The sequence below is a fragment of the Atheta coriaria genome, unplaced genomic scaffold (genome assembly GCF_025399875.1).
Source record: "Atheta coriaria isolate IRGN ID8LTWV9N9 unplaced genomic scaffold, Caltech_Dcor_3.1 hic_scaffold_6_pilon, whole genome shotgun sequence".
In the NCBI taxonomy this organism is placed as follows: Eukaryota; Metazoa; Arthropoda; class Insecta; order Coleoptera; family Staphylinidae; genus Dalotia; species Dalotia coriaria.
Genome location: NW_027045448.1, coordinates 5,582,758 through 5,832,957, shown reverse-complemented (window position 1 = coordinate 5,832,957; position 250,200 = coordinate 5,582,758). Strand labels below are relative to the sequence as shown.

General features: G+C 38.4%; 11 protein-coding genes and 4 long non-coding RNA genes across 16 annotated transcripts; 7 read left to right on the top strand and 8 right to left on the bottom strand.

The window, feature by feature from the left end:
• Positions 1–23,683: 23,683 nt before the first annotated feature.
• LOC135794497 (uncharacterized) lies at positions 23,684–24,175 on the top strand. The gene is made up of 2 exons (XR_010548905.1): positions 23,684–23,805; positions 23,959–24,175. It is a non-coding gene; the product is annotated as an uncharacterized lncRNA (long non-coding RNA).
• An 8,072-nt stretch (positions 24,176–32,247) lies between these two features.
• On the top strand, positions 32,248–48,648 carry LOC135794412 (early growth response protein 1-like). Its single transcript, XM_065305691.1, is given in 4 exon segments — positions 32,248–32,678; positions 36,033–36,066; positions 45,382–45,684; positions 45,687–48,648. Coding segments are annotated over 2 exon segments (1,419 nt in total). The 5' UTR covers positions 32,248–32,678; positions 36,033–36,066; positions 45,382–45,582; the 3' UTR covers positions 47,004–48,648.
• An 8,657-nt stretch (positions 48,649–57,305) lies between these two features.
• Positions 57,306–116,642, bottom strand: LOC135794416 (uncharacterized). 2 transcript variants are annotated; one of them, XR_010548889.1, is made up of 6 exons: positions 116,563–116,642; positions 113,882–114,145; positions 87,104–87,148; positions 77,759–77,834; positions 57,518–57,839; positions 57,306–57,440 (listed from the first exon to the last, which is right to left on the bottom strand). It is a non-coding gene; the product is annotated as an uncharacterized lncRNA (long non-coding RNA). The 2 variants fall into 2 exon arrangements; XR_010548888.1 differs by having other exon boundaries at positions 57,306–57,839.
• Positions 112,880–114,176, top strand: LOC135794413 (uncharacterized). The gene is made up of 4 exons (XM_065305692.1): positions 112,880–113,194; positions 113,257–113,423; positions 113,482–113,818; positions 113,895–114,176. Exons 1-4 carry the CDS (start codon positions 113,078–113,080, stop codon positions 114,054–114,056), a joined length of 783 nt encoding a protein of 260 aa, XP_065161764.1. The 5' UTR covers positions 112,880–113,077; the 3' UTR covers positions 114,057–114,176.
• LOC135794414 (GTP-binding protein Rheb homolog) lies at positions 114,251–115,403 on the top strand. Its single transcript, XM_065305693.1, has one exon. It carries the CDS (start codon positions 114,491–114,493, stop codon positions 115,037–115,039), a length of 549 nt encoding a protein of 182 aa, XP_065161765.1. The 5' UTR covers positions 114,251–114,490; the 3' UTR covers positions 115,040–115,403.
• On the top strand, positions 115,869–117,274 carry LOC135794415 (magnesium-dependent phosphatase 1-like). Its single transcript, XM_065305696.1, has 4 exons — positions 115,869–116,078; positions 116,142–116,199; positions 116,780–116,998; positions 117,050–117,274. Exons 1-4 carry the CDS (start codon positions 116,009–116,011, stop codon positions 117,216–117,218), a joined length of 516 nt encoding a protein of 171 aa, XP_065161768.1. The 5' UTR covers positions 115,869–116,008; the 3' UTR covers positions 117,219–117,274.
• On the bottom strand, positions 117,270–146,406 carry LOC135794410 (F-actin-monooxygenase Mical-like). Its single transcript, XM_065305690.1, is given in 25 exon segments — positions 117,270–117,920; positions 118,052–118,166; positions 118,229–118,509; positions 118,648–118,798; positions 118,867–118,993; positions 119,351–119,380; positions 119,531–119,634; positions 119,637–120,056; positions 120,118–120,672; positions 120,675–121,002; positions 121,004–122,908; positions 125,987–126,105; positions 126,169–126,519; positions 126,600–126,905; positions 126,908–126,941; positions 127,005–127,466; positions 127,647–127,889; positions 128,446–128,700; positions 129,981–130,339; positions 130,405–130,753; positions 130,818–131,434; positions 131,493–131,736; positions 131,811–132,195; positions 145,040–145,179; positions 145,976–146,406. Coding segments are annotated over 23 exon segments (7,833 nt in total). The 5' UTR covers positions 132,189–132,195; positions 145,040–145,179; positions 145,976–146,406; the 3' UTR covers positions 117,270–117,820.
• Positions 146,407–146,723: 317 nt separating this feature from the next.
• On the bottom strand, positions 146,724–149,828 carry LOC135793774 (ER membrane protein complex subunit 1-like). Its single transcript, XM_065304858.1, has one exon. The coding sequence runs from the start codon at positions 149,719–149,721 to the stop codon at positions 147,052–147,054; it is 2,670 nt and encodes an 889-aa protein (XP_065160930.1). The 5' UTR covers positions 149,722–149,828; the 3' UTR covers positions 146,724–147,051.
• A 621-nt stretch (positions 149,829–150,449) lies between these two features.
• LOC135794601 (tyrosine-protein kinase-like otk) lies at positions 150,450–177,165 on the bottom strand. The gene is given in 13 exon segments (XM_065305934.1): positions 150,450–152,715; positions 152,775–152,939; positions 153,006–153,133; positions 153,189–153,336; positions 153,403–153,474; positions 153,477–153,665; positions 153,778–154,386; positions 154,461–154,597; positions 154,658–154,963; positions 155,105–155,228; positions 172,957–173,115; positions 173,186–173,335; positions 176,785–177,165. Coding segments are annotated over 13 exon segments (3,309 nt in total). The 5' UTR covers positions 176,837–177,165; the 3' UTR covers positions 150,450–151,645.
• Positions 177,166–177,402: 237 nt separating this feature from the next.
• Positions 177,403–180,854, bottom strand: LOC135794603 (uncharacterized). Its single transcript, XM_065305937.1, has 5 exons — positions 180,478–180,854; positions 180,210–180,418; positions 179,973–180,147; positions 179,796–179,879; positions 177,403–179,601 (listed from the first exon to the last, which is right to left on the bottom strand). The coding sequence occupies exons 1-5, from the start codon at positions 180,496–180,498 to the stop codon at positions 178,225–178,227; spliced, it is 1,866 nt and encodes a 621-aa protein (XP_065162009.1). The 5' UTR covers positions 180,499–180,854; the 3' UTR covers positions 177,403–178,224.
• A 325-nt stretch (positions 180,855–181,179) lies between these two features.
• LOC135794620 (E3 SUMO-protein ligase NSE2-like) lies at positions 181,180–181,815 on the bottom strand. The gene has a single exon (XM_065305955.1). The coding sequence runs from the start codon at positions 181,813–181,815 to the stop codon at positions 181,180–181,182; it is 636 nt and encodes a 211-aa protein (XP_065162027.1).
• Positions 181,816–183,098: 1,283 nt separating this feature from the next.
• LOC135794602 (sphingomyelin phosphodiesterase-like) lies at positions 183,099–194,527 on the top strand. Its single transcript, XM_065305936.1, is given in 13 exon segments — positions 183,099–183,452; positions 190,616–190,685; positions 190,754–190,902; positions 191,084–191,234; positions 191,297–191,467; positions 191,531–191,807; positions 191,862–191,940; positions 191,999–192,366; positions 192,490–192,719; positions 192,722–192,852; positions 192,909–193,068; positions 193,071–193,278; positions 193,870–194,527. Coding segments are annotated over 12 exon segments (2,061 nt in total). The 5' UTR covers positions 183,099–183,452; positions 190,616–190,618; the 3' UTR covers positions 193,940–194,527.
• A 1,780-nt stretch (positions 194,528–196,307) lies between these two features.
• LOC135794600 (rap guanine nucleotide exchange factor 6-like) lies at positions 196,308–246,306 on the top strand. The gene is given in 17 exon segments (XM_065305933.1): positions 196,308–196,344; positions 205,078–205,118; positions 214,033–214,409; positions 215,086–215,169; positions 237,334–237,409; positions 240,146–240,307; positions 240,310–240,480; positions 240,545–241,923; positions 242,006–242,443; positions 242,445–242,704; positions 242,763–242,974; positions 243,030–243,708; positions 243,778–243,939; positions 244,047–244,148; positions 244,292–244,381; positions 244,604–244,741; positions 245,265–246,306. Coding segments are annotated over 15 exon segments (4,233 nt in total). The 5' UTR covers positions 196,308–196,344; positions 205,078–205,118; positions 214,033–214,161; the 3' UTR covers positions 245,297–246,306.
• LOC135793825 (uncharacterized) lies at positions 199,527–200,738 on the bottom strand. Its single transcript, XR_010548725.1, has 2 exons — positions 200,669–200,738; positions 199,527–200,601 (listed from the first exon to the last, which is right to left on the bottom strand). It is a non-coding gene; the product is annotated as an uncharacterized lncRNA (long non-coding RNA).
• LOC135794604 (uncharacterized) lies at positions 212,895–214,037 on the bottom strand. The gene is made up of 2 exons (XR_010548921.1): positions 213,896–214,037; positions 212,895–213,828 (listed from the first exon to the last, which is right to left on the bottom strand). It is a non-coding gene; the product is annotated as an uncharacterized lncRNA (long non-coding RNA).
• Positions 246,307–250,200: the final 3,894 nt, after the last annotated feature.

Genomic DNA, 250,200 nt, shown 5'->3' with positions numbered 1-250,200 from the left:
CTATTCAATTATTAAAAAGTAACGGTTGGACGTTTCTCGATCAGCCGGCGATAAACGTTGACGTTGGCAATAATGCCGTATCAAATTCAAATATTCATCATAGTCCGTCCGTGTCCACTCTTTATTGTTAAACATATTAATTTTATTTTTTTGATGCGTCCGAAAAAGATTCAAATAACTTAACTGCGTTTTAATATTCTTATACGATTAGTGAGCTTCAAGGCGCATTAGTTGCTTTTATGTTGATGCAATTTGATATGCTTAGTTGATAGATATAAATTGCCAGTTAAACTCAAACCGATTGACGTGCAGCTCATCAATCCGACAATCTGCACATCGCAGAAACGTGTTTTTATTGGTTATGTCATAATAACGATTTAATTATGCTAATTTGCGAATTGATTGAAACGCATTTGACTGATCGTTTATAATTGAGTAGTAAAAACTTATCCATGACTAATTGATGCTTATGCAATGTCTTTTACTTATTTGTGCATTTTTGGTTGCCTAATAAAGTTACATCTTTACTCGTTGGATTAAAAAAGCGATAAACGTTTGAACCTGCTGCGCGAGTTGAAGACTTGTCGAGTCTTCCTTGAAATCGAACAATGAACATCGATTTTCTTAGTAAATCATTCCGCAAGCGCGACGTCGTCGATCAAAGCGCGCAGAAAAACTGATCGGATGTCGTCTGCGCGTCCGCAGGTATGAAATAAAATTGTCGCCATATTATCTGCGACTGTATGATGAGGCCGAGGGCGTGCGGAAAAAACCGGGCGTTATTTTAATTGCTCTCTTTGCTCGTACTACTTCACAGTCTGCAGCCGTTTATGGTCTTCGTCGTTGCGAAAAAATATCATTCAATAATAATACATAAAACATATTTGTGCGCCGTTAATAAATGCCTCATTGTAAATACTATTTCTACACTTGTATCAGTTACATGACCAGTGGCGCAAAGGATATTTATTATGGAATCATTTGATAAATATCATAAATACTAAAGCGGGGCCTAGTTCTTTATATACGGTGACATCTTTCCGCTCACCTGATTGGCTACAATTTTGTCGACTGCAACCGACAATGCCCGATATGGGAAGTAACGTAATTGTTGAGTTATTTGCCTAGATTAGTGAGTGTTTGATTTTTCCGATGTTTTGATAGTTTTCCTGCAATTTGGGCGGAGATAAATCATAAAAACTTGATCAAAAAATCGTTTGGATATTAAGTAATAAATAAATATAAAAATTCGCCAGATGGCGACACTTGTCGAAGTATGGCAATATGTTTTGCTTTTATTAATGTTTGACTTCATTACAATATAATATTTATTAGATATTGATATAAATTATTATGGTTTGGACGATGTCAAGGCTTCGTACACCCACATCGATACAGAATCGAAATGCATTAATATTTAATTTATTAATTTTTATTATTGCCTCGAACGACATTTTAATATCCTCTTATCCGCGCAAGCCGCCCAAGTATAGGTACACACCGCGTTGGTGTTTTTAATTAACAGAAAAAAGTCCACATGCAAAAGTAAAAATAAAAAAATCTGACATGCGCCACACGTATGGGCACGTCACGTCCATCGCCATCATAATAAAAGATGAAAAATACAAGATAGCTCGAAATGTGAGCGACGAAATTCTGCTGACACACCGCTACAATCTAAAATAGTTCACTTTACTTTTTATTTCATTTTTATAGCCACACAATACAACAATAACAATAACTAATACTTTTCGTAGTAAAAGAAAACTTATACACTCTGTTTGGTTATTCATATAACATTCTAGTCTATATGTATGATTATTATGATTAATATTAATCTATGATGACTGTAAAAATTTTCACTGGACGTCTTTTGAAGCGGTCGGTGCACTTGTTGATGTTGGTACTCACGAGTATTTGTTGTGGATGATTAATGGCTGGCTGTCTGTTAAGTAACGAATTAATTAAAAAGTCAATCAATATTTTGTTTGTTGTAATTAGTATATGAACGTGTACGTGTACATTCTGCACTTTTGTTCGAGTAATTGTACGCCGGGCAACTATTGTGATGTATAACAACGCGAGCAACATTAATGCAAATTCTTTTTTTAGAAACTAATTAATGTTTTTAGTAATTATTAGTGGAGTAATTATAAATACACTAATATTTATTACTTTTGATTTTGATATAATCCAGAGAGATTGCAAAATTAAGCTTTCATAAACTATTATGTTAGTTTATGACAAAGTATAATATGATTTAAGCTACTTTTTTGCTACAATTACAGTTGTGCGTTTTAGTGTATAAAAAGTTGCATAAGTAGTTTATTTCCTTGGTGCAGTTTTTGTGTAGATGTAGTTGCATACGCGCAATATTGCGTGAGTTTTGTGGTTAGTTAAATATCACTCTTACGAAGTAAGTTTTCTGAAAATTCCAGAAAATATAAAAATAATTTACTAGATGCTTACAATACGATAAATCAGTTTTGTAAAAAACTTCAAAAACTTAAAAAAACTTTTGAATTTAGCTAAGATTGCAGGAATTACCTACCTTAATTTTAATATTGTATTGCATCAAGAAACTTACCTGAATTTTTAAAATGAAATTCGTATTATTATCGTGGTTAATTCTGAACGAAAATATTTCACATATTGTGTGTTATTCTTCGAACCGTGTTATCTCTATCCGAGTGTGTGAGTGTTTGGTATTGCATTTAGTTGCACCGTCTAGTGCTGCCCCCACTCGTTGCTATTTCAAACTAACCCCAATCTTGTTTATCAACAGTTTTACACGCTGTTTGCGTTCAGTGCAGTCCGAAATGTTCACCGCGTGGCCGCGATAATATACATTCAATTTCTTAAATTGTTAAAATTAAAGTGAATTTAGTGCCCAATAAAATACAATCATGTCGATATCACCATCCCGTGAGTAATTTTTATTAATTAATACTGTTATTGATACAAATTGACATAATATTAGTCATTACTAAAGATAAATAAATAAAATTATTAAACACAGCGAGTTAAAAGCATGAATACACTTGATTATGTTAATTAAATATGTATTTTTATGGCGGTGACAGAAACGAGAAACCACCAGAGATAAAATACTAGAATATCTTCTAACATTAACGAAATCCACCATCCACACGCGCATGTACACACACTCATACATACACTGAGCAAATAGTTGTATCCGAAGCGAAGTCAACAGGTGTAAATAAAACACAGAGACGCGCTCGCGGCGCGGCGGCAGATCTCGGCGCGCCGCAGGGTCAAAGACTTCCTTCTTCTTCACCTACGGCTCAAATATTCGCGGTTTTGTTCTCACGGCCCGCCCGCACGGTCAAGGACATTAAAGAGACACCGATTTTCGAAACCGATGGATGGAACTGTTTTCTTGTCTTTTATAGCCGATTATATCTGCTGGCGCGCGGGATGGAAATATATATATTTTTTCATTTCGACAGACTCAAAAATTTCATGTGAAATTGATAATTGGAAACATTTAGTTTTCATATACCCATTTATCTACAATTTTTAGATTTTGCTGGTTGAAATTACCAGCATGGTTATTTTTATTTTGGTGTTATTATTTCCACTGACCGCAAACTTTTTGAGAACAATTCGAAATCACTGAATGCGTGTGCGATTATTTTTCGCACAAGTTGCAATTCAACCGGAGGCGGTTTCATCGATCGCATGAACCGCAAAAGCATGAAAACCTAATTTTTAGCCCTAGGGAGATGTTGTAAAATCCCTTTTCTCGTGCCATATGGAATAACCTTCATTAAAATTGCGTTTTTGCTAAAATATTGAAAGCTCATGCTTAAAATTGGGCATATGCTACGTTTCACTTTTTTTGACTTACAATCAGACCTTCCGGGCAAATCGTGTGTACAACATTATAAATTATATTCTATAATTATATTAATATTATCAAAATTAATTGAGCAAATATTTAGAAAATGTTGAAAAATTAGATTTATTAAAATCGGCTTTTTTCGACCTGATTCTAAATGCCTTGATTTATGTGTGAATAATAACTCGTAAAATTTTTATAAATACGATGTCATAACATTAATTAAATATAAAGTCAGCGCGCATATGTAGGTACAAGAGATACAGATCAAAATGAAACTTAAGCTTAATACTTAAAAATGCGGCCGATTTATAGATTTTTTTCTCCGTTTCAAAGCTAAGCACATCGTTTGCGTTATTCGCTTGTTTATTATTAACATCGTTTTAGTACCGACGAGCTTGTTAGTCCGCCAAATGCCATATTGGCTAGTTAGCCTCCTACATAAATACATCTTAATATTTGCCTTTTGAAGCGACGCGCACCAACTGTGTGTATCTGCAATAATTTTTTTCTTCTTCGCGCGACTCGCCGAACTAAGCCCAACTCTAATTCCACGCCAAAGGAAAAGGAGTTCATGTTGTGCAGTTGCAATGTTGCGAAGCATTGATCTACAGTCATGCGTTTTAAATGGTGCATACTGCGTGCATCATGCGCATGAGTCCATTAAATATCGCTAAAGTGTCGGCCGATTTCGTGCCATCTCCGCGCGCGATTTTTTTCTCAGCGCAGTTGTGTGTCGCTGTCGAAGCGAAATCGCCATCTACGGTAACGCACACACAATATAACGATCATTATCGTCCGTGCGTCCGGAGCCTGGCCATTGGCCGTTAATAAGACAACTCGGAAACGCCATGTCGGGGCTCGTTTTGTTTAATTAAAATTGCGGCTTGCCGGTCTTAATGATCCATCTACTTTACACCACGATCGCGCACTAATTCGGTAACGTGGTTAACTTGGTAACTCGTTTGTACCTCGGCTGACCAGCGTATAAATTAATTCGACTTATAGTTGAGGCTTAAATGTTATTGCCTGTAATTAGGATAAACGCCACTACAGGACAGCTTTTATTTCGCTGTTTTTTTTTCGTTGCGCGGTGCAAAAATTAACTTGCAATTTAATTTATGATTATTTACTGGGTCAAAAGTCCATTCTATGTACCGAAATTTTGTCCACTCCAAGATTTTATGTCGTTAAACTTTTAATACTCGCAGCGTACCGATTGTCGTTATGGGAAATTTACAAAATTTCGTTTGTGTCACGTTTCTCAGCTGACACACTCAACCTCTGTACTTTAATTTGATCTTCGCTTATTAAATCTGTTCTACATGTAGGTATATTAAATGCATCTCGGACTTTTAAACAAATGTTTATACAGGACATCAAAAAACTTTTCAACTTAAATTACGTATTTACCTGCGTTGCTTAAAACATTTAACACCTTGTTTTTTTGACTTTGCACGGATTTATATAAAAGCACATTACTGTTGTCTGTAAAAAAACGTACCATGACTTTTCTTAAAGCGTCCACGTCATGGGAATATTTTAGTTGAGTGAGTATTAAATTAATTAAAATATTGCGGATAATTTCCACGAGACAAAACGTTCTATGCCTGTGTAAATTCTTTCATAGATGAAATGAAAAGAGAATAGTTTTGCATTTTTTTTTAATTTTCTGACGTGCTTCACGCTTGATTTAAATCGCTTCGTGTGTATGTCGCTAATTAAGGCGTTAATCTTTATTTAAGGGTTTTATAACGTCGGCACTGCCAAAGAGTTAAGACTCTAAACGACGTTATTTATTGTTTTATCATCGTGTGCGCAATGTGTGCAATGTGTGCATTATTGCAGTGAATATTATCCAAGATGTCGGATGTCGGCTTGAGCTTACGGTGCAGGACAGGATTATTATATTAACAATGTGAGCTGAGTTTGCGCAGGACGCAGAATAAGCCGGCGAATGCACACGACGATAAATCTTGCTGCTTTGGTCGTGTTTTTTGTGCGCATAGCTTAATTAACTTGAACAAGTTAATATTTGTGTACGCATGCGGAAAGAAAAACGAAAAGCTTTAAACTGCAATAGGAATTAATCTGCTTATTATCTGAGAAATTTGATTTTCTTTTTAATTTATTGATGTAGTTGTTAATAGATGGCACATTTTTTAGATGAGATGTTTGTCTGACGTTGCTAAAAGCCACGCATGCGCGTGAAAACTGAACACTTTGTTACTCTTGATAGCTTAGAATGACGAAAACAATATCGTAAATCGTGCATTACAAGAAAGCGCACCAAACGCGATAAATTAACGCAGTAGAAAAAAGAAATCACCGCGCGCCGGCGCAGCGACCACGGAATGCTGTTAATGCGTTTCCACGGTGCGTACCTTTCGGTATGTCAATTTACTATAACAAGCGACCGTCAATGCTCAACCTACCAAACCGAATCGCAACAAATTCGTGCCCAGAGCGAACGCGCTAATAAAACGAGATCACTTTACCATCGTCTAATTCTCCGGTTTCTTCCTTCTTCGCAATGCCACATTCAACATTTACGTTTTAGCGAAAACACTCAGGTAATTCCATCTGCAGTTGCGTATTTCTCACTCAGTCGCCGAATGGGCAAATAATCAAACCCGAATGCATAAGATTATTTCGCAATTCTTGATTACGCGCTCATTTCCGTCTGCTGAGAGATCTTATTTATGGCCGTCGCGTTTTCTCGCGTACAGCGTCGAGTTGTCGATTTTTGCGAGACAATTCACAACATCGCGCTTGGTCGCGTCGAAAAAGCGCATTTTTTGCATGCTTCGGAAAAGCACACCGATAAGGAAGCGTTTAGCGCACCCATGACGATCGTGATGTTATTTTTCTAGAAAACTCAATGAAATAACTCACGTCACCGACGCGCTATCATGGGATTTTCATAAAATACGTCGACGGACTGAGTTTGCACAAAGGAACACAACTCGCACTAAGCGAGCGCTTAGCGACCAAAGTCGAGAAGAACTAGAAAGAAAGAAAAAAACATACGGGCCAATTAAACCGCGCGAACAAGGTTTCACTTTACGCTGATGCGAATGATTTAAGTGTAACATTTAGAGGCGCTCTAATCGAATGAAATCCGAGCTCATTATCGATTATAAAACTACACCTACATTGGGCAATAAATTATGAAAGAAACGCGTAGTGAAATCAACGGACCTGCCACTGCCACTGATGCTTATTTATGCGTTTTGCATGTTAAAATACTTAAAAATGTTTGCTGGTATTGATTTCTTCGCGATTAAAAACATACGAGACGACATATGGTCTGCTCTAAATTTCGATCTAAATACCATTTAGATAACGATGGACGAAAAACTAAACATAATGGGACAACCATACCGTTAATGTAAGAGTAATTTGCAGTTTGTCGCGGTTGAAATTATACAAATTACACAAAATGTTTTTTTTTATTGAAAGCATCGTTTAGATTAGATGATAGTAATTAAATAAATAAAATTAGCCTTCATTATAATAATTAATTGAAGAGTATTAGAGGTATTAATAAATTATTAAAAGTTCCGTTAATTAATTCAAATTTTTATAAATTCATAAAAAAATTAAAAACTAAAATATTTAGTTTTACGTAGTTTTGAAGTTACTTAATAATTTGTTGTAAAATGACCTATCATCAAGAGTTTTAGTGCTCAATTTCGTCTCGCTTCAATTTCAGACGTTTTTCAGCCCATCATACGCGTCCCACATAATTCGTGCGGGTAGGAGGCTAAAAAAAAGGCCCAAACATCGAACATAATCTGTTTTTAAACATTTCCGCCGAGAGTGCGCTGTGATTTTCCTAAGTAATAGAGGCTACACTTACGCACATTTAGGAGTTGGTAGCATGCATCGTCTTCATTCGGGTCTGTGTGTCGGGGTTCATTGCGATAAACGTTCGTCTCTTATTATACGCATTACTTAAAAAGCCATCGCATGATCTTCGACTATTAAAACTCTACCAAATCACTGGTACGAGCTGCACGAAAAAAAAAAAAGAAACGAGCTTTTTGGTTAAATAAGTACCTAAGATATATATTTCTATTTGTTCTTAGTAAAATATTACAGAAGATAAATTATGTTTTAACTATGTTATACAGAGTGTTTTAAGTTTACATTAATTTTATTATCATTTAAAATTAAAAGAAAATAATCGTTATTTTCACGTTTGTCGAAATAAATCAAAGTGAAGAAATTTTCTTGACATTGGAATGAATGTACTTTAACTGTTTCCAACACATGCTGGATTAATAACAATTTGAGAGCGTTTTTTAATGAAAATCACGTAGGATGACGTGCTGCGCTCACGTGAACCTTAAAGCGCTTAAAGTGAAACAAATGCCAGCTTCCGCATCTATATATTTCGCCTCTTGCATGCGAGGAAGGCAACTTCCCTACTGCGGGCGGCCATCGTGCCATAGATCAGGTTTATGGAGGTTGCGCCGCGACGACCAATTCGTAAATATCTGACAGATCTATCCACGGTCGATCGGCGGCGCGGTGCGTCTGCCATTACGAAATTCCGTTCCGTTTATTGCTCACCAAGTCACCGCACTTACCATCTTGCTGCTTGCGCCCATCGTCGTCGCACAACTGCTGTGCATTCGCGCGCTTGTTAGAATAAAAAAAAGCCTCGCGCCGCTGTGTGTGATTAATTAATGTTGCTCCTTATAGCGATTGACTAAATTATTCGAGCACGCAATGGAGCGCAATAAAAGTTGGCGAGCTTAGAAAATTACCGTGATTATTCACGGCGACGTAAATAGTATATTTTTTCAGGTCGGCTAAGCTGAAAATCAACAAATTTTCAAGACATAGAGCTCGAATACTGTGATGAAATATTTTTTGAAACTGATATGTTGTTTACTAATTAACAATTTCGTGTTTTCTGATGCCGAAAACCTCATTGAACTGATTTATTACTCGCTTTTTTGCGCCTCATCGTTTCGGTTGTAATCAATCAGATTTACACGCAATTCATAAATCAACAGTTAGTATCATCGTTTTTATTAGGTACACACCATCGTTGATGTGAAAATTAACCTAAAAAAAACTCTCTAGCCGCAATCAAAACGAAGCGCAAATTGATGTTCTCACTGAATGAAGAAACAAAAAAAAACTTATTTACAGAACAGCAGATAATGACAATTAGCAGCCCGACCAAAATCTACTCGAAGATTATTAAAAGCGTAACAAATTTCATTGCGCGTATTAAAGATATTAATGTGGAATTAAATGCACGAAAAAATTAATGTGCGTCAGTGCCTCTTTAAATTGCTTTTTAAATATAATAACCGAGTGTAATATGAAATTATCCAACAATATTATTAACTTTACTTTTGATGTTTGATTTTTTTGTTGGTATTTTGGTATTTTACATTAACTTTGATTGAGATTTGATTGTTCGGATGTTGTTTATTTGATTCACGCAATCGATTTAATTAATTTTCTAGATTGTCTCGCGGAAATTGAAATTTATAGCGCGAACTCGACCATTAAGATTTCTTAATTGGTTCATTTGTCAGTCTATTGCCTGTTGAGTTTCTTCGCCAACCAGCCTCTCGTGGCTTGCGTTTGCTTCATCCTCTTATCGCCTCGCGAAGTGTAAATAAAGTGTATGCGCAACCTGGAGTGGTCGATGCATGTCGCCGGAGCTTTTGCATATCGAAGGGATTGCATTTTCACCCACGACATCACCGCCCGACTGAAACCGGCAAAAGAAGATGTGTTTGAGTAGGATGTATTTTTGTTTCGGTTGTTTTCTGTTTGCATTCGTGCTGAAAGCGGAAAACTTTCATATCGCTCGAGTGTGATTGATCAATGCGCGTGTGATTTTGTGGAGAGTGTGTGAAAATCGTGGCGGATTTATGGGCAAGTTCTGGTGGACATGCATTCTTGGGATAAGGATAAAAGCACCAGCGGTAATTGCGTGTTTGTTGGGTGTTTTAATATACGTTTCAATCACGAGCGCAATCAATTGTCGTAAATGGTTATTGGACGCAGTTGGAAAACACGTTTGGGAAAATTTATTGAATTGTTTCGATTTATCATAGATTTTAATACATTTTATTTTTGAATTTTGAATTTATTCTGATTTTGAACATTACGATTAAAATCCTTATGGTTTCTTAATAAATCCAACTTAAAGTTATTTCTTTTTAAATGTTTTCAAGGATTAAAACTCTAAAAGAGGAAATACAGTGTGCCCACATGATTAATTGCGCTAATTTTTATGAGTGTCGTAAATGTCACAATCATTAAACTTTTTTGCGCAAGCTTAAGCGCCAAACAATAATTTTTGTCAAAGGTGGACAAAGAGTAATGAACCAATTAACAAATTAATATTTCACTCCAATTAGCATAAAAATATAGTCCGTATTCATCAGTTTTTTTGTCGTCAACAGTTTAACACTTTTAAAAACACTTTACATCAAAACATCAAAACATAAACTGCACCAATTTGTACATTTATTAACTTGTTTACTATAAGACGCAATTTAACGTCGACACAATCGATAAAATTCCAGTTTTATTTACTTACTTAACTTTTACTTCCTTCCACGCGCGAGTAGTGGGTACCTACCTATGTAGGTATATTATTTTATAATTGAAACATTTGCGCCTTTCCAGACAATCGCTTTGCATCGTTTTATTCTCATTTTTTTTACATTATCACAATGTATTGCATTACGCTACACGCCTATTTGATTATTCAATTATACGACGACGGTAATTGAATTAGTCTATTATAGTCGTTCCTGCGTTTTTATTTTGTTTAATAATTGTTAAACAATGTACCCACTAACAATGAGTACACTATTTTATTTTAATACAGTATGTTTTGAAAAAATCACTAAAATTTGTTTAAAAATTTTGCATAAATGACTAATTTTAAAATTTTTTTGTTTCAGATTCCCTGTTGAACCCCACGATGGATAACTGTAAGTAATAATATTTTAAATACATTAAATGGGTATCTAGTAATTGCGTATTGAGCAGTTCAACATTCGCTCGTTTGCCACGCGTCGCATCACAACTCGTTTGCGATTCAATGCAAATTAAACGAAGGCTGAAATTGCGATAGATATGCGGCCATTATTTCGATGTACGCTCTCGTAATTAGTTGTTTTATATTAAATCGATTGCTACAACTTCAAATTGCCTTTCGGCAGGAATTTAAAATTTCAAACGTTAAAAATGAAATTTTGTTAAAAAATGATTCGTGACGAACCCAAGTATTGAGGAGGAAGTTAATTTACGAGTATGTTCGAATCGGATTTGACTCGATAAAAAATCAAAAAAGTGAAATCAATTTGTATTGTCTATAAATCCGCGCTGCGCTACCAGAATGTGACAAATACGTATCGAGACAATTTGCTTTTCCGATTGTCTTGTTGCCTACGTCTCTTCGTCGGCGGCTTTCCTTCGAGTGCGCGCGCGCCCGTAATGCCGGCTAAATAAGTAAGTAGGTATTGTATTTCCATTATCAATTCAATACAATAATTCAACAATACAAGCTGGGTGTGTTTCGTGGCGTGCTCGCAGCGCTTGTGTAAATTATGCATTAGCGACTGTTGTTTATGCCCTTCTGCGCGCGCCTTAAAACATAATTCTACACAGATAACACCAATCTGTATTGGAAGACAAATTGTTTAATTTCCACAACTCAATGATGAAATAATTAAAGATTTATCAAACAGAAAAAAACAAACATTTTGTTATGTTTAATGTCTAGCCTGTAATTCTTATAGTTTTTAATTAGTACGTTCATAAAATGAGTTTTTGAATATGGTTCGCGTGAATTTCCATCCCAACGGTCGTAATTCTCGCCCGTCTACTGTTTAATAGTCATGGATATTAGCATAACGCAGTAGGTGTTACAATTTCTTTAACTGCGGGCGCGAACTCGCCTTCGGGGGCCCAACTCGCGCCCGCAAACAATAGAAAATGAAAGCCGCGCGCCTTGTTAAAACGGGGCATACAGATTGGCTCTGACTACTCGGGTGTACATCTAGTTGCGCGCCGAAATCGCCCACTTCCTGTTTGCTCGAGTGTCGAGTGTGTAACGCGCGTACAGCCAGAAATTCACATTTCGAGAGACACCAATCGCAGCCGCCGCGCGTACGCTCACAAATCATACAACCCGATTTGAATGCAATTAAAGTGCTGCCTACAACTCGACAACTCCGTGTATCTCTAGATATATCGTGGAATCGCTTTCGAAACAACGCACATACATATATTCCGAATAAAACATAACTACAACGAGAATAACTTATCAATATTGCGTATAAACTAGAACATTGCTGCGAGTTATTGCTGAATTGACCAAGTAAATATAATATTTTATTTTATTTTATATTCGATAAAATATTGAAATGTATAACAAAAAATCGATCATTGTGGAAAACATTAAAGTTTACGATACGTTCACTCTTATCGCAAACAAGTGTTTCAGTCAATGCAAGTAACGAGCTGCACAGAGACAATAAATCCGTTTGAAATTTTAATTAGCGCTCGATTCGCATGCAGCGAATGTTTTTTATTGTTGTTTAACTCCAGTTTAGCCAACGCGTTTGACCAAGATTGCGTTTGTCATGTGTGGCACATTGTTGTGATATGGCGTTAAGCCTTTTCCCAGCACCGAGCGTAATAAACTATTTTGCAATCAATATCAATCGTGGCCTCTATTATCCGTTGATTAATTATCCTCCCATTGGAACACGAGCTTTTTTGTTGTTTGTGCATATTAAACCTTTGAAATTCAACTCACAGGGCTGAATTTATATCTGTAAATCAATAAGTATGAAAGTAGTGATTTGTTATATCGGACAAATTTTAGTAATTAACACAATACCGCATGTCATGTGTGACATGTTTTATGTTTATGTCGACATAGATATTCCAGAGTTGTTAATTCTTGGCGGAAAGGATAAAAATTGAGTAGAGGTAGACCGCAAGCTTCAGTGCTTTGGTCCCTTGCGTGGTGGCCTGGTGCATTAGCATTTACATAATAAACAATGCAAAGGAATGCGTGTTAATATTTGTCGTATCGAGTGCTTAATAGACATTGCGTTATTGCAATAAAAGCCCAATGCCGTTGCGAACGTACTTGTGCGGCATGCGGACTCGCGTCGCTCACTTGTCCGAACAAAACCTAAAGACGGATTTATAGGTTGAGGCAGTTGCAAGGCAAGTAAAATAACTGCTATTGCGACTGCGTATACTACTACTGCATAATTATAAATTCCTCTTAACGCGCACAATGCAAATGCAAGCGGTCGGCTGCCGTTGAAAAAGAACTAGGACTTGGACGTGTAAATAATACGCAGGTGCGGTATCGGTTCGAATCGCGCGGCCGCGCACACGTACGTCCTTGCGCGGTCGTTCCGACTCCAAGAAAGAGTTGGGATATTAACATAAAACAATTACAACATATTGTTGCGCCGGCGGCAAGCCCAGCAAGCAAACAGCCGCTGTTTTGGTCCAGATTAAAATATTATATTCTATGCGTATTCGGAGGGTAGGGCGCATTGTTTTAACCAGCTTGTTTCAATTAAAGCGGCCCACTTACGCACTTTTGTTATTCGATCTATACGAATATTTTCGCCAACTCATTAAGGCCTCTCTAGCGCGGCTGCCCGCTGGGTCCTGCGGCCTACCTCGCACCGCGGAATTATGCAGTAAGCCGCTTTCGCCGCGGCTACCATAAGTCAACAAGTTATACATTAAAATATTAATCGAAGCCACAGTGGGCCGATCTGATCCGTGGTGTGTATTTTATGTGCCATACCGACTACTGAGATATGAACGGAACGCAAATTGGTGTAAATCTGTAAATTGTCGCACGCAACCGTTCGCTATTCATTCGAGAACAAAGCGATAATCGCACGGCAAGGTGAACGGGTGCGAAATATTGTCGACGGCGATAAATTCGCAATTCGCTCCGCTGCCCGCAGGTCGCAATATTGAATATGCGAACGTTTATGATTCGCGAAAAACTCGACGAGCCAAAGCGCGCGCGCGCGCGCTCTTTGTATCGCTAAATCAATAAATAAGTTTAATTAATTGCGAGTTACGTTTGAGCCGCGCCAGCCGCGCTGATTTAATGCGGGCAATCGCTATAAACAAGTGTGTTCTCCTGCTGATTCTTTCAAAGCGTCGCTTTGCATTCCGTATATTATTTATTACGTTGGCTACAACTTGCAAATGTATGGATTTAATGATGTTGAATTAAAAATTAACAAATGCAGCCGGTAATGTAATTTCTCTTTATTCCAATTGCACTGCACCACTTACAGCGTTCGTATTCCTGTATGGATAATCATGAAAAGCTTTCAATGTTTTCATGAGCAAGTGTTTGATCAAAAATTTAAATATGAATGGTCAATAGAGTTATTCATGTAATGGTCATCTCAGAGGTCAAACTTACCGCCCTGCAGGCATCCCTACATCCTGGTCACAATGAAAATCGATTCGACACGGTAGAGATACATTATGGAAATGCGCATGCTATTTGTGAAGGAACCAGGTGTCCTAATTGTGATCGGAACCTGTTTGTTGGTCAGTCGCCGCCGCGTTTCACTTTCAATCTCAAATAAAACATAATAACATGTGGAGACAAATAAAATTATAAGGACATGTTTTACTTGTGGATGCTTTGATGAAATTTCGAGTTTTGTTAGTGCTGTAAGAAATTAGTAGGTGTAGTTGGAGTGAACATTAAAGGTTTCATAATGCAGGCAATCTCCGAAAGGCGTGTTCCTCATTTGGTTCACGAAACCCTTGAGGTGTACATTAATAAAGCTTTGACACCTCGGACTGCTACTAGCCACTGAATATAAATTAATAAATTAATACCATTGCCGCTCGCATTATTTCCAGCATTTCTTTTTGACTTCTTCGCCTTTGTGTGATGCCCACTGCGCATTGCATTCGTTTGTGTGTTAGCGATGACAAATGAACCATTGCATTTGTCTTCATCTACAGAGTGTTACAATGGTTTAAATTTACTTAACTATATTAGTATATAAATATAAAACACTGTTAATACTCTGTATTTAATTTAGCTGCAGGGAAAGAGTAGGTGGAAGGTGGAATCTGGCGTGCTCGTTTTTTGTTTCGGTTCATTTATTCTATTTTAGTTGATTGCTTACTTACTGGTTGCGGTGCTTGCATTCCGAGGAAGAAACTGCCCCCGAGCGGTCGTCCGAGTATAGAAACTATAGATATACTCAAATTTATTGCTTAACCTCAAAGTTAGTGCATTAAAATGTTTAGGAGTTTATCGCGGTGTGCAAAAACGAATTGAATATTCAATTTTAAACGGCGTATGCTATCAATCTACGTGCATTTATGCAAAAGTGAGCGCACACGCACTTGGAGTAATCTATAATAATGGAACTCGTCCATCAAACAAGTGGGTGTAGAGGATGCTAGTTAACCGAGTGGAAAATAATCGATCAAATGACATGTAACATGAAAGAAATACGCACCAAGGCATACAAAACAACACAAATTATTTTAATATACCATCTGGTTAGGCCATTTTCAATTTAAATACGCCAAAAATTATTTTTGTTATTTTTGATTCGAAAATAAATTATATTTGACTTAAATATCTTCGGACTAAACTTAGATTAACGAAGAAAATTAAGAAAAAATTATAATATTTGCATCAAGCGTAATGAATATTATGTTTTGTGTCAAAACCATATCTCATTTGATAGAGAATTGTCCGTAGATTAAGACTCTGCGATTCGTTCCTTTCTATCTCTTTTAGTTTACGAGATATTTGCCATTGAAAAAATGGCCAAAAATTGAAAAATGTCACTTTTCAGCTCTTTTAGTCACGTTTTTACCTTTTACTATTGGAAATATTATTATTTTATATTTTTATCCGATAGAGAATTTTTCAATCTTTCATAATCAGAATTCGTTGGTGGCTATTCCTTTTAGTTTCAATGATATTAATTATTGAAAATCCTCGAAAAAATTATCAAGCACCCCTTGGCAATTTTTCTTAAAATTAAAATTTCATCTCTTAGATTTCCGTTTTAACTATCCTATCTTATAGAGAATTGTCCGTAGATTAAGACGCTGCGATGAGATCTAATTTATCTCTTTTAGTTAACGAGATATTCGCAATTGAAAAAATGGGCAAAATTGAAAAATGTCACTTTTGGGCATTTTTAGTGACGTTTTTGACCTTTTACAATTGGAAATATTATTATTTTATATTTTTATCTAATAGAGAATTTATCTCTTTTAGTTTACGAAATATTCGCGATGGCAAACTTTCAGTGAAAATACATTTAGTTATAACACATTGTATATTAAAGTAAATTTATGTAAATATTAGCATCGCAATATACCATTACGAAAGCTGAAATAAAAACACGCTTTTAGTGAGACAGCATTCTGATGTATATTGATTGAAATAATTACGATTTTAACGACATTCCACCTATGTTTCCTTCCAGACACAAGTGTAGGAGTTAATAACACGTCGTGCACATTATAATTACCACGGGCCCGGTGCGCGTCCCCGCGAATGGCAAACGCACTACCATCCTGGGTATATCCGAGGGTTCCAGTTCGTAATAACTTCCATTCGAATCTCGCAAACTCGCATGCGTTGCATAGTAATGGCGCGTTCACGCAAAATACCCACATCTTCAATGCGAACAAAAAAGAAAATGCGCGCTGACGCCACAGCAGAGCCTGGTTACATAAAAGGACAATAGTGAAATTAATTACAAGACCTTTATCTGCTCGTTATAAAAGTACACGATCGAGGTAATTAGATAAGCAGATATGCATTGCGGGAATCGTTCAGTGCAAGATAGAAAAAGAAATGGACGCGAATGGCGAAACACATATTGCACGTTTTGCTCTACGTGAGTGCAGCGTCTAAGTGCGCACGCTGCCAGCATCCGAAAGTGTCTTACGTGTGTGCGCAGCTCATTTTTCCATCGCCGATTTTGGCGTGCGCAAATCGCATCATCCGGGAATTCAGTCCGCCATTACGAGTGTCGCCTTTTGGTTAGAACGAATAATCTTAACATTCCACCTGCGACTTTAACCTTCGTTTGTGATTTAATAATATTGACTTGTACTCGTATGCTGATTTACCGTTATCGGCTTGTCATAATGAAGCGTAACGAGGGAATATTTGACGCCTGATATAGATCACTATCATGATCATAATAATCCGTTTATGGACAATGTGTTATTATTCCTACATAGTAATATTTTTAATTAGGTATGTGCTTACTTTAGCAAAGTGTGAAACATTTTTGTTTCCATAAATACATTTAATGAGCTATTTGTAATTTTGTTTAATGGGTTGCATACTTTACACGAATGTTTTCAAATCAGCAAACACATTTTTATATTTGACTCCATGGGTGTTCTTTGTTTGTAAAAATATTTATCGGAAATTTATGAATCTCTAAAATATTATAGCTAAATAAACACCTCAAACTTTTTCGTTTCTTGTTTTAAGACAATCATTTGCATACGCTGGGAAACATGCGCGTCTTTTGAGCGATTGGATGGCGCACAATGCCAATCTGTTGTCGCATAAAGATTTAAGTAAGCTTTGTGAGTTGCGCGCCGCCAAAAGTGACATAACGGCTGTGCTATCCGCCAATTCATTTAGTTTTAATCTTTACGTCTGCACAAATGTTTTCTGTCTTTGCTAATAAATAATTATCTGAAAATAAATTGATTCCTAACTAGTAATGCGCAAATCCTCGGTGAGGTATTAAGCCTTTGTGGGTTACTAAAGGTTTTAAAGCTAATTGAAATTTTAGAATGCGATGCTAGCTGTAATTGCAAGATCATATAAGTGAAAAACGAGTTAAATTTACAATCAAATTGTTCATTCGAAAGGCACGTTTGCAAAATATTGTCCTAAGCACGTTCGCCAAGCGTACTCGAGGATTAAACAAACTAGCACTCGATCTGGTATTCTAATTCAATTGAACCAACTTGTTTCACTTTATAAATTATTTTGAACTCTTGAAAAATTTACACGTGACCTGATATGAGACGAATGAATGTGATAATTAAAATAATTGCAAACCGATGTCTTCATTAAACATTAAAATGATGTTATCCGCACTACACCTGAATATGCGCAATCAATTTTACGACTAAATGAGATGAAAATCATCGCAGTTTTGTGTGAGCACCGTTAATGCGCATCCTCGACAACTGCAATGTGCAGTTCACGTTTGAATTAACATAATAGGTAATTATCTGCGCGGGCATCGGCTTCGGGTGTTATTGCTGTGGATGCATTAAAAATACATTAGCCTTCCACCTTCGCCAACGTAATAATTTATTTCACACAATTTTCAGAAAAATTTTACAAAAAAATCCTTTCGCTATCAACTTTACAGCGTACATAGGTATGATATTAGTGGTAAGCTAGCGTATAACACACCTGAATAAAGTGTCCATCGACGTGTCGTAATCTCCCGAGTTTGTTCAGTTCCCGCACGTCTAATCCCATTTGCGCCTAGCACAATGCATGACGTATGACGTAATATTGCCAAAACGCGTAATGAAACCCAAGGGGAGCTGAATTCCACGGACCTCACCTTGCTTGCTTGATGAATGCCAACGCAAGGAGCAGGAGGGTCCCTGGTTATAATTGAAAGAAAAACCTCGACGCCCGGGCTTCCCCCTTTCTATTTTCGCCGCCTGCCTCCTGCTCCTTGTTGCTATCTGCATAATTCTCGCAAGTGGGTAACCCCTCGGTGTGTGTGTGTGTGTACCTACTTACCTACGCGCCGCATTGCGATAGCGCCTTGTTTTCGGGTATCGCAAATCGACATTCCCATGCGTACAATGCCTGCCCGCGTGCAATGGACGATAAGTACGCGCGCGGTGTTTGTGCTTCTAGACGTCGGCGTGCATGTGCAGGCGAGAGAGTATGGAATCTCAGCGTGGGACCGTCGCGCAACGGCGTCAAGGTGTACTTTTAATGGCCACCCTCTTTTTTATCAAGTGCGTGTGTACCCGCTTTGATTATTGTTATTCAACTCGTGACTCATGACGTTTCAAGACGCATTCATACGATTAATTATAGTTTTTACGCGTAGAGCCATTAAATAATTTCATGGTACCGTTTTTAACTCCCGGATCTCTTTGTGGATCAAATTCGAAACAAAATCAAAGCAAATTTATTTGTTTTTGATTTGATATTTTAGAGTTACTCAAATTTAAGTTGTGCTTGGCTTTAGTGTTTATGAATTTGAATATGTTTGCTTGGCATACGCGTGTCCTTAGAAAATTTTCTTTTTAATTTTTATTCTCGAAAGAATTGCGCTCCCCAAGCGCGGCATTCATTTCATCCCTTGTGCGGGACGTGTACGTACCCCAGCATCACCTGTTTGCAATCAAGGCTGAACAGCTGAACATTCAAGCCAAGAACGCAAGCAAGACTGACTCCTCAGGGCGCGCGACAAAGGGCAATTCCACGACGATTCGATTCTATAGCGTGAATGCGAAATAAATGCTCGAAAGCTCGTGCGAGGTCAAGCGTATGTGCATACATCTCACGTGCGCGCCCGAGATATCAATGCTATCAAAGAATCCTAATCATAATCGTCCACTTAACACATGATGTAAATGTGTAAAGTGGATGTATTAATCATTGATATAGGAAAATGAATGTTTTCGGATTACTTTCGTTATAAATACGTAGGAATTGGTATCTAAGCAGATTAAATCAATAAATCGACTAATCTGCAATGGAGACTTAGTCGCAAACGCAATAATTTTATTATTCGCCGATTTGCATTTCCGTTTTAAGCGGCGCAAAGATGTGGCGATAAATCGCGCACGCAATCACCACCACGCCGATGATTGGTATTGGTATCTTTATTTCGAATTCCGATAAATATTATGCAAATATCTAGATATGCACTTGATTAACTTGATATCTCGAAAGTGGGTATTGATTTAAATCCGTCGAACAGATTTGCAGAATGTTCGTTATAGTATTTATAAAAAAAAAATTGGTGACATCTTGTGGAAATGTGAGTTTTCGTGTCAGGCGATTAGAATAAATTAGAATAAAGTTGAATTTGATTGCGGAATAAATCGACGCGAAAGCAGGCGAGTGGCGAGAGCGCGCGGACGCTCGAAGGAGTCCCAATCTGCAAGAAGATGACAAATAGCCGCGCCGGTTTCTTTACAAGCCGAGCGGCTCGTAAATCGCAGATTTACTACCAATCATTAATTCCTCGGCGATAAATTAAAGCGCGCCGGCCGAAACCTCTCGCGAGCGCATGGAAAGCGGCACCGGGGATCGCTTAGGCTTCGGCTTTTGTGCCGTCGTGTAAGTAATTTGCAGCCCGAGCAAGCAAAACGCACACACTGCACAAACACGACGGCCGTGTATTGATTCTTCCAAAGCGAACAAGAAACACAAAATAAAAATCACGAAGGTGGTTACCCATTGTGCGTTGGCAACTACTTAACCTAACATAACCTCACATAATACTGTAGCTTTTTTACTTTCTATCCTTGTATTACTCTATTTTGTTTCGGACTTCCATTCTAACGATGCCAATTGCCATTGGAATCGAACGCACGGGAAGTGATAACTTTGATGCAGAACTAGGTAGTGAGGATAGCGAGGAGGTTGTGTAGCGTGGAGCGTTTTATATCTGATCGGGCGATTAGAGAACGCGAACTACACATGTTTGGAGCGACGTGAGATATTACATGCTGCGTACACCAACGGAACGAACTGGAGTACCATGAAGGCTTCAAGCGCTTAAAGTGTCGTCGGGTACCACGCGACGTTGGTACATCGCGTCACATCCGAGACGAAGCTTGTCGGACATTGTATACGATCGACTCGCACGACTAAAGTGCGCCTGCGATGCCTGCGAAGCAGGATCAGGACGTGTTAATTAAGACCCACACCATATTGATTGTTTATGATGGTCATAGATTAGGCATCTAGGTGTTTGTTGTAGTGTGATAGACACATAGCCAACATACGATCTTATTACGCTAAAGAAAAAAAAGTTAAATCAAGAGAAGAGAAAGAAAAAAAAAAACAACAAAACTCTTGACACTGAAAAGAATGCACTCTCGGCGGGAGAGATTCTTCTTCGGGGTGATCATTGCACACATGCTCTCCCTCATGAACGCAATTACGTCATCACAATGACATCACATTCATTGTGCGCTCGCGTGAGCTAACATTTAGCCAGGTATACCAAGAGATGTTGTTTTCCTCAGTCGATCAGTCAGCTGATCTTGGGTGGTTGTTAGGGCGCCAAAGACACCTGGATGCTTCCGGGTGTAGGAAGCTAACTTCTCGGGGCATCTCCCGCCAAAATTTACGTTGCGTAACAATGCGGAATGACGTGTGGGAAGTTATCTAACTTCCGTAAAATGAAAATGTATTTGTTGATTTATTTTCCAAGCGTGGGAATGTTGAAAAATTGAACTTTGGTTTGAGGTATATCAATGAATATTGTTCTAATTGTTTGTGGAATGATTTACTTCTTTTGGCGCAATTGGGGTAAAATTTATCAATTGCTTCGCAGTTTTGTGTATAGCGAGTGTGTATTGCGAGTTTATAAATAATTATGTTTTGATTTTACAAATATAAATTCACTAAATTTTACGTGATTAGATGTAAAACTTAATGTTATACAAATTTTGAAAACGCAACTTTCGTAACTTAGTGGTTTTTGTTAATAATTAATGAGTATTACTTCTTTGATATCTGCAGGCAAGAATTCAGTGAGTATAATACTGTTTATTCGAATTTAGTTTGGTAAACAAATGTGTTTGAGGTTTTTATTATTGTTGATTACGTGATGTTCAAATTGGATAGTGGATATTGGCGAAAACCGTAATGGTTGTAAATCATCAACGGGTATTTAAAAATTTAACGTTTAACGTATAACGTTTCACCACGCGGGCAATTGGCGATCGGTTATAATTAAGTTAGCAACGAGCGGAGCTGACCGTTAAAGACACAACGCTGAAAACAATCAAATTTCGATTCTATTCCTAACGAATTGCCAATTAACCTACTTTTCATAATTATACATAAATTTAAACACAAAAAGAAAATTCAAAAACACTTTTTCTGTTTAAAAAAAAAAATCAGCATTTCTTTTCTTTTCACAAAATAAAAATAAAAATTGATTAATTATAGGTACGATATTTAATTATTTGAAGGCCTAAAGCCTGTAACGAATTAAGATTCTTTCGAAATTTTACATCACAAACCAATTATTATTAAATTCCAACACATTCAACACAAATCAAAGAAATAAAAACCGTGTGTTTGTGTGGAAATGTTTTCAAGCACTAATTATCTCACAATTTTATTCACAGAAATAATTAAATATTTTACAATATGCGTGTGTTTATTAATTGGCAATGTTTATTTACAAGAGCATGTCAATGTTGAATAAATTTTCTTGTTGATTGATTGGATTAAAATCAAATTCATTCGCTTGTCTGCTCAATCAAAAGCGAATTGAATTTTAATGATAATTATCATATTTTCAAGATATACGCATTGACAAAAACAAATTGCAGTTAATTAGTCAATACGAAATTATATTTTTGTGCATAACATGCACACACACTTTTATTTCTTACTACTTGCCTGAGGAGTTTTTTGAAATTCCTTAATTTTTAACTCTCATCGCATTCCAGCGGCATTGGATGATGATAATTAATCCAGAAAGGCATTTATAATTGAAAAGCGGGTGGTGGTTAGAGTATTTTAATTGCCGACGTTCATGTGTCAATCAAGCATTCGTGATTACTGGAATTATCCGTTCGTCTCGTTTCGATTCCACCTTCATCTATCTCAGCGCATGTGTGTGTAATCATAGAAAATTTTACGTAGCGTGCGAGCGTTATTTACCGCGAGTATTTAGTTTAGCATTAGAAGAGAGTTGTTGGAGGTGAGGCGGCGGTTATTAAAAGGCACTGTGCGGCGACCCGCTGCGCGCTTTTTCGCTCCTTTTGTGATCCGCGCGCGCGTATTAAGAGCGCCGAGATTTTCCATCGCAATTAACTGCACCTAATTTGATGTTATGTAATTTATTAGAGAAAGATTCGGATGCGCTGCGGCGGGTTCAACGTTCATCAAGCAGTAGTAGGGCAGCTATGCTATTATGCAGTCGGTGGAATAAGAATAAGGGCCGCTGATTATTGTACTTTTGGTTTTAACCCTTTCTGAACTGTGTTTTTGCCTTTTCAACATGCCAATTATCCATGAAAACTGAAACAATCATTTCGAATGTTTACTGCTCTAGAAAAATACATAAAATGTCAGACCCACGCAAAGCAGACTCTAATTTATTTATTCTACGGTGTGTATCGGGTAATTAATCAATGATTTTTCACTGTTGGTGCTATCGAATATTAAAATCTTCTGGTGTCGCAGCCGCTCAAATAGCAATTGACCTCGCTTCTATTCGTAAACGATTTCTTAATGTGTCAATTTCACCAGTCGATATCTGGAGGCAATTGATCAATTTACTACCAAACCACCCACTTAATTGAGAGCGCATACAGACGGTTTAAATTTTAACATGTCATTACACATGAAGCCTGTGTAGTAAGAAATGCGTCAATACGTGTGTTGTGAATCCAACACAAACGACAACATGTCACCGGAGGTCAAGGCTCGGAAGTGGGTGACGTCCGAGAGTTGACGTTATTTATAACTTTCAGGCTGGTCGCGCGTTTTCTACACAATCGACATTGGCTTACAAACGTCTCGTCGTCATTTCTGGTGTGATAACATGCAAATACAAATAAATCACATCAACTGCAATCAAAATCAAGTTTATCTCAATTTTATCACCGAGTGCATTGAATAATGTAACAATTTTATCAGTTGTGTGAGTGTTTATTTATTTTCTTCTCATAATAATCTACCCACATTTAATTAACCAAACGTGTGGTTGGTATTGAATCGATCTGCATTCGATAAAATTACCATAAATAATGGCGCGCATTATGGCCGCACTAATCGCTTGTTATTAATTAATTAGTTGTTCAAGCGCCACCATTTACGACAACTGCTCACCGGCGATTTTCTAACGGTTTCCGAACGGTAGTCGCTCTGTATCCATCGGTGGAAATAAATGAATATTCATTTTCACTTGCATCATAATCATAATTGTTAATTGTAAACGCAAAAATATTAAAAAACCCTAAGTGTATAGTGTAATTATGAAAATAAGACATAAAACTTTACTTAAACACTAATGCATACATAATTCTCATAATGTTTAATTAAAAATATTAAAAAAGCAAGTAATATCAGATTAGCACCTAATTTAAAACATTTGTAAGTTATAGAATGTACATGGTAGAGTTATAAAGTTCGATATGTTGGATGGTTGGGTTAGTAGTCGAGCGCGGCTGCAATAATTCAACAGTTCTTTATTAAAAGCAGCCGGTTGGTCAATGTTGGCACAATCTTAACGAAGAATAGCTACTTATTATACGCTTCTCTTATTTAGACATTAGTGTACGCTTGCCGCTTCTGAGTGCATGTTAGTGTGGAGTACTCGTGTGGTTATATAAAAGCGTAGCATTCGAGCGCTCGTTTTGTAATTAGCGATCTTGCTTTGCGTTTTGTATATGCACACACGTGAATACGTCGCTTGCATGCATATGTTGATGTAGTGTTGTTCCACGTATCTATGACAGTTCGTGTTTTCGTTTTTTCGAAATGAGTTTATTATATTTGATGGTAATTATTCCCTGGTTATAATTTATTGTTTTGTACGCAGGCGTAGTTATGCCGTGTTTTGATTAGTTAACACCGGTTGTTGTTAATAACTGGTTGTTTATTAAGTTTTACATGCATTGATGATCACATATATTCCTATTTTGTATGATAAGTGTGTAAAATTATAGTTTTAGCCACGATAACTTACATAAACTCACAAAAATGCTAAAATTTCATTTTTTATTTTTACGCACCAGTGCTAAAAGATTCAACTTTATACACTTTAAATTACAGTAAAATTTTTAATTTTTCAATTTTTGTTTGGGGTTTTAATTTTGGGGTGGGTGAAACTGGTACTTTGTGTTACCATCTCACCCTAGTGGGGGTTGTCCAATCCAGAAGTTCATAAACCACCCCTCGTTCAACCAAACTTGTGCAACTTGATGGTAGGTTATTATCATTCGCCTCGCGGTGTTGAACGTATCAGACGATTTTAGTGCGTTGAAATGTGGTGTTCAATTTTGAGTGAAGATTGTGCAGAACTTTCTTGAAAGCGATTTAATCAATACTTCCACAATCTGCAAAAGGTGAGTGCATTATCATCGATAAAATTCACGTGCGCAATGTGCACGGCCCAATTTAATTATAAAGAACGCGCGATTGAATGCGATTCCGACGCGATTAATTACATTTATTGAAGAAGCACCAGCCGAAAAAGACGATTGCGCATTGAGCGTGCAGAGATAAAGAGCGCGTAATGAATACTTTACGCGGACTCGCGCCACGATCAATTTGGTCATACAATGGCACAAGTTGAAGTGAATCGATACCGGAAATTGGCAAAATTACCGAAAAGCTGAGTGCATAGTGCATAATTCAGAGTAATAACAATTTCGCAATTATTCGTAATTTAATTTTTTGATATCATCGGCGTATAAAAAGTTTGAGTTAATGTTTATGATAAAGAATATAAAGAATATGTTCTTTAGGGGAAGTGGCTTTCCCACGAAGCAGTACTGTGACCCTTCGTAATATGAAATAAGAATAAGAATAAAGCAAACATGAGTCGTAAAAGTAAAAGTCGCTCTTCCCAGTTCCGATGTTGAGTTCCCCTTTGATAAATATTGCATTGTATTATTGTTGGAATGTCGGAAATATGTCGAGGGTACCAATACCCTCTCACTTATATAAATTGTGAATATTTGCAATGCTGTAAGCGCGAAAACAAACGAATGCAACTCACGACGCTAACAAATTGCAGGCGAATAAAGCTATATAAGCCGTGCATCCCGCCGTCCAATTAGTGTAAATGAGTGAATAAGTGTAAATATCCAAGGGATCGTGTCCGGCGCGGCTTCTCAAGAAGCCCACTCGTGATTCTATTGACCCGCGAGCGCAGGCGGCGAGATGCGCGCGGAAAACCGGTCCGGGCCGCGGTCAAATAGACTGGCGCGCGCGCGAGTGCGAGCGGCGCATGGAAGCAACAGGTGGAGGATCAGCGCGCTTGCCGGATGATGATCGCTATGGGCAAACGGGGGAAGCGCACCGCGTCGCACACCTTTCGCGCGCGGCGCGCTTCGCGAGCTGGTAGCGTGGTAGCGCGCCTGATCACGGCCGACGGTGAAGAGCGATCGCGGTGTTTGCGCGCGGCGTGTTCGCTCCTTCGCGGTCGTGTCGCCGCCGGCGCGGTCCTCCCACCGACGCGCGTTTATGCCGCCCTGCTAACGCTAGACTGTGTTTCGGCGCTCCGCGCTCGCAGGAATCCTGCGGAACGTTCCCGCAACTATTTTACAGCTTCAATAGAGAGCGTACGTAGGTACATCATACAAACATCATCACGTATTTTCTTAAAAATTAATTTTATTTTACCTTGTCGCGAATCATGCTGCGTTTAAGCCTAAAATAGTTTGTTTTATAGCCAGTAGATGTCGCACCCTACTTCCCTTTGTGTGAATTTTTGTTATCCTAGGTCCGCAAAAATGATTTCCTAACGTTTTGTGAACAAGAATTTATTTTCCGTGGGCTTAAATATTTATATTGATAGTTAATTAGAACCTCAATAAATAAAGCAGCGGCTGGAATTAGGAATGTGTACCGTTTGTAACAACACCCACTGTTTTACAACGCTCGTTACGACTTATGCTACTTAACCAACGAATCGATTTGCATTCGAAATCGAATCTAGTCCAACCAACGCGTGCTTTGGAAATTAATTTTCTGAATTAAACTTTAAAAAATCATAAATCATAAATTTTTACAACTACAAAGATTATCAGTTAAAAAAAAACTGTAAAAATTCTGTAGATTTTTAATTATACGGTTAAAACGAAAGTGAAACTTAAATTTATGTCCGTGAAAGGGTTGTAAATACAGCGGTCATAAATCCTCCACCCGATATCTCTCATTAGGCGCAGACAGTAGTACACACACCTATAGGGGTACGCGTTGTGCGCAACAAGAAGTCAAGTGTGCGGCTCAAAGGGGATGATGAATGTTGCGGGTGTGTTGACGTGCCGGCGTCACGCTGTGCGCGAGTCGCCGTGCTGGTCGATGCACCCGCTGCGCCAACACGGGGGTGTTGCGCGCTAACTGCCATTATTTACTACCCTCCGACGCGCTTAAACAACCCTATGTTATGTTATAGACTCTGCACGATGTGTGTGAATTTAAGCGCCGGTGATCAACAGGTTAACGCAAGCGAATCGTGTGTTGGTTGCATTTCGATTTTGATTTTCTTGCAGTGGAAGCGAAAAAATCTAAATATGCAAATGACCGAACGCAGATTAAATCTTCGACCGCTGTGAACATTAAACGTCTTCTTTATGAACTGGATAACGATCAAAGATTGAACATCTCTCTGTGTCGCGACTTCTTACAGTTTCTTACAGTTTCGTACAGTTGTTAGAGAGGCTTTATTGCCTTCCTGCATGTGACCCGATCGGATGCGCTTCGAACTGTCGCCAATTAAATTCCGAAACGTACTCGCATCGGAAGTTAATCGATTTTAATTAACGACGTTTGACTTGCAGATCAAACCATTCAACTGGAACCAAACAGACTTAATATTCCAGTTGAAAAATAAAATAAAACAATATTTTTGTTTAATATTTTTCACAAATACCAGACGTCAATACGAATGTTGCGTTATAGCATTCCATTGCATTCGATTTCTTTTTCTTTCTTATACACGTGTCCCGAGTGTACGTGTTGGCGTCGCGACTTGATTAATCTATTAACACCCCCCGCGGTTTTAACAACACGCCATATTACAAGTCGTAAATTGAATTGAAAAATTTCTTGTCGGCATATATTACGCCATTACATATTCGTTTGCGTTGTGGAAAGCTTCTGTATCGGACATTGCGCAGACAGAACAAAAAAAAAACTTACAAATACAAACAGTTTGTAGGAATGACTTGGGCGCGTATAATTATAATGGTTATCGTTGACCATAAGTGATGAAAAATTTATTGGACAGCCAAGTCTACAGAAATACGAGTAAACGGACAATAGAATGAAAAGAAAATTTATTTAGGCGTAAAACAGTGGAAATACCTAATAACAGGGTTAGTTTGATTAATAAAATATCACTTAGGTGGTCATGTTTGTATTGTGTGTGGGTCACACTTAAATTTCTTAATTATTTACGTATTTTGTGTTGTTTATGCAACTTTTATGCACGTCAGCATGTAAAAATGCCTGCATTCCGTATTTTCTATCCTGGCTTCTATTTTCTATCAATTTGGCATTTAATGTTTCACCTGCTGTATAGAAGCAATGTTTGCGCGCGTGTGTCTCGTGTAAAAACCGTCTCGGGCTTTATGCGGCGCGCGTGCCACACATCGTACGATTTCAAAAGAAGCCAACAATGCGCACGAGACAGCCGCAGCGCTCGGCGTCTCGCAATGCGCCATTGAAGACGTCGATGGCACATCGCATTCAGCCCGCAGCTAACACAACACAACACGCATGATATCATATGTGCGCGCCTCTTTGGCGATGATAAAAGCGCAAGCGGTGCTCGCCCGCAAGACGGTTTGCGATGCTTCGGCGAGTTTCTTTGCGCAACTAACTCTCCATCTCCACCCTGTGGAGACGTATACAAGACGCACACATACGTGCACACACAGGCACGCATAATCTTTTAACTTGGTGCATTATGTGTGCTCTATTCATCGCACGTTCGAGCCCCATCTGTGTGTTTGCAACGCGCTGCTGGGCGTCCTTCAGTTGCATGTATATTCCTACCGATTGTCAATGATATATATCCGATCGGTATTGACCGCTGGTCAATGCGCCGTTTAGCACCCTTGTTTGTTGATTCTTGCCTTCAAATTGCAGCGAATGTTTAACAAATGTTTACGCGTTTCGCCCACGTTTTGTGGCGTTTGTTGACAAAGGGCACACGCATCGTTAGAAAAGGCGCCAAACTGCGATGAAATTGCCAGCACAATGCTACACGTGCCGGTGGTGGTCTGTTGTAACAACTGTAGATGTCCAGATTAATGCTTCAGATTCAGAAGGAAGACAATGTTTGATTAACATTCATTCACATTGTAACATCCAATTAAATGATGGTTTATCTGTATTGTTAGATTCGGATTTGTTTTGATTGCTATTTGAAATTAACAAAAATCAACAACACAATTAAAATGTATTTGCATATTAATTAAGGTAGCATTGGTTTGGAAATAGAACCGCGTAATAAATAATATACTTGTGGCTAGGTTGATAATGCGATTATGCATACTAAAAAAGTTTGTTAAACTTAAAGTATGCACGACGCGGCGCGTTTTTTTTCATTTTCGACTTCATTAAAACGACGACTCGCTGTGAAGTTACGATCATAATCGTAAATATCGGTTTGGATATGCTCGGCATTAGGCAAGAGTGGGGTTGGACGTTTTGCTTTGAATTAAATGCTCGATACGAATGTGGAACGTGAAAGATGCGATCGAATTATTCGAGTTATAATCGAATGCAAAGCGTGGAAATCTTCGTTGTTTGTTGTGCAATGAACAATGGCAATGACAATACGTACCGTTATTAATTTTATGTTCTGTGTTAATTACGTACATTGTTTTGAAATTCAATCTTTTGGATTGAGATGTCTGCCGACATGAAAAAGTTTTAATTATGTTTTGCCACTTGATTAATTACTAATCGATTAATTATTAATTAATTATTTATCGATGAGCTACTTTCAAAACATATTTCAATATGTAATTAATTATGACTTGTTTTATATAAAGTGTTTGATAAAAATTAGTTAATTGTAGTTTAAAGTTGAGGTGAAATACCTACTAAATATTATCAATTTGCGCCATCTAGCGTAGTAAAGATACGATTTATAAGAAATAATTAATTTTGTTTTGTTTTTGAGGTTAGGTAGTAGATATTCAGTTGCACCCAGTATGAGATTACGAAGAACGAAGTAAATTTTAAATCGAGTGCCGAGTACGAGTTATAAGTCAATAAAATAAATCGTTATTGCGCGTAAAACGTTGCGAAGAAGCACTTAGATTGGAAACGTCGTGGCGCATTGCAAGTTACGTGTGCGCACATACCCGTCCGAATGCGCAGGCATTCAGAAGTTGGAAGCACAGCGTTCGATTGATGATGATTGCTTACGTTTATAACGCTCCCGTGAATACGAACGATGATAAAATAAAACCAGAAGACTTTATGACGACATGCCAGCCGCGCACGCAACGCTCAATCGTCGTCGGACAGCCGCGGATCGCATGCCGAATGATAAGAATATTTATTAATCTGGATCTTTAAATATTATCCTCGGCGGCCAGCGGCGTGAATTCCATGTTGTGTGTACGCGCGAGTGTTAATTTATTGCACGGATTGCACATTAAGGTTAAGTGAATGACAAAATCAATCTTTCTAACATGCAAGCAAACGTTAAAAATTAATTTCCAAACAAACGATCAATCAGTCAATATAAATTCGCACAATGGCCCGAAGAGGATTAGGTTTAAACGTCTAGACGCATTACGATTGAATGGAATCAGTCGAAAATCCGTCGTTGGCGTGCATTATGAGGGTGGATGAAGAAGTTCCGCACGAGCCGTGAGGGAGCCGGGCGCTTTGTGTGTATGTCACGCTAGACTTTCTCAAAAATTCGGTTTGTAACGTTTTTCGCTATCTGCCGAGGGAGAGAGGTCTCGGCAAAGGTGCACACATGAGAGTCGCGCACAATAACATTACGCGATTGCCTTGGAGAGGGGCCATCCGTATATCCACGTGCCCTATTCTTGAACGGGCCGGTACACACAAATATCTTATAGCCGGGAGTGTAAGACGAGCGCATAAAAGGCAAAAAACAAGCGCACCCCACATCCACGTGCGCGCAGCCCAGATGAAAATGCGTTTTTTAACGGCCGTCGAGAGTAAAAGTTCGCGCCACTATTTTTCAACTTTCTAGCTCTAAGTGATTCCGGGAAATCGTATAATTATGTTAATATTTATCAGATATTTGATTATAATTTGGAACAACTTAATTTAGATACTTACCTTTACCCTGACAAATCCACAACAATTAAATTTCTCTTTTGCTTATAGGTAATCAAAATCAGTTAAATGTGTCCTCGAGCTGTTTTCGAACAGCTGCATACAATCGCAGCGCTAATCGATTAACTTCATAAATAAAGCGCAGAATGTAGAAAAATAAAATCATCTGATAACCAAACGTGAACAGTCAAAGAGAGTCGTTTGGAATACTTATGTGAACCGCGCAATATCTGAATATGTCGCATTATAGTAGTCAATAGACTTTTAATGAATGCCAAGCCAACGCTCGGTTTCTATCAATATAGAGGTCAAATTGATATCGGCATTGAATTCATAACATCCATTATTTTAATTTCACAATACCCGACTTATAAACGCGTTCACATGCGTTCTAATGGCCGAAAACTTCGAATAAATTGCTACCTACTACTCGTAGAGTAACGATGTTAACGCAGCAAGTGGGAGTCGGTTGTTTGGACGCTGATCAAATTGCTATTATGAGGTATTTTCGTTACTAATCTGCAATTACGTAAATGTTTGGCGTGAGTTTTGAGCGAATCGTAAGCAAGTAGGCGCATCTATTTTGGCGAATGAAAAAAATACATACACTAGAGATGCTGTCCGCGATGACCAGCGAAGTAGGAGTTTTGGCACTGGTTGCGCATTGAGGAAAATCATGAGAAAATTCCACGCAAGCCCCGGCTGCCCCTTCTAGAGCGTGATAAATACTCTCGCACACTCGCCGCGTGATTTCTATGGCATAAAAATAACTTTTCACAACCGGTAGCGTTGTTCTTCGTATCGCGAAAGCATTCGAAGGAATGTCCCCCTCGTAAAGCTCAACACGTGTGATTAAAATCAGGTTATCGTCAATACGGGGTACGCAATTTGACGCGCAAAGGGTAACCCTCGTGTGTGCACCCTCACGTGGAGTAGTACATTGTAAAAGGTAGCGTAGTGTGTTCACAGTAAGCGCCGGTGTGTGTGCAAGGAAAAAAATCGTCGGTGGTGGGGCGTATGGAGGTGATGGACGTAGGCAGGCAGAGGGACTCTCTTGAGAACGAATCAACGCGGCGGCCAACCTCCGCGATACGGCCAGCTATCGGCCGCGACACGACGTGGTTTAGTAGCAAGCGTGCGCTCGCCGGCTCGACACACGCGCTCGCACGCTGCGTGCGATTCACGATTTGATATTATCCGCGTGCAGAACGCTAACATTTTATTATTTTTTATTTTATACGACGGAAGTTTCCGAAATCAAAAAACTAGCGATTTGTGTTTGTGTCCTGCCTGCCACTCCAAGGAAATCGTCATCTCAACATCGTCTCCGCTTCTTTTTCTAAGACATGTGACTGGTACAAATCAGCTGGGAAAACTATTTATTAATTTCACCACCCACATTTGTTACAACTGCTACAACTGTTTTAATTTGCGACATATGTTCACCGCGTGTGTAACCGAAGACGCAAGTTGTGTGTGTGCGCTGGAAACCGCGTTGTGATCACTATCGAGGTGAGTACGATTGCAAGTCACAATAAATTCAGCTAGTTAAGTCCGAAAACCGCACACGCTTCCTTCGCGCGCGCGGCACATTGTTTTGTTTGCATCGCGCGCGCGCGCGCGAGAGCCGGAATCAAAACAATGTGGGAATGTCGCCCCGAATGGCGATTGCTTATCATCGCACGCTAGTGGTTCGATTAGACGCTTGGATCAACACACATATACACACATTTAGTGGTGAAGTGAAAATCGCGCCCAAATCGCAGCCGAAATTTTTCTGAACACGACACAAGTTTGCTTTCATGTTCCGAACTTCTGTATTTGCAAATAATAATGATCGATTGTCCCCCTTGTTGGTTGGTAATCTTATCTCGTAAAAGTTAGTAAAATAAGACGACGCATCAAAATGGTGGTTAGTACAGCTTGCCTAACTTTGTGGAAAATATTTTGTTGGTACGCAGTGAGAATGTGAGAAAAGTGAGAAAGTGTCAATAAATGTGTGTGGTAATTACGACGACCCTGGCCCGATAGATTTCTTAATTGTCGGTTTGTCTAAATAGTGGCAATTATGTCGTTTTGCCAATGTCACGATTTGAATATGCGCCGCAATAGCTGTATTTCTGAGTAAAATTTATTCTTTCTGATTACGTTCACAACTAATATGTTATTTTAGTCATTTTGGCGTTTATTATGTACTCACAGTTTTACAACACACCATCCAAAGTGGATAGATTGTAGATTTGTGTATAGTACTTACTCATAATTAGTAAGTGCGTTTCCTACGCACCCGGCCTAACTGTAAATCCAACTAATGCAGAAAAATCTGTTGATGCGCCGAGTTTATACAGATAAATACATTTCGCAGCTATGTGTGAGTGTGTGTGCACGAATAAAGTGTGAAAGCACTTCTTTTCACTTGATGCTCGTCGCACGTCGCCTTCGTCTACAAAACGCGCGCGCATGTAACTCGCTCGTTGATTCTATGAACGAGGCACTTAGTTTAATTGCCTACAAGTCATCGTTGTCGTTGTTGATAGATGATATTTGATATTAAACATCGCCGGCCTATGATGGCGCAGGAGAGATGAAGGTAGAAGGTGAGATGCGTTCCGGAGAACATCTTGATTTTTGTTATTAATCGTGCGCGATTATAATTGTATAACGTTGTTCCAAGGTTTATCAATGGTAATGCTAAATATACAGCGTGTAACAACCAAATAACCCTTTTTGAAATTATCACTTAAAACCAAAAGAAAAACAAAAGTTTTTTTTACATCTAGTTAGATCTAAATAAATTGAAAAAAGAAGATAAAGATTTGTTTATTTTATATTTCCACATCAACAAGACGCTAATAATATACAATTATCGTAAATTTATAGTGCAACAAATCCATTTCTGAACTCTTGGTGTGGAATCGTGAGTCGGTCGTATAATGTTGATGTTCAAAATGAAGACGAAATAAAGAAGTGAAATATCAAGTGGTTTCGGTGTATTATTGTGAATGATAGGTAGTGACTACGATTTAATTTCAAGCTCCGTCGTTCTGATGAGATGGTGTCGGACTTTCTTTGATTGCGGCTGAGTGGTGCGCACGAGAAGACTTTTGGATGTGCTGCACGATTTGCTAATTTGCTGAACAAGCTCAACAAGTTCGAAAAATTCATCTGATTGAATTTACCCGAAATAGATTCAATTATAATTCAATTTGAGACTTTTTTTCGAATGTAAATATGATGTTAAATTATGTTCAGTGTTTACGATCATTTATGTTCGCTTGTTGGTAAAATGCTAACTTATCGCTGTGAACATTTAATTTATCGCCGAACCGACATTGCAAACAAGAAATGAATTTTTGTTTCGTTATTGTTTTTAACTCGAAAATTTGCAAAAAATTTTAATTTTAATCAAATCTTTAGTTGCTTGGATTTAGATTTTTTCATTCGTGGGAATTTAATTTTGATTTGTTTGACAGTAAAATCGTGATTCATACGCACACGCACTCATAACTCAGATTTAATAATTTTTACGCTGAGCGTAATTACGGTTGACGATAAACTTTCGAAATTATAATAAAACACTACCTGTTTTGCGCTCCTGCCACTCGTATTCACTGCCGTTGTGTGTTTATCTAGCCGCGTTCTTAATTAACGACTCACGAAATATATTAAATTATTAATGCGACACATAAACGTCCAGTGCGCTAATCATTCTTCGATATATTATACCAAAACAAATTACACCCAAGCGATCAGAACTAGATCATTCATTTTGCTAGCTACTTTTTAACCATTACGTTGTTAATAATAAATCTCGTTAAAAAATCGTATCGAGAGGCGGCATCATAGTCGAATCAATGCGAAACGAAATGAAAAGAAACAAGGAAGCAGTCGCGATAGAAAAAAAAAACAGCAGCCGAAATTTAATGTTAATAAGCGTGTGTGAAAACTATTAGCAGCGTAATTATTTTTTATTGATCTCTATATTATCATTCGCTTGCGATCTAGCATCTAGCCGGCGATAAATTTCGTCTAGCGATGCACAGCAGCAGCGTTTGTTGTGGAGTCGGTGAAGAATGCACAGCATGCGCGAAGTCGCGCACGCTGAAATAGGCGGCCGATATGTAATTACATTGCGACACACACTCGGTCATTATAAAATTGTTTCGCTAGCCACTCGGAGCGGGCGCGAGTCGGCGACGTTTTACCTCCTCGGCGCTATCTCGTAACCGCGCATTACGGACCATTAATAACCGACACGTATTTCGGAAGCCGAGATATATTCATCTATGCGTTCGCGTTACAGCAACACAGGCAAACGCAACGAACGCAACGCACAATGTACCCAAGTATGACTATTGATGGATTACACTGGTGAGATCTAGGATTTCGAGACTGGCAAGACGATTATTATATACGAACGTGTTTGCGCCGCGCGAGATAATGTTGATACAGTTTTAATCATTACAAATTACTGTTTTCTATTGTAATCAAATCGGGCGGGCGCTGATGTTACGCGCATAGAAAACGTTGTAGTGAAACGAATGCGATAATTACATTTTTGGTCGGATGGTGGTCATTGGTCAGAGAATACGCAGTTAGAATTCTCACTCGGGCTGTGAAACTCACAACTCCCACATGTTTGGCCGCGTTGGTGTTGAGGAGCTGTTGAGGTTTGAAGTTTTCGTTCATTAGCATGCCTCTAAGCGGGCATTAATGGACTTGTATTTACCAAAGAGGCGCGGACATGCGTACATTCCACTTAGTGATCGAACTTTTAGATTTAGAAAGACTTAGCACCTTCGAAATGTGCTAAAACTATCTTTTCTGTAACTGATTTTAATTTTTCTCTTTCTTATTTGATTGCAGATACAACCCACGAAGCGGATATCAAGATATCAAGGTGTGTGGATAATTTGTTTTCGTTTTGTGCATGTTGTTGTTTACAATTTGTGTGTTGCTGGGGCAGCGACCTAAGAGCGCGCGGCAGTTGTTGGGGTAGTCGGTCGCCCTTCGCAGGAAACTGCGTATTAGCATGAAAATCGATCGATGAGGTTCGTGCCGGGAGTAACACGACGGCGGGGTCAAGGTCGGATGATACTAGGCCTGGCAGGCACGAGCCTCCAACGCCACCACTGCCGCCGCCGGGGGTGCACAACCCCGGAATTGCACGTGCCGACCTTGACACAGGATGATGATCCTTGAGGCGGCAACTGCCATCACCATCGTACACTAGCGCTCGTAACCCGCAAAATCGATACAGCGCACTTTTGCTGTTTTGCGAATAAATCTGGAGTGGCATATCGCGAGAGCAACAGTCGCGCACCTACTACGCCGGTAGACGCGCGCGTGTTTCGGGCGGTTTTAAAAATACGAAAATGATTAATGATTATCAAGTCTATCGTTAATTTGGCGGCGGAAATTGGTGTTCACTGGTGCTCTTTATTTATAAAACGGTGGCATCGTCGGTAAGTTCCACCGTTGCCGCCGTTAGAAGTGTGTAAGTGTGTGTTGTGTTTTGTTTTGGATTATTTTTTTCATCTTCTCGCGGTGCTTCTTTCCACGCACCGAAAGTGTTGAGTAAAACATACACACACCGCTGACTTCTCGCACGCAAACAAATATTTTTCTATTAGGACCGCCGACAGTTCGCCGGCGCAGGAGTTTCCGAGATATGATGTGGGTGTTTACGTTTTTTGACAGAAATATCTTTATTTTCATAACAAATTTATAATCGACTATAAACGAGTCGTCCACTAACGAAGCGCACACAGAGATACATATTTATCGTTCGATAATGATGCGTTAATTTTTTTATGAGTGAGGACACACATTTTGAAATTTTGAATTGATATAAATAATAATATGCGTGATGTAAAACAGCTGACAATATTTTTCACTGGTTGCCCACAAGCGCACAGCCACGTGTAGGAGCAATAGCAACTTTCCTTTCGGCTGGTCGATTTCAGCTAGCGCGCCGTGCGTGAAAATGCATCTCGCGTTCCGTTGAGGAATGAGTCGTGCACGGCCGGTCGTTATTTTTCTCTCCTTTTACCGAAAAACTATTTACGTCTGTCTGTACTAAATTTAAGCGTGCGTCTACTGACTGACTATGCACCACTCTACGAATATCCTTTACGCGCGCGTGCATCCCGCCGGCGTCCCACGACTCTCGGTATAAACGAAAATTCTGTCACTGCCCGTCTGGTGTAGCGAGTTGTTTTCCGCGGCGGCCGTGTTCGCGAATCCCTCGCGCGGCCAGGTGTTGTGACACGTTATGTAAAGTGGCCACTTGCGTCATCGGCCCGTCGACCAGCGTCTACGCATTTACTACTGCCACTCTGAATTTAACTGCACGCGCTCGGCCGGTTCGATTGCGCGCTATTGAGAATTTGTTGTGAACATTACTAATTGATATGTCTCGCCGACTCTCGCGCGCACCAGAACCGAATTTTATACGCCGACGACAAACGGTTTACAATCCATTTAGTATACTACCATTATTGTTGATGTCAGTGTTGTTGTTGATCTGGTTCCAGTTTTATAATCAGAATATCGCCGGTAATTATTACATAATTCGTGCGCTGCACTTGTAAAAAGATTTAACGTCGAAAGACCAGCTCTGAACGTTCGAACGTCGAACGCCGAGCTCGCAGTGTGACCATGTTGTCTTGTCACATTTATCAAAAACTGTAGCAGTGTGTTTCTATCTGTATATAATTACAAACGAGCTGGGAATGAGACGCGCGCGCGCGCTCTCGCGCAAACACAAAAACACAATACGTTTATTAGTTATTGCGTTAGCGTGGACGTAACGGCGACCACAAATCAATCAAACAAATCATAAACGCCATCGGGAGGCTTACAACGCGCCGGAATTTATTGCTTCTGTTTTCTGCGCTGGGCACAATCATTACGCTCACCTTATCAATCAAATCGTAACGTAACCTGCGCGATGTGTCATGGTATTAGTTACGTTTTGCTTTTCTCGAATTAATTATATTTATTGGCTATTAGTTAAACGTTTTTTCTCTTTTTGTATGTTTCGTATTTCTTGGGTTAGCTAAAAATATTCAACCGTAATGTGCGGATACAAGCATCGAGAAGCAACAGGTGAACAGACGGTTTCAAGTTGCATCCTAGGATTTTATCTGTCACCGAACATAACGAAGATAGTGATGCTTTTTCCGCTATCCACTTGACTTTGTATGTTGAAGAGGAGTAGAAAAAAGCGGGTGGATAATTATTACGGGCCGCTGTGGGTATAACGGTAGGAATTTGTCAAGGGAGCACCTTCATAAATTAGCCACGTCGACAACTCCCGGGTGCACCACGCACCTCCCCGACCTTAATTCCCACACGCTGTCGGCGTAATTTTCGGCGTGTTGAAGATTTCTAAATTCAATCGCGATTCAATCGCTGATCACCGCCGCCCCGGCTTCTCCACTTTGACGAGCGCTCGTCTCTTGCTGGCGCGCGCGCGCGCTCTTGCCTCTTTAGGCGTCTTCTCGCATCTTCAAGTCAACAACTCGCGCGATGCATTCTACCTGTTTTTTTTCGTCTCCTCTTATTCCATCAACTATGCGCTCGCTACTCGCGTGCGTTCCGTTCTTTTCTCCTTTCTACAGCCAACCGTCCGAGTGCCGAGAGGCTCCTCTGTGGCGAATGCTCCGCGCCGGTTGCGCATCGCATTGCATCGTTGCGTTTCTTTTTCATAATGCGTTCGCTCGGATCTCCATCGTGCCAGCGAGCTTCGTTTGAAATGCAGCAGGTCGTTTTTGTAGGCGTCCGCTGGCTGTCTCTTAACTCTTCGATCTTCTGAAGTTGAGCGTTCGATTTCGATTTCGGAAGAAACGAAACTCAAAAACGCCAATAAAAAAGACCCACGCAGTATTGAATTTACAAACATAATTAATTGCAGAGGAAATACTCGATTTTCACAAGTTAATAACTCACTTTATAATGTGTAGCTGTTTTGAGTTGAACGTTTTTGTATGTGATTTTGTTAAATACGAGCCTGGAAAAGGTCAAGATGACCTGTTCGCATAGCTCTCTAGCTACCAGATCCGAAATTTGTGTATCGGCGAGCTTAAAGGACAAATTTATCGTCCTGTCAATAGGAATACGAGCCGCCGGAGCTTAAAGTTATGCGCCGACGATAGTGGTTTTCAGCCACTCTCCCACACAATACAAATTTATATCGCGTCGCTGTTTTGTTTGTTTGTTTTTTATACGCATCGCTTTAAGGCATGCGACGTATTTTTGAGGGGAAAGCGACGCAATAAATAAAAAGCGCATCAAAAAGCTCGTCAAAGGTATCGTAAATAAGCGAGCGTGTTTAAATTGCGCGCAAAAACTAGGCTCGTCGGCGCGCGCAAATGAAAATAATAAGCGCAGCGGATGAAGCAAAGACGACGAGATTGCGAATATGAATAACGATCGGCGCGAGGTGGGCATTAATTGGTAGAAATCGAAACCCGACTGTAATTCGAATTAATGGCTGGTTTCAATTATGCGCCAGCGCCCTTTTTGCGGTTCTTTATCATCTGTAATTATATTAATTTTTTTGTTGCCGCATTTCTTTTTAATATTACTCCCAATCGTCAGCTGTCTGCGCCACTGGGCGTTATGTGAACTGTCGCAATATGGGGCCAGGATTAAAATATAATTATGATTCGCCGAGTCGTGGTGTGTGCGTTTTTATCGTTAAACGGCTCACGAGCATCTTGCGAACGCACGGCGGTGTAATTGATTGAAGGAGTAAAGCTTGACTCTGCGCGTCATTAGGGCGGCTCGTTAACCGATCGCAGCATCGACGACACACCGCTAAATAGAAAAATTAATCATCGATCGATGGTAATTGCGAAAGTGAACTTACAATCTGCGCGAGCGCGCTTTCAGTAAATATGCAAGAATGCGTCCGACCATCAAAAGCTCGTGCGCGCGTCTTATTTACGGCTTTTAAAACGACTGCTCTCCGCTGCCCGTAATCGTAACACACGGCGCGCATCCTCCTTCTTAATCCTTTTTGACAAATGTTATTAAATTATTAGCCTCGTATTATTATCGTCGTTATCCTGATTATTAATGACGGCGCAGGAGATCAAAGTCAACCGCACGCATATAAAATTTGCCATTAAACCAAAAATATTTTGCTGTAATTTTTTACATAAATTAATGATCTATCGTTAAACAATTAAAATATAAACAAATAAATAATAATAATAAAAATAATTCTAGTTAATTACCCACGCAGCGTAAAACTGATAGACACAAGATTATTAATCGGTCAAGGATGTTAAGTGCTATTATAACCATTATAAAATTTATAATTTCACAAACCATTGCGCGACTTATTAAGGTGGCACGTACCTACTGGCGCACCGGTAAACTGGAAACTTGTCAAAGACAAAAGCAATCAATCAACTTTAACGTGGCGTTGAAAAGGAATCACGCGGTCGATTAACTTTGCAATTTTTCAAAAAAAACCTTTATTTCGACAACGAAATTTTTTTATTGTAAAATTGGGAGCGGGAGATAAGAAAAGAATTCTTGAAGAAATTCATCTCATTAGAAATGTATTTATAACAATAAAAATTGTAGCAACATTTATTTGTATAGTTTTGGATTTACAAGCAGAAATTGCGCGATAATAAATCGACGGCGTATTTATATTAATGCCGTTATTTATTTGTTATTTCGCTTTACGCAAAATAATGTAACGTCCGCCTGGCATACGCGCGCGCGAGATAAACGCGTTACGTTTATTTATACGCGTTCGGATTTATGGAATGCCGACGTATTACCAGTGGAAACATCATTCGGCAATTTAATTTTTTCGAGGCTCGCGTTTGCTCGCGGTTCGCATATTTTGACGTAGACTCGCACACACAACATTCGTGTGCGTCGAACACGCCGCGCTAACAACGTGTTACACTTGCGGTTTTCGATTTCCTTCCTATTAAACCACCTTCGACCACTTGAGCTATTTATCTCCACAAAACACACTCACGCACCTACACACACACCATACACAGGCTGTTGTCAACAGTTAAAAATTATTATCGACATTAAAGTGGGTATTAAAATGTTATTGATATTGTTGTGTTCTTTGTGTTATGATGCGGGGTGCACGCACGTGTGATGCTACATGCTACGACCCCCTGAGGGGGCGATTACTGAATTATAGCGAAAGTTGGCTGTTTCACCTGTTGCACAAATTGCGCGAGCGTCGTCCGACGGGCGTGTTCGCTGATTGACAAAGCACACATCATTTTTTTTTTCAACCTTTGCAAGAAAACCAATTCGTGCGTAATACGAACTCAACGATTTAGCAAATTTTCGGATGAATTATGTTTTTATCTGGTGGGTTGTAAGCGAACGGACGAGTAATGACGGCAGGTGTGTGTGGGTACTCGGGATAATTTCGGTTCTAAATTGTGCAATCGCTATTTTCGAGCCGGAAAACGTATTGTTTTCCACCGCAACAATATATTTCATCGTTGGCAAGACACGACACGCGCACGCCTCCACAACCGCGAAATGCGCGGATTTCACGTATTTGACTTGCGACAAGACAACACACAATTAATTTGCGCCATAAATCCGAACTAAAAATATTTGGACATGCTCGACTTCTATGGGACGCTAATTTATTTACGTGGATGTGAAAACGAGGAAAATGTTGGTGAAAAAAAGAAACAAACAGATTTTTACGTCGGTAGAAGTAGTTTTTCATGTGATATTTATGCGCACCGCAAGCGCTAGGTGCTAGACACACCTTGCTGCATGTGTTTTCAATAAATATTATCCGCATCTTATCTGCATGTGGAGCGTATGCACTCATTACTTTGCCCGGTACGCCTACATGAAGCTTTTGACGCTCGGGCATATCGGCCAAGTAGCTGGAAACTACTTCATGCATTCAGCTGATTGCAGAGACACCCGAGCCGAAGAACAGTGTTATTAATTAAAGTATTTATCGATTTGTTGCTACTCTACGTAATAAATTTTATTGACTTCGACGCTTCTTTTTTTTTTTCTTAATAAAGTTTCATTCAAAATTTATTTCGTGGCCACCCAGGCTGTAGGTATCTTGTGAAAACCGAAAGCGTAAATTGCGCATTTGTATACAATTTGGTATGATATTCATTTAGTCGCAATTCAATTCGATGGGAATCAATTAATAAGAATGAATTGAAGATAATTGTGTATCGTTGGCATCGTCAATGGTGGCTTTCGCCGTTGGCTCACCATTGTGGTTAACTGGTTGTCGACGTTGTCGATGTCGATGGATCGCGTTTTTTTTTAATTCTGCGTGTGCAATAACGAAAAATTGAAGCGCGCACAATGCGGGCACCTGTTTTAATAGCGCGCACACGCGTACGCGGTTAATTTCGATGAAATTAAAGTTAAAAGTGTGCTTTTAAAAAGGCATTAAATTGTGGGCACGAGCTTTAATGCGCCGGGGCGATCCTCATTTGCTCGACGCATTCCTGCGTCAAGACATGAAATGTACTCCTTGTGTGCGTATGTGTTGATCCAGTTGAGAAGTCTGAAAGTGTTATGAGACGGACGATAACAATGAAACTAAATGGTCGCGCGCGCATCAGCAGATGAGGCATGTCTTGGTAATTGGTCAAATTTGTAGCGCTACTAGCGCAAAAATGCTTCCACATCTTGATGCTTTCGCGTCCAATTAATCCGGGGAATTTGTTTTGTTCACGGCTTGGCAATGCGCACTCGAACGCGTAAATTCTTATTATTCTAATTCTTGGTATCTTGGACAACTAGGAGGTCTGCATTTTTTTGATTTGCGAAATACTTGGAATTCGTGATCTTGATCTTTTATCAAATTATCAATGCTTCGATGTGATTTTGTAGGTTCGATAATTAGACGAGTTTAAAGGCAATAAATCGATTTTCGCAGCTGGGCCGTTTCGCCAAGTGAGCTTTGTGGGTGTCTCTTTGTGGAGCGTGGCGTGGCGTGGACAAAGGAAGATATGCAGTGCATTTTTCATTATAAAGCATTATCGAGCGCTTTATAGAATTCACTGCACGAACCCATTTGTTCAAATGAAGCGCGTATATTTATAGCGCCTTTGTGGCGAGTGGCAACGCGCGCGGTTTTTATCCGAATGCAAGAAATACTCCTCATATGTGCCATATTCTTCTTCTAACCGTTTTCGCATTAATCGCTTTTGCCATGCGACCATCGGCATGGCATCACTCACCATATCGAGCCGGCGAAGACGCGCGACGACGACGACGGCGCGCACCATCCGCGGCGATTCGCCGAAGAGCTCGCTAGTTTTGCACCTTGCCAGCCAAGCTCGGCAGCCGCGCGAGCATTCGCATTATGCACGTTTACGTATAAATTTTAATGCCGCTTCTTAGATGGGACAGATACACGCTCCTCTTGCGGTGCGTATCCAAGTCGTCAGCTTCGATTTGTGTTTATTATAAAACGCCTGTAATTCCTCTATAATTATCGCCTCGATAACAGCCGCGAATGTTTGATCTCGGACTGTACGAATGGCTTTCGAAGAGTTTATCTACCCAGAAGATCCGAATCCAAATATGTAGACTTTCGGAATGCCAACTCGCAGGTATTGACCGTCGATAATTTCATCTATTGATATCGGGTTGTGTTCGCAAATTCATGCGGAACAATCAACTTCGACGGGTTCGGTCATCGCCGATGGGTTTTAATGATGATTGAACTGGTATTTTTATCGTCAAACAAAATCTGATTTATAATCATACGCACAAATATGTCACTTTTTTTTATTTGTGCGCGCGCTGTCCGAATAGAAATGTAACCAAGCCATTATGCGTAAAAAGAAGTGTATAATTCGGTTCGGAGGCGCGCGCCGCCGCAATTTCGTAACGCGAGCGCGCCGTCCAAAAAAGGAGCTGGCGTGCTCCGAGAAAAACGTAAATTTTATGTGCGCCACATAATCCTTAAGCACATCGCTGTAATAAACGTCGAACGCACATGAAAAGACGCGAGCCGGGGCACTCGCGCCGCCGAAGAGTAGTTGTTAAAGCCAGACGCTGATGGCTACGATTGCCGCTATGCTACTCCTTTATGAATATACGCGGCACATTGTTACACAAAACGTATAATAGACCACATTTCGTTGGTTTTTTATCGCCTTTATGTAGGTTGGCTGCCTGCTTCGATTCGCTCCTCTGCGAGAATATCTAATCATCATCACGCGTAATTTAGAATTAACACGCGCTCGGCGCGAATAAATCAACGCGCATTTTGCTGCAAGTGCATTCCAAAGCGTGCTTTCATTATGACTGAAGTTTTAATTTCTTGAAAATAATAATAAAAAAAAAACACAATTGGTAATATGCGGGTTATTATTTGTGTTGGTATTGAATGGTTTTCCGTTGAATGTGGATTTCTTCACCACCCCCGTAGGTGCAATGCGGTTAAAGATGCAGCTTTGTGTCGGCGATGGACGAGGCTTTGTTGGTGTCGAACCGGTGATGATTGCGAAGCTCTGCGGTTGGCAGCCAAGACCGCATGCAAGAACAACCAACACTCATCTTGATGCGCACAGAAGACACACACACACAGACACATTTCTACACTTACAACGTACTCGCGCCAGTCGTCGTCTCTGCGTCCATTCATATTTCATAACGAGGTCAGGTGTATCAGGTGTATGACGAACACGGCACGCACGTTCGCGTGGAGAGTGGAATCGTCGGCGACCGATGCCTATTTTTTTTTTGCTTCTTTCCTGTGTTGAATGTTGTTGTTGGCTCTCGCTGGTGTTTTCTTTCGAGCGTATGAAAACGCTGTAGTTATAGCTCTCGCGGTTGCCGCCGTTTGTGAGGAGTACACTTCGTGTCGGTGCGGACGTATTTGCGTTTTGCGGGCCTGCGGGTCATAGGGTGGCTGGTCATTCGTTCGTTCGTGCGTGGATATCAGACACACGCTCAGGCGGCAGTGCTTTCTGCTTGTGTTGGTGTGCGTGCGTATGAAGAAGGTAGCGAGTTAATGATCGCCCACTGAATCCTCATTACCGAGCGTATCCCACTGACTGGTATTCCATCGGGTTGCACTTGACCAACGCGCCGCCGCACTCATCAGCAAACGCACGTAGAGCTACTAATAGACGCGGATTAGTCTGTCTGCGCGCAAATGCCGGCCCGTGCTTAATGCTCGATTCTAATGTGCGCTTTTCGTTTGTTGTTGCAGTCTTGGGTCGTTGATTGAGTTTTGCTTCACCTCTACGTCGTCGCCGCACCGCCAGCCTGCAAGGAAGGAAGTGCACAGCGAGAGTATTAAGCCGTCAAACTGCTTTCCCTAGTGTATCCATCGCAGCATGCTCATAGCGGCACGGGCCGCAAGCAGGAAGAAATTTCACAAGGGTCCGCGGCCCTCAGCCGCCACGCGCTAATGACTATGGCCGAGACTGCTCTGGAACCCTCGCATGATAAAACGCATAACAACAATCATGTCTTCGCGGCGAATCACAATCGACCCGTGGGCAAGGAGAAGCGAAAAGGAAGCGGCTCAGTCAGGTGCTGGATAAGCTCACGGGCGGCGCCGGCGTTGGAAACTGCAATGCGGCGCCGACACTCAACAACAATGTCCAGCACATTAACAACAACATCAAGCAAGAAGACGAGCGCGCAATGCTGAATCACAAACCGCACATGACGGACGTGTTCCGATACGACACTGCGATGGATAAAGATCGTTTTCCACAAGCGGGTAGTGAGGATGAGGATGTCTTCAGTCCAGCGAGCAGCAGCAACAAATCTCCGCACAGTTCCACAGAATCTCCTAAGATCAGCCTGAGTATCAGCCCGCTGAGGCTCAAAGAAGAAGAGTCCAGCATAAGTCCGCCATTACACAAAGCGCCGTGCTCATGTTATAATTGCATGATCGGCGTGGGTCACCATCACCCACCGTCAGTGCATCCTTGCGATCGTTTCTTCCCTGCCAGCCCCATTTCACCCTTGACTGCCTCTTCGCCCGCGCCTCCGCCGTACAACTTCGAACGTTACTTTCACACCAAGTACCTGCCAGACATTTTCCGCCGACGGAGCCATTCTGACTCGGACCTGCCGCTCTGGTTCACCGCTAAAGCGGAACGAGCAAGCGCGCCAATGGGCTGGCCCCATCCACTCACGATATCCACCGGCAAGTTGGAACCCGAAGCACCTAGTCCACAAGAATTTCCATTAGACTTATCATTGAAGACGCGTCTGCGCGGTCTGATGCAGACGCCCATGCAGACTATGACACCGTCCGGCTTTCTGCCGCCGCGCTCCACTGCCGGAGCTGTCCAAGTACCTGTAGTCAAGGGCGATGTGGCGTCGCCTACCACCAAGGAATCAGTCGCTTCTAGATATAACCTGGAGGTACATCCCGTGGTTGAGGAGATGCCGCCCGGTTCTGACGTCGCGTTTGTTTGTCCCATTTGTGGCCAAATGTTCAGCTTACATGATCGACTTGCAAAGCACATGGCGTCACGACATAAGAGCCGCCAGAATTCAGGCGATAGCACCGCAAAGGCGTACCTTTGCGAGGTATGTCAGCGGTCCTTTGCGCGCAGCGACATGCTCACCCGCCACATGCGACTGCACACGGGCGTCAAACCGTACACGTGCCGCGTGTGCGGGCAGGTCTTCTCGCGCTCCGATCACCTCTCCACTCATCAACGCACCCACACCGGCGAGAAGCCCTACAAGTGTCCACAATGCCCCTACGCCGCCTGCCGCCGCGACATGATCACGCGGCACATGCGAACGCATGCGAGATACGAGCCGGATAACGTGCTCGTCAAAGCCGAACCGATTAAGACCGAATGAGGCGGCGATGATGACGATGTACTCTTTGCTCGTGATACGCGCGCATCGCAACTGCTTTGCCCAAGAAGAGACACGCGAAATTTCAATACGAAACAAAAATGAAAGAAAGAATTGGTTGTGAATTAAAAGTTAAATCAGCTCCGCGAAGTGGAGTGCGTTGTATTATCTCGTTAAAATGTTGATAACATGGAATTATTAATAATCGCATTGCGGAAAGTGTCAGGTTACAGTTGCATGTGGCTTTATCATGTCCTTTTAGGATCTCATATCATTCCATCTCACGAACATATAATATCACTCGAGAACCCCATGGTGAAGCAGAACGATTAAAGTAAAGAAAAAGTATTTATATATCTGTGTATCTTACTGTGCCAAAAATTCGTTAAAATTAGGGCAGGACAAAAAGGGGGTTTGATGAAAAACTTGAATTTCTGAACTCTAGACATTAATTAAATTTAAAATGAAACACAAATTTTAAAAATGACACGTGATGCTGTGATATTTGTAAATGTAAAGGGAAAACGTTGGTGTTTATTTCGTACAATTTATAAGAAGTCGACTACTACTTAACGGCGAGAGGAATCGCGCTATGTATAACACTAGAAGTATAAAACGATAAGCATGAAGAGGGATATTTTACTACTGCAGAAACACGAGGTCTGAGTAAGCTCTATTGCTATTTTTGATACGAAAAGACTCTTTACGGGAACCATGACAACATGGCAAGATAGTTTTAAACTAGCCGATTCAATTTATGTTTGATCGTTAAATTTGTTAGTCGGGCATTAGATCAACATAATTCAACTCATTCAAAATGTGCCACTAAAATTGGTTAGATCATGCAACAGAACAAGCACGAACGAAGCTCACTGAATTCGGTGGTAGGACGTACGTCTTTTCACAACTACAATGCAACAAAGACAAGACAAATAAGTATATTGTATGTTAAGTTCGTAATTACTCAGCAGTAATGTTTAGTTTTCTTTGATCTACACTTACTGATTTACAGTCTGTTATACTCTGAATCTCAGTTACACATCTGTCTCAAACGCAAATCGAGGAACGTGTTCAAAACATGCTAGTTTTTAATAATTTATTACTTAAAATTAAATGCATGCGCATTGTTATAAACTAATTCAGTTTCAATTAACTTATTTATAATTAATTTAACTATCATTATTACTTATTTGTATGTATTCAGTTTTATTTTTTATATTTTGAATGTATAAATATTTATTTCGTTGGTTTTTTTTATTTTGTATTTAATAGTTTCATAATGAAAGAGATGTTTTCCTTTTCTAAAAAGTGATTTAGATTTAATCAATTTAGTATTGATGTAACTTGTACATAATCGATCCGAACGCGATCATTATTAGCTACTTAATTTTTTAGTATTCTTTGTTTATTACTATTAATATTATTCATTATTCATTTTCATGTTTATTTAACTTAACTCATAATATTATTAAATTAATATTTTGTAAGCAAATGATCGAAACGGAGGAAAAATTATCGAAATTTTGTTAAACGACACGCTGGAGGTTCCAATGTTTTATTTTTATTATTATTTTTGCTCAGTGTTTTGTTATTTAAATGTCTTTTGACGAAAGATGAACGATGAACGAATAAAAAACTTTTGTTTTAACTTTTTATTTTTATTATTTTATTACTTTATTATTCTTTACAGATGAAATTTATTTATAGAAAGTGTGAATAACCACAAACGCTACAACGATTTGTTGCTGCTCAATATCCGGTTGGTGTGCGTGCGTAAATTCGTAATATCTTGCTCAAGAAATGGCCAAGAATTTCATAAAGCTTCTAAAACTGCTTGTAAGAATACGTACCAAATGACCTACATAATGTGTGCTTTATGTAAGGATGTCAAAATATGAAAACTACTTGTGATAATGATACTTGGATGTATTTACAACTGAATTGTTATATGCATACGACAACCAAAAACGAGGATGAAATATTTGTACCTTTACTAAACTATATCTTTCAACAATCATTACTTCACACCGTAGTGTAATTCGAATCAGAAAGCATCAAACGTAACTGTTACTTATTAAGCTCGCACTCGTGCAACATACTGAATGTAAATGTTTCCATCCACTTTGATAATGTATATGACCAGTCCCTAATCATTGCCTTGTGATGTAAATTATAAACATTTATACATGACTATCGTACATTTTTTACTCTTGAAGCAATTGTTAACGGCCATCATTGTTGTTGGTGAAGTTGTGTTGAAGAATATAAAACCAAGAAAAATAATAAACAAAAAAAGGAAAGCAAAAGATATTGTATAATCCCTTGTATGATCCCTTGGCGCTGCGCGCTATTGTGGTGTATTTTTTTGTAATAAAAGTATCATTAAAAGAAGGAGTTTTTGTGATTTACTCATCGAATCATATTGCATCCAAACTTAATGATACGAGATAACCGCACTGACGATGGAACATAATTTAAACCTAGGTTAATTAAATTAATGATCATAACCTATAAATTAGATGGCTCAGAATTCCGGGAAGACCTGGAGCGGACACATCCGCATCTTCCCACGTAACCATCAAGAGAATTCGACGCATTTCACAGTCGCTCGGATGCCTACTCCTTTGCTGGCGTTTGGATAGCTCTATTACTGCCATTGCCACGATGGTGACTACTCCAAAATACACATCTACAAGAGCGACAACGACTTTCTACGTCTGTTTCTCCCGATGCCGTAGAGATGAAGATCTCGGTGTGTATATCACGCTTATAGGTCTTTAAGTGCACACGCACGACCTGCCGAAGAGGCATCCGTGAGGAGTCCGGCGAAACAACGGCGAACTCTCGTCGTTGTAATAAACGTCACAAAGTTCCTCCAACTCTTCCAAGTCTCCGAACTCTGCGTTGTTATCAAACGCTCTCACAGGATGATCCACGAAATGCCAGCGTGCGTTGTGTCCTGCGTCGGGTTCGGTGTTTGCGTGTGTTTGTTTCGTGCACATACTACGCGTACCGGCAAAATTACGACCAACGTAAATCTTCATTAACGAGATGAGGAATTTGATCGTAAATTACAGGTGATTGTGTGTCATTGTATCAGGTGAGTCGTATATTGGATAGCGTTGTGATCGCGCAATGATGTCGTACAGAATCTTGGAATATTTTTGGGAATATGAGAAATCTACGTGCTGTGCGTAATTAATTCATTAGAAAAATGTTTGCGCCCGTAGTTTATGAATGAAATACGATTTCCTCGTTGCGTGAAACGTGCTTCTTCTGCTTTTTTCTCACTCAGTGCGAGGATACATATTATATTTAAGTTTAATGATAGAATCTTAAAATATCTGAAAAGTAAATATTTACGTTTAAATTACTAGCAGTTTACAGCTATTTAAGTGCCCATGTCACTACATTAGTGCAGTGGTCGGTTTTAAGGTAGTTCGGTTGTTCGGAGCGTCTTCTCTCTGGCGCATTAAGCGCATATGAATAATAAATGCGTGTAGGAAAAAATCGGAAATCATGCTGCGTGTCGTGGTGATTTATTTTTTCGCTGCTAGATAGCATTTAAAAACGGAATTTCAATAAAACTTTGTGCATAAATTAATGACACAGGCCGCGAGAATAACAGGAAATGACTTTTAAACTCGAAGCGTACCTCTGAGTGCATTTTACGTGTCATTTTTTAATAGGAGCAGATTTGAAAGTGTTTATTTATTGTATTTTGGCTTGATTCCAATATGCCCGCCTTAGATTTAATTTTTACTTGTGTTACAGGTGCTCAAGTTGTTTACGAGATGACACGGTAAGATTTTGATTGAAGCCCGTCCGTATGCTAGTAACTAAGTTGATCAGAGTCGTTTGCGTAAAGTTGACTGGGCGTCGATTTTTCACAACGATATGAAATCTTTGCGATCTCCCAGCTCGAGGCGTAGGCAAGCGTGCAACATGCCCGGGATGAAAAACTGCGGACAGCCGCTGCTTCGGCGAGTACATAGTTCGACAAATATAAAATCCGCGGGACGTCGTTCGCTGCGTTTCGCGATTTCTTGTAAACATGGAAGTGGCAACCTGCGGGGACGCTCGACCGGGATGGCGCGCATTGATTTCACCTCGTCGGATTCCAACTCATTCATAAACAATTCGCATTTCGCACATAAACGACCAGCGCCGGCCCGCCGCCGCCTAGAAAACAAATCGTTATTACTTTTAGATATAAGAAATGGAAGTTGGCGAACGTCAATTATCGCCTCGAATGGTGCACTTTAAAACGACTTTAGCTGCGATTAGACCATTAGCAAGCTCTGGGCAAACTGCTACTACCTCAACTGTTTCAATCGCAATATGTGTTTGTGATTTGGAATGCGCGATGCATGCTTATTTGGTACTGTCGTCTTTTGAATCTATCATATTTTAAGACAACTGCAGGTTTTCATTGGCGGTGTATGAAACTCAAGCGACAATTCCAAAGGATATTCTTGGTGTGACGCTGTTGCGCTGCAAATCGCCAGGAGAAAACCAGTTTAATTAATTCGAAAATGCGATTTTCTCGGATGTGTCGTACACGCGTTATTCCCGTATTTATAATAATGGCGAGCACCGTACATTCGAAAAGAGCGTGCCATTACGTGTTAGCATTTACGAATACGAGTGTTATTTGATATTTATATGCATTGTATGAGGCAGGTAATTGTAACTCGAGGCATACCTAATTCTAATCTAATCACCAACATGCAGATGACTATTTCGCGTTTTTCACTGCTAAAGCGAGAAAATAAACCTTCTCAAAGACTAAAAGTCCTCATTTTACGAGGTGATATAAAACTCTAAAATACTAAAACTTATATTATGATAGAGTTTGACATTATAAGGTCTATGAATACCCACATGGTTGGCAAATAAAATTAGGGCAAATATAGCGAGCGGAGCTGCATTAATGAATGCACATGCACTCGGAAGTTCGAGGTGCAAGTTTTTTTTATCGGCGGCCACGAGGCAATTAAAAATAATACGGCGCTACTAAATTATAAAGCGCATTAACAGCATCAGGACTAAAATAAAATTGAACGCGCTAAATAATGCGCTGAAGGGATGCACTTAAAAATGTTATATTGTTAGTTGCACCTGGATTATCATAAACAAACATAACTCTGGCAAGTAAGCTCAAACATTTCAGTATATTGAAAACCCATCAAAGGAATAAATTAAATTAATAACATAAATTTTATGGCTAGCATTGAGCGTATGATAGAAGCTTGGTAGAACAATCGACCGAAATTAGGAATTTTGATTAAAATCGAGGACGCACGCATATGCAGCGCCGAGATCTTTCGTAAAGAGTTGAGCTCTTTTGCCACCTTTAAATATGGCCAATAAAACTGAATTTATTAGTGCTGTTAAAATCTCTACAAACTTTTTAAAAGCTTTATACCTTGCAATTAAGTTACGCAACGTGCGCGCCTATGAGTGGAAAAAAATGAACACAATGCCGATAAATACGAAACGTAAATTTAATTAAAATTAATTAAAATTCGACGCGGTGAATGTTTAAACAAATATTCGCCCGCACTCGTAAAAAAAGCTAATTAATGAATTTGTCTGCCAACGTCTTGTCCCCGCGAGTGCGTAAAACCTGCGGACGCGTTAATAATGAAATCCGACGGGAGAATACATTTCTTTATTTGACGATTAAGCTGAAACTCGTCCGCGTCATATCCGTCTTCTATCCGTCTTTGTTTGTTCTCTGGCGAACCGTAAGAAACCCACTACGTCAAATCGCTGGAGTTAATGCAAGTCCCCCACAAACTTGCACATCGTTTTATAAGGGAATGTGCTAGATGAAGACCGACCCTGCCGTTTTACTAGTTTGACATTCGTTCGCAATTAAATTTCAAATATGAAGAAAGATATAATTCGTCAGTGTGGGACAGCCTGGCGGCACTATTCTTTAACGTTCGCGAATTTCTCTCCGACTTAGCTTTATGTCACCGCCATGCAGCGCTAATGAATTGTCGTTAAAGCATCCAGATTCGACACGGGCTAACGTAGTCTAACAATGACGATAAATTACGACCTGATAAAAATACGAATTTAGAAACTTGCGATAAGAAGTCTCGCTTAGTATGGATATTTTACTGTACGCTGTTTGCATGTTATTGAATTTAACTTCTTCGTTATATTCGTTTAAGTGTTCTTAGCAACAACGGCATTCCGCGACGTCTTTTTTTTATATAAAATAATTGTAATAAAACGAGCGTATAATATCCGCGTGGTGCATTTATTTGCATATTTTAGGAAACCTTTTTTGTTGCAACAAAAAAAATCAAGTAAACAACGGGATTGCTTTACGACTTAATGCCGATTTTGTCGTAATTGAATGCATTCATCATTCCACTATTCGAATTGTATACGAGGAACATGTTGAGGTTTTATACCACATTCACATTTTCGTATATACACAAATACCTCACGCATGCTCGCGCGATCCGCCCGTAAAGTTATAGGTTGATGTTTAATTAATGTTTGCCGTGTTGCACTGTGAATTTTCAATGTGGTAGCATGCTTATATGGACGTGACGACAATTAGGCGCGTCTGTAAACAATTAATTCGCATGTAAAATTTAATCGGTGATTTCTCGAATTAACTAAAATTCTTGAAGTCCTATAGATATGATATGTCTTTCCTAACTAGGTATATAATGTTTAATTATTTCTGACGCTTCTAACCAATTTGGTAAGTTTCATATATAGGTACATATATGTACCTATTGGTAAATTCGTTAATATATTGCTCTTTTTATTACTTGTGTACATTTGTGCTGCGAAAACTGAGTACAAAGTATGTCTGCATTATAATGTCAAAACAATAACTTTCCTTCCGGTAAAATTTTATTTTTTGTGTAAACATGCATTTCCATTGCCCTTCCAACAAGAAAAAGTTTAACTTGTACATACTTATACATATTAAAGTAGGTTTTTTGCACAAAATATATTCTAGCATTTGTTTGTTTATAAACAGTTTTTTCTTATCGCGTTCAACGAACGATAGCATCGCGCTGCGCGGTGTTGTGCCGCTAGCGCTGCAGGCCGCATGCTGTTCAGTCTGTTCTTATCGCCGGTTGGTTCGGCCACGTTTCTCGCTGTTCGGCTTGTCTCCTGAAATTTTTATTCGGCAAATCGATTAATCGGCAGCATTTACTGTTAACGGGCTCGTATTTTGCTAATGAAGTACCGCGACTGACTTAAATGTGCATAAATCGTAAAATATTGTCGTCTGTTTATCTGTGCGCGAGTGAGGTTCCGCAGGCGGTCGCTTATCATTCGGTTCAGTCACAGTTGGAATTATATTGCTGTTTTCCATTTTGGACTAATAAAAGTACGTCAGGGCAGCCTAGTAAGTAACCTAAACAGAGAAATTGTCGGAGACCACACAAATTGAATCCTACAGCCTGGTTCGTCGGGTGCTTGTATTTATGTTTCTTTGAATAGCATGTAATTCGTATGATTTTATCGCTGGCTTCGACGATTGTCGAATTTGTGACGGTTAGGTTTCTATTAACAAATTGTAGAGAACAAACGCGGTTCTAATAAACTCAGGTTTTTACATACAATTAAATTATCCTTCGGACGTATTCTGGCCGTAAAAGTCGCCACGATATTCTGTCCTATTGGTTAATTCACACCTGTTTCATGCGACTAGGTAGCACATTCCCCTACGGAAATCGATTTAGGTATATTCAATGTATCGTAGCTGATAGCACTGCCAGAGGTTGGTTCCCCTTATCTCCAACTTAAACTTTAGATTATCCTTTAGAATCTTGTTATTTTCTTGTATCTCTCTGTATATTAGATTTTTTCATCTTTAGTAAAACGTAGAATTAATGACAGCAACGAGCTATTTTATTTAGAACTCTTCCCTACCACCCTGTAACCGAGTAATCCTGGATATCCAGCAAAACATTTCTTTTAGAGGGTAGTTATTTAAGTCTTGTGCCTTTCTTCGTTGATCCCCATTGATAAAACCTATAGTTTTTCAGTGTTTAATTCACAAAAATTTTCAGCATCCTGTGTATTTATTTTCCTTTGTGTTCGGGAGAAAATGATCAAAAATCATGATTTTCGGGTGTCTGTTTATAGCATTTTATTTTCAGTTTGTAACACCCTGTAGGTTAGGTTTTCTTAATCACTAGTAGAAAATGTAAAATTGGGTTTTCGAGTGTTTCATATCATTCTTAATTTTTTTGTAACACCCTGTATACCTGATTTCTCTGGCCCTAGCAAAAATAGACAACTGGGATACCTCTCCTCCAACTTTCAATTTTCTTTCGATAACACCCTGTATATAAATTTTCCTTAATGCCGGTCAAAATGACAATTTTATTATTTTGTGGGTGATTTTCTTTTGAAAACACCCTGTATATAATTTTCTATAGATTAACCGCGAAAAAGGGCGCAATTAGCTATTTTCTAGTGCTATGTTTTGTAATTTCAGAGCCGTTAGCATAGCGCAGCTGTGCAGGTCATAAACATGTTTTAAAATGACGTCATGTGTTCTGTAGGTATTGAAATTGCAAATTCTAAAGTTATATTGTATTTAGTTTGTTAATAAAGAAATGTTAAAGGCAATGGCTGTGTCTGATGACTTGTGCACCTCTTACTTCCATCATTTCAGGTACAGGTCACCAATTTGTAAAGTATTTCTCAGTGTTTGTGGTCGGTCCTGAGAGCGTCGACACTTAGAAATATCTCTACAAGTCCTTATAAGGAGTTCTCCCACTCGGGGGATGATCCCCACTATAAAAGTTGTTAAGGTATCCTGTATGATTTGTGTACTCCATCTTTCATTTCAGCTACAGGTCAGAACCTGTTAGAATATTTTTAAGTGTCGCCTCGAGAGAGGCGACTTAAAACTTAGAAATATTTGAACAAGACCTTATAAGGATTGTCCTTATAAGGAGTTCCCTCTCTCTGGGGGTGATCCCCCACCATAAAAATTGTTGATATGCCTGATAATTCCGGGGATGAAGCGTAGAGACATCGTAGCTGTAGGATGGGCCGGGAGCAATGGACGCATCCAAGCAGTGTCCTTAGACTGTCTAACGACACGGGCCAAAAAATTTAAAAATCTGATCCTCTCCTGTTCTCCTTCTTTTATCTTCTCCTCTTCTCTACTACTCTCACCTCCCCCCGTTCTCTTCTTTCTATCTTCTCTACTACTCCTTCTTCTTCTATTTCTCTGTTCTTCGTTTCTCCACGTGTTTTCTGATTTTTCATATTGCCTTCACTTGTATTACAATTTCTCTCATATTTCGTTGCAATTCATATATGCAACCCAAATTTCACCTGATATTTTTATATTTGAGAAAAATGCCTTCTACACCTGAGATTCGACCCGTGTCTACTAGCATGCTAGCAGGTGCACGTATCCACTCGACCACCGAGTGTTCTTATCATTGTTATTTGATCCTTCTATTTATGTTTCTACCTTATTCAACTTTTTAACACCAACAACACCATACGAACAAGAGCTATATATTGTAGGTACACGTTTGGCGCACTTCAGATTTATATGGAATATGATTTAAGGCATCAATCCTGCAAACGACAAAGTGGATGCCAAAACGAAATTTGAAAAAAGTTTATAATAATACATTACGTTATATTAACAACAATGAAAATTACATACATTTGTTTTAAATATTACACTATTTATTTATTACTATTACACTATTCATGTACTCACTTTATTGCTCCCGTGCTCACAAACCTGGTTGATTTGTACAAATTCATAATCGACTCAACGCATAATAAATTCAATGATGTTTCTTCGGTTCCAGAAAGTAGCCGACGGCACACACGAGGCTTACGGATCCTTCTCGGTCTCTCCTATACAAAACACGCAATTTCCGATTTCACGCGCGACAAATCTTTAGCAGTACGCCACATTTCTAATAACTAGTAAATACCGTCGATTGCTAACAGATCATAACACGATCTACACAATTATAATTTATAGAAACGTGGGCTGTCTAGAGATACACGTCCGAACAAGTTGGGGATAATAACACTGATTTTGTCAACAGCGTTTGTTGGTATCAAATCTAGAATGGACGATAACATAGTTCCACACTTCGCCTAAAGATAGTACCATACACATCAGTTGTCAATAAAAGCAGTCAATTGTTGATTGAATATTTACAGAATAACGGTGTATTAAAGTCTGCAATCATATGTTGATGTCAATCTTAAAATTTTTTTGAGAGCCTGTAGAAACATAATTGTGGCTTCAATAAACCTATTTTACAATCATTACACATAATACAAAACAAATATATTTCTTGAGATTTGGTGCCAATTCTACAATTATATAAATATGATGACAAAGAGATAAATTGTAGGTACTTTTCACCACAATTCCGGAACTTAAGAAGCAATTTGTTTTAACTGCAGAATTTAAAAAAATGCTACGAGTAGTATACGTGCTTGTTTTACTATTTTTGTGACGTAAACACAATACTTACACGTAAAGTTTGCTGTTTAGTGCAGTAATACATAAAACACAGCATGTCAGAATACACAAGCATAACATTTTGCTCTCATCGCCCCGCGTTCTACCATTGCCGGTTTCCAATTGCTGATGATTTCGCTAATTTATTGCAGTAGTTATGTTTTTCGCGACCCTGACATATTTACCTCAAAGTTGATAGACTATAAACCTATTTGTTCTGCCGATGTGTGTAGATACGTGTCGGACTTTTGCAAATCGCGCTGGTCCAGTTTCATCTAAGGTGGTGTTGTAAGTATTCACTTGCATACGTCCGAAACGATATCAAGTTTCAACCGCTGCAAACAAAAGAATACAAAGTTTAGATATTCGATTAAAGAAAGCACATTTGGAGTATTTAATGTTTTATAGGAGTATTGAATTTCATAGTTCAAATAGAAATCAACTAAAGACAAGTATTAAATAATTTTGTGGGTGTAATGAAACAGCTTAGTCGATGACGCGACCAGCGAAATTAAACAGAAAAAGGGAGGTTCCCGGGCTCGCCTACATGCACGTACAAGTCGTTCACACTTACGTTACAATATTGCAAAATAAATTTAAGACAATTGTTTATATAATGTGTTGAATATTATTCTCTCACTATAACCCAATGAGTTTAAACTGACAGTTGCAATAACTTCCAAATGTGTACACATATTATTTAAATCAAGATGTGACCACAACCCACATTTATACCCAAATTTGAAGCGTGATATTTTCATATTCTATTGCAGATTGATATTTGAGACGGCGTCTCAATATTTTCTTCGAGAATACGTCTAATAACCGGATACCCTCGAGATCATATCGTACGAGTATATCAAGACCAAAATGATGAAGTAATTGCAATAAACATTGTGATTTATCCGATTCCGATAAAAAGGAAACCTACCGGAAACTGTAAATTCGTTATCAAAAGACCAGATAAACTGGTAAAATTGCTTACCTGTGTGCAAAACAATTAATATTCGGGGTATCAAATTAAATCGGCTAAGGCAACTTAATTTTATGCGCGCTTCATTGTTGTCATAATTAAGTGCTAAAGCAGAAGATAATACCGATACACTTTTGCGTCTGCGTAATAAAGTAAAAGTAAATTAACGGAAATAATTAAATCGCTTGCGTCAGAAATGCTTAATGCTGCTTCTTGTTAAATCCTCAACAACTCACAAAGTTGTATGAATTATTTCGTGGCGTTCATGGCTGTGGGCCGGTAATGAGCCATTTTGCATTTTCGAATGTCTCATTTGGTCATCCCATCCAACGTTAATCGTTAGACAGGCTGCGTTTTTCGGTCCGATGTTTGGTGATGAGTCCCGATGACGAACGTCGATAGCGCGTGAATGTGCGCATGCACGTGTAATTAAGCTTTTTTTTAACGTACAACCGTTTGTGTTTGACAGACGAGTAATCAACCTACACGACATCCATTTAATTTCACAAACAGATAGCTACGCTTGACGTAATGGATGCTTCTGTTCATCGAGTGTAAAAGTGATTGTGAAAGACCACCGGAAAGTTATATTGAGTTTAGATGCTAATTACCACATCGACGAAAAATGTTTGATCTCGGAGATTACGCGTTTTTCGTTGTTGATCGTCCATCTGCGTATCCAATAATGAGAATAATTTTTCAAATTTACGTAAGATGTGATTGATGCACACTTAAATGGTTAGTATAATTATAAACATTTACAAATTGCACTCATAATTATGACACGCTATTTTTGTCTTATCTGATCGCAAAAAGATTTGGCACAGAAATACTTTCTGTTCAAAATCTAGCAATAATAATCATAAATTTGTCATAAATTTATGGCACATGCAAGTTCTTTATCTACAGTTTGAAGAACCACGCTTTGTACGGTTATTGAGTTAACGCGTTTTATTACTCATTAATTTTGTAATAAAAATGAAAATTATATGGCTATAATCCGAATTGTCAGAAATTAAAATTCTCTGTAACGCATCTGCATACCTACATGGATGTGCGTACCTACCGAATTTATCAACGGTACCTACTTGCTCCTTGAATTATAGCTGCATTTAATACCAACTCATCAAATTAAAATTGTATGTTAAACGATTAGCATTAATTTAATTTAAAATAAGTTTATTCAATCGATTTGAACATACCTAATTCTTTCTCGAATTTTTTTTTGAATAAAATGCAACTAAGCGTCGCAACTGCCGATCTCACTTTCGAAGGGGAACATGTAAGTTTTTGATTGATTTGACTGATTTTACGTGTACGCAACGTACAGGTATGCGCGTCCGGGTACAATTTCGTATCATATTTAAGCTGAACGGAAAATCGTCCGATATATCGGTTACATTACATCAGCGTCAATCTGACCAAACTCTCCAGCCCATGTGGCCTGGCCAACTTAACGACAGGATTTTATCTGAATGAACGATCGCAATGTTTCTCCTTATAGTTCTGTGTTTTGTGTCGGAACCTGAGACGCATGGACGTGTACTCGCTCTAGGCATGCTCTATGCGCTAAGTACGATTGCTGTGAAGCTTTTGCTTTCGAGAATGCACCGTTGCTTTTCGAATGTACGAGGAAATGCTTAAATGGATACAAAATCACTGAAATAAAATCGATAAATGCCTGCCATTACAAATCGCCTGATAACATGTTATTAAATATCTCATCCATTGACAAAACTTAGGATTGGAAACACTTTAGTTTTGAAGATACTTGTGTCGGATCGGTGTACAATGTCAATAAACTATTTGAAACAATGTTAAAGTTGAACACTTGTAGAGGTTAATCCCTCACGCATTACAATCACCGTAATCATACGATGAACGATCGTAAAATAAACGACTCGTAGAAGGCAGTACATTTTTAACGCTTTAATGTGTGTTTTATTAGCAATGCGCGAATTTAGTATAGGATACTAACACAAATAAATAATTACGACAAGAGTACACAATTTGTAATTTATTGCTCACTAATAACGGGCTTAAAATTAACTCGATGAGTTTTTCATTCAAAGTTTACAAACAATTTGCGCGGATTCTTTTGTCATTTTATTGCATGCAAGAGTAGAGCGCTAAACTAATAACAATGCCGCTGCTAATAATAGTGTTTATAATATACACTTAAAAATAATACGAAACACGGTAATTAAAATTACGGACTTGTGGAATGATGGAAATTTAAATAAAAATATGCGCACATGCATATGCTTTGTTTAAATATATCCGAATGCTCGCATTGTGGTTGGAAAATGATCAAACCCAGTTGAGCAATTTGCGTGTGGGTATGTAAAATCGTAGTTCGCACAGCGCTAAAAGGTATACGAAGGTATGAAAGCGCAGCAAATGATCGAGTTAATAATAACTCACCCTGTCATCGTATTAGTGAGCGTGAATGCACAACTCTTTAGTCGCTCGTGTGTGCGACGCTTAGAGCTCTTGTGTCGCTAATTTATTAGCTATCAAGTGACGACTGAGTGGGTGTTCCACTGTATTCAGTGTTTCTTCCACGCGGAGCCGAGTACTACTTTCGATTTCTTTTATCTCATTACTGCACATTACCAACGACCAGCGAGTATAATAAGATACCAAGAGAGGTCTCATATTAAGCCATGATAGGGTACTTATATATTAGTATAAAGTGCAATTAGCGAAGAGTTCTTTAACAATACACAAAGAAATAAATAATTTTATCCATCATTAAATGTTTTACACAACTCAAAACTTATTGCTTAATTTTATTTATATGCGCATAATTGTTTTCATATGTTTTGTGTATAATTAAAATTTTAGATCCAATCCTGAAAACTTTATGGTCTTCGGCGGAGGACACACATTCATTGTATGAAAATTATTTGTCTATAAACGCATGTGGTAAATTGGCCGCACTTACAGAAAAATCTGACAAGGCATAAAGTTTGTCCTGAACGTAGGTACCTACGTTTTTTATTCATTCCCCGGCCGAGATTAACCTGTGTAAATTCCTAGATTACCGCCCGCACCGTCTGATGATACTCCACGCACACAAGACTAAACCCGTCGTGTATCGTATTCTTCTTGAGCTGCGAGTAAAATTTGTTAGCATTGTATTTGTTCTGTTCGAGAATTGTAAGTATTGTAAGTACATAATCTGCATTTGTATAAATATGCTTCAGATGTTACTGGATGTTACAGAAGTTGTGATGAAACATTTTTTTCGGCCATCGAAATGGACACAACAGTCAATGACTTTGAACATTGTACGAAATGTACTCGGATGACTTGTGACACTCCCTGCTGTAATAAAATGTGCAAAAGAAGCAAAATTTAAATCTGACACAAAGCGGGCGACGTGACTGCTACATTGTTTCAACTCGTTTGAACTCTTTGATGTTATCAGTACGTGGCGCGCACATTTGGCGACATTCGGTATACGTGCTGATGGTGTGACGATGCAACAAGCAAGCGTACACCTACAAGCTTTAAGATAATAAGTCCTCACCTTAAATTACTCTTGTTTCGTTTTTGTTGGCCGCCTTATCCGCTTCCCTCGCGCAGGAGACAAATGCACCAAATCGCTGCGCGCCACACGTAGCGGCTCCGCTCTCTCGAATCGTGGTGGATTATGTTCGGAATAGTTTATGCCCGTGTGTGCGGGTTTAATGCACATTGTTCGGGTCGCCGTAATTGTGCGAGTCGCGTTCGCGGACGATTAAAAGCAACAAGTTGTTGCACAACGCGCACTCCGAAGCCGGCGGGAAGAAGAAAGCGCGCTGAGTTATTTCTTCTTTATCGCGGATATATGCGAATTGTAAGCGTGCGCGCGCGCTCGTGTTGGCGTTAAAATTGTTCGACTCCATTTGACCATCTCGGTCGATTTAGATTATCGATGTTTATTCAACGATTTCGTTTTACAACCGAAATTACTCATTGTAATCTAATTTGGCAACATTTATTTTCTTTTAAAGTCAATTGTTGACTTACGCTCCGCCTATTTTTAGCTTGCACTTAAATACACGCATGCGCAGCTCAGTATTACATGATACTTCTATATCATCTACTTTTTAACTTAGATACGTTTCCTTTTCTCAATATTTTAAGCAATAAACAACAGTAATCAATAAATTACATGTACTATAGACTAGAGAATGCGTCGCAAAGCACATTCCCATCAAACAGCATGTTCAAACTGGAAGAAAAATATCCATCCATACCCATCGAAGTGCTCGTAAGCGAATTGTGCGCAATTGTGAGTTATAAATGTTATTTTCAATAGTTTACAAACGAACCAAGGGTAATATACATATCAACGTGCGGCATTACTGCACGATGCACATACACATCGCGATGATCCGCACAATGCGAAATTTATTTCGTTTTATCAATGTATGAATTATAAACTAATGCGAGACATGCATGGCATTCGCAAGCGTTCGACGTGCAAGGAAATTTATGGAAACGTTTAGCATAAAAATGCAATGCTAATAAGCGGACAACGGCAGACAACACGTTAATTTATAATTGCGTATGATTTCTGCGAGTGGTTTATCGGATGATTGTTGAAATGAAAATATTGTGTAAAAATTCGAGCATGTGAATCATAATTTCGTTCGGTACGATGAGCTCGCGAGCCGCCTGAAACGAGTTCTGATATCTTACCGCGTTTCGGAGAGCACTGTGGTCATTTTTCAAACCTGCGATAAAGTTTATAGTTACTCAGAATAAGAGATACTGCGTCATGTTAATTAGTAGCCGGTAACCATATCGCGGACACTTGAACGTGTGAGTTAAGGTGAGTGTGTGGTGTGTGTGATGGAGGACGAAATTCAAAACTCGGGCGAAGGCGCGAATATTGCGCTGTTACGTACCCACTGTTCACCCAGGCGACATCTTGATGAAGACAACATTCGATTAATGTGCTCATCAACAGTACCGGACTCAGCAAAATATACAAGCTGAAAATATTATCGTGTGATAAAATTTTCAGCCGGTGCTGGTCGTCAGCAGGTTCCAATTGCATAGTACAGCGAGTTGTGGAATAATTGTGTCGAATTTCGTTCCTGTAAATCATAAACCAGTTGACAGTTAGGTGTCGTTACAGTCCCGGCCGTCGTAAATTTCCGGCGCGTTGTCGTGCAATTCGGCGTCGCGTTTGTCGTAGCGTCCGCCATCATCATCGTCGGCATGAATAATGTCGTGGACGAGGTGACAGGCGACAATGGCTCACAATGCGGCGGGTAAGTAAGTAGGCAGCTCGTGCGTGCACTTTACTTACAGCAACGAGTGTTACGATTAAACCACAGGAGAAGTCTTTCGAGTCAAAGGGCAGCGCGCCGTGAGAATGTCTGCGACACTTTTTAAACTTTTATTCCGAGTACTCGCGTATAATAATTTCATTAAATGCGTCCAGTTATTAAACGTTTCGTTCCCACGCCCGGGACACATTTCATGCATATTTTACACATTCCAACAATTTATATCCACATTAAAATACTTACAAATGTACGTATTCTCTTGGAAAACAAAGAATGACGAAATTAATTGCGAGATGCAGATTTGCAAATGTGCGTTCTTTTTATCATTTGTAGGTTGAGTTGGAAAGCTTTCAAATGAATGTTTATTTCGACGAATGTAAACTCGCAATGAATCTTGTCAAGCGAAACCAAAATATTTAAGATCAAACGTGGTGTTAATCAACGCACGCACTAATTTTCATTAATTACAGCCTGTTTAGCAACTTTTTTGTTGTGCGAAAACGAGCGGATGCAAGAAGCTCGTTTAAATAAATATAATTAAGATAAGGAAGGTTTTTGGTAATTAATTAGATGTTTTCCACTCTTTCGAAATTAACATAAACAAGTTTCTACTGCAAATTACATAAGTACTTTTTATTTCTGTAATTTTTTTACGCTTTTTAAGAAAAGTAGATATTTATTCAGTGAACGTTTACAGCACGTGCCTTTATTAAACGTACCCGCCGACGTTTTTCGCATACAGATTGAGCATCACACATCATTTCCATAATCAGATATCAAACATCTTAGTTTATCTTCATCTTGAACATGCAGCTCGTGCCTCGCAAGCATTTCAACAATTCCGTAGGTCAAAGTGCACTCGCAATTCGTCATACCTTCTTTTCGCCGCAATCTTGTTTCGTTGTTTCACATATTTTAACAATTCTACAATGAACAGGTACAATGCTCTAACTAACACATGTTTGCGCGTTTAAATTCGTTTCATTTAATACGAGTTATAAGCAGGTTGTATAAATTGCATGTTGGGGGTTAGTTGCACACACCGCACGTGACAAACGGCAATTCATCATTTCCATAAAACATAATTAACACTTTGGCGATCGCGATGCGGTGGCTGCGACGGCCGAAAAAGCGTCCGCCGCGATTTGTAAATCATTCGCCTCTTTGATCCGGATATAAAGTAGAAAAACGCGACGCAAAGCAAAAGTGTCAGGCGTCCGCAGATGTGTGCCATAATTCTTTATTAACCTTTCGGGAATTCTAGACGCAATAATTCACTCGCCGCGAATTGTGGCCGCGTGCAGTTCGCGTCTTTTTTTTGTTGTTCGTATTTTGTCCAACGCGACATCAAATTTCTACCAGCCGCTCAAATCCTATAAACAACACACCGAAGAAAACACCGGTAATCTTAAACATTTATATATTCGACAATAAATTTCGTTCGAGTCTATAATCTTATCTTTAGCTATTATTGTGTTTTGTTTTAGTGGGATATATTCTGAGAGAAATGTGGGTGTACAAAGCAAACACATTTAAATGTCTTTTGGACTTTTCAACGATTGAATTGTGATAAAGACGTAAAAATACGTCAATTAAAAAATAAAATAAACACACCACACAATTCAATATCCGTTTTTAGATTCGTATGCATAATAAAAATATGAATATAATTTTCTAATCGCGCAGTTTGTGCATGTCGACCAATTATGTATAAAAGGTGCGGAACGTTTCGGTCCGCAAGAGTTAATAGTTGTTAGGTGACAATGAAATGAAATAATAATAAAATCGACTATTATAATAGCAGGAGCGGTGTCTGCACTCACACCTTGATGCTGGTCGACGTGAATGACAACGACGCGACCATCGTTTAATAGACGCGAGGCCCACGCCGCCTCCGCGACCGTTCAAATAACTTTTAAAAACTTTCGCGACGCTCTATTATCAAAGGCAGCACGAAACCCATACGAAATACCTCAATCGGACAGCGTTTTTATTCGAGTATAAGTACCAATGTGTTTATTACGACGTGCCGCAGCCAAGCGTGTGGAAAAAGATGAATCACCTCATCGACATTTATTACTCATACTAATAACGATGGCGGTCCTTTTTTATTTCGTTATATGGATGTGATTTATTTCATGCTTGATAAATTTTCGAAAAAATATCTAAAGGTTAGGTTATGTTAGGTCAGTGCTGACGTCTAGATTTGAGGAAAAAAATTCCTAAGATATGAAAATATTTTTATGTTAAAATGTTATGATTTTGCAGAATTGGGCCAATTAAAAATGCGCGCTTTGCATCTAAATGTGTCGAGATTTTTTCCACTTTGCGGTAGATTAAATTCCCGACATTCTTGAGGAACGATGCGCGCTGAGAGTTTCGGACTAGACGAAAATGAAATTGCGCCGAAACGGCGCGTCGATTAAACACGCTGCCCCGCAGCTCGCCCGGCATACATCATCGAGATGAGCTTCCGAGATAGACGAGAAGAGTTACGAGCGATCTCGGGGTGCGATAGACAAAAGTATGAAACATAACGCCGCTGCGTTTTCATCGCCGTCGACTTGTTATTGCGAACGCGGCGCGTATCGAGAATAGTACCCGCAGCTGTTTTTCAGACACGTTCTCATTATAATCGATTAATTAACGCGCATGCATGTTACTCGTCCATCGCGAGCGTATACAAGTACAAGTGTATATACGTGCGCTGGCAATTAGGAGTGCGGTTTTCATTAAGAAATCGCGCTGCGGGCTGCGCGGATCGTGTAATATCGTGAAAATCTCTATTTTCCCGTCGCTTCTTCACTCGACCGATGCGAGCGAGCGTAGCGCGCGGCTGCGGGTATTTCCGCGTGGTGCTGAATTTACTACGCCACGAAAAACTGCGGTTTGAGCCTTCAGCTGACTCGAGCGCGACTTGTGCGAATCGTTCAATGACAACATCATCTTAAGCCCATCTGTCGCTGCATTTAACGCGCGCGCCGCTGATGCTTAGTTATAAAAATAAACAAACGCATTTATCTGCGTTGTACCCACCACTGTGACGATGTATTCGGCCTGTCATATACTACAAACATTTCACTAAATTTTACTACTACCAATGGATACTTTTAATAATATATCTATTATTAATTTTGATGATATCATTTCAATGTATTAAAATATATACTATTAGATAACTGCGAATAAAAAGTTTATATCTAGAATGTTACAGATATACGACAAAAAAGAAGAAAAAACGAAGTGACTGCAGGTCGTGTGCGTCCTGACGTCTGGCGAGCTACAACACGTCGTCACTCTTATTACACCCGACTTGCGAGCGTGGCGGCGGCGGCGGCAACCAATTTCTTTCACATCTCGACTCTGTCTGCACACAATACTTAAACATCTCGCTTTGTGTCCGCCGTTCGCCGTGTTCAAAGTAATACGATGTAAACGCCGAAAACGCCATGTCAAACGAAACGCAGACACGACAAACAGTTAAGCGAGCCGCTCGCATGTCGTATTTTAAACGCGTCTCGGTGTCTCTCTAAGTGCTAAATTGGGCTCAATTGCACTCGCACAATTGCAACACTGCACAGAGCGCATACTCTCTTGGATGAACCTTCCAACAGATTCAAATTTCAACAAATTCAGAGCAAAATTTAATGCAGGAATGCGCCTAAATGTTTTATTTCCATTGAGTCATTGTGGTTCCTCATCCGAGGCACGAATTATTAGGCTGGCTTTTGCTGGAACAAGAATGATATTTATTGTCCGCGCTTTAATAAAACCGTCCGCTTTGCCAAAAACCGCGAGCGTTCCTATAATACATTATGAAATATTATCATCGCCCGTGGACGTCCACGCTTTGGTGCATGTGCGCGTCGCGATTTACGATATTGGGGGCGGCAGCTGTGTATGCCCGACCGTAAAAACTCATTATCAACAATCGTAAAGCGCACGGATTTATTCTTGCTATGGCTAATGAATTCTAATGTACTACATAAACACAACTTCTTGTATCTATACATAAAATTAGTCTTGTACGAAATCAACAAAGTGTATAACAAGCGCGATAAAATATACAAAACGAAAAAAATGTGTGTTTGTAAAGCGAAAGTTGAATAATGTTGGTTCGTTTTCATCGCCACTTGATCACTGTCGTCTAATTATCTATTATTATTGTGGGCGCTTTCCTCGAATCAGTGACTGCATTACTCACACAAAAGCCCAGGCATACAATACGAAATAAACGACACTTACAAGCTCACTACGAGTGCTAGAGAAACGCTTTACAAAGGACATTCACGGCGAAACAAAAAGATGAGAAGTGTTGGGCTACACACATGCATTAAGTACACGTTGTAAGCCGGTTATTTTTAAACAAGATTTAAGCGAAGACTGAGGGGACACGTCGCGCGAATGCAGCAATGAACGATTCTAGCGCATGGCACCGCAAGACGTAATAAAATCCCAAACATTCAATTGGCTTCGGCTATGACCCACAAGCTATGACCTACAACAATAAATAAAATTTATTGATTTACCACATTCGCGGTGACCCTGTAGCAGCGAGAATTCCTTCCGACTATTATTATATAATTTCTCATTCGAGTGCGCGATAGGTATTAGACGTTTAGACAAAACTTGGTTCAAACGCGCCCGGCTAATCTAATAAGTCATCATGCAAATGTTATCCGCGTGTAAACGTTGGAACGCGCTCGCGGGACACGCATAAACTGCAACGTACGGTATCTGTCCAGTAAATATGACATTTTGGTTAAAATAGGAGCACGCGTTGTACTGCATAACAAAGAATCGCTTACGGAAGCTACTGTTTTAAGAACTACCGCACTGAAAAATCAGCTGACGATACAACATGGCGTCAGTCAACGTATTTCTTCAAATGGATTAAGATTGATACTTGTTTAGTCTATACGAGTGGTTTCGCATTCCAGAGATTAGCATCCATCTTCAATCTTGATTGTTGTGCGGCAGTGACGTTGACTGGCTTACGCATACGAAGAGCATACAAGACTCGTGAAGCCGGTGAGCGGCGGCGGCGGCTCAGATGCTATCAAAAGGAATTATAAATTTGTTTACTTAAGTCGTTGTTCAACACGAATTTCGATTATTCACCCGCGCACGTTGCAATGCCCGCGAAGCAGTGAACAATGCATTCATTTCCACCGAATGATTTGAACCTATTTGCATCAAACGTGCACAATGCACATTTATAGCCGGAGATTTCATCGCCCTGTATTATTTCTGCATGTTTTAGATGCACCGCCGTCGCCGGCAATAAATCTAATCGTCCTTGCGAGTGCGTGGGCCGCCGCAACAATAACAAATTACGTAGGCCGGTGCAGTATTTATTATTTTAAATTAAGCTAATGGATCGCAAGTACGCTCTCTACATGCGCGCTTCTTTTATTTGTGCAGTCTACCAGCATGCGAGTGAAAGCGATATTGCGATTAGATTGCATTCATTCTGATCATTATCATTTAAATTAAACGTCGAGATTATTACGCACGACTGCTGCGTGCGTCGATTACCTTACGCGCTGACATATGCAATGTTAATTAAATTACACATTGTTCAATTAAGCGCGCTGCAATTGATACTGGCTAGTTTACAACAATTAAAAACGAAATAGAAACTCTTAAACATTTGTATTTAATATCTGTTTAGATTTTTATGTGTTTGGCACCGTTTACGAATACTAATAATAATTATCAGTGCAATATTATTATTCGCTTTGCGCTTAAATCGACTGGTTGCGATAAATTTACACAAATTACAACTTTGGCAATTAACGCGGCGTGCAAATACGATTAAACGGTCGTATATTATGCGCGCGCTGCGCAAATAATAAAATAATAACTTTGTAATTGTATAATTGTGAAAATTAAATCCGTAATTTTACGATGCGTGTGTTCTTTATCTCATTTTAAACGCACATGCGTTTATGATTACGCATTAGAATTTACTGCTAATTTGTTATTAGTTTATTAGTTTAGCACTTGTTGTGTTCATGCACCGCATATATAACATTAAAATTAGTACCAGACTGTACTATACATAATAAAATTTATTTTCGGAACAATTTCAAACTGAAAAATTAATATTTTAGATATTTAGACATTTAAAACCGCATTGTGATTGAGACATTTAAATCGCTTTTGTGTGTCGCTCCCATCTGATAGCTAACAAAACTAGGCATTATTAAATTATCTCCTTGTATCCCATTGAGTGCTACAGAAGCCAAGTTGTAATGTCAATGTCTCTGAGATCGTTACAACGCGTCGCGTTGTCTCGCCCGGAATGCGTCCGAAGATGATTTCTGATGTGTAATAATAATAATAAGGAAGCAGCGGTGCTCGCGCGGCCCCAAAAATGCCCATCGCGGCCATGCCCCCGTCCATCCGAATGATCTGAATGCTTATGTAATCTATAGCTTAAGTACGCGCGCAAGTGCGAGCGCAGCGCGAGTTTAATATAGATTAAACCGTGATAAACATTGCATCGTCTATTCTTCCCACTGTCTCTCCAAGAGAGAGACTCGGCGCGCAGACGTGAAAGACAGTTTAATCACGGCTCCTCGCATCATAAAGCCTAGTTTAAACTTGCTGAGTAGTTGATGCGCAAAGTTATTTATATTGTTTCTATTTTTCTAGCCGCACGTCCTTTCACATGCATTCACCCGACCAACCTGCGGATGCCTGCGATTGAATTGTTGTCGAGTGGTGTGTGGATAAACATTAATGGCTTTATTTTCCACAAGCGATTTGATCGACGATATTTTTGATATTTTTATGTAACGCCGCAGCAGGTGGAGGCATTAAATTATACCCCGAAATAAAACAAATCTTTGAAAATTTAACGAAAAAATATATGTATTAATAAAAAGACATAAAAGTTCACATTTTATCGCCATCATTTTATTACCCGCCTTTACTTCTTTTCAGATGTTTAGTTTACACACGCACAAAATATCCACAGGACAACAGGACACGATTTTATTCTTTTCAGAGCGCGGACGTATATTATTCGAATAAAAATTGAGAACGTCAAGAAGTCAGGATATAAAAGCGAGACCACCCGCATATTCACACGTCAAAAAAGCGCATTCAGGAGGTTAATAAACACGTTCTTAAAATGCTCAATTTCGGTTCGCGCTCGTGGTATAATTTGATTTTATTGCGTTCGCATTAAGCCGAGTTTGTATTAAGTCGTCGTCGGAGCTCGACTTTTGATATCATCTACAACACAACCAGAAAGCGGTGCAGTATTTGGAATGCAATTTAATTTTACAAATCTCCTGGAAATACGTCTTTGGCGTTGTGCAAAACGTTGCGCAATTCAAATATTTTACGACATTAACATGGCCGCATGGTGGCTAAGTACAAAGCGCACAATTTATTGCCATGTGTGGTAATTAGTCGATAAATTAGCCGTGGCTCAACCGCGCGCACAATGCGCCGTCATATGATAACGTCTTAAGTCGCACCCACACACTCATCTGCATCGCAAGCGCGCGACCTAACCACACACAGGATAATACGCAACATGCAAGATGTAGATCAAAAATGAGGTTATGTTGCACTCTAGTGCAAATCGTAACTATCAGGCACACCTAATAAAATAAACGTGGCAGCACGCAGTTAAATCAATCCAAGTTTAAACGCACATAAAGCAACTTAACTTTAGTCAACTATGCGCAGCAGCACGACCTCAAAAAATATATATTGCACGCCCATGATGGCTAATGGTAAGTATAGAATTTATATCCGTAGTGGCGAAACCACGCAAAATCCATAAAATTATGCATTAATGAACAGGTCAAAGATTGCTGGTTTGTGTGCATTGTGGTATTTTTCGGATTCGAAGGTTTTCGCACGGCGAATATGTAACACAAGTAAACACCTTCAGCTCGTAAGTCTGAAATCCAATTGTGCAACCCCAGCGCGCGAGACACGACAAAGAAGGACGCGCGTTGTTGCTCGTTTGCGTTCGCGCCCATGACAGATCGTAGTAGTATACTGCAGCCGCAAATGTGCACACGTCATGCGCGCAGGAAAAAAAAGACGCGCATGTGGGCTCCTTACATCGGCTACATCTACACCTATATATCCACCTGTGGCCGCGCAGAGCGCAGACTGGCCACGCTACACCCGCATAAATTTGCCCATTTTTCTAACCACTTATCGATGTATGTTATATGCGGTGTTCGCGATGGCGCAACAGTTTTCTGCAGGAAGTTCGGCGAGATATTTTATACCACCTTTCATGGCTTGCTCGCGCGCGCGTAGTTGCGTTTCGCCGCACACCGTCCGATGATATACGTTCACGTAACATTCGTACTTGGTACCTACGAGTTGGGTAGTGTAGTTACTTTGGTTTTTTTGCACGTTGCGCGCGCGTTGCGTATCAAACGCAAAACGCGCCTAATGCGCTTGATTCTTCGTTCTGCGGACTTCGATGTGCCTTGTTGCTGGTGTGCTGGTACACCTCTAGCCGCCCGCATGCATTATGCGCGCCGGCGTAATGCGAAAAGCAACATGCAATCGCCTTTAAAATGTGGCGCATAAATTTTCGTGCGTTGTAAATTATTGCTGCTTGATAGAAGGAGGATATTAAATGGCAATCAGCTTCGGCTATTGTGCAGGCGCTCTTTATTAAGATGCTATCTTGGCTTCATTTAGTGTCTACTTCATGTTTTATCTCGTATCACTAAAGTGCATTGTCCACTTGTCTGCTTTCTGGAACAACTTTTACTTTGCATACTTTTTCTTTCATTGGTAGAATAACTTGGTAATTTTATCTCAAATATTAGCAATATCAAATTATTCATGCACGAAAATAAAAAATCAGATTTCCAAATGCTTTTAAACGGTTTTTCTACTTCTACCACTTTTTTCACGGTTCTGAGACACAAAAAGTGATACTTTACACACGGACCGCCAAGGGCGTGACTAAAATACTTTAAACACTCTTTTAACCCACTTGGTACATAAAATACTATTTTCTTTATCAAATAAAACTTCTTCTAGCTTCTATTTCTTCTAGGTCAAGCCCTCTGGTCTATAATCAAAGAATTATCTAAAAACAAACGCGCGGAACAAACCAAACATAAACGTCCACAACAAAACAAGATATAAATTTGCCCATTATACTGTTTTACACACACCGAATATTACAACGAGTGTATCCTGGTAGATAATAGACTATTCGGCATCGTTTTATTAATCTATATGGAGTGACTGCGTCGTTTGTCATTTGTGTACGCAGTCTACAGCATCTCGGGCCGCCCGGCTTTGCTTATATTCACAATAACTAGGCGCTTTTGTGGGAACAACTATTATGTCCTCGTGCGGTGCTCACCTGCGAAAGTACACGTATGACGATGCCGTGTGCGGCGTGTACTTGTATGACGATACTAAATGCTTGTCAGTGCTATTTATTATCCCGTCTTTTATACTTTACTCGATGCCGTACTGCTATCAATACATATACTTCATGTTGCGCATAGAGGTTCCCGATTTCCCTAGCATTCTCAATTGCAATCTTAAGAACCGAATTATTGAGCAGCATTAAATTATTTTTATCCCATAATACCGACATAGGTAATACGAGATGCATTATGTGCAGATATTTTAAGTTTTCTCTAATGTTGATACTTCAGACGGTATAATGTGTGTTCAATCCATAATGCGGCATTTATTTGCCCAAAGCCGATGCCGCAGAATTCGCAGCCTTTTAATTGTAGGCGTTGTTGTAATTATATTTTAATAGTCGTCTCGCGTAATGGCCGTACATAAAATTATAATGCGGATTGTGTTCTTCCAGTGTTTTCGCGGCTTTTCATACCGGCGCGCAATATTTGTGTATTTTTATTGTCGATTTAATTTAAGATTACGTTAAATTACCACGCATGTACCGCCATCTACACGCAATACTAGATACAATAGAATGAAACAATGTTTCATGTAAGCACCTATGTAAATTATTATTTAAATAAAATTTTAAAATGTAAATTATACGAATCGACCCCTTTTCTGTTTATAGTGTCGGATTGCGTGACTTGAAGCTCGAGCGAATGCGCGGCAAATTAGTGGATGATGTGCAGGAGGAGATTCGAAACAAAGAAACGATAATGAAGGCCGCATGAGAACGATGCGAAATTAGCAATGATAATTTTTGCAGATTATTACGAAAACGCGTGCTCGCCGCCGCCGCATATATATGCATGCGGATTTATTTCGTTAGCAGAGGCATATAATCAATGAAATCAGTTAAACGCTTAAACGCCGCAGACACAGCCAAAACGGCGAAGAGCTGCGCGCTGTATCATTTTATAAATGGCGGCACAGTTTTGCATTTTCAGTCGCTCGAGGTGAGATCGTGCCCGCCACAGACCAAGAGGTTAATTCACATTTACAAATCTAATTTTAAACGTGTTATGTAAATATGTAGTTTAAACAATTTCGCCGCAAATTAACCGAAAATATTTTCGCAACACACAAAAAGTTCATAATGGTCATTAAAATCATATTTTAAGCGCATATTTATTACCTCGTTAATTTTGTACTGTAACATATTAATTTTTGGCGAATTTATCATACATGTCCTGCTTAACTCAAAGGATGCGCCCTTGTGTTGCAAATTAGTGAGTGAGTGAGCAATTTATTAATGGTCGTGAAATTTTTCAAAAAAAACCTCCAGCAGATGTTCGACGCTTCTGACAGCGCTTGCGGTTTGGATTTGAATGGTATTAAACGTTTATGCACGTCGATGGTAATCGATGATGTTTTCGGGGCAACGAGCAAACTGTTAAAGACAATTAACGAATAGAGCTCGCGACCACCCAATTTAACCCACTTTTTACGACTGTGTACGGATTATTTCCATAATGTGAGCAGTTCGGACAAAAAAAACCGCCGAACTTGTTCACGATACCCTTTATTGTTTTATTGCCAGTTAGGTCTTAGATTTATGAAGATGGAAATCGGACGGAATTTGCTCAAATTAAAGAAGCCAATTTATTTGACATTTAACTACTACAAATGTCGACTTGATTATTTCGATTTTATTGCTAAGAAAATGACGCTCATTTCCTTCATTCTCGGATATCATCCATTCCAAAGACTTTTAATTGGTAAGAAATTTAATCATACTAGTTATTAAGTAGTATTTTACGTGCAAGTTGAATATAATACTTTATTCACCAACAAAATATTCAATTTACAAACGAGAATAAAGCAAATAAAATGAATTAGTAATAGTAGTACCTATTTGCTGATGCAATTAATAAGTAATACACGATATTAGAATTATTGATAGGTCTGGCGCGTGTGTCCATTTATAACTGAAGTAATTAAATAACTGTTACAAGATTTCAAGCGATCAGATACGGGACTACTGTGAATGAAACGCAGAGTGCGCATTTTCCGCTGCCGGGCGCACGTTTAATAAATAAATCGAGCGCAGCAAAGTGATTAATAACCAGAGGTAATTCACTTAATGAAATATCTCGCCTACACCTACAGCCCGCAAAAAGCAATTTGAAAGTAAATTAAACGCGAGGCCGTATTCAATGCTTCCATATTTCAGTTGGTGCATTTTTCACACTCCGGAGCAGCAATGAAGATAAAGCCATCTAATAGCATTAATTAACATCTAAACTTCTATACGCACATTATAATGATGTTGTGAGTGGCGATTTGTGATGAAGAGATAGTAAAATGCAAACGGTAACTGTTTTGTGTAAAAAATTTAAAAACAGAAGCATCACTGGTAGCAGGTTGGTAGCAGGTAGACGAGAAGCGCTTAACATCGATTCGCAAATCGTAACGAATGTACTCGCGTACAAGAGGAGAGCACTTGCACACGTTTATTATTATACGTGCGCATTTACTTATAGGAGCCACCCGAACAATCGGGGGTATCGAGAGAGTATGTTATTATAAACGGATCGAATATGATTACAAGTCCTTCATGTCTGCAATGTATTTTATATAAAGTGATAAAAAATATTAAAATAAAACTATTATTCTAAAACATAATAGCTTATAATTTTGCAACCAGTTATACAAATAAAAATAATATAAGTGTATTAAGTTGCCTATCTAATAATTTATTAAATTTATTTTTTTAAATAAAATTTTCATATTTATCGAATCATTCAGTATATATTGAAGATGCTGTGGTCCGGTCTTGAAAACAAAACAAAAGCAAACGACGCAGACGAACGGAGGTCATGCCACCGGACATCGCACACCTACATAAGAGCCGAAGACCTGTAATCAAGCGGATCGCGCGTACGAACGGTAAGTACAACATGACCGCATGTATATCATCATCGGGCGCTCGTGGGTCGCACTTGTGGCGCGCGCTTTTTTCGTCCTTTTCGCGCAAAATTTCGGACATGCTCCACGTCGTCGGCGGGCTCACGCTGTAATGAAACGGGCGATCGAATGGAGCGAGCGTAAGCACCAATTTGAAATCGCGCGGCCGCGCCGGGCATCGATCAAATTAAACCACATCTCCCCGATATACTCAAAGATGTTCACTTTTTTTATACTCGACTATACTCGAGCGCGATGGTTGCCGTAAGATATGCGCGCGCGTTATCTACAAATTATAATTCAATACGGCGTGCACGCGTTGATTTATACACAAACGAAATGTTGCAGATCGCCGATATGTGGGAAGCGTTTTTCGAAGGCGAATTTTTCGGTATGGGCTTTTTATTGACGCTCGCGGAACGGTATTGTACGGCACGCGAAAGCGCACCGAGTGCGTAATTTGCATAAATTACGCCTTACCGATTTACATTTAATATGTGCGCGTAAGAGATGCGCATGATCGGTACGAATTTATCTCCGGGCATCGATCGAGTTTGCTAGTCTAGTTACACACGATTCTTTTCGATTTTGAAAAACATGTCTTCTGGGTAAACAAATTATTTATTGAGCGCACTAAAATTGGCGTTTAATTTAAACATCAGCCTCGGAGAACGTGTATAATATGACGATTAAATTACAACAAATTAAATTAAAGCCGCAAACAGTAAAGGCTAAACTTGGTTATGTTATGAGCTTCAAAACATCATCGGTAAATACCTATTATTAAATATTATAACCAGCATTTTGAAATTTTTTAAAATATCAAAGAATTTAAATCGCTAAAAAATGATTTTCTAAGAAATTTTATTCGATGACTAAAATTATAATATTCAGCAAGGAAAATTTGCATGCCGGATAATAGTAGTGGTTAAAATAGATGAAATAGGAAATTTTAAATTTAAGAAAAACTCTGGAGCACAAACTCGCCTCATCTTAATTAGGCTGCGATGAACAACCGGTTAAAGTTAATAAATAAATGTTTACAACTATAAAGACTCCGGGATGCATTTTAATTAGTGCGCCGCCGATGAGCGCGAACGTAAAATGTGAGGAATATGTTAATAATTGGAATTTTTGTGTGTGATTTAGTGCGAAGTGGGGCATCGGCAGGTCTAGAGGCCCCCAATGGTGCCCGCCGCTGCAGGAGACGGCGCTCGAGAAGAAGTGTGCATGTGCACGAAGCACAAGCGGTACATTCATTATCTATTGCACTTTTTAACGCTGTGTTTTGGTATAGTCGCACACTGAATACCAAACACTGAATAAAAATTCGTATTTTGTACCTTTTAGAAACAAAAACGAATTATGCAACATCCGAAAATCATTAGTCACTGATAAGTCTAACCTATTTCCATAATCTTGTGAAATTGCAATTGTTGGTTTGAATGCAATAAGATTGATAAATTTACACCGGTTTGAAAGCAAGTGACAGTACCAATATTACCCTTCTTAGTTGCACGTGCACAAATTTGTATTGCAATTATGTACTGATTAATATCGCTCATTTATTTGCGATTGTTTACGCTCAAATTAAAAGAGAGCGTTCGACCGCACGACCACACGTATCACAGACAGGAGATATAATAAATGATAAATTCATTACCTTTTTTCTTCGCGTTGCGGCACGAAAAAGGCACGTCTGAGTAACCACCCACGGACAGTACGAAATCAATCGCTACCTGAAAGCAAAAAACTTTAATTATTGTTTGCACTTTTACACATTCGCCAGACATTATTCATCACATCATTTGTCCCAGTTAGCAGTATCTAAAACCTAGCACCGCCTAAGTTAACAGGTGTTTAGAGATATCAAATTTTACTAATATCCCGAAAGCGAAAGAAAAGTTCATTTGTCGATCGAGTTGTAGAGTGTGGTCGAGAGTGAAGTACCTGGATTTGACAGGCCGTTTAATTGGTAATTAAGCGAGAGAGCGAAAGAGATGCGCAGGTGGCAACGCGTGTAAAGCACCTGAAGGGGCGGCTCACCTTGCGCCCGAGGCACCTGCTACACAAATCCACATCGACCGCATCCAACCACCTATGACCAACACTCCAGCAACAGCGCACCTCTAACTCGCCTGCCTGTGGGTAACTAATACTTTTCAGTAGATGTCCACGGAGAGTTGAAAGGTAGGTGGTGCACCATTCGTATCCGAAAACAGTCAAAATTTTGAGGCTTTCCTGACGCGCTCGGCTGCGCGCCTAATCGTCCGATGGTTAACTAAACGCAACATTTAGTCGCTTCTCCCACAAACCCATGACCCAAGAAAAAAGGGGCACCGATTAAAAGGACGCATTATACCCATATAAATTCGAGCAATCATAAAAAATTATGAAAACCTCGATGGGTAAACACTCGCATTCTTTGGCTAATGGAGCAATTGTGATCCAGTCAAAATATGTACACTGTCATGACTGCCAAGACACTTTTAGGTAGATACCTAAACCTAAGTAAGGAGATTTAATCTGAATCAATGAATAAACATTTAACATCAAAACTTGACCACACTCAGGTCAAGATGAAAGAAATTTCCGTTTGTAAATCATCATAAATTAATATAGACTCAAGTTGCCAATAGGCAATTGGTAATCTAAGCATCCTGCAAAAGCCTGCAACCAATCAGGAAACTTATGATGCGCTCCCGAGTGAAACCGCAGCGCATATTATAAATAATGCACGCGTATGATTCAGAAACGTAATAAATTCACTAGCGCAATGGATTGTCTCGTAATTTATGGCTTACAGTTATCAGCTAATTTTACTACCCATGCTGCAATCAGTCTCAATGCACTAGTACATAACCACATATACCTAACCATTTTTTTTTCAAACAGAAAAATTCTAAAGCTCGCTGTATGGGTAATTATTTATTATATCAATTATGATGCGCACTGGTGCACCACAAAATGAACGTAAAAATTTACATCTGAAATGCTGCAGCTTATTAAACGCAATTAAATAATATATTAATCAACCTAGGTGGCGCGCTTAAACAAGCATAAAGAAAGTGATGAAATGCATATTAACCGCGTCGAGTAATTTGAATACTGTGCCGAAACACGGAACGACACAGCAGGTTATCACAACGATAAACGACAATCAAGCGTAAATGAATAATTATTTCAGCAAAAAAATTAATTAAACTCTTTAACTCTTCTTGAATTCATATTTATTTTGCCCGTATGCAAAATACACCCGCAGCAATCATTCATTATTCATTTCGCAAAAAAATCGATTCAATTGAACCTTCATTATTTATCTCGCACAAATTGCAATATGAAAATATTATATATGTAATTGTATAATTTGTTGCGGCTCGTGTATTTTTAGCAGTAACAAGAAGGAAAACATTCGTAAACGTATAAAATGCATAAAATACATCATAAAACTATTCGCTTGAAACCAATCGTTCCATGAAAAGTGTACTTTCAAACTGACTCATAGACATACCCTAAAATAAAACAAATAAAATTACATACAGCAGGTGTATGACTCAATTTAAGATATCTAAATGCTTGATTAAACGTAATAAATTATTTTTAAATAATCTAGAAAATCAGGAAATATTAATTGATATCTCACGGTAATTAAATCATTGCCTAGTATTGGTTTAAGAAGTTTATAATTTTATTAGTTTTCGCTTGTCACCGGAAGTGCCATAATAGTTATAGACAGCAACATTTATATATCGTACCTACGCGATCGTTAATCAAAAATTATGCATTAAATGACTAAAGTAATAAAGGACATAATAAAATCATGTTAATATTATATGAAGAGAAATAATTGATGTGCTTAAATCGTTGAACTAAGTTAGGCAATTAATTTAACATGTGAAATAAGTTGCATAACTTTATGCGCAGTTGCACCTAACCAAGTTTCTATTCTAATGCTTACTATTCACGGATTTAAATTTTATACATTTCGTCAGCGTCCGTATAAAGGTAGATCGAAGATTGATGCGCAAATCCCCGGCAGCATTCCATCAGTAAACAGATAGCCGGCGTGCCACGATAAATAAGCACTTAATATTTATCGATACAATTGTTCGTCGGACACAACACATTTTGTCCCTCGAAAACAAAGCCCGCGAGCATAAGCGATCGAATTGATAGGCAGATATGAGTGGTGATCGATCTTATTCCAGCCTGATGCCTGCCTCTGCGCTTTCAATGCCGCGGACGCGCCGAGTTTATAACCCGCAAGTAAACAATTGGACAGGCGACAGTCGTATGGAGGAGAAAGCATTATTTATACTCCGGTGTTTTCAAACACAACACATACACCAACATACACGACCCAGCCAACAAACGCACCAAAGCGGCAAGAAGCTGCGGTAGCATTGCGCTATCACTTCGATGCCGGCGAGCGTTTCGCGTTTCTTGCATAAGCCGCGCCGCGCTTCCCGTTTATTTGACAAAAGCTCAAACTTATTGCATGCTTTAAAACAATAGACTTTAGTGCATAGTTGTTGCACGGCACCGCGCCGAAACTCAGCGCGCTATAGTTGGACAAGCACATATCTTGTACTTGAACACTTTTAACTTATTTTATGCATCTGCTTATAGAGGGTATTGCAAAAAGACGGATAGATATTAATAAATGTAATAAATGAAGACATTCAGTGATGAAGATCGCAGAAAAACAAATTACGGACCGTTAGCAAGCAAACGATAAATAGTAACAAGCGATTGGTTATTAGGTATGCAACATTTTAGGATTTATAAACACGGAAACATCTCGTTCGGAATATCACACATGAATGAATTTCGCCCGTACACGCGCGCGCGGTGCCATAAAGTTTATGCGCATGAGCCGGCAAAGCAAGCGCGCCGCCGATACAGTCATCAGGTCGGAAACGCCGCTCAAGAAAGAAAATAGTTTTTCATGTAATCCGACGTGCACCACAAGGGATCGGTGCGCTGGCACATTCTACAGCTATAAATCCAGAAACGGTAGGCGCTCTTCTACGTCCAAAGCGCACTCACCTGCCGCGCGCGACTTACAGATCGCATTAAAACGGTAATAAATGAACGTTTTGATTACGCCGGCGATTTTAATTGTTGCATATAATTTGCGCGCTCCTTCCTCATTTCTGCGCATTTCACCCTTGGCTGGTTTCTAATCTTTTAAGCCAAACGTCCACCTCACATAAATTATCTGACTTTGTCGCGCGCGCGTGCAAACAAATTTGTTTCCATTTCCATGAGGTAATTGCTTTTGTTCCCACAAGTTAATTAAATCGCAAATCTTAATTTCCCTGTCAATTTTATATTTTACTCGAACACTCAGTGTATGTGTTAAATGCTCAAAACAAAGTCAAACTTAAACAGTCAACTAGCAATGGTTACCAGTATTGTTGCACTGATAAAACTTCAAAGTTGGGATAAGCGTTAGCAGCACGAAGAGGACGACAAGTGATTTACTGTTTCGGTGCGTCGATTCCATTCAAAACACGACTTGCACTGCCGCCTGCTCTGATTGTTCCCGATGCATCTTCTTACTGGTATCTGATTAACATAAACCAACGTCGTTCACACCGTTTCAATGCCTCCGAACACTTGTTAAAACTGATGTCCTTTCTAAGCTCCTTAAACACACTTTTTTGTTTCATCAAACAAACTTTAAAACGATTAGGAATATCTATGTTTGCCTACTATTTTATAGACGCTGAAAATTTAAACTTAAATTAAAAGTAAAACTCGTTAATTGCATTCCGATACATCGATACGTCTATAATTGGATTTGAAGTCGCAAGAATTGAGGCCGGCAAATGTCTTCTGTCTTTCCATATATAGCATAATCAAGTTTTCAATGAATCGCCCAGATTTTGAGTTTGATTTGTGATTGATTGATTGATTGATGGCCAAACTGGTGGTTTCTAGACGAGTCGCAATGTGTAGACGACAATTTCAATGTGCTGTGAAGTTTTTTTTCATGCTTTCGAATCAATTACGCAGTTAATTTTCCATCGAAAATTTGTTTCCATTCAGCTGCCAGCGAAAAGATTCAATTTTTAAACTGTTTATAAATATATACAGTTAAACCCATATAGGTATGCTTGTTGTGTGTGCGCGTGTAGATGGCAATGATTTATTCATAAAAAATAAAGAAAAATCGTGTTCGATCAGTGATTCCCCAACTCACGCAGCGCGACGCCCCGCCATTTAAATACTTACCACCCGCTCCTCGCTCCCGTTTTGTTCCATCGTTCTAAATCGCCTGAACATTTATCCATGCATACATATGTATAGCAACTCGATGCTGTGGGAGCATTTTCTAACCGATGGTCTTTAATTGAAGCAAACGAACGGCGCGCAGGCGAGCGCCGTTCAAAGATTAATGCATTTGTCAAAAAGACTTATTGCCAATGAATTCGTAATTAAACGACAACCTATGTGCCACTATCTTTTTTACCATCCGTGCACGCCGAGGAGCTGGGGAATGCATGCATGCGTCGGGAGTCGCGCGCGCGCGAGATTATTTGTTGTTTCGGTTCGCTAGCAGCAGCCACACGGTGCTACTTAGGTACGACCCGGCCGGCCTGTTGGTAGATCGATTTTCGATAGGCCCGTTACGATACATATTCATGCGTGGCTTTTAAAACTGACGGATGGCTTGGATTTGCGCTGCGATCCAGAGACGCGTCTAAAGTCGCCGCAAAGCAATGCAATGCGTTAAGTTAAAGTCAAGTAGCGAAAAGATAAACGCCGCAAATATTCTCTGCAATTGCCATGTCAAAGGCAAAGTGGTTTATTGTCGGCCCAGACTGCTTCACGCGCGCAAAAAATAAAGATGTCTATTGTCATAAATACATTTTAGCATAACAAATAAAAAATATGATTATAAACGTTTTTCTTCCGATAAAAACTGATTTTTTCATCAACGCACACATTTTATTTCGTTAGAAATGCATTTTAAGTGTCTTCCCGTGTGCAAGCACGTGTAAAATGAAAATCACAACTTATTAATACAATTAAACCGAGCGTTATTCTTATCATCCAGACGCGGCGGTGTCGGCGGCGAGCTGAAAGTAAGAATTAGTAACTAGTAACTAGAAATTACACTTAGCTCGTGGGCTCGTGCGCTTCAATTAAAGACCGCGGCCACGACTACGAGTGTAATTGCTTTTTACGCCGCGATTTCCTTTCCGCGCGCCGACACCGTCCATAATGTCCATTTGTACTCACCGCCCGGCCGATGTGTGGTGTGTGCGCGCGTGTGATTCATTACGATTTGCGCGCGCGGGGCCTGAATTACGCCCGGCGTAAGTGAGTAAATTAATTAGCGGCGCGCGCGCACTTTTAATCAGCCGCGTATATTCGCGAGGTGCACACACAATCGCAACACACGCAAAAATTACGCAGTCACTCATACATATGCAGCGAGTACGGCGAATCGTTTTAATTGAGCCGCGTGCGGCGGAAATTAACCTAACACTATAGATTTTTCATTAATCATTCATTTTTATTGGAAGTGATACTTATTTGTGTACAAAGGCTTTAATGTTGCATACACAGCGAATAATTTCAAAAGAAAAAAGATTTTATTTTAGAATTTGCGCATTGAATTTGCATTTTTTGTAAACAGAATTCAAAAAAATAAAAAATAGTTCATAATTTTTAAATATGCGCTTAATATAACTTTTTACTCAATGGATTAGTCGATGTGCATTAAAATATTCCACAGATGATATTTTTTGTGCTTTAAAATAACATTGTGACCATTTTTTAGCCATTATAGATAGCACTATAAATCATGATCTTGATTTTTAATACGATATCTAAAGTGTGTAACGATACCCCTTTACCAGCACTCACGACGTGTGAGCAGGTGATGATACGATTCTAGATTAAAAGCGCTCATCGATCAAATTGGTTTATAATCGAAGAAATCGCTTTGTAGTGGTGTTGACGTCAACCCTCTCACCTTTCATCCCTTTGATCAACCAATTAACACACTTAAGAAACATACATTATTATTAGACCGTCAAGTGTAGTAAAAACAGAATCTTACATAAAACATCGTAATTTCATGTATTTACGGCACGTAAAATCCAAAATGACAATTTCATCTCAACACACCTACTTACACCGATGTTTTACACCTCACAGCAAAGCGAATTCGTACTTTCTAGACATAATTCTTGCAAAATAAATCATTCGCAATTTATTTCTGTTTTTAACATAAATTGCGCGCCTCTGAACGGTTATAATAAGGAACTGCACGTTTCCTGGCCATCGTGCACAGTAAAACTTTTATTTAGATATCCACACGTCCTCGTTGGAGTGAGAAGGAAGCGTCCGCTGGTGCATTGTGTAGTGAGTTCACGCGTTTTCGTGTAACCTATGTAATTATAATGAAATTACCCGATGATATCGGCAGGTAAATGCGTCCGACGCGTGCGCTACTTGATTTATGGCTTAATTATATTTAATCGATTTTTATGGCAAAACGGTTATCGACGCACCAGCAACCAACGAAAAAGTCGCACACGTTTATTGCTAATAATAATCTCCGGGTATAATTATGATAAATTCGAATTTGCCTAATATGGCAGCGACACACACGCGCGTATGAATCTTCGTCTTCATCGGCGCACGCGATAAAACAATTTGCAGACAAGCACACGCATTGAAACTACGCACAAAATTATAATGGTGTTGCTCAATAAGTAGCAATTGAGTATGTTCTAGCTGTTCGCTACCGCGTTTGTTTCGATGATAATTTATTGCGAAAATAAAACGGCTTTCTCTATTTTCTCATCGTGCGTTAGACGACGCATGAATATGTTTTAAAGTCTCTGACTGGAAACGCTAGAAGTTTGAGTCGTGGGCGCGCGCCTCGTAAAAACCACCTGCTGCACACGGTAAGTGATATTAAGTACGAAAATATCGATGTCAATAGTAAGTAAGTTAGTTAAACGTGCGTATGCGATTAAGTGTCTGAGATAAAAGCAATAAACATGTCATTGAGTAATCGACAAAAGCATTATAAAGACGTCGTGACATTTATATTTTGTGCATATAGATACAAAATATTCGTTTTCGAAACACACACGCTCCGCGCGCCGCACAGAAAAAAGAAAACAAACTAGTTTTACAAATTTCAAAGTTTAAACTCCTATCCAATTTCATACGGAAAAAGTGTACAAAAGCATTAATTATTTATTATATTTTCGATTAAAGCAATCGCTGTAATTACAATAATTACATTATTGTTCGTAAATTAAGTGTGTCGAGTCGTTGCGATGATGATTAATAACATTAAATTCGCTTATTTCAGCGATTGCGATTTCCACCGGCTCTAACATGGATATAATAATGAAATAATAACTGGAAAGTTAAGATTAAATTAGTTTCGCATTCGATCGTACTCATTTACTGTTCATTTTTAGCAAGATATAATATTCGGAATGTCATTAAATTAATTTTAAATAATTAACGCACAATTCTTATAAAATCAAAAGCAAAAAACGTATTATAACGAAATAAAATGCTAGTTTACCAATGAAGTATTATTACAGACATAAAACGTTTTCGATAAATTTCTACTAATGATTATTGCATCTTTTATACGTTATGAAATCACCCCGCTGCAATATTTACGATAATCGTCTTTGAAAACTAATTTTTATTAAGTCGTCAATGCGTGAATACCCCTAGCTACGAAGTCTCAAAAATTAAAAGACAGTTACTTAAAAAGTTATAAGTTAACTTCGCTTATCGCTGCTCAACAAAGGTGCAAGATGTTAGGCAGGTCAATCAAGGTGTAATGCTCGCGCGCGTATCCGTCCCGAAAGCACCGTTTAATTAAGTTTTATCAACGCACGGCGCCTCTTTATCAAGCACAACCCTATTACGGAACCAGCCGACCGTTTTGAGGAACGCAACGGAGATTAGATAATGCTGCACTGTGCACACTAATGTCTATCATGTCATATCTTATTCAAAAAGAGAAGAAAAAAAACACTGTAGCGAAAGGAAATTAACAAACCGTTGGAACTCCGTGGTCCTTTTGAAAGGTCCAGGTCGAAACAGTGATAGATTATTCGGTCTTTTTGTCTTTTTTCTTTTGGGGTTAGAGGTAGAAATCGGTAGGCACGTGCTCGATATTTCAGTTCGTGCCGAAAAGGCGCTTGGACGATAAGCTACGCTCGTTGGGAATGCTAATAACAATTTCTCCTCTTATTTATTATCAACCGTTTCTTTATTTCGTGCATATACAGTGTGTTATTTTTAAGAAAGGACCAATAATTCAAAACTCAATTTTTGCCCAGAGTGTTTTGCCGTTTTGCCTGATTTAGTTGATGCACTCTTTCACGAATTGATTTTATTAGCTGCCCCGCAAAGGCAGATAATTGACATTGATGTAATGTTATTACCGGCGCAGTTTTTATAAACGGCGCGGACGCGGCACATGCAAATCGTTAAAACAGTGATTAAATTCAGATCCACAATAAACTCGAGCGCGAGCACCGGCGGCGCAAAAGTGTGAATGAAGATGGTGGCAACATAGTTGTATGAACGAACGAACACAACGCGCAAACACGAAATTCGTGTGTGTTTACCTTCGTCTTCGCGAGCGGCGGCAGCTGGTTGCCCGAAAGGACAAACGACTTCGTGTGTTGTGCGCGGTAGCCGCGCGAGCGGCACGCACTTTTAGAATTGGCATGCTCGAATTGTTGCACACCCGAGACGCGCACGCATACCGAGAAGTTATTAAAATAAATCATAGATAATATTAGTGTCACACCGGCTGTTGTAAAAAGATTAAACGCCCCACGGCGGTTAGTTATGCACCTTAACGATCCAAATAGACGCAAGGCGCTTGCGCATGCAACTAAATAGGTGCTTATTAATTCCGGACTTGGTCTGTATAAATATCCTTTTGTGAGTTCATTGTTTTTTGCGTGAAATTCCATTCACAACGGGGCTGAACACTTACCGAAACATGTTGGGAGGTTGAACGAGCGAAAACCGAGCGCCGAGCCTGAAATTAAACGAAAAAAATCAATCTAAGGCATTTTAAGTAAAATAAGTTGTAAAATAATGAAAAACATGTATTGTATGTAAATGTATTATTTTACCGAATAAAAGTTCCCATAATGTACGAAAAGGCATGTTTATTTAATGCTGCTTTTTTATAACCAGTTTATGTGGTTTATATCTTCAATTCATCAATACGCATCTAGATAATTCAGGTTTTAATGATACACCGTATACAATCCGTGTACGATCCGTGTAGGATCCGATGTAGTGTTTATTCGAACACCGAGAGAATCGATTGTAATCTGGTTAACAAATCAAGCGTCCGCAAATAAGCAGCGCACTCGATAGAAAGAAAAATTTATCGCCACGACCGTGCCGAAATGCGCGCCGCGCGGCGCGTCGTGTCCGCCGGTAAACAAATAAGAAGCACGTAAGCACATAAAAAGCGCGCCGCGAAGAGGCGAAATCGCGTGATAAAAAAGGGTAACAATATATTGAGGCTATAATTAGCGTTTTATGCCCGACGACTAGCCGCACAAATTATTTCTTTCTCTCCACCAAGTCAATGTGTAACGTGTGAAACGCCGCACAACTCTACAAAGTGTAATAATGATTTAGTGCGCGTTTTACACTTTACGAATGCGTATTATTTGAAATGTATCATTTGCTTCGCGTATCTGTAACGAATGCCGAAAATAAACACACGTACACGCCGGTTTTTTTCGGCGGTGGCATTAGCTACAGTTATTTATTTGGTTATTATGGTAACTACGTTTCATTACCATTACCACACATCCTCTGCGATTAGAGATCGATAGATGATGAGTTTGTTTTAATGTGGGAACTTATTGAAATGAAAGACAGAAAGAAAGAAATCAAAGAAATGACTTGAAACGTTCGAAAAAAAAACATTTTCATATCTAATTTCGCTACCGTGTCCAGCGCAAAAAGAAAAAGTGCCCGTGATGAAAAACGCAAATTCTCGCGCAGTTACCCACCAAACCTATAATTTACGACGTTCCTCACCGGCTGCTGCACGCTCGATAAGAGACGTTTGTGAGTTGGCGTTGCAGCAATTTCAACACGGTTGACAAGCGCGCTGCAGAGCTTCTGGGATGCAATTAAATCAATCAATACACATTTTAAGCGAACCACGGCAACATACACACATACACATACTTGCTGGCCACTAAGTGTCAGTATCCACTGGCTAAAGACATATCTCCAGCACGACTGGCTGTGGTAAAGTATAATAATTTAGTCTTATTCTACGCGCAGCAAGCCACTGTATAATTTCGAAACTCTTGTTGCTCTTAATCTGAAATGATTTCCTCTACACTCCCTACAGTCTTTACACTGTGCACGCCAGGTCGCCAGGTAATCTAATGTTGTAGTACTTAAAATTAAAATTGTTGATGCTGATGAGTGTTAAAATGCTACCAGTATACATTTTAGAAGCGCATTTTATAGATAACATTGCAATAACATTTCAATGCCTAAGCTATAAACTTGAATAAAAATTATCGTTTATGTTATAAATGCTATTTTTGTTTAATAAAGTTTTTTTGTGCATATGGCCCGTATTTATGACAATGCGCAGATGTTTAGCGCAAAAATTGTTATGCCACACATGCAAATGTCACAAGAAGAAGCAAAAACAAAAACAAGTGGTAATAAAACGTGCGCATCGTAAAAATCCACGAGGCGTAATGAAGAAATTAATATAAATTTTAAATGAATAGCTGCACAGCGTTTTTAAGTGCTGCGTTATCACGAAATGGAATGGCGAGCAATTATTATTAGCGGTGTGTACGTAAACGTTATAATAAAAATGGTGTAAGGACGTTATTTATGCCTTAATTACTTTTTAATTCCAGTTGAGATAAAATAACGTTTAATCGATACAAAATTTTATGGAATGCACTTATACAGAAATAATCTATCTATGCTAATTCAGGCACGTGACGAAAAAGAAATAAAAAAAAACATTGCACGTACGTATAATTTTAGCAAAGTCTTTCAAAATAACTTTTGATTAATTTCAAGTTTTCTTCAAATCCGTGTACAAATTTGTTTCTAAATTGATTTAGAAAAATTAATGATATATGAAGTAACGTACTTGGCACACATCTTATAACTTCTTCGAAATTGGAAGCTAACTAATCGCCCTTTTAAGCCCCTTAATGACGTTTAATAAATTTCAATCCGAGCGCCGCTGGTTTGCGTTACAAAATCGTGTAATTAATAGTTTTTGAACGTTAACCAGTATATGTTTTAAATCAATTCGACGTTGGAGAAAAAAGTACGTAATCCTACATGCGTTGCACTACTAGTTCGGAGAACGATCGCTTTTTTTTAGTAATAAATTATTATTTCCGAATGATATTTCTGCTTTCACTAGCCGGCGAGGTGAGCGCATGGCGCGTAGGAGGACTAAAGCGGCTTTTAATATTCCCAATTATTTATCGGAGAATTAATGAGCCAATTAAGTATATTAAGTGCTATCAATACATTTCAGAAATTATTATTAGTTAAGCAATCTTGCCTAAATATTTATTTAAATTTTTGTAAAAGTAGGTGGATTTAGGGTAGACTGGGTACGGTTGTGCCAGGGTACGGTAGTGACAGTCATCATAATAACGAAGCTATACGTCATACGGGGGAGTGCAAGAGGACAAAGAAGCGGGGTGCAAATTTGAACGCTTTCCCTAGTATTGCATCAGTCATTGCGCGACGTTAACGTCACTAGGAACCCACATTGCTTTTTGACAGTCAAAAGTAAATATTTTTGTACGGCTTCACTTAATAATTATTATTGTTTGTATACAGATAGATTACTTCTGTTTTTTGTTTCTTTTAAATTGAACATTGGTAGTTATTTATAAGCATTTGCTTTTTACGTAGATTATTTGACAAAGTCATGGCGAATTTTTGTTTTCGAAAAAGAGGTTCGGGTACGGTTGTGACAAATTTTGTGGGTACGGTTGTGACATTACTATAGTCGTTCTTTTTGCTTCTAAATGCTTTTTGCAGTCAATGCCTTAGATAACGCAATTCCTCCTCTTTTGTATTCCCGTATTAACGTACTCACGTTATCATGATCATTTTGTTAGAGATGGACCGGTGTGATCAATTGGAACTGTAAATCCTTCAGGTTGGATGCAGGATGCCTCATTCTTAACATTTCTCGAACATTTTAAGAAATTCTTCTCTAACACATCAAGTTTTTCTATTGCTGGATAATCATTCTTCTCACATTCATATTAATGCACTAGATTTTTGCCAAGAGAATGGCCATTTTAGTGTATGTTTTTGCATGTCACTACCGAACCCAACCACTGTCACAACCGTCCTTGGTGTGTGGCCGGTTGTGACAATTTGACTTTTTTTTTTAATTTCTCTTATTAGTTATACGTCGTATTTAGGGCCAACATTTTAGTATCCTCGTATAGACAAATGTACAAATTACCATAAAAGTTACTTTTCTACGATCTAACAGGTAAATTAACAAAACTATTGGTAATCAAACACAAATTGTCACAACCGTACCCAGTCTCCCCTATTTATTTCGTCTAATTTTAAATTTGCATAATCTGATTGAGGAAAAATCATGTGTGCAGATCACACGCGGTAGAAGAACAAGTGAACACTGCACTGAGAGAGAATCAGACGAAAATAGTTTCAGGAGGGGGATAATTATTATTTATTCATTATAATATTGGCATCAAGTGTAATAGAATATTAACTAACAAGTGGCTAAACGCATTACAGACAAGATTAATTGAGAGCGAGGGTAGCGAGCAGTTTGCCGAGATGTTCATTCTTTGTTAACCGAAATAAACGAAATTACTTTACGTTCAACGCAATCTAGTGGTTGAAAACACAAATTTTACATCAAACCAACACAATTCAAAAGTATTGTTAACAATGTGAATGCACAGTTACAAAAAAAAAAATTGTAAATATAAACCGGTGGAACGCTTCAAGGTATTGGTTAAAACGCAAAACAATTTATCTATGTAGTTCAAGAATTATGCACAAATGCAAACAATAAATGTTGAATCAAACGGAAGTCGTGAATAAATTGCCACACTCGAACAACAATAACCACCGTTCCTATATCCACGAATTTTTTCGCCGGTTAGCGACAACGCTCTAATAGCCGTCCACGATTTCTGCAAGCGATTTCGATTTGCAGCCAATCTACCTATATACTCGTACTCTCATACTACGCAAATGGCGCGGAACTCTCTGCAGCAATACGGAAAACTAGAAACGGCCGCGACCATTTCCGCAAACCCCACGGCGTTGTTCTCCACCTATTTCCAAACGCGCACGAAACTAACTATGTGTAACGAACTCAACGAGCTGCTGCTACTCGAATCTCTCGCGTTGACTACCGACAGCCACCACACACAGCCAGCCACTTGTTGTTCTCGCGTGTTACCTGCGCGCGTATAATTGTGTTAGGTAGTAAGTACTAATACGAGTAGTTCGAATCGAACACCACGGGGAGCACTTTTCAGCCTACATTCATTCAATGCGCCGCTGCTGGCCGGTTTATAATAACTATCGGCGCTATAATCCGTCGATCTAAAACTCGTACGTTGCAGCGCTATATCCAGCGTGTGAGGTATGATTGCACAACGAAATTATGACTGCAAGGTGTATTCGTATTCAGACGAGGCATTGAGGCGTAGATAAATATTTGGCCTAATTATGCTTTAATATTTCAATATTTGATGTAAAACCTCACCGGTTGATACAAACTATATATTTAGTGTGTATTATCAAACGATATCGGCCGGAACGGAACCAGTCGCTGCTGTGTAGGCTGAATTAATTAATTTTGTTATGTTTACGAGCGTTTTATGTTCGATTAAATACCGCGACGCGCGGGCTTTTTGATTTACATTCTCCAAAAACAAATAAAGCATTAACATTTTAATTTTACCCCTAATGAAATATTTAAATATTTTGATGTGTAGTTGTCCCAGCAAACAAAAGCCAAAGAGCATAAAAATAGTATCAGTCGATCTTGAGTTTTAAATAATCACCACCGACTTTATTTCATCTAAATTAATAAAATAAATGAAAATGTGAGTGTTTTGTTTGTTTGTTACGTTTTAACGCAAAAACTACGCAAAGAATTTTGATAAATATTGAGATATAGTAGGTAATTTTTGATCAAAAATAATAAAATAAGCTACATTTTGTCACAAAACTATAACTTACAGGTTTTTAAAAATAAAACATGAAAATTAATTTAAAGATTCAATCATAGTTAAAGCATTTTTTTTAAATCAACACGAGCAAAAACTAGTAGGTAATAAGATCGATTTGACCTGAAGTAATTTAAAAGGTTATATTGATTGCTATAAAATAATAAAGGAAGTGTACAAGGTGATAAAATCCAATAACACCATCATCCGGCAATATTTTGCTCATAGATGATGGCTCGATTAACGCAATCGTTCATCAATATTTTCTAATGGCTACTTATAGACGGTAACATCGCGTATAAATCAATCGCGGCTTTAATTATCACTTATCCATTCATTGATTATTTCGCCGCGCGCACAAACGAGCCGCTGTAATTTAAAACTGGAAACGATTCCGAAGGAACTGTTCCATTAGAACGCGCGAGCCGCGCGCAATAAGTTCGCCGACCATTAGCTCTCGGTCATCATCTTTGCGCGAGGTTGCGACAGAGTTAAATAATTTATTTGCAATCGCGGTGAATTTCCCGTTTTGCCCGGCGCACGCTGATAACCGCATCGTATTATCTCTGAAACATCTAATGTTGTTACGTGACGCAATGACGAATTGTTCGCGTATTAGTCGTACATCTAATTAGCTAGTTAATTTACAACTTTACGATTTCAAGTCTCATAATTAACGAATGTTAGTAAAATTGTCATCAGAAGATAAGTTACTGCGTGAGAGAGGTGTTGGTGTTCGAGGAAGTAAATTGAGTCGGTTTTCGACATTTTCGCGTCGTGTGCGTCGTTGTGACAATCACACCAGGTTTACAAATAAAATGCACCAACATCAAACGACGCGATAAATCCCTGCTTGTCCGCTTGCATAGGCATTATTTTCGAAAGGGTATTGTACACTGTCATTTGCAATAAAAACAAACGACTCGTGGCAAGTGTCGAGAAAAGTTATACGTCTCTGTTTTTATGCGTTTCGCGAGCGTGCCTAGGCGCGTGTGTTTCACCGCTTTGATTGTCACTCAACCACCTGCCTTCTTTCATGCGAAAAATGGTAATGCACGCAGGCGCGAGGCGCATTTGTTGTAAATTATCCGCGTGCAATTTAACAAATGCGACACACACGTACCGTAATCGCCAAAACCGAGCTGCGAAATTCAGGGAACAAAACGTAATTACGCTATGATTTATTAGAATGTGAAACTGCAGCAAGATGACGGCGATGTCCATTCAAACAACAAACAAACAACAAAACACGACAAGAAAAAATAAAAAAATAAAAGTGGACGTTATTTTTATCGCTTTTTAATTAAGACCGCGACCAGTAATTAAGCCTGTTCTAATTTGATTACGCGGCCGTAAAAAAATCTCAATCTGTATAAGCCTGCTGAGAGTTGGTTGCATTCGGAAAGAATTCCATGTCGATGTCGTACTACTACCTCTCGCGCATTCTCCGTTTCGACACACGGCGAACTAGAAATGCTCGCGCGACTCGCATAAACTAGACGCACATTCGGAATGAAATAAAATGTTACCCAACAGTCGCGGCGCTGTGAATGGCTGGCATTAGTTTGACATAACAAACTAATACACGGAATGTTTTTCGAGACAACGCGCAGACGAGAAAACAACCAGGAAACTCTGCCCAAGTGCTAGTTTTCTGGCTTGTCGCGGCCGCTGCATCGAAATACCGATGACAAAACATCAACCGACGGCGGACATTCCGGTGAATAAATTTAATTTTAAAATTATTAAACCTACTTCTTGTGGATACCGAAATATTCCGGTCCGTGGACAGTTTCCGCGCGGAATTGGGAAACTAACCCACCGGAAACATCAGCAAGTTATTTGTTATTGGGAGGAGGTTACGACTACTTCAATATTAGGTAATCTTAAAACAGTTACATCCTGTGAAGCTACAAATTCTAATTGTTTTTGCATCCTATTCATCGACGTAAAATACCAAGATTACGATTATATTGAAAAGTCTGGAATCCATTTTCAACCTTAGCTGGGTTACGACAGAAATGTTTACAAATGTCGTAAATATTTAACAAAACTTCACGAGAAGCTATAATCATAGAATATAAGAGGTGTAGGTACTCTTATTACTTATTCAATCCTATCTAATGTTTTACGAGCTATTTAAATTGTTTAAGTAATAACAACAATCGAGTAATGCAATTTAACGAAAAGAAAAAAAAACGATGTCCCAACCTCTCTTAAATGCACCGTTATTGTAATTACCGGCAGGTTACATTTTAAAGGTGCAAGGTGCATTTGCGTCAATTGATACAATAGGTACTAAATCTTTCCAAAATAATCACATAATTGCAGTATAAATTTATTATTTTGTCAGAACATCGTGTGAGGGCAACCGTGGGCGTTAAAATAAACCCAGATGACATTCAATCAAAATTACTCGCAGTAAAATCTCCGCCCAGAGTGAGTATCAGCTTTAATTGAAGTTATTTGCTCTTGGCATGTGTAAGCCGAGTGAATTAACCTAATCGGCAGTAAACGCAAACGCCCAGAACACCCCGATCGGCGGCGGTAGCGCGGCGATAATCATCCGCTAAACGTTTGTCGAAAAGAGCGCAAAGAGCGTCATTGCGCCGCCGCGCAGCAGCGACTAATCGTTAAAAGCATCTTTCGCCGCGGCCCACACAAGAGCGCGGACACTAATGGACGTAAAGCTGTCCGCACTTGCGCTTTTGCCGCGGTGCGCGCCGACGATACCGACTACCGATCATTCCGCCTTTACAAATGCCCACTCTGGTCGCGTATGTGTGAGAAAACATAACAGAACAATTGTAAACATACAGATGCGGACCGGCGACGATTTCAACCCGATGCACATTCATATACATTCCCCCAGAGTGCGGTCCTGTGCATTTAAAGAAGTAACGAGTACTTACAAGTGTTTTTATTCCACTCTACATATTGCCACACTCGATGACACCGGGTTTTCAGTAGTAAAACGAGCAGTGCTAATTTTATGAGCGGGGTGGATACCATTTACATATCAACATATCAACATTCTTAAAATTATAATAAAAAACAAGCAAAAAATTAAAATGTTCTCAAAAATGTCTAAGAATTAAGTTACTGAAGTGACTTTCTCTTATTGTGTGACAGTGACATTTTCTTTTCTTTGTGTGTTGTTATTGAGTCGTTGGTAGCCTTCCAATTCTTCCATCTTCTTGTGTCAACGGGTCGAAAATTTCTCAACGTCGCGGACTGATATCTTTTTTTTTTTTCGACTCTTGCCCAACTTAAACTTTACATCTCATTTACGTTTATAAACAACAATCCGATTCTATTACACATATCACTGACACACTGCGCCTCCAACACAACACACAACACAACAACACGTTCTTATTAATGAACATGTAAGTCAGTAAGTAATTTTTGGGCGTCAAAAACGTTCGCCCACTCCGCGAGACGCACGTCTTCGACGGCTCATTTATAACGCGTGTCCGCGAACGGGCGGATATTAAATTAGCTGTCTGGAAAATGTATTAAGTTACGCGAAACTGGCCGCAAACTAACATGGTAAGCATCTATCTGATATTCACACCATCGCGCACGCCTACGTCCACAGAAAAACTTCACTTTTCCTCGGACATGAGGCCACTTGACTTGACTTATGATAGTTTATTATGTAAAATTAATTTATAAAATGTATTCATTTATTACCTTATTTTTTTGAAACCATTTAAAGTTTGACATTTAATTTATGCGCGCTGTTACACATGTCCATCAAATAATGTTATTAAGTCTCATTAAGTCAAACGCAAATGTGTCCCAGGCGCCGCGCGTAAGCGCACTCATGAAATATTTAAATTTATATCGATGCTGAATTCGGGATAAATTGTCGCGCATTAACATTTAATGCCCATCGTGAATAACTCATTTTTATCGATGCATTATTTATATATCGGACCAAATTTTAGACGCCATAAAAGTTCTCCAATCGCTTAATAATCATAATTTCATGCGCTTTTGGCGTAATCGCTCGGGAATAAAATTATACAGCAGATGTGCAACCGTTTACTGTATTTTTGATTTTTTTTTATAAATACAAAAATGTAAAACTATTGCGTTTTCCACTTTCGAAATTCGAAAAATGTTAATTCAGCGCGCTTACATTTCCAGGTGCATTAAATTTTCTCGCAATAAAACATTTTCACACACACGGACGGCATTTGCTTTATGAACCAGCATTATATCTGCCGCGCATAACTCTCCGTTCACATCGCGCGAAATGTGTAATAACGCCAGAGAACAGACATATCAGTGATAAGAATGTGTATCGAATAAGTGAAGCAAATTTCCAGGATGTTTACAACCGTAAAAATATAACTGTAACCGTGCAAACTATTTCATCTCTATTTCTCCGACCACCAAAAAAAAAAAAAAAAAATCACAACTAACAATTTCTAAATATCAAAGGATCAAGTTTTTGAATGTCAGCGATTTTTGCCGTGTGTCTCGTATTCAAACGTTGTGTGAAAGCCGGTGATGTTTTGTATTGAGAGAAATGCGTCGCATTCATATGCGTGCGATCGTTTGATGTCCGGGCGAGCAGGACTTCTTGAATTATTGCGTTCCGCGCTGGAATAAGTGCGCCGGAGAGGTAGACATCGCCGCGCGCGGTGAGGAGCACCGAGAAATTGTAACGTCCGCGGCGAACTTGACGGCGTTAACAAGCGTGATTTATCGTTTGCATGTTCGGCGCGAAGGATTCGCCAACTGAATAATGGAGTAATACGCACACGCGGATGTTAGAAACCTCGCCCCGCCGCGCCGCTGACGTCCGGGGAATTTCGACCAACATGCTCCTGATTTTCTGATGCATTTCATTTTAATTCGCTCAACGTTGGATATTTGTTAAATTACCGCGCCTGTCTCTTACATTTAATTGCACCGCACGACCAACGACTCAAACGTTGAAAACCATCCAAGTTTAAACTCAACTTTGAGGTTAGTTTAATCGGGAAACAGTTATCTATTTGTAAACTGCATGCAATCGAATCATAGGTTGATACTTCTTACTCATTTCTAGGAGAAACACATTTTGGAAATTTAACACTCAACACAGCACGAAAAAATTATGATCTGCACGGAAAAACCGATAAAACGCGATAATTAACAAACTTTCAAAACTACCCGCCAGAGGGCGCATCAGCTTCTAGAGATCATATTTTGGTTTATAACTGAATTAGTATGCAGCGGTAATATTTAACAAATTGTGTAATCAATGAATCGAATCATTGGCAACTGATTTGTAGCTTCCAGAGTGCAATGCATCAGTAATTTCTTTCGTACATTACTCACCGCGCATGACGTATGGGCTTGTTCCAAGTATCATAATCGTCGCGGCTATTTTCTGCTCTGGATATGAGCGTTTTTTGATACGAATTGTTTTGATATGCATACGCGCATTCTTTGAAGATAACCTGGACGCCCGTAGTAGAAATCGAGATAACAAATTACGACGTGTAGAAAATTGATTGATTGTGCGTCCGGAACCGGCTCGTTCGGATAATTGGTTGCGTCTTACGGCTACCATGCGTATCGATTCCAAATAGATTCCAACAAGAATGCAACATTAACATTCATGCAATAAAAAAAAACGCTTTGGCTCGTCTTTTTAAACTCAATTTAAGCCGGATTTTTACGACTGATGCGTACAGATACGGTTAGTTAAGGTGTAAAATTACTTTCTATTCGCATCGATCGACACACAATGTCACAATTTGGGCAATATTTTTATAAATCATGCCCCGCTGGAGTGTAATTAATTTTGTTTTGGCAGAGATTTAGAAATTGAAAAGCATAATGATCGCGGCACGATCGAAGCGGCAACATTTCGATATTTTCTCATTTATTTCTTTTATTTATACAGCGCGCCGGCGTTTAATTGATATGTTATGTTGTGTCTTACATACGTCAATCATTTTTAAACGCTCATTTATATGCCCCGCGTGCACGCGCATTGTGTAATTTTAATACGGCATAAATTCGTAGATATGCGTACCATTAAAATTTTTGGAATGGATTTCTATTCATAGCGCTCCTCATTTATTTATAACATAATGAAACGCTGAAAACTCATGAATGCAACACACGCGCGCGCCAGGTGAGCCGAAGTCGCGATCATTAATGGCATGCCCGGACACATTCGCGCATCGCGCCGCATGCGATGAGCGAAATAATAATAAATAATATATGGATAATTAAGCTAGGAAAGCGTTAAATCGCGGCGGCGCGCGCGTAGAGCCTTTGAGTCGTAGGTGCGCGTAGGTTATGACACGTAAAATTACCGCCAGACATCAACACGCAAATGGAGACGTCTATTTCGCGCTGGAATCGCCGGATTGTTGGGGAAAAATCGCTGCCTGTCAGGTGTTGTAGCTGGTGCGCTAATCCGGCGCATAGATCATACTACGCCCGCTGCCGACCGACCGCGGTCGGCTAAATCTGTTCCGCCGACTCCCGCGGCAACTATTTGTTGCAGTTATGAGGAATTGTGACAGCTCGCACGCGGTTACGTCCATCATCTGCGCGGAATTCACACAAATGCATGAAATTACACTTCAGCGCATAAAAATATGCAACCAAACATACCCCACAAAAAATCAATAGTTTCTGAACATAACCGACAATAAAATTATCCAACGCCCCCTCATTTTCAGCACAAAATGTACGCGTCGGTGCAAAATGCAATCCATCCCAAAAATAACCATAAGTTGGATAAGTACATGCGCGCATGCAAAGCGAATATATAGAAGGCATGTTGTAATGCCACCGGCGGCTCCAACAACTTGTGATTTACTCTCTTGTTTATAGGTTTTATAAGCGCATCTTTCCACGCACAAAAAGAAATGAACACACAGGCCGGCCGCATGCGTTGCACGTATGTATTCAAATTGGCCGCCTAGATGCATTCGGCGCATCGCGATTCATTGCGCGCATCCAGCGCGCGCTGAGAGATGAAAAACAAGCGCGCATTATATATTAATATCTTTAGCGCTGCTTAATGGCTTACAAAATAGATATTTATCATAATTTATTTTGTATTTTGATCTTTTTCTCTTTTAACTGTGATTTATTTCATTGAACAGCCGCGTGCATAGTTACTCACAATATTTGCACAATACAATTTTTTGTCTACCAGTTTATTTGTATCCAAAAACATACTAAGTGTGTGAATTTTTTGAAAATTTGTTTCAAAACGAATCAAAAATTCAAGTTGGGGGTGAAACATAATTAGGCCCATGTGGGCGGTATTAAATTAACATATAAAATGAGCTTGAGTTGTTTCACAGGTCGACAGACATTTGGACCAGGCGCCGATATTCGTTCCTTGAGGGCAGGTAGAGTCTTAAATATTGAATATTTTCAAACTTAATACCGCTATCAAGACAAAAATATGTACATTTATTTAAATAACTACACGACGCGGAAAAAAACGTTTATAAAGCCGGGGAATCTCAGCGACACATGTTCATTAACATTCGACGCTGTATATCCGACATACCGGCACATACCAAACACGATGAATTAACGAAATAAACCCGTGTGAAACCTTGTATTATTTATGGATCGCAAATTCAGTTAACTACAACTACACCGTTGACAGGAGACAATTTAATATTTGCGAAATTACATAATACTTGCGAGAGATGTAATAGATGTGCTTATGTGGTCATGACGCAAAGCAAAACCGCACACAAAAAAAAAACGCACGGCAGACGAGAGAGAACCAGAACTGCCACCCACCAGGAATAAATTGAATTTTTTCTCCCCGCTCTGCTTTCTGCTCGTTCATTGACTCTTTTTCTGATACTCATTACGAGCATCTTATATCATCACTAGATGTGGACGCGTACTTTGTGGATATAATATTTTGACGTAATAATAAACAAATTCATTGTGAGTGAGTGAATGAATAAATAAGTCGGAGATACATACACACAGGCGAAGCGAAAGCATTGCGCCGGACTGCTTCATCGGCATTCGTAATTATTATGATGATGAGATCGGTGCGCACTCAAGCGGATAATATTTTTCGTTGACCCAAGGCGAGGGTGGCCATGGCCGTGCATACCAATCTCGGCGAGTGCACCGCCGTGCGCATTTGCATCGCATGCACCTACCGGCAGAGAACCCACTTGTGGGCGAACGTGTATTTACAATATTTAGAGCAAACTTGTGTTCGACAGGTCGGGTCTCAGACCGCAGACGCAGTATGATATAAAAAGCATCATATTTAGACGAATAATGCTTCGTAACGTTGTTACTCGTGTAACTACTATGCGGTGTGTGTGCATCGCCTCGAGGCCCTCGGGGTATCAAGGAAAATGCTTCTGAAACAACAGCACTACAATGCGTCTAGTGTCTTGTTTCACGCATCAACAGACAAAATCTGCAATAACTGTTATAGATTTATGTGATTTCTTTCGTCATTTCATCACATCACTTCATATTATAATACAGTAAAGCAATTTGAGTTTTTGAACTTGTTGAGTAGTGCGAGCAGGTGAACCACTTTGCTTCTAGAACAAAGCAAACGATACTTAATGTGTACTCGCGCACAATTTCAGCAATTGCTCGAGGTCGGGTTTACCTGAAAGCTTTTTTCTTTACCCCCATGGCAATTAAATGTTTAGTGAACCACGCGCTGCCATAATCGTCGCTGATTGCTGTCATGACACGCAATCCCTTATTCTCTTCCGCAGACGCCACTTTTTTTAAATTTACACCGACTGTAGCCGAAAAATAAAATAAAATTCCACGCAGTTGCGCGCATTTAATAAAAAGTTAAGTAAAGCTGAGTCAGCAAAAATTACAAAAACAAAGTTTTGCATTATGCAGTGCAGTGCGGTGCAAGTCATGCGTTGATACAATTTTCATGATCGAATGCATTTTCGTGTGCGCGCTCACCGCATAAACGCCCACTTTATAGTGCAAATTACACGCGAAACATCCGCGCCGAACCATCCGATTAATTACGGTTATCCGTTCGCCGTTCGGCGAATTAATGTTTCAATTAAATATTTACGTCTGTCGGGTTCCGTTCGTTTATGCGAATCGGTAAGATATTCGGGTTGCAGTGCATTGCAACCAACAACACAACACAACACAACACTGCAGCGAGCGCAACGAGCACATTTACGAGTGCTCGCTAATTACAATACAATTAAAGTTTGCGCTAAAACGGCCGCAAAAATTACACACATTGTAAGCGAGTGCGCGTACGGGCGAGTCGTTAACTTTTATAACAACTGAATTATTTATACATTTCTCCGCTGCGCGCCGTTTAATTGACGCAATACGAGACGACAATTAAAACTAAATGATAAATAACTTAATAACCAAAATTAGTCAGGGTTTTATTAACGTGTATGCAATTAAAAACAACATACAAACACACACACTCACACAAAGCGACTAAAATTAAATTCAAGTTAACAGTGCAAGTGATTCACGATGTATGCAACCAAACAAACACATAAACTGCGTTTATTAATTTTTATACAAAGGTTATGTCCGTTCTTGAGGACGTCCACAATGTAGGGAACAAAGTATGCAACACACACGCAGGTTTGCTACCGAAAGCGAGAACTGGTTTGCGCGACCGCGAGGCATACGCCTAGCCATTGCTTAGCTATGCTCCCGCATTGACCCCATCGCCCTCGCTCCGCACACACGATAATTACGTCAAAATCGGCTTCTTTCATACTTCGATCCAATATTACAACCAGCGCGCGGCCTGAACAACCTGCGCGCATAACGACGCCGACATTCTCCGACCATCCTGATCGCCGCATCACGATTATCTACATCTCGCGACGAGCGCTTGTTGCTTTTTTATTACTCGCTGCGCACCCGCACAATTTTCTATTTTTTCAACCACCACTATAATATGTACAACACACAGCTGCGCAATGATTATTTTTGATTCTTATTTAACATTATTGTTTTGTACATCACGGATTTAATAGGTGTCGGGTCATAGAAGTCCAGCAGGGCATTCTGCGCAATAGTTAATTTTGTTTAACGCAGAGTGTTCGTAGTTAAAAGGCAAGTAACTAATAGGAAATGTAAATCGAAAACGTATGAAGAAGCAACGCCTCCACCGCAATATAATAGGTGCCCGGCGCAGCGTTGCTTAATGATTTCCGACCGTGCCTAATTTACACCTGAGAATACTCGCTGCGAGCCGCGGTCAAAGCTAATTGTATTCCAGCGTTGTGTTTTTTTTTATCCTTTCTTTCAACTGTAGATACAACATAACTCAACCGAGTTTACAATCAAATTTACATCGCGGTGAATCAATACGAAATCACTAACGCACTAAGGATATCCTTTTTTTAAGAGGAAATTAATTTAATATTTTTTTTAAACTAAGTAAATAAATAGTTGCTTGTTATTATATTATTGTGAAAACATGCAATGATTAAATTGTATCGAATGTTTCGACGCCTGCGGCCGCCAATCTATAACATTTTCCAAGAAAGTAAACTGCTTATTTTATGTTTTTTGTCGAGTGTAATTTGATTTAGATACTTCAATCGAAACGGAAGACATTTTTAATGGCCGCATGCTTTCAATAGATTTCAAATACCATTTTTTATCGGTAGCACATTCTTGCTTACACGATAAACATTTAATCCGGTATTTTAACTTTCCACTTCACCTGCAAATCCAATATTATTGGTTTACAGGTGACTATCTAGATAAAACTGAAAATAAATGCATAATAAACTTGTTTTAGGCATACCTTTATACATATTTATGAATGTTGGGTTGCATACTTTTAATATTTTTATTCTAATGTGAATATGAAATATTTTTGCGTTTTTTTTTTGCAAAATTACATGTTAAAACATCAAAACATGTATTTTAACTATTAAATATGACAAGAAATGCAAGAATCCAAGTTTTATTCTAGTGCCTAAACATTAAAATGCCATTTTACTGCTTAAGACATAAAATGTTTGCAAAAAAAAAGTACTAAAAATTAGCACCACCTATTTTCTACACGTAACTAACGATGCATTCTATTCACCTGATTCAAATTTTCAAAGCAAATCGAAAATACATCGCCGACACCGTCAATTAGCTGCTTATTGAATTGAGTCATAAAAATTCGCTGTATAATCCGTTCGCGATTGCACCGCTGCGGTTTAGAATTGCCCTGGGTCAGAGAAGAGATGCCGGCATCGCGCGCGGTGCTCACTGACTCATGATTATCTGTATTATAAACTTTATAGCTTCCTGGTAAAATATATCTAATCAATCGTTTTTAAATTGCCATAATCAGCTTTTAATTAACGAATTAAATTACGCGCAAATTACCTACACTGAATTAAAAATATATTAAATGACGGCATGCGCGGCGGATACTCATTCTATTCACGCATCACTTTGATCAGTAATAAGCCTAACAGCAACGCAAAGCAATTCCACAACAAAAGATTTTCGCAAATTGTTCGTATTAAAATTCCTCTAGTTAAAGTTAAAGTGAAGTAATGCAAAGTAAATGCACTGAATATGCGTTCAGCTGCGGCGGTAGTTTTAAAAAAGTGCTTGTGAAGTCAAGAAAGTGTGAAACTGTGCCTAATTAACGCCACGTCCAAACTTAGCAATACACCATAATTATCTCTTTAAAACGAGCATGTGTTAATGAAACGTTTTATGTTACTCTTCGGCGGCAGTGATGAACTTTTCGCATGGAATTTCGACTGCGGAAAAACAAAGCATTTAAAGCGCTTAGAAATTCAAAAGATAAAAGAATTCGCAAAATTCGTGAATATACAATTAACCAGTCAAAAGCCAAGACACAGAATGAAGTGTACTAATTTCACCATACTTTTGTATTTTTGAAAGAGATTCTTTGATCAAGATTGCGAAACATTTCCACAACAATACATAAATCAATCATGCACTCTTTGTGCTGCTAATCCAACATTATCTCATCTTCTATAGTCCTATAATGAGCAGCAGCGTAAGTATTAATTATCGAATTAATGCGGACGCATTTGAATATCAATTAAGACTCCCTGCGCATGCCCGCGAGGCGCCGAATCAACCGAAGAAGCAAAGAAAACGAGCGAAAAGAAAACCGGAACCCAATAATGACGCACAACACCAAAGCGCGCAACGCCGGTGTGCCGGCTATTATTAACTACGCTTTTTAACAATTAATTAATATCGGTTTGCTTACACACAGTAAAAACATGCATTTATCACAATTTCCAGCCGCCGAACAGCCGGACACCGACGAATCCAGCGCAATAATGTTTCCTTAATGCCATCAACGAGCAACAAGCAGAAGCAGGTAAGTGTCATACCAACTTTTGTATCTACCTACCGCGCGGTTGCAGCGCAACGCAGCGGTTAATTGAATCATAATTATTTGGTAATTAAGTCGAGGGATATAATTACTCAGATACCAGTGCGAGACTTTGCTTAATGATGGTCGCGCTTAAATATGAATGCATTTCATTTGCATGAGAGGTTTTCGGTGAGACGTTATTAAATATGCAAAGTAGCCATAGTGCAATTATTGTGCAACTACTGTAATTGAAAGCTACATTTGTAATTTTTTACAGATACACAATAAAAACTGCAAAAATAGTACAATTACTGACGTGGTGCGCCATCTACTGGAATAAATTTATAAATATTACGCGAAATAAAATATGTTATAATTGAAATTTCCTGATTTTCCTTTCACCATCCATCAAACATTGGTCTAGTTACCTCAGCAGCTAATCTACACTTAACTTTCCCCCGCTTTTTATCAGTTTGACGTGTCAGTGAAGAGAAATGCAAAGATTGGCATCTCCTACCGTATTGCGTTCGTCGAGTAGGTATGTACATTGAAAATAACTATTATAATAGCCGTCGGGTGTACGCAAGGACAGTAGCCCTGGGCGTTTTTAAAAGCTATACTTATCCGGCGATGCCCGCCGGACATTTCGATCCGCGCGATGGAAACCTGTTCATCGGTTTCCAGATCCATCCGCAGCCCACTGCGCCTAGCGAAGATCGAGCGAGCGTGTGCACGCGCATCCGCCACCAACACGAAAACGCACACCTTCGCCTCGCGATCAACACGTCCGCCGTGCATTCGAGCAAGAAGACTTAAACTAAACTTAATTATTGTCTACATAATAACGGCAAACGGCAGCAATTTCAGCAGCAATGAAAAAATAACAAAAACGCACAAGCGCGAGGATTACATTATCTACAAGTTGTATCCATAAACATTTCAAAGAATTATATTTGCATTTCAAAACAAAACATGGCAAGAACTGTCTATATACACAAAAACCAAACTAAATCAACAGGTGTTTTCTGCTACATGCTACGTTTTACGAATACCTATGTTTCATTCATTGACTGAATAAACGATTTTCAACCAAAAACTGAATTCGCACCTTGTGCGTTGACTACTGTTTGAGCACATCAAAAACTTGACTTGAAGCTTAAATTAACAAGGCATTAACGCAGGCATAAGATGCGCACGTTTGATAAAACCACCCCGGCACAACGATTTCATTCACTATTCACTCTGAGAGGAGAACCCGAGGGAATGACGCCGAGTTCTTGTGCAAGAAAAACTGGAGCGCAACAAAAATACTACGCGCGGAGGCAATCTATAAAGGAGACGAGGCGCGCAGTCACCGTCGGCGGTGATTTATAATTTTTAAGTAGTTTATATGCGTGGCTCGCGGCCGCTGTGTATCGGTGCGCGCACACACGCGCTTATAGGCGAGCGTAATTTTGAAAGAATTTAGATTGAAATCTTTATAAGAGTACGCCCACTCGTTCAAGGCTGCCTGGGACTACTAGTAGGTACTCTTCGTTAGTTAAAGCATCCTGCAGATACTGCATGTAGAATACGCAGAAGATTTGAATTGTCTTCTACAAAGTCTACAAAGTAACGCGAGGATATTTATAAGTAAAGATGGTGAGAAGCAATAATTTTTGATTTGTAACAAAAATTTAACGACAAAACTTAGAAAAGAAAATTAATTCCTGGTTGAGATTGTGTCGTTTGACAAAATCGACAATACTTTATGCTTCATTGTTATATAGATAGTGCAAAAAGTAGTGAAGCAAGTTTAGATTTAATATAATTCTAGCAAATGCCTGAAATTGCAAGGATTTCATGTAAAAATTCGATTAAACTCAGTTAAAAATTAATTTAGGACAAAAATAAAGAAATTAGCATAAAATTGCACAAAAAAACTCAATTCCTGTTCCTGTTTGCTTTATGAATGTAAAAAATAATAATTCTTAATAAATTTTATTTAGTTATCACTAAACTACACATAAATTTACTGTTTTTATTTCATTCAACGTGAATAAATCTAAAACCAAGGTTTTCCTTCAGTAAACCTATAATACCTAGTGACAATACTAATGGTAGCTGCTCCTACCGGCGCTAGCGCGAGGTGTGCACAGGATGGATACGTGGTATATTAATTTGTTCTTAGGTAGCCGTCCGCATCAGCGCCGAGAGAAGATGCAAGAAGATGCGCGCGAGGCCGCGTGTGTTCACGCTTGACGCGCAGTTGATATTAGCCGACGCGCGATGCATGAGTTATAATTACACGTCCAGGATATACTTAAAATATTTGCGCTGTAAAGGTAAATAAATGCCCACCGTTGATTGGTTTCGCCGAGTAATTACTAATGAAACCGCAGCATACGCGCTGCGCTGCCGCGCGTCCTGCGTCCTGCAAATTCTACCACTTCTGCATCGCACATTGCAGCAAATGATCGCCGAGCGCTTTATTTATATTTGCTTATTAATAATGATACTTTTGCGTCGTGATGCAATTTAATAATCGAATTGTTTATGAATATTAAAGCAGAGGGCCACTCTGTCGATGCACACGTGCAAGCGGTGCGCACGCAGCGAGGCAGTGAAAAATGTTATTTAATTTACGATTGCAAGATAAGGAAAACGTTTTTTTCTGTGCCAATTTACAGAGCCTGGCTCCCTGGTGCAGACGTGCGAGCCGTAAAACTTTAATTAATCTATTTCAATGATGATAAATTCGCTGCAAACGTGCATAAAAATAAATGAAATTTTATGATTAAATTTCGCGCGTTGTTCTAAACTTTATTCAAATCAGTGTTGACAGCGTAATATCAGCATGTTCAATCGACAATTACACGCATTACCATTACTATTGATTAGCCCTCGAGGCAAACAGCATAAAAAAAATGCGGAAAATTCAACTCGCGGCTTAATTTAATCTGAGATGATAATTATCATAACTTATCCAAACGTATTTCTAATGAGAATGTTCTCTCGATTATTTTGCAACTTCCTATGCTGCTGCAAGCCTGCAAATCGTAGACTATACGAAGGCTTAATCTATGCATCAATGCAAAACGCCTCGCAGGTAAAATCAGTCTACACGCGCGCACTTATTATGTAGTTACTTATCGGGCGTTAAATATTTATAGAAATGGCAAATAATACGGTAGATGATTACATATTGCGTCGTAGCTACCATATGAGTGTTACTTATATTACCTCTACATAGCAATTAATTGTTAATAATGTCACACTCATCAACTGCTACGCATTTACTTAAGTCAATAATTTCTGAATTATGACGTCCAGAACTCTTAAAGCGTGAAAGTAACGTCAACCAATGTTAGTTTTAGTCACCTGCGTGCTTATAAAACTGTAAAATAGCCGAAATGGTTTGGAAAATTTACGAGTCTGGAAAAAAAATCAGTGGTGATAAATGCGCATAGAAATATGCGTAAAATTTATTTTGACAAGTGCGCTCTGGTCCCCGAAACAGTAACACACAACACGCAGCCAGTTGGGCGTGCGGGCGTGGAATAAGATAAAAGGTCCCCGGGCAATATTTTTTGTCCCCAACAAACGCGCTCGAATGGCATAACCGAAGTGCGTTTACGGCTCACGACACAGCAGCGCGCGCTTAATGAATTGGTACAGTAATCTAGTCAAATAAAAGATGTCAACTCGTTAAGATGCGGAGCATGGCGCGCACAAACAACGACATCAATTCTTCTTAACTGCGTCTGTTGTCTTCCAAGCGGAACCTACACGAACCTACACGATTTCACGATTTTTGGTATTTTTAGGTTTCGAAAAGCGCTTCATACTCGTCTGTGCATACATACTTACAGAGTGAAAATACTCTTAACAGGGACATTTATTTCAAATCCGAATTTATTATGAATGCAAATTGCCGGACTGATTTATGCCTTTGGGTAATAAATCTGTTTTCGCAAAACAGGGCTGATTTTTGGGTGGTTTTGGAAATTAAATTGCGCTAATGACCGGCGTAATGGTTTTCGGAAATGCAACAAAGACGTTTTCTCAATCATACTCGGTGTATTCGAGTATTTATATGTGCTTGAAAATTTTCCTGCAATAAACGTGTTACTTTACGCCTCATAAAGCTATCGGTGCGTTTCGCGGCGACTCCGAAAGTCGATTTAAAATGAGTCCAACGACCAATAATTCTCAAACATTTCTATTAAGAGGCGGCACATCCACAGATCTACAGGTGGTCGCACGTGACTTAACGCTCTGCGAGCAGAGCGCATCTTCGTTTACATTAAGCCTGTCGCCATTAAATGTCATTTCTATTTCATTAGAATTAGCATGGCAATTTGTTAGTCCTAACTTATTATGTGCTTGCGCAAGAGACAAAACACAGCGCGTTGTTAATTTGAAATTCCCGTAGGTATAGCAAGTCATAACTGAATAAAATAAAATTAAAATGTAACGCAGGCAACAACCTCGCCGCGAAGAGATCATAATGGAGATGGACAAAAGCAATTATTTGCATGTAGCGTCTTGTAGCTTTGGTAGCGGTTCTAAGCGCGGCGTTGTCGCACGGCTCGCGGACATGACAAATGATCACAATCTTTATAGTAAATAGTTATTTTTTTCGTGTTCGGCGACGCACGCCTGTGTCTGGTTGTTTATTTGTGTGTTTCGGGAATGTACGGCGTGTCCGTTGTCGGTGTCGGACAGTTAGTTTGTTGGTAAAACATTCGGCGTAATGTTTATGGAGTGCAAGTGAGTCGTAATTCAGGACTAGTGCCAGGGTTCATAAATAATCTCCGAACGGACAGACGCGCTTTGATGTTGAGTCAAGCGCAAAGCTTATTTGGATCGCACCCCGCAAGCCGCATAATAGGAAAACTATTATCCTACTCTTTCCATTAATCACACTTACGATTCTATCAAGTTGATGGGAAATTCGATTAAATTTTCTTAACGATATTTTAATCATTCTATGGTGAAATTAAATTTAAAAAACAAATTTAACTGTAACAAAAGAAATAAAAGACAAAAAATATATCGAAATGTTTTTTAGAAGTTCTACACCCCAAGTCAAAAAAAGAACATTTTTGTGCCCCTGTCCCCTTTGATACCCTATTTTTACAATATCACCTAGTGATTGACACAAGTTCACCCCTATATTTTGTTAGCGCTGACCATATTATCAAGTTCTAATGTCAGTGCGTTTGATATTTAATGCGAAAATAATCAAAAGCGGCGAATGGCCGAGAGCAGATCCGAGCCCATTCCGATCCACCCACCTTTGGACAATTATTCTCTACCTCGTGCGGTTTGCGCCAAAGGCGAGAGACCTTTCTTCGAGGTTCCTCAAATCGCGCGCTGCGCACGTCAACCGCCTGCCTCGAAATCAGTTCAGCGCTCAATTAAAATCTAGGAATAATTTGGGTTGATTTTTTATGATTTATGATCTACCTGATTCCGGAGCGCGGCGCCGAATTCGGCTTCGAGGAGTTCACTGTTAATAAAATGTTATAGCTCGTGCCCATTTTTAGCGAAATAAAATGATAACTGTTATTAAATGTGTGCGGAGTAATTACCTGATATAATTTTACGATGGAATTCCTCGAGCACCCACTCAAAACATTCAGAAATGCTTGCAGTTATTTTGTTTTCGTGAAATCCAGAACTGGATTTACGAAACCAATTTTTATTAAAACATTTTTCGTTCATAAATCATGAAAAAATGTTTTCGGTTTAATTGCGTGGGACGGAACCCAATCGTGGCGGTGGCGGCGCTTAGTTCCTCTCACAGTCCAGACTGATCGAGCTCGCGTGTTTTTTGCCCGTCCCGGGACGTAAAGCACCCGAAGGCACGACGATTATAAATCAGAGCAATTAGAAGGCAATCGGTTTAATTACTCCCAACTACCGGTCTACCATTTTATGGTGCCTTCGATAATAACCCCATCGTTTTCGCAACGCATCGCACACATACCTACGCACGTAATACAATCGTGTACAACACAAAAGAATTTTCGTTAAAATTCTTCAAAACATGACTGGTAATAAATTAGTGTAGTGTGCGCATAATTAATTATGAAAATAACCTACGAGTAATTATCGCGTAATTGATAAAAGTAATTAACGCACTTGAAAACAATTAGGAGACAAACCGTCTTAAATAATCTAATGAGGTCAACGCGCGTCCTTTGCGCAACCATTTCTATTATCCGATTGCATGATTTATGGCTGCTCGGACACTTCTGTGAGCCGCGTGTGAGGATTTGATACACCGTGGTCCGCACAGTGGTCCGTGAAATATAATTAAATCCTGTCAAAGCGGGCAATGTTCATTAGTCTTAGTCGGCGGCTGTGCGGTTGGAGGAGAATTCGGCGGAAAGAATTTCTAGGCATGCGCGACAGCAACAAACGAAAGTTTTACGTAAAATTGAGCGTTTACGCGCGCCGGCAGATGTAATTGACAGAAGTAGGTGTTCTGTATGTATAAATTAGCGTCATGCAGCGCGATTGTCGAAGTCACCATAAAAATAACCCTCGCGACGGACGAGATTTCGTCGCACGTCGCATCGCGTTATCCCGACGACGTCCTGCCGACAATTTGTTTCAGTTAATTTCCGTGTCGACAAGAGATTAAAATTGCTCTTGTCGTACGCTAGACTCTCAGCTTCGTGGGCCAATGAGTTTTACATTTTTTTCGAGAAACTATATTTTAGAAAACGTTACAAAACAACAAACAAAAAACTGTTGCAAATTAGCACAAAGTAAAGAACACGTAATGAAAATTCGTTGTCGGTTTTGTCGACGATTGAATGCATGAAGTGGATTTTCCTTTTTTCCCAGTTTAGAAGCCGAGCCGTAAAACAAGACGCGAGCGCGGGGAATGATCAAAAGCAATAAAATTGCGGCACGGACGGTGGAGCGTTTAATTTGGCGCTGCACTTAATAATGAGAATCAACAATTAAACGAAAATTATGTACGCGCGGGGTACTTAATGGTACCGATTGAGGTGCGCATATATCTCCCACAACGGTAATTAAACGCTCTCGGAGGATATAATTACGTTTTGTAATTGCCGGTTTTGCGTCCATTCCAGTGTCTTTTGCCGTGACGGAGTCGGAGTGGCCCGAAATACCTAACCCGCCGCCGCGGAGAGATGCTGCGCCGCACACGTCAGGGATGCGAAGATGCGGTGTGTGCGTACGCGCAGAAGGACAGGAGGAGAAAAAAACGTGATGAAGTTGATGCGTAAGTGCCTACGTACGCGTCGATCCGATGGCAGTCAACATCGAAAAAAACAACAATTTCGGCCAAAAAAAAGCAAACGCACCGAAAAACCGGGGTATTTTTCGGCCCGGCTCGGAAAGGCCGAATTTATTTCATATACGACTACGATATAGTTGCCTCCAAGCGTCGCGTCTAGACATGCGTCCCGAGGAACTCTTCTAAATGCGCATAGAATTTCGCCGGTCGAGGAAAAAAATGCCTTAAAAGTGGCACCGACAATTTTCGTGCCTTTGTGAAAACGTATCATTAAAAATCGCCTCCAACTTATCCGAAGAGGTCAAACAAACCTTTGTATCAAAGACCTAGCGCCGACAAATATTCAATTCCGTCGACGTGTGTCCATGCATCAGAAACTATGCGTGAATATTTTATCATTCATTAGTTAAATACGGAAATTTACATACCGAATTGTTGATAAATGCTTAATTATAATATTTCGACAAAGTAAAAAAATCTCAAGAATTTTAACTAGTTTTCGAAAAGATTTCACGATTTATTTGAGAATGAAAAGTTTTGTTATGATGGTGTAGTCGTAAACAAGTTGGCAGCCCCGCCCGCTGCGCATCGAGCATGTGCCAAAATTATCAACCTGCTTGTGCGCTTGCGATGACAAGCCCCGTTCCCGAGTTGCGCCGACATTACCAACGCCGTGCGAAGACGCAGGAGTCAGTTTTCCACCAGGAAAACATGAATACGAGTCGGCGTGGTCAGGCAAGGCGTGACAATGGAAGCGCGCCGCGCACGTTTCACCTGCGTTGAAACACTCACACACACACAGGAATCTGACCCTAACATTGTTAGCATAGCACACAACATATAATTTTTACAATTATAAATTAAATTAAATGTTCAACCGGAGATCCTAGCCATTGCATGTGCAAAGTTATTAAAACAAATAATTACATTAATCAAACGCGCTGTGATAACACTGATCGACTCGCCGTCGAACGGTGATTAATCGAGGCGGCCAACGTCATTGGGTATTTGATTGATGTAATTACGGCCGCGGCGACACGTTTCTATTAATCAGCGTTTCAACTCACAACACACATCATAACAAATAATCGCGTGCGAGAAATGGAGACCAGCTCACCGAAGCTACACATGAAGACGAAGACGTTAGAATGTATCAAGATGTTGCAGGCGTACAAAAAAATGTCCGATCTTCCGGATAACCACAATCAATTGCTGAAGGTCTCACGCGCGATGCATCTTAGATTTATGAGTTATACGTTCATCATCTGATGCCTTTGCAGGAGAAGACTATGCTGTTGTTTATTGCCAATTTGCTGGCGACAAAAAACGAAGAGATCTTGCAATTGTGTTTGGATATCCTGGTGAATTTCGTTGATGTCAACAAGAATCATCAGGCTATACTCAATGTATTTGGACTCTATGAAGGCTTAAGTTATTTAGCTATAAAGTAAGCAATCATTTTTTCCCCGAACAATAATAAATAAATGTAATTGAGTCATTTCAAGGACCAAAAAATACTCGAAAGAAATAATTGAGAAAGTAAATTACGTTTGTGAACAGCTAAAAACAGCAATGAAACGCCCAAGAACGAACAGAGTTAATTTCAGGAAGTATAATGTTTACAATTTATATCTATCCGATTTAACTGTTGAATCGAAGTGTTCATATGAAGTTTTATTATTGGAAGTACAAGGAATCGTCTCTTTTGTAATCGATTTGGAGAGCAACTCTTGTATGATTCGCACATGTAGCCCGCATAAAATTCAAGACATAATCAAAGCCATACGCGGTTTATCCGGCGCAACACCGCTGCTCATCGTGTTCAACGACAAAGGCATCAAGGTTATATCGGTTACAAATAACAATACAACAATATGTACATATTAATAATAATGGAATTCTTACCTTTTTGATGCAGGAATACGTTGATGCGTTCGACTCCCCAGCACAGGATCTGCAATACGACGATGAAAAGAGTTTTGCTGAGGCACCAATTAGTTTCTTTCGCAGCACGTTTAGCCACACGAAGAACCGAATTAAAACGTTACTCGAGACTGTAAACGATCACTTCTACTGGTGATAACTGATAAGAACTCGCAAACCTGTTCTGTTCTGCACTTGCTTTGTAAACAACTCGAATGTTCGTTCGTTTAGTGTACCTAGCGCCCCCTGCAATAAAAATATACAACTAGATTAGAAATCTGCGTTTGAATAAAAGCAAAGCCACCTAGTGGCTATAATGACTGTCAATAAAATGTCAAAGTTAACAATCACGCTGAAGGTTATTTATTATGTAGAAATTAATTAATTCGCGATCAACCGTCTGTAAATTCCGCAGTTTATGTGTGGTATTGGTGAAGTGTTAATGAACATTATATAACTTAACATAACGGAACAAAAACGTGCAGATAACCAAGCAGATCAAAGTAGTGAGGAGGAATGTTAGTGGCTGCAGCTGACGAAATAAATAATCATCGCTACAACAATAACGACGTAATACCTTGCATATAAACAATGCCACCGAAACAGCGTAAAATCGCGGTGATGGGCTGCAAGTCCGTGGGCAAGTCATCACTGTGTATACAATTCGTCGAGGGTCAATTTGTTGACTCATATGACCCAACCATTGAGAACACCTTCACAAAGTCTACCAGAATAAATTCCCAAGAATTCGAGTTAAACGTGGTGGATACGGCCGGTCAGGACGAGTACTCTATCTTCCCCTATCAATACAGCATTGATGTCCATGGTTATGTGCTTGTGTACAGCATCACAAGTGCACAGTCCTTCAAAATAGTTAAATTGATCTATGATAAACTACTGGACATTGTGGGTAAGGGCCATGTGCCCCTTGTGTTAGTTGGCAACAAGACAGACCTTCACATGCAGAGGAGAATCACCGAAGAAGAGGGCAAGAAATTAGCAGAAAGTTGGAATTGTGTGTTCCTAGAAACCTCAGCAAAAAAGAACTCCTCAGTGTCTGATGTTTTCCACTCACTCATTCATGAGATTGAGAAGGCAAATGGCAATGTACAAGAGAAATCTAGTTGCATAGTTTCATAAGTTCGTTTTTCTTTTCTGCAACACTCACAAAGGATATTTATAAACAATCTTTTAAAACTCTGGTTTGTTCAGTGTTACTTTTTCTCTTTGCTGTCTGATTAAAAACGTGTTTTGTTTATATAACTTTAGCTTTAGCTTGTAACATAACTATAGTAAAGATAAGTTTAAGTATATCTAAGTATAGGAGAGGACCTTATAATTATAACTATTTTTAAATGTCCCATTTCATTAATGTAATGTTTCTTAATATTAAAATGTAATGTCATGGGTTTCGCGTTGTATATTTTGAATTTGAATTGTACAATACCGTGTAGTTTATTAATTATTATCATCTAGTGTTAAAATAAATCTTTTCAAACAGAAATGTTCATTTTTATCGTTACACTGGAAGTTGTAGGAGTTTACCGTTTGCGGCATATAAATAAAAGTGATGACGTAGTGTAATGCGCAATAATAGATCGTGAACACATTCCCGCATGTACGCAGCAGTCTGTGTTTTATACAGCTAGTTATAACCTTGAGACAGCTAAAAATTTATTCAAGTTCATAAAAAAGCAAAAAAGCTATCATTTCGATTGAAACAAATTAATAATTAACATTTTACGACTCATGTCACATGAACTTATTTCATTACACTGTGTAAGCTGTGTTATATTATATTTCATATTCACGTGATTTGATAACGTCTTGATAGAATACGTTTCGAAATGGTATCTATTAGTTGCTCTTATCATATGATTTATATAAATGTGTGGTGGCTGAATAGATTTGCAACGTTTTTTTTTAAACGTATTTGACAATGACAGCGCCCCTCCTCGTTACATCGTGCAAATCGAGTGATTCCGATTCCTGCGAGTAGCAGGAGTGCGCATGTCTACCCAAGGTCGCAGGATTCACTGATTCATTCACGGAAAAGTTCGCGTAACTTGGAAACAATTGCCAGGAAGTTATCGAAGTTCACGCTCCTAAATGTCTTCAGCCGGTTCCGCATCCAGGACGGTCCTTGCCCGAAAACCGGCACTAATAGTATTTGATTTAGGTACTTTTTAACGGTTTATTTTTTGGAAATATGTATTTTAATAAATATTTATTTTATTTTCAGATTATACGCTATGGCCTTTTTGGGTAGACACGCATGTTACGCCGCCGTTTCGAAAAGAGTAAGTTTTCAAATAAATTTAATTAATATTTAAGTTAGCGTGGTATTTCATCATCTGATGTGTATATATTGTGCAATTTTGTGTGATTTATGTGTTGCCATAACATTATTTTCTGATAAGTAATTGAAGAGGGGCTGATGAACAGCCGGCGTTTGAAAATCATCAATACTTTCGTTACCCACGCGCAACCTTGAGGAAGGTAATTGAAGGTTAGCGCGTGTACACAGTTTACGCGGAAAGGTAAAGTTCAAGAGGTCATTCATTCATGAAACATTCAGAGGAAATCCCCGGGAAACCGTTATTTGTCATGATATAAATTCCGCAATTACTTACACAAAATAAATAAGTAAATAATAAACTTACATGTAGGAAACGTGACATCTTTTTAACAACTAAACAACACAACAAACAAACAACTATTGTGAACTTATCTTTTTGCAACCATCTGGTTTGAATGTAACCAAGCGCACCCTGGCGGTTAAAATAATTACAAGGGGCAACTATTTTAAATTTCCGGGAAAATCAAATAAAATTTTGTTTTTATGCTTTGTTTTTAATAAAGTTAACTATTATTTTGTAGAAAGGGGCACGTTCTTGATGCACATGGCAGCAAAGTGAAACACTATCCGGACGTCCCCGAAATTTTAAAACAATTAACTGACGACGGTTGTAAAATTGGAATTGCATCCCGTACGAGTGAGATTCGCGGAGCGGAATCCTTACTGCAACTCTACGATTGGAATAAATACATTTCCTACAAGCAGATCTTTCCTGGTTGCAAAGTTACCCATTTTGTCAAGTAAATAATTTACTTTATACATATTTCGCTTTATAAATATTTAAATTTTAGTATAAAAAAGGACTCAGGTATAGACTACAGTGAGATGATTTTCTTCGATGACGAACAACGCAATATCAAAGATATTCAACGAATCGGTGTTACCTCAATCCTAGTCAAATCCGGCGTCTCCAAAACGACCATCGAAGAAGGCCTACGTGAGTTCGCCAATAAATCCTAAGTACCACAGCTTTAAACACACGGCATGTAATGAAATAAAAGGACCAACCACTTATAGTCTCACTTTTTATCATTCACAAAAAAAAAAACACTAATATCTGCATTCACAAAATAACTCTGTACATAATTACAAATACTCCGTTATCCAAAAATACACATCAGACCTTATTACAGCTTGTAATTCAGTTTTCTCTTCTTTCGACCGCTCGTTTTGTTCCGTTTGTTACAAACACAATCAATTAGTAAAAATAGCATATCGCGCGCTTGAACATGTATATCAATTAAGGACTAGTTTACACAAAAGTGAATCATTGATTAAATTAAGCAAAATAGAATAGTTGGGACGTGCACAAAATCACTGGAGTAAACTCAGCACTCGTTGACGTGTTACAAAGCCAGGACGCAAACAAACTTCTGAATGCTAGTCACTTGTTTAAAACAAACAAGCTCAGGTGGCTCATTCAACTCGCTGTGTCCGTTCAAAACCGACAAAACCTATTGTTATGAGTACCCTGCTTGTAGTAATACCAACCATGGCGTCCTATACATCGAATTTCTTTTATAAAGTACTGGTAGAGTAAGTGTGTATAGCGGTATCAATTCCTACTTCGTAGCTGCTGCCGTCGCAGAGGACATCACTGTAGCAACGTTAATTCCCTTAGCAAGCATTTGATCTTCAAGTGTTCTGTCTTCTTCTTTATACCTAAACAAACCAACAACAAAATACACACTTCAGGAAAATCAGATTCTAAAGTATACAACGTATATCAATGTTAACATGTAGTTTTAAGTGTTGTGAAGTGAATATTAATAAATATTAATGCAAAAATCAACCTTAATCGTTCTTCTTCAAGTAAAACAATGAGTGAGTCTCTTTTGGCGACAATGTCCAACATTTCCTGTATAATACTGCTCTCAGTCTCAATATCTTTTTCAGATTTTTTAAGCTCTGCAAACAAACATTTAATACAATTATTAACCTTTAGCTATAATCAATTTAATATAAATTACCGTTGCTTAGACGTTCTTTAAGATCATGTTGGAGCCTGGCATGCCTATCTTCAAGTTCCAATTCCTGTGCGCGCACCATCAATTCCCGTTCGTACCTTCTCAATTCCGTAATGTCCTTCATTAAATCAAACCATTCCTTAAGTAGGACAGTCTCATCCTGATTCGCCGATTCGCACTCGCCACGCAACGTTTTCTCAATCGTCACACCTCGCAATTCTAATTCTCGCGTCTTCACATCTGTTTCTTCAAGTTTGCGTTGAATTTCTTGAGCCATTCGGTGTCTACATAGTTAGTTATTATGTATTAGTATAATGACAAGTTGTTAACACATTTAACATTAATTAATAGTGCGTGGTTTAATTGAATTTTGGAGTGAGAGTGAATTGATGAGAAGTAAACACTTCGTGAATGTTTAGTACCTTTTTGATTGTGATTGGCGTGCTTTGCGTGCGCTTCTACTGCTATTTCTTCGGCTAGAAATCGAACCTTCTTGTATTCCGGATTGATCCAATGTATCACATGAGCTTCGATCGTTGCGCTTCCATTCACCTTCACCATCTGAACTATCATCTTTTAAAAATAAAACAAAAAGCGAATGAAGTTATTTTTTACTAATGTACAGTTAAAAAGGTGCATACCAATAGATTTGGCTCCGGTGTAATTCAAAGGTAAAGGTGGAATCGGCGGTGGTGAAACATTTCCAGGTGTAAATCGCCGCGTTTCTGTGTAGCTCATTCGACGCACGGGTTCTTCCTTTAAAATCTCCTGTTAAAATATTGCATTATCAATATGTGAACGCTGTAGTAGTTATTTACTAAGAAAAGACAAGTATCAATACGACTCGAAGATTTTCAACGCTTTTAAGAGTTAAATATCTATGTTCATCAACATTTGATACCTCTTATTAATTCTACCAAATCACTCAACATATCATGCATATCGAAGCTACTCAAAACAACAAATATTAGTTCTTCAGCGAAAATTAATACAAAAACAACAACAACGCTAAATAAAATAGGTAAAACTCGTAAATCCTGATGATTCGCAAGCTGTTTAAATCTCATCTACAATGGAATAAAAAACATGCACAAAATATAAAATTTCACAATTAAAAACTCTTACACTATCTTTTTGGTGTAGGTCAATGCATGACTGTAAAATCGAACACGTAGATTAATTAATTAATGTCCTTGTAAACACTGATGAAGAGCAACTCATATGAACTGAGATGAACAATGCGCCACATTGAAATTGAAGTTATATAAAATTGATATACAAATAACACAGTAAAGGACAACAAACCTTCGATTTATCCTTTGTCTTCGGCGAGATCCTTGAGAGAAATCCTTTATTGTTACTATTATTGTGGCTCGATGTAACGTTGAAATCTTTCTTTTTAGCGAAAAATCTGTAAATAATTTAGTGATGCTCTTTCTACGTTCTCTGTCCTTGGATTTCTTTTCTTTCTTTTTGTTCACTTCGACCGAATCAAGCAGTAGGTTCGGATCTGATTTAAAGCATTTTCCTTCCGAGCCTTCACTAGATCTGAGTGAAAGTTTAATTTGGCCCTCTCCAAAAGATTTAGTGCGTTCGCGAGTTGGTTGACTGCTCACTTTTAGGTTTAAATGATCGTCACCGCTCTTAGAACGCCGAAAAGAAGCAATTTTCTTTTTATTCAGAGTGTCGTTCTTGTAGAATAAAGACGTGGGTCGTTCACTATTTACAGCAAGCGGATGAATGTTGCCTTGTAGATGAATATCGTCGTTCTCTTTACCACGCCGCGCTAAACGCATACGAAGTTGCGCTAATTTTTCCTCTGGACTCAATCCTATGTTCAAAACGTAAATAAATTAATAACAACAATGTTTTAGTTTAAAAATAATACACACCTAAGTCTTCATCACTTAATAATCTTGCACGTGCTCGCGCATCTTCTTTCAATTTCTCAACCGTTCGATTTCCTTCATTTTTGGTCCGTGGCGGAGCCTTTGGCGTTACAAAATCACCATCAATTGCCTTTTGAATATCAGGCAAACTAAAAGCTTCCGAATTCGGCAATGACTTTTCCGTCAATTTAAGATTATCACTTCTTCCAGCCACAAATGCAGAAAGTGGGCGGCTATTGTTCGATGAAAGTGGAGTATATTTCGTTCGTGGTGTCACTCTTTCCGAATGAAAATCGGCCAAAGTCTCGGACTTCTGAATCGGAGTTTTATTAATCGTAGAGAGTAAAACATCGGGCGTGGGATGACGCATGTGTGATGCAATATCAGTTGTTGGTGATTTCGTCAACTCATAAGGACGACTAGGTGACAAATTTGGACTGAAATTGCGATTCCTTCTCTTTCTTTCCAACGACTTATTCTCTGCGCGCATTTTGTTCATTACCATCTCTTGCACTAATTTCTTATTCAAATCCTGCTCCATTTCAATTTGTTCCTGCGGCTGCGAATCGGGCTTGAAATCTCCTTCTCCTCTTGAATCAAGTCAGGTTTTGGTGGACTACCCGACTTACTTTGCCTTCTAGCTTTACGTATATCAATAGAATCTTTGGCATTACCGAAATCGACTTTGGATTGCAACCTTTGGCAGTGTTGAACAAAGTCAATATTATTGCGCATATTCTCTGCCTCAATATGTGCAGCCTTGCGTTGTTCGCTGATCATCTTCATTTCACTCTTAACTTGTGCTAACTTATCTTCTAAGCGTTTCTTATCCAGTGTGTTGTTGTTTTCTGCAAGGACCGGTGCTGGTGGTGCAGGCGGTTGTTCCCCTGGGAGCTATCTCCGTCACATTCTTCACTGTGGAATCGCTGCAGGTGTTGTCATCAGTTGTGCTCTTTTCTATAATTATCAGACTATCCTCCTCGTTGTCAAACATGTTTTGTTTCTCTTTCAAAACTTGAAGATCTGTAGGTTTTAAGTCAATAACTTCGCCACCGTAAGAATCCTGATTGCCGTCAGCTATGATGCAATAACCAGTGTTTTTGTCGACTGTCGACAAGGCATCAAAATCTTCATCTAATGTTGCTTTGATCATTGGACTTTTAGCTTCCACAATATTAATAACTGGCGAAAGAGAATCTTCTGCAATATCATCTTCATCGTGGAATTGCACGTAGCCATTATTTTTAGTTGGAGAGACATCTTCATCTTCACTGCTTTCGCTGCCAGTGTCCATAAATTCGATATTGTCAAGGGTTGGACATAAAATGTTACTAATGCACTCAAACTTCTCTTCTTCTGGTTCCTTGCGCACAGCCTTTAAAACATGCAGATTTTCAGCTTCCACAATGGTAGCTTTCTTTGCAAATATAGGTTTATCTTTGGGTTTCTCCTGGTCTTTGACTTCGTAGTCAGATTCGGCAAAATCATCCGATACCATACCATCGTGAGCCCAGTCTGAAAGTTCCGTCTCAGTCAACGCAGCTGTAACCTGATAAACACCCGATTCATGGGAAGGAGTACTCCGCCCACTGATTATCCGCTCGGTGTTCTCTTCCGGTTTAGGTGGTTGATGTGATACCACAATATTCGGTTTAGGTTTGTGCAGAACACTATGAACTTGTGCCAACAAAAGGTCGTCATCCATTTTGGGTAAAGTTTTCGGCTGGTTCAATGCCTTCTTTTCGCTGGATATCGACTTCGGCGGATCGTGAATTGAACTCGGTTGACTCTCAATCTTAGAATACGAAATGTAATTCAGACTATCCATAGGAATATTGTCATTATTATTATCTTTAATATTCGTACTAGACTCAGAGTCGGGATTAATATTAAACGCTTTCACGCTGGGAGACTTTTGAATTTGATTTTCGTCCGAATCCGTGGAACTGGTAGTGTCACTGGTACCTTCACTGGACAATTGCTTTTCTTTTGATTGCTGGCTCCAATCGATTTGAGGCACAATAATTGATGTTTCATGAACAGGGCTTCTCGGACGGCCTTCGGACTCGTTCGGGACAACGGCTACCTCGGGCTGCTCTTCGATTATTTCATCCTTCGTTGTTTTCGTTGTGGGAGTGGTAGTGACGGCTTTCTCAGGTAATTTGAAAATAGGACGTGACATAGCCAATGGGGAAATCGGCGAGGTTCGATGTTCATCTAACTTGTTACAGAATGTTTGCATACTGGCGCTGGGCTCGGCACTTGGCTTCAACAACTTCTGGCAGTCGGAGATGTTCGAATGAAATGATTTGAACTTGGAGTCAAGCGTGGAGGCACTGCCGGATTTCTGTATGGCAGTTGAGGGATTATTCTCACCCAAGAGGTACTTCTTCTTCAGCTCTAGCGATACTTTAGTAGCAATACCCCCCGTGCTTTGTGTGCGATTCAATGCATAGCCCTCCGTCCGAAGCAAAAGAGGTGCGACAGGCTTTCGAATAGGTGTTTGAACAAGAGGAGTAAATTTCAGCTCGATATCCCTGCCCGTTTTAGGAGAAGTTGTACTTGCAGTCTTTACGACGGGTTTTTGAATCTCAGCGCTCTTCACTTGAACCTTCTGTGGTGGCGACAGTTTGCTGCTCCCACGCGTCTTCGCCACAAACATGTCGTTAAAGACAATCGATGGTATTTCGCACGTCGGCGTTGGATCATCTTGAGCAAATTCAGAATCTGTTGAGATTTCCGTTGCAGAGTTTTGTACCTCGCTAGATGACGAGGTTTCATCGTCCGACGCAATCTAAACATAAACAAAACAATTAAAAAATCTTCAAAAAACTCTTTTAAAGAACATCAAATCAACAATAAAAAGACATGCGTTGAGCCGGTTTCAGGAGCTTAATTATTAGATGGGTAGATTTTAATCACACAACACTCACGTCAGCAATGGATAAGACGCTGTTAATTCGCTTTGATTAAGTCAATGCCGCCATTATCACAACAAACCATCAAATTAAATTCGCCACGCAAAATAATTACCTTCGATTACCATTGCTAAGACGTGACTGTTGACACACTGGCAATCGTGGGGAGCTTGTGTTTGTTACTAAATCAATTTCAATATTTTATGAATGCAGCAAATTGCGCTCGCTATTCTTTAGGCGCTTTGTAATTTTTAACATTTAAATTTAGCAAATCAATAACAACGCGATAAATTTTAAGAAACTTAACAAAACATCACCAAATATTATTACATTACATTAAACATTATTACCACAATTAAAATTCCGATTTTAAAGTCAGCGAATATTTCGAGTCTCGCAAATTAATTGTTTGAGTTATTCAATTATATCAAAATGACTAGAAAATTAGAAAAATATTAATTAGAGTTCACGATTCGTTAATGATTCGGTATTAAAATTATTATTTAGAGATTAAGATTCTTGATGATTATTGTATGCAGCAATCCTTATCCTTTTTATCGTGTTTATCATGCTTATCGTGTTTAGTATCCTTCTTGCGATCCTTGTTGTCTAACGTTGAGCTTTTACTGTGCTCACCGGATTTGTCAGATTCACCTTTTGATTTTGTTCGTGGAGGCAGCACAGGGAAATCAGCAATCTTATGATCTTGTGGAGGATGTTTTCGCATTGCAGGTGGAGAAGCAGTTAAACATTTCTTCCTGGTGGGAACCACAGGAATCTCACAAACTTTCCGTTTGGCAATTGGTGAGTTATCAGCCGAGCGAATCATTAACGCAGGATTTGGTTTAGGTAGAGCTAAACTGCGCTGTTCTTGTTTTTGCTCAAATGATTTCTGCCTTTGAGGTCGTGGAGGTGGTTCAACTTCACTGCCTGAATGTTTTCGAATTCTTCTTGGTACAGGCGGCGAATAGGTAAATATTTTACTGGAGGTTTCTTTCGATTTTTCTACTGGTTCTTCTTTGACAGGTTCATTTGGGGTTCAATAGGTAACTCCTTTTGTTTTTGTTGACTTTTGCATAAAGATCGTCCAAATTCGGTGGTTTTTGTTCTGGGACAATTTCGTTTGAAGGTCCTGATGGTGTTATTATTCCCATTAAACGTTTTTCAGGTGATTTTTGTTTACTTCCCAGTTTACTTTGTAAATCACTGATGCGTTGTACTATGTTCTCAAATTCTTTCTTGTTTTCATCTGCTGATTTCAATTCTTTCTCTATTCCCTTTGATAAACTATCAAAACCTTCTAGCATGTCACTTATTTCTGCTTCAACGGAAGCACTACGCTCACGTTTCTTATCTTCATCAATTTTTTCTTGTTCAGGCTCAGAACTAACAATATTAGGCAAATCATTAACCAATTCGTCTTCTTTTGATTTCTCCTTGTTTAAATCGTTCATAACATTTAAAACTAAATTAGCAGAAACCACTGTCCCCTCATCTTCACCAAGCTGATAATAATTAGGATTAATCTTGGTCTGAACCGTACAATTACTCTTATAAAAATTAGCATTAGAACTGGATTCGCCATCAATATCTTTCAATTCCAATTCTTTTGCCTTTTTAAAATTAAAACTTCCACAGGAACTTCTCTTACCAAAAGACCTTCTCGATACTAAAGGTTCTTTTTTAGGTTCTGGACTATCAAAACTTTCAAACTTTCTCAAAACTTTCTTAACATCAACTTTACCCATGGCGTCCAAATCAACAGATTTCCTGTGTTGATTACACAACACATCAGTTTTAGACCTAGTCAAAGCAAAATTCTCTTCCATTACTTGTGGTACCTGTTTACCAGACAAGTGCATCTCGAAATATTTAATATTATCTTTAGGCAACTTACTAATTATAGAATCAGCGCGTTGAGGGGTCTTCAAAACACGTTCTAAATTCTTATACTTCACATCTGTCAATGATCTCGATAATTTGGTACTATGAGTACTGTGATCTAAGTTATTCATCCATTCAAGTAAATCCTCAATTTTCTCATCAGGATTTAACTCTATTGCACTCTCAGAATCGTCTAAACTATTCTCAGTTTCCAATGCTTTGAGAAGATCTTCAATACTACTCGAAACACTTTCTTTATCCAATTCTGGTTCTGATTCCGGTTCAGGTTCTGGTAGAGCAAACTTATTAGGATCAATGGGTTTCATAAGTTCCTCTTCATTTTGAAGTAAATCCTCAATATAATTATCTAGATCATCATCGCTATGTGGATCAAAATTAAACGCAGAATTTTCCTTCTCTTTAGATTCCTTGTTCTCACACGGCGGAGTTTTTTCCTTCTCAATTGGTTTAACAACTTCTTTAGGTGGCAATGGCGGTGCTTCCTCCACTTTAGGTTTAACAACCGTTTTTATTGTTTTAGGTTTAACATCTCCGAAGTACTTCTTCGCACTATCAATGTTAGTCTTAACCGCAACTTTTGGTTTACCCACTTCTTTCGGCAGATGAATCTTACTCGGCGTACGTTTTATAATCAACAACGGTTCGGAGTCATTCGTTTTAAACGCGGGTATGAATTCTTTGCCAAAACTTTTACGATTTTCCGCTTTCGGCGGCAAGGTAAAGTTACGTTTGACTATTGCGCCGACAGTTGCACTCTTACTTATCGTGTTTTTATTATTATTACTATCATTAAACCGTTTTAAACAATGCGTTTCTAAATTTTTGCTTTCCGTCTCAAACTCACGCACGCAATCCTCGAAATCCGATTCCGCGCTATCAAAATCATTCGAATTAAGAGAAACGTCGTCCGACGACTTACTGTTTTTACGAGGTGCAGGTACATCTAAACCGGGGAGTATTTCAACTTTTGGAAGACCAAGATCGGGAAGGGGATCTAAGGGTGCGGGTTGTTCGGGAGTTTCAGTATGAGAATTTGTTGATGTTTTCACCTCAGTGTCCGTCCCAGTATCAGTGTGTACAATGGGTGGTTTCACTTGAACTTCCATTTTTCGCCGCTCACGCGCCTGAATTTCTTCTTCGCCTTCAGTTGCAGTATCGGAATCATCATCTAACATCAAAAAATGGCAAAACTTTCAAGTACAATCTTTGGTTTTATTTTTTTTAAACTTACCTCCGCTACTATTCTCATAGTAGCTCGATCTATCTGAACTGCTGTAACTATCAGAATCTGATTCGTTGCGATGCCTGTGTGAAAATCGCTTCTTGCACAAAGTATTCAACAATTTCAAAGTGCCTTCTTTGGTGGGTGGCTCTTCTAAAGCTTCCTCAAAAGCGTCGTCGTCATCATCATCCGATTCGCTGAAACTCGAATCATCATCATCGCTACTTCCCAACTCTGCTGTCGACGCTCCGAAGTTTCTATCCGTCCATTCGTCCTCATCCATTTGACTGAGCGGCTCCTCATGATCAGAGGATGCTTGACCGGCAGACAAATCAAATTCAATTCTTTCAGGAGTTTGACCTGAAACACCGTCATCTACTTTGACATTAACTATCAAACATATTTAGCAACAAAATTAGTACTATAACGTTTTTACTAACCTCTGTCCAATAAATCAACACCAGCTACACCCGTCAAGAATTTCTTTTCGGGGCTTCTTTCAGTCTGTTTCTGCGACGATTTCCGGACGATCTTCGTTTGTTTAATCTCACCGGGCTGGCCATAGTGTTGCGCACAATAAAACCGATATCCGTATTTGCCATCGCGATCAAACATATAAGAACCCAATCGGAGGGCGGTATGACAATATTGACACCGGAAGCATCCCCGGTGGAAAAATCTACCCTCAGCCGATAAACGTTCCATTAAATACACGCGTTTGTTACAGAAGTGACAAGTTTCAGATTTCCTTGGTTTGGTAGTACCACCGCCGGTTTTGAAGCCTAAATAAACAATCATTTAATTAAACTTTTAAGCACTAATGGAAGTTTTTGATGGTAACTTACGCTCTTTTGAACGGGTTTGACTTCATCTGTCTTTGGTTTCAGTTTTTCTGTAATCTGCGCGACTTTCTTGCGATTTAAATCTCTTACAGTGCCCTCCTTCAAGCGCTGATCCAATTGTTTAATGTTCTTATCTATCTCGGCATACTTATCGCCGGCGCTATCCTGCCGCTCCAAGTGCTGCTTCTCCATCTTCAATTGCCTCGCTTGAAACTGTTCCTTGCTCCACTTGGGCACTTTTTCTCTATCCTTGTTGACGTTCTTGCCCATCTTATTCTCAATTATCTTCTTTTCAATCTCTTTGATATTCCAATCAGTATTTTCAATCTTCCCGATAGCGCGCAGTAATTCTTTGGGCTTCTTCTCGGTCACAAAGCTGTCGTGGACTTTGTCTTCCATACCCTTGATGCGCGCCTTGAAATCTTCGTCCTTTTCGCCTCGCAGTTGCACTGGCACTCGATTCTCCTAAAACATTTCAATCTCGAGTTGTACTAATCAATAGTGGACAAATGAAAACATTAGTTATTTCAGTTGATTAGTTCAGCACAGAAAAAAATAAACCCAACAAGTTAAACCCGCAGTATTATTGTTAGGCGTATTGTTTACGGTTGACATCTATCACACCACAGCAACCACATCGCTTACTGGTATGTACGTAAACTTTTTCTCCAAATCTTTGACGCGATCCTCAAAGTTGGGCGCTGTTTGGCGATACAAGAAAATCGAATAGTCTTCGAACGGCTCCGAATTCTCGCTTATTGAATTCGCTGCCAACATTTGCATGCTCTTAATGAACTGCTCAGTTTGCATCTTTCGCTGCTGGCGGCGCTTGCTATGACGCTCGTTGCGATTTGAAGCGATTTCTTCCAATCTCTTCATTCGTTCTTCCTTTTGTAATAAAACAACCACCATGAAATGAAACCACATGCAAATGCAACATTCATTCATTGAACACAACAAAGTACAATGTAATAGTGCTCTTCTTTTACGTAGCTTGTATATTTCGATCAAATAAAATTAATGATTATAAATAATGTAAAAATGGTAGATCATATGACTTCGCGTTGATTAATAAGTCCAGCACAAAAAGCGTTATCCCCACGAGGCTTGTCTGGCAAATCACGGTAAAAAGTTCAGAAAAAAACTAAAACCAATGAGAAACGAATGGATTAGGATGAATGTAATAGTGGGGTGTTAAAAGAAATAGAAGAATAAGATACATAATCAATGTTTACTTGTGTTAAAGAAAAGCGAAAAATAATATATAGAATAAAGATATATAATAAAATAAAGAGTGTTAATTAATGGTTAGTACAGGAATAAAAAAATGTGTTTGCTACTGATATGTACTAAATTGTTGAAATATCTAAATCGCTTCTTAATTATACCACCCCCTGACGTATTGAGCAAATTTATAGAAAAAAACAACAACGAATAAACTCACCACGCCACCAACAAGCATCTTCTCGGTCTTCTCCACTGCCGACCTCCTTTTTCGTGGTTTCCGGTCATGGTTTGGTGCTGCGTTCGGTGATGTTTCCGGTAGATCAACATGGCGTCTGTGTCTTGTGGCAGGACGATGATGAGAGGTCGGAGTAGGAGCTGACGAGATGGCAGCATACGTTGCAATTGCTGGTTTAATAGCCGGGTGGTTTTTGGTAAATGCAGCATCTTGATGTCGCCTCGATTCGGGTAATTCCTGCACAAAACAAAAAACATCAAAACAATCAGTTAGATCTGCATGAGGAAATTGAAAGTCTAAAATGTTCAATGAAAGAACTGTGACTAAAAATGTAGATAATCAAAATTAGGATGGGCATAAGACATACGCTTTCTCGTTTTTCAACTACAACCGAAACCACTCCTTTTGAATCCCGCTGCCCACTACTCTTTTCGACGCTTTTTTCCGCTGATTCAGTTTGTTGCCATTTCATTTCAAGACTATTATCTTTGATTTCATCGAAGATCTTCGCGAGATTCTTCAATGTTTCAACATCATCAGACTCTTGCAAAATATTCCGCACAACTGTAGGTTTCATCGGCATCGGTTTTTGCCGTGTCACGGATGTAATGTCGGTGAGACCGTCCATATTCTGCACGCTTGTCGTTTTTGGCGTTTCGGTTCCGGTCAACGCATTATTGAAATTACTCGCGCTAATCCAATTGACGACGCGATCAAAATTGTATTCTAGAGGCGGCGGTGCATCTCTGACTCGATCAGCCTGATTCATTTTCACAGACAAGAATTTATTCATTGATAGAAAAGCATTATGCTTATAAACATTTACGCTTTTGAAAACGTCCAACTGACGGTTGCTAATTAAATTGCTGCGTATTTTTTGTACATAATCGGGTAACATGATATTTAAACGGTTCGGTTTAGAATCGAAGTTAATCGAATGCACGGTCTGACGATCTTTGATGATAATCTTAATGTTTTCCGTAACACACGTCTGTATATTCGCGTTTACTTTAACCGGCGTAAGTTTCGTGTCAGTTTGAACGAATTTGGTCAAACATTCAACAAAACTCACATGCAACGCATCCGTGGATGCATCGCTTTTTGAAACATCAGTATATTTGTGTTCCTTTGATTTATCTCTAGCTTTGTCCATTTTAGCCTGCAGTATTTTGCTATCAGCTAATAATGCCAATTTAGCAGCAGTGCGGTCTGCTTTTTTACATTCAATCGCATCATCTGCCTTTGAATCAGTAGTTAAAACGTCTTTACAACCAGCAATTTAGATTTGTTAGGCCCGTCAAGAGCTGACAAACTAATATGATTCGGGATATCAAAAACTTCAACATGATGTGAATTTATTCGGTCCACAAGAGAAAACTTAGATTTTTCGGTATTTTTATGAAAAATCAAGGAGGGTACTGCGGTCGAGGACACCAAACATTTTCGAGTAGTACTTAATGCTCTCTAATGATGAAAAGTATTAGGAGATGACCGTCTATGATTAAAGTTCAACTTACCAGTTTCGGGTGTTTAATATGTGGAATTTCGCCGCGGAAAGTGTCATAAATCTGCGTCAAGTAGGCAACCATCATCCGGAAATCCGGCACGTCCCCGTCTACCATTTCCTCGCCAGTCATAACAGCTGTGATACCCAGCTCCTTCTCAAGCAAATCAAACGCGACCTGATTATTCCCAACTGCGTCTTCAATTGTCACACTGTTATAGTCGAGCAAATCTGGCCGGTAATGACTGATAATCGCGGAGAGGACCCGGCCATCTTTAAATGACGTTGTTATATTAGCAACGTCCAAATCTTCATGCTCCTTTACTTGATCTCGTATCCAACAGAGAAGTGTATCTGGATCTACATGCGAATCTATTGTAAAAGAAGCAAAATTTATAAATTAAAACAAATAAAATAATTTAATCTTTCAGACTAACCTCTTCTGCGTCGTTTATTTGGATTATCTATAACATTGCTCGGCACCGGCGTCCGACTCAGTTCGATAGACTTGACATCGTCGGTGTCAAACAACGACAAAACTTGCTGTGGTAATAATAAATTTCTATTTAAATTAGGATAACGCGTCGAAGGATCCAACGTGTAGCTCTTATAGTCTCGATTTAAGTTCTCCGGCGTTGTTTGCGGAAGTAGTCTGTAAATAGACTCGCGCTCCGCCAAAACTTCCAGCGGCGTTGCCGAGTGCGAGCCATAGCTACGGATCGCCCAGCCGGCGTCCAAGGAAGACAGGAAACCGCGCGCACAGCCCGATCCAGTCGGCCAAAACGGCTGCAACAAATATTTCGAGTTAATTACATGCATTCGAGTAGTAAGTGTACGTTTTCGCACACACCTCCAATAAACTATCACCGACGAGAATCGATAGCAACCTATAACCATGCCGTTCGATAATCCGTGACGCGTTTTCCGCCTGGTACATCGAGGTAAAGTCGAACATGGCCACGTCTGGCTGGCCATAGTGATTGACGGCAAACTCCAGATCCAGCATCATGTAGTTCGTGCTGAATTCGGCCGCCTCACGCGCATAACTCATAAGCGCATTACGATCAACATTTTCGTGCGCAAGCAACCTCGCCGTGTCTTGCAGATCCTGCTTGATCACACCTTTATCAATCAAGCTCTGCTTCTTCGCCGTCATCACAAAATAATGTGTATCGTCCTTGTAGTAAACGATATTCTCTAAATCAATTCCGGTCTCGGCGAACAAATCCTTGAAAAACTTTTGATTAAAAATAAACGCGACGCCGCTGATTTCCTCGACGCGTGCTTCTGCCTCAGTGCGCTTGTTGATAAAGTTTGCAGTGATTGCAATCGCGAGTTTTCCGCGGAACTCTTTGCGTTTAAAGCCTTGTAAAGTGTTACGCTTGCCATCGGCGCCGATCACAACGTCAAACTCGAATTGATTGACGGGGTGTTCAGTTGGTTTGAACTCTGCCTTCCAACCTGTTTCTGTAATAATCAATTAAAAATTAATATAAAAAAATTACAAACATTAAAAGTGCATTACTTTCTTCCGGGTTTGGTTCAATCAATTGCTCGAAACTAACTTCTGTATGAATTTCCACACCAAGAAGTAAAGCAACCTTTAAGAGAATACACTGTAGCTGACGGATGCTGATGTGGTCAATTGCACCGGCACAGAATTTCCCAAAAAACTTTTTCGCCCCGAGCAGACGCAAATCATCAATGACAAACGGCCACAGGTGAAGTACATTATTCCTTGATATTCTATCACGTTTTTCTACTACAACCTGGTTAAAAATTAAAAACAAAAGAAAAACATTTCAATACAATTTTAATTGAAGCACAATTATTTTGTACTTACAACTTTGGCTCCAAGTAATTGCGCCTCAATGGCGGAACGCAATCCGCAAGGTCCCGCACCTATAATTAACACCCGCGTATTGGGACATAGCTTTCCCTTGCCATAGCATTTATTATTAGCCCTAGCATCAAACTTCTTCCATAACGCTTTGGCACGCCACGAAGTCAAATGCTCCTTCAGTTTAGGGTAGAATAAAGGCAGCGCATTCGGCTTCAGATGCAGCAGCTCACAAATACTTCGATAGGTTCCAAGGATGGTCTTGAGCGTGTTGGCGTTGAGGAAGGACTCAAAAAAGTCGGTCGCCCGTGCGGCGTCCATCGCGCTGACAGGTCGGCCTCTCGGCGGCTCGACAGGCGTCTGCAAGTTATAGCGATTCATTTTGGAACTGCAAAAACAACGACAACAATTAAGAAAACGTTATAAAGCGCTTTCACATCCTTTAATGCACACGTTTGCAAGTTGTGTGAAAGTTTTATCATCACATCTTATTTCTATGATTAGCTTGTATTTGATAAACATAAAGAAGAAGTGTATACATTGTCATAAATAAACTGTCTGTGACCACCATCAATGCAGCAGTTTTCGAAACAAAACTCAATTCGGGCTTTTCACCTGTTCGATTGAACACAAATCGTGATCACCGTGATCACGCGACATGCATACGAGACGAAACGTCGGTCAAGGTAATGCGGCCAAGGCGCGCCTGCGGATGAATCGCCAATTGACTGCGCCGCAAACGCCGTAAACCATAACAACAACACCGCTGTGCTACTGGCAGCGCCTGTTTGCGCAGAAGAAAGGTGGATGTGATATAATTACCGACCAACAAACACACTACATGACTATATACACGCACAACGCCAGTCAAGAGTCAGTCAGTCAGACAGATTCGAGAAAGAGAAATTAATGAAATGAAATGAAACTCAACTTCAACTTCATCCAAACCGACCATGAATTTTGTCAAGCCTCAACTTTCTTTAGCAATATAACTCGAAACGCGCTCTAATCAAACCTAATTATTATTAATATCAAATAATTAGCCAATTAGAAACACTACTGGATATGCTATTAGCATTTGAATAAAAAAAATATCTGCATCTTGTACTAATTATTTCGAAATCAAATTTTTAATGAACGATTTGCATTAAACGCCCATTGTTATTAAGCAATAATTAGTTTAATCGCGCTGGAATTATTTTAATCCTTGCATTTTGTAGATTTTTCGCAATTGATAAAAATCGATGTGGTAAACACATGCAATGCAATCGCAAATTAGAATAAAGAAAAAAAGTGCGCATAAATAGTTCCTCTATGAATGTAAACAATCGTTACGCTCTGATAACACCTGTGCAATTACTGCACAAAGCCAAGAGATTTCAAATCGAATATACGAAATAACCAATCATTTTCAATTTCGATCAGAGCGCAGCAGGTCATCTTTGAAAAGCAATTGTATTATTCGAAGCAATGGCGGTAATAAACCATGAGGTTTGACATTGTAATTTGTGTTCAATGGGGATGACGCTTGTAACTAATTCTACTTCGACTTCGAAACGGTGTCGTACATTCAAAATAACAAGCCTACAAGCGGAGAGCCGTTAGATGATTGTTAAAATCGTAAATTTCAACGTTCACGTACGCGCAATCGTGAATAAAAATTAGGTAAATCTAATTGCGCAAATTGACGGGTTCAAGCAAATCGTAAAGTTTATAGACTATGTGATTTATATTCTCACATAAATTTAATCTCTATTAGCCTTAAGTAGAAAATAAAAAAGACGAAATGTTTGAGATAAATATACACACATATTTGCCATAAACTCAAGGACACGATGATTCAAACCCAATATTTCTATTTGGTCTTATTAGTCAGAGATTAACAAGCAGAAGCTAAAACTTACATGACAAAAAGATAAAAGAATTGGTTCAAGTCCAAGTGAGTCAAAACTCAATCATCTCTAGCTTGACATCACCCGAAAACGCAAAAAATAAAAACCACACACGATAAAATTTAATAGCCGTGTATTAATGTGCACATAAAGTAAGTTATTTATTCTAAAATTTATAAAGCCAAAAACAGATGTAAGAGTAGTTTAACGACATAACCACCTATGTTGCTTTTATTAAGTTTATAAGTCATCACAACACGGTACAGGTGTGTGTATTTCTTGCAATTTAGTAAATATTACCTTCCTTATTTGCAAAATAGTAAAATTAATGATCTGAGGAAAGTTCCTTGCTATATTCAGACGTAGCAAACTATATGAATATTAAGAGTAAATATTAATATAAAGACTCCCTTATAGGCAGTTTTGTGCGCAATGGTAAGATATCATCAACACCTGCCTTCTAGCAATTGACCGAGAAAGAGTTGGTAATTTAAAATTCCCCGTTCACCACTGTGCTGAGTGTAGGTACCAGCAGCTTATATCCTTGCCCGTAAACAAACAGTAACCCAAGCTTTCCCCCACCACTTCCTACGGGTCGGGCGCAGGTATAAGTCACTCTCTCCACTATCTTCCATTCAGTCGCTAGTTCCGTATAGTGGATGTCCAAACCCCCTTCTACTATCACCCTTCAATGTCTCAGGTGTCATAAATCCCTTAATTATATTAGTTTTAAGCCTTTACACTAGCTTCTTTTAATTTTTTTGTTTGTATATTCATATAATGTACACCTGATTGTTGTCCTTTGATACATGACAACATGTAGTGTACAAATGTGTACCTGTACCATATGTAACAATAGGATGGCAGCGCGCAGTCGACGCATGACGCGCTCGTTTGGCGAAATGTCACTACCGGTCAATAACTACGCATGAAACAAATGCTTTATGACTGTAGAAGGCTCGGAGCGTATCATGTTCGATTCTAAATTCGGCACACGATCATCGACGGACGACAGACTTGCCGTTCAGACGACACCAAACAAATTAAAAATATCTATCATCTAATAATAAATAAAATCCCACATCAATATTAAAAAAAAAATCCAGTATGCAATTCACACGCGGTAGAAATGAAACCATTAGAACACTGCACTGTGAGAGAATCAGACGAAAAGAGTAACAGGAATGCCCATTTTTTCTTATGAATTAAAATTTCATCTCTAAGATATCCAATCTAACTATCGTATCTTATAGAGAATTGTCCGTAGATAAAGACTCTGCAATTCGTACCTTTCTATCTCTTTTAGTTTACGAGATATCCACAATTGTAAAAAAATTGTCAAAATTTGAAAAATTTAAATTTTTAGCACTTTTACTCACTTTTTTCGCCCTTTTACCCTAAAATATTTAATTATTTCATATTCTAATCTAATAGAGAAATTTCCAAACTTTCATAATCTGCAATTCGTTGGATTCTAGCGAAATCACAACGATTCTAAAGAAGTTTTAACTTCAAAAAACATTGTTATCAAGTACCTGTGCTTATCTCTAAATTCCGTTAGTCTTTATCTATTTGTAAAAATTAAGCAAATCTTATCCTTTTATGAAATACTTAATGACGTCATACTTATAATACAGGTTATATTGTTAGAAATTGTAAATTACCAAAGTGTAAATATTTATATTCTGCACGTGTTGTTTTCCCAAAAATTGCGCGTCTATATTCCCTGCAATTTTCCACCTCAAACATGTTGCAAAAATGTTAATTAATTAAAGAAGAAACACGGCCACAAGCCCGGTCATCACAAACCAGACAGACGCACGCATTGTTGCGTGCGTTGAATATTTATAAAGACGTTTCGCAAATTTTTAATTTACACATAAATTAGCTACTAATTTTTAATTACAGCCCGCAACTTGTTTTCTAACACCAACCTAATTAACAAAATTAAAGAAAGAAAAAAACTACTACAACAACACGAAAAGAAACCGCAGAGAAAAAAGAAAAGTGTCTAGTAGTAATTACCAGCTGTTGATCATGTTGATGATCGGATCAAAGCGTGCCCAACAGGTTTACAACTTCAGAGTGAAACTATATCCGCCGGGCAATCGAAATAAAAGTCGCATCGCCACCATCATCATCTGGTAGCGATACATTTATATATTAAATCTGTTTACTGGCCTCTCTTTCAACTCTCGACAATCGAATCGAGCCACACGATCTGGGAGTTTTCTAATAAAGCGCGAACTGTTAAAGAAACGCACGCCATCGTTTAACTGCCTTTTCAACAATAAACCAGAAAGAACAACAAGATAATGTGGGTCAATGTTAATGGCATGGACATGGTCTTCGAAAACTGTTACACACACATCATATACCCACGTAAATTGCTACTGCCATATTGCATTCAATAATTTTTTTTCTTAAAAATGAAAATATTCCAGAACACCACAGGTGCTGTGCTGCAATGCAGTAATTTACCTTTGGGTGACTAAATTATGTGTGTTTTCTGCTTGCGTATATCTAATATTTGTGCTTATAAATAATTCATGCTCGTGTTTAAAGAGTGTGTACAATGTGGAACGACTTAAACAATTTCAAACAGTGTAGAAGCAATAAATATGATTGTATATCAAAGAATATTGCAAAAACAGTGTGTATGTGGCGTGTTATTGCAAAAGTCCTTTGATAAAAGTTTTTAAAAAATATTCCAGCTACTTATAAACGTGTCACAAAGAGCGCAGCAGTTTAGTTTTCATTGCGTTATTGTGTTTCATCGTCCAATCAAGATGATTATAATTGGCGTGGTGATTTTAGCGATTTTTGGCCTGGCAGCGCCGAATGCATACGTTATCGATACTGTGCCAGTAGGTTTCTTGCCAGTGTACAATTCGCCGTACAGAGGCAGAGAAATCCAACTACAACCGCAGCGTCCAAACAATTCGCTCAATGTGGCGAACCGCGAGGTTGCCTTCGGCTGCATGCCGTTCGAGTATGACCTGCCAGGATCCCACAGCGGTTTCTACGGCTGCAGGAAGAACGTCGATAAGCTACTCTTCACCGAGGTGACACATCATCAAACAATTCCTTAATCAAAACATTAATTAAACATAAACATTTGTAGAATATATTTAAACCAAAGAGATTTTTATCATCGCGAGAGAAATTCATCGATTACCCCGGTGAACTTCCAGCAGGTCACGTGAGAGAGGATGTAATTTCGGCTATATGGTGCTACGACGTGCGCGGATACGGTAAAGGCGGTTACTGCTCGATAATGGACGGCGGTATTGGCAAGAAGTACGTCAGGATGCACATCTATCACACCGAGCGAAATGTTCCGCTACGATTCAAAATTGAAATATACGGGCATACAAACTCGACGAATAATGCAACCAGGCGTTGGAATTAGACGATGGTGGCAATATTTAGATAACCTTGAATGCCCAATGGAATTTTTCATCTTCTCAAGTTCAAACGCAAACAGATTCTATAAAGTGCGTGTAATTTTCGCGAATTGTTGACACAGAAAAATAACCCACCAGAACGGAATGAATAAATCAAGCTGGAAAACAAATACGTCAACGAATGCTATGAATATACAAAGTTTAAAAAAACCTACAAATAAAAAAGTCGTTACAATTATAATTTTGGTAATATTAAAATAAAAATGGTAACAAAACCAAAAAGTTGAGTTCATTGCACTACGCATAATATTCGGTTTCGACTCAAACTCATTTTTATGATATTTCTAATGTTAGTTTCCCGAATTGTGTGCGCTTATTGTGGATTCATCGCATCAGAGTAAACAATTCTAAAAACAACCATACTGAGAACGCAAAAAGCGCACAAAACAATAACGCTCGTGTTTTACATGTTTTCTTGCGTTTTGAGATCATCGCAGGCGAAAAATTTTAATCCGACAGGAACCAGCCGACATTTTTGTGTTTATTATGGGCAATTATTTTAAATTGGAAGGAATTACATTTTAAGTAAATGATACAGACACACAGCCTACACATTAAACGAGTGTGCCAAGCCAACGAGGGAATTTTAAATCCTTGTTAGGTTACTTAATTAACACACAAGGGACACGAATAACTGCACTCTAAAAATTATGAATAAAATTACCCACTATACACGAATTATATTCAGTATATTATTCATAGAGATGAGGCAAACAAAGAAATACCAAGTTGTTTGATTATTCGAGAGACGAAAATATTTGCGAAGCAATGTACGACGATAGAAATCTCGACGATTTAAGAGATGCGCTCGGACTTTTTGTATAAAAACGCCAGCCACATTCAAACACGCGAAGCGATGAAGTTTTATACCCACGCCTCGCGTCGAAAATAGACAGGGAACCACGATCGGCAGTGGCACATTCATCCAATAAGTAATTTTTAACTGACGTCTTTGAAACACTAAATGCACTTTATGAGCCACCGAAAATCGCAAACACACACACACACCGAAATTTTCCGTAGATTAAAACACCACAAACACAGCTATAAATAATCAACTCATCGCTTCCTTGAGCATACAAATTAATCGTAACAAAAAAGAGAGATGAATGTAAAAAGGTGTACGTGCGTAAATCCACGCCGAAAAAAAATCAAATAAAAACGCGATTGATAAATTAGCACTTGGCATTTAGTGACATACGCGCGATTCCAAATATGGCCGCGCGAATTATTCACGCTTCAGTTTTGTTTTCAGCCAGTGTGTGTGTGTGTAGGTACATGGAAGAGTGAACGAGTTGATCAAGTATTCAAGAGACGTGTATGTTTTGTGGCGCTCAATCGCAAACCAAACCGGTGTGATGATGAGGATAATGATGATTCATCTGCGACGTATGAATTTTTCATTTTCAATTCGAATTGGAAATATGTACATACGTGCGCGTATGAACGAGACAAACATTTAACTGATTTGACACACCTATAAACACATAGAGACAATAAGTGATTAACTTGCGGAATAAATTTAACGCGAACACCGATTGATACATTTGGTAGGAACATAAACAGAGTTTAACGCCCACTCAGTAGATGAAAAATTCACCAATCCGGTGAATAAAACTTAACTTTGAATTTGCGCATGCGCAGTATTTTAAACTAGTGTTATTAGTTTAAGTACTTATTTCTAGAAAACAAGATTAATGATGTACGTATTGTAATTTGCTGTAATTACCTTGATTTTACATTTCAGTCTTGTAAATGAAGCAAATAATTGCAAAGTTTTTCTATTTTTTATTATTACCGTTGCTGTAGATTGGCAGTTATACAATAACGCATCTTCTGCACGCATACACAAGGTTTCTACAATAAAATCATATTTATCTACTGAACTGCAACATTCTAGGACATTTTATTAATTTTATTGACCATGAAAATTTTTATAAAAGTAAATTATGTAATATTTACCTCTCTATAGGTTATGTCAATATGTAAATCTTATGCAATGTTCTAAATGTGCTTCCGCCAAAGCGTACAGAACAATTACGTTAAGTTTAACAAATACCAAGCATATATTGCATAAACAATAAACGCATGAGAACGCCGATTATATTTCATAACGCTTCGCATTCATTTCCGCCATTGTTGGCATTCCGAAATTTATTCAATTCATTCGAAATTGCAAATCGCATTTGTATTCCCACGCAATGTGGGTGTTATTAAAGATTAATCACATCAAAAGATATTAACAACATAATTGAAAGCAGAATTCTAAGAATTAAGTACTTCTTTGATTTACACTCGAATGACAACAATGTCATACGTTGTATTGGCACAAAAATAACGCACAATAAAGTTTTGTGTGTTTGTTTATGTGTGCATGCATGAAAACACGGAAGTTGAAGTAGAAAACCGACCGACAGTCTGTGTTTAACCACTACCTGACTGAAGCCGTAGCGTGGAAACAATTTGTAAAGTGGAAGCAACAAACGACCGCCGAGTGCAATCACGCTCTCTTATTGTATATCAGAACAACAGCAGAAGAGACACACGAGTGTGTATTATTAGCAGATAATAAAAGAGAGTTAATGATGAATGAAGTGTCCAGTGTGGTATTTGTACAAAACGCGAAGAGGATCACAATTCTACACAAAGAAAACCATTGAAAAATAAATGGTAACCAGTTGTAATCTCGCAGAGAAAGACTGAATTTTCTTTTAAATTTTCACATTTATTCAGAGTCGTAAATCCTGAACTTGTTGTGACCAAAGCCGGTGACAATGTCCTCTTATTCCAACTATCAGAGCGCATCGACATAGGCATATGAACAAACAACAAAACAACAAACAACCGTTTAGTACGACAGGTACAATACGTGCAAAATGCAAAAATAACCAGCATACGCGCCGAGCGTTTTAAAATGTTAGCGAAATTACTTAAACACATTAATTATTTAATTAAAAACTAAAACGTTTTATTTTACTGCCCAACTAAATTTTACGATTTAATTAGAACTAGTGCAGAATTCCTACAGCATAAAATAGAAAACATCGCGTTTGGCAAAGTGCGTATTTGTGCAATCCGTTGGATATTAATATAAAATATAAAATAGGTTTTCACGTTTCAACCCGAATGAATAATGCACGCTCGGCCAAGCGGCAGGAACAGATGCACCTCGCTGTGCAATATTTCCAATGGCACACGATGTCGATGTGGAAGCCGCCGTCGCCGCCACCACCACCACCGCCGGCGCTGGATGTTCTCTCTGCAGGTCGTGCAACTGTCCCGCGAGCAGCGCGCTTGAGCTTATTGAGGTCGTTCTGTTTTATTTCGGGTCTGCGGGGCAGTGCACTCACTTTCTAAGTCGTCCGTCGCAGCGCGCCGCCAAAGCTTCTCAGCTTCTGTCTGATTCACGCTCATAAACGACGGCAGAGACTGCTATGTACCTAACACTCACTTATTACTATTAAGAGATTGTTATGTATGCAGGGACGTTGAAAGATGAGCAGATTTATTGCGCAGTAATAACGACAAATACTTTTCAAATCATTTTTTGCATCAAATCAGATTGAGAAAAGTAAATTTTTACATTTCCTATCTTTAAAAATAAATAAATTATGAATGTAAATGTAACAAAACATCAATACACCTCCCTAATATAATTATTTGTTATTAATTTAAATCTAAAGTTCATCATGCTGAAAACATAGATAAATCTCCAGCTGATGCATGTTTGCACCCGAAATTTGCTTTATTTATAAATTTCCGCTTCCCTCACCCCAAACGGACGTATCCCCGGATGTTGGGCCAAAATCATGACTCATCGCGTCGTCGCGTCGGCGGTGGCTGCACCTCTCACTGCAGCTCCAGCGGTGTTTCCCCCCGATGAGATCGAAGCGTCCCGACGCATAAAACGCGCTGCGACCAGACGTCGGCGGGTCTTTACCGCCGCCACCGAGCTCAACAATTGCAACCCCGACTATAAAAGCACACATTGCATTCCCATCCAATTTAATTCATCATGATCAGTGTCCTAACTGACAACGTGTCTGCTACAGATTGAAATAAATCCCGTGTACACTAAAATTCCTTATAAAGCCATATTTTTTTAAATAATGTACGCACGGATGTAATATATATTGATCTAACATATAAATTTTATCAGTCAAATATCACGATATCAGATCATAGATAATACAAGAATAAATATTGATCGTCGATGAATTTATGTAAATATTTTGCGTTTTGCTAGGTTGTTGCAATACATGTCTAAGCCTAGAAACGAATCGATAATGACTAGATTATTAAATAAGCAAATGCGATTTAGATTGCTGTGGCATGCAAATTTTTTTCGCCTGTTTGGCGAATAAGACCTACACACTACTTGTGGTCGTTGGATTAAGATACCCACACGTTAGAATAACTCTATTGCAATAGCAATAGCAAGAGGTGATGCCATTGAGATTTGCGAAAATCCAGTGACATGTGTTTCCAAGAATGTCATTAATATAATTATCTTATAATCAAAATACCTACTTCAACAATGCACTTTGATTTAAATCAAAAAATTATATAAAACGTAGTGCACTTAAAAATTCCCATCAATTAAATTCTATAAGTACTTATAAAATACATTCAATATTATCTGAAATTAAAGCCACCGAAATTAAATTCCCCCAAAAAATTAGCAGATACAAGATAAAAACAAAAACAGTCACGGTTGCATTCACGTTCTATGACTCTGGATGAATTATCGTCGTTCTCGTTTATATAATTTCGACTACACACATTTAATTAATTGGCGCTACTAATTATGCAAACTCAATTGGTGTGAATAAAAGTTTTCAAGTGCTTTCAAAGTTTCAACGAATTCTTGACGAACGGTACACCGTGTTCATGCTAATGCGCTTTAAAAATGTAAAACATGTTTTTCCAGAGAGCTGCAGAAAAGTTATTTTCGACGGCGGCGCCCAGCAGAAGTGGAAAGATGGTGCCATGGAGCATTAAAACAATTAAATTTTAAAATTAGAATCGATGTATAAAAGTGCCGTTTAAAAGTCGTAGACTTTAAAAGTCGGGTCAAATGAATTTTTCAACGTTTTCAATTTTATCAACACGTTACAGTTAGTACGGTTAACTTTACACTAATTGTGTCAACAAATATTATCAGACGACATTATTATAGCAAAAAAAATGTGTGGTTTAAGCGGTTCAGTATAGCATTCTAGTACAAATCATAAGCACACGTGTTCACAAATGTAAATAATACGCATTAATCTCATTAACAACCAATGTTTCAACATTGACCATTACCGAGTAAATATTTTACAAGTGCAGTAATGTGAACTGCATTATAATCTCTTATCTTTCGAGTTAAATCTACTAATAATTTCAGTGTCGTTAAACTATTATTTGCACTGTGTGTAACACAGATTACATAAAAGTATAGTAAAGTTTAGTGGAGTCGTAGTTCACGAGAATTAATTCAATAATTAAAGTTATGAATTAATTACTTGAGAACCAATAAACTTATACAAGTGCTTCCTTCTGATATTTGTTAAGCATTAAACTCGGTATCTTACTATGTAAACACTTTATTGATAACTGTTTTATATCAAAATATATGAGCTATATCATGTATTTATACAAATTTCAACTTTAATTGTTTATAACTTTTTGTAGAAACATGCAATCGACATAATTTAAACTCGATTGAATTTGAAATATAATTATTGACCTATTTCTTCAAGAATTATAAAGAAAACTTCCATAGTTTTTGAGTAATTCACTAAAAGCTTTGGATTTTGTTGAATTACCTATGTACAATAATTTATTCCAATTCAATAAAAATACAACTTTATCATGGTCAAACAAAATTCAACAAATATTCACAGCCATTGTTAATGGCACGCTTCAAAAAATATGTTCTATTGGTCTATTCCTATTGATCACCATCCACGGAAATGCAAATGTCCTGTTAAAGCTTTCCACGCACATTATGTGCACATGCACTGCTCACGTATGTGTGTAAACCGGAAAAACAGACGATAAATTAAAATAAACACATTATCGCCCCGACATTGGCCCGCTGGCGTGTTTACGATTTATCGAAAAACTCGAGGCACTTGACACCTCGATCAGTTTTTTTTTTAAATTTAGAAGTAGAAGCCCGAGTATGGCGAGGATGCGATTGGATTAATTGTGCGCGCACACGCACCGCATGTAGGCAGTAGACAGGCAGGCGTTCATTGCACTATTTAACAATTCAATTTGCATTCGATACGTCGTGCGGAGTACATGTGTACAATGCGCAGAGCGTTTAATGACATTTGGAATCACTCTAGAGGCGCATAAATTTACGGAGAACACGCTGATTCATATTATTGACGACCCGATGCACGTATTTGAATAACAAATACGATTATATTGTGTTAAGTGTAGAAAATCGTTTCTTTAAACACTATCCTAGTTAAAGAAAAAAACAAAAACAACAAAAAGTGTGTTTGCACGTGTGCAAAATTTAAAAAAACACAAGTTAACGTCACAGAAACTCAACATTTGCATTGGTTTAGTTTGAAAACTGCGTGTGATGAATACGTACCGCGTAATACCTAGTCGTATGCGTGGGGTATTGTGTGCTAGTCTAATTTTATATCCCGTTCTTTAAACCCGCGCTCTGCCCGAGTTCGCTTTGCTTGTATTCTGCATGTGGTGCGCTCGCACTACTCGTGCCGAATTTAAACACATCTATCGCGAGCTTAAGCAAACACTTTGCTCACAGAACACGAACACCCATCACTTCGCACAACTTCACTTCAATCAACTGTGCGTCCGAATATTACACTGTCGACTATCTTGATTATTGTGCACTGGTTGCCCATTTAGGAACTGATTAATAAATGCAACACGTTTCGCAAGTGATAAGAGAAAACAAAACGAATTTTTTTATCACAATGTGATTGCAATAAAATATATACTTTTCCTGTCACTCCACACATGCGCAAATTTATATGAATAAGTGAATCATTGTTTTTTAGATATCTAGAGATAATAGCCTAATAATATTTCCTAGTTTGGTCTAAATACACAATTAAAGTATTGTTCACGTGTTTTTAGCTGTAAATCGTAAATGCAACCAACCATCTTAAATGCAATAAACAACCGATTAAATTTGAAACACGTTGCTATTTCTGAATCATAGCTGCGGTAATTAAAATGCAGTAATTATCCCCACTTGGAGTATATTCTATTGAAATTAATACTGACACATCAAAAACAATATCAACGTAAATTTGCATTGTAGACAAAAATCAATGCTTAAATACACAAAATGCCTAAAAGTATTAAAATAGTAATAGAAAAAAGTTAAACAATGAAATAAAATGAGTGTTTCAATTGATAAATTGATACCACTCGGAATAATTCGATTTTACATTGAAATGCAATCATTGCAATTAGCAACATTCGTCATTCTCTATCCATACTTCCAGTAGGAAGATATATTTAGCAATAAATTGCTGTTGTATGGCACGGTTGTTGTTTTCGTTGCGGGAAACGCACGATCACATAGCCATATACAACAATGGCGCAAATAACAGCTGTTTCGTGTAATGTGAAATGCAATACAGCACCCGCACGACACGCCAGGTTCGAATGTGAAGGACGAATGCCTTCGGTCGATTCCAATCCTCAAACGTTCTCCAAACTACACGAATCAACACATAATACTCAAGTAAATTCTTCAAATGATGAAAGAAAATACCAGCACCTAGTTCAACAACTCACTCGTAAACTGACCAATAACAAGAAAACAAAAAACAACAACACATCACGTTCAACTTATTAATCAACAGTACAAGTATAATGTTTGTGTACTCACATTAGTGCGTATGCGTCGAAACGAGGCTCAAATAATAAAATCCATTATGCTCATGATGTGATAGGAACCATTTGCAATTCCTTGGTGTATGTTGTCGGCGTTAATTAGTTCTGCTACATTCGGTTTCAATCTTGAAAAGGCTGGAAAAAGCAAACAGAAACAAAACAAATGAATCATCGCCCAAAAAAGCGCAGGTATTTTTACTGTTATGCTAAAAATTTCGATTTAGACAAATAACAATTATAATTAACCACGCAGATCACACAAAATAACATTGAAATAAACAATTAATTTAACTAGTCGCACAAAACTTATAATTACGTGTCTGAAACAGGCTGTGTCGAGTTCTGTCCGAGTTATTAATTAATTATTCGAAAACAAAACACGCTACAATAAATAAACTTGCATATATCGATTCTGTATGAAATTCTACTAATATAGATTGATCTATGCTTGTATTACAACAACTTTTCAATTAGAATAATGGCAAAGTAAGTTACGTGCTAGTTGTGTATGCAGCTTGCATCAAGGATGATCAAGTGCACTATAATAGCTCTCACTTCTTGTTCTTACACACACATTGCTACTATATGTAAACTGTGTGAGTATATTTTCATAATATAACATGCACTGTATGCCAACATCCTTTCTGTATCGCTCCACGTTAGATTAGATTAGCAGTACACTTTCAATCATTCACTGTCACCAAATCAATGTCACAACTCGTTAAATACCATCATAAAGTCATCAAAGACAACAAGAAGACAATGGTTGATATTTCAAGCTAAAGAGTAGGTAATCTAACCTTCAATTTCTTACACCTTTTAAGACTTTCAACACCTTGCACACACTCAAACACTTTCACACCAACTACAAACGGCAAACATGAATATTCAGATCAACAACTAGATGTAAATGAACAATAGGAGTATTTACGGTAGTTAACGCTGACGTTCAACTGTTTTTTTGTCTTCTCTGCATGCGTTCCGTTGTTTGTCCCACAAGGGTCGCGCACTCCGGATTGATTTGCAATTTAAGCCACTAGTGCAGTTTCCGAATTTCAAGCCGCCTCACGTGTGGCGATAACGTACGCGAGGATTACGCGGCGATCGCGATCATCACCGTTACGCGACGATTATTTACGTAATTAACTCTTTCGGTGCGCTGGCGCGAAGATCGGGACGCGGTGCTAGCTGCGGAGTTGGTTTTTGCGTTGTGCAACGCGTCTCCTGAGGCGCAGGAGGAGCTCCGCCGACGGGCCGGACACGGCAGGAACAACAACACAACACTTCACGGCTGTTCGCGACGGAGGGCAGCGGCAACTGACACAACGAAACGGACGCGACCGACGCAAATCGCCGAATGCGGCGAGCCGTCGACTGCAATCCGATCGTTATGGATCGTGACTCATCGGGGCAGAGCGGGGACGATTCTTGCGATTCTTTTGCTTCCAACAATTGTTAAATTCAAGAAATGCGTTTTGCAACAACTAAAATCCTAGTACTACTCTTTGTATTTATTTTATTTATAGAAATAAAAATTATTTTTATTTTACTTAGAAAAATTGTGAGTAATATAGGCAACCAAACATACAGCAAATCTTTCATATAATCGTTCATCAACCTCAAGCACTATAAATGCCGCTTTATGCGAAATAAAATAACTTTAAATATCAATGAACACATTATAATCATTATTTACGTGTATTTCATATGAACAGTACGAAATCACCACAAAAACACATACTCCAATTGTTGTACAATCCAAATAAAACCGAAAATTACGTACAATCGCTACCAGTACATGATTTAAATTTAAATGCGCCTTAATTATTTTTAGTCTCTTGCACTTATTGTAATCAATCTCAGTGAACCGTGTGTGAATGTCCAAAAGACCCCGACAAACATTCAAACAAAAAAAAGTACGTAAAACAAATAACAAACAATTGAACTAATTAATACTCCCGACTTAATTGTATTTATTTTGGTATCGACGGCCGCTGCTCCAGCAACTCACTTCCACATCTGCTTGAGCGCCTTGCGTCTCGACAGTTTCTTGCTCACATATGATGCTAGAGTCAACGCAGCCAAGACCATCACAATCAACCAATGATCAAAGTCCTCCTTGAGAACATCGAAACTCTTCGACGGCGTCACCCTGGTATAGAACAGATCCATTCCCCAGACGACCACCAGACTAGTACTCTCCAGCTTGGCAGGAGACACCTGTATACCAGTAATCCTTCCTAAAGTTTGATTATAGTTTATCATGTTTTCCGTCTGCACGGGCAACTCTGGCATGTAGGGGATGGTACCTTCCTCAGGATTGGAGGGCATATGTGGTCCACGCGGTTCGAGGAAAGCCCAGGGCATTTCTAACACAGCCCCAGATGACATACCGATAAGAATGTGTTTGTTGGTGATGCCGCGTTCGGTTTGGGTGGCTAGCATTGTCACCGGATTGATAGGTAAGATGTACGAGAGTGTTTCTGGATGTGGAAGTTGACTCAACGCGTGCGAACTGAAATGAGTGCTATTGCTCTGACGTGCTCCTTCGTAGAGTTCCACTGATGTGACTTCATAGCGTCTGTAACGTTCGCTGAAGTACGAATACACCAGCCAGTTTTCTGAATGCACCATCTGCACTGGACCATTGGCACGTTTATGATGCGCCGAATAAGTAATCAAACCTGTAACGCCATCAACAAGATACACGCTCAATACATGTCGATGCATAACATCGGGGGCCACAGTTGCCACAGCTATCAAATTCGGATTTACGTATTTGTAGAATACTGATCTATCCGCTAGCACCCTTCCTTGTGAATGCACGCGTTCGTTCGCAGGTCGCACCGCAATCGCCGTCAGCGTTGAACCAGATAAGTTAAGTTGCCATGTCCTCGTCGCTCGCAACGTATTCTCATCGGAATAATGCAAGGCGTATCCTTGTAGAATCGATTTATCAAAGTCTGCATTAAACATGAACGTCGACGCCGCATGCTTCACAACCATTTCCCTACCAATAGGTGGATAAACGTGTAATTCGTCGTTGTCGGCTAGTAATACGATTGATTTTAAATGCGTTTTATCTTCGTAGGGCAACAGCATGGCCTGTTTAAGTTTATATTTTAATTGCGTTTGTTCCTGGAGAGTTTTACCAGTGATCGGATCGAATGAATATAGAACTGCGCGGTCGCTTCCCGGAAGCTTACCAATTAGCGTCATTTGCGCCGAGTGCGGTGCGTAACGCGCAGTGCGTTGCTGATGCAACACGTACATGAGACCGCTGGCGCTCCCCAGTGAGTGGAACGGTTCGATGCCGGCCAAATGATGTGACCAAACAATCTCACCGGTGATCGTGTCGATTGCGTAGAGTTTACCGACTCTTGTTGCAAGGATGATCAACTTGTGCAGACCGAAGACATCGCGTACCAATCCACTGTTACTGCTTGCTTGTGTGCCGTCGAAATAGGTTGATACTTGACGCATTTGACTTGTGATTCTCTTGATAAACATGCTTACGATATCGCTGGCAGCTTCGGTGAATTCACGCTCAATCGACGCTTCCAATTCTGATAGGGGAAGTTCAACAAACTCGGCGACTAGAACATTGCTGAGAGCTTCCTCGCGCTGCCATTGCACTTTTCCCGATGGTAACTGAAGGAGACCAATGGTGTCGTCGTTGGTTGTAAAGAGGACTCTACAATTCGCTCCTCGACATATCCCAGTGACCATTTTCGGATGAACTTCGCTTTTTAGTTCCAATGCTGTCACGGTATTCTCGTTGGTGTCTATGTCCATGCCCTTCAATTGCATCGCCTGGGTTTTAACATCATACTCAAACTGCATGAGCAGGTTCTGATCGCCGTTGGTGACACTAATAACGCTAGATTCTAGTGAATAAGGCAACGTTTTCAGTTCCGCGCCGAGCACCACCAGCCGGTGTACATCGTTGCGTCGGATCAGCACGGCCGGCTCGGAATGTTGGATCTCGTGGATTTGCACCGTCCCGCTCACATCGCCGATAAAGTTACTTAATAAATTATTTCTTACTTTAGATAAGTCACCAGCCAAGTCAATAAAATACAAGTTCGCATTGCTGGAAGTCGACGACAAGCACGCCCAGACTGTATTAGCAATGGCACAGTTTGACAAGTCCACTACCCATGGTGTTGAGATCCTGGATGTTGTTCCCTTGTTCAGTCCGGTTTTCAAGTCGTACAGCGTGACTTCGAGATGTGAATTAACCACCGGTATTAAATGAATAAGCTGATTTTTCGATACGATCCACCTGCTGTTCGAGCGCTCGGTGGTTAAACTCCATTCTGATAGAAGTGTGCCTGCATTCAGGTCCCAGGTGCGAATGTAGTAGGTATTATTACCGCCCGACACCGTCAGCACCTCGGTGTCGACCTGCAGGAATTCAATGCGATGTGTTTCGGGTGATTCCAGCAACTGCCGCCACACAATCTGACCGTTCTTGAGGTTGATCGAAGCTAGAGCATTCTCCTCGGTCGCAATCACAACGCGCTTCACAGAATCAAAGCCTGCGAACCGCAACCGGCCAATAAACGTCTTCTTCCAGTCGAACGAGCCGATTTGGTCTTCGTATAAGCATTGCGATAGTTGCACTATTGTTAGTAATAATATAAAAGTATTAAATATCGATTTAATTATGGCCATTTCTGCTGTATCACATCGTTACTGTACTGAACATAACCTATCACTGCGGCGAGCTATCGTCGGACTCGACGTGCTCCCTCACTCTATCAGTGAGCACCGCGCACGAATCTTTATCTTTGTTTGCCAACTTCGTGGCAGGGCGCATCAGCATGATATAAAGCAGCGACCACTTTCGTAAATATACAGAACTAATCTCTATCTAGACTACAGTTTCGTTTGAATTTTAGTTTTATCAAACCGAGAAAGTATTTCAGAATAGAAAACACACACGTACTATGGTATTTTTAACATTCCTATGAGAAAATATGATATAGAAACTGACCCTTTACAGAGTGTCCCTATCTGCCTAACAAAATCTGCATTTTTCTCCTTGAACAGGAGATACCTTTGACTGAGGGCCTTTGTTTTGGGTTTCTTTTTGTTATATAACTATTTGATAAACTTTATAACACAAGTACATTCTTTTCACATCTTAAACCTGCAGAATGTGCTCTGTGTCATTTTAAACATAAAGCAATTAGATTAGAGATCTTTTTACATCATTCGCACCTTTTTAATTTTGAAACCCTCACAGTACTCTACAATGCTCCCTTATCCTTTTAAAAAGTATGTAATTTGATGCTACAGAGGATTCTGAGCATTCTAAACAAGGTTTTCTAAATTTCAGAATGAGTACTTATCATTTTGGGGATTTCCTGTTGGTTTGGGGAATGCAAACACTTACAAAATCGATATTAATCATTTAATATCAGTTTAGAATACATATCACATAGGATAATTATGCATAATCATATATAAAAATTGTACAATACCAATCTTATACTCTTGCGATGCGTTATCATCGCCACTCGCCGTCGTTACAAATTAATACATAATATAAAAAGCTACAGCTAGAATTCCTTATTTATGGACAGATCATATGATACATAGTCAAAGTCATGTTTATAGAATATCTTATATGAAAATTCGTTTCGTTTACATTCCTCCCCTAAAATAACGTTCAATAAATATTTCATACTTATTCGCTCACTAACTAATTAAAACCTCGCTTAATTAAAAGAAAACCTATATAGACACAAAGTTTACAATGTGAAATTGCATCTGAAAGAAGGTGTGTATCAGTAAAGAAGTAAATATTGCTATGTTGAGATTATCGTCCAGTAACAAATCTTTACACAAAAAAGAGACCTTAGAAAGCAAGTAGAGTAATTGAAACGAACACGTTTCGGCGTATTTCGTTATCATCTTACGTAAACTATATAAAATCAGCGTATGCGTTACATTCTACACGTACTTTTACGATTTTATTTGACATACTTTTGGCAGTGCTTAGCATGGCATACAAAAATGTACAAAGTATTAACTAACGTCAGCTCCCTCATCACTTACACTTAATTAATGCATCGGAGTAAATAGTTTCAAGTACGTCTTTCGTCGTGATATGCGCGTGTAATAAATAAATACCTCAAATTCGTGAATTATTTGAAGGTCCGTTGATTATTCGAATGTGATATGTACAAATAGTTGCTATATGTACACAATGTTCTTGTCTGGGAAGTATAAAAAGCAAGAGTGGTCGAAAAATTCCTCGAAAAGTACAGATTACAAATACGGTCAACATGCATAGAAAAGACAATGGGCTTCGATACATTAGACTTCGTTGAAAAATACGTTTAAGGCGTTGGGTAATTGTTTAGCATCAAGCTTGGCGATTATAATTTCATCTTCATCATCATGATCCACTCCATAAAATTCGTAAACGATTCAAACAACGACTTTTCCTAAACAAATTCGACTCCGCTCTGCACTGGATTCTTTTGCTTCGCTATGAAAACGTCGATAAACGCGTTTATGTGGCACTTATCTAATAAATAAATTTGGTTTATCAATGACTAATAATAGAAACACGCAGACGCGTGCTTATTTACATGGATTTCAAGATCTCCCCGATCGCCTCGGCGACGTGAGCAAACGTTGGTCGACTCTGTGGATCTACAGCTAAACAGGTCTCCTGGAGCTTTAAGAGATCCTCAGGAGTGTCCTTGTGGAACTTCCACTCTAACGATTTCTCTTTCAACTTTGTTAGGAAACTATTGTCGTTCATTTTGGGGAAGGGAAGTTCTCCTTTGTTGAAAACTTCGCCGATAACGACACCGAAAGAATAAACATCACTTTTCGTTGAGTTTTCATCCTCGTAGACAGCTTCATATGGCATCCATCGTAGCGGTATGATGTGATTAGCATGCTTACAATACTCCTGACTGTAAGGATCTCGCGTAAGTCGCGGTAAACCAACTTTAACCAATAGTTTTGACGTGATGAGACAGTTACGTGCGGCCAAATCGCGGTGAATCAATCGATGATTGGATAGGAAGTCCATTGCGGTGGCTATCTGATGAAGAGTAGCAATGTTCTGCACTGGCGTCAAACTGGGCGGATTGTCGTTCTGTGTCGCCACAAGGAATTGTTTCAAGTCGCCCCAATCAGTATATTCGAGAATCATAAAATGTGGTTCTTGCTCTCGGCACAATCCGATCAGTTTAGTCACATTGCGATGACTAAATTTCGAGAACATATCGATTTCTCGTTTAAATTCAGCCAAACTGTTCTCGTCCTTTGTGTGTTTCAGCGATTTTACCATCACAATGATATCCTTATCATCCTTTTCCTTGTCTTTGTTGTCATCGGGGTTTGAATTGCGCTTTTCACCGGCAACAGAGCTCTTTAAAACTTTAGCAGTCATTATGTCGCCGAATTCTCCTCGTCCAATTAGTTTCGTCTCCTTTAGATTAGATCTAGAATATGCGATTTTATCGTAACTGGACTTTGACTTTTTCGAGTGCCCGGAACTTTGCGAGTGCGTCGTTTCAGCACCGTCGCTCTTTTGTCCCTCTTTGTGCGCGTCTCCATTTTCAAGCTTTGAAGGTCCTGCAATATGGCCGTTGGCAGTGTCCTTCAATTCTGTAGGATCAGCTTCACCATTTTCAGTTTTTGCTGTTACAAAAACACAAAATTTAATACACATAGTTAAAAAGTTTTGGAAATGAACTTACCGTCCGTTATTGGTAATTTTCTCGCCTTCCTTCGATATCTGCACCACACCATAAGTCCCACCACCAGTATAATATATGCGGCGGCCACTGACATCGTGATAAGCACCGCCTTCGTGACAGTAGAGCCTTCGGCATTCAGATTGTTCGGGAAGAAACCGTCTCTGGCTGCAAAATACAAGTGTGTGTCACGCAACGCGCTCCCAAGAAATAATCCAACGCTTTTTTACTCACGGTGAACAATCAACCTGACTTCCTTGCGATTCAAGCCGGCGCTGCTGCCGGCTGTGCATCCGTAATTGTTCTCATCCTCTTTGCGCACATCTTTTATCTGCAGTGTACCGTTGGCGAGCACCTCAAATCTAAAAACAACACATTGTTACTAACCGTGCGATTGAACCAAAGAAATTGACGAACCGTGACGTATTGAAATCGTTCATTTTTAGATTCTTGTCCCATTGTATCGTGGGTTTCGGATCGCCCTCAACGACGCAGTCTATCATCACCGACGCACCTTCGTGCGCTTCGGTCGGATTCTTTGGCAGAATGCTGAATTTGGGCGCAACTGCAAGAAACAATTCAATTTTTATAGTGAATGTCAATATTAGTGGCTACCACAGTATCAACTTACCCACTACATCAATGTCAACTGTAACATTTATAGTTCCCTGGCTATTACTGGCTGCACAGAGGTATTTCCCTTGTCGTCGCTTTGCACTCCGTTGAAATGAAGCGTGCCGTTCATATCCGTGATATGATTTGGTAAACTCTGTGTTCCCAACTTTTCCCAATGCACCAATGGTGGAGGCGTGCCTTGAGCTTTGCAATGCATCTTTGCCATGCTATTCAATTCCAATTTTTTATTTACGGGTGCTGGGGCAAATTTTAATTGCTCTGAAAACAATTTAAGCCATTTTATAAAAGAAATCTTCTTTTGATGGTTTTACAAATACTATTACTTCCTTAAACGTGCTTATAATAAGACTATTATATGTTGTTTACATACCTATGACAGAAATAGTTGCTGGTTTAGAAATAACAGTCTCGAAACCAGTCGTGTGAACCTCACAATTGTACTCGCCGCGATCCGAAGTCTTCGTCGCTGTGAGAATCAGAGTACCGTTGTGCTTAAAGGTCCGCAGTCGCTGATGGTTCGCGCTTTCATTCTCATAGTCATGCCTTATCGTTTTGCCATCTTTGCGCCATTTTATTGTCGTATAATCCGGCGACTTTGCATCAACATGGCAGGTTAACGTAGACATTTCGTTTTCTTCGACTGTTAAACTCTCCGGATGCGATATAATCACTGCTTTCGTCGTAACAATCAACTCGAAGCCTTTGTCTGTCTTTCCGGCGATATTCTCAGCAACGCACGTGTACGTTCCAGCGAATTCCGGCTTGACTTTTTCAAATATCAATCGCCCGTCATCGTCCACCTTCACATCACCACTATCCGAGACCGTGTGCCCATTGGGATTCAACCAAAACTTTTTGGCCCGTGGGCGACTATTGGGTTCCAAGCAAGTCTGCTGAAACATGGTATCCTCGCCAATGATAACCACCCCATTGGGCGGCAACGCCGGTTCAAAACTACTCTCGGATAACTCGTGCAGATCTGCAACGAGAACACGATAAACGTTAATTCGCTTGTTTTATGTTACGCTTGGATTAAATGTGCTGGAGACTTACGTGCAATGTGTAATTCGGCGGTGTAACTTTGAGGCACTTCAGTTGATTCACCTTTGACGCCGATGCAATTATACAAACCACGGTCTGAGTCTCGCACGTCCGTAATTTCCAGGGTTCCATTCGCATGAACCTTAATTCTGAAAGTTGGTTAAATTTAGTAGCGCCACCATCTTGAAAATGTCTCAAATCCAACCAACCTGTTATCACTCTCCAAAGGACCCGAATCTTTGAAATACCACTCGATAACGTCAGCCTTTTGATAGGTGCAGTCGAAGAAGGCGGTGCCGCCTTTCTTCACCAGTTGATTTCTGGGCACCACCTGTATCAGCGCCGTCTGATCGCTGGCCACGGCAAGAGCGAAATTCTTTGTACTGTGCACGGTGCCGGCCTCATTCTGCGCGGTGCAGCGATAAATTCCATTCACCGTCGAGTTCACGTTCTTTATGTGCAGGCGCTTCTTCTTAATCTCAAAGTGCTCTGACTTTGTCAGTCGATAAGCATTTCTGAAGATATACACAAAGAAAAAAAAATCTAATTATACATAGACTCGTTAAATACCTACACATCAAAACTAGGATTCGATTTGGTGATTTCGTTTAGATTACTGATTCTACACGGAGATAAACTTAAAGTGCGCAAAATACCTTAACCACTCGTAGTGCACGGCTCCGGAAGCTTCGTCGTGACACCGCAGAATCACCTCACCTCCTGCGGTTATGTAGGAAGCAGATTCGGGTGATTGCAGCTGCACTGATGCTTCTTCAATCCCTGCAAGAAAAAAGAAATACCACATGAAATGAGTAATTACGCAAGATTAACAGCGAGCACGAGCATAAAATCGGATATTATACGGTGTAGCTTCGTTTTATGTTCGTTGCATCTTTAAATGAATGTACAGTCACATTCTTTAAAGATAAACCAGTTCTCATAAGATTTATATTCCTTTTATATGAAGAATGCTACTTTTATAGCGTATATATAGGTTTTAAATAAAATTTCTAAAAGATTTTGCAACTTTAAGACATTTTTTCAATCTTGTGCTTTTAATGTCCCAAAATGCAACAAAATCAACTTTAAAACTAGTTAAAACAACTCAATCTAGTTTGTGACATGCAGGTGTACATTTTATGCACAACTATATCACAATTAATAGGCCTAAGGAGACATTAATTGGATATCACATAAATTGCTAACGTTATGTAATGTTTCAGTGAAGTGTTGCAAGTTTGACAGGAAAAATATGTATTCTTTCATTTTATCTATCGACAGTTTAAGTTTATACTATCTCCCAGCGCATAGCCAACGATATTGCGGCGTTTTTGTTTATTTGGATTGCCAATAAAAAGCACAAGACGTTGGCCGCGCTTTCATATGCCAACCGGCTTAGGTTGTTCTTCGGCTTCACCTCTCTATACGAACACGTATAATGCCCGCATCCATTATGTACGTGAACGGTACGAGCGTTTTGTTGAAGTTTTGTATTTTGCATTTACAAGGAGATCAATGTAAGACAAACTCGTACTTTGTAACAATTGTGAAATGTTTGCCGTGGAATGTTTCCTACCATTAAATGTATTTATTAAAATCTATTTATGTCTGAATCTAACGTTTCATAAATAATACGATATTTTTTCACTGCTGGATTTGTGGTGTAATATATAACAAAAACTATTTCATAAATCTGTTTCTCGACACCCAAAACAATAAACATCAATGTCCGTTAGAATGTTAGAAAACAGATGTTACATATTATCACATCTGCCATCTTTAAATTACAACCACGCAAGTAATTTGTTTTCGCTTCTTTTTTTCCCTTGTAGTCTTTTCCTTCGCCTGGAAGCAGCGTTCATGCATTTGTTTCGCCTCTTAGGTGCCCTTTGCTCATGGCAGTCAACTTTCACTCCGGCCTCCTACAAGATGGAAAAAGGATCGCCCGGTCTCGAAGGATTTCCTTCACACACACGAAGTCGGACAGCTTTATTATAACCCGAAATATTGCGTTAGTCTCAGTGGCTTTGCGACGCCAGTCCCGCATAAACTGCGCACGTTTTTTTGCCATCATTTTTCTTTCGCGCACGGCTTTAGTTTTAGCCTAAATATAAAATAAAAACGAGATGGTGCACGTGCCGAAATTTGTATTCCGCTCAAATGTTGGCCACCTAATTTTCGTTGTGCGGATGAAACATGGAATTAATGTAAAATTCGCGATGTTTCACGCGCTCTTTCCGGACGTTAACGGATGAATAATAATAACTCAGCACTCGACACGCGCTTATTTTACAACTTCTACTCGACGAGTTAATGAATTATTAAACGCCAGTGATGAAATTTTAATTTACAGCCAAAAAAGCGAGCATTTTTTGAAAATGTATAACCTTATGATTGTAATATACTGGGTTCGGATCAGCGGGGCGATAAAGCGTGTCAAAAGGGATGAAAAAGCGAGCACTCTCGATTTATTATTTATCGGACGCGATTCCTTAAACGTCGTGCCTTCGGTCCTTTTTTCGCGTCCTGTAAATTACGGTCGCCTTTAGTGTTTTACGTCGCGTTAAATAAATGAATGGTCTCTTATGGCGAAAAGGAGATTTTTCACCATTAACCTTGTAAACCCACAAGGGTTACCTTGATACGATGCTATAAAATATCAAGATTTTCTTCAATTTAGAAAATAACATCAAAAAATATTCTGATTTTGTTTGAAAGTTCAATTTTGTGCATTTAATGATCAATTATGTAAAATGCTATATTATTAAAGTTATCACAAGCGCGCAATAGCAAAACTCGTAAAATTTGCAGATAAAAATAAATGAGTTTTTAGCGTTTGTGATTTAAAGGCAATGCGACAAGAAGCCCGCCGAAAAGTTACGTCCAATTGTTTGAAAACGTGTAAAACTCGCGTTGTCGCAAGTTATTTCGTTCGCGAGTAAATCGGTAATAAAAATATGAAATTTCCCCGGCGCTGGTTTTTATAGTTTTGCTTTGATAAACTCGTCGTTGGCGTTGGCGCGTCGGTTTTAGTTTTAGTGTGTTGATACGGTCGAAATTTTCATATAAATTCTCGTGCCGGGCGCTCGTATAAATTCGAAGTGCGGCAATGGTTGGCGGCGGTGGCGGTGGTGCTGCCGGTAGTGCAGCACTGGTGCGTCTGACTGTGCGAGCACGTGTCCGACACCCCTCTGCACGGTACACGTGCGCGTCGCCACGGCAACGGGTCGATGTTTTAGCCATAAAGTTTTATGGGCCTCGTCGCAGACGCCGCCGCCGCACGCACCGCCGTCGCGACGCTGTTACGGCCGGCCGTTACTATTGCCGTATTGTTCGGGGGGGAACGCGCGTGAACCCCCGGTATACATGTGGGTGTGTGTGTGTGTTTGTGTGTATATGCGCTTTGCACGTCTATCCTCTGTGATTCAGCAGCGACAACGACCGGGCCCCGGCAGAAAAGCCAAGATATGTCTGCGCGCCGCTCGTAAAATCCACCCAGCGTTCGACAAAAACAACCACCCCGCATCGCCGGCCGCGAACGGAAAAGAAAACAGACATGGAAATCGCTTGATTAACGCAAACAATTGCCCACCGACAAAACACTCCCTGCAATTAGCCGTAAACCAACACAAAATTCGAAGCTTCAATATTTTCACAATCAGCTGTCACCAATAAGTAAAATTAAATATTTGACGAAAGCGACTTTTATCTCGAAATGGAATTGAATTAGGGGATATTTTTAACCGGCTTTTAAATACTCGAAAATATTCGTGTGATAAACAAATATTAGCCGAGACTTCAAACACACACAGAGAACACGCAGCATTTAACGACATAAAAGCATTTTTCTTCGGCGGCGCGGTTTTTGTTAGTTCGGAGCGTTTATTTATAAGAGCGAGACTATTTACCATTAAGTCGCCGCGGCGCGCATCGCCTCACACATCCTGTCTAAACACACTGTTTGTATATCTGTTAACTTCTTTGAGCACGCTGGAAAAGGGTTCCGAGGGAAGAGTAGTACACAGAAGCACGCAACCGGGCATGACACGGATCAGCGGCCCGCACAAAGCACAGCGAAACACACATTGCTGTGAACTGTGCTGTAAAACCCAAAACAGCAATACCTTCATTTGCAGCTTTTACAAAATTTCACGCCATAGGAATGTGAAAATTAAATTTTTATTCCAAAACCTGTAAAATATTCTTGGCTTGAAAATGAAACAAGTTGCGTTTAGCAGTTGCAAGTATTTGACTGATGTGTGTCTGAGGGGCTTATTAAAACAGCATAAAACATGTTGCTGGCTTTCAACATGGCTTCAAGCCTTGCGTGAATAAACTAACATGCGTGTACAGTGATGAGGCGTGGATTGAGACGCGTCCGCTGATTAAACACTTAAAAAACTGATTAATCTGGCATCGACGCCGAAGGAAAGCTATAAATACGCGTGCAACGCGTCAAAATTTTCAATTATTTATTTTCCTTCAGCGTAATATCTACAGCATGTTACATCGTTGCTTGTTTTACTTCGAAGAGATCAATATTTAGAACAAAAACGTCGTGTTTTATTTTTTGCTGTTTTAGGTGAAATTCCGGATATGTCCACAAATGTCACCCGGAAACTGTTTCCGGCTGCTGCGCGATTCGCAAGGAATCCAAGCGTCGCGTTTGGCATTCATAGTGGAGACTAGTCTGAATGCAAATTAGCATCTTAGTGGAAGTATTCCCTTAACCTTAGAATATCAATGCAGTGCGATAAAACCGACAGCAAAAAAGAGGTTCCTTTGGCGGGATTTGCATTCGCTACATTTTCAACAAACCGAAATATTCTAAAGATCTCTAAGGGTCAAAGACGAAAGTCAAAAGCATTTCTTTTATTTCGTTACTTCGCCAAACACACTTCTTGTTTATATTGCGAGGCGAAGAAAAAAAATCTTTTAACTTACAGTTACACTTACAGATTGGGCCCAAAGGTTCTACAAAAAGCAGAGCAACGTGTTTTCTTAAACGTGTTATCACCATAACTTTTCTTCACCCTGCGCTCGAGGTGTTCGCGCTGTGAAGAAGTAAAAGTCTGGTGGAACTATAAAGGGATTCACAACAGTAACATTTCTATCTCGGGCAAAAACGTATTACCACGCATTGCTTAGCGCAAATCCGAGACTAGGTATGCGTGTCTTCCTGTCTTCCTTCAGCGCCGGCTAAAACGCCCTCGCGCTGTTCAATATTGCGAAAGCAGGGCGTGTGAAAACACGACGTAAATTTCGGAAACTCTCTGGCACTTATTACCAATAAAGAGGAGAAGTGAGCGATAAAAGCGTTACGCGTAAAACTCTACGTCGGAATATTGCCAGCCGCACAGCAGCGGCAAATGTCCTCCAACTTAGAAATTGTGCGAAACAGTAATTTCGAATTAATCGAATTAATACAACATGCGCTCGCAGTAGAAGAAATCACAACAAATTTATCATCCGGAAAAAGAGTAAAAAGTTAATTACAAAATTACCAAACTCTAGGGTAGGAGAAATAATTAGTGCGTAGGTTTAATTCATCTGGCTCAGGCGCTTAGACTTACATTCCGTCAGGATTTGACGCCCTCTTGAAACAAGTTAATGCTTCAAACCCTCACGAATCATGATGAAACTCTAAGGGTAATCACAAGTTCAATGACGTCTCTCATTACGACATGGATCGTATTTAGACGGAAAATTTAACATAAATTAACGAAAAAAATACTAAATCACTTAAATTAAGCCAGAAAACAGCGAAAAAATGTTAATTAACGTAGAAAACGGGAAAATAAACGGCATTCTTCAACCTCGAAAACGTCTCGAAATTCAATATTTATCAAAAGACATAAAATAAGTGCATTTATCAGCGCATGCGATCCGGCAATGTCATTAGTGTGGGATATCTTATTAAATACAGCTCACGTACAAACGGCACGTACTCGACTCGAACACTCAAGTTGTGTTCTCCTCCTGAATGATATTCATGTCGTATTCCTCGTCCGATTGCTGTCAGGCTGAAGTGAAGCAGACAACAGACGCGCGTCTTTTTATAACGCGCATCATGAAAAACTGCGCTCGGCTCCACGAAAATGTATCGCAAAGAATATAGGAAGAAGAAGGTTGAAAGGGCAAAAGAGTAGCAAGCCTTAAAAGGGCAAAAAAATTCTATATATATTCGCTGATATTGACTGATAGGTCTCAAGAAGGCTACAACGAATATTGAAATTGATAAAACGATAAAAAATTCGCAAAAATTCCTCGCTCCCTCAAGTATTTCAGTTATTAAAATGTACCCGTGCAGTTTTAAAACACGTACCGATATTTGACATCCGACGCGTGTTATTTCCAGCGAAAAGCTTGTCGGACGCATGCTTTTGTGAATTGTTCTTTGTTGAGAGAACGGACGATTCCACGAAGAAGCTAATAGATTTTCCAGTAGGCAAATTTGCCACGGCGCGCACACGACGGCGATGCGTATAAAGTAATCAATCAATGTTTATTGCTCGTAAAAGTGAACGGACGTCTATGTACCCACATTCTGAGGACTCACTGAATTTCAATTATTCTTTTGTGCGTATGCAGAAAACAAGAAAAAGAATCTAATAAACATGCAATATACTGTTGTGTAATATGCTAGCGTGCGCATGCGTATTACTTGCATACACGGTAAACCTAACCTCACAAATCCCCTTCCATAGAGGTTAATTGTATTCGTAGGCACTTATATAGCGCAAAATTTGAAACTCGTAAACCATCCCGTCAGTTATGCGTGCGAATGGCTGCGAGTGTAATTTAGCCGGCTAATAATGTAATCATTAACTCGGCGATATTTATTCGCGACTGGGTTTACGCTGCTGCGCTCCATTGCATCGGCGTCGAACCTCGGAGCTAATATCTAACACAACATAACGGCGCCACCATTATCATACGTTTAAGCTGATGCTAATGTCCGTTTTGCGAACTTTGCATATACACTGTCTTTAGCTGATACCACATCATTGCCGGCATGGTGAGAAAGCCGCGGCACTTGTTATAGCTAATGGCATTACGGATATTGCTTTATAAGAGCCTTCGAGCCTCCGTTTTCGTACACAACGCGATAATAGCGCATTGCGTTAAGTGTCCGATAATGAACAGGAAGGAAAATAAGCTATTTAATTTTGCGCATATTCAAACCGCTTAAACTTATAACTTACTTGCAATTGTGAAATAATTTTCTAATTAAAAAAACGCGAAAATAAGTATTAGAAGATCGAAATTTTTTTCAACCCCTATTTTACGACCTCTGTAATATATTTTTGTAACAAAAAGTAGCCTATGTTCATTTCCCATATTCAATTTATCTGTACACCAAAATTCATCAAAATTGAATCAGTGGTTTAGGCGTGAAATAGAAACAAATATACTTTCGCATTTAAAATATTAGTATAAATTCTAAATACGTGAGCGCAAAACATAGTCCGTACAATGTGCACTTTGGTGCGTATACTAATTAAAATTTTAATTATTCTAGTTCATAAAATAAATAATTTTCTACATCTATGTTATCCTTATCGGGATTATACATCTCTGCAATATTCTCTTATACTCTGGAGGAATTAGCTCGGGCAAACAACGTTTCGCGCTTCGTTTTTATCGCCGCAACTTGGGAACGACTCATTTTCCGCTACTTGCAGCCAACATCCGTTCCTTTTTTTATATCCCTTACCACTATCGCCCCGTATGAAACAGCACAAACTCCACGCTGGCGTCGTCGTAAACTAGAATGCGAGTATAGTTATCGGAACGTTTTTATGTCGCTAATAAAAACCCCGAGCGCACGAATTTCACCCTTTTCATTGTAATCCACCCCGACCGAACACAAGATCCTGCTGGCGGAGAGTGTTTGTTTGATTCCTAAATGGCGACGCACGCACACGACCGGGTGAACAAGCACAATGAGTGCGCGAGCGCGGAAAACTCAACGTTTTCCAGCATGCGGCGCCGCCATTGTACGCGCCGGCTACTTAGCGCAGATTGCGATACCTGCAACGCGAAAAGTGCCGAATGAGGAGAGAGTAAGTGTAAATAGGTTGCAATAAAGCCACCCCTTTATGTGCCACTATAGGTATTGTGGTGAATAAGTGATTGGGTCTTGAGAATCCAAGCACGGTAATAGCTATGCAGTGTTAATGCACATATTGCGTTGCTGTAACAACACAGTCAAACAATTTAAATGTTTATATTAAATATTTATTGTGAATGTGTTTTAGTCACGCGCAATTCGCATTTGCTTTCTGATCCTGCCGATTTAATATATGACGAATAAATGTAGTGCAGACATTCGTGACTTAATGATGATATTTTCATCCATCGTTTTCATGCACGAAATGCAATTTGTAATTTCAGAAAAGTCAAATAAAACAAACACGATGAAAATACTTACTCGTAAAATTTCAGCTTCAAAGGTACAAAAGTTTTAAATAGGGTTATTATTATTATTGCTACTCGTAGTGCAAGTGCGCCTGTGAATTTGTAGATTTTATGATTATTTTATTACCAAGAGGTGGTGCACAAAAGCCAGCAGGTTTATTACGTGCCCTTTAATTATTATTACTTTGGTTTTTACCGAAATTAATTTTAGTTTCTATTATTAAAATTAATTATGCTAAAATAATAATTAATTATTCAGGAACTAATTAATTTAAAAGACTAATTTCTGTGGAAATCTTTTTGGCATTAAATTAGTTATTAAATCTGAAATAATAATTGTTATTATTATTTCTAATCAAAAGTTACAGCAAAATGTTCAAATTTTTATAAAACCTAAACTTTAATTATTTATAACCTTTGGTTGTATAATGCAATCAAGGATATTTTCTACAGTTTAATTCAGAATTTAATTCAAAACAAGTATCTGAAAGAATCAAAATATTTCCATGAATAGTTTTCGTGTAATTAAACAAAAACTATAACAAATGCACTTATCGTCGCCCTCATACATACGCCAACTTGATTTTGATTTTTTCTTTGAACTCCATTAGGTCGGTCGCCTGTGAGGAATCGTGAGAACGCAGATCAATCGCCGAAGGTTTAATAATGGCTCGCCGCGTTCGCCAGCCGAAGAACTGGCACTAATCAAACTCGCGCCCCGATGAAAGTATAAATACGACGCGCGGCTCATGCGAGGAGTCTTGCCGCTTTATTGTGCGCTGCCACGAAGGCGAAATAAGCGTAGTGGTGCACGGAGGTGAATTGCGCATTGTGCCGCGGCATTGTCGATTCGCATTCCGCGTTGAATGCGCGCTTTTAATTCATCGTAAACGCGCGCACACATTTAATATCGCGCCGCGTGCTCGGCGTGTAAACGCTGCAAAGTGGATTTACACACGTGATTCGCGCCGGTGCAATTCTGCAATAAGCAATGAATTAAAACGCGGACGCGCGTCGAACTCACTGCACTCAGCGCCCGTCCAGGACAAATTTGACTTTGACTGGACGAATCACATCGGTGGTAATAATTCAAAAATTTCAAAATTAAACATCCATTGTTCTCGACGCCTTTTCCACACGTCCACAATTTAACTTTCATTAAATCATAAGTTTTTATGCAAATATTTAAAGAATATTTCTCACCAACTTTTAAAATATAGACTTAATTAAATTTCTAAGAACGTACTCGTAAAAATGCGCAAAAATAAAAAAAAAGTTATAACATAAATCCCCTCTGCCTGCGTTGGTTGATGAAGTCGCCGCGTTTATATTTCCGACCGTAAAATATCGCCATAATGTCTATAATATAAAAATCCACCCCCGGCGCCCAAACGTTCTATTATTTCATTTAATCAAGCGCGTATGGTTAAACGCCCTGAGTTCCTTTTTTCCAGGCACTTCGTGTTCAGTTAATGATATTAGTTAGCTGCTTTTCGCATCGATGGCGAATTTCGGGGCAGTACTCATCCTTTGCCAAGGCTCGCAGTTGAAACGCCAACGTTAGGTTAGCGCTTCACCCCTCGCTTCAATATATTTCTAATTCGTGACATTTATGGGCCGCGTTAGTTAACCGCCAGCCGGGTTCGTCGCTTTCCGCCCAACGGGCATAACGTCGAAATAGTAGCGCTTATTTCGGTTGCAGGGACGAAATAAATACGCGCTTAACATACGAGTGTTGGCCAAAGGGGCGGGGAGCGGTGGTGAATCATCACGATCGACATAAAAGTAAAACTGCCATGATTTGAGACTTTAGACGAAATAAAAACCGAGTTTAATAAAATTTTCTACTAAAATGACTTTGCGCTAATAAATTTAAACGAGTTTAGGGGTGGCAGTGGTCTTTTTATTAGCACGTGCCGTAATTTCCCCCAGCGCGCTGGAAACTACTGAATTTAATAAAAATGTTACACCCAGGGATGAATATTTCGCATTAACGCGCATATTTTAGAATTAAAAAAATAAATTTCTGTGTTTTTTGTGTAACACGTCACATTAATTGCAATTTAACGTGTACGGCTGTATAAGTTATGACTGTGCAAATCGTGTTTTCATTTTTTATTTAGCCGAAATATTAGATACGCCCTGCTTAAATAGAAATCTATCGAATCAATAATACGGCAATCATTTTTTGCGCGTCGTTTTTTTCGTGCGGCAGCCTTTTTTCTAGCCCGCTTATTTTATTTTATCCGTTTGCCTACACGGAATATTATTCGCAAGAGTCGCGCAAGAGGGCATCGACGAGTAGCCATTCTTCAGGCAGATCACGTACGAAACTTGGCGTTTTTTCCAGTTCTTTCGTTGCGTTTCGTTTCTAAGCATCGATTGCTTCTAAGATACCAGGAATGGCAGTCGAATGCGAACGCGACTCTGATGCTGAATAGGTGAAGCAGGAGAACATCGTGCTTTTGTTTTTACAAAAAATCAATAAAATGAGAAATTTTTCAAACTACCCATAAGAATTAATAAGAATATACTTTGCTATACCAGATTAAAAAGAAATCTACCGCCAAATCCAAGTTTTAATAAAATTGCATCAAAAACCGCGGTAATAGTTTAAGATTTATTTAATTACTCGAAAATTATTTAAGGTAATACTTATGATAATTTCAGAAATAGATTTTAAATTCTGCATCAAATTGTTCTAAAATTTTATCAATTGTATAATTTCTTAATTAGTTATCAACAATTAAAGTTGACGATTGCAATTTAACCAGCTTATCTGATAGAGAATAGTCCGTAGATTAAAACGCTGCGATGCGATCCTAATTATCTCGTTTAGTTTACAAGATATTCGCGATTGAAAAAAATGGGCAAAAATTGAAAAATGTCACTTTTTAGTACTTTTAGTCGCGTTTTTTGATCTTTTACTATTGGAAATATAATTATTTTATATTTTTATCTGATAGAGAATTTACCAGTCTTTCATAATCAGCAATTCCTTGGTTACTATCGCTTTTAGTTTAAGAAATATTAATTATGTAAAAATCGTCGATAAAAATTATCAAGCACCCCCCTTCGCAATTTTTTTTTAAGAATTAAAATTTTATCTCTCAGATTTCTGTTTTAACTAGCCTATCTTATAGAAAATAGTCCGTAGATTAAGACGCTGCGATCAGATCCTAATTATCTCTTTTAGTTTACGAGATATTCGCGATTGAAAAAAATTGACTAAAATTGAAAAATGTCACTTTTTAGCACTTTTAGTGGCGTTTTTTGACATTCTACTGCTGGAAATATAATTATTTTATATTTTTATCTGATAGAGAATTTTCCAATCTTCGATTCAATTCAATCTTCAAATTTCTGGTTGCTATCTCTTTCTTTCTTTCTTGCCTATTTTTTTCTTTAACCAACAGGTGTTTACATTTTAATTAAATTAACAATTACTACCTTTAAAAGGAGATACAAGTAGTAATAACGACATACTAAAGTATTTTTTAAATGTAATTAGCCATTTGGCTAATTTCCCAGAAAAAAGATTTGTTTGACCAATTAGCAAGAAATAAGCGCAATTATCTGCACAAATACCTAGTTGCAGAAGTAACAATGCATTGTAGGTTTGTTTTCCGTGCAAAGCTGAAACTGCTATTAATTACGTACAATATGTTTAATTGCATTGAACGTGTTTACACGCCTTTCCATCGCTGAGCGTATTTATCCTGTGTCGAAGCAAAAGCACAAATTCAAACATGATGCCTACCCACATCATCACTAATCACTTGAATTTATTGTTGCTCACACACGTGTCAAAATAATCATTTTGTTTAGACACAATGTGGGTAATTATTATCGCTAGACAAAAACTAATTTGTTAAATTCTTGCCTAAGTATAGCTCCGAACACACTTCAAGACCGAAGTTAGACAAAGTTGTGGGTTTAGTATAATGCGTGAGCCACCCCAAGAAGTGATCTCGAAAGTTATGCTCTCAAACGACTTATAAATATCTATTTCGAAACTAAACAAGCGTAACACAAGCGTCTCCTTGCGTCTGACGAGGGATGGCTATATCTCTACGCATTCTGAACGCACATTCAGCCAGAAGGGCCGGGGAGTACCTTTTGCCCTTTTCGAAAATGCGCACGGCCCCCTTTTCGTCGGATGACTCACAAAAGCGCCGTTATCGTGGATTAGTTTTGGCCCACGCCGTGCAAAACCAAAAAAGGTTTCTCCACATCCCCACAGTCAAACTAGAGTTATAGACATTTTCGTAGACCCATCAAATTTTCAGAGGATAAAATAATAATAAAAATGCCTAAAATTTCATCGTTTTGCCTCAATTATTGATTAATGTAAAGTGAAAGAAATTTGCATTTATGCACCAAAGAAGATGTAACCTGATATGAAATGAATAAAAGCTCGGATGTAATGCGGGAGGCTTGTGGGGGTCGAAGGGGCGAAAGCTCGATGACACGAGCAGACCTACCCCTATAAACTCCAACGGCGTATTCACATTATCGAATTAGTTTCACGTTTATGACATTACAGTGAAATTATTGTATAAACACCCTGCACAAATTGCACTCTAACCATACACAACCAATTTCCTCTGCTGATTTTAAAATTTAAAGCACGAAATGGAATTGGACTGGACCGTTTCGTTTGATCCAGACGGCGAAATCAAACAAGAAAAGATTTTTGGCATTTGTCGGCGCACATACGACGAAAACCGAAAAACTAGTCGAAATAAATAAAGACACGAGCAAAAAAAGACAAATACCCTATGTCGGTCCAAGCAAACGGAAATCATGTTTAAATCAAAAGCGGAGACGAACGAGTTCTTTCTTGCGATGGCCTTGTACTGCAAACGGGCGAGCTTTCCAGGGAAAAAATTCTCTTTTGTTTTCGATGCAGCATGTCGAATGGTATTTGTATTGTTCAACTTTTTGCTTGATTCGCTCTCTTCACTCAAGACTCAACCAGCACACAAGCCAAAAGAACGACTTGCGACTGAAAAATAAAATATAATTTAAAATTTATCCACGCTTACCTACCCGATGGAATAAGTTCATAAGCTGCGCAAATTAACCGAATACGTTAATAACCAGCGCGCCGGGGAAAATAAAAGAGCGTGCGTCGTAATTTTATTGTATATATTAACAGCAATTTCTGCGTTTACGAGCGTGGATTTTGCGCGCGAGCACTTTTAATATTGACTTTTAATGCCGAGAATGCACCTCTCGCGGGCGCTCAACGAAAATAAAACCCTTTTAATTATTCCTGGCAAGCGACGACCTCCGACGCGCAAATACCCATCCTGCAGCGCAGGTTGAACGTCGAACAGGTTTCAAATTTCTTTCAACGACTCTTCGTCAAGCTAAATAAAAAACCTGCACGTTGATAAATTTAACTTTGAATATTTTACGAAAACTTTTGTTGCGCGAATACCTACCACATCAAACATTCATTGTTCTAAAAGTAGTTTACAAAAGAAAGACTTGCACTTAAATCGCGTCCCTCGTTTTTTATTCAGCATGTAAACTCACTAATGACGTTTTAAATTACACACAAGCCGACAACTTTATGGTATGATTTAATGAAGCCAATTACACTACGCTCCGGCGCACCGGACAGAGTTACTGCACCGCCGCCATCGCCATTCGGCACAATTCGACGACGGATTGTTACATCTACGTGCGCATATTTTTAGTTTCGTGATATTTTATTTTATTATTTTCTCAGTCGTCTCCACACGAGTTATGCCTTCATTAGTCGAAGTGAATCTTGATTACAGACTTTCAACTATAAAACTTGCATTAAAAAATATGCAAATTACAAAAGAGCATTGACCTGTTAATTAATAAAAAATAAATAAAAACAAAACATTTTTTTAAATTAAATTTTGTTGCGGTGAATTTAAATGGAATTTTTGATTTACATTGACGAAAAATGTCAAGAAAACCACGTATATTCATGATGCATCGACGAGACGCGTCAATTCCATGGTAATTTCAGCGAAAACTGAATGCGAATTCTTATACACGTGATGTAGTGGAAGACACTTCACTCTTCACTCGGCGCGCAGCGACGACAAAAAGCGTCGCCGGCGAAGAGGTTCCGACGTTCCAAGTCAACTCTCGCTGCGAGCACAAGCGAGCACAGGAACTCGAGTAGAAAATTACGGTGGGAATCAAGTCCGCGATGCACAGAAAATACATCATATACGCGGGGCCGAGCACAAGCGCACACAAATTGTACTCCTCTGCTGCTCGGTACTCACCGATGAGAACGCGGATTGCGTTCCTGCGCCAGCGTCTGATTTTCGAATTGTGTGTTCGAAAACCGGATGTACAGTTAAGTTACGATCGAAATGGAACTCAAACTTTAATCAAACATAAAAGACCAGACCATATGTTGATTTATTATTTTTTAGCGTAGTAAATTTCCCCGCGTGGCATATGGCCAAACAGAGTGAATTTAAAATGTGAAGTTAAAAATGCATGACTTTCATTCACATCAAACGTTCATTCTTCTTTTCAGCTTGCAAACAAAAACGTGCCTAATAAACACACCTCGATAGCATCTACATTCGACGTCGAATCCCATTTCGAAAAGTGCGTTTTCGTGCGCGAGCAGGTGCGTGACTTCAATTGAATATTACGATCGTGCGCAGCCCAATCAAACGCGTTTTGTGCGATAAAAAAACATTTCCAATCAAATCAAAATCATATTCGAGCATAACAAATATTTGTATAAATATATAACGAATGTGTGTGCCTTTGGTTTTTTTTATATCTGGTTATTGACGTTGTTTACATGATGATGGTGTGAGATGATGTCTAGGGCGTCGGGGGCGTCCTGGGGTGGTTTGTTTAGGACCCCGACGCGTCATACTCACTCGTATATTTTGATTACACGCGATAATTTAGTCGCGCCAACAGTGCCAACACGGCCAAACACACACACATTTCCACCCGGCGGGTCGTAAAAGAAGCGAAGCGGGGGTGAATCGTCCGCGAGCGCGTTTTACAGCGAAAGTGCTCGCAGTGCGTATCTTTACGAGCGCATTATTACGAGCGCGGCGGCACCACACGCACACTATTTGAGCGGGAGCAGCAGAAAGCAGATAAATGCTATATTCTTTTCACCACACCCACGCATACACAGAAATACACTGTATACCACGTGGGTGCTAAATTATCAGTCATAACTGAGTCAAAACACACCGTCAGAATTTAATCTGCTTCAGCACCTAGTAAAATTTTAACTGACGACGCCGAAACTTAAATTAACATCGTAAATTTTGTTTTAAATTAAATTTTAAGACGTAAAGTGTGAAATGACGCATAAAAATATTTGAATTAATAATTAAATGTACAAAATATTTAGTGTACGGAATGATATTAATATTTTAATGTTTCTTTTTTAAATATCTGTTTATGATTTTGCAGATTTCATAGAACTACGGCTTCCATTTATTAAAAATATGTTTTAAAGGGAAATATGCAAAAAGAAACATTTTGGCAATTTATACCTAAATATTGACGAAATTAGAATCAGCAAAGTTTTTGTCGATTTTTAATGATTTTTGATTTTTTCCACCCAGAATAGCAAAATACTTATTAACATATCGCAAAATACTATAAATACGCAACAATACTTATACCTACCTACATTTTAATTTAAAATAAAAAGTATGTTATGACTAAGTTTTCATTTCTTCCCTTCCTTGTTAGAAAGCCTTCACGTGTGTTGGTGAGTGGTGAGTGCACGGATAAGAACGTTGTTTAGTAGCAGCCTTGCTCCCGCCACAGGGTACTTACTACTTACCTACATGAATATCGAAATCGCGAGGGTGGTTTCAGGTTTGTCTAGCACTCGAGTGTCGAGCGTCGGGAGCGCACCCGAGAAGACACCCTCGTGCTCGTAAACTAGCCACCCACCCCTCCGGATATAATAAGTGTGTGTAATATGCGACAAGTAACTTCACGCGTGCTGACAACAACAAAAAAAATAAGAAAAACCTACCTATTTATTTATTAATGACTAATGATTGTTGTAGAAATATAAATATGTTAATTAAATGCAAGCATAATACGTGCCCCCTTGTTTGAACCTTCGTTTGCTTCCTTGCATGCAAGGCAAATTGTGATTACTTAGAGGGGTTTGTTCGTAAATTAAGTTGAAATTGATTGATGATGGTGTACCGCACTGACCTAACTCATCGTAAACTTCGTTATGCGACGACGATCTCGGAAACGGCTGCGACTTTCAACTTAATCATTTTAAGCGAATTAAACTCAGCCAGTTTCCATTGCGGCCACCATTCGCATAGTAATAACAGTAATGGTATTAAAGAATTACAAGGCTTAACGATGTTACCTGCCCGCGGTTCGAGAATAGACTTTGGAAGAATTTAATGTTAAATGCGGTTCTTCGCATTAATAAACTTAATGCCGACGTGTCTTCTCATAAATGCTCCAATGCAGCACCAATGGCTTCGACTTGGAGATAATTAATTTTATGTAACCAAAGAACTGAGCCGGGCATTGAGAGGAGCGACGTTATGCCATGCGCGCATATTACACATACACACGTATTGCATTGCGCGCGGACGGCGGACAGACCTGCCTTTGTGACTACACGTGTGCATTTTATGCATGCGGCCCTGAATCGGTTTTAATAAACGATTCAACGTGCCTGTATTCGACGTGCGTGAAGGAGAGCACAACGGGCGAAAGAGACGAGAAACTTTCGAAACGGTACGAAAATAATGCTGAAACGCGCCGGGGAAACAAACCCTTCTGCTTGCACAACACACGCGTGCTAAACAAACCGAGTTCTGTTCTTACATGCTTTTATTTAGTCTGCAACGAACGTTTACTTCTTTATACCACGCATGTACGTTCAATTGAACAGAATTACTTTTAAACCAGAGATAGGTACACATAAAATTTAATTTTAAACTTTATAATAATCCTACTTTACTGCCGCGGCATTAAAATTGGAATTTTATCAAAATTTTAGTAATTAAGGCTTAAGAAGTAATAAATAAATTTAAGAAATAAAAAAAATTAATTAGTTTTCGGTGTTTTCTTTTTTCCGAGTGCAATATGAGCTTTTAGATAGTCATAAATCTGATCTTGGGTGGCGGTGGCGTTCAGTGGGATACTACACGCAGGTAAAAAATAACCTCGACGATGCTCAACAAATTAATATCGTAAGTTGCGGGCATCTAAGAAAAGCTCTATTTTTCCAACCATGTTTTATCGGCTAGAGACGATTCGGACGAATCTATTCGCATCAGAGCAGTTCACAAACAGAGACGTATTTAAAACAAATTAAACAAAAGTTTAAAAAATCTTTTTTTTAATATTATCAATTTTTTTTAAATCTAATTAAAAATTACTAATTTATATTTTTATAGGCTAAAAATTATTACGGCCCTGCTAAAAAAAGATTATAAGTAACCGTCGCGACGGTCGAATCAGAAGATGATTTACCGGTTCGTCGGTTCGATATTATTTCCCAGCTTTTGACAGATTCTCGAGGCCAGCGTGGGGTCGGATCCTGATCGACCAAAATGTTTAATTTATTGCTTCGTTACAAGACAAAAACAATTTGTAAAGAAAAAAGAGGATCAGTTCTAAAGAAAAGGAAAGTCTACGATTCGATATAGACTAATTTTAATTAACGCGCGCGTTTGATGTCGGTAAATTGTGTAAACAGAACTAAAATAGAACTCACGGAGTGTTTATGATACCTCGTTGAATTCAAAAACGTGTCGGCACAAATAAATATGTAAAATGCAATTTGCACTTGCTGCAACGTTTCGCCGACTGCGCCAAACGAATATAAAATACGATACTGCAACATATGCTCGCGCTTGTAAATTGGTGGTAGCACATTGCAACGAATATAAAAATTTCCATCACTTTTCATAAATTTTTCTCTTTAAAAACGTGTTACTATAGTATTACATGCACATGCGCGTAGTGTAGTTTTAAATTTTGCCCTTGTAGCGACACTGTATGTTCTTTAACCTAATTTCTGTACTAGTTAAAAAAAAAAGAAATTTTAGGTACTTACATTCGATGTTTAGTGATGCAGAAGAACTAGTGATGGATAATCCTTTGAGATCTTTTGCAATACACGTAAAATGACCGGAATCTCGTTCACGATCAACTCGCGTGATGTGCAAATTAGACCCTTGTTGATATCGTCGTGTAGTATTAAAAATTCTTGATCCTACAGCGAAAATAAAGCAAAACGTAATTAAATAAATAAATATATTTCTTGTAGATATAAATATAATCACCATTCAATTCCCAATAGTAGGAGACACCATGATTAGGTGTCACTTCGCACGGCAGAGTAATAGATTTCCCCGTCACGACTTTGGCGTCCTTCGGCGACTGGGAGAAATAAATTTCATCCTGCGCCGTCGTGCCGCCAACCAACGCAATCGCTGCAAGTAAAAGAAGCAAATGCAATTAATTTCCCAAGAAGCATTCAAGCAATTATTTTAGATAAGTGGTGCCATCAACACTTAGAATAATTAGAAATACAAATATACAGGCTCGAAGCGTAAATCCAATAAAAACATGTGTAAAGTGAGGTGTAATTGGTTTGTCCACCCCGAAATAACAACCCTTAGTTCCGAAAACTTCGCAAAACTATAGCACACAGGCGAAAACAACGAAAGTGCAAACAAAGTCCGCAAGCTACACACAATACACGCGTAAAATAGTCGAGAGGCAAACAGAAAAAGTCCCTATCACATCGAATGAAATTGAACTCGTTGAAAACGCACATAGGGTGTGCACAGTGCACATCCAGTCACAGAGTAATGTATGTTGTGCTAGTACTCAATGATCTTCTCTACTCTTGACTCTCTCCGTGCCGGCGATGTGGCGCAGTGCGTGCGCGAGTAGCGCAGAGACGCAGAGTAGCTTCATCAACCCTTATTAGGGGACCTGACGACGCATTCAAGACCTAGGCGCGGTTTTTTTTTTTTGCTTCCTCTTCTTCTCCTTTTTTTTTGCTTTATGTACGGTACGCGGAACAACGACAAAACACTTTCGCAGTGAAAAGAAGGTTTTGCAGCAGGCAGCAGGAATTGTAAAATGTAGAATGTTGCAGTGCACGGTTAAGTATTTAGAACTCTGTGGGGAGAGATGCGCGTGTTTTATACTTTGCAGTCGTAAATTATTTTTGAGGAATTTCTTGTAAAAGCTAAAGCAACTTTTGCTTCCACGCACATTTTAATTAAATTACATCTACAACTAGAAAAGTACATGAAGAAAACAAGAAGAAATAGAAAAATTCAAGTGGAACTATGAAGCGATTCTCTCGAGACTTCATGGTGCGTTTCGCAGAGAGAGATGAAAAAGTAGCAGTTTGAGGTTGACCGATAGATCCCCGACGAGTTAATCAATTCGTCTATTTAAGGAGTTTCACTATGCATAATTAGCAATTCCAGTTACTTATTTTATTTCAAAATATAAATTTCTAAATAATTAACAAAAAGCAATTTAAAGTTGTTTCCGAAACAAATTCAACTTAAATTAAATTATTGTTTTTTTAATCTTAAATGTTGTGAAATGATTGAACTTTAACCATGTCTGCATATGGCGTTTATGTCTCTCTGAAGATTCGTTCCTTCGTTCTCTCTCGTCTAACATTGTAAGATAGAATAAATTTAGATTACGCGCAGCAACGGCACACGATTCGCTGGATCTTTCATTTTCTGGTTTTCCTGCAACGACTTCGATTCTCGCCGGTAGCACACCGTAAAAGCATTCAATATGCATGCGCAGTCTGAACTAGCGCGCAAAAGCAGCGCATGTGCTTGTGCTCGCTGCGTTCGTTGTCAAAGCTCTCAAAATATGACTACATCGAAGCCGGCGCTGAATTCGTTTGATGATTTCTCTCTAGTTTATGCTATAGCTACATCACAGGCAGCCTGCAAATAATGTATAAATGTTTATCGTGTGTGTACTCCTACGAATATTCAATTTTCATACAGCCAAGAACAAAATCAAGAGTTCAACTCGTTCAACTCTACCACGCACAGAAAATATATAAAAAACGTAAGATTTTAATTTGATGATTTAATTAATATTAATATTCGCATTTCATGTCTTCGTGTCTGATTCTTGATTTAAGATTACAGAAGTCTTATACTTTAAATGATATCAACTTGCGCATATAAAAAGTGCACCGAAAGTAAACATCCTCCTGCGTTTATGTAAAGCATATCCGGCAATTTATGGCGCGCAACAGGGGGCTCGCTTTATTATAATAATAACCAAATACATACAGAGTTACAGACATAAAGCAATGCCACTGTACGATTATTATAGGTATGTATGTACGTGCGCTGCGTCCGAGATGAAGCCGCCAGCGCACCACCCAGCGCAAGATTTAATCGGGTTAATCTTCGGAACGGTAATGAGAACCAGCGAGGACGTAAGTTCCTGCGCCGATCGGGGCTGATATTAACATCTATGCATAACTAAATTTTAATCTAGTGTTAATAACTTGTTATCTCGTATACATTGCAAGGTAATCAGATGGTATCACTAGATGCATCCTGAATACGTATTTTTAATGTGGAATATTATCAGGAGCTCGGAAAATGGCACCAATGGAGAGCTTAGAGGAGAAAAATTAAGTTTTGACTTTATTTTCACACATTGTGAAAATCACTTTGTTTTATATAGTAATTTATTTATTACTCGAAAATGGTTTGAGCAAAAACAATATTACTTTCAAAATTGGATTCTTAATTAAATTTTTTATCTCAACGTCTTAAAATGTGTACGAAAAAGATAATAATCACAGCGTAATGTTAAATTAAAGTTGGTATTGCAAAAAAAAATATTATAAGATCGTAGAAATTGGTCCGTAATTCATGATAAAACACTGTTTTCCATTAAATTCATACTAAATTTGATCTATAATTTAATACTAAACAGAATCCTGCAAAAATCATTACTGCAACTTGATTAATTCACGAGTAATTAACAAAAAACTAAATCATATGACTACAATCATCTAACAAAACTCAAACAAAACTCTATCCAAAATCGAATTTTGATACAAATCACATAAACTAATCACTCATGCGTGAATCTAGTAACGAGATAATACTGTAATGCACCCCAACGTCCGCAAGACTATCCCGCTCGCCATGCCAATTGTGCTTCTTCACTTCGTTGAATAATGTGTCATTACTCGTACATTCACAGAAATGTTCTGTACCTTCACATTCGTATGTATACATATTCCAAGAAGAAGTACGCCGATTTCGACGAAATAAAGTAGTTTCCGAAAGCAATTGGTCGTCGACACAATAGGATTCCTTTCAAATTGGACAGATGCGCCCCAATTATCAATTTTAAAAGGTTACAACAGCCACGCCGGTATAAAAAACATCATTCGTTAACAATAACATACATATAGGTGGAAGGTGCGCCTGCTTCATTCTTGACTCATCAATTTATCAAGAGTTTTTTGTATGTGAGATGTTATTAAACTTTTGGTACTGAAAGAAAATTGAACGGCGTACACTGCGATAAAGAAACGATAAATGTACGAAAGTATGTAAGTACGAGGTAATTTATGTGAAACATCTGCCATAAATATCAAGTCGTATCACCATTGGCAAATTGCACGTGCAAAACGATCATCGACATAATTACACAAAAATACTTATCGCAATTTTTCCTAATCAAAAGATGTTATTAATTTTAAGATACATTTATTTGTTTTTTTTATATTAGACGCCATTTTAAAAACTGCCCAAGCAAAAATATTCAAAATAATAATTTACCAAACCAATTTTACAAAATTTTACCAAATGATTAGAGATGATAAAATAATATTTTTTAAATTTCCAATTGGATAACTCACCTAGGAATACGCCGAAAGCGCGATGAACTAATCCACACATGTTTCCGCTCATTTCAGCAAATAACACACTGTTCAAAGAAAAAAGTCACCATAAACGTTCGACGTTTGTTTATCGCCGTTGTTCCATCGTTGTTTACATGTGGCACGCCGACAAACCACGCTTTTATTCACCGGTATTCACACGTTTCGCGTAGTTTTCTGCCAGGACAGTTCTATATTGCAAGATTCACTAATATTCACCAAGGTTTAGTAAATGAACGCGTCTTATTATGGCCTCATGCCGGTTTTGCTAATTCGTCAGAGTGCGAGACCATATGCGGCACGAAGCGCGAGGGCGAAGCATTCGCGATGCACTCGACGGGCAGCCGGCGTCTGCTCTGCTGAAACGCGAACCAAGCTGAACCCGGCGCGGCGTGAATTCCGGTTTGTAATTCAAACGTCGGGCGGCGTCGTTGGCCGCACGCCGAAGAAGTGAAGAAACGAAACAAGCAAGAACAGGGAAACATCATGTATGCTACTATAGGCAACCCAATATACAGATTAACAAATCTACATTTAAAATACATGTTATGAAAGATTCCAAAGCAAAAGTTATTTTTTCACCAATTATACAACATCTAAGGATTATATGTATATTTGTCACAGTTACACAAGCAATTTATAATCAAATATTGCAGGAATAAATGAAAGTATTACCATGCATGCAGTGTTTCATTAGAGATAAAATTTGAAACTTAGAGATTTGAATGATGGCTGATGAGCAATTTGAAAATATACATCGAAATTAGAATGCATTTATGCCCTTGCTTTTTTCTATCTACCTATCTATCTATCTAAATAGTGTAAGAGTGTATTTACATTTTATGAGCTTTGGAATTCGTGATGTGTTTTTGGTCAACTTTTCAGCAACTCACTACAACCAGCTACATAGCTTGCTTAGTATGTATGTATTCGAATCGAATGCGTTGTTTCATTCTACGAGTACCCTACGTCATGTACCTGTACTTATTATGTTCTACGTCATGTTATATTTCCACAGTTAAATTGATCACAGCATTTTTTCTCAATATGGTGAATGAATACGCAAGATATTCCTATTAAATACTTCAATATGCGTTAGTTTATGTCACATTTACTTAGATTATTGAAAGAAGCCAATCAAAGCTTAAATTTAATCATTCACAAAGTTTTTCTTTAACAAAAGAATATTTTGAGCGCGTTTATAGTACCGTTCTAAAGTATTTCAAAATTTGGTAAAATTACACAAATAATTCAAAATGCGATAAATTGACAAAAAGCTATAAATTTGGAAAAAAATTTGAGTTTTGAAAAAGAAAAACTCCGAAATTGTAAAAGATTGTCACAAATTTCCTCTTCTAAAATTAAATATTGGGGTTTTTCACTTGTCATGTCTACAAATGGAAGCATCTTAATACATAACTAATCGTAATCATTCTTTTTGACATCACTTAAGAGAGTACATTCACCTAGAAGAAATTTCTTAACGTGATCCTCCATCTCCTTGTATTTGGTTGTGTCTATATCCGTCTTAAACCCTCCCTTCTCAATTTCATCCTTCTGAATCGACAGTTCCTCCGAAGAAACATTCAGTTTCTTTCCAACACTAAAACTAGCATCTTGTGATGAAACCAACGACTCTGAACAATCTGTCCCGCAGTTACTGCCAACCGCCGCTGTTTCAGTCAAGTTTATACTGTCCATCCACTCCTCAATTCTTTGGTTTTGGTAATTCGTTGCGCTATTCGTCAATTCGCTATTAGTAAATTCACTATGATCGCCCGATGATAACGACGATGGCTTACGTTCTAAAGATGCAACTGGAACCGGAACAACAGGCGCAGAAACAACAGAAACATCCGCTGTTGGTACAAGTATGGAACGAAAATCATCCGAACAACTTTTAAGTAATAAACTTTCATAATTCGCTTTCGACTGCGGTTGTAAACGCGTTGCAGCAAAAGTATGGGTAAGTTTAGTTTTATCGTGCGTTTTAACTTTATGTGATTTTTTATGTGAGCGTTCATTTGCAAAGTAAATAATCTCACCACCATTATTACCTCCTGTTGAAGGTGTACCTAAATCAATCAAATCATCTGTTTCCGTCACAGCGACAGTATTAACAGTTGCTGTGGGCACAACTGTCGGTGTTACAGGCACCACACGCACTGAACCAAGCTTGTTACTACTCGTCACCGGCTTGCGCAACTTACTACATTCTGTACTCATAAGATTATCGTTCAAGAAATTATTCGGCTGCACTTTCGCAACGTTTACAGCCAAATTCGCGTTTGCATTCGCTTCATAATCATGAATATATACCGGTATCGCTTTATTTTTACCTGCATCAACACTACTCACACCCTTGACGATCTGTAGCGTTGATCTTTCGGTAACTTTATTATTGCATTGCAGACACAACGAATCGTTTTGTGTTGCAGTGAGTGTGCTGGTGGTTTGTGTTGCGATTGAATGTTGCGATGTGTTGTGGATGATTTTCAGCTGGTTGGAGCAAGTGCAAGTGTCGCAGTGTTTTACACAGGAACGCTCTCTGGCGCGTTCCTCGAGAACTTTCGCCATTATCGCAGCAGAGACTATGTCAACTGAAGGCTCCGGTTCTTTTTCTTCGCGGGTTCTAGGTGGAGATTGCGATTTGGGCACGGAGTACACCATTGCAGTAGGGGGGAATGTCGGAATAGGAACTTTAATGCTTTTTATCTCCGGCGGCGTTTTCTTTTCGTCTGTTTTGCGCTTTCCGCCCATGTAGGTTGAGACTTTTGCTTGTACTTCATTTGGTAACTATAAAAACAGAAATAGAAAATGAGAGAATTTGAAATTTCTGCTTGTACATTGTTCAAACTAATACCGTATTTTAAATTTATGCAATGATTTACCGTTAAGCGATAAAGTTGCTTTAAAGAGCTATAAATAATTTCATGGTCAACTTCTCACAATCAAATAAATTAGACTAATAGTAAAAAAGTTATATTTACCGTATCAAACTTCTGAGAAACGAAATTTCCTGGTTTACACTGCAAAAACTGAATCGCCACAGAAACATCGTTCTTATATCGCTCCTAAAACAAACAAATATTAAAATTAATACTGTAACTGTCTTTTCTGTATTTAGTTAATTGTTTGCATAGTTAAAATGTATTTAATTAACTTACATTATCTTCAGTAAGTTTTTTAATGGTATAATTTGCCTCAGCTAGTTTGTATGATAAAGTAGCAACATCTTTAGTTAATGTGTTCTTATCAGTTTCACTAATGTCAACTAATCTTAAAAGTTTATCTTCTAAACCTTGATTTACCCTCTGTATTCTTCTGTGAGCATCATATAATCTGAAAGATAGCAACAGTTTTGTTATTTGATTTATTTAATTACACAGTAATTTTAAACATGCCTTTTGTACTTATCCTGCCATGTTAATAACTCATCATGTAATGCCAACAACTCCCCATTTGGATATTTATTTGCTTCATTTAAGAAGTTGGTCTCCATTGTAACAATATGATTGTGCTTCTCAAGAAGCTGCTGCTTCAAGTTTTCAATCTCCACATGCAGGTGGACATCATGGTCTAGTGTACATTTAGGACACACACAACCGCACTCCTTTAAAATAATAAAATAACAATTAAACTATGTATTTTAAAGAAAAAGATCATTCTTACTTTGCACTTTATGTTGGCCATTTTATAGATGAGAATATGTCCAATTTATGTTTTATAATTAAACATATGTTACTTGTAGTAGCTTAGATAGTTTTTGTTTATCTATGGAATGTTGTTGTTGTTAAATATAGTGCTGAATCGCTGCAATTGATGAGGAACCGAGGCCAAAGCATTGAGCGGACGCAATTTCGGTTGATTGCGAATAGTCGCGACGTAGTATGTCGAATTACTCATAGGTACACGTCGCCCGCACCGATGTGGAAACAGTTTTTACCATTTGGGGAAGGGAAATTTGTTAATAACAAATTGATGTGTGCGCAATTCCAAAAAAAAATACTACACTTTATTTACAAAACGTCATAGTGACGTTTAACTGGCCGGATCTGGGTACTTTTGTGCCTAGTTACTTTCGTGTTTAGAACTTTTCTATGTTATTCAAATTTGTATTTGTGTTTACTAAACTTAAATATTTAATGAAAACACATTTATTTAACATCTATAGACTAGGAAATCTATTTATAAATGTCCTCGGGAAAATATTAGCTTGATAACTAATGTAGTGTATACTTGGTTGCCTACATTAAAAACGCATCATTAGATTTATTTAAGAAAATTCATGTTCTTAGACCGATTCATGTTTTAAGTCAAGTATTACATTAAAATAATAAATTAATCATTATTTATTACAAATATTAATAAACATTAACCCTCTAAGATAGAAATAACACTGTCATTTGGATTAACTTCTTCAGTATTCATCATGGCAACAAACTTCTTTTTTAACTCAGGATCTCTAATAATATGTTCTGCTTTAACATTTTTATTAGAACAACCAATGTATGGACATTTAACTTTCTTTTTCAATCTCTTCCTGTAAAACTGTTTCAGATAATCCATGATAATATCATGCTCATATACATGATTGCAAACACTGTTCCTAGCAGGATCACAAATTTTATTCTTTGTGATTGGATCAACAGGAATGTAATCAACTTGTGAGAGAATAAAACTTCTATCTCCCAGTGCACTGTCATTGTTGGATTGAGTAGCATTTTCTTCATCATCATCAGAATCGGATTCTTCTTTATCTGGTATATTTTCCAGTGCTTGTTGGAAAAGCTCTTCTGTAGCTTCTTGTGATCCTGCTTCTGGAGGTGGCATTGCTTTTAACGCTGCCAGCGAACGTAAATGCTGGGTATTAATTGTATCTAATTCATTTAGAACTGATTCCAGCTCAGATGCAACAGAATTTTCACCAAAACTTGTCATTATTTGTTGGAATTCAAGAATTGTTAATTTCTGCTTTGCTAAAGACCCCAAAAACTCTTCTTGGTCCATATTTGACAAAGTTTACAGCAATATTGAATTAAATACAACCACAAAACCTCGAAAATTTTAACAAAACATTTGCAGAAAACATCAGACCGTTTAATAAATTGTGAGGTTATATTGATGCGTAGGTTGTCTGTCAGCGGTGGTGAAGGGCTTGGGTATTGGTGGGCTGGTGAGGTTGTCACTGTTCTGAGAGGTTGAGCTCGCTTGTAACGTGTCGATGCTTAGTGAGGTCGGAAGCGCGAGTGTCGTTGTGAGCTGCCGCTTCTCATGCGGACAGCTCCCTAGAGATCCTAGCACCCTAGGATCTCTAGTTGAGCATCCTTAGCGCGGTCAAGTCGGCGGTGCTCGTAGCCCCAATCGCCGCTAGAGGGCGCCGGAGCCAAGGGTGGCTTCAATATTGTCAGTGTTTGAATAAAACTAGTGGGAATAAATTTCAAACTGACTCATGCGCAACAACAAAAAAAAAAGTGTTTAAAAAATTAATTACAATAATTTTATATTATGAATCCGATAATATTTTTAACTAAATTTTATTGATTGTGTTGAATGCATTGACACTTAAACGGTGTTACAAAAACATGCGCATTGATAACGTAACGTAAATGATGAATTGGCACTATGCAGTTAATTAAGTTTTAATTAAAAACCGTGTAGATAAAAGTACTTGTTAATATACTGTGACGTACGCAGCCGATTAAGACCATTGTCCATTTAGCAATAATAAATACTATTCAAACTGAAAATTATTGTATTTAAGTTTCAATTTAACTGCATTTAAGTACATATTTTTGTTAAGGACAAATAAAACATGATTAAAACAAATAAATTCACAAAATAAAAGATTTTCATGTGATGAATTATAATGAGTGTGTAAAATTGCTATTTTAGACACGCAATATAAATTAAGACTATGTATAAACCGTTCCTAACTTCAAACAAGCAAAAAATAAACTTTTTCTTTAATTTCCTTGTAAATTAACACAATTTTTCATATTAACAAACCTTCTAAGTATTAATGAATAAATTTGTAATTATTCTGAGTGTTTCATTGCATAAAACAATTTACGCATTTACAATTTTCAGTCAAACGTTATCTTCGCTCCGCGATTAATCAATAACAAACATATTTATCTTGATGTCATCTGGACAATGTATTGGTCTTGGACTTGACGTATATAAACAATAACAAATATTCGTGCGTTCGGCGCGATGACCCAGATCGGGCCCGTCAGCAGGACACCGCAGCAATGGACAGCGCGTCGGATCGCAATGGCATCAAGGCATCAAGCATCAACGGAAGACGCGGATCGCGTGAGCGGAGCGCGGAGTGGTACCGGTACCACTCGCGGGACTCGCGGTACCGAGAAGCGGTTGTTCGGGGCATCGCCATCACGCCAGTCTTTCAGTAAAAGCTGCGGACGCTCGAGGTGCACGCAGAGCGCGTTCGTTCACAGCGCACCATAATCCACAACGCGACGTAAACTACAAACTTAAATTGTGGATACATATCTAAACCAAACTAAACAAATGCGTCGATAAAAGTGTTCCCAATTCGTAATCAATTTATATATTTAACCTGAAAACGTGTGAAGTGTGATATTTCGCAGTTTCTACGTGTGCGAAATAAATTAAAGAAATTGGTAAGTGAAAATGTTTCAAAGTGGCTAGTACAAAACCTGTACCTACTTAAGCAATCCGCTATCGATGTGCAAATGTGCCAATGTGCCAAATTTGTGGGTTATTTATAGATATTCATGAAATAATCAAACGTTTTCGCGTTTTGTGCGTTTCACGTTTCATTTTGGAGTAATAAAAATGTGATTTCTCTTAACTTTTCGCGCACACAAAGATGCGATGAGCATAAATTGCTTGATAACCTTTTTCCGTTGAAAACACGCGTAATTTATTGTTCAATTCACTTTAAATTCATTAATTTGTTTACAAACAATAAGAAAAACGGTTATTTCTCTAAACGCTTACATAAGAGTTCAAAATTTCACAAACAGTTAACTTCGGTAATGTTTTATTCAAAATTCGTGTTACTTTTATAACAAAAAAGATTCGACTTCGTGCTCATCACCAAACTCCTACTATATGAGAATTAAAAATTAAAACTGTACTTACTACGCAAATAGAAGTTTTTCTAAAGACTTTGTGTGTGGTTTTTATTCACCTCTGTGTACAATACGAAAATAATTATAAATTCTGCGCGTACAGTAACCGTTTTTAAAACGGTTGTGTTGTAGTCTTTTTTGCAAGAGTTTTTCAAGCTTAAGTCAAGTAAACAACAGATAACATGTTCATTAATATTCAGGGTGTGTGAATTCACACACGCAGCATCAAAATTATTTGTAATATGTGTGTATTTGTTGAAGTTGTGAAGTTTGTAGTTGGCCAATAATTGATAACGTGTTGTCGCGTCACATGTTATCAATATATTTTTTATTTACTGTTTTATCAAAGTTTTACTGTCGCAAATAAATTAGTGTTAATAATTGAGTTCATAATAATAAATTTAACCTTCAATGACACTTGAACGTTAATAAGTGAGATTGTAATTGTTGAAGTTAAGAAATAACTTGTCACATTGTCAAATTTATCTCTAATTATCACTTTTTTTGACTTTATAAATCGTAATAAGGAAATTAAGAAATTATTTACTTCTGCGAATTTATCTATTGTTTGCGGTATCTGCCTAGTGCATCGGCCATGTATGGTTGGATGCATGTGCGTTAGTGAATTAGTCACATCCTACCTGTGAAACTCTGAATTGCATTCACCTTGAGCGGTTGAGGAAGGAAATCAGACGGCAGAAAGTCTTGCTTAGAAATGCTGTGAATGGCGATAATGACAGATCAACGCCACACGCATGACAGCTGTTACAGATGGAATCTGTGCACGAGTATAGTACAATGCGTTTGTTATGGAATTAATTACGATTATGTTCTTAATTAGTTTTGAGGCAATTTAATTGCTATTAACATATGTTCTTTTATTGAATAAAATTGATTTTGTGAATTATGTGGTAAAAGAAGAAGTTAAAGAGGTTAAAAACGTAAAATAGTGCAGAATATTACATAACCATGTTTAACCTATGCAACCATTGCAACACGTGCAGGTTTTCATGTTTGTAGAACTATGAATCTATAGAATTAACAATATTTTGTTTTCTATGTAGGATATTAAAGGCAATTTTAATGAATTTTTGTATTTTTCATTATTTATTCAATTTATTCTTTTAACATAACCTATATGAGCAAAAAAATGATATATAAATGTAGCAGATTATATCCCATTAGCTGTTTAATAGTATTTCCTATTTTTGATACAATAAAATGCTTCTAAAGCTGAAAATCATATCAAATTCCACTGCAAAACATTTTTTAACCTTATATTAAGTTTATTTGCTTAAATAACTTTAATTTGTTCAACGAAAACTTAAAGTCTTAGTCATACACAAGTATCTAGCAATCTAGCAACTAGATTCCACTTGGTCACGTGTGTAAGTGTAAATAGAAAGTTACAACTTCATTCCACGTCTTCCACGTCTATTCTTTGCCTCTTCGATACATTCAGTGCATAGATGAGACACGAGCCTCCAATAAAATAAATGATCCATAGGCGAAAACTTGATGCACTGTTGTAGTCTACCGATTTTGTATTGATTAAGTAAACTCTACAACACACTATAAACTTGTTGTATGTCTACAAAGTATAAAATACTTATAAGTATGCAGGCGGCATGCTCATTACCAAACTTGCTCATTCCTCATTACTCAGTGAATGGTATCAGACACTGCCATGCACATGCAATTGAGGAATTATCAACCGGCGCAATTTGTTACGTAAATGAGTGTATAATAATGTGTGATTTTATGTGATTGTCGCAATCTGGTTCTAAGTTTTGCAATCAATGGTGTGTCAAGTTGTGTTAAATTATGTTAAACTGGCGAGGGGAAAATATGTGAATGATTTAAGTGGAAAATGTTGCTTTGAAGGCAACCTGCATGGAATGGATATTGCGTGGAGCAAGAAACAGTGATTGTACGTTTAATAAATAATTAATAATCGTAAAGTATTGATTGGACTAATCAATATCTAGGAAAGTATTTTAAATGAAATAATATTATTTACAAGGACTTTTAATGACAGTAAAACAGAATTTTTAATATAATTTTAATGTTTAAAAGATAAAATGCATATAATTAATGTTTTATTGTTTATAATAACAAAATATTACGATTTTTCTAACCATTTTTTAGTTTTTGTTTATTTTATAATAGAAATTCACCTAAAATTTGTTTTATTTCATTCATTTCATTTATATAAATTAAAGAAAATAATATTTTAAACTAAAAATTGCACTATGATTAAAAACTAGAAAGAAAAATGGTAAACACTGTTAGAATTCACCGCGAACTTTCAAACAATTATAATACCTACCTACAATGCAAAGTGTACACAAATAATATGTAATTTCATGGCAAGTTCCAAGAAAATTAAGATTTTCCACAACATTGCATGAAGTAAAAGTAACGTTCCTGCTTAGTTTTCTGACTAATAATTAAACGGTTGTATGAAAATTAACCAGCGAATTTCTTCATTTTTGTCAGTTATGGTAGTTTAGTATCTACCAGCACTACTACTACCACATACTTAGACATTTGAATGATTTGGCAAGATGAATTGGCGAGCGTGCGCGCATCGTGCGCGAATTAAACGCATTCCACTTTCGCGCCAATATCGCGCCGCAGCACGCTCATGGTGAATAATGGCAATCGATAGAAAATTAGTGCAGCCGAAGTGGAATATAGCATTGGCAAGTGTGTTATTCTGTTGATAAGTACTTTCATACTTTTTACGATGAAAGTAATCAAGAAATCATGAAATAAATAGCCTATTTATTCAACAATTAGATTCATACTTGTCATTATGTTGGATTAAAGAAAAGTTTACTTATAATGATTAAAATATAGAAAATAGTTGAGTATGTTTATATTGTAGACATGTAAAGTAGGAAATTTGTTCATTTTAGTTTATAATTAAAAATTTAGTTCATTTTTGGCAATTTTTTATTGTTGGGAAAATTTTATGCGATGAAATTTTATGCTATTACTCATAGTTTGCTCTAAAATCATCTTAATGTGTATTAATGATAGTGTTACTTAATTTTGACGTGGGATTTTGCCGACCTTGAATTTTTTGTTCTTTGTTGTCGCGTTTGAATCAATTTTAATTAGAATTGCAAGCAATTGCAAACAATCACGTCCACAGGTGTAGTTTTTCTAACTTGTCATGCTGTGAATAATTTAAAATGGCCATAGCAACAGCCACGGAAATATAAACACATTGCGCATGTTTATTCAACTTTTGCTTATTTTGTTTCAAAGTAATATTATTTTGCGTAGATAAGTATTCACATAATATTTTTTGCAAATGATAAGACGCTAAAATATTAGGTTAAAATTATTCTAATAACGCCATTTTGCTTTGTCAATTGTACACGAGTACACAGCGCCCCACATTCAGCTTTCTCATAGTTGACGATGTTTTACAGACACGAATCGATTTATTAATGAAACATTTACGATTGCTTCAGGCACCTAATTCCTAATTGAATGACATTGTACAACCAGAGCAATTTACTGGTAATTCCAGTAGCAAGATGGTCGATGGTCGATGGTCGAGTTATCGTTGTAACTTCTAGATGTTTGTGTTACGCTAGGAAGTCGGTCATTGATCTTCGGATTTACTTTCTCGTTTTTAGAAGAAACAAGAAGTTCCTAACAACACACGTCAATAAATTCTATTCAACGTGTAATTTCAAGCAAATTAGCAGTCATTTACTAAAACAACAGAAAAACACAGACTTCCTACACTACCTCAACTGAATTTTAATACACAGAAGAATTTCTAAATAAATAAATTTATTTCTATTTATATTGATAATAACATCATCTGGTAGTGTCAATAAGACACATAAAGTGTGCGTCTGTTCGGTCGAAAATATCGCCAATCAACCTTGACATTATTTTTTCTTATTCGTACAGACTACGAGAGAACCGTTACGAAGAATTCCCGTCTGATGACCCTATAATATAGCGACCGCTTTGTCGTGTACTTTGTTCGTGTGCTAAAGCCAGCCAAAGTCAAAGTCAAAGAAGCAAAAGAGGCGAAAAGAAATTTTCGAAAAGTTCGCCTTAAACGTGAATCATGTGAAAATACACGAATGTGAGTCAGCCTGTTGTTCAAAAAATTGTTTTTTCCAAGAGGTGAAGACTTTTATAGCACCTTAATTTATTAGGCATCAAATATGCCATTAAAGAAATATTGGTAACCGGTAACCTTAAACTTGACCTCAAAGATACAACATTTTCACATGGTTATTATTTAATTAGTTGAAAATTGTTTGAAAGGCGTTATTATTTTTGGGATAAAATCAATTTTGTTGTAAATTGAGACTTTTAGGCCGTGGAATTATGTTTAAAGTGTTTTAAAATATAGAAAGGTTAAGTTTGAGGTTAGGTCAATGTCAAAAATTACTAAAGTATTACTTGACGCACTAAATTAGCAGTAAAACAGTGCAATTTGCATTTTATTATAAAAAGTGTTATAAGTATTACAAATAATCAAGTAAAGTATTACATCTACTAAAATTTAATTAAACAATTACATTTCTATCACAAAAACAAATGAATTTCAAGTCCGAGATAGTAAAATAATAAATTAACTATTTATTTCTGAATTTAACTGAATTTATGTTTGTTCTTCACAATATTAATACATATATGAATAAAATTTGTTAGTGTAATTCCACATGAGCGTAACTAGTACGAATTTCTTTTTTCGAATGTAGAATAACAAATTTCAAGACGTACCACCAATCTAAGCTAAAAAAGAGTTTCAAATCGTACGATTTCAAATAAAAGAAATGTAGGTTGACACAATGACATAATTATTCCGTGCGCGAATAGAGAACACAATATCTAACTAATGCTCATTTCAATTTACTGCTTCATTCTATGCCGAACGCATTCTCACATTAAATCATATAATAATAGTATTAGCATACTGCGATAATACCTAGTATTACGTTTTTAGGTTTTATTAAATTACCACTCACTCCAAAACTCAAACAATTACACTAATAAACTTAAATAAAATTTTGTTTAAATTATGTATGCTATACATATGTGTGTAATATCATTTCCGGTGTTTTGTGTTTTCCGGATCTTGGTGTTTATTGTTGCGTAATTTTCAAACGAGTAAATTAATTTAATGCTCCAGAGAAGAAACAAAAAACGTCCAGCGGTCATTATCATGATCATGAATCACGCGCTTTATGAACATCCCGACGATATTTTCCATGCAGTTCACGCCACACGCCGCACGCCGCTTTCTCCTGTTATTAACTTTACTAATGCACTCAATGTCAATGTCTCTCATGTGCGTGCCACCACGAATGCATCTTTCAAACCATTCAAACAGTTTACACGTGTGTTCTACCCAATGCTGTGATATTATAAACTAGCAACAAGAAACTAACCTCAAAATTTATTCATACTAGTGCTGCCCTCTGTGTATTACTTGAGTATAAGTGAAATTTGAGGTTAGTTTAATTAAAAAATAATATTTTATTGTTTGCAATGTATTTTAATATAGAAACCAAACAAAACAAAAAACATAAAGTAGCCAAAGTCAGTCAAAGAATGTTGTATGCATGACCACTACAACTACAAATCAGTAAGTGTAGTGGCACGAAGAATTTGGGGTAACTGTAAATTCGAAAGTGTGAACATATATGCATTCGGTATCTTCGTAATCGTTGATATAATCAATCGATTGAAGTTTTTTTCCGCGTTAATTAATATCATCAATATCGTATTTTATTACTTGTAGAATAATAAATTATTAGTCATCATTAATATTAACATTTGCTTTATAATGCCATGTGAAGTTATGATGTGCATCCAGCAAAGTTCAAACACTATCAATAATGCAAAATGACAAGATAAGAAATATCGACTGACAGAAGCAGTCGAGTCGCGAATCGTAGTCTTTAATTATTTATAGTTGATTAGTTATCGATTTCTTATCGACATTAGGTTGATATGACTAACGTTCACAAGTCCGTTCAATATTGTTTCTGTTCGATACGCTTGCAACACGCTTCATGTCCGCCTTTCTCATCATTTATATTCAATTAGGAAACGCTTTGACTTTATTTTTAACCTGGAACTTGACAGGACGTTTCTAACACGGATTTGCAATCATTATTAACTATCAAGAGGTATGATTAGTAGTATATTGTGTTGCATACATTAAATTACGCCCTCTATGGTGAAAAAAATCATTTAAGTGAGTTTTAAGGTTAGTTAAATGTCAAAATGTCATTTATTAGCACAACATAACCTTAAACATGAAAAAAGATGATTGTTCTTTTGTAATTAACCTTGTTTATGTTGTAAAGTAAAAAATGACCTTTCTTTTCCGGTGAACTAATGAATACGCACAAGAAATGAGAGAAATTTCGAGGTCCGAAAAAATTACGTGATTTTTTATTACATAATCATTAAGTTATACGAGCGGCGATCTTGGAACTTTCTCCATCCATAAAATGGGTAATAAGCGGCAACATATAAGTAACACGCATTTCTGAAATTAGTTTAACCGTTTTAAATGATTATTTAATCTAGTAACATCAATTTTCAGCTCAATATCAACTTTAATACCTTTAGTTTACGTTACATACGACTTTCTTCAATTGTTTATTATTCAAATGTTGTTTTTCTTTTGTTTCTAGATTATGAAATATATAGTTACGACATTATGGATACAATTACTAATAGTAGTACTGGCAGTACGAGCAAAAGGTAATAATGTCAAATTGTAATCATTTTGATGATTTTCCTCGTGCTTAACATTCTGTTTCGAATTCAAGCCGTTCCGGTGCTTATCCAGGGACATGACGGCGAGACCGACGAATACAAGGACAATTGGAACTACAAGACGGAACCGCATCGGACGCCATTGTTGTCGAATGTCGTAAGAAATCACACGAAGCCGGCTAAAGCCACAGTTTCATCTAGTGTAAGTAGGTATATTGGTATTCATTGCAGCAGTGTTACGCAATCATTAAAAAACAACTAGAAACAATAAAACAATATGGCGGATGAGAAGTGTAACCGGAAATAACTGCACATATTAAAATATTTCTTTGTTATTTATACTTTGTAATGACATAAATCGTAATGGAATTGATTCCTTTCAGGGCAGATTATTGTCGCTGTGGGAAAGGGATGACGCGACACATTTACCTAAATTCGTCGACAAGGCGCTCAAACTGCTCAACCTCAAGCAAGTGGCTTTCGAAATCGAGAATTCGCTGCTATCGAAAGTTTCGTGCACCGCATGCAAAGCCGGTAATTATCTTAAACAAAGCAAAAAATACGAAAACATTCTACGCATCATTTATTTATTCCAGGCGCCGGACTTCTTCAGCATTACATTAGAACCGGCAAATCGGACAAGGAAATCATGAAAATGATTTATCAATTCTGCGTCAATCTCAAGATTCAATCATCGCGTGTTTGTGAAGGTGTGACTGAACTTTTTGCTGGGGAAGTTATTCAAGTACTTGACAAAGTACAATTAGGTAAGTTAACCTCAAAACAAGTTTTGTAGATATTAATTGAGGTTATGTTGTTTTTACTCTTAGGACCTGATGAAATCTGTAGTTTTGTGATTGGCGATGGTTGTGGAGACGTTTATAACCCTTATCACGAATGGGAAGTGATGTTCCCACCTGTACCCAAACCGGAAGTGACGGAATCTCGTGTTCCGGAAGAAAACGCGCCATCGTTTAAAGTTTTACATTTGTCTGACACTCATTATGATCCATATTACATGGAGGGAAGTAACGCTGACTGTTCGGAGCCTTTGTGTTGTCGCTTAACAAATGGTCCAGCGGCATCAAAAGATCAAAAAGCCGGAAAGTGAGTTTTTTACGTGTAACAACTGACAGGATGTAATATTACTGTTCATTTAAGGTGGGGCGACTACAGGAAATGCGATACACCAAAAGTAACAGTTGACAATATGTTGAAACACATTCAGGATACGCATACTGTGAGTTTAATTAATTCAAACAAAAAATAACCTAAAATAACATTAAAATTATTTTCAGGATATTGATTATATTATGTGGACGGGAGATCTGCCGCCTCATGATGTATGGAATCAAACCCGTGAAGAAAATCTGAAAATAATCCGAGAGACAGTTTTGCAAATGGCGGAGCGTTTTCCGGGTATACCAATATTCCCGGCTTTGGGTAATCATGAATCTGCACCGGTGAATAGCTTTCCGCCGCCATTTGTCGACACACCCGACAGTGCCATTTCGTGGCTGTACGACGAATTAAACGAACAATGGCGAAAATGGCTGCCAAGTTCGGTCAGCAATACTGTCCGACGCGGCGCTTTCTATTCCGTCTTGGTCCGCCCTGGTTTTCGGCTGATTTCGCTCAACATGAACTACTGTAATAACAAAAACTGGTGAGCGCGCACACAACTCAACTATAATCATACTTATTATATTATTGGTCACAAAAAAATTAACTTAGTTTAGTTTGGTTCAAGTCCAAGAGCCCAGTTAATGTTTAATGCGTGCGTTTGTAGGTGGTTGCTGTTGAACAGCACTGATCCGGCAACGGAACTGCAATGGTTTATTTATGAACTCCAATCGGCCGAATTCAACGGCGAAAAAGTCCACGTAATCGGGCACATTCCGCCCGGTCACTCGGACTGTCTCAAGGTCTGGTCACGGAACTACTACGCCATTATTAACCGTTATGAGGCGACGATCACCGCGCAATTCTTTGGCCATACGCATTACGACGAGTTCGAAGTCTTTATGACAACAAAGATCTGAGCAGGAGTATTAACATTGCTTATATCGGACCATCGGTGTCGCCATACTATGACCTTAATCCCGGCTACCGGATTTATTATGTTGATGGGGATCATGAGAAAACAACCAGGGTAATCATTTTGTTTTCATCTTTTATAATAAATTTATAAATTCTGTATATTTTTAGGCTGTAATTGATCATGAATCATGGACGATGAATCTGCGTGAAGCGAATTTATACGGATACCCAATCTGGTTTAAATTATATTCAGTACGACAAGCCTTCGGTATGGAAGCATTACGACCAAAAGATTGGGACGAGTTGATCGAGAAAATGTCGAATGAACCGCAGCTTTTGACTTATTCTATAAATACTACTACAAAGCGTCGCCAGTGCGTCCCGGCTGCGACAATGAGTGCAAGAAGCGAATACTTTGTGATCTCAGATCGGGACGTTCACACGATCGGAAGAATCTCTGCCAAACGATTGAATCACGTATTGACACCACGACAAATGTCGGATGGAAGCAATGGTTATATAATACTATTACAGTATCGTAAGTGCTTTTGCTGGTAGTCGCATGCTTTCTTTTTATCTCATAAGGTGTAATTATGAATGTAAATATTCAATTGGTTTTTTGAAGATTAAGTAAGAAGAAAAGATCTAAATCAAAGTTGAGAATTTTGGTTTTTAACTTTAATTTAGATCTTGGGTCGTTTACTACTTAATAATTGCTTTCTTTTCTTCTCTAGAACGGTGGAATTATTCTTTTAACGAGATGTCGATCCACGATTTTATAATTTTGACTGAGATTGTGTAATATGTGCCATATTGTTTATATATTAATTAAACTATGCTTGTTTGATGTGGGCGAACGGTGCAATCAATGATTGCTTTAGTAATTTTAGTAAAACTTAGCAGTTATTTCAATTGTATATATTTTAAGTAAGGCTTCAACATTTATTGATGGAATATTTTCTTATAGTATGGTTTAAACAAAAGGTGTTGGTTTTATGGTTTGGTTAACACACTATGATGAACATAAACATGGTTTTCTAAGGTGAGGTACTACTCTGTCTATTAAAAACATGTATTTTATGATTTAAAATGTTGATGTCAATGTTATTTGTTAATTATTACATTTTAGGATGTCGATGCTCTGGTCAATCCCTAGACTAACGATACAACTCCCAAAATATGTACTTGGATTAGGATAATGTTAATGCATGCAATACAATAAGAGATTCTTGTAATACTTTAAGACACCGGCAAGAAACGCTGTTTAGTATTTATTACTTGTTTTGTTTATAAATATTAAACAAACTTTTATAAACCCAAGTCTCAAAATTAGGATTAAATTTTCGGAGAAACACAGTTTGTGTGTGTGTTTTAAAGTTTCAAATCAATTTTTACTTGCAAAGTTGTACTGTAAATAAATAGATTCACAGCTGATAGATAATAATAAACTTTATTATTAATATATTATTATATAGAGTAAATATGCAATTATTTTAAATGTTTGTGTAGTATTCAATCTCATTTAGTTGTGTTTGTTTTACTTGCGAGTATTTTTAAGCAAATATTTGCAATTTGTGGTGTTTTTAACATTTACTGCGTTGGTAAAACAATACAACTAAAACTTACTTGATTATTTATAGTTAGTGTGTAGGTTTTTACAATAAATTTTAATTTATTTATTATTTAAATAACAATATCAATCTGCAAATTTGTACATTAATAATGGCTGTGTATTTTTGATAAATGAAATCGAAATACAATAAAATAAAACAATATGTGTAACACGACACCACTCAACTAAACTTTATCAACATATTCTTGTAACTGCGTTGAAATTCGCAAACAATCAACTATTGTGTACCAAATACTGTCACTGGTGGCGTTGTAGTCGCTTTTTTTCCTTTTTGACAGCATTAGCGTCGCTTGTTGAATATTTGTGTAGTAAAACCGTTAGAAAAACGTTAGTGATTATTATTCTAGAATTGCAAATTATATTTTGTGGTCAACAATGCCTAAAAGTGATTGTGAAACTTCAAAAACAAGTGAGTACTTACAATTTTTTACCTTTTTACCTTCAATTATCCGTTTAAAACGCTTTGTCGAATACAAGAGATAACAAAAAAATCTATATTTCATGCGGATTCGTAATTCGTATAGAATATAATGCAAAAACGTCAGTAACCCCAAATCGAAGGCATGATAGACGGTGGGTCATGATTGCCTGCACGGTGTGTCGAAAAGTTACCCTTGACGACCCCTGCAAAGGTAATAAATAAATGCACCCCTTGTTATTCCACACACACGACGTGCACGACGTTATCAGCCGGCACGCATGGCCATAACCCTGTAACGAGTTTCGATAAAAAACATAGAAATGCCAACGCATTACAAATCGTACTCGCAATCCAATCATACACATTCATAAGAATAGGTGTTATCCGCCCAGGGGGATATTTTTGGTGGTTAGGGTTGGGGTTGGGGTTAGCGTGCTAATGCGAAAGGCAAACGCAGTTTGCGACATTAGAAACACGTTGAAGCACGTAAACAAGACCAGTGTCCGGTAAAAGCCGCGGAGAGGTAGTAGTGAAACCACCGAACAGGTTTTTTAAAAAACGGCCGGTGCATTCGCCGGTTGGTGCACGCACATCGCACATGGTTTCGGTGTCTTGCACGCATGCGAGTGAGTAGATTGCGAGCATATGGGGGACATCTTATCCGTGAATACCAAGTGCGTATGTCAAAAGAAAAGTTTGGTTTGTGAAAAGTTCACAGTGCGCATGCGCAGTGAGTAAAAATAATGACAACTGACAGATGTCAACATCGCAAATGTAATTTTAAGTTTTAACGAGTTAAAAACTTAGTTTTTTTGTTTTATTTGTTAGTGTAATAACTATATTAACCCTTACCCACAGGGTAGTATAATGTCGTCATTCGCTCTTCGTCTGCGCGACGCGCGCGGCATTCGTGCAGTCTACTCGCATGCGTTTGGTGGCCGCGTCTGGCGCGTCTAGTTGATCGTCGGTCGCCGTGCGCGCTCGTTGTAAGCACTCAGTATCCTCAGTTTACCTTTGTCTCTTGCGTCGTGCGCGCCGCATTCGAGTGTCCGCCGGTGTTTGGTGCTTGCAAACACGCCGATTCGCATTTACATACTCTAGGTATTCCAAATTGACAAAACGCATTGCCATCACAATCGTGCATTAACTGATAATAACAGTAATAACAATTAACAACGTCCGTTAAAATTTAAATCCATCTACCTGCGTTTGTTTGGAGATTCTCGTGGTGGATCAGGAAGTGCGCGCATAACTTTTAACGACAACCACTCGACGAAACAAACCCAGTCGTTGAAGAAACGAAAGGAAAAGCCGGTTCCTTCAAGAGTGCGTACACCTGTTTGTTGTGGTCGTCAGACGGATAAATTTACGTGCATCTTCGATTTGCACTCAAGTTTCCTAATCTTTTAAGTTTAAAACTTGGAATTTTTATTTTAAGTTTTGGTTTATAAAAGTTGCGTTTTCTTACCACCATCGAGGATTATTTTCTGTGCGAAAAGAAGTTTCCGGAAGCAAATCGTTCGCTGGGGAAATTACAACAGAATATTAAGGTTGGTATATAGATGTAATTCGAAAATTTCGATCGGCGCTATCAATTCTTTGTTCTGTGGTGTTACTGCGAAACTTTTAGGGCGAAATGGGTCGTGTGATAAGTGATATCATTTTATTTGGGAATGTTATGTGAATATTTACTATATTAAAAGCAAGGAAACAGTTCCCATGCTTATTTGCATTTTTGTCATTGCCAAATCTACTGATAAGACATATTAAATTCGACAAATACACAAAGTGTGTAGAATATAGGTATTTTCAAGATCACATTTAAATAAATATCAAATATTAACGTTGCAAATAAATTATTACATTTCAACACGTCGTAATAACCTCAACAGCCCTAGGGCTGAAAATATCGGTGTTAAATCAATAAAGGAAATCAACGATTTGTTTAATTATATGTGTTTTTAAATTAAAAACAATTATTTTTTACTGTTTCCAAAAGGAACAAATTATACTTCTGTTTAAGAGCATACTTTATGATTATAAATGTTTAAAATGCTTCGGGCAATAAAACTAGATGCTAAATTAATGTGGATCGATTTTGTTGGCTGTAAATATTCGATTTTGTTCTTGAATTAGACATTACCCACGTAATCGCCCATCATTCAAACCAAATAGAAAAATAAAACATTCAACCTTTCTATTGCCGCACGTAATCATTGTGACGTGTATCAATTTCAATGTCAATAGCAGACGTTATGCAGTTGAGTTCAATACTATTCGTTCTGATTCGTATAATTAGGTATTTATTATACGGTTTATGCATGAAAAACATATAAACCTCTAGTTTGAATATATTTATTAAATAGTGATTTATTTTATTGGATTAGTTTTAAAATTGCACTGCATTTTGTTTTTATTTATATAAACTTTACTATGCAAGCACTTTTTATTATTATACTGTGTTATTAAATTTTGTTGCCTGATTAATCACTTATAGAAACGACGTAGGCTAGTTCAGTGGAACAAAGTCGGTTGGTGGTGAGGCTTTTATTATTGCAGCGCATAGCGAATTTTAATGCAAGCGTAGTGCAAGTTATTATTTATGTAGCCGTGTTTGCCGACGTAAATCTCAACACAAGCTTATGTACTGCATCATATCGTGCGCATTTGTATTGTTTCTCTTATCGTTCGTTTTCTGCAACATTAATTCGTAGATTAGTATCGACATAATACGTCGTGATTTTTGTTTAATAAAACCAAATGTCGATAATATTTTACTATATTACTACGATACTGGTAAATTCTCATGATTTTACGTAAATTGTATTTTGATAATGCAAAAAAAATATTTTATTGTATTTTTTGTATTAAGCTTTTATTTTTTAAGTTGTAAAGTTGGAATTGACTTGATTTACTACGGAATGTTCAATTTAAATAATTATCTTAGTCAAGTTGTAGTCAGTTACAAATAAACATTATCCAAAGCTCATTCTCTTCGGAGTGATAAAATTCCTAGAATAGATTTGAAGTGTTTTCCAAGTACTTGGGATAGGTACAAGTACACGTACTTGTAGTTGGTGCACTAAAAGTCTATTTTTAATGTTTGTCCATTCCACCAGCTCGCTCTCGAAACAAAGACATTCCAGCTGACTTGAAATTGTAGCAATTTTCGTTCATTACCAGTATTTTTGTTTAAAATGCAGACAGTTCAAGGTTGCCAATGTTTATTCCCATGTTATTATTAGTATTCATACATCAAGTTGATTAACCTGTTCTTATTCAAATTTACTTATAATTTGCACCTTTAAAAATGGTTTAAAGTTTAGAACAAAATCATTCACTAATTAAGATTTAAAAAATAATTTGTTTTAATAATATTGTTTCAAATTTTAATTTACTAAATTAGCGCTTTTTAGGATAATTTTCTGAAAAGATTTTTCGTTTGTTTTATGTCCGGACTAGGCGAAAACAGTAAAAAATCATAACATATGCGGCGAAATATAAAACAAAAACAAAAAGCGTCATGCTTCTGTTGGCAGCGGTTCTGCTTTATCGCCGGCAACCTGCGAACGCGTTGTAAATTCACGGCGGCGCGTTCTTCCACAGTAATACATACAAACAATTAGTAATTAAATGACTCACTCAACGTGTACACCCGAAAAATATGGCTGGCACATGCCCTGCGACTCACAGCGCAAAGCTTTTATCTGATTTTATGAATTCTTGTGAAATAACAGCAGTCGAAAACAGAAATATCAAAAGTCATTTTATCAATACTGAATTCAAAATTTTATTCATATAAATAATTGATGTATTAGTAAATTTGTGAATAATGATCTCATTATTTGAAAATTCCAGTTACACATCCGTAACTTGTTATTAATGATTGTTTTATTGAATAGTCTGAAATTTAATTAAATTTGAAAGTATAACAAGTGTTTTTTTTTTTCTATTGTAAATAAAACAGGTGTATCTTAACGTTATCATCGTGTAAAATCAGTTTTTTAACGATCTCAACATATTTTTAACCTAACATTGTTGTTGATTTTGCATATTAAGGTCAACTGAAGAATGCGCGTATGAAATATGAAAGACAGACTAATGCATAAATCATTAATTTACAATATTTACAAAGAAATTTCTACGCTGTATTTTCACTCAGTTTTGTTACTTTTACTCTTATTCATTCTCTCATAATTGCAATGAAAAATAAATACTAGCGATAGCGGTTAATTAACTCTGTCTGAGACGAAATCTGAAAAGTTCACACACAATTGATTTCTTTACTTTTCTAGACTTTACTTCTGATCTTAGTCAGATCTTCAGCAAACAGTAAATCACGAAAGATAGGAGATTTTCACATGCGATTTTAATTTTCGTTTCGTTTTGGTTGAAATTGGAGAATTTTAAGATCGCATGGAAATTGTGAGATGCTTCTGTAGGTCAGGTGAAAGATGGCGCACTTGATTTGTGAAGTCGCGAACAGGTTGCTAATGCATCTAATTGGCTGCGGACAATTGATAATTAAATGAGAAATTAAAGAGAATTTTTCACACGATCTGCACTGCGGTGAAAGGTTTTCGAGAAGAAATTTTCACTTACCAGAAAGTTACTTTTCTTGTTTACCAAGAAAAGGAAAAAACTTGTTATTATAAAAGCGAATGTTAATTGAAAATAGAAATTTTAGGAATTTAAATAGTAATAATAATAATGAGTAAATGATCGATTCAAATGTTGTGTAAAATATTTTAGCATTCAATTATTGTCAATACAAAACATAAATATTTACATAAGTATAAAATGAGGCCAAATTTCGACCATCATAATTTTACAATTCATGTTTTCTTAACAAATTTCAATAAATGATTTAATATTTAATTATGTAATAGTACAAAAATATGCAATTTAATCAAAATAACATTTTTGTTAATATTTTCAATAGAATTTCTTAATTTAAGGCTCAGATAATACATTTTTAAATTTAAAATTAAACGCAACATTTTAAATTGAATACTTCAACTTTTAAGTATTACAGCATTGCAATTCCTATTATACTAATGATTATTAATTAAACATATGCTAATATCATTACTATATCTTTATAATACAACAAGTTTAACAATTGTGATGTCGCGGTCACGACTTTATGACATTACGGCATAAATTTCGGAACCAGAAACTTCTGCGCAACTTCTTCCACAATTTCTAACAAGTAAAATTACCTAGTAATTGAATTTTCGCGTGTATACTCTTTAATGATTACGACTACTTACAACTTTCAATACATACGACTGTTATTACATGCCTAATAGTTAATATTCATTTGTCTTTACATCGTCGTGGTTCATTGACATCGCATTCTTCGCACTGCGAAATGGCGAGCGGAATAATATCGACGTGTCAACCTTATAGAGGTTTCTAATTTAATTAAAAGCTTACAGTATGCATTCCGTGATGTGGAAGTGTCTGAATGACTATGACACTACTAGTATAATTGCGTGTGTTTTATGACCTGCCAGTGATGAAATGGCGAATTGAAGAGTTACCTACGTCTGTCGAAGGGTTTTAGGTTTTAGTCGTGCAGGACTAACTGGAAATTGATTTTCTATCCATACCTAACGTCGAAGGCTTGGTTTACGGCTTTAGAATTGCGAACTTTCGAGTGTAATCGCACTTATGACTCGTTTCTGACGCCAGTCTAGACTCGAGTCTTTGTAGACAGTTAAATTATCGCACGTAGTTACCAGCTGCATTAAGCTACGTTTTTTGAGGTATTATAGTGCTTTCGGAAGTTTAAAACTCAAAAACTACAAAATTTACGATGGAATTATTTGATTTCAACTTACTTAACTCGATTCTTTTAGAAACACTTACTCAATTTGTGTCGTTTTTGCCTTGCGTTGTTCTCTCAAGGCTATTAAACCTTCACCGATAATGCGCGATAAATTCCTAACCTCTAAATTTTCTCTCTCCGGCTTTGGGAGCACTTTGTGCATCGCGTAATCGATGATAGTAAATTACAACTACAGCGCAGGAAGCAATTTAGATACGCGCGTGAAATTGGCGGATTTCATCGGAAGGACATTTGTTGGTTCATTTATTCATTTGTTTAAAGAAAAAACTTCATTTCACTTCACTTTGCCTGGAATTTTATGCGAGTACTTATTCCAAACCTCACACAACGTCCAACATAATTTCTTTTGTTTTATGATGAACATAGTAACATAGGGCAATTACTTTTTATGCCTTTTGTATTCCTGAATGTACTTTGTTCTTTGCCACCGCATCAAGTATAATAATATGTTAGTAGTGCCGCTGGAGGAGCCGTAACTCGCTTGCATCCGCCGCCGAACAACCCTCTTGCGCCGCACACATTCACATCTCTGCACGTTCGCGGTCTAATAACTTTGAGATATGTTGCGAGTCGAGCGGTGTACACGCATTGCGAGCAACGCACAGACGGCGGCAAGAAGTGGATGAGGCGGCGACTGTAACGTGCGTGAAAGTGAAAAGCTCTGCTTGTTGGAGGGTGTGGGGTGAAACTATTTCTTCGTTGACTTTGATTTAGTGTGGATGGTGTGTGTATTGGATGAGCGTTCTCGGTGGGATGCCATTGTTTTCGGCGCATGCTGCACGCACCCGCCTTCGCAATTTATCTGGCTAAGGGGTTAATTTAGTTGAAAATAGCTGCGGATTAAATTTGCGCGGCGATCCAACTAAGAGATCATTTATATAGGGTCTTAAATAAGTTATTTAATTTTCATAAAACTTTCAAAAAGTCAAAAAGGTCATGATATTCGGTTACTGACTTGTTATTTTGAATATACAAAAGAAATATTTCACAGATGGTCATATATTGGATTTCATATATTGGACCTTTTCCCATTTTTCTAATAACAACTTCATAAAAAAAAGTAACGAAACCAATAACGAGACCAAAAACGAGACTCGGACTGTGGTATCGGTATCGCCGAGAAATTGATAAAACACGTCTCGTCTCGGTATCGCGTGAAGCCCTATAAGTAACAGTAAAAAGTAAAAAAAATGTTAAGATTACTAGAGCTATAGCAATATTAAACACTAATTTTGTATGTTTGTTCACTTTTCACGCCAAATCCCTTTAATCAATTTTGATTATTTTGGGTATAGAGATAGATTAAACCCTGGAAAATAATATGGGCTACTTTTTTGTAAAAATAATTCTTTATAAAGGGATAAAATCTGGGATAAAAGTTTATATAGGAATTTCTATGTGCAATTTGAAAATAACTTATTTACGTCACAATATTTTTAAATTTTTTATTTTGTTGTTGTATTTTCATTAATATTTTGACAAAATTGTGCAAACTTTCTTCCATTCACCGTAATTGTTTAACCGTGTTCACATTAAATGTTTCCACACTGAAAATCATTTAACAATCGCCTTCTGTGGCCCAAATCTGGCATCTCTAGAAAATCACATTTACTCACTCTCTGTTAAGCGAAATGAATTTACAATCCGAAATATGACAAAGAGTCGCGAGTAATTACCCAAGTCTTAAATCGGCTAACAGCTTTTCCATTCGGCGGTTTAAACACTTTTTAAACGCTCCGTGACAGCCACCATCTACCAGAAGACAACAAACCGCAAAATAAAGTTTACGGCTAAGGAAAAAGGAATTCATGCTGCCATTCATTCCACTTGTATAATTATTCCGTTTTTATGCACGACGACTTCGAGTTTATACATTGAGGAATAAAGTCACAATTTGCGCTGTGTGCTTTTTATTTCGAGTGAAAGTTCGTGCGACTTTTCGCCAGCATTTTTCGCGCTCTCTATATACAAGAGAAATGATTCTCGGTTTGCTTTGTTTTATGAATTGTCGTCGTCGATTATTGCCGTTTGTGTTTATTGTTTGGATTTTCTTCAAAATTTTTATCTCTTTAATGTTTTCATTGTCTGTTATTTATTTGTGTGTTATGTTTGTAAAAATACGATGAAAAGGAAAGGCTAGTAACTTAAAACGGCAAACAGCAAACTCTGAAACAGCGAAAGCATAAAATACGATTTATTATGGCTTTCTGCGAAAAATCACGCCAAGTTGATGATGGCGAAAAGATGGAGCGCGGCTAATAGAATACCGCGGCGGCGACAAACAGTGTTTTCTGCACTTTGCTTGCACTACGGATGGAAACTGTATTTTACGATGTAACTGCAAAATATAGTAAAGTCGTAGGAGGCAGGTTTTTAGATTAGGGAATTAGTTGCGCTTTGAATTTATTGCCGAGCACATTAGGCGCGTTGCCAAAATCTTATAGAGACAATTATCTGCAGCGTTGTTTGTTTGATGTGTTTATAATTGGTGGAATCCGAAGTGGAAAGAATAGAATGCTCAAATTAAACTTTTTCGAGTGTTTGCTTTTCACTCCAATTAAAACTTTTGTAGACGTATATTTTACATACATTTACAGTTAAAAACAACAATGCATATTAATCGAACGCGAGTTTATCGATGACTAAATAATAGTTAATTACATTGCAATGCAATAAATCAATTTATTTTTATAAAATTAACACCAACACAAATTCATTTATCCAATAATTTATTCATGAGTTTATAGAGTGCAGAATGTAGTACACTAGGACTAAATACCTGATAATTAATTTCTCTTATACTCTTAACACGTTAATTTTCAACAATCTTGTACAATGTGCAATGTATTGCTCACAATGCGGGAAGCAGAATATTACTCATAACCACTTACGGTAAACACATATGATTTGTTTTTATTAATATTCAAATCCAGGTCCGATGAGAGTGGGGAGGGAGGTCAATCGGGGTAAATTCCCCGGGGACCGGCTGATCGGCTATTTTATAGAGAATAGTTCGTAGATTAAGACGCTGTAATCAGATTGTATTTATCTCTTTTAGTTTACGAGATATTCGCGATTGAAAAAAATGGGCAAACATTGGAAAATATCAGTTTTTAGTACTTTTAGTCGCGTTTTTTGACCGTTTACTATTGGAAATATGATTATTTTATATTTTTATCTGATAGAGAATTTTCTAATCTTTTATAATCAGCAATTCGTTGGTTGATATGTCTTTTAGTTTAAGTGATATTAACTATCGAAAATCGTCGATAAACATTATCAAGCACCCCACAAGCACACCACTTGGCAATTTTTTCTAAGGAATTAAAATTAAAAATAATTTTTTTAGCAGTTTCCGTCGCATTTTTTGACTTCTTATCTCATTATTTTAAATTATTTTAAATTTTGATCTAATTAAGTTCTCAATCTTCCATAATCTACAATTTTCAGGTTGCTATCTCTTTTAGTTCAGTAGATATCACCAAGCAACTAATACGCATTTTGTTAGTTTCTAAAGGTCATGTAATAGTTTAAGAGACGCTCTACATGTTAATTGTCAATATGTACTGCATACAAAAATGGAAACACGTGGGAACATTTATTATTGATAATGATAGTGTAAATTGTGGAACTAGTATCTATCGCATTCTTAGATGGCACTTGGATGCACTAAAAATCATTAAATCGAGTTATACGGCTTATTTTTATATTTATCGACAAACGTGGACACTAGAATAGTTTTGTATACAATGCTGTTATCTGCGATTCGGTGTAAACAACGTTTTTAACGCATGTGTCCCGCGCGCTGTCTCCTAGCGCCGCATCAACAGTCTAATTTAGTTTAGATTACAGGTAATGTGCCTATAGCAAATTCACGTACAAGATCGCGTGCCTTCGACGCGCCGTCTTTGCGCACCTCTTGCTTTCTTATCATATACTGTTCCGTCGTTGTTTACGCAGTTTCGGCATGCACTATCGGTGGTTTGCAGTCAGTTCGTGCCGGTCGCTGGTTAATCCAGTCGTGTTTGAAGTGACTTATATCGTGTATTCGGAATTCAATATTCTAAATTTGTGTTGTAGGTACTCGAAGATCAATCGACTATTTATTTGTACTTTGCGACTGCAATAATTTGTTTAATGTTCGGAAATGCCGATTTTTGATCGCGTTTGTTATGTATATTACAAATCACGTGATAGTGGATTCGATAACATTCTTCACTCGGCGTTGTGTTTGGTTTCGGCTACTAAATTAATTGGATATATATCGTCCCCATGTTGATACTTATCATTAAGAAAGATCCATCAGGCTCGTGTAAGAATATTTTAACTAAACAACACAGATTGCTTATTTTGTGTTGATTGTTAATTATAACATACTCGTAATTCAATTGTATGAAATATGTTTGTATTAATTTATGCTTTCGTTTAGTTACAACACTCGTGCCTGGCAGTCCGATAAGCTGTACACTGGTAAGTTTATAATTCAATTATATTTTTCGGTCAAATTTACATTTGACATATTTATCACGTTCTACCTACCTGCTGGGCCGATGAGAGGGGGGCGGCTGATCGTTCTTAAATCGCAAATACAAAAAAAATAGCAAAAAATTAACGATTGCCGGGGCCCGCGCTGGCTCTCGACGGCCCTGTTCATATCACATAAATACCTACCAATATCGTATCAACATTAATATCAACATAAACTGATGAATCAGTTCCAATCAATAAAATAATAAAAAGTAAAAGTAAATATGATTAAGTGTCGACTTAAGTTTGCGTAGTCTGAGTATGCCAGGGTCGATGAAAGCGCAGAAGCGTGTTTCCTGTCCTGTCCCTTATTCAAAGGATCTCCCGACCCCTCGACGTCCACGCAGCGGATGTCCGATGCCCTCATGCTCATGTAATTTATACCGGTTACAATTACCTGCGTTCGGCTTATACATCAAAAACTCACGCTTAAAAAGAGAAAAAACGTTTTTCTCGAGGGTGAAAAATGACTGCAATTAATGCATTTTTAATCATAATGATAATTTGATTTAAAACATTTTATATGAAACTTTCAGTTTCAACTCCGGATGTAAATCATAATCAATATACTTTGAATCCTTTAATAGTCTATTGGCTTCTTCGATTGTTTTTCGAGTTTCAGCCATTTTGCTATTACGAATTGGTACTGCAGGTGCATCAGGAGTCTCTCGTCGATTTATGCAGTGGTTTTTATTATTTCTAAGAGGTGGAGGTTTGCGTGGATCACTTGTTGTCTTTCGACTTGTGGATGGTTCGGTTCGTTGTTGATCAATGCGTTCTTTTTGAGCTGTTCGTTTCGTTCCGCGTACAAGGAGCGGTTGCTTTTTCGTTTGAACAACTACGTTTGCCGTCCGTTGTGGTCTTGGTAGCCGTGGTGGAGATCTTTGCACTGGACGTGGTTGAAAGTGACGTGTGTAATAGGGTTGAAAGAAAGGTTCCAGTAAGGGTGGTTTGAACGTGGGTGGCTGTGGAAATGGCATTCTTTTTGATGATGAATGAAATGATGAGGAATGAACACGATGAATTTGAACAAGATGATAATTTGACAAGTAATTCACATGAAGTGCATTGAAATATGTCATTATTTGATTTAATATTTTTTCTATAAAAAAAAACAAAAAAAGATGGTGTTACGCTATTTATAAGTAAACAAATGATATGATCTTTGATTTTTTGCATTTATTTCTGCTCCAAATCACAGCATAACTATGAGTAAAATAACGGAGAAATTCAAGAAAAAAAAAAGAAAAAAAGGAAAAAGAATTTTCTCGATAACGTTTGACGTCGTTGGACAGCTGATGCAGAAAGTAGTGCAAAAATGTTTCAAGTCATCTCAATTTGCAGCAAATCGTTGCGCAGCAAATTTGAATGATATTAAAAAAGCATTTCATTTCATTTTCAGTTAATTCAGCTGAGTGAGTACGAGTTTTGTTGGAACAGCTTGTAGTTCATAGAGTTATGATTACAATTCATGTTCTGACCCATTATTTGTCTGCATACTTTTCTTCTTTTGTGCTCACGGCAATTCCAGCAACGATTTCAGCACGATTATATGATTATAACAGTAGCCGAGGTATTTCCTTCGTCGTTATTGCACGCATTTCATGAAATGGCGAACGTTCCGACTAGTTACCTCCCATATCCTTGCGTTTCTTCTGTTTCCACTAATTTTCGGCCATTTATTACAAATGCACAAAAATTAAAGATAAATATTTTCATTACACGCTATGTTTTGTAAATATATAATGAAATAATTACGCCTAAGACTTTAAAAGTTATTTACATCTTGGTGTTAAATTCCCCTTTTCAAGATCAAGTTTAACTCCACATCAAATTAGAATGCGCTCATGTCCCATCTCTTCCGAGTGCGTGCGGTTGCAGATGATGTGAGTGGTTGCGTTTCGAGTTCATCTGCGCGTTTTTCATCTTCCACACATTCTATAGCGACCAACCTGCAGTGCCTGTAATGCATTACATACGCGGTGCGAAGGTCGGTCGGATTATTGCCTCAAGAGTGGTTTAGTTAGTCGTCGAGTTTAGTCACGGTCGTTAGGCGAACGCTAAATGCGAAATGCGTGTTCGCGGTTTGCTGAGCACACCATGAGCAGCGCGCGAGCTGCAAGAACACCATCCGAATCATCCAAATCTTCCAAATCAACGCGTGTTGATAGATATTTTACATTCCCATAAATACGTAAATGAATTACTTTATTAACATACACGTTTCATTTTTATATCTCACCTGCGTTTCGTAATAATAAATAAATTCGAAAATTATACCAAAATCAGTGATAGAATTTCGTAACACTTACGGAAATGTGATAAAAATTGATTAATTCATTAATTTGACTGAGTAATACTAAAGGTTAGTCGCAAACGGGATTTGAACCTGTTGAGATTAAATAAAAAATTGAATTCCAGTGTGTGTCTAACGACATTTTGTTTGTATACGATCCGAAGAGTCTCGTTGGATATTATAGAAGCCGTTAGGATTGCCACATAGTTTTTTTTAAATAACGCCCGCAGGTAATTACTCGTAACACTTTTGTGGCTTTTAGACCTGTCTACCTGCTGCGAGCATTCTAATCAAGATGCATTCGAAAAGTATTTATTTTAAGTATTTATTTAACAAATCTTTGAATAGAATTTTATTATTTTATTATATTTATTTCGTTAATTCTTGAGTGAGGAGTGATGGTTACAAGTTTTCTATTCCGGCAGATTTGAATTATGAATGCAATCAGTGTGCCACGCCATTGTGCTTCCGTCTGATGTGTGGCTAATCCCCAGTGTGGAAATTAGCGTGGAACAAATGGATGTGCCAATATGCTCTCGATCTGCTGAAATTTCTTATTTCCACATGCTGCCTGCCAGGCGGGATGTGTATAGGAAGTCCATTGATTATTTATTCAATTGGCTTCGTTCGCATCGTGAATACATTTTTCATTTTGTCACGGGTACATAATAGATTTGGAAATGGCGGGTTTACGGATGGTCCACTCGCGGACATGTACCGGATGAGCCGGATTACAATTACACAATTCAGTATTTGGACTTGCATTGTGTTTAAAATTTAGAAAATCTTTTTTGTTTCGCTACTTTTAAATTAGGTGTAAAACAAGCAAAAGTTGCATTTTAATTGGCTTTGGAAAGTATTTTAGTGATTTACTTAGTAATATAACCTCAAATAACCTCTCAGTTGAACCGTGATGGTTTTCTATAATAGATGTGCTGATTTTGTCGCTGAAAATGCCATTTGCGAACATTGCCTTCAGAATGCCATCCCAAATCGAGGGCGATGACTGTTTGCAAAGTGCATTTTCCGATTCATGTCAAATTATTAATTCAGGCGTCCATTACGTCTACAGGCCAACCACCTTGCCAAAAAGCCAAACTACAATTCCCTGAATATTTAACCTTTTTGCAACCCAACCAAAAAATACATATTAAAACCCTTAAAATTGAATTTTTAAAATTGATATCACGTTGAACGATTGAATGCACATTCAAGTGCAAATTGCTCACAGCTTTTAATCCTGCACGCTTGAGTTCTATTCAATTTGCAACTAGGTACCACTACCACCTCCGATATTTCCACAAGGGTAGAATATGAAAACGTGCGACGCCCTTCCTTCCGTCTACTCACTTTAAAATAATATTAATCCATTTCATTATGTAACGGATGCCGGCGTCAACGGCAGCCGGAGGGAGCTGCTGGAAGCACCTGGAATAACAAGACTGCATTAAGCACTCGCGCGCAGGGCGCAGTGTGCAACCCCTTTTTCTGCGCGGGTACTCTAAAAGCTTTCGTAATATGTAGATAGATACGCTCGTCTCATAACGAGTCCAGTGACTGGACCTAAGCCCTATGAGGAGTTCTTGCACTGGGGGCAATTACAAACAGATATTCGAATGTTTTCAAGAGGAGGGTTGATACGTGGTTGAAGGGTTTACGTCCTGCTGGAAATGTTTTGTGGTTGGTAATCCCCTGAATGTGATCGGATGTATCCAAGTGGGTTAACTAAGCTCTTAAATTAAATGCGTACAAAAAGTTGCATATATTTAAGCGCGTTGTTTGGGAATTTAATCAAATTTATGCTAAAATATTTCTGTTTTTTCCTTACACAATGTTGAAATTGACGTTTTAGAAGTTTGTGCAATATTTTAGACACGGTCGCGTATCACATCCGTGAGTCAAGTTGAAATAATGACGATAATAAGAAAACGAGCTGCGTTTTAAAAGTGTAGAAGCGTGAAATAAGAACTCAACTTACAAAGTCTTTGTATTAAGTAAACTTTAAGCAAAATAACATCTCAGGTGTTCTGGTATATTCTGAACTAATGAAGACAATTCAAAAATATCAGTCTCAAACGAAAGAAACGAAGTGGTTGAAATATTAACGTACGTTTAGTGACACCGGAATTTATAACATGCGTAGGTAGTGATTTGTCTCTCTTCGAACCTAAAATTAAACATTTGTCGCATTTGTCGCCTTCTCCGAACACTAAACATCAACAATTCAAACCGCGTGGTGTTAACAAGCGAGATTAATTGGTTTCTGCACGTCAACCAAGCACGAATATAAAATGTGAAAAAAATCTAGTTAAAACAACAATTGTAGGCGTGTTGCAACTTAAAGTGCAGCAAACCACATCAGAGTGTGATATTAACATGTCAACCACGAGCTAAACGTTAAGTTAAACTATGTTTTGTTTGCCTTATCTAATTTTGATCTGCTATCTAAGTGTAGCACTCTTTGATGAGCCGGACTTAACAATGAACATTCTTTTCTTGTTTGACACGAACAGGTTTCAACTTGGGAGGAACTTTTTTAGATAAATATTTATACTTATATCTGTTGCTTTGTTTTAAAACAAGCAATATCGTTATTTAGGAAACAATTTCAGATAAGTAGAATGCACTTTGTGACAAATTTGAAGTCTATTGTTCTTTTTATTTAGACTTTAAGGTTTGGCATTTTGTATTTCTTTGCTTACAGTGACATTTATCGTCTTGTCTTGTATTGTTTAAACTTTAATTAGCTGCTTATCCTCGTGCACTTTTGCAATCAGAGCTGAAAGATAGCTTAAAGTACAGGAAGATACAAAAATTTAATAAAACTCAGTTTTGTTGACTTTAAAAATTGTCGCACCCTGTATTTTAATCTTTTATACGAGTAGGTCTACTAACTTTAGAAAGTGAAATTAAATGATGATTGCAATATAGTCTTGAGCGAATATAATCAGCATTAGATGTTTTTCTGCATCGCTTTGTTTCACTTCGGTAATGTTGTTTTGTTTCGTTGTGATTCAACTGTTTCTCTTCCTAACTTAGTAAAGATTTCACAAAACTCAAACTCAAGTGCAATTACTTTCGCATTTGCATATTGCCGTCATTGCCCAATCGATTTTCATGCTCAATTTAGCGCCTTTTTTCATGACCTGTTTCACATTTCACATTTTACAGCCCAAGTTTCGAGCTGAATATTACGCTGCATCGAAATTTTATCTTTGGGATACGGTTACCTCTACGACGAGGGATAATCGTAAAACTTGCATGTCGAGTCCTGATTTTTTTCGGTGTAAGTTTTTGTATGTTTTTCGACTGCTGGCGAGACGAACAAAAAATTTCTATATTCGGGTTGGTTTCATTCTACTATTGAGAACTATGTGGACGTCGGGGCGACATTAGATTACAGTTTCATAGACTTATTGGTTGTCTACGCATTGATTATAGCAGACTGTTTAATGACCGTGCGAATTATACATTTGGGAACAAAAACACAAATTTTATTGATTTGCGATGAGATGAAAATTAATGATATGTAACCAAATATTTTAATACTGAGTATATATCTACACCAGACAAGTTTTTGTAAAAACATTTCTGCTATCTTTTACCCTTTTTATCTTAAGTTATATCCACTATACCACAAGTATGCTTCACTGCATCATCACTTCAATATATTCAAGATAGGGCTGCAGGCTTTGTTCCGCAAGCGGAAGTCCCTAAGCGCTTAAGTAGATTGATACATTGAGATGATAACCGTGAACGACCAGGCAAGGATTGCGGGAGTGCATCCTCAAGTTGATATTCATCCTGCACGGATTTTCTCTTTCCCTAACATATTCGTACGTTCATATATTGTTTCCGTAGAGTTAGGGTTAAAAAACTGCTAAAAAAACAAAAATTCTCACTATTAGCTCCGCCCACAAATAAAATACGCATGCGTGGAAAGGTTATTATATATTTAGCCTTCAAGTCTTGTTTCTGGAGTCAATAAAAACGAAAGTAGGTATACAAAATACAAATTCAAGAAGACAAAAAATTATTGTTGGATGAATATGGTGGGATCCTTATAAGGTCTCCCTGTTTGGTGGATTGACTCACCTTTGGAGTCTAGAGATTCTTGAATATTGACCTCGACCTGCGTACCATTTTGTCAACCTATAAAAACACGCCAATAAAATTCTGTAATTTAGTAATTTTCGTTTATTGCGGCTTCTCACATGTGAATACAAATGCGTGCAAATGTAATAGCGTCGCGACTAGCGAAAATTAATATCGTGCTGTGTGAGCCGGCAGGAAAGCTGGATAATATCTGCAAGTTCATAACTGTACGCTAATTATGAATGGTGCACCGTACCGGTTTGTTTCATTAATACTAATGTACCCACATGCATGGTGATTTTGTGTGGGAATTTTATTTTTATTTGTAAATAAACATTTTTTGCAGTTATTTCAGTTGTTATTAAATATTTAAGCAGTCTGCACGGGAACAATCGACTATAATTAAGCGCTTAATGAAAACGCGCGGTATTTACCGTTATGTCACGCATAAAATAATAAGGAAATCGAAACGCGGCGGCGTTTAAGTTCTTCCGGTTATTTCTTCTATTTCTAAACGCGCTAACGACTCGCATTACTTGCATAATCGAGCATTGTTTTATTTTTTTACGTCTGTCAGACGGAGGCAAATCATTTTTTCTTCTTCGTATTTTACATACAAACACGTAGCTATAAATGAATATAGAATTATTTTATTTGTTGAATTGTTCATATTCGCACTGAATTAATATTTATGGCATTGCAAGGTCATTGAACAATAAGAATACGAGAATATGTGAGAATGAGAGTGAAATTAATTGAAACTAACATAAATCAGGAAGTATTTTTTTCTTTTGTTGACAAAAAAAAACCATTCCCGAAGGCTTTTTGTCTAATTAATAGCCGATTTAGTGTTTTAGAATTAATTAATGGCTTCGATTTGCTTGTTGGATTAAACAATCTTGTCTATTGCACACAGTTTAACTTAACTTAATCACCGAAAATCCTATTCAGTAAGAGGTTGCAGAGTAACAAACAATTGAAAGAACAATGCATGTTCAAGTGTATCCTTGACTTGGATTTAGAATTACACAGCACAATTAAACGTAAGAGTAAAGTCGGTATGCAGGTAGGTACTTACAGACAAAACGAAAACGAAATTTAATGAATTTTGTAATTGTAAACAAACACTAATAAACCGAGATACAGAAAACAACATCACGAATGGAATTGTGCAACTTTGTGTTGAAATCGTATCAAACTTGAAAAGACAAAGAACTTTTTGCATTTATCTAATCTTATCTTTTTAATCTATGCGTACAATAGATCGAAAGTTAGGTTAAGGACTAGGCGAAACTACTGCCACAACGGGAAAATTAAGAACTAATCAATTCAATTTAAATTTTAATTTATTTTCTTCACGGGTCATTCTGGACGATTTTTTCAGAGTTTAATATATAACATAAAATTTTATTTTATGCGCGGCTGAATTTTATAGCACTTGTTTAGAGCCTAAGACGCTGGAGACGTTTAAGACTTGACAATAACCAATAAAAGCACCTGATATCCAATTTCACCTTGAATCACGACTCGCCGCTGAACTCGACGCCGGCCAAGCACGAAAAGTAGGCCCCTGACCCAGCAGGCGTGTTCATTCTTTTTATGTAACTACTTGTTGTAGTATGCATGACTCTCTGCAAGTGCAGACTCAGCAGGCTCTTCTCGCTTTGTGGTATTGCCAACCGGTATGTACGATTTGGTCTTCCTCGGGTTTATTACATAAGTTGCTCCAAACTAAGCGCTACCGCGATAAAACGCCGCCGGCTTCTTTAATTGCTGACCGGGTCAGCAGCGTCATGATTTCCAAGACGGTTTATACCAGCAACTTCCAGGTTTATGACTTCTGATTTCGGATTGGTTTGGAAAGCAGGAAATTGAAGCCGGAATTATAATCTGTCGTTGGTTTACGGTGAAATGTCATCAATAATCCGCAATCACATCTATTATGGGTATTTTTGGCCAGTGTGGCATTTAATATGCATATTTTGATTGAATGATAGGTGATAATAATTCGGGGGAAACCAAAATCAATAGTAATACATCTGGCGTTGGAATGGTTTGACTATGACTGCAGTGTTTGTGAATATTTTATCAATATTTGGCAACCTGGGTTAGCTGTCTGGCAGACACCCCTGTGTAATGAATTTTCTGCACATGCAGTTTACTCACATCCGAGTGGCGTAGATGTTCACTTCGCTTGGCATCGAGCAAATTTTCAATTTCCCTCTTCATTTCGATTCGTTTCCCCTCTGTTACCATGCACTCCTACAAACGAAATTGTAAATTATCAAATTATATCTGCTTCCGCAATTGCAATTTGCACTCTGCTCACGTGCACAAAAAGTACAATAAACAATTGCTTTTCATGAAAATTTACTCTGCGCTGGAAACGATTGTTCAAAATTCGATAAATGTCATTCCTATCATCCAATCGAACAATACTGTATAATAACAAATCATTTGTTTCAGAATGTCATCGACCGTTATGCAGTCGCGTCGTTTTGGTGCAAGCGGACGTCGAAGCGCGCCGCGAGCTTCTTCAGAATGAGCGGGATATTGAATACGTGCGCGCAGAAAAGTTGCACCACGTGAAGAATCATGCCGGAGAAACCGGTCGCGAGACTTGCAGCGCCATCATGCGGCGGCGGGATGGCAACAGACTGGGATCAGATGTTTGTACGCTCGCTAGGTCGCCCGCCGCAGTGCAGAAGTCTGCAGGATTTACAAGTGATTTATTACGGTCTCAGCGGATTGGAGGCGCTGCAATCTCTGCGTGATTCTGCTTTACGAGCGCTTTGTAAAATAGTTCGCTATGAGAAACACCAAGCAAATGATGTTCTTTACTAGTAAGTTTTCTGTAAAATATAATTACTTGAAGTCGCTTGAAGATGGCGCTGTATGTATAACAACATAAATTCAAATGCTATTTCTTTAAACATTTGAATGTTTTTATTAATATAGCGTCTGATGCCGGCTTAAATATGGATTTAATTTCATGGTTGTGTGATTGAAATTGTTTATTTATTCCGCATCAATGCTAATTATCATTTGCCAGCCATAAAACATGATTAACAGTAAACTAAGCTCTTTCACTAAAAGGCATTCAGTTTGCGTTTGTAAACAAACGAGACGGAATAAAGAACCAGTTCGTGAAGCTTTCCTGGGCCGGCTGGCATTCCACGGAATGCCACGCGCTCGTGCTGAACTCGCGCCACCATGAACTCTTCTCTTGGTCGTTTTTCTTCCGCGGTATGCGTACGGTACGCGTCGTCGCCGAGGAGGCGAAAGCAGAGCTTACTCTCTATGTTGATTGCGATGGTTATTCGGGCATCTCCGAACAGGTTCTATAATGATAGTAATACAATCTCCGAGCAGACAGCGCGCCTGCACTTGCACAGACTATATTTATCCATATTCATGCCTATATGAAGAGGAAAATACGTTTTATATTTAAAATTATCTGTTGGTAAATGCAATTTTAATTTTTTCTTGAATAAAATATTAAATTAAATTGTTTTGCAGCACGGGTGAACTCTCAACATGCTGGTACATACTCCTTTCCGGTTCGGTGTTCATCGATGGCTCCATGTTTCTTCCGCGTTCAAGGTAGGTCACTGCATGCATGCCATTCCAGCGCAGGTACGAACGTCGATATCGCGCACGCGAATCTCCATCAATGTCATCAACTCTTTCATATTATGTGCAGCGGGCCGGCCGCCCGGTTATTTTAACCATTGACAATCGATTAGCCGATACCGGCTCATTGAGTCAGAGACATCATAGACACGCAAGCGAATCTATCGCGCCTTTCGGCCGTCGGTGTTGGTGCTCTGTCATTGTTCTGAAAGCAAAACACATTCGCAGCGTGGCCGAGGCGCGGATGAAAATAGTCGCGATGCCCAACCTGCCCACATTCGAGCGCAAAACTCACAAAAGTGAAAAGTCCTTTGAAGGTCTTCAGGTACTGCTTGCATATTATATTCAAACGTATAAAAAACACCAACATACAAAAACACGCTGGATATAATACAAAATATAAAAAGAACTTGTTTATTTTTATACGTGGAAAAAAATTATAACATTTTTTTACTATCGGTTGATTAAATTTTTACGGTTTTAGTTTTAAATTTTAGAGTAGACGCGCCAGAAACAAATTGATTAATTAAACATGTTCGCCGATATTCGCTTGGTGTTATAACCGTCGATTTCGTTGGGGGAGCGAAAAGTTGCTTAGTTATTTAGCCGGCATCCGGCGGGAAAGCAGTGGAAGCAGACTAACTGAAACCGTAGCGAAAGAAACGCAACAAACTTTTGCGCCGCGTAGAAAATAATGAATGTATCGCCTACACTGCGTCTAAACTTTTGGTTTTTTATATGCCCCGCGAGTTCGTACGGATTCCGCACGCTTTGCGCCCAATTTTTCCTTTTTACACTTGTTTTTGTTCGTGCCAGACGCACACGTCTCACCCTCATAGCAGTAAAAACATAAGCGTGGCTAAATTCGGCCGCACCGCCATCAAATAGAAATAGAATCTTTTTAAAGTCCCTGGAGCTTTTTCAATCTGCAAAAGGCAATGGCTCAATCAATACCCAAGTCCAAAATTAAATTTGAATATTTCTGTTATTTATGGCTTGACGCGGTTTACATTAACGAAACTTTGTTAATTAGGAGCTGCGTTAGTTGTGTAAACTCGAGAACCGTGGACCCAGTCGGATTAGTTCGTTTGAGAGCGAGTATTCCGTAAAACACCGAAATTATTGCATGTTTCAGAAGTTAGATAATAAATCATTAAGCGTGGCTGTCCGTCCAGTTTGCTGGAGTTGCTTGTTTACCTTAATCGAGTTTATATATCTGTGCTTCTGGCATCGAGCGATTGTGAATGCGAATGATATGCACTTAACGTGTGTGTATAACAGATATTTACTTTTTGGGATAGAGATTCGGTTTACGTATATATCAGACATGTTTACGTAATTTTTCTATCATTTAATAATTTTTTAATATTAAATATAAAGAATTTATTAGATATATGTTGTAATAAGTTAGATTTATTTTGATATTTTTTTTAATTTTGGGATATTTTTGCCAAAGCAGAATAACGATTAAAACATTGGGGAATTAAAAAAACTCAAATACTACAAGAAAAACTTCTGGAAAAGGTCATGCCGTTTTATCTGATCGACAAAATTCATCTTTTCATCTGATTCCGAATCACTCAATAAATGAAGAGTGAATTACAATATACATACGCATGCATGTAATTAATTGATTTTCACTCTTAAAATCTAAAGTCCTATTAAAATAAGTTCATTTTAATACGTTTTTGATACAAAATCTTTACATTACGAGAAAATAAGTATTTTTATATACTGCAAAACAAAGTTTATTTGTATAAAACCATTAAAATCCATCTTCAACATGTCCAACTTGTCGGTAGTAAACCTCTCCACAGATTCACCAATTTTTACGTTCTTGGCAGTCGATCAACGACCATTCATTCGCTTTTAATGACACTTTTAGAGGTTTTTGAAATTTTATACTCAGCATTCCTCCGGCGTCGACTCAGAGGATTACAATCCGCGTAAATTTTAGTCGAAATCACAGCCCGACTGTTTTGTCTGTGTTTCCTCCGCAAGTACGATGTTAATGCCACCGAATCTCGCGGTGACTCGGTTAGTTTATTGTTTCTCCAGCGAAGTAGACTGGGAAACCGCATAAATTACGATTTTGTGGATTTTCGTCTCTGAATTACACACGCCGTGCTCGACTAGATATAGAAAACGCGCATTGCGATGAGTGCGTGAGGTCGTTCTTTGTGAATTGTTCAAAGATCTCTTCGGCGGACCAAGAGGAGAGCAATGGCTAATAGATAGTAGTGCAGTATTAAAATATAAGAAAATAAATCAAAAACTGATTTTAATTTAAAATAACAATAAAATAAATTATACCATTAGTCAATTTTAAGTATTGAAGGTAAAGTTAGTTTTTTTAATATAAAATTACCTTGATACAGCCCTGGTGGTATTTGAAAGTACTCGCACGTTGCGGCATAGCCCGACGATGGCGCCACAACCGCGCGATCGTTCCCTCCGCGCCGTTCGTCTCGTTCACCGCGGTTCAGTCCAAAGCAATTGGCGTGTGGAGCGCACGTGTGCTGTGTCTGACGCGTCGCCACCAGCCAGAGACACTGATAAAAGTGCATAACCGCCAAACTGTTGCTTGCGTACGAGACGCGGATCGGATTAAAAACTCCACAACGCCATACCACTCTCCATCAAACACAACAGCATTATTATTATTGCGAATTGTGCGTGAAAATGTACGTCTGAAAACATGTTTTTACCAAATTGACGAGTGTATACTGTGTGTGCGGTGGAGATCGCTGGCCGGCAGTGTGTTGTGTTGTTGTTGCTCTCGTACCGTACTACTACCTGAGTCCGAGAGTTACTCAAGGAGCGCGAAGCCGAAGGCCCCGAGGGCCAAGACAAGAAATCACAAAAATATTTCCACACGCAACTAGTGTAATACTGCAATCGCGCGAATCTAACCGGCGCCGCACAGAAAAACAGTTTTGCAAGTTGAATGTTGTGCGGATAGTTGTGTTGTGTGCAATTTGAATTCTTAGAAATCGTGCGGTTGGAAGTTGAAGTTGTTAAAGTTGCATAATGCGATTATAGGCAGGCGGGAACTGAGTGGACAGTGGTGCACACGACGGATATGTTTTATATTTTGGATTAATCAAGCCCCCAGCAGTAGACTGACGTCGAGTACTATTACGGCAACAGCATCATAATGGGTAATAATCATTTTTATTTACGTTTCATCAAGGTTACCACCGCGGCGTGCTCTTCTCTCTCGGTCGGCGCGAACAATGGACAAGTTGCCGCGCGCCGCGGTGTGTTCAATGACGATGGAATAACAAACAACTTTTTTTAATGGCGGCATCGACGCCATTTTTGTTGCTTTACTTTTCCATGCATAAAAAACTCATGTTTTTAGTTTATGTAATTAGATTTGTTGGGTCTACGCAAACACTTTGTAGATTCTCATTGTGTGAAATTGTTTGCGCGTCTTGAAGGATAGGAAAATTTTATTAGCGGCTATTATGTCACGTCGTCGAGTGTGAAAAATGCAAATTGATGCTTAAGAACGAATATACGGCATAAAGTAACGCGTATTGCTTGCGCGATGTTGGAGGGAATGCATGTAGATGTAACGGGTTACATAAAATACCGAGTGTTGCGATGTTATCGACAAATTATATCAGCGAAATTTTGCTCTATGGAATTTCCTGTAAAAAATGAATAACGACGTTCTTTTATATAAAAGTCCGTTAAATTTAAGTCATATCAGTACAAATATTGATTTCCTTGAGGTTTCTTAAATCTGATTATAATTTGAGACGTTAGATTACATAAATTCATACTGTATTTGCGTTTTATAACTTATTAAATTAAATAAGTCCTTATTTAGTGTTTTCATAACATGGCACATTTCAACAACGCCACGCCAAGGTTCCATGTGTAGTTTTGCAACAATTCGAAAATCACATTCCACTGTTTACTCTGTTTTGTGTAGTAACATAGCATTGTAGATTTTTGATTATTTCTTTTCGTTCAATTACACTCTCCGTTGAATAACTGCATTATGCGCAAGGGTGAAAATAGGAAGCGGATCATTAATATGATTTCGTTTCTCGTACACACATGCATCGCTGCCAATTAAAGTCAAGTCGAAAAGCTTCCATATTCTCCGGCGGCTGGTGCGCGAGCTGGATTTTCTCTTGCGTGACAACTACAACGAGCATTATACAAGTCGACACTTCTTACGCCGTCGCTAGTTACGTGCCTATATTGCATTATTGTGAAAAAAATGTTTCGTGCAATGTAGCATTACTTAATCACGTATGTTGTGCATTCATACATCACAGCAAAATTTGTTGATGGTTTATCTAATATTTTTTGCAATTTTCACTTATTACCTACAATTACTTATAATTTCAAGTGTTTTGTGTTTTAATTCTGATTTACTCAGTATAAACATAGAGTGTGAATAACGTTTCATCAATACTCGTGAGTGCGTAATTAGAAACAGAAATGTAATTGAATATCATACAAGCAGAGCCTTTACATTAATGTATTAATTTAATAAACAACACGGTATTCACTAGAACATTCAATCGCATTGTGGTGCTTATTATGTTTCAACGCAGCGTTCGCCACCAACGTAAAAATGTTGTATTATAATGTCTATTGACGTGTTTGCGTTAGCGTAGCGAATGAAATAATCGCGACTGTAATTACGTAGAAATCAGAATTGAAAAAAGCAACTACATACTTTACGCGCAAGAATTGAGGAAATTAGAATCGAAACGAAGCGGCAAAAGCAAATGAGCGGCGAACGAGTGCGGACATGGAAATTAACGCTCCGAACGGTATATTACGCCGATTGAAATGATTTTCAGGAAATCCCGCGTTCAAGTATTAATAACTCGAAAAATATAATTTGCTATTTCTGTTTGTACAAATATAATGATTTTATTTTTAAAGCTTGCGGTAATCCAAAAATATCTAGATAAAAAATTACTTAATTGCAATCAATTTTATCGAACATTACGAGCTATATCTCTCTGCCAACAAGTCCAGATTGGATAAACTTGTAGAGTGCAAAATACTCTCCATATGTACACCTTAATGGCATTTCCTCGTTTTATTTGAATTAACTTCCCTTTTTCGTTTACATGAGAGTATTTCGGATGTGTTCGAGCGTGTTCGCCCCACGGATGTCTTTCTGTATCGAGGGTGTTTATCCGTCGCAGCCGCTCGTTACATCGGCCGAAAAGGAAATGTAGTACGAACGAGCGTTTTTCGATTTCTCGCATGTTGCGTGCGTTCGGCGTGTGTCCGTGCGTCGGAACGCTTTTCCCCTCGCCGGATGGGGCCATCTGCCCAGCCAAGGTCTGGTTTTGTTGACGAAGGAGAAAAAATGTGTAACGGCGCGCACGTTTCAAAATTTCTGGTGCTTTCAAGACCAGCAATTTTCCATCTTTAAATGCACGTGGGGTGATATTTTGCGGCGAAAATGCACGTTCACGTCGATTACCACTGCGGCGACGTGCGAACACAATAGCGTAATGGTCAAAGCATTGATTTATTATCACGCGCAAGGCGATGAATCCCTCCGAGCAATTACCGTTTATGGCAGGCTAACTTCGTATTGATTTGTCGACGAACATTAACTTACATCCGATTTAGATAAATATATTCCAAGTAATGTAACTTGTAATTTCGTTTTCGTGGAAGTATATAGAATCTGAAAGGCACGTCCGATTCCATTGTGAATTTCCTTTTGCTGCGAGAAAATCTGGATGTTTTTTACGATCTGGCTGATCGGAAGAAGAAAGTTGGCGAGATGCTGCGAAATGAGGCCAGACTCAAATAGTAGAAATTCAGACTTCTGTTGTCGATTCCGAGTCGAAATCAATTGAGATTCCATACTGTCGAACAAAAAATACTGATGTATCCGAGGTCAAATCGAAGTCTAAATTCGTAATAAAATAAATAACATAAAAAGGGGTAGAAAAAAATAAAAGATATAAATTTATTAACTCTTGTCAAGTTCAGAGATTATTTACTTGTGGGGCATGAGTGACCTCGGCTAATAATGTACGGTAAGATAATACAAGAAATAGGTGGTTCTCGACTTCGACTCCTCTTGATTGTCATGGTGCTTTGCTCGGCTGCCTCTGCAGTGTGCAGCCTCTCATGCTAGAAACGCCTATTTCTCTGGTGCGGTTGCGGCGGTGCGCGTTTATATTTGCGAAAGCCGCGTGAGAACCTCGCCTCGGCAGCATTTGAGAATTTGCTCTCTGGCGGCGCAGCACGACGCGCCAACTGCTCGATAGACAAACAATCCGCATGCCTCATTTTGCAATCACGGAACTCACAAGAACCTACTTCTCTTCTACTGGTTCTAGTTAGCGCACCGACGCAGCATTTCTTCCATAGAAAAAGATACATAGTTTTCATCTCGTCTTTCTCATCTTCCTTTCTGAAGGTAATAAAAAAACGTGTAATATGCTCGATGGGGTGGCCCCCTTTTAAAACGCCATCCTGCAGTTTTGTTTGTGTGTAGTGTGTGCTTTTATGTAGCGCACTTATTCCGGTTTTAGTATGGCTACTCATCCTCTTGTGAGCACACTTTTCGCAATTACGACTAGAGCAGAAACGTGTTAATAACAAAAGAAGAAACTGGTGTTAAAACTTTACGCTAATAGCCCTCGGAGGACACCGTCGAGAGGCGAAGATATATTGTTAGCCAAGGATTAACTAGTTATGTCTGAAGAATGACAAACTATTTCGCCGCGGCGTAATTACGACAGCTGTGACGAGGAGGCGCAGACGAATTATGGGAAATGCTAAAATCTGTGATACTTTCCGCCAAGTTTTAATGCGGTTTTAACGCGGAGAGTGTAGAAGCCGCCTGCGCGCACACTTGCAAGGATTCCGTAAAACTTTGCGCTAAACGCTTTCAACTAAAATGTTTAAAGTTGGCTGCTTACGATTATAGCGCTTTTGATGATTCTACTCGCGTAAACTAAGCATCAAAAACAAACAAACCTTGGTTGTTGTTGAAATATTTCAATGTCAGACGCATTTCTCACCAGGCGATTTAGATAAGCTCGTCGCCTGCGCGCGAAAATCTCAGTGGCAAGTTGAAGAATGTTAATTATACAATTCAGTGTTGCATTCAAATTGTGTATTGGTTTCACTTACTGATAGTCTCCCGCAATTAGGAACCGAGTAACCTCACTAGCCTCCACTCAGGCTTGAATGGCGCACACGCATTCGAGCTCGCATCGAGCATTAATTGCTCGCTTTACTGTTAGATCAACGCGAGGCAATGCGGTGTGGTATTGACAGTTAGTTAGTCGGGGAATTGTGGATTGTTAATTCGCAATCGGCGTGAACTAAACTGAAAACAGAAATAATCCTCTTGTATATGAATGGAATGGAAACATCAATGTTGTTATCATCATCATGAGCACTCGGTTTGTTTAGTCCAAGTGGATGTGAATGTATATTGAGACTAACGGAACTAGCTTGTTGTGTGTATGGCTAAATTACTATCTGCTCGTGCGCATTTAGTTTATTATTACAAATAAAGTATGTAGGTAGTATGTGGTCCTCGTGCATCAAGCGCAGACTTGTCGTGAACTGCATGTGCATATTTGTGTCGGCATTACGTCGATGGCTTCCCATTATGACAGCGGAATAAAAGTCGGAATAACGGTGAGTGGTGCAATAAAAGCATATCGTAAGGAGTGTTATTATGAGTCGAATTAGATCTATAGTTGCATCATAAACCTTTTATTTATTGAAACAAGTTGTACATGTTTCGTTTTATTTTACAAACATTCTTCAAATATTTAATTGTGTTTTAGTTTCGGTCATTGCTCAACCTGTTCTTCGTGTACGTATGATTTAAGTAATGTTAAAATTACGGGTTTGAATAGAATTTCATTCTATTTGCTCAGTTTTCGCATTAAATTTGTAACACTGAGGAATGTTGCGCTCCCGTAACTCGCATCATTCATTCTACAATCGTAGACGGGTTTATCCTCTCCGATGTTTACTCTCGCGAAGCGTGACATCTCACAATGACGTTCATATAGCACTGCAGTGCAGTGTAGTATACTCGTAGGTATAATACTATGAACAACCTGCAATGCCGGAAAATTACTACACTCACACATTATCTTTATTTGCACATCTTCTATTTGATACGGATCATCAAATTCCAGTTGCTTCCAATTGCAATGGTTTTTCATTGGTGATACATTTATATAAATTGACAAAGATTGATGATTTTGTGTGAATCACAGTACAAATATTTATAGCACTGAATTAGTTGTATTGTGTTATCACTGATAGATAAACACATTCTCTGTAAACCGGATCGGGCAGGCGCCACGCGAATTCGTATTTCCTTTCGCGTCAGCTATTGTTGTAGACGGCTTTATCAAGAATCGCAGAATATTGTGATTCATATGAATCTTACTCATTTCGTTGCGCACAGGAAATGTATGTCGTCGATGTGGCGTATGGCACTCGCTGATGTTAATGACACACGATCAAGAGGCGGAGAGACTGTGTTAAAGAACGTCACTGTAAGTTATAATATAAGGAAGGGATTAAAGTCTGGTCGCTTCTTCAACCTGCTGCTGCTTCAGCGCATTCTTCAGAGTTCACTGAACATTCTCTGCATGGAATATTAAATAATAGATTCACTATTCATAGAAAGACGATTAGTAGAAAGCTTGGATAAAAAAATATTATATATTGAAGAATTTTTCTGTTTTATACTCTTTAGTTGTGGAACAATGTACAAAAACGAAATTTCTTGTTTCTTGTTTGATCGACATTGTTTGCTTCTTTGCTTGGAAACTTTATAAAACTGTATTTCGTATTTTCATTCAATGGAGCGAGTGGGACGTCGGTATCTAACTCGCATTCGATACAATGGATGTTTGTAATGGAGTGCGGGCATCCGTTTTAATTAGATGTTTATTCTATTGTTCTTTTATTCAGTCATTTCGATTGTTTCGACCACACTAATAACACCACGCTGTAAATTTTTATTGTTTTTCTTTTTTGTGTGCTGAGGAAAACTAGGAAATTCCATTATTGAATTCAATATTTATGCATGAGGAATTTAATTTTTAAATAGCGATGACGTTCGTGTTTAAGACCTTCTAATTTGATCAATTTAGTCTATCTATGGCATGCCGGAAGACATTTTAAATAGTTGCCAAATCAATGTCAAATTGGTTACGTGCACATATTTTTAATCGCGAATTGCGAATGAAATAAAATAGGTATAATAGGGATATAAATGTAAACTACTCGTAAAACTAGTCAAGTGAGTTTAACAATGAAATTCGATTTATTAAATACTATCAAACTCGATGTTATACAATAAATGAAAACTACGGGTTATACAAGTGTTTATTATAACAAAAAGTAAAAGTGGTACATTTAGTTTCAAGCGCTGTTTTATACAAATAATTATGCATAAAAAAAGTACCGTTACACTTCAGAATTGTAATAATTAATGTTTTTCTTTTTTGTTTCAGGTAAGTCTCAATCACGAGTGTCCACTACCTTCACACCACAATGTTTGTATATTTATTTAGTGATATTGATCTACTTGTGACACAATCTTTAAATATGCGCGCGAAATTTATTGCAAATTTACGCGCCGAATAGGTACGCACTTAAGTGAAATTGGCATTGGACTTTGATCTCTCGTTAGCGATTTATGCAGCACCGCCACTGGTGTACAATTACAATGCCAAAGTTCACACCATACACAATGGTGTTGTATTATTCTAAACGTCAGCTTCAATCATCAGCAATTTATTACAAAAATATTGTTTTGCATGAACGACGCATTAGCTTGTTTAGTTAGATTCGAGAAAGTGGAAAGTGCGGTTGGTTAATGAAGACATGTCTTTTCGTGTAGTTTCCTTGAGCGAATTAAGTTCTTATAAAGTTTTCTAATTGTGTAGTGTTAATGTGAAGTGACATGAAGAGAAAGAGTCTTGCGATGGGTGTTCAGAAAATTGCGGGCATGTTCAAGTAGGTTTTAGTGTAATTAGTTAATTGCACTTGAGTTGTTCGTAAATAAAATTACCGGCAAAATTTTTATTCTTTGTGGCGCGGCGCAGTAATAATAAAATTACGATCGTTGTCTGTTTTCGAATAACCTAGATTCAGCGATTTACTTTATATCCGCAGACTTGCGTAGGTAAACAGCCAATTTCGAACGTTATATTTTTTCTTTATTTCTCGGCTGTTTTTTCCATTTTCTTAGCGTTTTTCGTGTCATCTATAACCCACGCTGTGGGGCCTCCACGAGTTACTATAAAATTCGAGCACTTCAACTTATTCTTCTAATATATTTCCATTTCCTGCGGAATATGGGATAAAAAAACCTCTATCCCTTATCTACCGAAAAAAATAAAATGGCTTTTTGAGTCAGGGCGATAAATTTCCCTTCCGATTTATTTCACAATGTCGTCGTTGGGTTTGTATGCAAATCTGTCTTAATAACTTTTTAATAAATTCGTTTTCGTAAACTCTGCGATTTTTTATTTTTTATTAAACGAAAGTCTTTGCTGGGTTAAATAAAACCTAATGGTAATGAATGCGTTTGGGCTTAGGTTCTACGTGAATAAATTTCCAAAGTTCCGAAAAAGGAAACCGCTTGTCGCAACAAACTCGTTGGTTTAATCCTACCGAACGCGTGCCCGGCACTTTGTCGCCTTTTACTTTACTTCTTGAGCTGCGGGAATTTGCGAAAGATGTCGGGGTTATATGCATCGCAAGTTTTAATGTTGCGTCGCCGGATGTAAGAAAGACAACCCTGCTCGAGTTCGCTGAGAAATATATTAAAGTGGTAAACACACGCGACGTGTATTTGTCACGCTTATGATTTATGGTGTCGTCACACCATCCCTGCTCACTTTTCGTTTCTTGCGCGAAGAAGTTGGCGTTGGCGGCAAACGCTAACTATAAAAAAAGCTCGATATTAGTTGCAGAAGTCGACACAGACGCGCCCTTTGCGCTCGGCAACATGCTGGTATAAATATGCACCCTCTTCGGTGCAAATTGCGAACTAATAAAAAGCGAATCAGCAAAAAGAAATGTTGCTCGCGCGCAGACTGAATGCCAATCTTTCGTTTTGGGGTTTCGTTCGTGATTCACGTTCAGGCATTCATAGAAATGGGAAGTGCTATTTATTTTTTTATATTTATCAAAGGCGATTGTCAGGGTTTGACTAGCTCATTAGCGTTTATTGTGTCGTTTTAAGTATTACTAATGTTACAAAAAAGGGGTTACAAAAAGGTCACATTCATTATGGTGTGCGATTCGGCGATGTCATATGTTTTGGTTGATTTTATTGTCAACATATGGGATTTCACTTGAATTCGATGCGATTTTATGGGGCTCGGTTTATACTCGGGGATTTGGTTTGCTTGGTGGTTTTGCAAAGAGTACAAAGTGTCGATTGTTCGCCATTCGACCGCAACACATTTTCTAAATTGCCGTATCCCATGCTCTCCCTCATTGGGCATAAAACGAACAACTTCTGTCGATGCCCATAAACGTGCACCGAAGATCATAAGTCTAAACAACCGCCAGAAATGTGCTACCAAACGCGAAACGATGTATATTTACGAGTAACTCTGTGGTTTGTTGCACTACGAGTACAAGGGCTGCGCACTGCAAGATTGTGATACACAAAGTGTTTGCACAACAGCACTGTTCGACACTGCGGGCCGTTACACGCGCTGTTACTGCGCTAATATCGTTTAAGATTAGAACGTCGACGCGAGAGACGTGAAGCTTAACCTACGGAAGAGCGGACCCTTTTACTACATTAGCCTCGAGGAAATGGGGGAAAAGGAAAACGTTAGAATAAGGGCGCAAGCAATTAATTTGGATTTTCGTGCGCGTTCATTAAATTAACGCGCGTGCAGTTTACGTGTTTATATGTTAAGCCGAAAATGGTGCGGTGTTTAGCATTACCATAAAACTAGTCGAGGGGATGTCGAAAATTCGCCGTTGCGCTTTTGCTTTTGATGCGAAACTGTCAATCAAAAAACTGCATACAAATCAAAGTCTTTTGTTGCGGATTGTTACTTTTACGTGCAGTTAATAATACCCTTATTATATTGCGCAAGTAACAATTGCGATAGCAAATTGAATTTGAAAGGCGGCGCGCACAAATTGAAACGGAATTAAATTTATTGAATTGAAAGCTTCACGTACATGCTTTGTCAATTGCAATCTGCAAAAGTTATTACATGAGCAAACAAGGAAAAGTGCAACGGCCGAAGGGGTCTGGCTTTGATGGATGATTATTTGCCAAATATCATGTAACATGAAAGGACAATCCCATCTAAAAAAAAAATCATTAGATACACAGCAAAAAAAAAATTAAAAATTCAAGTGAAACAAAACTTTTTGACACAATGGCGTTATTAATTACGGGAATGAATATTTCCGTGGAAATTCTTCAGAATAATAAATAATTATCTCGGGCGGATTCCAAGTAAAGCCAGCGGTCTTCGTGGAAATAACGCCGCGCCAACAATAACACGTTCGTTTGCCAGCTATAATTAGCAAGAAGACTGCGTACACAAATTATCGGCACGTGGAAGCCCTCGAGGGGATGCAAAGCGTGAATCGATTCGAGAAATGCGAGCGAATATAGCTAATTTTAATTTAATTGTAATTATATCGGATGCAGTGAGCGCGTGAGCAATGATTTATTGATTCAATTGCAAAAGTTTTCGTTTTAATTAATTAGAATGTCTTAATTCCGAATCAAGTTTCAGAGGGGCGCTTTAAATTTGGGTAGCTCTAGACTCTCTTGGCACTGCGAGTTTTAGTAGATTTACGACTCGGTGGCAAATATCGTCATTTGTTGTTTGCGAAAAACGTTGTTTTATGGCGCGTTCGTCGTTCTGTTTGCTTTGCATATTCATAAATTTTATCTTGGGCATCGCATTGCAAGCGTAAGGTGTGTGTACTGTGTGTGTACTTCGGATTATTTACGAGCACGCAACATGTATGCTATTGTTCGTTTAATTTTATACCATTAGCGGAATTCCACACAAATGCAAACTTATTAAAGCTACAGCGGATTAATGATAGAATTATTACATCTAAGGATATTGAACTTTATCAAACTAATTACTTGTATATTCTGGAAGCGTACCGATATAAGAATGCTTCATGCTTCAGACTTGTTGAGGAGAAACGAGTGACTTCCAATAAAAGCACGCCGGGCGTTCATTCAAAGATTGCAGAAGACACATACCCGCCAAACACACAATGGGTGAAGACAACCGCGAGCACAATGCCAGCGAAGTCACTCATCATGATCATAATGGAACGGTGGTGCTGGGAGTCTAGCATAAATTGTACTCTGCACAACACAGTTCACTTTAACGCTGCGCTCGGCGATATTGTGACAGCTGACTGGGGGGTTGGTCTCCCCCTTGTTTAAGTCGCGTGCGTGTATATGCGGTGCGGCGGCCGCTCCCCGATCATATTGATTGCCGCTTGAACGCACAATACGGTGAAACTGGGAGCAGGCAACCGGAGGAGACAACACGACGAACCACAGCAACAGCCACCTTCGAATTCGATGTGTCTATCGATTTCGACACTAAATGAATGATGGCATGATGGAATCATTCCACCACTCAGATGAAATATGGAATCTTCTAGCTATACCTACCAGCTACTGCCATGATTGTTGACTTAATTACATGTCTACACGTGAGAAAACATAGCATTATGTAATCTGGTTTAAATATTCTACTGCATGAAATTTAGTTGGCATGCGATGAGATCACAAAGCCAGGAACAGTTCTCATAATTTCGTTCAACGCGAACAATGAATGACATTGCGTTGTTGACGAAAATATTGAAGATGTTTAGATTAAATGTTTCATTATTCAAAACGCCAGTTTTGCCCAACTTTAATCCCCGCTTTGACACAGTGAAATATCTAGTCCTCTTGAATAATTTATTCGTATTAAAAGTTTCATTGTTTGCGAACATGGCTATCCAGCTACCCAAATCAAATATTTAAGTTTTCCTATGTACCACAGTTTCCCTCCTGTATTCTGATGCAAATAAGCACTGACGTGGGCAAACATGTAAAATAATTGCATGTTGTAGCAATTTCTACACATTTTTCATTTAAATAGTGAATTCCTGTCGGTGATATATGATATGCGAGCATATGTCTAGTCTAGTCACGTGTGTCTAGCGGCGAAAAACTCAAAACGACGTCATAAACCATGCGTAATGTGATGCAATAGGGTTAGAAGTTCGTTTTTCGTCAGACAGACTGGATCGAATACCAAGCAGCAGCAGCAGCAGTTGACGCTACCCCTCTCGCCTCATTCCGGGTTACATAAAACTCACTCGTCGTGCGAGAGCACGACGTGATGAAAGCCATAATTTGTCCTGATAAAAATTTCAAAATTTGCTACGCTCTACTTATTTCGACGCGCATCGCAGTATTATACGGGCTTTCTTTGAAATATTTATAATTTCGAGGCGCGTTTGCCTCACACGCGTGATTTGATTCCGCCAACCACCCCGGTGAAAGTGTTGGGGTTGAAGGGAACTGAAAATTCATGACCGGATAAATCATTGTTATCTATTCATTATGACACATCCCTGTATGATTTATTACGTAAGCGCATAGGCGATTCACGCTTTTATTTATCCGGCCGCCTCACCATCGGAACCATTAGTCTTCAATAGCCCGCTTTTTTTTTATTTCGGGGGATTGGTAGTTAGATTTTCGTCGTTGTCGATTAGCCCAACAGGGCGGCACTTTCCAAATTGATGATTAAATGCGTTTTTGCGTTCATTATTTCATTTTGTGCGCACGAGGGTTGTTTTCGGGGTGTGTACACACGAATGTCATGTTGTTATGCACGCATGGATGTATGAGGTAATGTGTGTGGGTATAGTACAACCACCCCTGCATGTTCAATTCATTTTTCAGCATGTGCAACACGGCGAATTTGTTTGTGGTGGATCACCCGAATGTTTTTTCTTTTCGGTTCCTTCTTTTCGATTGCATTTGTTTTCATTCATTCATTCTTTCCGTACGTACCCTTCATTCCGGATGTGTTCTGTCGGCTTCAATTTAAACCACTCTTTGTTTATGCGAGCGCGTAGTCTCAGATGTAGGTACTGCATCGAAACGATGGTGATGGCTTTGTTTACTTGCGAATCGTCTCCATATATCCATCGCTATAAAAGCAAAAGCTTTCAGCAGACGATGGCGGCGGCGGCGGGGTAACAAATTCACGTTCCGTGCGCGCCGCCTCGCACAATACCATTTATGTGGGACTCGCGTCACACGGCTTTGCCGGGAATTGAATTTTGTCGTCGCGCTTCTTCCATTCACGCACGGGGCGCAAACATGGCCGACGCCAGTCTTTTGTTTCATGGTCGTTACCGTTGCTTTTTATTCACGCCCGTCTGATTCTTCTAACAGTTTAACCCAATTATCCTTTTTTCTGTTTGTTCGGTGCTTTTCTTTTGTTCTGCCGAGTCATTCCAGGGCGTTCCAGCTTACTGTGTCATGCAACATTTAATATGATTTTGTTTGGATTTTGCACGTTGTCTGTGTTGCTTGGAGGCGGTCGGTCATGATGACGCTTTTATGGCCGCACACATTTTGTTTCTTGCGCATATGTTGCAGCCATTTATTTAGTCTCCAACCACCAACGTAATAATATGCACGCCATAAATTCGGATCAATGTTTTTCTCTTCGTATATTTACATACTAAATCTCTGCAACCAAATATACACGCAAAACTAAATTATTATAATTATTATAATGAAATTTCCTTCTGGCTTACTGCGTTGCAGAAGTAGATTCAGCCTATAATTTTAGCGAAACGTCATTTAAGGCACTACTATGTGGGCCAGAGTTATAAATTATATTCGAGCTTAGAGATTGTTTAAATAATTCAATTATGGTGAATGTGTGAGCGTTACCACGAGAAAAAAATGGTAAGAGTGAAGAAATATCGGTTTTATCACCCACCAATTGGATTATCTTGTTAATTCCACTTAATCAAATCATTTATTATGATTAACTTCTAAATTTTAATTTTGTTTTTTATGGAATCCAAGCCTTTCCCTCAAATATATTCGCAATTTGTTTTCTTTCAAATCACGTAAGTTGTTAGCCTTCAAAGTTTTGATCGTGCCATTTGCCTGGCTTAGACATGTTGCAGTCACAACAATTTGCATAAGCGATTAGAAAAATACACGCTGCATAAATATGTGAGTTTTATAGCGACTCGAACAAGTTGTTATTACCAGTTTTTCATACGAATCTTTCATCTCTGAAGTTATCGCTGATTTTATTCAGCTAACAAGACGTGTGGTCGATGGTTAGCTAGAAAATATTGCGCCTTAATCAAGAATGTAATAACAAATGTGACTTTTATTGTATACGCATTAATTAATGACAATCATTTATGCAAATGATAAATTCCGCTGAAATAATGAGGGCATAATTGCGAATGTTTATGAGCGCAAAGCACTTTTACTATACCTACTAGTGGAATTTATTACCCAATTGAAGATTTAACATAAGCCGATTGATTTTTTAAGAGGATAAAATCAAAAGTTAAAGTATTTTCTTTGTGGAAATAATCGGGCATTGAACTTGCGTAATCCTGAAATTTTATAATATGCATTCTAGTTTTTATTACACTCCTCTTTATCTCTTGTTATTACGAAATCACACGATAGATTGCAATAAAGATTGTAATAATAAGACCGTGATGTTCTCGGATGCCCTCTGATGATCGCCGATGTTCCGTAATTATATCCCTCAGTTTAATTTGATAATTCTCTAATATACACTTATATAACTAGCAAGGTCTAGGCATCTTGCGCACCGTTAATTTTTCAACAATTTGTTTCGTCTCGAAAAGCCAGCGTGCCGGTATAATTAAACTTCTCCGCGTTAATTACGGCGCGCATCGAATTCCGCCGCATCCATTGACATTTAACGAAACTAAATTGGCAATTGAAACCGGCGCACAATCACAATTAGTTCTGCTGTCTGCAGGGCTCTTTCGAAGTTGGGTCTAGGAGCTTTACAGGATGCAGGAAGCTTTTGAGCAAGCTTAGAGCTTTAACATTTGATTAAAACCTTTTCCCTCGTCGAGAGTTGTTGTACAGTCTGGATAATGAGCACTTGTGATGGACGGAATTGTTTTGCTAAAGAGAAATATAAAACCAGATCGTAAATTTAGTTTTTAAGTAGGAAAACGATAAAAAATACAGAAATTTTATTTTTATAGGATATTTTTATGGCAGTCTTGCTATCAACTGTTTATATTGATGTAATGATTGACATTTTGATGCAGCTGCTTCTAGTATTACAAGAATTACAACTAATTGCCTTCATGCCGGCAGAGATTGACGATGTGCATGCGTACACCACCCATTCATAAAGCAAATATTATTGTCTTTGATTACTCGTGTAGAACTCGTCTGTAATTGTTTCATTCAATTGTTAAACTAAGTAGTGAGTGAGTGGCTGAGAGCATTAATGGTGGTCATAAACCGCCTTAAGCAGTTTTATGCTTCGTTTCAGTTCTCTATCAATTAGTTTGATAGATGTGTGTGGCTTTCTACTCGAAAAAAGTTTATATTTCAAGTTTTAATTACTTGTTACTAAATTATTTTGGATATTAATATTTATTAATAAATTACGCTGAGGTATTAATTAAATTAAAAGTTTTGCTGGAATATTTTATATTTATATATTCTGGTAAAATCTTAATCTTCGCGCTCGCTTTAACCTTTTAAATTCCGTGTAATTAAATCTTAAATCCACAACATTTAAGGTAGGTTAAAATCTTTTGCGGCGCAACAGTGCCGACCACCTACTGACCTAAAAACGTTCATAAAAATCGTGTGCCGCTTTTGATGGAAGGAAGCACGGACATGTGAAACAAAACACGAAATGAATTTCACTTTGCAGCTCTGCCATTTCTTCGACGAGAAGTTCACGTGTTGCTGGCTGGTCTCGGCGGAAATCAATTAGATACCTACCTACCTCTCGGCACAATGTTAATGCACGTGATGCGAGGTTGTTCTTTTCGTATTGATTTTGATCGACAGTGTAAGTTAATGGCGTTCCAGTTGCACTCACGTTGCAATGACACGTCCTATTTTCTATGGGTGCAGCCTGAATAAACATTGCAATCCATCGCGATACAATTGTACGTACATCAAAGTATCGGCGTTGCCCAAGTATCATCAGGATCGTTCAAATTCCATTTCGTTATAAATCGAAGACTTGTGAATTGTGAGCGTTGCTTACTGCTGGATTCCATCGACCTTCACATTCTTGTATCGCGCAATCAATTAATATCCAGTTTTAAATCAACTATGTTAACATTTGATAAGATAAAAATTGTACCGACTTTCAATTGTGTTGTCTTATTAGACTATTGTTTAGTTTTTCGAGTGGCTTGCATTGCATGTCTGTCTGTCTGCCTTCTTCAACAAGTTTTTATTCTAAGGCAAAGCCACTTTAAAAGCAGCAATAAATAAGCCTCGTTTTGACACAATTTTTTATTTGTCTATTCACCACATTCTCGTTGTATGTGAAATGTGAATCCTTGGCGAAGTGAAAGTTTCTAAAACATGCGAGGATTTAACTTACCATGTTTGTGGTGAGCTGTGAGAGATTTAAAGATATGTTTATAGTGTCAGTGAAAACCACAGGAATATATTTGAAAGAATTATAAAAAGTTGATAGATTTTACCTTTTCACTTTTAATCTTGGGCTTATTTATGTGAGATTGTTTATTGTTTATAGATTTTCGATTTAATGCTGTGCTTTGTTCCGATGAGAGGTCAAATGAGTTATTTTTTACATTACAAATTATTTTCTATTAAATCGATTGCATCGGTAGATATAAAATATAAGCTTAATTGAAATTACACACTGAATTAGGTTAAAATGATGTTTTTGTTTGTTTTATTTATTGATTGTGTACAATTTAGTTTTTAAACAAAATTCACATTACTGTCGTGATTGTCATATCTGAAGAGTAGGTAAATATACAGCCGTATAACTGTACAAGTAAAGTACGTAATTGGCCTTTATTACACATGTTACAAGCATCCTTGGAATATATGCCATAACGTGTATGCTAATGCACATTTGTTGTCCAGTTGCACAATTCCACAATTGCCGTTTGTCGGGCGGCAATTATTGCAACTGTATTTATGAATGGCTGTTCATAATGTGTTTATGCACTGCAAGTTCCGATCGTGTGACATTTTTTACATTCATAGAAAATTATATCAAGATAAACTTAAATAGAAAGTTGGTGTTTGTGTGTTTAATCGTAATTAACTTAATTAATTAATCGTTTTGTAACGTGTTTTCGCGCTAATTAAACAAGTGAAAATTCATAATTCATAACTCACTTTTTAAATTTTTTAAATGATTAAACATGCAAGAGAAATGGCGCATTGTCTGTTGCACGAATACGAGTAAATTGCCGTTCTCCAATTAATTTTCACCGACGGCTTAATAACAACAACACCTTCACACTTTCAATTAGAGTGTGACGTTCTCCGCTTTGATGTGTAAATCGCACGAACGGCATGCACTCTTTTCGTTAATTATCAGGTTTGACTCGTGTTTCAATTGTTATGACAATGAGTTATGTTTCTTTTGCGCTAGCTTCGAAACAAAGACATACTTTTAACTGATGCAGACGCGACGCGCTCATAATTTATATTTTTTTTAAAATTAAATTATTCAAAAACTATTTGTACTAAATTTATAATTCTTTCAGATTCTATATCAATTTCCACATGTATTTGAGCCACTTTTTTGTATTCCACTAAAAATAATAACCAATTAAAATTACATATGTGCATTCCAATATGTTTACGCATGTGGGAGTGTCCGAAAACGCATGCGAAGTCTAGAAATACACGAACAAGTCTTACAATAAACAACAAACTGATTTATATTGTCAATTGCACTCTAAACAACATATGTAAATTATATGTGGGTGTCGTGTTGGAGTATTTCAACTCGAATCAATTTGTCGTTAATCATCGTTTAGGCTTACACGATGTATCGTTTTATAAACATATTTACAAATCATTGAATTAGTTTCATATTTATCTATAACAACGGGTGCATATGTTCGTATTACATACATTTATAGAATATATGAATTATTACAATATCAATGCTGTAAATCAATCAGTTTCACTTGTTATCTAGTGGTAGCATCGAACGAGTTTGTCAATAGATACTAATTGTGATAGAGGCGTGATAAAATGTCTTAATCCTGAAGAGAGTTCCATGAACGGTTGATTAATCAATATAAAGTGCGATGACGAAGTTTCGGGGCATCTGAACAATTAAGCATTTTACGAACAAGTTAAATATTTCACGGTATCGACGAGATAAATGTTTGTTTTGTGTTTTCAGCAAACGTGTTTTTAAGATTATACTACTGAGTAATTGGAAATCAATGATATTAAACACAAACAATATTTTATTTGCACTTTTTATTGATTCACTTGCCATTGATATCAGTCAAGTTGTTTATCAGAATTTTTGTGTGAATCATGATTTATCAATTTTTGAAGTAATCTAGCCATTTAATTCATTGGAAACTGAATGTTTGTTTTATTTGATTCACGATTCACGAAGCAAACCCTTAATTTACCGGTCGATCAAATTTGTGGTTGCACTCCTGAAGTTCGAGTATAGTAGTTGAAGCAATTCTATTACATTCAATCTAAACAGCGGGAAATCGACGAACAAAGCCGCCATTATTCATGCTGTACAACATCCGAATCAATATTTTCAAACTTTAATTCGCAGCCACGATGCTGTTGTAATGGCAAACGGTAATGGAAGCTGATGAATGGGTCGATGAGTAATTTTTATTACTTACACATGCGTGAATCACTTCCCTCGTCAGCCAAGTATTACTACGAGTGCATTTTCACAAAGCACTTGATGTGTTAATTTTGCACCGCCTTTGTATGTATGTGTTTTTCCTCCACTGAATGAAAACCAATCCCTACAGTTGAATGTTGAATTGTCGGACTTGAATTCAATGAGTTCATTCACCAACATGAATTAGCGTTCGATTGCTCTGACATTTCAAGTGAGTTTGAAGCTCGTGAGTTTTGCCCGGCTGTACTTGAGATTTGAATATCTGTTTCTGGTGAATATCTGCGTCTAGCATGGTTACATTCCTTCACATTCTGCGTTGTTTATTCAAGTGTGACTTCCTTGTTTTTGTAGATGTAGATTAACTTCGTCACATTCAGATGCCTGTTGCATGGGATGACGTAGTTTTCTGTCGCCCATGTGCTGCCGACAAATATGTCATAACTTTTTCTATATCTGCGTGGCTAAAATTATTTTAGGAGATAAGTTGAAATTTTGTAAGCTTTGAATTGAGGTTAGATCTGATTGGAAGGCTTGTATATGTTTCAGTTGGCAATAAGCCTCTTAACGACATGATCCAGCTTAAAACCTACGCATGAGTAGATTATGACGATTATGTCGAGGGATGTAGGCATTTTAGACTTACAACCCCCTCGGTAATTTAGATTTGCTCGTCAAAATTTAAATTTTTATTGAATACGTTAAAACTTTTTAACGTGCCATTATTTTCTCGAAAAAGTTTAAGCACTTTCAATATCTCTTACATACGTTTCGAGCCACTTTGCATAACTGAGGCATGTTTCTACACGCGAAACATTCTATATTAAAACCCTCTAACACGGTATCTACGATCTCGTCGAGTAGCAGCCACTTATATGCATTCACGTACATGCCGTAAGCACGACGAACGGTCGCGCCGAAGGGGTTTCCCTGGTCTCTCTTCGACTACCACCACATTCGATTATAGTCGCAGATAAAGCCAGTTTTAAACATCCGGCTCATTATATTTTCAGGACAATGCGCTCGCACCCTTTCGTTCCAAAACTCTCTCGCAACTCTCTCGGTGCCTTCTATTATTATTATCAGCAGGAAAGTTAAGGCGTACAATCGCGAAAACCGTTAAATTACGAAACGTGAAAACTTGAGAACTTGTTTGAATATTTCACCAACGACTAATTGCTTTTCTATCTGTTTACAGTTTTGGAAAGAGGACCGGTGGCAGTGCACGAAGACCGAACGAATGCTTCGTCTTGGAACCCTCTGAAATGATTGTGGTGAGTGATCGTAAATAGATTGTGCGTGCAAGAATTGGAACGAAATCAACCTTATCGAGGCAATTTCTCGCGGTATGCATCGCAATTAGGATACGGCGCATGCATTCTAATAATATGCCGTTTATAATTAGCGGCGTTTTAATTAATTTAAACGCGTAACAGATGCGCCCGTTCGAGCAGCACGAGTATCGTTTTAAGACGATCGCGGCATACAAATTAGGCCTACTTGAATCTACGTACGCACTTGACTACCGGCCAACCAACCGGATGTTAGTGTGAAAACGGAAACGTTGCGTTTGTTTTTATTTGCTTCTAATTTCTAAGCATTTTTCCCCGATGCACATGCGAGAAAATTATGATAGTGTAAGCTATTCAAAAGTTTTTAGCTTTTTTCGATAATTAATTATCGTTTCTATATTTATAAATGTCATTCTCACAAACTGAGTAAACGCACCTCACGCTGAGTGATATTTTTAGTCGCATGTGGGATGCACCATCATTGTATGCTTATTTTGTTTCTCTCGACTAATTACCGAGCGCACACACATAAACAAACTGTCGAGGGAGCTGATGTTATTTGAAATTATTAAAACTTGGCACCTCTACGCCCGCACATGTGCTCAACATCAACCCTCGCAAGTGTAATCGATTTTCAATCAGTTTGCAATTATCAGCTAATATCGAAATTGGCGGACGCATTCGCTAATAGAACTTGGCAATTTTGCCGCATGCGGTAAATCTGATTTCGTCGAATTTATTGGGGCAAATTGCCTCGAATGGCAAACAATGCATGGGCGGCGTTCTCGCCGAATCTCTAGCCAAAGCGCGCCGCAGCGTGGGTGTGCAGGTAGGCCAGGAATCCATATCACTAAGCCCGTTTGATGGTCGGGACTTGTTTGGGTCACCTAGCAACCAGTTTTGAACTTGCCGCGACCCCTGACCTTTCAAGCTCTCATATCTGAATAATGTTTGCACTTATTTTAATAGTCCCAGTGCATTGTTTTCGTTTGACCCGGAATCTTAATCATGAACTAAATTAAGGTCTATGTTATATTTTGGTGTGCAGTATCATTATGCTGTGATTTAGAGTTAAATCACCGCAAATGAGTTAATTGTTGTCATTTGCCAGGAGATGTACTTTCTATTTACGAGTCTTGGTATTTGTACAAATGTCTGCATCTAAAAATACGACACATTCTAGTGCATTATAATAATATAACATACGCCATTCGAATATCATAGTTCAACTATGCCACCGGTTAATATATAATTTTCTGAACAAATGCGCTGTGATTTGAAAGCGACAATTGAATCAATAACTTACACGCTATTTATTTGTTCGGTGAGCTCGATACATTTTTTGAAAACATTGACCTTTTTTATACTGAAAAGGTCACACGCAAATAGATATAATTTGCCGATTCTGGAGCCTCCTGAGATAGGTTAACTTATAGATTAGTTCACAAAGTCTCTGCTAGGGGGCGCTGACGTCATCCTCCTTCGAAGGTTCCCGAATCGACGAATTATATCTACTCTCAAGAAACTAAAGGAAACCGTTCAAGTGCTACTTCTCACGATTCTTGAATCTCATTAGTAAAAATTAAGTGCGCTTTGTTTAGAACTGTTGCGAGGAAACTTCGTTCGTAGCATTGCTACAATTACAAAATCACACACACACACACACACACACGACGCAATAGGCACTGCATGCGCAGCCAGGAGAAACGCACAAGCAAAATATTTAACATTTCTGAGCATGTGTTCTTTCATCGGAACATGATAAATTTCTTGCGACAGCTAGAAACGCATGCACGTATTTGTCGCAAGCAAGCTCTCCTCCCGCGTCTATTTTTATATGTTTCGGAATATTATATCTGGAGGCAGGAAGCAGAAACTTCCCGTTGAAAAGCACGCTTTAGTTGCACTTTACGCACCATGGTGTCGAGGACGCTTTTAAGTGTTACGCATATTGTTCAATTCGTAATTGTTAACGAACGCGTCACAGATTAACTATAGCAACAAAAATCAGTGTGTATTGTCGTCGGAATGCTGAAGTATACGTGTACACTGGAGAATGTGTGCGTGTTAACATGAATAAACTTATTATATTTCCGTTTGCGCACTGATAAAGCGGTTTTAATATCGGTCCCGTGGATGATATCACTTAGTTGTTCGTTAGACTTCTCGTTCACTAGTTATACAATTTTGCGCTTCTCAAGAACTGTTCATTCTTGCGTCAAACTATTTCGGTGGATGCATAATTAAATTCGGTGAAGGGTTACGTGATTAGTTTGTGGATTTGTGTGTGGTTACTTTGTTCGGTAACTTTGGTAAATTCCTTGCTGCGTGCGGTGCAGACAAATGATTATTATCAGGCGCTTCTTGGAGTTGTTTCACGCATAACGTGAGCATTGAACGCTACTTATAGAGGAACAAAGAACTGCAGGAAGAATGCTCAAGCACGCATTGAATACAGCGGTCAGGCAGGACCGTCCTGCCATACACCGCCGGCGGAGTACGCTCGGACACTTAAAGCTACGCCCAAAAGCGTGCGGATGGAGGATATAGTTTTGCGCAGAAGGCGAGCAAGATTGCAATCGCAATCTTGGCCGAATTCAATTTCAGATACAGCCGAGTCTGAGGTACAGTTTTAAAATAAACTGTAGAAAAGAATGATTATGTACCAACGCTTAAAATGATTGCAATTTTGATGTTATAAGTTTTCTTTCGTTTCAGATTGATTATCCCGACTTGGAGCATTCATCTACGACCACAAATAGTATTTCCAGTATCAGATCAGTCAGTATAACGCCAATGGATTCGACAAATAGACACATCGTACTGGACGATGCTTTTATGCCGCAATCGGGCATCCCTGGTCACAGGGCAAACTTGTACAACAATAAAACAGCCGCGGATCTCATTCGTCTGACACTAGCTCGGCGTACAGCGGTTCGGACACGATGGCGTCGACGCACTCGGAAGTCGACGAGGAGCTTGACTTCACCGGGCTCGTCGAGAGCGTTGTGGACGACAGTGAGGAAGAGGATGATTTGGCCGAAAGCATGGAGGTATGTGATGGGACCAACTTTTTTTCATTATAATGTAATCAATTTTGTCGGTATTATTTCACAGAGCTTACGCGTGCGGGATTTTGTTCGCGATAGCTTGGAGAAAGACCCTATCGAGCGCACCAACGAGGACATTGATGCACTCTTGGAATTGACTCAACAATTGAAGGCCTTCACGAACATGACGCTGACGGTACGGCGCGAGCTATGCGCGGTAATGGTTTTTGCAGTGGTGGAGAAAGGTGGGACAATTGTGATGAACGATGGTGAGGAATTGGATTCGTGGTCGGTGCTTGTGAATGGTACCGTTGAGGTAACGATACCGGGCGAGGAACCGCAGATCCTGACCGTGGGTGATTCCTTCGGCATTCTGCCTACAATGGATAAGCTATATCATAAGGGTTATATGCGGACAAAGTGTGATGATTGTCAGTTCGTCTGCATTACTCAAAATGATTACTATAGGATTCAGCATCAGGGTGAGGAGAATACTCGCAGGCATGAAGTCGACGGTAAACTGATTATGGTCACTGAATTGCGCGGTACCAACGATTTGCAACAGAGTAACAATCGCCGAGGGCATGTAGTAATACGCGCAACGGCAAAAGTGTTAATGGAGCAGTTAATCGAAGAGAATAGCTTGACCGATCCGACATATGTGGAGGACTTTCTTCTCACGCATCGGACATTTATTAAAAGTCCGCTGCACGTGACTGATCAGTTGCTCGAGTGGTTTGCGAATGCAGATATTCGTGATAGAGTGACACGTGTCGTACTACTGTGGGTTAACAATCACTTCACGGATTTTGAAACCGATCCCGACATGATCGAGTTTCTTGAGACTTTCGAGCTGGGTTTGGAGAAAGAAACGATGAAGGGACAATTACGGCTGTTGAATATTGCGTGCGCGGCGAAGGCTCGAATTCGCAACGTGGTGTTGGCGCGATCTAGTCGAGAGGAACCTCTCAATTTTGAAATCATGGGCGGCTACGAACGCAACTTTGGGATATTCATTTCAAAGGTTAATAAGAAAACGAAGGCAGAAGAAGTGGGTCTAAAACGTGGCGATCAAATCCTCGAAGTAAACGGACAAAGTTTCGAACACGTGCCGCAAACGAAGGCACTGGAAACGTTAAAGGGCGCTACGCATTTAAGCATAACGGTGAAATCAAATCTGTTGAATTTCAAGGAAATGTTGAATACACCCGACAACTCGCCTCGACCGCGAGGCAGAAAAGCTTCCGAAATCTCAAAGCTGCAGCCGGACCCGCGCGCCCGATATAGCATAGACGGTCCCGTGGACTCCCTTTCCCAGCAACCAGTTACCATTAACAACAGCCCACATAAAGAGAACAAGAAACAAAGCTTTATGACGCTTGGACCAAAACGGCGACTGCAGAAAGCCCTCATGAAGATGAATATTTTACCCAAAAATATGATCAAGTGAGTATATTTGATCATCTATTTAATCGAGAAAAATCAAAAGTTTGGTGTTACTTTTATTTAATAACAACTTGTTTTACAGCTTGGCGATGAATACAGATCAGGTAGACAGTTTTCCCCCGCAGGCGACGCTGAGCGCCAGCACATTCTGCTCACAGAGCAATCCCGATTTGATGTCGCTGTATTACGATGACTCGCGCTGCACAGATTATCCGGAGCACGTTCTCAAAGTTTTCAAGCCCGACCAAACGTACAAATACCTACTAATCCATAAGGAAACGACGGCGCATGAAGTCGTAATGCTGGCGTTACGTGAATACGGCATGACAGAGTCGAGCAGTATGTTCAGTCTGTGTGAAGTGTCCGTCACTGAGAACCAAACTATCAAACAACGGCGGTTGCCAGACCAACTGCAGAATCTTGCGGAGCGCATCGGGCTCAGCAGTCGATATTACCTCAAGACGAATGGAATTTCAGAGACGCTCGTCTCAGACGACATGGCGCCTGAATTAATAAGAGAGCGCTGTACACTTCTTACAGCTGAACGCAGTCGAGGTTGCCATTCAGTTAACGTTGCAGGACTTCAGCATATTTAGACAAATAGAGCCGACCGAGTACATTGACGAGTTGTTTGAGTTAAACTCCAAGTATGGCACTCCAATGTTGGACCAGTTTGCTGCTTTGGTCAATAAGGAAATGTTTTGGGTCGTTACGGAAGTCTGCAGTGAGCACAACGCCGTGCGGCGGATGAAGATCATCAAGCAGTTCGTTAAAGTAGCAAGTAAGATGATGACATTTTCAGAATCATGTATTAGACGTTCTAACTTGGGCTTTTATAGGACAATGCAAAGAGTGTAAAAATTTCAACTCCATGTTTGCAATCATCAGCGGTTTGGGTCACGGTGCTGTATCAAGATTGCGCCAAAGTTGGGACAAATTACCAACCAAGTACCAACGCATATTCTCGGAATTGCAACAACTTATGGATCCTTCCAGGAACATGAGCAAATATAGACAACTTGTGAATTCTGAACAAAATCAGCCACCAATTGTAAGCGTTGCAAATAATTTACAAAGTTTATTTTATTAATGACGAATATTTTTAGATACCTTTCTATCCAGTTGTTAAGAAGGATCTAACTTTCATTCATCTTGGCAATGACAGTAACGTGGAAGGCTTAATCAATTTCGAAAAGTTGCGTATGATTGCGAAAGAAGTAAGGACCCTGAGTAACATGTGCAGTAGTCCGTATGATCTCCTCACCATGCTGGAACTTGGTGGCCAACCGACCAGCAATGCAATGGTTGCTTTAAACCAGCTAACAACTCAATCTTCGCAGCATCATCCCCAAGGACAAGCAACAGTAAAACGGCGAAAGAAGTCAGCAGCGGCACCAAACCCAAAGAAAATGTTCGAGGAGTCGCAGATGGTGCGACGGGTAAAAGCTTACTTGAACAATCTTCAAGTTGTCAGTGATGAGATGCGTTTACACGACATGTCGTTGGAGTGTGAACCAGCGAATACGCCTGCAATTTCGGCGGCTTCTAATCCCCGAAGCAAACGACATGCTTCTCCAGCGCCGTCAACTACTAGCAGTACGAGCAGCGCCAGCGATGAGCGTAAACCTACTGCGAAGTTCGGCTCTGCATCACCTAAAGCCGTTAGAAAGCTATTGGCGCTATCCGAACCAACTAAAACGAGGCCATACTCTAGACAAACGCATGGTATTCTCGGTATGAATCCACAGCCAAGCCCGGGAGTGCGGCGAGCGCCAAGCGCAACTGGTAAGTGAATTTTAACCGAATTATGAAACTCCCGCGTACTAAAAGCGATGCAATAATTTTATTATGCAGGCAGTTACTCGAGTTACGGATCGTATAGCAGCAGCGGTACCGGTGGCAGATCAATGCACGAACGCTCACACTCCGATACTCCTACGCCGCTGCCATCAGTCGCTCTCTCGGCGGAAAGCAGTAGCGTCACCTCACTAAGCAACATGCCCCTACGCAAGTCCGGTAAGCATATTGCACTCATGCACCATCCTTACTATTCTGTTTCTACTATTGCAATCTTCGTAGCGAATTGCTGAGCATGTTTTGAATGACGCTTAATATCTCTGTAGGCTCGGTGGCATCGTCAGATTCAGGGCACAGTTCGGGCGATGGGTCGCACTATCCTCCACGTGGTCTAAGTCCGACGAGAGTTCCTTCCACGCTGACGTCAGGTATGTCTACCGAACAATACTAATTCTGGCTGATTTTGGGAATATCGTTTTGCATGATGGGTGCGATGTTTTTAAAATTTGGAATTGTGTCAGTGAATTTGTGCGATATGTGACAATGTATCTTGTTTGGTGTTTGGTATCAGGCTGGTGTCCCACTCGTCCTGGTTTAATGCCCTCTCATGCTGTGGCCGTGTTGCCCCCTTTGCCTCACTTAACTTTACGAAATGCTAATGGTAAGTCCTTTTCTTGGGGTTTCTAGCTGACTTCAAAACAAACAAAATAATCTGCGGCGCTTTGGCAACTTTTTTATGCTTTCATCAAAATCATATCATATAACAATAGTCGCAGGTATATTTGAAGCAATAACATCCGTGGTCCAGTAGAAAGCGTTGTTGTGGTGTTCGTTGCCGTTGGTAAATGATTGAAATGGTATTCAATGGATGTTTTTATGTTAGGTGTAGGTGGGCGACGACAACCTCCGGCTTATAGCGTGGCTGCTCAAATGGCTCGTTTGAATAGATTAGGGCGAGCACATTCCCATGAAGGAGTCACCCAGGGTTACCATTATCATACGGACCCTGACACCGATCACGGTACGTACGCTGCGACGAGAACTGAAAGCACCTCACGTTCAAACTCATATCAGCCACCTTAAATATTTGCTCTTTGCACACATCCGCACCGACTCACACACCTTACAATGACGGCAATAATTTGAAACTTGGACTAAAACTTTTTGACCGTTTTAATACTGTCCTAGGTGACGTCTTGACTGACTATCCATCATCGACCGCTGACTATGACACAGTTATTATAATGGTGTGACCGACTAAATATTTATTATACGAAAACTGACTAAAGACTGAAACAAATCCCGATGAAATAGACGTGTGATGTGCTTTGCACTTTTTGCTTTAACTGCTATTAAGTTACTACTATGTGTTCGTATCGTCTCTCGTTGATTTAACTGGCAATTATGATTTGTAAGTATTTGTAAGTTATTGTTTAATGTTCTCACACCATGGTAGGGGAAATTTACTGACACACATCGGAGTTATTTGATTATCAACTTATGTAAATGATTTACAAGTAAGTAATCGTTGTTTTGTTCCCCAGATGATGAAGAAACTCAGGTGTCTGCGGTCTGAAGAGTTTACTCCTCCAAGGCAAGCATTGGGATCACGTCTGAAACCATATCTTCAAGTAGATGTTCCCCAGCCAAAAACAATACTCATGTAATTGATATAATTTTCGATATTAGCCGACAATTGTACAAAAGGTACTGGTGTTGATTCAATAATTTTTAATTGTATAAAAACTGACGGAATTAACCACCTTGAAAAGTACCTGATTTTAACAAATAATTTCTTATTGTAAATATCTACTGGAACGTTGTTTAATTTTAGTGATTGTGTAAGCACTTTGTAATTATGTATAATTTTCAATCGCGTTTTATTTTAATTTTTTGTTTTATATAAATCACTGATTCATAAACGAATTTTCTTTAGCAAACTTTTAAACTAAACGATCTGACTCCTACAACATGTGTATAAACATCTAAAGCGCAGCAGTATACCGTCAATATTTTCACCGTTAATCAGTGAAAATTAGGAAGATGTCATTCCAAAACAAATATAATATCGTGTTAAAATAGAACTATTTATTACCAATTTCTATTTATATAAAGGAGGTGTCAGTCACATATCATTTCATAAATGATACGCGACTTAGTTATATTAATGAGGATCATGAATGTGTATTAAGGCAGACGAAATTACTCAAAGTATAAATGTGAACTCTTGTTTTGGCAAAGCATAATTGATTGGGACATACTTATTAGTACTCATGGATTGCCAAATTTCATTGGAGAAAAATATTTTATCGATAGGTAATGTGATTTTACTAGTCCAAACAAATTATTAATATATGTTTCTGAATGTGAAATCGTGCGATATTTCAATGTTATTTGGTATTTTTGTATTATTTGTTGATGTACAAACGGAAATGAGAATGAATGAAGGATGTTAATATTGAAATATTGCACTAATTTGTCAAAATATTATTGGAAACGCAAGATATTAATATGTTATTACATGTAACTATATATTTTAATAAATTTAAATGTATCACCTTAATAAAAACCTGATATCAAATTAAATGCTTTTTAATTACAACTTCTTACCTAAATATTGCGATGCTCCTTATCTCCTTTAAATAAATATCTCCTAAGTGCGCCAAGCGGGTACAATATGTAGCTGTTGTTTGTGTTCTGTTGTTGTTTTTAAAAGTTGAATAAGCTAGAAACATAAATAGAAGAATCATTTAACAATGATAAAAACACTCGGTGGTCGAGTGGGTACGTGCACCTGCTAGCATGCTAGTAGACACGGATCGAATCTCAGGTATAGCAGGCATTTTTCTCAAATATAAAAATAACAGGTGTAATTTGGGTTGCATATATGAATTGCAACGAAATACAAGTGAAGGCAATATGAGAAATAAGAAAGCAGCAAGTGGAGAAACGGAGAACAGAGAAATAGAAGAAGAAGGAGTAGTAGAGAAGATAGAAAGAAGAGAACAAATAGTAGAGTAGAGAAGAGGAGGAGATAGAAGAAAGAGCAACAGGAGTAGATCAGATTTTTAAATTTTTTGGCCCGTGTCGTTAGACAGCCTAAGGTCGCTCTCCCAGAGCGCCGCAGGCGCTCTGGTCGATCGCCCACTGCTTCGATGCGTCCATTGCTCCCGGCCCATCCTACAGCTACGATGTCTCTGCGCTTCATCCCCGAAATTATCAGGCATATCAACAATTTTTATGGTGGGGGATCATCCCCCGAGTGGGAGAACTCCTTATAAGGACATCCTTTTAAGAACTTATAAAAATATTTCTAAGTTTTAAGTCACCTCAAGAGAGGAGACACTCAAAAACATTCTTTCAAGTTCTGACCTGTACCTGAAATGAGAGAAGGAGTACACAAATCATACAGGATACCTTAGCAATTTTTATAGTGGAGATCATCCCCTGAGAGAGGGAACTCTTCCTGAAATGATAGAGGGGGTACACAAATCAAAGAAGTCAATATATTTTACTGTTTCTTTTATAACAATAGAATACAATATTAAAAATATTTTTACAAGTTCTGACCTGGACCTGAAATGATAGAAGGGGTGCACAAATGATGTCAGTCATAACCTCCATTAATACGAGATTCTTTATTTACAAATTCAATACAAGCATGTAAAATACATAGACAATTCAGGTCGCCATTTTGGAACAAGTCTTACGACCCGCATAATCGCGCGCATACAGACAAATACCAAATTATAAACACTAACACACAAGTACCAGAAAATAGCAATTTATCACGGAAAACTAATATACAGGGTGTTGCAAAAAGAAAATCGTAAGTTTAAGAAAGAAAACACCCGAACACAAAAAACTGGTCAAGGATTGATTGGGAATCAAACAAAACAAATATACAGGGTGTTGTCAAACGAAAATGACAATATTTAAAAAGAAAATTCTCACATCAAGCAAAAAATATCAGGAATTAACAAGGTTGATCAACTTTTGGTAAGGGAGCAGGAAAATGCAATATATAGGGTGACACAAGAAGAAAATCTCTACATATAATAATAAACCTCAAAATTCTCGAAGGAGAACAATTTTCACAGTGGAAATCGAAGGAAATGCAAGAGAAGGTAACACAACAACAATGCCACTAAGAGATTATATTTGCGACGCAATCTCCCGACAAAGTGTCGGCCGACGGCACGCACACGAGGAAGAAAACATTGAAATCGCGTATTACATACATTTTACGGACAGTAATTAATTGTAAAACTACTAGACGTATCAACGCGATTACAGAATAAAGATTGCAAAACAACAGAAAAATGTGAGATTAATAAAGATAGTAAAACCAACTTTTTCAGCGAGGCCAAAAATGTATCCGATGGCACGCGACAATTTTAAACTATTATATATCGATACCTTCACTACACGCGATTAAAAAGCAAAATGTAATAATGATGTAATATTTACAAACTTACCCCTGCATCAGGTAATCTAGGAATACACTGAAACAAAAGAAAACTCGCACTACTCTGCGTGCTAATAAAGTCCATCCTGTCGGATAATAGACTTGCATTACAAGTAATATTTCGGATATAACAGAAAATGTTACATTCTGACGAGGACAGACGATGATTATACGTTCTGGTAATTGACAGAAGTATGAATAATTTCAATTCATATTCTCAGCATCGAACTAATCCAAAGGCCGATGGACCATTAACACACAAATGAAGACACAAGTTTTGTAAATGTTCAGCGTACAAATTAATGGCTAAACCCAATACACATCTATGATCATTAGGTGCTGATTTTAATCCATAAAACGTAATGCACTTCACTGAATTGTAATGAAAAGAAGAAAGGTGAACCGCCGCGTGCTGATAGGAACAGCCTGAAACGATCGAACGTTCCTAGCGTGCACTCAGCATAGAACTGGTTCAAAGCGATAAAAAAGTTGTTTATACACAAACCCCGATAGAGGCAATATTAAGTTGTGTCAATATAAGTTCTGCACTATTCTGCACACATCCACAAATTTCCATAACTCACGTTAAAGAATTATTTCGCAAATAAATTTAAATACAGGGTGATAGAGAATTAAATTCTGAGACACTGCGTTCGCGTGTTATTTCAAAAGAACTACAACTTCTAGCGCAACGAGTACTAGGGCGCACACACACAATTTTTAACATAACTCACGTTACGAAATTATCTCGTATTAAATTTAAATACAGGGTGATGAAGAAGACTTATACAGCTACCCTCTTATGGTGCCCTGAATACGAGTTACTTTTACCACTACCCTCGTACGCCCTGAATACAAATCACTTTTACCGAGATATGAGCCAATTTCCACGACAAAACATGAAAAATATTGAAAACTACCTAATTTTGAAGCCATATCTGAGGGTGTTCTCAGCCGAGTTCCGGGGATGTCAAATGCGTATTGTTTGAAAGGACTCTTCTTTTACAATAATAAAAAAGAACATTCCAACAACGCAACCGTTCCCGAGATATAAGCCAATTTCCACAACAACCCATGACAAATATAGAAAATTGCCTAATTTTGAAGTCAATTTTGAGAGTATTCCCGGCCGAATTCGGGGGCTGTCAAATGCATATCGTTTAAAGTGACTCTTCTTCTAAAATAACAAAAAAGAACACCGCAACAACGCAAACCGCTCCCGAGATGAGTCAATTTCCACGACAGTTCATGAAAATTATTAAAAATTGCCGAATTTTGAAGCCAATTTTGAAAGTGTTGTCGGCCAAATTCAAAAGCTGCCGAATACATATCGTTTAAAATGACTCTTTTTCTACAAAAATAAAGAAAGCACACCCCAACAACGCAACCGTTCTCGAGATATGAGCCAATTTCCACGACAAAACATGAAAAATATTGAAAATTACCTAATTTTGAAGCCAATTATGAGGGTGTTCCCGGACGAATTCGGGGTGTATCAAATGCGTATCTTTTAAAATTACTCTTTTTCAACAATAGCAAACAAGGAACACCCAAACAACGCAAACCGTTCCGGAGATATGAGCCAATTTCCACGACGAAACATGAAAAATATTGAAAATTGCCTAATTTTGTAGTCAATTTTGAGGGTGTTCCCGGCCAAATTTGGGGGGTGTTAAACGTGTATCGTTTAAAATGACTCTTCTTCTACAATAATAAAAAAAGAACACCCCAACAACGCCAACCGGTCCCGAGATATGAAGCAATTTCCACGACGAAACATGAAATATATTGAAAATTACCTAATTTTGAAGTCAATTTTGGGGGTGTTCGCGGCCGAATTCAGGGGGTTTAAAACGCGTATTGCTTCAAATGACTCTTTTTCTACAAAGAACACCACAATAATGGAAACCGTTCCTGAGATATGCGCCAATTTCCACGACAAAACATGAAAAATATTGAAAATTACCTAATTTTGAAGCCAATTTTGATAGTGTTCCTGGCCAAATTCCAGG

Excerpts from the sequence above, each read along its gene's own strand:
- LOC135794413 (XM_065305692.1), top strand. The coding sequence starts at position 113,078 with ATGGAGACCAGCTCACCGAAGCTACACATGAAGACGAAGACGTTAGAA. Across the intron at positions 113,195-113,256 it reads ACCACAATCAATTGCTGAAG|GAGAAGACTATGCTGTTGTT; the intron begins GTCTCACGCGCG and ends ATGCCTTTGCAG. Across the intron at positions 113,424-113,481 it reads TTAAGTTATTTAGCTATAAA|GACCAAAAAATACTCGAAAG; the intron begins GTAAGCAATCAT and ends AGTCATTTCAAG.
- LOC135794415 (XM_065305696.1), top strand. The coding sequence starts at position 116,009 with ATGTCTTCAGCCGGTTCCGCATCCAGGACGGTCCTTGCCCGAAAACCG. Across the intron at positions 116,079-116,141 it reads ACTAATAGTATTTGATTTAG|ATTATACGCTATGGCCTTTT; the intron begins GTACTTTTTAAC and ends TTTTATTTTCAG. Across the intron at positions 116,200-116,779 it reads ACGCCGCCGTTTCGAAAAGA|AAAGGGGCACGTTCTTGATG; the intron begins GTAAGTTTTCAA and ends ATTATTTTGTAG.
- LOC135794603 (XM_065305937.1), bottom strand. The coding sequence starts at position 180,498 with ATGGCCAACATAAAGTGCAAA. Across the intron at positions 180,148-180,209 it reads TGGCAGGATAAGTACAAAAG|ATTATATGATGCTCACAGAA; the intron begins GCATGTTTAAAA and ends GCTATCTTTCAG. Across the intron at positions 179,880-179,972 it reads AAAAACTTACTGAAGATAAT|GAGCGATATAAGAACGATGT; the intron begins GTAAGTTAATTA and ends TGTTTGTTTTAG.
- LOC135794414 (XM_065305693.1), top strand. The coding sequence starts at position 114,491 with ATGCCACCGAAACAGCGTAAAATCGCGGTGATGGGCTGCAAGTCCGTG.
- LOC135794620 (XM_065305955.1), bottom strand. The coding sequence starts at position 181,815 with ATGGACCAAGAAGAGTTTTTGGGGTCTTTAGCAAAGCAGAAATTAACA.
- LOC135793774 (XM_065304858.1), bottom strand. The coding sequence starts at position 149,721 with ATGGCCATAATTAAATCGATATTTAATACTTTTATATTATTACTAACA.